This window comes from Ochotona princeps, chromosome 2 (genome assembly GCF_030435755.1).
Source record: "Ochotona princeps isolate mOchPri1 chromosome 2, mOchPri1.hap1, whole genome shotgun sequence".
NCBI lineage: Eukaryota > Metazoa > Chordata > Mammalia > Lagomorpha > Ochotonidae > Ochotona > Ochotona princeps.
This window is the reverse complement of record NC_080833.1, coordinates 70,756,139-71,044,496: the sequence shown is the minus strand read 5'-3', so window position 1 is coordinate 71,044,496 and position 288,358 is coordinate 70,756,139. Positions and strand designations below refer to the sequence as shown.

Sequence of the window (288,358 nt, the reverse complement as noted above, 5' to 3'; positions counted from 1 at the left end):
TATCTTTTTTTGTATAATTATTGTAGGTGATTAAGATCCACTGTTCATATGAGTGCTTACTTTCTCATGCTAATTAGGTGTTTTTGTCTAAATTCTTTGTAAAAATTGGATTTGTTTCTTTTATTTATTTGAAAGGCAAGAGATAGGAGAAAAAGGGAGGGAGGGAGAGAGAGAGAGAGAGATCATTTGCTGGTTTATCCTCAAATGTCTGCAACATTACAAGCACTCTGCTAGCAGATGTGAGCATCCCCCATGCAGCCTTAACTGCTACACCAAATGCTTCCCTCTCGCTCTGGAGCCTTTTGGTCACAAATGTCCAAGACAAATAACCAGACAAGGAGAAACCTGGGCATAGAATTAGAAGAATGTCTCCAGCACATTCCAAAGATAGGAGAATGGGCTGCCTGCATGTCTAACTCTTTTTTCTGGCACATAATTCTGCAACTGAATAGGTATTTATGCTTGTGGAATGAGCACTGGATACTTAGCATTTTTCTGTTGATCTGTTTCAGAGGGTAGAGATGATTCTTATAAAAACTCTTCTAATACTTAAGAGAAAATTTCTAGTCATTTAAAAAATTGAAATTTAGGGCCTGTGCCATGGCATAATAGGCTAAGTCTCTACCCATAGTGCTGGTATTTTATCTTGAGCACCAATTTGTGTCCTGACTGCTCCACTTGTACTCCAGCTCCCTGCTTATCGCCTTGGAAAGCAGCTGAGGATGGCCCAAGGCCTTGGTCGCCTGCATCTAACTAGAAAAAAGCTCCTACCTTCGAGCTTCAGATTGGTTCAGCTGCAGCTGTTGTGCACATTTGGGGAATGAAACAGTGAACAAAATGCTTCTCTCTCTGACTCTCTTCTTTGTAAACTCTGTGTTTCAAATAGAAATTTTGAACAAATGAATTTTTTGAAAATTTTGAATTTATAGAAGTATCATCTTTGATAGTTTTCCAACAGTTTCTAATTGAAATCTGTATATAAATACACATTTGGTGTATACACACATATACTAAATCAATATTCAACTTTTGGTATTAGCAAAATCTACAATTACAAACAATAAACTCTTGCCAGCTCAGCAGAGAAATTCAGTGGTTGCAGTTTGGGAAATTGAGATCAAAACTACAGAGCCATAGCCAAACAAGCCACTAAAATAAGGATTCTATGTTAAAAAAAAATAACTGCTAGAGATTTAAGTATTGGAAATGTGCCATAATTTTCTTATTTTACTTATAATATTTAATGACATAAAAGCTCATGGTCAGTTCTGTTCTTCATGGGAACTTTTCATCTTCTGAGAATAATTTTGAGCACATAAATGCTCAAACAAATCTTGTTTCTTTTCTGTCATAAATATAGAATGGTATAGGTGAGGGCTCCCTCTACCCCTTCAACTCATCCTGTAATTTAAAGATGTGAATGTGAAGATGAATTGATAGGGTAAATTAAAGCTGAAGCAATGTTTTTTGCACTAAAATTAGAATGACCTACATTTTCTGAAATAATCTGCAAAATGAAGGAACCTGATCCTTGGACAAATAATTCATGAGAATTTACAAAGGATTGTCAGTGCTATGGGAAGATAAAAATTACTTGCTCCCACCCTCAAGATATCACTACTAGGAATATTAAGGCACGTACACAACCAAGAATAATAAAGGAAGACAACAACCTAAATAACTAACGCCTTTGGATTAGCTATTAGTTCTTTGGATGTTTCAAGGCAAGAGACATCATTTCCCCTTGGGAGCATTAGGAAATGCTTCATAGAGGAAACACAATGTGGAGAGAGCTGTGCTATCTGGAAAAAGAGCATTCTAAGCAGAGAATATTCCTTGGTGGTTAAAATCACAGCAACTAGATGTCAAATCCTGGTTAGAGACAGATTGAAATGCATTTATTTCTGCCTTGGACTTTGTATATAAAGTGGGGAAATTAATTTAATATCTGGCATGTGTGAGTATGAATATGTAAATATAATTATTAAAAGGAAGTGTGGATAAAGGGGTAAAAGCTGTACAGCATATGGATGGAGAAAGTATTCGCTTGTATAAAGATTTCTCTTCAGTGTGTTTGGCCATCCACAAGTCATTTAAAATAGGAGGAGTATTTGGCATAAAAGAGTGCTTGAGATGGCTGCATCCCACATTAGAATACCTGGGTTTGAGCCCCGATTCTGCTACTGCTGATGCAATCTGAGAGATAGCAGTGATGGTTCAAATGGTTGTGTCCCTGCTACCCAAGTGGGAGACCTGAATGAGTTCCTGGCTGCTGTCTTCAGCCTGGCCCAGACCGTAGTGCTGGAGATTTTTAGGAAGGGAGCCAGTGAATCGGGTATCACTCTTTCTTATTCTCTGCCCCCATCTGTGTTTCTCTCTCTCTCTCTCTCTCTCTCGATCTCTCTCTCTCTCTCGATCTCTCTCTCTCTGTGTGTGTGTGTGTGTGTTTCTGTCTCTCAGTATCTCTCTGCCCTTCAAATGAGTAAAATAAATTTCACAAGTTTTTATATATATATATATATATATATATTTTTATTCATTGGTTACATTGTATTATGTGATACAGTTTCGTTGGAACTGGGAATCACCCCACCCCTCCCCCCGCCCTCCCCCCATGTGGAATATTCCACCTTGTTGCATATCCACTGATCAAGTACAGTTGAGATTCCCTCTTTGCAAGCATAAACTAAACATAGAGTCCAACATCTTATAGTCCAATCTAGTTCCTCAGCTTCCTGGGGAGACCGTGTCCGGTCCGAGGGCAGAACCATCAGATTATCAACCCGATCAATTAAAGGCTCCAACATACCCTCAGCAACAATTAACTTCATTGTATAACTAATAGTTATAGTATTGAGTAACCAGTATGTTAAAAACAATTGCAATTTCTTAACCATCTTCACTCCACTGCTGGTGGGGCTGCAGGTTGGTACAGCCTCTATGGAAATCAGTATGGAGAACAATCAAACAATTCAAAATCGACATACCGTATGATCCAGCAATAGCACTCCTAGGAATATACCCAATTTCACAAAATTTAAGAATGGCATAGTTGTTTAAAATCAGTATCATACTTGCAGCACAAAGTAATGCATATTTGTATGGCATACACAATTTGCCTAATCAAAACCAGAAGCAAGACTGATTGATAGAATTGACATCAAAATGTTCAAGCTGCTATGTTTGGTCAAGCTGGCAGGCCAGATAATGAACATTTTCTGATACCATGTGCTAGTCACCACCAAAGTACTTACCTTCAATCACATGACGAGAGAAAAATAAAACGTTGTTATGATTATCCTGTTTTTCAGATCAGAAATGGAAGGAGCAAAAAGATTGAGTAGTTTGCATAGTGCCATGTAGCTGGTTGGTGATGGAGTCTTAATCTTTAAAATGATGGTCTATTGCCTATAAGTGTCTGCACATGAACAATGACTAAATGGCATCCCTTCTGCTATCTTACAGCTGTTTGTTAGACCATGACAGCAAATATGGCTAAAGAGACCCTAAAAATTTAGACTCCAGGTATACAGAACAATGCCTTTTAATCTTTGGTGAGTCATGATCCAGCTCCCTTGAAATCTAACAAAATCAATGATTATTCTTCTTCCTAGAAACACCCACCCTCTGCTCCTCTGCCCCAAATGCATGAAACTTTAGTTACAAGTGCGTGAAGTTGACAATCCCATTTCAAGTCCATTCACAGGGCCTTCTGAGGTTAACAGACCCAGGCTTAGATTGCAGTGACAGTCCAGTCACTTTCAATATGGCCTTGGACATGTTGATAAAGAACATGTGCTTTATCTCGTTATAGAACTGAAATTTACATCTTACTTCTTGAGCTGTCTTCACCATTATTTGCAGACACAGGTAGTGATTCTGCAACTCTTTATGATTTAAGAAAAGACTTTTCCTTTTTGGATAGAGCCTGGTAAAGATTTAAAGTTTTATTCCTAAAATACTTTGTCCAGAGTTGTACCCTGAGAAATTGAATGTCCTTGGGTAGCTGTTTTCTCACAGGACCAGCCTGAGGAAGGACAGTCAAGGCTGTTGGTATCAGTGATCATGTCTTCAGTTAGGTCAGTGGACTTGAGGTTGGCAAACAGAAGCAGGCTTCCTGTCAACAGCATCCCTTTGTTGGTATCATTCCAGTTCCGGAGGACACACTAGGTGTGCATGTCACAGTAGGCATGGAAGACTCTTTTGATGCAAAAATTGTCACAGTTATTTATCAGTGATAAGTGTGGCTAATATTTGCTTGATGCTTGCCATTTCTTCAGCATCTTTTTAAATAAAAACATTTCTCTCTTGTAGTCTTCCCAAGTCAGTCCTGAGAGATGGATGCTATCATTACTCCCATCTCACATATGGAGAAACTCATGTGCATTCAGGGAAGATGGACAGCAGACCAGGGGACTCCGCCTGGGCTGCCTAACCCTACAACCTAAAGTTTCCTGCCCCTCTCAGCGGTCTGTCGTTTCACATTCACAGACAAGGATCTCTGCAGCTTATGTTACAGACAGTGGCATTCTTAATTCTCTGAATGTAGAACTAGGGGAGGACAGTCTGGGCTCCAGGCTGGGCCAGCATCTCTTCTCAGGTCCTCCCAAGAGCTATGTTTGAGTGTCCCGTGTTGGACAGGGTCTGTATGGATGCAGGCACAGATGGTGAGGATTTTGGCTCAAATTCAACGCTCAGTAAATGGGGTTACTCAAGCTCTGCTGAATGCCATGTTCTGCTTACCACCATGGTGGCCTTGCTAAAGAGTGCTGACTACCCCACTCCCTGCCACCACCCATGCATTGCTGTGCAACGTGAATATTTTGTGCTGCCTTCTCCCGGTTCTCCACACTCACTTCTGTCCTTCCTGGGCCATTGTTCGAGGCAGCTATGTCTGTGATCTCCAGGCCTCAGCCCCTTTCCCACACCTTCTCAGGAAGAGGAACTTCCTGACTGGGAGCGGAGCTGAAGTGGCTCTTCCTGTATTGCAATCTTTTGTGTGTTTTCGTGAGCTATTACATGTCATCATCATACAGGCAGTGGGGTGACAGTGGTACCATTCATTCATTCATGAGACATCTATTAAGTATCTATTTATGTTCCAGGCACTGTGTTGAGTGCTGGCGTTGCCATGGTGACCGAGACAGAACCTGGCCTTCCTTTCATAGTTTGTTTTTGAGGGAATCAGCCACATAAAGAGGTGATTGCAATGGAATTTGATAATGATTCTGATGAGATTGTCTCAAGCATTGTGAGAGTAGGGAAAAGGGATCCCTATCGATATTTTCTGGGGAAGTGAGGTTGTGAGATCTGAAAGAGGGTGAGAAATTACACTAGGAAAAAGGTTGGTGGCTGGGAAACCAGGAGGAGAGTGTTTGGAATAGAAGAAATAAGGAAGTCAAAGGCCTTCAGGCAGATAACGTCTGTGGAGCCTTGGCGGCTTAGCTCAGAATGGCTGAAGCAGAGTTTGATAAGAGGCAGGCAGAGGACGGGAAGGGTGGTTATTGTCTAAGCTTTCTTTGCAGCATGGAGGTGTCACCTACTTTCTCAGACTGAACTGCGGCAGCTAGGACACTGAGTGGCATAGGCTGGGACTGAGCAGTCTTATTTGTTGAGCCTGACAGTGTGCTGGGGATAATGGATGCTTTAAGAGACACTTGGTCCTGGATCCCCCTCTTTCCCTCTCCCTCTCTGTGGATTCTGATGTGCTGTTATCTTTCTCCTTCTCCCACCAGCAGGGTTCTCTGTCCTAAAATTAGGACCCTTCATTATAGCCCTCTGTTGCTGTGCCTCCCATCACCACACTGGTCCTGGCCACTATTGCTGGCACTGACGTTGCTACATCTTTGGCTAACTGAAACCCATCCAGGCCACACATATATGTAAGCAGCCCTATGCAGTAAAGGTGTTATTGCCACTTAGACTAATGGAGAAACTGAGGCTTGGAGACATCAAATGAGGAGACTGTAAGCAGCAAGACTCAATCTGGACTGGGTCTGACTCCACGGCCATTGCAGCTACACCGCAGGCTCTGCTTCCCATGAGTGTTACAGTTCTAATTAGGATTGCCTTCAGTCTGATCTTTTGATATCTTTCTTGACTGTTTTCTTCAAGATGAGTCTCCCAAGTTGGCCTCAGAGGTTGCACCTCCGAAGCAGAAAGAACCTAATTCAGACACCTCAAGTCCCCAGGAAGTGTTAAATGATAGAAAACATCTGCCCTACCCAGCTCCAGTCCCAACATTTGAAGTAACCTCCCATCTCCCACTTTAAGATCACAGCAACTGTTTCTGATTTGGGCTAGCATTTTAATTTTCAGAAGATTTGGTGACTTTTCACACACTTGAGTGTTTAGTGTCCATCCTGAGAGCTGTCTGCAGGTAAATTTCCTTATCCGTATCCCTACCCAGACTCTCACTGTTTGCTGTTTTATGTTTAATTTTGCTCGTCACCTTCTTTCACGAGTATTTTCATATTCAATTTACATGCTAAATCAAATCAGTGTTCTGTCGCTCTGCTGCCTCCTGCCTCTTCTCTCAAACAGCAATCAAGCCCAGGGACCCATCTAGTGGCTTCTACACCTGAAGGCATATTTGCTCGCTGAAATTCCAGTGTCAGACAAGGGTACTAATGAGTCAAGCACTAGCTTTTATGAAGTATCCCTGTGCTAACAGCACAGCTCTACCTGCAGTTAGATGGCCACAGCTCTGCACGCATGAAGGTAATCGGGACTCTGTCATCAATGGTTCTTCTTCCCGACAGCAGGTGGAAAAGGCAGTGTTCACAAGGTTTCTGTTAGTCTCAGAACTTTCTTGCCAGAATGTCATTCTCTGTCCAAAAGGTATATCATTACTTCCCACGGACCTACTCAAGAAAGTTTATATCACAAGCTCTCTGCAATGAGAAGGCAATCAATGTGAGGGTAAATCCTAGCTGTGTGAACTAGGGTATGCCACTTCATCACTTTGGAGCTCAATCTCTGTACAGTGGCATGATGAGCTCCACAGAGATGTTACAAGGATTAGATTAGCAAGGTTTACATAAAAATAGGGCAGGTTTGGGCCATGGGGTTGGGGTGAAAGCAGCTCCCTGCAGTGTGGTGGCTGTGGGGAGTGCTCCAGCCAGGCTGGACCCAAGGTTGGGACCTCAGGCCAAAGTCACTGCTGAAAGGCAGTTGACTAAGTCCTAGGCTTTGAGTGGTCAGCACACCAAGTGGCGCCTGCTGGCCACCCAGTGCTGAGCTCTGGGATTTTTAAGATATGTAATTGCTGCCTAGGGACACCCATGTAAAAGATAAGTATGAGTGTAGGTGAGGGATGAATTCTGGGTGATTCCCAGTAACAGGGTCCCAGAACTTTCTGGCAGGCATGGGGACTGAGACCTGCTGGTTTGGAGGGAAGTATCCATAAGATCTATTTGAGTCAGACTGATTCATCAGCCCATGGGAATCCTGAGATGGGCTGTTAGCATAGAGCATCACTGACTGCCACACACCAGTCTACACCAAAGCTATGAATGGGGGCCTGTCTGGCAGAGCTAGGGACCCTTACTTGACTGGGTGATAGAATAGTGGACTGGTCACACTTGGCAGGGTCAAGACACTAACCAGCACTTGAGAGAACCAGGTTCAGGGGTAGATTCTCTGGGGCAAGTGTGGGCCCAATCCTGTGGAAATAAAAGTCCCGCAGGTTAGCTCATGAGCTAGGGTGGTGATGGGCTGAGCTAGGTGTGACCATGGAACCTGCCATCATTCACAGGTAAAGGAACCGACAACAGTCTGGGAAGGTCAAGGCAGCAGCACCCGAAAGTGTGTCCTAAAATATGTTGTGGGGTGGGCTGGGCTGCAAATGGAAGGGGGTGGACCGGGCAGGGCCAAGTAAACCTCAACTCACAAGGAAGAACAGAAATCAGGCTGAAGCACAGGTCATGCCAAGCTAGGCTCTTACACCGACTGGTCTGCATGAGCCAGGCATACTAGGTCACAGCATCAAAGGCAAAGACTGAGACAGGTGAGGGGCTAAGCCTACTGGGTCAGAGCAATCACTGGCACGCATGTAATCTATGGCTGGGAATAGACTCAGTTGGGGAACTGTGATAGTACATCTTTGCTGGGTTGGGTTTCCCATGGGAGAGTGCAGGGGCCAGAGTGGGGACTGTGTTCTGGTCTGGATATGGCTGCAATCTCCCTTGGCACAAGTGTGAACTGGGGCTGGGCACACCTAACCAGGCTAGATGCCAGCACCATCTGGTGCTCTGGAGAACCTGGGTAGATGTAGGACTGACTAGGCTAGGTCTCTGCCCCTACTGAGCTATGTGTGAGCAGTGTCTGGGTATGGACAAGCTTTGGCTGGGTTGAAACATCCAACAGTAAGATGGATTGAAGGCCAGCAAGGATGGCTGGCCCATGGACCCACAAGTACGCGCAAGATCTGGCAATGGGAGAGGTTCTGATGGAGGAGTTTGGGAAACTCCTCTGTTGGGACACAGTCCCTGCAGATGAGCGCAAGAACCACAATAGGCAACAATCCAGATCAGACCAGACCAGAGAAAGATACCCACTGGCATACATTTGGCATAGGTCAGGGGCAGACAAGGCTGAACCAGTTTACATCACCCACTGTTGAAATCGAGCACCAGAATAGAGTATGAGTTGGGCTAGGCTCAGTTGCGACACAAACATATTACAGAATGCCAAGGGGAGGTGAGCCGTACCAGAAGTGGCTGCAGTGCCCAAACAGCATATGTGAGAACCAGGGACGGAGGTGGCAAAACCGCAGGGGGAATGTGAGCTCCTCTGCTGGACAGCCGTTCCCACTGGAGAGTATGAGTTGGGATGGAGGCAGACCATCCCAGGCAGGACTACAATACTTCTGTGGGCCTCATGTGAGCTAGATCAGGGAAAAGTCTGATTGTTCTGACTGGTGCAAGCAAAAATTAGAGTGGGTGAGGGTTTGCTGGGCTTTGCATCAGCTGGCAGAGGCTGGCAATGGGGACTAAATCTGTCAAGTTAAACTCTAGGACCACCTGGAGAGTGCATAATCCAGGAGTGGGAGTGGCCTAGTAGGGAAATACTGGGAATCTCCCTCTTGGGTTACCACTCCCACTGGAGAGCACTTAAACTAGGACAGCGGCAGGGGTGGCAAGACAGAAAGGCACCCTCCAGCATATGTGTGGGCTGGATAATAGGGTTGGTTGGGTTGAACTAGGCTTCAATGCCCATTGACATGTGTGAGAGCTAAAAGGGATGTGGGCAGACTGAACAAGTCTGTGGTACATAGTGGCATGCATGGGAACCATGGTAGAGGGAAGGCCTGGTGGGGTTTGTGGGGATTTGCCCCAAGTAGGCTGCAGCTCCCACTGGTTTGAGGGAGGGCCGAGTATGAAATGGGAAGGATTGGGCTGGACTGCAACACCCATTGGTTTGCATGGAAGACAGAGCTGGAAATAGAACTGACCCAGCAATTGCAACTGACCCGCCAGCATGTGCATAAGCTGATTGGGGTGACAGATTGTGCTGGACCCTGTACTGGCAATCACACACAAGAACCAGGTCTGGGATCACCTCAGACGAAGTGTTTTTGGAGATCCCTCCAACTTGAAGAGATTATGTCAGCCAGTGGATTCCGAAGAGATTTCATTGTGCTTGGAATAGCAAGAATGGCAGCAATTCAGAATTGTTGAACCATCAAAACTGCTTGAGCAGGACTCTTGGAGCATGCTCCACCTCGGGGATCTGGGATGGGTGGGAGGCAGGGTGGGACTTCTCCCTTTGTTTCTCCCCTGACTCCAGATACAGTGGGAAAAAGGATTATATTAGTGTGGAAACAATGGTCTACTCACTTTCCTGTAGCCCTCGACCCTTTGTACCCAAATCATGTAAGTAAGATTATAAAAATAACTAAAAAAATAAAAAATAGAGCAAAGTGGTTCAGCTTTGACTCAAGAGGTTTTATTATTAGTTATGATTATCACACAAATCTCAGCCTATCAGAGCATTTGGATCCATTTTCAGTTGCTTTTTGGGGTTTGCTTTGTTTTTACACAAGATCCCACATTTCCTCAAAGGTGGAATGGGGGATTCACTTATAAATACTCTGTTTCTCACCTTTTGCAATGATATAGTAAGCTAAAACTTTAACAGTTGACACGTTGCTTTCATTTAGTCTTCTTCTAAAAGATAATTGTGGTGTCATTGCAGAATGAGGAGGTGGAGTTTGTACGCACCGGCTATGGAAAGGATATGGTAAAAGTACTCCATATTCGACGAGATGGAAAATATCACAGTATCAAAGAGGTTGCAGCTTCAGTGCAGCTTACTCTAAGTTCAAAAAAAGATTATGTGTATGGAGACAATTCAGACATCATCCCTACAGACACTATGAAGAACACCATTCATGTCTTGGCCAAGTTCAAAGGGGTATGTGTTGGTCTCCTTGGACACTGTCTATCTTGGTAGAGTTTTCTGGATACTCGTATGGGTTTGGGATGTAAGCCTTCCATATTCTTTTGCCTTTTAGTGTATTTAACATTTAAATCATGTAAGCATTTTCTTTTTACTAAAACCCCAGATTTGCCAAAAAGCTTGCCCTCTCTACAATTTCCCCTCTTCATTTTTAAGATTTATTGATTATACTTGAAAGCATTAGAGAGGAGAGGTAGAGAATACTCTTGTTTCTGCTGGTTCACCCCCTAAATGGCTGCTATGGTTAAAATTGGGCTAGAAGCCAGGAGCTTCTTCTGGGTCTCCCATGTAGGTGCAAGGTCCTAAGAACTTAAGTCATTCTCCACTGATTTCCCAGGCCATAAGCAGGGACCTGGATCAGAAATGGTGTCGCAGAGACTCAAATAGGAGCCTACATGAGATATCAGCACCACAGGCAGAGAATTGGCTTGCTATACAATCACACGAGTTTTTTTTAAATTATTTATTATTTAACTTCATTAATTACATTGTATTATGTGACACAGTTACATAGATACTTGGGTTCTCCCCACCCCTCCCCAAACCCTCCCACCATGGTGGATTCCTCCACCTTGTTGCATAACCACAGTTCAAGTTCAGTTGAGATTCCCCCATTGCAAGCGTATACCAAACATAGAGTCCAGCATCTTATTGTCCAGTCAAGTTCAACGGCTTCTTAGGTATACCCTCTCTGGTCTGAAGACAGAGCCAGCAGAGTATCATCCCAGTCAATTGAAAGCTCCAACATACCATCAGCAAAAATTTACATCATTATGGAATTAATTGACATAGTAATGAGTAACCAATATGTTAAAAGTAAATGCGAGTTCCCAGCCACCTTCTGTGACCACCTCATTGACATTTCAATTTTAGTTTATACACAACATATAACATTCAAAACATAACATGTTATACATAACATCATATCATCTTAAATTAAGGCAAACATGTGGTATTTAACCTTTTGGGATTGGCTCATTTTCCTTAGCATTATGGTTTCCAGTTTGGCCCATTTGGCCACAAAGAACTGCATTTTGTTTTTTTTTAATAGCTGAGTAGTATTCCATGGAGTAGATGAACCATAGCTTTCTTATCCAATCCTCTGAATGAATAAAAGCACCAACAACACTTGTTGGCTAGGTTGCGAGGAAAAGGGATCCCTACTCCACTGCTGGTGGGGCTGCAGGCTGGTACAGCCTCTATGGAAATCAGTATGGAGAATATTCAAACAACTCAAATTCAACATACCGTATGATCCAGCAATAGCACTCCTAGGAATATATCCAGAACACTTGTTTTATGAGAAACCAACATGCACTCCTATGCTCATAGCAGCACAATCAGTAATTGCAAAAACATGGAAGCAACCAAAATGTCCATCAACAGAGTTTTTTTTTTTTTTAAGAAATATTTCTTCCACTTTTGTTTTTGCTTCTTGACCTTCGTTGCAATCTTTTCTTTTTATCTTTTAAAATATTTATTAGATGGTAGTTTTAATTTACAAAGCAAAAATTGCAAAACACTAACAAAGTTTCCATATACCCTTCACCCACCTCCTCTTTTATTAACAGCTCATATTCATCTATTTTTTCACAATAAATGGGATACCTCTATTTTTAAAAATCCAAACTACCTTTATTTCTCTCATCTCCAAGCCTCTAGTAATTAGCATTCTATGCTTGGATTGAGCCTTTACAGCTACAATCTTTTAGGCAGAGGACCTTATGTGACACATTAACATAGTATTCCATTTTTAGGCTTACAGACTACTGATGCCCCTGGTTTCAGAATCTAACACATTTTTCCTCAGGCGTTTTATTCTCTCCTGTAACTTATTTTTTCTTGTGGAGTTACATGCATTTACAGAAGAAAATGTGCTTACTCTTTCTGGTATTACTGCAGAAGAAAATTTTGATTACAAAACACATTAAAAAGCTATCAAAATCTGTGCAAATTTTAATATCTTCTAAGTTTGTCCACTTAACTACCATTTACTCTTCATGTGTGTTAATTAATTGTGTTTTTCAGTGGAGACTGAGATTGGATAGAGACTGATATTTTAGCAATTTCACATCCAGTTGTTCTGGGGTGTGAGTGAAGATATTTTGTTCACAACAGGCCTCTGGGTAATTTATAATTTTTTTTATCTTACCAAGAAGTATAAAAAGACAAGAAATGTACACTGGAACAGCCGCTTTTGTTACAAATAAAAGAACCAATACAATTCTGTAAAGCCTATCTCCACTCAGGCTTTGCTCTTCCTGATCAGAGCAGCTTGGCAAACACAGAGTGAAGGGAAAAAATTGTTCTTTGATAAGAGTCGTTGGAATATAGGCTTGTCTTAGGATGGAAAAGAGGACCAGGCAGCATAGTCCTTCCACGTATTGCTGTGTGAAGAGTTGAAGGCAAGTGATGGAATGAATCTACATGTTGAAAATAGTTTAAATTCATTCAGTACAGATAGAACAATAATGTATTTTCTTATAGAAGACAGGTCATTTTAGAGAGTGAAATAGGATGCTGTTCGTAATTATTCTCATGGAGCTGGTGCTGTGGCATGGAGGGTGAAACCATCACCTACAAAGCTAGCTTCTCATTTGAGCACTGGTTCATGTCCCTGCAACTCCACCTCCGATCCAGCTCTCTGCTAACGGCTTGGTGGGAAGCAATAGAATTTGGCTTAAGTCTTTGGGCCCCTGATACTCATGTGGGAAACCTAGAGATGAAACTGCTGGCTCCTGGCTTAGTCCTGGCCCAGACTTGGGCATTGCAGCCATCTGGATAATGAACCAGTAGATGGAAGATCTCTCTGTCTGCTCCTTGCTCTGTAATTTCTGTCTTCCAAAGGAATAAATAAGTCTTTTAAAAAGGAATTATTCTGGACAACAGGTGTAAAATTGAACCAGATTGGGGATGCCTGTACAGTTGATCTTAATTACTGGCAATGCCACTATCAAGTCATAAATTGTGCTAGGATCAAATATTGCCTGTGAGTTAATATGAAGAGTACATGTGAGAATCAGAATTGCCTAAGAGGAAGAGAGCTGGTGATGATCAATAGAAGGCCTGTAGGCAGGGCAAGGACTATGCGAGTTCCTTCATTACCATTTTTTTCTCAGGGTACATGGAGGTCCACTGTGAAATGTCCAGAAGGGATGATAGTGTTATGGAAAAGATTGTGACTTGTGTAGGTGAAATTGAGTTCATAATGAAGAAGAATTTGAACGTTATGTCATGTTTTACTCAGTCATGGAGAAAACAAGGAAGTCAGGGCTGGTGCAGTGGCATAACAGGCTAATCCTCCATAGGCAGCCCATTTCATATGTGCTCCAGCTTGTGTCCTGGCTGCTCCACTTCTGATCTAACTTTCTGTTAATGTGTCTGGGAAAGCAGCAGATGATGGCTCATGACCTTTTGCCAGTGTACTTAAGAGGGAGACCCAGAAGAAGCACCTGGCTCCCAATTTTGGATCAGTTCAGCTCCAGGCATTGCAGTTGTCTGGAGAGTGCAACAGTGGGTTGGAAATTCTCTCTCTCTTTCTCTCCTTTTCTCTCTGTAAAATCTACCTTTCAAATAAAAACAAATAAATCTTTAAAGAGAGAGAAAGAGAGAGAGAGAGATAGAAAAAGAGAGGGACAGAGAAAGGATCTGTCCTGGCAATGGTGATCTATTAACCACACTTGGGAGCTCTAGTGAAAAAGTGGAGTAAGGGCTAACGCTTCTCTTCAGATTCTTTCCAATTTTGTGCTTCTCTCCTAAAACGCAATTGATCAAGAAAGTGAGATCCTTGGATAAAGATTATTTTTAGATGCAGCAAGTGTTTCTGTCTGCTGGCAGTTTGTTTCTTTTACAGATCAAAAGCATAGAAGCCTTTGCTATGAATATCTGTGAGCATTTCCTTTCTTCCTTTAATCACGTCCTCCGAGCTCATGTTTACGTGGAGGAAGCTCCCTGGAAGCATTTTGAAAAGGTTATCTTCCTGATTTATTTTCCAAGTTTAATTAAAGACATTGGGTCTATGGCATTGCTGAAATGTTATTGAACACCAGTTTATCCTAATTTTCAGAATGGAGTTAAACATGTCCATGCATTTATTCATACTCCCACTGGAACACACTTCTGTGAGGTTGAACAGCTGAGGAGTGGTAAGAAAATATTTTCATACTTTGATTCTGCAAAATTGATTTCAGAAGTTTATTATTTGTAAACAACTCTTTATTAACATGAAGGAAATATTAGAGAATTCTTCAATTACATTGTAAATGGGTATGAATACTGTGACTTTGAATTACAGTAAAGCATTGGCCACATTTTGCCTTAACACATAATAATTCATTTTGCAACAAAATCTGAGGGTTGAGTAGGACTGATCATTTCAATTATCTGATTTTGACTTGAGGGAAAAAAGTCAGATTGGTGAAATTTCAAATTTCTGAACTTTCCAAGCAATACTTTTTGCATCATACATTACTACAACTAAGTAGCACAATAAAACCTCTGATACTATTACAATTGATTATCGAACTTAGCAGATAATAATTCCTAAAGCTTGAGTTCACTGATTTGTTGAAATTATCAGAATAAAATGCAATAATTGGCTAAAAATTCAATTATATCTCTGGGAATCATAGGACCAAAGGAAGTGGGAATGTCTCTCTCAACAAAAAAACATTTCAATTATAAACTGAGCACATGCACTCTGAACTTTTTCATTTTTCCATTATGTCTCTCCCCAGTTACCTCCCTTTTCTCTGTTTTGGGCCTTTGTTTTATCTTGTTTGCTTTTTTCTTTTTCTTCCAAGCTAAGAGTTTCAGGTGACATACAATAAACATGAGGAAGATTATAAGATTCATAAGATAAAAGGTCCCTTCCAACTGTAAGTTCTGTTGGATAATATTTTCATCAAAAAATTCTAGTGTGCTGATTTCATTGAACAGTTTCACCACCTGTAGTGAAGTTGAGACACAGCACCTTTTTAATAGTTAATTGTCAGTTTAAAATATGTTGCTTATATAACAGAGAATAACAGTTGTGTTAAGGGGAAGTTGAATTTTTATCTCCCAAATGTGTAGTCATGGGAGCTCTGCGGACTGGATGAACTGTATGCTATTAAAATGTAAACAACAAGCTTCCTTTCCCCTTCCATTTTTTCTTCCTTCCTCTTCCCCTCACTCCATTCCTTTCATCTTGTTTTAGCCATGTGACCTTAGAGAAAAGAAAGAAAAGAAAGTTTTCTGGTTCTTTGGTTGATATTTTACCACCCAAACTACACTAATTATACTCATTAAATTAGAAACACTAAACTAACTGTCAAATTGAAATATAATGCAGGCCACATGCATATTTCTAAAATTTTCCAAATGTCACATTGGAAAAGCAAATATAAGTGAAGAAAATCAAGTTTGAAAGTATATTTCTTATAACTCAATATATCAAAAATATTTCATTATGTTATACATACAAAATTATTGATGGAATATTTTATGTCTCTTTAAAAATTGAGTCCATGAAATGCTCTGTGCAGTTTGAATTTATAGTACCCAGGTCACTTTAGTCATATTTTAAGTGCTAAATGGCACCATGTTGCTTGTGGCTGCTATATTGATCCGCACAGCTCAACACTGGTGTTCAGTGTCTTTGGTGATTCTTAGCATTTTCTTCATTCCATTTTTAGTTATGTAGGATAATAAGAAAGACTAAAATTAGACTGCAGGAGAGAGAATTTAAAAGTGAGAGTACTTCTGAGAAATGCTTATGTAATACTCTTTCATACACTATCCATTTAAAAACTAGCATTTGAGGACTTATTTGGTATGTAAGGAGCTATAGATAAAAGATGAATTCAACATTCTCCAGCCCCCTGAGTTAATAGCAGATGAATAATAACAGACTTTTAAATAGATTTTTTATACTATGAGAAGATGAGTACCACACAGAGGGACTGGGCATGTTACAGAACCAGAAATTTAGCTCTTCTCACAGCTTGACAAGACAGGAGAAAAATATTTGAAACAATATTTGGAAAATGCTTCAAAACATGCTAAGCATAGAAAAGGAGAAAGGAATTACCGGTAGAAGAAACAGGCTTCATACAGCTAAAATACATGAAGCAATGAAACAGGGAACTAAAATAGTTTGAAAACCTGTGTCAGGCTGAGCTCTGTACTGGGTGAGTGGTTTACTCAGTTGTTGAGAGGGCAAAGCATATGAGAAACAGCCACAAGAATCCAGAGGGGCTGAGCCCCAGAATGTCAGAAGAAGAAATGAGGATGAAGATAGTTGAGACTGCATCCTAAAGAGCCTCATGTGCCACACCAGCAAGTTTATCATGAATTGCACATGGTTTTGTTCATTGGTTAGGCACAGAGGATTCAAGGTCAGAATGAACTGTATTTGAGTTTGAGCTCCACTACTTCATAACTATGTGATTGAAAGCAAATAAATTATACTACTTCAGGGGGTTTTCATTTATAAAAGAGAAATATCAGTTCCTCTTGTGTAATAGTTTAGAGAAATAAAGCAGATAAATTCTACAATTATTTTATTGAAACATGGAGCAGAGTAACTGGCACAAAGGAAGTACTCCTTTTTTTTTTTTACATTTTATTATTATTATGATCATCTTATGATACAATTTCATAGGTTCCTGGTATTTTCCTTATCCTCTCCCCAATTCACTCCCTCCCCTTTCTGGGACTCCCATAACTCTTACATTTGGCCTCTTAAAAGTGGCTTTCAATTCTTGAATACTTTTTTTGGCCTGATTCAGCTCTGCTTCCAGTTTTTGTTTGCTTCCCCCTGATGACAGGAAATATCTTCCCATTCTGAGATTCTTTTTTCTGCTAGCTTCATTCTATTTTGGAGACTCTCCATTGTACTTTTAATTTGCTCTACTATGTTCTTAATTTCTGATATATCAGCCTTGATTTGCTTTATTGCTTCCTTAAATTCTTTGAGCTCTTGCATGTGCTTCTCATTTCTGATCAGAAGCTTTAAAATGAGTCTTATGGATTCTGTGTGCCCCATTTTCTCGATGTCTTCCTCAGTTAACTCTGAGGTTGGCATAGGGCTTTGCTCCTTTGCAGGGGAGTTTTCAGTAATATTCATTGTGCTTTTGCTCTTCTTTCGCTCTTGGTCATTGTACTTCTGGTTAGCAGAGTCTTCTCCTTGGGGTAGGTTTCTAAGCTATGTCACCCACAGGTCTACATGTGATTTTACTTATTGCAGTTGGTACACAACTTTTTGCTTGCCGCCAATTGTGCCACAACCTCCAGTGAGTTCCAGGTGAGTCCTTATGTTAGATTTCCACCATGGTCTCCACAGCCCCAGCTCTTGGCTCACCACTCTCCTCCTCCTGTGATACCGTGCTGAGGCTACACTGTTGTTTCTGCAACCTTTATCCCACTTTCGGTTGGAGCAGGTGCCAGGATTAGAGAGACACCAGGCATCCAATATAGTTAAGTTGTTGGTGGCACTGATCTTGTTGGAACCTGTTGGACATTAGGTCTGGGTGCCACATGGACCTATTTTGACCCATATGATGCCACAGTCAGTATTATTTTCCTGCAGAACCAGTGCTATCCACGGAACTCAGTGAGTTCTCGCGAGCTCAGTGCATGCGCAGTTCACTGTTATTCCCTGCAGTCCTAAAGCTATTGCCACAGTGTACAAAATGACACCTGACGTACCACTACTAGAGTTCTTGATCTGCTGGCCGTCATGTCTCAGGGCTACCCAGACCTGTCTTGGGTGGAACCTGTAGAATGCCACGTTGATGTAGTTCACTGAGTCAGAAATGTGTTCACTCCCAGTTCAGTGTATGCTCAGTCCTTTCCCTTGTCTTTGTCTCTTTATGCAAAATGGCACCCAATTCAGCTCTAGGGGGCTGACCTGGTTGTGAAATCCACTCTGTTCTTGCACTGCCTGTCTGAGAACTGCTGCTCTGTCTCTGCTCCTGGTCAAATCAAATGGACCAGCTGGATGGACAATTCTTTGTCTGGGTTCACCACCCAAGCTCCCAGTGAAAGTCCCTCCCACCTTGTTGCTGGTGGAGTTCCGGCTGCTGGTGGAGTTCAGATTGCTGTTAGCTGAATGCCGCTGGAGTATCAGTCACTGCAACACCACACTGCTGTGTCCGCTGCTTTCCTGTGTGTGTCAGTTTCCAGGTACCCCTCTGCTGTTGTTCTGTTCTCTCCTATTTCCTGGAATGTGTCCTCTCTGCTTCATCCTGATTAAATGTTTTTCTGTCTGTTTAAACGTGTCCTTACCCTATTCCTCCATCTTGATTCCCCCTGAAAGTACTCCTAAATAAGAGCTGGAATTACTGTTTAGAAGGGCAGTGGAGGACTAGGTAAGGTCTTTAGCATTTAGGTGAGTGATTATGTGTGTGTATTCATCCTTTGGTTCAGTTATTTGGACCAAGGCTCATCGAACATTCTAGAGAAATAGGCCAATGATGAGATGTCTGGAAAACTGTTGCCCAGATGAACATGGAATGGTGTGTGATTTAAGGCAGTACAAGTTGAGGTGAAGAGATCAAGATGGTGACGGTGTTATGTGAGGCATTTGTGAAGTGCAACCAATAGATTTTAGGGTTGAATATATATGAGATTTGGACAGCTGGAGGTAAAGTGACCCTAAAGTGGGAGAGTCTGGAAATTACTAGAAAGAATACAGCCAAGGAGAAGGGTTTTAGGGGAAAGCTGGTGAGTTTGGAAAAACTACCTGGTGATCTATTTGGTGAACGTCAATAAAGTGATAGTAGGTGAAGATGTCATAAGAAATGAGATTCCCAAAAAACCAACAGAAAATATGAGCGTTCCAGGGACAACGCCTTAATTTTAGGGCTGAGCAGTTTAAAGAGAAAGAGACTGAAGAAGGATTGGAATAGTCGTGTCAGGGGTGCAGAAGAAATATATGTTTTAGGAAAGTAGGTCTGATTATTGTGAGAACAGGATGCGTATTGAGTAAGCCTGTGTGCTGTGTCTCAGTCCAAGAAGCTGCCTTTTCACAGGTGAGTCCAGTTTAGCATTTGTGTGCCCAGTCACCATGTGTATATGTGTGTTGAGGGGTGGTGGGGGAAACAGCATTGCACTACATGTTGTTATGCAGAAACCCAAGTTGATGGCATTCTTACAATTTTAACACTTAGTTTTTGGATTTATCCTGAGAGTAGATCCTCATACCAAGTATCCAGCACAGGAAAATAACTTGGAGCAGTTAAAAGGGTTGGGTGGGACAGAACCCCACAAGCCTTTAAAACTCCTTATGAAGGACTCTACTATTGTAACAATATGGGGAAAATCAGTCAGGGGGGTGGGAATTTGTGATGGAGAGAATCCCCAACTTTATGGAATTGTACCATAAAATTCAAAATTCAAAATAAAAGTTTTTAAAAAGTAAACAAACAAAAACAAAACACATGGGACTCTTGCTAAAAATCTAATCACACTGTTGTAGCTAATGCTACAGGGGCGGGGTGGGGATGGCTGCCAAGTGTTGTCTAGCAGGGTATTCAGGAGGAAGAGGACATAGCTTTAGACACAGAAGGGCTAAGAAGTATGGATGAACATAAGACATTCAGAGAATCTGTGCAGCTCACAAACAGGCCTGCTTGGTGGCTCCCACTGGAGTACTTTTAGCAGAGCCAGGGAGGTGGAAACAACATGTCCAAGTACAAGGTTCTATTGACTGTGAAAAGAAAGCAGGCTTCTCTTGATACTAGTTCTTTCCAGGAGTCCCTGAGATTTAAGATCAACCTGAACCCTTATCACCCACCTGCTGTAGAGTGGGAAAAATAGCCGCCATAATCAGGGAAGAGTGTTTTCTCTCTGTCGAAAGCTGAAAGTTTCAGGGGACTGAGATCATCATGGCAGTGTTCCCAGAAGCTCCAGCTTGACTCATTTCGAGTCCAGTCCCATTCTGTATCATGCAGGGTTGGCAGGGATCAGGGCGAGGGGAGGGAAAGCTGTTGCCCTAAGTATAAGCAGTTATATGTGTATGAGTGTGCGTGTTATCTTCCAGAGCTCTATAAAGATGGTACTTGTTTAGTCCCTCTTTGAAGAGCAGGGATGTAAGCCCTTTTGGTAAAAGAGTTTAATCTTAATTTGTGACAATTGCAGATATTGTAATACATGTCAATATTAGATTCAGTATGATAAGAAGTATCTATGAGTGCATGCAGTGTGAAGGATGTTTGTATAAACCTCTAACTGGGGGCTTTGGTAGGAGGCTGGCTACAATGGTGAGAATTTGCCTCTTCAAACATAGGTCTTGGGATATAAATTTGGCACGAAGGTTAAGTTCTTTTCAGGGTACCTACAAGTGCTGGGTTTGACTTATGGTTTCCTGGTGGTACACACTCTTGGAGGCAGCAGGTGCTGGTTCAAGTACTTGGATCCCTCCCAGCCGCTTGGAAGACCTGGACTAAATTCCTGGCTGCTGGCCTTGACTTGCCCAGTCCTGGCTGTTGTAGATATTTGGGAAGTGAGTTAGCAAATGGGGAAGTTTTGTGTCTCGCTCTGTTTTCCTATATGTATCTCTACCTTCCAAATAAATAAATCAATAAATAAAATAGAAATTTAATTACACAGTCACACAACTCCCAAAGTGATGCTTGCATTCTAGATTTGTGACTGAGTTTCTCCCTGTAGACTTGATTCATTCTTATTTATCAACTGAAAAGTATTTATAGAAACCCTAATGAATCCTAAGCACCATTTGAAGTATTTGAAATTCTTCTGAAACTATCACTATGCTATTTCTTTTAAAGCTACATTGTTGAGCTGTATATATTTCAAAATCTGCTGGTTCTGTGAGAGAATCTGGTAGAAAAAACTTGTTGACTCCCAGGGATGAAGAATGATGGTAGGCTTATGACTTTCCGATATGAGAAATAGCCTGTGCAGGTGTGATGCGGGCTGTCAGTGCAGGCGACACACGGAATCGTGATCTTCAGAACTCTTTTCCTTTGCTGAAATGCAAACTTAGCCAAGCCTCGATGTTGCTGAGATCGTTGAGTCACTAATTTAAACTGAATTGCTCCTAAATTTGTGCACTATTTAAATTATAACCCACAGTTCTTAAAGTATCAGATTTCTACTGTTTTGACACTAATTGTAATGATTCAGCCAACGTCAAGGTGAAAAAGAGACAGAGCTAAGTTAGAGACACTGTCTTCTGGTGGCGAAAAAAAGTCCCTTACATCCATTGAAGTGAAGACAGGTGTGGGTAAGAAGATGCTTTTAAGGAAAGGAGCTGTTGAAAGTGCAGTTCCTGTGGACATATTTAAGAGGTGACAAGGTGAGAAAATGTAAGTGAGACAGGAAAAGTAGAAAACCATGGTCAGAGGTGACCACTGCCCAGAAGGCTGTGGATGTCCTAAAGTGCACTTCGGTTCCCATACAAGAAAAGTTCTTGGCAAACATGGGGTCATTTACAATCACCTTGGCCATCACTTAGTTGCACAGATGCCAGTTCACTCCCTTCCCAGTGTGTGATGTCATCTCTCCCTATCCGGGGTGAGCTTTTCCTCTCCCAGCATGAGCTAAATGGAGTCTCAAGGGCAAACTATATTTAATTGATCTTCACTTTTTCTAGCACTTTACAAGTTTGAGAGCTTCTACTAGAATGATTTAATATAGTTTAAAATATCCTCCTTTTAGCTATTTGTGTCTTTTTGGAGGTGTTAAATGTGGAAGCAATTATCCTCTTCATGACAAGGTTTTCTTTTTTTTGTCTTGGCTCTGTAAAGCTTTGTGCTTTGTGACACCTGATGCGTAGGTAAGAAATCGGGCTTATTTTCTATTAATTCACAGTGAGGCTTTTTCCCCTTCAGAGAGCTTGAGGATAGGGTGGATGCTTCTCCGAGAGATAAACCACAATCTGTTAAGTGCGTGGGAGGACAGTGAAAGCTAGACAAGATTATAGTCTAAAATGTAAATTATGAAAAAATCTTCCTTACTTTTGCATTACTCTATAACCATGGCAGAAAAAACAAAGCTGATTAAGTGGTTTCATGTAAAATAACCTAGAAAAGGACAGTCTTTTTGGTTGAATTATTTCTTGTTAGTCTAAATTGGCATCTTTTTTTAGTGTGTGTGAGGCACTATATTTTAAGTTGATGAGCCCATGAATTTGAAAGCTTCAGGTTCTTACAAATGTTCAGAAAGCTGGGACACTGCCAATCCAGAAGATAAAATAAGCTCTGTGATTTCATCCAGGGTGTTTAACATGTGCCAAGGAAAAAATTGTTTTAACATTCAAGAGTCTCGTTTGTGTTGTTCGTAAAATGAGAGCACCAGAGTAGGTTTGCTTTCTGCCAAAGCTGTGGCAATAGTTAATTGTCGCTGGGAACACAAAACATTTTATTTAGTGTGAAAATGATGCCAAAACAAATGTTAAAAATGTGCCCGCTTTCTTCTTTTTCGAATTCTAGGGGTAGTCCTGACATTTTATGAGACCTACTAGACTGCCATTCTCCTTGGGTCACCTTTTCCTGAATTGGAAGAGGAGGGGATGGCTCAGCACAACCCAAGAGCTTTTGTAAATCTTGAGGGGAGTATTTACAGGTGGTTGAAGCTGGTAAGAAAAATCATCATAATAACTTTCAGGGAAGATTTGTTGAAGGCATCTATTCTCCTAAGTCCTTTTCATGCATTATCTTGGCCATATGCTTCTCTAATAAATAGACAAGATTATTGTTTCCACTTTTCAGATGAGAAAGTCAAAGAAGTGAGAGGTTAATAATCTCTTCAGGAGCATAGTGTTCTTCAAAATGGGAGTTGGGGAAACTATGCAAATGCTAGGATCTAAATTAAGAAATGTGAGTCCCTCAGCGGGTTCAAGCACCATGTAGCACTGCATGCAGGAATCCTTGAAAGATGCAGTCCAATGCAAGAGCCAAAATTAGAATGGTTTATATGGATGCTAATGTTCAAAGTCAGCTGAATGAAAGGACTAGGTTTGTCTTACTCCTCCTTCGCGTTATTCCCTCTGAAAAGTTCCCACTACTCAGGTATGTACCACTCCTGATGACAAACTCATGTTTCATTTCTATGGGATTTTGTTTTCTGGAAGGGGCTACTATTGCAAGTAGATAATATTAACTTGCACAGGCTGAAGGAGTTACTCTGCTAAGGAATTGCTATGTTTCAATAATAAATGTTTATGAAATATAATTTTTTCAAGATACATTAAAACCATTTTTAAAAGATTCATTTATTTTTGTTGCAAATTCAGATATATATAGAGAGGAGTAGAGACAGAGAGGAAGATCTTCTATTCGATGATTCACTCCACAAGTGACCGGAATGGTCAGAGCTGAGCTGATCTGAAGCCAGGAGCCAGGAGCCAGGAACTCTTCCGGGTCTCCCATGTGGGTGCAGAGTCCCAAGGCTTTGGATTGTCATCAACTGCTCTCCCAGGCCACAAGTTGGGAGCTGGATGGGAAGTAGGGTGGCCATGATTAGAACCAGTGCCCATATGGTATCGTGGTGCTTTCAAGGCAAGGACTTTAGCCACTAGGCTACGACGCAGGGCCCTGGACACCATTTTAAAAAGTGATGTGTCTGGCTCCATTTCAGACCAAGGGAGATTGTATTTTTCAGGTTGGGGTCCTGTTTGAGTCTCTCAAATCACACTATGAAATTGAGGTATCAACCTTGTCTCTTGGAAAGACTGCAGCACATAAAAGAGAAAGAGGTAAAGAAAGGATGGAAGGGTGCATAGATGGAGAATGATCAAAAAAGGAGGAAGAAAAGCATTGATTCCAACAATATGGTATTGAACTTCTACTTCAAGTATGTTAGTTTCTAACCATATGATTAAATGTAAATGACTAAATGTCAGATGTGTAAAAAATCTACATTATAAATTTTTGATTTTTAAGGAAGATTAAGACTTAAAAAGACAGCAATCAAAAGCATGCCTGCAGACTGGAGATTCTAAGGCATTGTCAGTCTTATTCTTTCCCTGGCCATACTGTGGGTGACAGCGGAGGGGGATCAGGGTGGGGAGTGGAAAAGATTGATGACAGTGAACTGTTTAGGAAAGAAAAACATCTTATTTCTTGATGTGAATCAACCTTACTATTAATCTATTCATTTATTCAACAAATATTTATTGACTGATTTTGATTCGTTACATTTAAGAAAATTCTAATATTGAGGCACTATGTGTTTATAATATATTTCTGGTAACCCCCACCAACTGAAGTCATTAAGGTAGTGCTGGTGTTTTTCTTCTGATCCTTCTTTAGATATAGCGTCTAGTGAGAACTTAAGAGTGTTAAGCATTATTTTTCTGTTTAACCACATTGTCCTGGAACATTTTGACCAGAACTCCTTATTTAATCAGAAGATCTCACACTAACCACTGGCCATTGCTATTTCTGTGTAGTATATGAAAATACCAAAATATAGTCTAAAACTGCTCCTCAACTAACCACACCATTTGAAACCACACAGGTGATGCAAATCATTGACTTCTTTTAAAGAGTTTTTTTAAGAGTTTCCTTGAATTTTAATTGAGGATAGTGAGTTACATTCTTAATCTCCAATTAAGACCACAGATATGGTGATCTCTGGCACCTCTAACCCTTGAGTTTTAGACTAAGCTCAAGAGGGACAGCTACTAGCCAGGGCTGACTTAGAGACTGAAAACAGGCAATATTAATAAATCTCCCATCATACTTTTGCTTCTGGGGTTTGTCAAGTGCTACCCAAAGGTCCCATAATGGTACCAACCTGCCCCTACATATAAGAATTGGAATGCCAATTCCTGAATCTTCTTGATCTTGTAGCTTTCATACTATAAAACTTCTAGACTATTCCAACATCCCAACAAACACTCCCACCTTGCAGCACTCACTGTGTCCGTTGTTCACAATGTGACATCCACACTGTGGATGTCTCCCAATGTATTACCCAATGCTGTGTTCTCCTTAGACTTCATCAAGCTTCTGTGGCTGTATAGTGATTCATATAGAAAGAGAAAGAGAGATACTTCACCTCCTTGAGTCTGTGCTCCACCAGTTACCTGGGCCCTATGCTGTAACTGCAAGGCTGGCTTGCATCGAAAGCACTTTAGATTAGGTCTGGCACTTGCCTGCCCCATTAGCTCAGGAGGAGTAGAAGAGATAGAAGGAGTATCTACCTCATCTCCTCCATTGTGTTTAACTCCTCTTCATCTTCCCACAGTGTCTATGACCCAGCTTTAACACTTCTCCTTCAGCCAACGCTCACAAGCCTTCATCATATCAGCTGAAGCCAACATATGCTCAGAGAGCCATGAGTCTCATCCTCCCAGTATTTCTTTAGGTGCAGCTAGGTCTGTGCTGCTACCTATTCTTGAAGTTGTCTAGTTCATTACCTTCATAAGTATAGGAGACTAGAGGTGTTTTTGGGGCCCAGTGCTGACTGGAGCTGTCCACCACTGTGGATGAGCAACATAAGGACTGCCCCCTATAGGGGGACCATGGCAAGTAGAGAGGACTTCTCTCAAGGACTTACCAAAAAAACATTTCAGCAAAGTTGCCAGTGGAATGAGGTAGAGTTCAAAAATTTTTAAGGTCATTTGGCTGAGACATTGCTGCACATAGAGAGGAGGAAGATGCTCATTTCCATGTCCTTGACATAGTATAGAAGTCAGTCTTCCTAGAGTAGGAGAGGCCAAAACAGGTGGAAGGACAAGGCCACAATTTGCCTGGCTCAGTCTTCAGAAGACACAGGAAGGCAGGAAAGACAGGCAGGAAAATGGTTCTTGGCATAGGTATATTGTACCATGTTCTTTTTTTGTAATTATCTTTATTGTTTTTTGGTGCTAGAGTCTCTCTTACCCCTCCTAAAGTTTCCTCCCTTCCCGTATGTTCTCCCTTCCAGTTTCACAATGGGTGTGTTTCTGTGAATTTTCACAAGTCCATCATGCTGTCTCCCAACCATGTGGGAGATTGTTAGTCATTTCATTGTAAGTTCATTCTTGTATCCCAGGGTCTTAATGAAGGTGCAATGAGGACTAGATCCTTGTTATTTATGGGCAGTACCAATAACAGTGATAAAAGGAACATTGACCATCTCAGGTAATTATAAACAACCAGCCTCTTATGGATGGTTGATTAATGAATTATATCACAAGATCACATTACAGAAGGTACAGGTCAGTAGGAAATGACATAAGGTAAGATTCACATGTAATATTCCTAGATTTGACATCATATTTTTTTATATTAGAGCAAACATATGATATTTGACCTTTTGGGATTGGCTCATTTCCCTTAGTATAATGGTCTCTAATTTGATCCATTTGGCCACGAAGTATTGTATTTATGACCGTGCTACTCAGGTCAGGTGTTTGCAGGAGGCATTTTGTCTATGATCTCATCCTCTCCTACATTTCTACTTTGAACAGGACCTGCAGTCATTCATTCTGGAATCAAAGACCTCAAGGTCTTGAAAACAACCCAGTCTGGCTTTGAAGGATTCATTAAAGACCAGTTTACTACCCTCCCGGAGGTGAAGGACCGGTGCTTTGCCACCCAAGTGTACTGCAAGTGGCGCTACCAACAAAGCAAAGATGTGGACTTTGAGGCCACCTGGTACGAGTGTGTAGAGGAGCTGACACTGGGACAGGAAGTGTCTTGTTTCTCCCCTGCAGCCAGGCTTCATGGAGTCTTAGATTTAAATGGGAGACAAAAGCTGTTTATCTGCTATTCAGAAATTTCTTCCACTTTTTGCCTTATTAAATCAGTGGTTCTCAAATGTTAGTATGCTCCCAAATCACCTGAAGCTTGTTCAAATGAAGATAGGAGCCCCGGCTGCCAGGGGCTCCTATCTATAAGTCCATGAATTTACATTTCGTACAAACTCCCAGATGAAACTTAATCTGGTGCACCATGGAGCACATTGTAAGGAGCCCTGTATCAAATGAAGAGAAAATCTGGCTTTGTGGTGAGGCAGATAGAGTTAGCCTAGTCACCAACCTGCCCCAGTTTGCCCATTTTCTTGTTATGAACACAGAACTTCCCATGTCATGGAAAATGCCATGAGCCTAGGAAAACTGAGACTATTGGTCACTCCAGGAGAAACTCAAAATGATAGGAATTTTATAGATGCACTTTGAAAATGACAAATGCTTGGAAAATCTCAAGATGCTATTACTATAATTATCTCTTTGACAAGGGACAATTAGGCCTTTGGACCCCCTGAGTTTGCTTTCTGCCTGGGAGCTGGGGTTTACCCATCATAGTTCTTTCCCTATCATAGCTTTCCCTGCTCCCTTTATTATGAGATAGATTTTCTCCCATTTTATGAACAGTGTTTTTTTGTATTGTTTTATGATTTATTTTATTTTTATTTGAAAGGCAGAGTTACAAAGCGAGAAGAAAGAGAGAGACAGAAAGATCTTCCATCCAATAGTTCACTACCCAAACAACCACAATAACCAGAAGCCAGGAGCTTCCTCTGGGTCTCTCACATGGGTGCAGGCCATCCTCTGCTGCCCTCCAAGACTGCCAATACAGAGCAGGACCTGAAGTCCAGCGGCTGGGATCCAAGCTAGTGGCCACATGGGATGCCAGTGCCTCAGGCAGAGGCCCAACCTATTATGTTTCAGCACCAGATCTCACCTGTATGTAGCAGGGGTCACCTGTTTCAGCTAGCCTCTGCTGCCCCTCAGGATTTCCACCTCCCTCCATTAGTTGGGAGTTGGGTGGGAAGCAGAGTAGCTGGGAATTAAAGTAGACGCTTAGTGTGAAATGCAGATATTCCAAGCAGTGACTTAACTGTTACACTGAACAGTACCTCTCATGTAGATATTAAGCCTGGTTTCCTTTTCTCTTAACTGGTGAATCTAATAGTATCTGCTTCATCTATATTGAAAATTCAGTAACAGCCACAGACTGGTTAGCACAGGTTAGGCACAAAGCAAATCCACTAATATAGCAATTCAAGTGACCAGTCAAGCAACCCAATTAGATGTATTTAGCACTCTGAAGTCTTCATTATGGGCTCCTGAAACATGGTGGGAGACTTAGTCTGAATACCCATGTAGCTCTGGTGCTGAACTATGAAGACAGCCTGTTGATATTCAATAGAGTTGTTGAAGGGTGTGTGTGTGTGTGTGTGTGTGTAAGGCAATGCAAAATGAGGGTGAGTGTTTTCTTGACATTACAAAGTATTATTATCCTCTGAAACCATTGATATGATTGTTTTCTGGGGGAGAAAAGTTTTCTACTTCTTGGCTCTGTAAAGCTTTGCAAAAATCTATCCTATGATAATTCTTACCACTGCGCTTCAGGGACATTGTTCGTGACACTGTCCTGGAGAAATTTGCTGGCTCCTATGACAAAGGCGAGTACTCGCCCTCTGTCCAGAAGACCCTGTATGACATCCAGGTGCTTGCTCTGAGCCGTGTCCCTGAGGTAGGTTGTGTTGGTACTTGCCATTTTGGGGATTGAGAACATTGTTGTGTCTCCTGTCAGCTCTGAGATAGAGTTGAGAGTTAAAATAAGAAAGTGGGAGACACATGAAACATGACATCTGCTGTTGTTCAAAAGCTTGTTATAGCAAGTTAAAAGAGAGCAAAAAATGGAAAAATCTGTCCAACCTGAAATGCAGGCCACTGCTGTAGTTTTTCAACTTTGTTGAAATTCCTTTAAGTCTCTCCAACCTGCCATGGACTAAAGCCTCATGCTTAGGCTACTTGATTGACTTAAGGGAGAGGTACATAGATGGAGGATCTATGCTTCAAGGGGAGCCAGAAAAAAAAATGAAGGATACCAGATGTAGGAGAGGGCATGCACCTTCTCACCCATCCATTCATTCAGTGGTTGAAAGATGGCTGTGTCTCTGGCAGTGCACTAGGGATACAAAGATCAATTAGACATGATCCCTGCCCTTCAAGAGTCCAGGGCTAAGTGAAAACAGCAATAAAAACAAGTAAGTTAGCTGGTAAATTTACTGTAGAGAAAAAGTATTATGGAATGCTCATTCCAGCCAGTCACATTTTCTGGAGGGAGAGGTGTTGGTGTTGAATCTTTAGGGACAAATAAAAGCTGAGTCCACACTTAAGAATGGGGATTACTGTAAGGAAAACTATGAAGGGAAGAGGTATTAAAACAGGGCCACAGAGTCACTAACTTTTAAGGATCTCCCATGTATGAAACTGGAGGGGTGAGAGTCTGCCTGTGATTAGCGAAGAGGCAGTGAGCCTGTACACTTTACCCTGAAAGTGCCTAGAAGCCACGAGGGGTTTAGATTGAATGAGGCATGATTAAATTTGCACTCTAGAAAAGATTTCTGACAGAAGTAGGACAGATTAAAATGCAAGATTTTCCTGGGAGTAATTGCAGAAATGCAATGAGGAGAGCATGGGACAAAGCCCTGGTGAAAATGAGGAGGAGGCGTGCCTCCCTTAGACCTGGGCAAGAGGGACTCCCATGGTGGCACTGCACTTAGAGGCCTTCTTTTGGCTGGTTCTCCCTCCGCAGGGTGAGGAGTTGGTGGGACCAAAACAACCAGCCTTTCAGGAGCTACTATTTTCTTAGAACTTCCTATTCAAAGAGCACTGAGCTTCCTTGCGGAACTGGAGCCAACTTCTCCCTAAGAACCATTCTCTGAAGGGCAGAGAACACAAGGACTGAGAGCTGGCCAAGGGGCAGGTGTTTGTAGGATGCATGGAAGGACTTGACTTATAAGCCAGCGTGCCTACCCATGTGAGTCCAAGACAGGTGCTGGGAATTGACTGTTCCCATGCTGCCTTGTCCTGGCCTGGGATTCCAAAGAGTAGAAACATTTTAAATGAACACCTGGCTTCCCAGGGTGTTAGAAAAGTATATTTGTCAAGTTAGGAGAAAGAACATATTTTACTTAAAAGTTTTTGTTAGCTTAATTTATAACTTCAAAGTCTATCAATCTGGTACTTGGATCTCCAATTAAAGTTTTATTCCAGGACTTGTAAATGTTAAAGACAGACCTGGAAAAGAATGAATAGAAAGAGGAAGAATTTAGGATGTTGATCAGCCAATACCTGCCAGTCAATTGGATGCCGAAAAGGTCCCAGATTTCTGACCCAAAGAATTTTTGTTTTTCAAAGAGATAGCCAACATCTCATAATAAGAGACACAGGAAAGAACCGTATTGGAGAATATAGGAACATCAGAGGGTGCCTTCAACACAGAACTGGGACCTGTGTAATGAGGTAGTAGATAGGTGGGATGAGATACAAAAAGTGACAGAAGGATTTATTATTGCTCAGTATAATACATTTTGTTGTGGATTCTAGATAGAGGATATGGAAATCAGCCTGCCAAACATTCACTACTTTAACATAGACATGTCCAAGATGGGACTGATCAACAAGGAAGAGGTAAGTAGTCTCCGTCCCGCTCCACTTGTGCCTTGATATAAGCTGGAGTTGATAATGTCAAGGTTAACAACTGTCAGTTTGGAGAATATTTATTTATGTATATAGCCACACATCCATGTGTTTATTAGTTAATATTTTAGAATAACTTTAAATTTAGAAAACAAAAATTATAGGGTCATGATAACAAACTTCCCACATACTCTTTGGCCCAATTTACTTATTAACATTGCATAATAATATCATCAAAATTAAGTTAAATTTAATTAGTTACTTATTTATATTTATTTGAAAGGCAAAGAGATCAAAACAGAAAGATGCACTGGTTCACTTTGCTGGTTCACTTCCTACGCGCCTGCAGCAGCCAGGTTGGGCCAGGTTTAAGATAGAAGTGAAGAAGTTAATTTAGATGTTCTGTGTGAATGGCAGAGACCAAATTACAAGATCCACCAACTGCTGCCTCCTAGGGTATACATCAGCAGCAACCTGGAACTGGGAGTGGATCCAGGATTCAAACTCAGCAATTCCAACATGGGTGTGAGCGCTCCAACGGGCATCTTAACAGCCGTGCCAAGCACCTGCTCCTGCTTTGGGGAATATTCATAGTTGCCACTGACTAGAAGCCTCTTAGACTCTGGGCCTTTCATATGCTTGAAGCTGGAGAGCCCTAGAAGTAGGTGATGATTATGGAGCAAATTTGGGAGTAACAGAAGAGGACACGGGAAGAACAGAGCGTGTCTGGCGAACAGCTCTGAGATGCATTATTCTGAAAAGTGCCAACAAGGCTGCTGCTTCATTATTCTTTCATCATGAGGCAATGAGGAGGAAAAGGGTGAATTCCATTTGTATTTTCTTCCTTCTTCTCTACCTTTTGATGAAACAGTCACTTGAAAAGTATGCAGCACAATACACACAGTGTGGATGAAGCATTTTTGTATTTCTAATTGCAATTGTAGAAGGCAAGATGAGGAAATTCAGTTTTTGAAAGGAAACCTTTATTTCAGAAATGGTGCTTACTCTGACTTGTTTTTAGTCATAGCAGAAGGCTAACTCCTCCAGTGTGTCAGGCCTGGCAGCCTGAATCCCTGATCCATTGCCTGTTGTGATCAGTTCCTAGGGAAAAGAACAACCCTTGCCTCTTAGGCTTTCAAAATTACAGTAGTTCTCCTTTTGATTCATCCTCCCACTGGTTCCTAGAATTTGCAACACAAATTCTTGGTACTTTGTTTGGTACACGAGGGAATGAGATGGGAAAGGAGCTTATTAGCATGGCTCTGGTGCTGTGCTGTCATATCCTTTAGTGGCAAAGGGCTGGTACTGAGGTCTCCAGTTCTCCCATTCTGGATCTGCTGATTCAATGGCCTTGCGACTCTTTTGTCTAGGCACCTTGTGACAGTTGTGCAAATAATGTTGGTAGACTCCACTGAGTGTTATACTATTTTTGGCTGCAGGTGGAGTGACAGAGTGGTTTTGGGGAGCAAGGGGAAAACTTAGATGCTTGGTGTAGGTTGACATAGACCCCTGAGTTGCAATCTCTGATCCATGTGCTATTCATTCACTAAAAGGAGGGAAGCACTGGTGTTAACTCCAGAGACAGGAAAGAATGGTGACTACCAGTAGACCATTGGCTAGAATATAGAGCCCTTTAAAAATGATCAGCCTCTCTCAGCAGAAGACAGACCTGAAGGTAATCTTGGCCATGTCCACCTGTTGCAAAACAAGAGGACACTAACCAGAAGAGGGGTCAGCTACCAAGATAGACAGTGATGTTCAACTAAGGCATGCAAGCAGAGGGAGGAGGCTCTTGTCAATGACCCGAGCCTCAAGCCTGCAGCGACCCCTCCTAGGGAGCTGGCTGGTCAAATATTCTAAGTGGTGGGACTTCTAGCCCCTGCTTAGGTCAGGACTGCACAGAAAGGCACAAGCTGTCCCTGTGTCTGTCTTTGCACTTTGGGGATGGCTGAGGTCAATATCTGGCCCTTGGGCAACCAACAGGTATGTATGAGGTAGAGGTACGAAGGATGAACTTGGAGCCTGTGACAACAAGTAACAAATGGCAAGGTGGAAAGACAGAACTCCCGAGTGCAGCTGTCTGGAGCCCTTTAGCACTGAGCTAACAGCTCAGCTGTCCTCAGCTGCTCTGGAGGGCATGGTGGCATTGCAGCCTTGGACAATTATTGATGGCCAAATTGAGTCATCAAGGAGAGGTCAACTTGTGTTCACTACATCCTACTTAAAAAGCAGGGATATGTCATGTGTTTTAGAAACATTTCCATCTTAATAACTAAAAACACTCTTATTTTCTGGAAAAGCAAGTCATTTATCAAGGCTTCAAGGCAGAAATAAGCTGTTCTCATGCTTAAAATGACCTTACTGTGGCACATACACATTGCCTGTGTCACAAGTTGTCATTCCATTGTTGTTTTAATGTTGATTTATATAAAGGAAAGGGCTGTTTTAATGTCGCTGAAATTACCAAGTGCTTTTTCCGCAGGTCTTGCTACCATTAGACAATCCATATGGCAAAATTACTGGCACCGTCAAGAGGAAGCTGCCTTCAAGGCTGTGACACTGGGCTAGCAGCAGCCATCTCCTCTCAGTCTCCTCCCAATCCTTTGTGATACCGGAGATTACAGCTATGCACAGTTTCAACCTGATATATTGACTGGAGGGTTCATTTTCCTCCTGTATGAAGATTTGGGAGATTCACTTGTTGATAAAAATACTATGCTTCCTAGATAGCTTGCTTTAAAAACTGCTGAGAGGAATTAGAACAAGAATAAATCATGATTTCCTTTTGGTTGTCTGTGTCTTCCTATCTTAGAGACGCTTTTGAATCAGTTTGTTAAAATTCTCATGAATTTATGAAAGTGTCACATCAATTAATTTGTGTACAAGTTCAAAAAGCAAATATTATTTTCATCTTGTTCCTCTGAGTTAAGCAGCAAAGAAAATAAAAATCATATTTAAATATCATTACCATGATTTCAGTTGATGGAATATTTGAAATGTAAATGTTTAGCATATATATTAGTAGTAGTCGATTTTTCTCTAAGCATACTTTTGTAAGGTGAATTTTTTTCTTTTTAAAAATTTTATATTTTGGAATAGTTTTACATTTGTAAGACAAAACCATGAACATTAATAAGAATCTTAACATCACCCCACCTTGTACATCACTTTTGCAGAGTTAGAGCACTTGGTGATTATTTAGTATACACTTGGATACCATAACGAAGTTGAAATTTTTCTTTGAATAAGGGATCACTTTGGCATAAACAGCCACATTTCATAAATATTGTTACTATACAAATGTAAAAATGCTCATAAAGAAGATTAGGGAATAAACCTAGTGAAAATCAGCAGTGATGATTTCTGGAAGATAGAACTACAAGTGATTTAAAAATCTCACCATGTTGTGGAACATTTATTGCTTCTATAATCAGAGAAGTATTACAAAAATTATTTAGGAGTGAATGCAGGTTTGAGTGGTGATTATCTTTCTATTAATTGACAATTATTTACTCTACATATGACATGATTTACAATTGTAGAAACTCTCAATGAAAGCCTACCCATGTGAATTTTCTATATTTTAAAATTTCCATTTTCTTAAACAAATAAAAGCTCCATTGTTAATAAATGTTTATACATGAGCTGTTACTATTATTTAATCTTTCCGTTTTACTCACATAGTACAAAACTACTACTGATGGTCGTGGAATTTAGTGGCTGACTGCATAAACTCTTAAGTCCCAGTTCCATGTTATCACTGGATGTGCATCAAGTTTCCCCATCTTTAGCACAGTTGACTTGATAGTGGCAATTATAGAAGTGCAAATGTTTGTAAAATACTCTGGTAGCATTTGTGTCTGACACACAGATATTTCCTGTAGAGGTGTTTGCTGATTGTAATACACATCCTACCTCTTTTCCTTTGGTACTAGACCAAAGTAGAAGGCATCACTGGCCTCTGTGGGCCAAGTGAGGGACAGGTGGTCTTGAGAGCAGCAGCAGACCCTAAAGATGCCTGAGGCCACTACAAGCCGGTGCAGTCTTAGAAATGGCATGACAAAGCAAGTTGTTTGATAGGGAAAGTTCTGTGTTGCATTCAAGACTCATGCTACAAACGTATCATGGCTAAATAACTGGTACATTTTATTCCCTTGTTCATGTCTGATAATTCTGTTCCAAATGAAAAGAGTGTAACCTGATCTTTCCTAAACACACACACATACTCACAGACACACATACACACATACATATACACACATAATATAAACCTTTCTACTGGATATCCTCTTGCTAGTTTCAAGAATGTTTATATGCATATAATTCATATTATATATAACTATATATAATATTCACATTATACATTACTATGCAAACATGCATTATAAAACATAATATGAACATGTTATCATTATTGCATAATATTATGTATTATTGTGTGTTTTAGACAAGAAGTCCATGCGGAATAGTACCTGTTGATATTGAGATCCAGCTTACACTTTGACACATTTGGCATCTCCTGCACTCTCCTATTATCTTCTCTAATGGGCTATAAATGTGCTACTGGATGCTATATCCTGGCATTTTTTTTTTGCCAGAAAATTCTATATTTTCCAGAAAATGTTGTATGCAGTCTGTGCAATCCTTAAGGAGCAGGTTTATGTTTTGTGAAGTGTGATTTCCTGAGCTTAGAATGTGGTATACTTGCTGAAAACTAGCTTTGTGTTTCACCTGTCCTTTTCAGTTTTGGCAAAGGGGCTGGCGGAGCTGAACTTGTAAACATCTGTGGGATAATTTGTAGCAAAACATGTTATCATTTTGTGTAGTTTGTGGTAAAATATGGTGGCATTTTGCTAAGCAAGGCTACAGAAATTCTGCTCCAGCTTTCTAGGAAGCAGAGCTGCTCTCCTAACACCCTCCCTCCTCTCCACCTCCATGCCTTCTGAAAAACTTCTGTGGAGGAAAGCTTCAGGTGAGTCCACAGCCCAGGTACTGTGAGGGGGCAGCTGGCAGGAGGTGGATGGAGCTGGCCGGCATCTGGGGTCTGTGGTTTGGGCTAAACCTTGCGCTGTGGTCTCAAATTTTCATCTTGTAACTTTTCCTAGAAGCAGATTCAGAGTAAGACAATTTCAGTTCATGCTATACCTTAATTTTAGAAACTGCTTTTCCTCCCTGGCACCACAGAAATGTTTTTGAAACAGCATTTTACTTGCTACTGAAGCAGAATAGCAGAATTCCACCCTGCCCTCTTTCCTACCACCCATGGCTTTTGACCAGAGAAATCCATACCAGAAAACAAAGGAAGAGTTTTTACTAATTTGTCTTCTCTACAGAGAGCATGCTTCTTTCCTTTCCTTCACTCTGAGCTAGTTGAGTTTGTCCTTTGTGGGTTGCCCTTGCAAAACCTTCATCACATTTGCTTCCTTACCTGCCCTGAGGAGTGAACCAAAGCTTGTTTGCAAAGATATGGATTTGTAACCTCCTAGTCAGACACATCGGGTTCTTCCTGTTCGTAAGTAATTCAAACTTAATATCTTGGTATTTTTCCTGATCTTTGTCTTGTTTGTCTTAACCCAGTAACTTCTCATTCTTTCATTTCCCCAAAGTCCCCTTCAGAAATTTCTTTGTGGGTACAACTTATTTATTTGAAAGTCTGAGTCCACATTCAGAGAAAGGAGTGTAGAGTAAGAAAGATCATGCATCCATTGGTTCACTACCCACACTGGTTGCAATGGCTGCAGCTGGGCCAGGTAATGGCAAAGAGTCAGTGGTTTCACCAGTCTCCCATGTGGGTGGCAGAGGGACAGGCATTTGGACCATCCTTTACTTGGTGCGTTAACAGAGCATTAGATCTGAAAGGAAGCAGTCAGGGCTTGAACTAGTGTTCATTTTCTTCCTCTGCCCCAAACTGCTTGCCACCCTCTCATGGCATTTTTCCCATAGGGCTTTCCCAGGAGACTCGTGCATGAAAATCTGAGGGTCTTGCTAGATTTCTCTTTATTTGTGACACCAAGAGTGACTCTATGATGGAGATTCTTTTTTTTTTTAAAGAAAGGCCTATTTATTTATTTGAAAGAGTGACAGAGGGAAAAATAGACATCCTGTCTACTAGTTTATTCCACATGTGGTTGTAGCAGCTGAGGCTGAGCCAGGCTGAAACCAGAAACTTAATCCAAGTCTCCCACATGGGTTGCCAGGGCCCAAACATTTGGGGCATCTTCTCCCTCTCTATTAGACAAAAGAGCGGGTAGCTGGATCAGAATATGATGAAGATTCTAACATCACACTCTGGTGCTGAATCATCCACTTGCTTGTGGGCATGGAGCCCCTGCAATGTTGTGATCATGCAATGTGTATTGTTTTCCCCAGAGGTGAAGGGGATGGTGGTATGCTGGAAGAAAGGAATCCATCCACAGGAGCAGTATCTCAGACCCTGAGAGGTTTACAAAAAAGCAGTTATCAAAAGGACCATGAATTTTGTGCTGATATTACTGTGAACCATTAGCATGAACAGCTAAGGATAATTAATAACCACTATAAGGCAAAGCAAGGTTACCAGAGGGACAGCTTGGCACTATACAAAGCTACTCTACATTCGGATGAAAGAGAAAGCTTAGGGTTCAGCCTAGGACTTAATTACAAAAGTAGCAGAGCTCCAAGGAAAATTGAATTCTCAACTCTGACAGATGTGCCACACCAAGCTCGGGCTCCTGATTGATGTGATTTAAATTGTAAATCCCCAGCCTTACCTGAAGTCTCTGTGTCTGCAGGACTGGCCTATTTCTGCATGTTTTTGTAAATAAAGATGAATCAGAACACAGCCACATCCATCTGCTTATGTGTTGGCTGTGGTTTCACTTTATAATGACAGAGTAGAGCCTTGGTTTACAAGCCTAATACATTTACCCTCTGATACTTTATAGAAAGTTTATTGCCTTCCTGGTCTGGGCTGTGCAGAGTATCTTCTCCAAAATCAAGGATGTTTCTACCACATCTCAGCATTCCCACCACTAAGAGCAATATGCAATACCTGGTAGTCGTTGATGTTTTAGGAGAACTGTACTCCACACTTGGGGAGAAAAAGCTGTGTGGGGCTCTGGCAAGACCCAGTTGGAAAATTACAATATACACTCCCAGTGTTCTGGAGTAAGGCCATGTTATGAGTTGCAAAGCCTTCGTCATCATTTGAAAATCAGCTCCTGTTATACTACTCAGTCTCATAATAAAGACCAACCTCTGTGGGCATCTGTAGGGTTTATGACAATAGCTGCTCATCATGAGCTGGGTTCTCAGCATAAACTTGCCAGCTGGTCCATTGCATGGTGGAAACAAATAATCTGGGATCAGGCACAAGCAGGCATGGAGGATTCAGGAATGTACATGTGCAGATTAACAAGTCCCTGTATTAGCCCCTACTGTGTCTGCAGCACCTCCCATGCTTACAATTGAAGAAGTTGAGCCTTCAGGGGAAATTCTCCTAATTAGTGTGTGTTCAGGAAATACACTAAAAGGTCATCTACTTGTGTGTGATATGTTTATAGGCAAGAATACATACAAACTCATGGGCAGTGACAAGTAGCATGGCTGGTCTGGCACCTGCAAAGAGAAAGTTTAAGAGATAGGTCAGAAGGAAGAAGCATGTAAGTAGACCAGTTGGAATTGACATGAAGTGGAAAAATCACTCTTCTGCCTATTACTGTCTATCAAAGGGCATCAACTACGGAAAAGGCAAGAAATAATCAAGCAGAATATTCTGACCAGTTGATGTTAGTCAACCTCTGTCATAAGCAGTCCCAGTGCTTGCACAATGAATTCATAGAGTAGCCATACAAAGGCCCAAAATCATGGGGTCAAGCTCTCCATTACTGACAATGGCTGCTAGTAGACATCTAACATTCCAGGAACAAAAACTATTTTGAAGTGAATGCTTGTCATTGGACCAGTTTATCCAGCTGTTTGGTAGCAAGTTGAATACTTCACTGAAAGGGCAGGATTTCTTCTGGACTAGAATGGGATACCTATTCTGGAACTGTGACAATCTGTAAGTGTCCATATGCTGCACTGATTCTCAAACGTGCTTACACCATCCTAAAGTTATCACCCTCAAAGAGTTGATTTTTAAGGCAAACTGAGGAGCCAGCCTGGAGATGCTACACTGTGATAATGGGGTGCTATCCTTTCATATACCCTAAACTGTTGACTCTTCTGTGATACTATGTTCCTTAAAAGATAATAAATAGGAATGGCATACCATCCTTTCTCTATGTACCATCACTTCCAGTGCCAACTTGGAAAAGGTGCATTTTCTCATTCTCTCAAATCTAAATTCTGATCATCTAAAAGGTCTATTCCTAAGACTACCTCCTCCAAGGGATAGTGTGTTATTTAAACTTAAAAGCTCCAGGATTGCCCTGTCAGCAAACTTGACAATTATCAAGCAAAGCCGTTTTTGGGGGTGGGGGCAGTGTGGTGTCTCAATAAGCTAATCATCTGCCTGCAGTGCTGGCATCCCAGGTAGGCACCAATTCTAGTCCTGGATGCTCCATTTCTTATCCACTGCCTGATTATGGGAAAGCAGTGGAGAATGGCCCAAAGCCCTGAAACCCTGTATTTGTGTGGGAAACCTGGAAAAAGCTCCTGGTGCCTGGCTTTGGATTGGTTCAGCTCAGGTTGTTGCAACCATCTTTGGTAAATCAGCAAGTGGTAGGTCTCTCTGTCTCTCTGTCTCTCCTTCTCTCTGTAAATATGTCTTTCAAACAAAAATAAATCTTTTTAAAAACCAGTTGCTCATAGCTCACCACAAAGAGACAACCACAACAATACCAAAATCTGAGAACATCTGTGAAGTAGAAGTGACAGTGTGGAACACAGCAATGCTATGAGATAAACTTCTAGTTGGACTTAGCTGCTTGAGTGAGAGAGGCTAAGACTTTTCAAGGGCTCTAAGTCAGGAAGCCTTAGGTCAGAACTGGAGCTTCTGACTCAGTCCAGCACACCTCTCCTCTTCCATCACAGACTCATGGACCCCCCACATTTCTTTTTTAACTGTGTGCACATTCAGCCAATATTAATTACTTCTCAAGATGTATACACTCCATATGGAAGGCTGATGAGCAACCTACAGAAATGCTGGTAGATGGGACAAGTCATCTTAGCATTAAAAGTACATTAGAGAAATATGCCCAGCTAGACAATTAAGCTGACTGGTGTCAACCTAATTGGCTCAAATTAATGACTATAGCTCTAATTTTTAAAAGCTGTTTGCTTTGACCCTCACTCATCTTCATTATAACCACAAAGATAGTACAAGTTTCCCTTTCATTAGACTCACAAAACCATTTTGAATCCTTTTGAATGCTCATTTTAGATTGGAGATAGGATATATTTAGAACTTAGCACCACTTCCAACTTTTCTGCCTAATTGGAGACCAAAACTAATTTATACGCATTTTCCCAGCATATTTCTCTTAATTCAGTTTATTAATTTTTTAGATGGCTAAGTATTCTGTTTTTGGTTTTAGATTTGGCTGTGGCTCATTTGAACTTATGAAGATGAAGCACCTAGAACGACTCAGTCTCCGAAGACTTAATTCTATTTTTTCTGATGTTCTTAGAATGGATTAAATAAGTAGCATTTGGGTTTGGTGTGCACTTGTTAATCTTGACTGTTCTTGTCTTGAATGAGATGAGATCATAGTAATAAAATATTTTTAGTATGCTTTTTAATGAAGTACCAAGGATTATATATTATATTCTCAATTTCCCATCATCGGTATGTGAGTGGCACTATGAAAGGACTGCCAGCTCTCCCACAGCACTCATTTTCCTGTCCTTATTTAATTGGACAGTTGGCTGCCTAAAACAGTTCCCAACTTGCTTATTGCCAAATAACCAAACTTTTGTTAGAAGGATGTCAGCAGGAATGCTGTATGCAATTCCTTATATTGGATATCGTTTCTACTTCCTGGCTAGAAGTGATGATGCAGCATGCAAAGAGAAAACTGGGACCTAAGCATCATGCATCAGCCATGTCTACCCTGAACTGCTTGCCTTTAAACCTCATGTTGTTTAACTCATTGTTTCTTAGGAATTCCAATTGAAATTAGTCCTAAATTATACACTTGAACTATACTTGTCCTTTGATGTACTTTAAGCCTAAATTTATTAAATTTCAAAGGCTAATAAGATTAGATTATAAAACATATCACTAATAATTTATATTGCTTAAACATTAAATTATCATATTTTGGCTGTGTTGGCTTATGAATCATATTCTTTTATTTCTCTGACTACTCTTATTTTTAATGTGATGATTTTGAAATTTTAAATTATATATGTAGTTCCCCCTGTATCTTACTGGCCAGTTCTGGGCTAGTGCTGCTTTGTCTTTATACACGCACTGAGAAGACAGGCAGTACCTGAGGCCCTGTGTACCTTTCCCAAGTTCCCATGGCAAGTACGTGGCAGGTCTGCATGCAAACTCATGTCTGCCTACTGCAACCCAAATGCTTCCTGCCACTGCATACAGTGCATCTTACCTGGTGTCGCTGGACTCAGGTGTGGAGAAGACAATGCTATGCCTAATACAAATTCTTAAGGCAGAAAGAGCTTTAGATTCTTTCTCAAAATATGTTTATAATAGGATGAGTTCCACAACATTATTTTCAAGTTATTTCCCAGCATATGAAAATAAAATGTAATCCATCTTTTTTTTAAAAGACTATGAAACAATTTATTAAGTGATTATGTTGGCTTTCATACCAAAGGAAGACATTTAACTTGGCACATTTTACCTGTAGGTACATATCACTGAGGACAGAAGTAGAGGTCCTTAGGGACACAGCTTGAGTTGCTTACTTTCCCTTGCCTTCCTGGAAGCTCAAGGCCTCTAACCCCACAATCAAAAGATGCCCCAACAGTGCCCTGGGTGATAGCATGATCCAATTTGCTGCATGTTTCCCTTTATGTACCTACCTGGGCCATGGTTTCCTCAGCAAGGCAATAAATGTGTTGAGTTTTGTTCATACCTTTGCCCCTAAGGTACATGTAGTTGGTTGTTCAATGCATTTGTTCTGTAGAACAGGGACATGTTTTCCACTAGGAGATGTTCCAGCACCACCATCTTTCCTGATTTTTCCCAAAAGGCCCTGGTAGACAGGAACATTCAGACCAAATTGGGGTAAGGAGACATCTTGACCTCCCAGTTTTATTCTTAGGACCCATTGCTAGGCTAGACATAACTCTTTCCTATCTCCAATAATTTCCAGACATAAGACTGCCATAGTCATTGAATGAACTTGGATATGATTGTTTTAGTCTCCTTCTGTTTATATAGTTCGGCCAGAAATGGTACCCAGACTACTTAATTGCCTCTGGAACTACAGCATGAAACTAACGAGCTATTCATTAATGTACCCGTTGTGCAGTCTCTCCTTCCTGTGGTTTCTGTTCCTGGTTTGGAAGCAGAATTAACAAGTTTTTCTCTAAGAGGCATATCTGTCCTGCAGCAGTCAGCTCTTTGAAAATTTAACTTCATCATCCAAATCATTACAGAAAACACTTAATGGCTCTGGGCCCAAACCCTGACCCCCACACATCCCATCTGCGGGACCGTCAAAGGCAAATGAATCACCAGCACGAAGTACTTTTTGTATTTGGCTTCCAAACAGGGGGTTTGAGCCACTGAGGGTCATTAGACTTTTGCAAATGAAATTCTCCCAAAGATGAATTTCACTAATACAGTTAAAGTGTGTGTTCCTGAGAGCATATGCTAATCACTGAAGGACAAAAACCTATATTTGCTGAGAACATGAATAGACTATCCCTAACTGGCTTCTTTTTCTTCCTATTTATCATCATGTCCACTAAGAATCAGGCATAGGCTTCAAACTGCTGTGCATACCAATGCAATGCACCACCTCATTTTCTTTTCAGCTGCATATCCCTGCTACCTCCATTTCCTGAACTAACTCTCTCTAAGGAAGCGCTAAGTTTTTTCCCACTTCTCTAGCTGAAGCACTGTGTCTGAAAATAAAATGCCTTCAGGGTCCAGACAGTTAACGTGTAAAGTTACTGTGACAGGTAATGGAAGAGACTAGCAAATCGGAGATTTCAGCCTTATTAGAAGGATGCAAAGGTAATTTCAAAAACACACTAACCTTACATTGGTCAAATGAAAACACACTGATTTAGGTTCCACTGAAAAAATGTTCAGCTGTGATTTAGCCTTTAAAGCATTTCATTCAATCTCCTTTGTCAGGTCTGAATCTGAATTTGAATGTGGGGGTGAAGAATGGAGGTGGAGTGTCAATCACTGCCTTAAATCCCTTGTGATTTGAATATCTCCCGTGCCTGTAGATTGAGAGTGGACAAATTCAGCATTCGCCAGTTCTCACATACACTTTCCCCATAAAATAGATGGCATCAGGCCACGTCCATTCCCTTTCATGCTCCTGATGTGCTTTCCTATGCAGCAAGTGCATTTGCTGCAAGCTGCAGATCCAGATCACACCAGGAAAAATTCAGTGTGATATGAAAAGGAATCCATGTGTCTGGTGCTTACAGCTGTCTGCAGACAAAGGCTGCTTACCTGCTGAATTTCAAGTACTCCCAGCCTCTCTCTACAGCTATTTTGATCACAGAATGCAAGTACCTTCAGTCACTGCCAAAGAGCTCAGGAATCCTGCCTGTCACACACCTTTACACTGGATGTAAGCAAGGCAGGCAACTGTAATTCACTAATTTTGCCAGAAAGCTGCCATCAGAAGCTGGGCAGCGATTTTATAGTACTCTGTTGCCTCTGTTTTTATTTGTCTTTGTATCCTTCCAACACACATATATAGAAAACTCTGGGTCTGATGTTGAAGTAGTTGAATCCAAGTTCAAATCTGGAGAAAAATGCAGATGAAGACATTTTAAATCATATTTTAACTGAGGTTTTAGTGATCAAATGATATTGGTAACAGTGACCTCAATATCTCTCCTCCCCCTTATCTATACACAGCAGAACCTCTGATTTTTGGTTGGGTTCATGATTTCCAAAAAAGAGAAATATTTCAAAGTCTTTTTTGCAGTTGATTGTGGTAATATGACTGAATTATAGTTAGCAGGGCATCTAGTCAATATGTGAGAGGAAATAATATACACAGTTTCTTAGCAGTGTCATTTTAGGAAGATGGTCTAGTCCTTCCTGCTTTTCTTCCTGCTGGCTGCAATCAAAGTGGTGATGCTAAGAGCTGAAGCCACCATTCTGCGCTATACAATATTTGATTCTGGGAATAGATGTTAAGATGCACAGCAAATGTATGAGGGAACAAGAAGATGCGAGGAGTCTGTCATCCCTGGCTCCAACTATCTGGACATTCACCAGAGACATAGGCATGGGGCAGGGAAGTTGTGGGGGAGGGTTATATGGCATCAAACAGCCCAACCTACCCCAAACCAGTGTCAAGAAAACCAGCCAGATGTAAAAAATAACAGGGCTTTACCTTTATGCTGAGACCACCTCATTGCTCCTGTTACCTTTGTGAAGTACAGGGGGTTCAAGCATCATCACTATTTTACTGTGGGAATCTTCTTCAGAAATTAAAAAAAAAAAGATATGAGAGGCACAGAAAGTGCCCATCAACTGGCTCACTCCCCAAATGCCTGCATTAGCCAGGGAGCCATTACCAGGAGCCAGGAACTCAATCCAGTTTCCCCAAAGGGCTGGCATGGACTGAATGACTCAGGTCAATACCTGCTACACCTAAGCTCTGCATCAGCAGGAAGCTGAGGTCAAAAAAAAAAAAAAAAAAAAAAAAGCTGAAACCAGGGATCAAAGCCAGGGATTCCGATGGGGCCATATTTGATTCTGGGAATAGAAGTGTTAAAGGTCTGCCCTCAAAAAGTCTGAGTTAAGCTTTTCATTTCACCTTCCTTCATTCTATCTTGATCCCTCACAACCTACTTCTCTATCCAGGTCTCCAGCAACCACATCTCTTGTCTTTTGTTTCTGTTATCATGCTTTTACTTGTTTTGGTGAGTTGCCTCAGAGTATGAGAACATAGGGACAGCAGATTCTCTTTTGTAGCCACCTTTCCCATTTATAACACAAAACAATGCTTTACTGAAGTTTAAGACATTCTGTAAGCTCCACAACTGAGTTAATTTGAAGTATTCACTGTACCATTTCCTGTATTTTTAAATCATATCAGATGTTTCTATTACTTAGAGAAATTATCTCTCTATATAGAAATGAATTACAATGCTCAAATATAAAAACTACTGAAGTGGGAGTTCAGTGTAGCAGTTAAGCTGCTTGAAACATCTGGTTACTCCACTTTTGATCCAGCTTCCAGCCAGTGTGTATCCTGGGATGTAGCACTCCAGGTGGGAGACCCAAATTGAGTTCCAGGCTCTTGCCTCTGGCATGGCCTGTCCCTGGATGTTGTGGACACTTCTGGAGTGAACCAGCAGAGAAAACACCTCACTGCCACTGTGTCTGTATCTCTTTCAAACAAAATGAAAACAAATAAAAAATAAGAACTCTTGGCAAGGAAGAAGAGGGAAAATCAGGGACTATTTCACCTTTCTGCAAAACTTTACATATGGGGTTACGAGCTTTTTCTTGGAGAGAAGGTCCAAATCTTCCCCAGAAGTAAAACAAAATCAGGACCCCTAATGTCCTACAGAAAAATCATTGATCTTTGGCTAAAATTGGTTGCTGGGTTGGGGTAAGAGGAGGAATGATGATTCAGCTTATAAAGAAGAGAAACCCATTATACAGAGTTACGAAAATTCTGAAGTTTTGTTTTCTTTTTAAGGCTGAATTTTCTCCCCATCATTTCAATAAAGCTCTAGTCTTCCATCCAACCAAACAAGCAACCAACTGAAAAGCTCAAAGATACACAGGAAATAACTGAAGCAATGCTTTATTGCAACCACAAAGCACCAATTCAACAAGGCATTGACACACAGAGATTGAACAGATGTCTCTTTGAACAGAGATGCAGCAAGCCCACTTTTTCAAGTTATTAAAAACAAGTACTCAAACCAGGAATCAAACAAAGCATAGAACAATTAAAAAAATATAACACCATCATGAAGGAATGTATATATAAAAATATTCTGTACTAATAACAAGGCTTTTTGAGCTGCAACTTGCTAAATTTCTTCAAGAAACAAATTATAAATACAAATCATAAAGTTTAGAAAACACTTTCTTCAGAAACAAAGGACCAAGTTAAACAAATCTAAGCAGAAACCATCATTAACCCCTATGAAAGCTAGCTAAATATGGGTGATTTTCCCCAGGACACAAGAGTTTCTCTTTTCAGAGTTATAACTCTGCTCCTGAAGGGGCACGTTCATTTCAAACATTGCAGCATATCCAATGAAACCTTAATAAGGTCAAGTAGAAGACCCTCTATAGAAAAGGATTTTGGCAACGCCATCCAGGTAGCACATGCTCTAAGGAGCAGAATCTAAGGGTGGCAATCATCACTGTCTTTTTCATCCCCTCCCCAAGTTTCTTGTTTTTAACTCTTTCTAGCTATAACTAAAAGATACTTGCTTCGTTCAATTTTTTTTAACAAGGCTTTCTTTGGGGAAAAAAAAAACTCCGAAGAAATGAAGAAAATCCTTACGGTTTCAAACCCTTTGTAAGCGAGGGGCATTTGATCACATCAAACGGTATCCTTCTTGACAAATTCCACAAGGAAAACTATCCCAGGGGCATCTTGCCCTTGCTCCTCCTGGCTCAATTAGAGTCAGCTGATGGATTGCCTAGTCTATCCAATAGGATAACATGTTATTTAGTTGAACTCCTTTACATATACACATGTATGTATTGTGTTTACAAAGTTTCATCACATGAAACGAAATTATGTCGTCATGTATTTTTTGAGGTCTAACGCCCCAATTTACAGTACTACGAAGAGTTGTTCTTTAAATGCTTGGTCTGCAGAGGCTTTACGTGATATTCGTACATTTTCAGAGCAGGTCCCAGTTTTAGCTGAAGCCCTGTCAACACATCATTCCTTGTCATCAGTAGCAGGGATTTTCCGTCAATTTCCTAGAAAGGAAAGCGAGGGTAAAGCCAATAGGTTAACTTCAAAAACACAAGGTCAATGAAGGAAAAAGGAAGTTTAACAGTAAAAGTCATGCTGGTTGCCTGCAAGCTAAAAACACACTTTTTTTTTTTAGTAGTGTCAACATAGTAAAAAATGAAAACAACTGTTTTCATCTCCTTTTTCTTATATTTTGAAATTGGCCATAACCTATAGCTAACCTTGTTTTCAAGATCACATGTTTAAAAACATCAATAGACAATTTTCAACTTGCACCCCTAAGGATATAAGGTGTTTTTGGAAGAAATAGTAACATGTGGGCCTGGTGCACGATAGCATAGTGGCTAAAGTCCTCACCTTGCATGCGCCAGGATCCCATATGGGCACCATTTCTAATCCCAGCAGCCCTGCTTCCCATCCAGCTCCCTCCTTTGGCCCTTTGGCTCAGTATTGGGAGGATGTGGAGTTTCTGACAGGATGCTGTAGGAAGCTGCTCTTGTAAACACCCCCACGAGCTATGAGTCATCATTATTTCCACATTCTCAACAGGACCCTGTCCTCTTTTCACTTGTCAGCCACCTTAACCAGAGCAGAGAGGGAACTGCTTCCCAGTGGTACACACTGTTTTTGAGTTTTGGAAACATTTCCTCCATCAGCTACCTTTTGTCCATCAGCCAAAATGACTCATGTTAATTTGTGGAAGCCAACTATTTGGCAGCACAGTTCATTAAAAAAGCAGTTTTCTGAGAGGGCAAAAGTAGCAAAGTATTTAAGGACTCAGGAAATGACTCACTAGTCCCTTTTTACTACCTATTTGAAGCAACAAGTAATTCATAAGACTGACTCTCAGTGGGACCTGCAAGTTTGGGGGCTGGTGGGGGAGCTTTTGGTCCCTGGAAATGGCCTGCAGTGGTCCTGAAGACACTACTAGGTCACAGTAATTGGCCCTACAGATTACTTCAAAGCTTGGGCCTCATTCTGTGCATGCAGTAAATACAAACTGGGATGCTCTACCACCTGCCAAGCCCTCTTCATCCTGTGGAATCTTTCCTTTGCTGCTGTTTGCATACACTTCACCAACTGCCTGGTTTTGACAGACATCATGAAGAGATGACAGTGCTTGATTTTCCTATAAGAAAACTTCCTAGGCTAAGTAAATTCTTAAGAAATGAATTAAAACTTTGTTGGTAAAACATCCTTCTGTATGTCAGCATTTCTGTCAAGAGCTAAGTATGCCTGAAAATTGATGAAGCTTCCATTTTACTTAGGACAAATAGAATATCACATTTCATACTTTAATTCAATTTTGTGTGTGTGTCTGTATGTGTGTGCATTAGAAACAGTGCAGTCCACCTCAGATCAGGGTTGGTAAATGAATGCTCCATCTGGAAACCCTCATTTAGAAAACATCTAAGTGGGCAGAGTTAATTCACACACACCACAACACTTTCCCTCCTTCGACCATGGTGGTGGCAGTGCCTCACTGTAATGAGGGTAGAACACAGCTTAATGGGAAGTGAGACTTACAGCTCCCAGGCAAGCTGCAGTCTGCTTATGTCTCCACAACTGACTGTGCTACTGTTGAAGGGACTGAACTGTGAGACTCAGCTTTTTTCACTAGCAATATGGAAACAAAAACAGCTGCATTTGGCAGGGGAGGGGTGGGGTGGGGATTGGTATTGGGCATAGTATTGGGCGGGGATTCGTATTTGGGCTCCTACATTCCATATCAAGAGTTCCCAGGACAGAATCCTGACTATGCTTCTGATCTAACTGCCTGTTAATGTACCAGGAAGATAGCAGATGGTGGCTCAAGTGCCTGGGTCACCACAATCCATGTAGGAGGAGATCCTAGATCCTGGGTTCATCCAGGTCCAGCCCAAGCTACTGAAGCCATCTGTGGAGTAAACCAGTAGAGGGTGGGTCTCTTCCAATTTGCTTTTTAAAGGAAATTATTGATGGCAAACACACAGTGCATAGTGCCTGTCATCCTGACACACGGGTTTTTAAACACTGCTAAATGGGAACTCATAGGCTTTGAAACAAATGGGGACTATTTTGATTCCAAATCTACCTTCTACTTAGATGCAGAGGGACATAGACATATTTTTGCTAAAGTGTGAAAAGTTCAAATATCGCATTTAATGTTTGTCTTATAAAAATAACATATAGAGGAAAGTTTTTTTATTGAAGAAAGCTAATCATTGTTATCTACATTCCATAAAGCATTGTGATGCATATGCTATCTCAATTTTGCCATTACATAAGGTGTACTACAATGAACTTGGGTCTAGAAACTTTAAGACAGAGGTTCCAGTGCAGACTCCTGCAGTAACTTTCCACAAGGACTCTCCGCAGAGCCCAGTGTGTTTGTAAGCAAAAAGGAAGAGGGTGGAGTGAGACCAGCTCCAGTTAAGCAAACAAAGCAAAATAAAAATCCTAAGACTTCACATACACATTTTGATTAAAACCAAACAACAGAACAATTCACATCTTGAGATTCTTATGTTAATGAATAATCACCTGTTAGCTTCTGAAACTCTTTACAATGATTCTTTCCATAAAATTAACTTTCAAATTGTTGTTGGACAATAAAAGTCAAATGTTTGCTAACTTAATGTGGTTCAGCAAGTACTCACGTCTTCCAGTGAGGTTTAGTGATGATAGGGTTAAGTTTCCAATGTGGGCAAGGTTCTGGATTTAAAAATAGATAAGTAATATCCTTAGTTGTTATAATCCAGTAAATAATCATGTGCTTTAGAGTAGAACACTATCTTACTGTTTATTAGGTGGGGTCTGTGGCATGTGACTTAATCTCTAAACCTCATTTTCTTATCTATAAGATAGTGGGAAAGTAGCTGAAAGGGTTTCTGAGATAAGGCATGTGAAGTAGAATTTCTGACATCAACTGAGCACTCAAAAATGCTAGTTGTTAATGTGTATAAAAATTTTAACCTATTTATTTTTCACATGCTCTCTGCCAGGATTAATCTATGCCTAGGTAACTGTTTAGATCTGATTATGCTAAGGTTCATGGGAAATGCATAGGAAGCAAATGATATGAGAAGAAGCAGTGAGATTGGGAAGAGGGAAAGGGTAGCCAACAAGGGAGAAGGAAAGCAGGACAGGGAATAGGCTGAGCAGAAGTCAGTGGGGTTTATGATGCGATTGACTCAGAAGGTCATGTGTGTTTGTGGCCATTAATGCTTCAAGAAGCGTAGAGACAGAAAGAAGGCTCTAGTTAAAAATCAGAAGACTGGCTAGAAGGCCAAATCTGTTGCTTACTTGTTTCTTATGTAAATACCTGACCCACAACCCTCCTCTTCTGAGAAATAAGAGTTTTAGACTGAGCTGACCTCTGTCCATTCCAGTCACACACACAGATTCTAATTCTGTCCTTTATAAGTATCCAAACTAGGTTCACATGGGTTCCTATGAAAGTTATGCTGCTCCAGAACACAGCAACACTTCCTTACCAGCAAGGTGGAGGAATCTGATGAGATTCTTGTTCTCTTTTCACTTCAGTCTTCCCCCTCACATTTTCTAGCACCTTTGTTGTAACAACTCTTTTACCATTCACTATCTGGCTGCAGGTGGTGACCAGTCTGAAGTTTCCCATTCCCATGCTTACAAAGGGTACAAATATTTCAGAGGTAGGTAGACTTGATGTGTGGGGCAGAGATACAAAAGTGGAAAATCCTGTATTTAGTATGGGGGTCACATTAAAGATGGAGTAGTGGACTCTCTCAGGCCTACCCGAATGGCCAGTAGGAAAATAATGTCCTGAGTGGCGGTGTTCATCTTCATAGACATTCTGGAAGACATAGTGTGGCCTCTCAAAGCACAGGTCCTCCTCCAAATGGCTTCTGTATCTGCCATCTCTATATTCCCTTCTGGTGTGGTTCCCTCTGGACCGGTCATAGCTGTTGCGCTTCACGGCATCAGACAAGACCTCATAGGCTTCTGCTATTTGTTTGAATTTCTCCTCAGCTGCCTCCTTGTTCTCTAGGTTTTTGTCTGGATGTACCTGCAGAGCCAGCTGATGATAAGCCTTCTTGATATCAGAGGTGGAAGCATTCTCAGGTACCCCGAGTAGTTGATAGTAGTTCACCATGTTTCTTCAAATAGCCTTCCTCTATTAAGACGCAGAACTTAAAGAATTTCCATATAATGTTACAAAGGAAGGTGGTGACTCATTCAAATTCACTACCAGATTGAATTTTATCACATGGTTCTTAGGATAGTCTCTTCTGGAGGAGAAATTCCTGTTAGTGTAGTGATCTTTCATATGTCCCACCCCACTCATTGCTGTAGGAAGCTCATTGGGTAGAGTAATTATGAGGTCAACATTCTCAGCCACTGATTGTCAGCTGATGCTGTGCTTCCTGCTGTCCTCCAATTCGTGGGAGATTTGGGGTAAATGGTATATGTACTGGGAGGACTCTATCTGATTTAACAATTAATACTGAGTGGCGGGGCTCGGCGGCGTGGCCTGGTGGCTAAGGTCCTCGCCTTGATCCCATATGGCCGCTGGTTCTAATCCTGGCAGCTCCACTTCTTCTCTATCTCTCCTCCTCTCAGTATGTCTGACTTTGTAATAAAAATAAAATAAATCTAAAAAAAAAAAAAACATTGAGTGGCTTATTAACAGAGAAAAGCCATAAAGTAACTTTAAAATGATATTTGAGGGCCCAGTGTGGTAGCCTAGCAGCTAAAGTCCTCATCTTGCACACACTGGGATCCCATATGTCACCAGTTCTAATCCTGGTGGCCTTGCAGAGTCCAGGCTTCTGGCTTCGGATGGGCTCAGCCCTGGCCATCGTGGCCGCTTGGGGAGTGAATCAACGGAAGGAAGATCTTCCTCTCTGTCTCTCCTCCTTTATAAATCTGCCTTTCAGATAAAAATACATAAATCTTTTTTAAAAAAATAAGTGAAATTATATTTGAAAATAAAATTAAACATATAAGTTTACTTTAGTACATTTTTTTCCTAATATGTGAAAAAGATTATTCAAAACTAAGCAGATTTCAAAAAAATCACAAAAATACACATACTTTTAAATTACCCATAAACCATCAGAAATACTTTTATTTATTTCCACTGTATTTGAAAGACACAAGGATAGAAAGAAAAAGAGGTATCATCCATCTACCAGTTTACTTTCCAAGTGAATACAACAGCTGGGGCTGGGTCAGGCTGAAGCCAGGAACCTGGAACTCAATCCAGATCTCCCACTTTAGCCATCATCTGCTGCCTCCCAGGCATGCATTAGCAGGAAGTTGAAATAGGAAGCTGAGCCAAGACTTGAACCAGGTACTAGGACATGGGATACAGATGCCCCAATTGGTGTCAAAATTGTCGTGCCAAATGCTTATCTCTTCATGAATACTTTGAAGTATTCATGTATTTGTGTGACTAACAAGTTTTACTAAATTTATTAATGCAATAGCCATGATTCAAAAGAGACTTGCAGTTAGACTGAAATGGCATTCTGGCTTACTGTGAGGGCTAATGCTTTCAATGGCTTCACGAGCATCTCTCTGCTACTGAATAAATGCTGCTGGAACAGGTGAGTGGTAAAGGGGTTGTACTGCAGAAAAGATCTTGTATCCATTTCTGATGAAGGAAACATAATGAAGCTCATTTTAGCAAATGAGGAAAGTAGGTCACTAAGACTAGGCAGATTTTAAAAAGGATAGATTGAGAGGAAAAAATTAGAAGTGATGATTTTTCATGTATTATCACATAAGTTTTCTTCAGTTGAACTTTTAATGTCAATTATCCCTTTTAAGTTCCATATATTATTTAAACTTTTTTGAGATAACAATAAAAATTATAGCAAAAGGCACAATGCTCCACTAAATAAAAAGGTCAAGGAATAAAAAGCAAGACCAAAGTTCAGCAGAAATATAGGCAAAGGTTATAAGTGATCAAATTCACCCATATACAGCTATTTTTTAAATAATCACAAAATTAAAGCTATCATAATACATCATTTTAATCAGTTTGACAAAGATATAAAACAAAAGTTGACAAAACACCATATTTGTAGCAAAACTGATAGACATTTCTTTCTCTTTAAATTTTTTAATTTGCTTCTATATATAAGGAAGAATATGAGATATTTATCTTTTTGTGTCTAACTTATTTCACTCAATACGACTTAATGTCAATCCTTTGAAATATATCTTGGGCTTAAGAACTAAACTAAGAATCAGTATCCAAACAGCAAATGCTTTTATTTATTTTTTTTAAAGATTTATTATTAATGCAGCTCCCAACCAGCACACCTCCCACTGGTTTAGGTGAGGGACGAGTGTGTGATGGGCAGAGCCGGGATGGACTGCAATATTCATTGGTTCCAATGGAGGTCGGGGCTCAGAATAGATCCAACCCAGGGGTTACAACCACCAGCTGATCGGAGTGATGGACTGTTGCGGGCACTGTGCTTACTAGTAGTACATGTAGGAGCCTGGACTGAGAACGCCTCAAAGTTTCTTTGGGGATTCCCCTGAACAAAATGGAGGAATCAAAACATTCATCAAGAAAAGATGGAAGATGGAGTAGATCAATCAACCACCTCAGCTTTATGCTTGCAACGGAAAACTGGACAAGGGGAAACTCTAAGATAGACTATGTCAATCAGTGGACTCTGCACCAGTCTCATCGTACCTGGACTGTTGCTGATGATATGTTGGAGCTTCTAATTGATAGAGGTGACGCTCTGATGGCTCTGCCTTCAAACCTGAGAGGGCCTCCCTGAGAGGCTGTTGAACTTGACTGGACAGTGGGATGCTGGACTCTGTATGGTGTGAGCTTGTAATTAGGGAATCCCAATGGAACCTGAGCTGTGGTTATGCATCAAGGTGAAGGAATTCACCATGGGGGAAGGGTTTAGGGTGAAGGGGGGAGAATCCCAGTACCTATGAAATTGTGTCATGTAATACAATGTAATTAATGAATAAAAAAAATTATTATTATTGGAAAGCTGGATATACAGAGAGGAGGAGAGACAGAGAGGAAGATCTTCCATCCGATGTTTCACTCCCCAAGTGAACCGCAATGGGCCGGTGCGCGCTGATCCAAAGCCAGGAACCTGGAACCTCTTCCGGGTCTCCCACGCAGGTGCAGGGTCCCAACGCTTTGGGCCGTCCTCGACTGCTTTCCCAGGCCACAAGCAGGGAGCTGGATGGGAAGTGGAGCTGCCGGGATTAGAACCAGCACCCATATGGGATCCCGGCGCGTTCAAGGCGAGGACTTTAGCCGCTAGGCCATGCCGCCGGGCCCAGCAAATGCTTTTAAAACACATTTCTCAGCCACAGAGCTGTTGGTTGCTCTTTGTTTAGGATCCCCCGCCCCCACCACCACCACTTCACATTTCAGTCTTGCCTGTAATTTGTTATGCTGAGATAACTTGTGGTCAGCGACATGTGAAGGGATGATGCATACCTTTTCCAGGCCTGGACCACAGAATCACTTATGTGGGTTCTTCCTTGCTTTTTCTCCATACATCAACTGGGTGTCAATGTATAGATGAGTTTACAACCTGCCAGTTGATAACGACAGAGCCTCCAGTAGACTGTGTCACAGTGAAACAGAACATTTCCATGCCTTTTCTTAGACCATCATGGAATGAAACTGAAGACACAACAAGTGAAAATACTCCCTGAAATAAACAAATACTTGGAAACTCAACAACATGCTGCCGAATAAACAGTGGATTATAGAAGAAATAAAAGAGAAAATTTAAAAATTCTTTGAAACATTTGAAGGAATCAACACAATATATCCTAGCCACTGGACCACCAGGGAGACTCCACTACATATACAAACTTGTGGAACATAGTGAATGCAGTGCTAAGCGGACGGTTCACTGATATCGGTGCCAGTAAAACTAGAAAGGCACCAGGTAAACCAGCTAACTACATATGAAAGAAGCTAGAAAAGTCACAGCAAAATAAAACCAAGATTGCCAGAAAGAATGAAAAGAAGGAAAATAAATAAAATAAATGAGTGAAAAAAGGGAAAGAAACAAGGGATGATAAATAAATAAAATAGAAAACAGTCAAGGAGATGGTACTTGGAAAAATTAACAAAATAGGTACAACACTAACCCAACCAAACAAAAAGAAAAAAAAAAGGAAAGAGAAGACACAAATCCATTAATCAGAGATGAAAAAGGATATCAATAGACACCTCAGACATAGAATCATCAGGAAGTGTTATAAGCAACTATTCATCAACAAATTGGAAAACTTGGAAAAATGCTTAGATTTCTGGACACATATGATCCATCAAAACCGAAACATTAGGTAATTGAAAACCTGATAGTAAGAGAACTGAGACTGAAGTAGTAATTAAATCCCTGTCAGCAAAGAAAGTGTAATACTAGATAGATTTACTGCTGGATTTTACCAAACAATTCAAGAAAAAATTACCTCAATTCTCTAAAATCTATTCAAAACAGTAGCAAGAAAGGCAATCCTCCCAAACTCTTTCTATGAAGCCAACATTATCTTGATACCAAACAGACAGAAACACAACAGAGAAAGAGAACTACAAACCAATATCCTTAATGAACACAGATATAACAATCCTCAACAAAATACTAGTAGGTGGAATTCAACGATACAGTAGATAGATAATTCACCCAGATCAAGTAGGTTTATCCCTGGCAATGTAGAGATGATTTAACATGCAAATCAATAACTGTAATACACCGCATCAACAAAATGAAGAATAAAAACCATACGATTATTTCCATCAATGCAAAGAAGGCATTTGATAAAACCTAGCTCCATCTCATGCCAAAAACTCTAAGCAGGATGACACAAAAACAATGTTCCATAACACAGTCAAAGTGATATACATAAAACACAACACCAGGATCAGGCTAGGAGCTTTCTCACCAAGATCCAGAACCAGATGAGGATGTCCACTTTTGCCACATAAAACTGGAAGTCCTAGCCAGAGGTACTGGGGAAAAACAGGAAAATCAAAAAACTCAACAGAGACTGGGCCCGGCGCCGTGGCCTAGAAGCTAAAATCCTCACCTTGAACGCGCCGGGATCCCATATGGGTGCTAGTTCTAATCCCGGCAGCTCCACTTCCCATCCAGCTCCCTGCTTGTGGCCTGGGAAAGCAGTTGAGGATGCCCAAAGCTTTGGGACCCTGCATTCATGTGGGAGACCCAGAAAGAGGTTCCAGGTTCCTGGCTTTGGATCAGCACAGAACCGGCCGTTGCGCTCACTTGGAAAGTGAATCATTGGGCAGAAGATCTTCCTCTCTGTCTTTCCTCCTCTCTGCGTATCTGCCTTTACAACAAAAATAAATAAATCTTAAAAAAAAAAAACTCAACAGAGACTTCTGCAATGCATAAGATAGTTGGGAAAATAGCAGAATACAAAATAATTTAATATAAATTGATGCCCTTAGTACATACAAACAATTATACGGCTGAGAAGGAATTTGTAAGTACAATCCCATTCAAAATAGTGGAATAGAATCCTAAGTAGCTTGAAATAAACCTAACCAAAGATGTGAAAGACCCATGTGATGAAAATTATAAAACATTAAAGAAATAGAATACATTAAATTAGAATACATGGAGAAATGCATCATGCTTATGGACTGGTTTAAGATTCCAATCAAAATTTCAAAAACATCCTTCTCAGAAATAGAAAAGATGATACAAAAATTCATTTGGAAATATAAGAGGCCACAAATTGCCAAAGCTATCTTGAAGAACAAAAATAAAGCCGGAAGAATCTCAATTCCAAATTTCAAGACATACTATAAGGCAAAACAATATATAACAGTATAGAAAAACATACTATAATCAAAATAGTATGGTACTGGTACAAACATGGAGATTAATGGAACAGAATGTAAACCCCAAAAGTGAACCAATGCATGTACAGCCAAATGATCTTCAACAAAAGAACTGAAAATTACTCAGGGACAAATTTGGTCTCTTCAACAAACATTGTAGGGATAATTGTATTTTTGCTTGCAGAGCAAGAAACAAGACCCCTGCTTTCACCTAATACAAAAATCAGCTCTGCATGGAGCAAGAACTTAAATCTGTACCCAGACATAATCAAATTCCTAGATGAAATCATAGGTAGGCAAAACTTCTTAGAAAAGACACCAAAAGCACAGGTAGTAAAAGCTAAAATAAACAAATGGAAGTATGTCAAACTAAGAAGCTTCTGTACGGCAGGAAAATCATCAATAAAGTGAAAAGGCAACCAACAAATGGGAGAAAAATCTTTGTATGCTACATAACAGAGAGAGGACTAATACCCAATATATACAAAGAGCTTCAAAACTCAACAGTAGCAAAACAGCCTTGTTAAGAAATGGGTGAAGAACATGAGCAGACATTTTCAAAAAGAACAAATTCAAAGGGCTAAGAAACATACGAAAAATGCCCAGGCTTTGTAAGTATTAGGTAAATACAAATAAAGTCACATTAAGGCTCCCCCTAACTCCAGTGAGAATGGCCTACATTGGAAATCTACTAACAACTGCAGCAGAGGATGTGGGGAAAAAGGTACCCTAATCCACTGTTGGTGGGAATGCAGACTAGTGTAAATGCTATAGAATTCAGTATTAAGAGTGCTCAGACAACTAAGAATTGATCTACCCTATGACCCAGCTTTCCAACTCCTGGGAATATGCCAAAATGAAATAAAATCCACTTACAAGAAAGCGACCTGCAACCCTATATTTACAACAGTACAAATCCCAATAGTGAAGACATGGAAGCAAATCAGATGTCAGTCAACAAATGAATGGATAAAGAAACTGTGGGGGCCCGGCACAGTAGCCTAGTGATTGAAGTCCTTGCCTTGCATGCAGTTCATATCCTGGCTGCCTCACTTCCCTTCCAACTCCCTGCTTTTGGTCTGGAAAAGCAGTAGAGAATGACCAAAAGCTTTGGGACCCTGCACCCACATCGGAGACCTGAAAGAAGCTCTGGCTCCTGACTTTCAATCAGCTCAGTTTTGGCTGTTGCGGCCACCTGGGAAGTGAACTGGTGAATGGAAGATGTTTCTGTCTCTTCTTCTCTCTGGAAATATGACTTTCCAATAAAAAAAAATAAATCTTTAAAAACATAAAAGAAATGTAACTGTGGTATATCTACTGTTATGCTTAGTGAAATAAGTCAGTCCCAAAAGCATGAAGAGCATATGCCCCCTCTGTTATATGGCAGCTGTTATGCAAACTGTAAGATAAAAACCATAGGTATTCAAGTATATACATATATTCTACAGATGAACTGTATAATGGAGACCAACATTTAGTACGCATCCACTCCTGAATAAAATAAGGAACTCCATTGGAACATGTAAATATACTTATATAGTATGATACTAGAAAACTAATCTTGTAACTGCTGTTAAGGAACTATACTACTGTGATAACATGGAGAAAAATGGCAGAGTGGAAAATGGAGAGGGATGGAGGGAAGAGGGCTGAAAGAATCCTATACCTACAAAATTACATTGTGGTAAGTAATAAATATACTTCAATAAAAAGGAGTCCAGAAATCCAAAGAAGCAGGAACACCAGCATCCAGTTCAGAAGAAAATGGATGTCCCTGCTGGCACAAACAGAAGGAATTCAATCTTTCTCCACTTTTTGTTCAATTAGGTTATTGTCAGATTACATGATGCTCACTCACACTGGTAAGGGCAATCAATTATTTTGTATGTGAGCCTTCTTTACAAACAGCCACATAGACAGTTGGTAAAATAATGTTCACCAACTCTCTAAGTATGCCTTACACTAGGAGGGTTGACATAAAGTCAGCCATCACACAAGGGTAATCATATATATATATGTATCCACAGATAATATAGTAATGTCTGCAGAGATACTCACCTATGTCACCATCCTAGAGGAAGATATCCATTTCTTGGTCAGTATTAATTCTTTCATACTTTTATTTAAAAAGGAAATATGGTTCTTTACTGACTAAATCAACTGATCATGTATAGGATGGCTGGTATTACATTTTTTATTGTGGTATGCATGTAACATGAAATATACCACTTTAATCACTTTAAAGTACATAGTAGCATTAATTACAGTTGTAATGTTGTAATTAATCACTTTACTATTTAAAAAGCTTCTCATCACCCAAAACAGAAACTTTGTAGTCACTCATTAATAAGCCTTTTGCTCCTAGCCCCCAGTAGTATCTACTCTACTCCACACCTATGAATTGGCCTATGTAGTTATTTAATGAAAGGAGATTATGTAATATTTTTCTGGCCTATTTCACCACCTAGAATGCTTTTAAGGTTTATCAATGTTGCATCACATATCAGAACTTCATTCCTTTTTGTGGCTAAAATTCATTTTATTGCATGTGCACACCAAATCTTATTAGCCGTTCATCTGTTCAGGGACAGCCCAGTTGTTTCCACCATTATCATTGACGCTGTAATTATGCAATGTCCACAGCACAAGTACAATTTATGTTTACATATGTCTTTCTAATTCACTTTGGTGGAGTTGTTAGTTCTATGGTAATTTTGCTTTTAACTTTTTGAAGAACATCTAAACTGTTTTCCACATTTGCTAAATCATGTTGTATTTCATCAGCAATGTACAAAGGATCTAGTCTCTTCATATTCTCACACTTTTATATCCATTTTTTCAAGTAATATGAAATATCTCTTTTTTAAAAAATATGAAAGGGTGAGAATATCTTTTAATTAATTAATTAAAACATTTATTTTGAAAGTCAGAGTTATGGGGAGGTGGCTGAGAGATCTTCCATCTGCTGGTTCACTCCTCATTGGCTATAATGGCCAGCACTGGGTCAAGATAAAGCAGGGAGTCAGAAGCTTCCCACAGGTGGCAGAGTCACAGGTATTTGGACATCATTTGCTGGTTTTCTATACCATTATCAGCGAACTGGAAAGGAAGTGTAGTAGCCAGGACAGGAAATGTCACCATTGTGGGGTGCCGACATCACAGGTGGTGGCTTTACTTGCTTTTCCACAGTGCTGACCCCTGCATACTCCATTGGTCCCATTCTTCTCTATAGCCCTAGGCAGTTTGCTTCATTTTACTAATCCAAAATTCCAGAAGTTTTAACTTGTCTAATTCTTTTGACAGGTACTTGTAAATAAGCCTGGCTGTCTTAGGAAAGAGCTGTTTAGGTTCACTCAGTGGTTCAGTGGATTAAGCCAAGCTTGTGACTCCTGCATCCCATGTAGGTACCTGTTTGAGTCCTGGATGCCCCATTTCTGATGCAGCTCTCTTAATGATCCTGGGAAATAAGCAGATCAGCCCAAGTACTTGGGGCCTGTACCCATGTGTGTCATCTGGATCCAGCTCTTGGCTCCTGGTTTTGGTTTGGCCTAGCCTTGCTATCCACGGCCATTTGGTAAGTAAATCAGTGGATGGAAAATATTTTCATTCTCTTTCTCTCTGTAATTGTGTCTTTCAAGTAAATAAATAAATAAATAAATCTTAAAACAATAAAAAGGAGCTCTCAAAATTACATGACCCTTTGGCTACTGCCATGCCATGGCCACACATGCACGTGCATGGATTCAGTGCATTCCTCAACTTGGAGAAAAAGGTCATGTGCTCCCCTGCAGTGCTACACATCAGAATGACAGACTTATGGCTGATTAGAAAAGACTATGACTGATAACTTGCATATCTCCATTTCAAGGCTTCAGTTGTCTTCTAGGTAGCTTTACTTAAGATATACAACAAGCCCTAGGTTTCATGTGCCTCAAAGTATGATTCTTATATTCCTTTAAACACTTATCTCCTGTAGTTGATGGCACTTTTCCACAACCACCCAATCTGCAAGTCAGTCATGCCTTCTCCCTCTCCTGCCTTGAGAACAGGGTTCAGTCCTGCCTCTAGGCGGAGAATAAGGCTGGACAATGCATCACTGTCCATCAGCACTAGCTGCCTGAATTAATTTTATCTTCTTCTCTGGGCTTCCTAATCTATCCTTTTTGTTCTGTGCTCACTGAGACTACCATAACAGCTTTCCTGCCTTTTGTCTTCATACCACTCTGCATCATGCCACTGGTTTCATCTTTCAAAATCACAAATATCATGACACTCCCCATTGAATACCTTTCGGTGGCCTCTCAATGTCTTGGGCCAAGTTTCTCCTCTGCGAGAAAAGCCACTCTGTTTCCTGGACCCTATTTGCCTTTCAGTCTCTTTATCTCTCAGCATACTCTGCTCTACCTCTCCTATCCATTTACTTGGCTTTCTCAACATAAATCCAATTGTTTCACATACCCAAAACTTCAAATATGGTTCTCTGCTCTGCCTAGAATCTTCTGTGTTTTCCTCAGTTGGTTCTCATATTTGTATTGGTTTTAGATGCTTTAATTGGTTTCAGATGCATTATTTTACTTTCATAGCTTATGCCTATTTTAATGAGTGATACAAAAGACTACACTATTTATGAAAACCATGACTAAAGTAGATAAGCCACAGAAGCATTACCTACCTGGCTGACTTCTCATGTCTTTTATTCATTCTAATTTCATGTGAATGAATAAAACAATCATATGAGTAATATATAAAGCTGCTATGTTTCAATAAATATTTCAAAGTTTCTTAACAGTTTTGTTTTGAATTTGCCTACCCATATTCCTATTAGCATTGTGCATTTGCTGGTTATTTTAACTCTTTTTAAAAAAATTTCATGGGCTAAAAGGACATAGTTACAGATCACAAGGTGCCACTTCCATGTACATTTTTGCTACAAAATATTTTCAGCATTCTAGTGGTCCTCAGTTGTTAAGAAATACTAGGTGTCAAAGCAACTTGAATATTTTGGTGCTGGTATTATTAAATGCTGGCAAAGTAACAAAAGTTATTTCCAACTTGTGGGTTTTAATTAGCCTAATCCAGAAATGAGTTTACCACAAAGCTAATGAAGCTTAAATTCTGCCCTCACAACTTTGTATTCAAGATCATGTAATTTTTTCCCAATGGGGCCTCTTGGAATTATACAAACTTGAGCCCTCTCCACCTCCTGTCCAATTGTGGATTTGCTTCTGGTCTAATTAGAATTATCCATTAGGATTCACTATGTTTTAATTCAGTGACTTCAACTCAGAAATGCTCTAATTGCCTCCCTTTAAATTTACTGCTGCATATTGAAGTAGTCAGTGTTACTTGGCAATCTACAGCATTAAAGAAACTTATTCATCTTTACTTGGTCAATAACTTCAGAAACTCATGAAAAGTTAACAATAAGACAACTGAAAAGAAACATGAATTTTTAGGTTTCAAATAAATGACTTAAATAACCAGCCAGGCATTTCAAATACATTCTTACTTAAGTGACTCAGGGAAAGAGACAATAGAGTAAATTAATTAATCAGCTTGAGCTGCATATTATATTGTCATGATCTTCTGTGGAAAAAAATGATCTCAGAGATATGCATTGTTATATGAATAAGACCGCTGAGGACAGTAGCTCTAACTTTGGGAGACTTCAGCATTATGAGTTACATGACATTGACTGAATGGCAGTTATCTTCCATCATCTTCATATGTATTCTGAGTATGTGAGATAAAACCATAGAAATGAAGTGGCAATACAGCACTAGAAGAGCTGTCTTTGTGACTTGCAGTTACCATGTAATTTGAGTGTATGAAGTTACACACTACATTTCCAGAACTTTAAAAAATTATTTTATTATTGTTTTATGATACAGTTCCATAGACTCTGTGTCCTCTCTCCTACCTCCCCCCCATCTTTGCCTTCCCCTCTATTATTACAATGGGTGGTCCTTCATAAACAATCATAAGTCCATCATGTTGGTATTAAAGTGTTTCCTGATACTGTAGGCATGAACAATGACAGAGAGTCCTGCACCCTACTGTTAGGATATTTTCAACTATTTCACTGGGAGTCCATCTTTGGTCTGGATGTAGAGAGATATACTACATTACATCTGCACCTCTGAATATGTCAGTCTCTGCTATACTTCTACTATACATCCCCTTAAATACAGAGCCAGTAAACAAAATCCACAACAGGGAGAAAGACAGAAAATTTTCAACATGAAGTTTAAAAACATGCTACAAAAACACCAATGTGTCGCTAGAGTGAGGAAAAAGAAAATCAAAAACCTTCTTGTAGAAATTGATGCTACTGCATGACCCATGTGGCGCTGAAGAAATTACAATAAAAACAAGAACATCATTACCCATGAGATGTAGCAAAAATAGTGTTGAAGGGCTCATTTACAACCTCAGGTGCAATCAAAAAGTCTCTTATGGATGATCAATTAATAAACCACAACAACTTATTTAAAAAGATACAAATGAATAGGAAATGCAAAAAGGTAACATTTACAGCAAAATAATTAGATTTTATACCAAATACCTGCAAGTTGAAATAAGAAAGAGCCATTCCCTAAGTAGATGAACAAACCAACCCCTCAGCCATATTAGCATTGAGTGTCACCAGGGGAAAACCACTTGAAATTAGAGAGGAAAGAGAAATGGTTCCTACTTTTTGCTCTTTAGGTGGGTCACGACATTGTTGGCATGGTCACTAGTAGGAATTGTAATTTTTTGTTTTCTAGGTGTATTTAGACATTTCACTGGGAGTCTACCTTCATTCTTTAGGACAGATGTCTTATTTTCCTTGATTCCTGGTAGTCTAGTCTCCATTACATCCTTTGTTTGTGGGGTTACAAGTGTGCGCTTGTTCTCCCCCTTTTTGTTATGTATTTTTGATGGAAGTTGTCTTACATTACAGTGAATATATGATATCTATCCTTCTGGGATTGGCTCATTTCACTTAGCATAATGGTCCCAAGTTGGGTCCATTTGGATGCAAATGATAGAATTTCATTATTTTTTTTTTTTTTTTTTTTTTTTAGGGCTTTTTTTTTTTTTTAATATTCATTTATTCATTAACTACATTGCATTACATGACACAATTTCATAGGTCCTGGGATTCCCCCCCCTTCACCCCAAACCCTTCCCCCATCATGAATTCCTTCACCTTGATGCATAACCACAGCTCAAGTTCCGTTGAGATTCCCTAATTAAAAGTTTACACTATACAGAGTCCAGCATCCCACTTGTCCAGTTCAAGTTCAACCGCCTCTTAGGGAGGCCCTCTCAGGTTTGTAGGCAGAGCCAGCAGAGCGTCACCTCGATCAATTAGAAGCACCAACATATCATCAGCAACAGTCCAGGTATGATGAGGCTGGTGCAGAGTCCACTGATTGACATAGTCCGTCTTAGGGTTTCCCCTTGTCCAGTTTTCCGCTGCAAGCATAAAGCTGAGGTGGTTGATTCATCTACTCCATTTTCCATCTTTTTTTGATTAATGCTTTGATTCCTCCATTTTGTTCAGGGGAATCCCCCTAAAAAAAACTTTGAGGCATTCCCAGTCCAGGCTCCTACATGTATTACTAGTAAGCACAGTGCCCGCCACAGTCCATCACTCCGATCAGCTGATGGTTTTAACCCCTGGGTTGGTTCTCTTCTGAGCCCCGACCTCTATTGGAACCAATGAGTATCGCATCTCTCCCCGGCTCTGCCCATCACACTCTTGTCCCTCACCTAAACCAGTGGGAGGAGTGCTGGTCGGGTGTTGCATTCCCTGCTAGCACAGGCCATTTCACCTTGGCATTTTGTGTTTTGTACTGTTTTTTTTTTGTTTTTTTTTTCGCATCCAAACACGGCCAGGCCCCCACACAGTTTCAGCACTTGGGCTTGCCAGTGGATGACATGAACTGACTCAGCCTGGTCTGCCCCAACCCGAGCCAAGTGTATTCCAGTGGGTCACATTCCAAAGCCTCTTCTGGATGAGGGATCAGCAGAGGGGTCACAGAAGGCATTATTGTGACACTGACTGGCATTCAAGAACCATACTCGGGGCTAGAATGTGTAAGGCATACGTGGACCAATGCCCTGACACTCTGACCCCATTGGACGGTTTAGAAGGGCCGGTGGAGTCTATGCAGGAGGCATGACAGTCTATAGGACGCTCTGGGCTGACCAGAGCAACCTCTGGCATAGTTAACACTGGCTGGCAACAGGCCTGGTTGGAGAGCGTGGTGGAGGCCTTGGCTGCGTGGAGCCTACCACTAAGGGGCACAGGAACTGGAGGGAGGCTGAGTTCTGGTCGGGTCACAGTTGTAATCCCTTGGCACAAATATCAATTCGGCTTTGACGCACCATGCTGGATTAGACCACAGCACAGTTTGGTGCTCTGGAGGACCAGGATAGACGTTGGACGGGCTCGGCTAGGCCTCAACCCCATCTGAGCCATATATGAGATATGCGTGGGTATGGACGAGCCGTGGCTGGGCTGAAACTCTCAACAGCAGGAACCAGAATGGATTGAAGAGCGGAGCTGGCCGAAGGACCTGCTGGAATGAGTGAAGCCTGACACCATGAAGGAGTCGGAGGGAGGAACCTGAACAGATCCTCTGACAGGACACTGACTCTACAAATAAACGCAAGAAGCATGGAGGTAAATAACCCAGAATTTCATTATTTTTAATAGCTGAGTAGTATTTCATGGAGTAGGTGTACCACAGTTTCTTTATCCAGTCCTCTTTCAATGGGCATCTAGTTATTTCCAAGTTCTTGCAATTATTGATTGTGCTGCAATGAATTCAGGGGCTTTTTTTTTAATGTTTTTAATTTTCCTCATTGAGATCTTCCACGTCTTTAGTTGGGTTTATTCTTAGGTATTTCATTATTGTCTCTATTATTTTGAATTATTTTTTTTCAGCCTTGGAGTTGTTTGCATTGGAGTTGTTTGATTTCTGTTCATTTCTTTTGTACCCTGTGTCTTTACCAAACTCTCTTATAAATTCTATCAGTGTCTTTATTGAGTCTTTTGGTGATCCTATGTATAGAATCATATCATCAGCAAACAGGGAATATCTCTATTTGAATTCCCTTAATTTCTTTTTTCTTTTTTTTTTTTAATTTCTTTTTCTTGTCTCATAGCATTTTCAAGTACTTCTGGTACTATGTTAGATAGCAGTAGTGTTAACAGACATCCTTGTGTAGCTCCAGATCTTACTGGGAAAGCTTCCAATCCTCCCCCATTAAGTATGATACTGTCCTTGGGTATTCATGAATTGTTTTATGTTGTGGAATGTTCTTTCTACGTCTACCTTGTTTAGAGTTTTTAGCATGAAGGAATGTTGGATTTTTTATCAAATGCTTTCTCTGCATTTATTGAGATTATCATGATTTCTATTTTTCAGTTTCTTGATGTGGTGTATCACATTCAGATATTTGCATATATTAAAATATCCCTGCATGTCAGGGATAAATCCCACCTGGTCTGGGTGAATGATCTGTCTAATGTATTTTTGCACTTTGTTGGCTAGTATTTTGTTGAAGATTTTAGTGTCAATATTCATCCAGGATATTGGTCTACAGCTGTCTTTCTCTGTATTGTCTCCGTCTGGTTTTGGTGTTAAAGTTGATGTTGGACTCATAGAAACAGTTTGGAAGGATGGCTTCCCCTTCTATTTTTGAATAGTTTATGAAGAATTATCATCAGTTCTACTTGGAATGCTTGGTAGAATTCAGCAGTGAAGCCGTCTGTGCCCAAGTTTTTCTTTGTTGGGAGGGCTTTATTAATGACTCCAACTCAGTCTCAGTAATAGGTTTATTTAGATTGTTTGTTCCCTCATGACTTAGTTTTGGTAGATGGTATGAGTGTAGGAATCTATCCGTTTCTTGGAAGTCTTTTGATTTGTTGGTGTATAGTTACTTAAAGTAACTTGTGATTATTCTCCGTATGGCTGAGATATTCCTTTTTCATCTTTGATACTATTAATTCTATGATCCAGCTTTTTTTGTTGGTGTTAGTTGGGCCAATGGCATATCTATTCTGTTTATTTTCTCAGAGAACCAACTCGTCCACTTTGTGTATTGTTCTTTTGATCTCTATTTTGTTTATTTCTTTTTTTGTTTTGATTATTCCTTTTCTTCTGTTGCTCTTGGGATTATTTTGCTCTTGTTTTTCTAGTTCCTTCAGGTTTAAACTTAGCTCACTTATCTGGTGTCTTTCTTCTTTCCTAACATATGCACCAATTGCAATAAATTTACCTCTTAAATTTATACTCTTGGCAATGTCCCACAGGCTTTGGTATTTTGTGTTTGTGTTTTCATTGGTTTCAAGAATTTTTAAATTTCTTGCTTCATTTTTTTCTCTGACTCATTGCTCATTGTTCAGTAGCATGTTGGTCAGCTTCAAAGAGTTTACAAATATCCTGGGGGTATTTTGATTTATTGATCTCTAGTTTCACTCTGTAGTGGTCTGAGAAGATGCATGATATGATTTCAACTTTTTAAAGTTGGTGAGTTTTGTTTTGTGACTTTTTATGTGGTCGATCCTAGAAGTTCCATGTACAGCTGAAAAACATGTATATTCAGTATCCAAGGGATGGAATATACCTATACATACCTATTAAATCCATTTGTTCTGTTGTCTGAGATTTGTTGCTTCTTTGCTGAGTTTCTGTCTCGTTGATCTGTTTATTGATGTTAATAGGGTGTAAAAGTCCCCAACTATTATTGTATTGGCATCTATAACTCCCCTTAGATCCATCAATAATTATTTTATATAGCTAGGTGCTGTTGTATTTGGTGTGTATACATTATTGTTACTTCTTCTTGGTGGATAGCTCCCTTTATCATTATGTAGTATCCATCTTTATCTCTTTTAATGTTTTTCATAGTGAAGTCTATACCATCTGATGGTAGAATCGCTACACCAGTTCTTTTTTTCTTTTCGATTAGCATGAAATGACCTTTTCCATGCTTTCACTCTCAGCTTTCTTGTACCTTTGTTGATTAGATGTGTCTCTTACAGGCAATAGATAGATGGTCTCTGGTGTTTTGTTGGAGTTTTCTGGGATGCCTGTTTGAGTTCCAAGAGGCTGGTGAGGCACAGGGACATCTGCTGTGTCCCTATCTGGGGGAGGAGTATTCTCTCTGACTTACCTTTTTCAGGTGGTAGACGGTGTGCCTGGAACAGTGTGTACTGGGCAAGCCAATAGCTGTGGCTAGAGAAAGCGGTGGGAAAGCGTACCAGTAACCACTGCTTTGTGTGAACAAGAATTTGCACTCTCCCACCACTCAGCATCTCGGTCCAGGCTCTGCCTCCAGGGATCCTACATCTCCCTCACAGGTGATCCCGGTATCTCTCTGGGGGCTCAGGATATAGGTCCTTAAGTTTGGGGCAGACTAAGTTCTAGCTCCGCATGTCCCTGTTTCAAATGATCCACCCCTCAGCTGTTCCCTCCCCAATGGTGTGCCCTCCTTCTCGGTGGAGGCCAGGGGGGAGTCGCCCAATCTTGTGTCTGAGAATCTGGGTTTCTCCTCAGGTTTGTCTACCTTCACTGGTGTTTTGCCAAATGGGTTTCTTTGTTTTCCACTGCCTCCTTGGAGAAGACAAATACTCCTGCTGGGAGTCTCCCTGTACTGGTTTGAAACTTGCCAGGTTTTTGTCTGTGGCTGGGGTGCATTTATATTCACCCTCCTGGGCTGCCAGCTGCAATTCTGAGCATTTTCAGCAGCCCTTCCGCACCTGCATGGTACCTGTCTCCCTTCGGTGGACTCCAGGAAATTTCGATCACCTCGCCCAGCGATTTTCTTCTTCCAGCTCTCCACTCCACTGGATCCTTTTCCCTAAGCTTCTGCACACTCAACCTTACCTGCCTTCCACAACCAGCCATCCTGAATTCTCTGAGTTAATGGTCCAGAGTTGTTTCATCTGTGTTGTCTTGAGCAAATCAGTTTCTGTCAGTTTTCTCACTCAAGCAATGAACAGAGGGTGAGGGTTACAGCCATACAGGCCCCATGTTCAGGAGCTCTCTGTCCTCTGAGTCTGTCTGCAGAAAGCCAGAGAGTAAGCAGGTGCTAGGGAGGCCAAAAAAAGTGCAAGAGTGAAGGAAGTATGCAACTAAAAGAGTCATTTCCAGAATTCTTTAACAGACAGCTAAAAGCATTTTCAATAGAGATGCCTTTACTGAGAATGCTGTTCCCTTAGAAAGGGAAAAAGTCAGCCCACCTAATGGTGGGCCTGTTTAACATCTATGCCAGTATCTTAGCTCAGACTGCTGTAAAAAGACACTGCAGACTTGGCAACAACAGTAATTTATTTCTCACAGTTGTGAATGCTTGAAATCCAAGATTAAGATGCCAGCATGGCCACTTAATGCAATCTCTCTTCTTGGCTTGAGAATGGATCATTACACGGCAAAAAATAAAATAAAATAAAATAAAATAAAAAATTTAAAAAAGCTGTCAGATGTTTCTTCATTTTCTTAGAAGAACACTAATGCCATGTTTAGGTATCCAACTTCACAACCTCAACTAAATATAATGACCCCCAAAAGTCCCACCGCCCAATATATCACATTGGGAGTTAAAGTTTCAAAATAAAAACTCATGGCATTACAGCATTAAGTCCACAATCCATATGTATCAGCCACAAAACAGTAAACTCCCACATTCTGGCAACCGTGCTGCCTCTTCTGTACTTGTACTTGTCTCTTTCAAAACTTATTTAGGTTATGTGTCCATCCTTGCCCTGTTTCCACCAAATGGCACAGAAAAACCCTCCTTGAGAAGATTTATGGATGTGTCCAATTCTCATTATTGACCAGCTGCTATGACCTAGATCATGTGTCTAGTCATGGATATGGCTTGATGGTAACCTGCAGACGTTCCCATCAGCACATACATGAGTAAGGGCTGACTACTTGAGGCTCATTACCACAAATATCCTGGAAGTCAGTGATGGCGGTTTAACATAATACTGGGAGAGAAAGATTAACGAAGCACAGAGCATAAGCTTCAGTCCTCGAAATTCACAGCAACTACTCACCACCCTGAGACTGGTCAACAACTCCTTTCTCACTTTCTCCTTCTTTTTATGGAAAGATGAAAAATGAAGAGAATTTCAGAGTATGAAGTGTATTTGAATTATTTCTAGGAACTATTTTCAGGAGAATCTTCCTGCAACCCAATCATTCTCCCATGAGAATTGAGTAGTTTGTTTCTGGATAATGCTTGTATAAGACTTCAATCTTCCAGGAATTCATTTCTCAGACCTCTAAATTGGCCAATCCAAAACAGTTGCAAGATGATACCAATTTTCCTGCCAAAGGATTTTCCAATGAATGTTCCTGTATGTAGGTGCCAGAATGAAGTCAATTTGTATGGCCTGCTCTTGTACCACACTCAGAGAGTTGGTCAGTTCCAATTAGGAGATCCTACCCAGAACTGCAACAGCATAGAGAACATCTGATGCCCCCATTATCAGGATGCCAGCTTCAACAGTGTCTGGGTAAAGACTGAGAAAGGTGTTTGGAAAGGTTGGAATCTTGCAAACAGCACTTTTTGCTAAGTTCTTTCTATTAACTTTTTGCAATGTTATTTAAATTTAATTTTGGAAGGGAATACTCAACTGCAATGTCAAAATTGACTGCCTGATATTAAAAAACAAACTAAAATATGCACCAGCTGACCAGCTTCCTTCCAGTTTCCAATTTGAGCTGTTATTTTCCATCATAATTTCATTATAAAACTTTCAGAAATCCCAAGATGACTGAACAGACCAAAAACATACTGATTCTAAGCAGAGAAGAGTAGAGGAAGTGCACTCACACAGCAGAGTTTGAGAAAAGTTTGCAGAGCATATTTTACAAACAGAAGAGAGATGCTGTGGAGCAGTGTGGACAGTACAAACATGAAGCACTGAGTGAAGACCCCAGCTTCTAGAAGTGATATGAAAACAGACTGTGACAGCCCATGCCATCGGTGATACTGCCTTTAAGTCTGGTCTGGAGTCCTAGCAGAGGGCAGGGTACCTCCCCCTACATCAACCCCATGAAGGAAAACAACATTTCTTTCTCCTCATCCCTCCACAAGGATATTTGTCAACCAGCAGGGAGAAAGCCGCATCTTAATGCTAATAGAGGCCATGGCAGCTTGGGCATGCGTGCAATCATGGAATTTGATCAGAGGAATAAATCCATACTCCCTACTGGAGTCTGGATACTAGAGTCCAGACTTGAGTCTGGCCTAGAGAATTGGCAGGGTGCTGGCCAACCATGTAGAACTCTGAGCTGTTCTTCTCCCCTACAACCTATCAAGGCTCTGGGGCTCAAACAGCCAAGACAGAGCACTCACTGGCAGTTGGCTGTGGGAGTTTCCCTGTTCTCTCTGTGAATGGGGTAGGCTTGTGGGACTGAGAGTGGATCCTCTGTGCTTTGTGAATGTGGAAGCATTGAGCTCTATGACTTTGGGAATTCTGTGACTGCACAACAACGCATGGGGTGAGACTGTATCTCTGGGCAACCACTGCATCTAGTTTCCGAGGCTACAGGTAGCTCAGTGAGTGTGTAGGTCATTGCAGAGGGTTCCGCGCAAATACTGAGCATTGCTCAGATCTTTTATGTGGTATATTAGCCTTTGTGGATGACAGTTGTACCCATTGTGTGATACTCCAGGCATTGATCACATAGGAAGAGAGTAAGTGACGCTATGGTTACATCAATGGGTATGATCACATCTTCCCCACTTCTAAAGATCCATGACACCCAACTTGGGTGTCACATGGATTCTTGCCTCACCCTTCAGCACTGATCAGAGCTCTTTGGCCCCACCAAGTACACCCTCTGAATACTTGCTGAAGGGAAATAAACTTTACCAAGGCACAGAACCATAGTTCAAACATAAAAGCCACAAGAAGAGAAGGCAACAAGGATTTCCACAAATGCCTAAAAAATAAGGAGAGGACAGATCTTGAGCAGGTCTGGGCTTGAAGCTCAGGATGTCGCTCTCATGGCTGCATGGCTGAGGCCAGGGGAACTCTGACCGGGCTTAAGGCGTGGAATTTTAGCTCCTTTCATTGCCGCTATGTGGTAGGCAGATCTAGAGCTGGTCTGGGCTGGAGGCCTGGGATTTTGCTCCATATACCACCACTATACTGGGCGGATCTCGAGCGGGTCTGGGTTTGAGGCTCGGAATTTTGATTTTGTTCACTGCTGCCATGCAGTGGGTGGATCTTGAGCAGGTTTGGGCTGGAGGTTTGGGACTGCTTCCACAGCTCTGTGGCTGTGGCCAGGGTAACTTGGGCAGGTAGTCAGGACAACTATGGCACCAGGCAAAGCCTTGGCCACCTGGTGGTGTGCTCAGGGGACTTGGGAGTAGGGGTTACAGGGAGTCTGGGGGGATGGCACAGGTGGGGGTGAGCCAGAACCTGAAGGTTCATATCTAGGTGAGGAATGACTTCTGAGGACTTCCCATGACAAGGCCACTGTATTTACAGGGCCAGATTGTGTAACCCATTAGCAAGTGTCGGAACAGAAAATGGGTACTGTGAAGCTGGGCCATGAAGCCAACACACACATGAGTGAAACTGGATCTGGGGGTAGAATCTGTGAGTTTGCCCATGTGAAAGAGCAATCGCCACTCGAGATCTGTGGCTGGGAATAGACCTGTTGAGAGTTAAGGAGATACCCAGGCAGGGTTGGAATTCCCATTGGTGAGCCTGAGAGCCAGAATGGGGGCATTGGGCTGGGATGGACATGGCTGCAGTCTCCCTTGGCATGGGTGTGGACTGGGTCTGGGGAGTGCCAGACTGGGCTAGGCTCCAGCACCTACTGGTACTCGTGAGAGTCAACGTGAGTATAGAACAGGCTAGGTTAGGTCTCAGTTTCTGCTGAACCTCATGAGAGCTGTGTCTGGGCATGGAGCAGGTGTGGCTGGACTGTACCACCCAACAGTAAGAACTGGAAAGGGAATGGGCTGATTAGGCAGGGACACTGTTCCTGCCAGGACAACAGGTGGACAAAATCAACCTGGGCCAAGGACCCATTGGTATACGCAAGATCTACCACTGAGAAGAGACCTGATAGAGAAACTTGGGAAACTCCTTTGTCAGTTTATAATCCGTGCAGATAAATGCAAGAACCAAGGCAAGGAGCGGCACAAACCAAGCCAGATTACGTTACCTACCAGCATGCATGTGGGTCAGGTCTGGAAGTAGGCTAGGCCAGGCCCACCAGTTCATAACATCCACTGGCAAATCCAAGAACCAAATGATGACAGCAAATATCTGTATGAATGGAGACTCTGGGGTCAACTGTGTCAACCAATGGACATTGGAAGGGATTCCTCATTCACAGATTGATGAGATAGACAGCATTTCAGAACTATTGCAATCACCTAAGCAGAACTCTTGGAAGCATGTACCACATTGGGAACCTGAATTGATATAGGGTGGCTGTTCCCCATCCTTGGATACCGGGATGGTTGGGAGGTTGGGTATGGCTTCTCCCCTTGTCTTCCTGCTCTCTCCAGAGGTGGCAAGAAGAAATAGAAACTTTGGGGCCCCATGGAATAACATAGTGGTTAAAGTCCTTGCCTTGCATGCACTGGAATCCCATATGGGTGCCGGTTCTAATCCTGGTGGACCTGCTTCCCATCCAGCTCCCTGCTTATGGGCTGGGAAGACATTCGAGGACGGCCCAAAGACTTGGGACCCTGTACCCATGTGGGAGACCTTGCTCCTGGCTTCAGATTGGCTCAGATCAAGCTGTTGCGGCCCCTTGGGGAGTAACCCATCAGAAGGTAGAACTTCCTCTCTTCTCTCCTCCTCTCTGTATATATGATTTTGCAATAAAAATAAATAAGTCTTTAAAAAAGAAGAAGAAATAGATAGTTTGGAAACAATGATATTCACTTCTCCCAACTCTGTATTCTTTCCACCCTGCTCAAATATGTAAACATCATCTAAATAATAATTAAAAAGAATAGAAAAATAAAAAAGTAAAAGTAAGTGAAGAAATAAAAGAAACAAACATAAGGAAGATTATATGATTCTGTAAAAGAAGCACAATAATTCAATATTAGAAAATGAAGACAAAGAGACTGGTGAAATGCATGAAAACAAATTAAAAAATGATCATAAGATTATTCAGAAACAGAGAAAGAAAAATCATGAGATGAAGAAAATAGCATATGGATGGAAGAAAAATGTTTCCATGAGATTAAGATATGAAAAGAAATCAAACAAATATGAAGAGTTACACATCACAAATTGAAAACACAATTCAAAGCCTCAACAACACACATGGTGAAGCAGAAGAAAGTATTATCTGAGACACATGAGAAATCATTGAAAACCTCTCAGAAAATACAAAGGAAGAAAAATTACAAAAAATGAAAATGGTACTCAGGATTTAGGGGATCCTATCTAAGTTCAAATGCATGTGTCTTAGGAGTTCCTGAAGGCAGAGAAAGAGATAAGTAACGGATCAGAAATAGCAGCAGAGAGAATCAAGATGGCAGAATAGGGTAAGGACACATTTAAACAGAGGAAGAAACATTAGCCTGTGAAGCAGAGCAGGCACATTCCAGGACACAGGAGAGGAAGAACCACAGCAGAGGGGTACCTGGAAACTGACAGACATGGGAAAGCAGCAGACACAATGGTTTGATATTACAGTGACTGATACCCCAGCAGCAGCACTCAGTGGTGATCTGAATTGCAGCAGCAAGCAGAACTCCACCAGCAACGAGGTAGGAACGGGAGTTCACTGGGAGCTCAGGAGGTAAACCCAGACAAAAAAACTGCCAATCCTGCTGGTCTGTTTGACTTGACCAGCAGCAGAGAAAGAGCAGCAGATCCCAGATGGGCAGTGCAGCAACAAGGTAGATTTCATAGCCATAGAGATCAATTGGGTACCATTTTGTTTAACGAGGCAAAGGCTATGGAACAGGACTGCAAATGCACTGAGCTGGGAGTGAACTCATTTCTGCCTCAGTGAACTGCAGCAACGTGGCATCCTACAGGTTCCTCCCATGATAGAGTCTGGGTAGCCCTAAGACCTGACAGCCAGCAGATCAATAACTCTAGCAGGGGCATATCAGGCGCCATTTCTTACCGAGTGGCAAAGAATTTAAGACTTTGGGGACAACAGTGAGCTATGCATGTGCTGAGCTGGGAGTGAATTCACAGAGTTAAGTGCATTGCACTAGTCCCCACAGAAAATAATACAAACTTTGGCATCATATGGGTCAAAATAGGTCCGTGTGGCACCCAGACCTAATGTCCAACAGGTTCCAGCAAGATCAGCGCCACCAACAACCTAGCTATACAGGTATCTCTCTAATCCTGGGTCCTGCTCCAACTGGAAGTGGGAGAAAGGCTGTACAGACAACGGTGCAGCCTCAGCATGGTATCACAGGAAGTGGAGAGTGGTGAGCCAGGAGCTAGAGCTACGGAGACCACGGTGGAAATCTAACATAAGAACCCAGACCTGGAACTCACTGAAAGAAGTGGCACAATTGGCTGCAAGCAAAGAGTTGTGTACCAACTGCAATAAGTAAAATCAAACTGTAGACCTGTGGTGGCAGAATGTAGAAACCTGCCCCAAGAAGACGACTTTGCTAAACAGAAGTACAATGACCAAGAACAAAAGAAGAGACATAGGCACAATGAATATTACTGAAGACTCCCCTATGCCAACCTCAGAGTTAGCTGAAGAAGACATTGAGAAAATGGGGGATACAGAATTCAAAACACTTGTTATAAAGCTTCTGATCAACAATGAGAAGCAAGTAAAGCAGTCATTGAAGGAATTTAAGGAATATTTCACACTGGAAATGAATCAAATGAAAGCTGATATATCAGAATTTAAGAATACAGTGGAGTAAATTAAAAGTACAGTGGAGAGTCTCCAAAACAGAATGAAGGAGGCAGAAGAAAGAATCTCAGAACTGGAAGATATTTCTTGTCACCAGGGGGAAACAAAGAAAAAGCTGGAAGCAGAGCTGAGTCAAGCTTAAAAAAAAAGTATTCCAGAATTGAAAGACACTATTAAGAGGCCTAATATAAGAGTTATGGGAGTTCCAGAAGGTGCAGAAAGAGAAACTGGGATTAGAGGTGTACTCAATGAAATATATAAAGGAAAACATCCCTAATCTAGAGAAAGAATTGCAAAATAACATCCAGGAGGGGCACAGAACTCCAAACAGGGTTGACCAAAAGAGATCTTTACCACAACACATGATCATCAAGCTCTCTTGAATCAAACATAAGGAGAAGACCCTTAAGTGTGCACATGAAAAAAATCAAGTGACATATAAAGGAATGCCAATTAAACTCACAGGAGACCTCTCACAGGAAACTCTACAGGTCAGAAGAGAATGGAGTGACATGTTTCCAGATTCTAACAGCAGAAAATTGTTGGTCCAGGATAAAGTACCCAGCAAAGTTTTCCTTTGTTTTGAAAATGCAATGAAAGAATTGCCTAGTAAAAAAAAAAAGTTAAAAGAACATGCCTCTTCCAAACCTGCCCTACAAATGATACTTCAAGATGTTCTCTTGACAGAGAAGAGGAATAGCACCAATCAAAACCAAAAGCTACTGTAAAGAACATCCTAAAATAACTGAACAACCCATTGCTAAAATGACAGGACCAAATTACCACCCATTGATATTAACCCTGAATGCAAATGGCTTAAACTCATCAATCAAACGTCATAGATAAGTAGACTGGATAAAATAAGAAATCCCATCTATTTGTTGCCTATAGACGACATATCTCACCAACAAATATCAGCAGAAACTATATCACATTGATTGGTTTTTGTTTTAGTTTCATCTCTTCAAAACATTTTCTTCTGATTAAATTCTTCAGTGATTCATAGATCACACAGTAGCATCATTTTCTTCAAGAAGGTTCTTGATTTTCTTTTTCATTTCTTCAGCAACACATGAGTCATTCAGTAGCATGTTATTTATCTTCATGTGTTGCTATTTTCTGTTTTCTTCCTGATGCTGATTTTGTTCCGTGACTTTTCATTTAAGGGGATGTATAGTAGCTGTGTAATGGAGACTGTCATATCTAGTAACACGTTATTTAACTTCAGGGCATTGTAAACTTCGATATTTCTTCCTATTGTTGATTTTGTACTGTGACTTTTCATTTAAGGGCATGTACAGTGGCTGTAAATTGGAGACTAACAAATCCAGATGTGAGGATACGATGTAGTATGCATCTCTACTTTCAGACAAATATGGACTTACAATGAAACTATTTACTTTATCTTGACAATAGGATGCTGGACTCTCTGTCATTGTCCATGCCTGCGATGATGGACATATGACTGTGTATGAAGAACTATACTTTAGTAATGATATAGATGAATTAATTGGGGGAGGAGAAATTGAGGAGGGGATAAGGGAAATACTAGCAGCCTCTTTAACTGATAAAAAATGAAATAAATGATAATAATACATTTTAAAAGATTTTTAAAAATAAAGTTTCAATTCTAAAATTTAAAAAAAAGAAAACATGCAGGCACCCAGTACCAGAGCACCTGATTTAAAAAAAAATATTAAAGAATATTAATATAAAAGGAGACATAAACTCTAATACAATAGTAATGGGGAATTTTATACCATACCTTCACCAATGAATAAAATCAACCAGACAAAACATCAACAAAGAAAGAACAAACCATCTATGCTATGGAGCAATCAAATCTAACCAATAACCACAGAACATTTCATCCTGCAGTTCCAGAATACAATTTTTTTCATCAGTCCAGAGAATCTTCTGTAGGGTACACCATATGCTAGGCCGTAAAGCAAACTTCAGCAAATTCCAAAAATCTAAAATCATACCATGTATCTTTTTTTATCACAATGGAATGAATCTGGAAATGAGTAACTTTAGAAATTTTAGGAAATATACAAACACATGGAAATGAAGTGATCCTATATAAACTCATAAGAGAGTTTAGCAAAGTTACAGGATATAAAATCAACACAAAACAATCAAAAGTTTTCATATACACAATCAATTCCATGGGTGAGAAAGAGTTGGTAGTTTCAGTCCTATTCACAACTTCAAAAAGTACAAATGTCTTGAAATAAGCTTGACCAAGGATGCAAAAGATCTCAATGATGACATCATAAAACATTAAAGAAATAAACCTAAGACAGAAAAACTGGAAGAAGTCCTCCATGTTCTATTTGTGAATTGGAAAAATTAATGTTAAAATATCCATACTATTGAAAGCAATCTACAGATTCAATGTGATTCCAATCAAAATACCAATTACATTCTTCTCAGATCTAGAAAGCACAATGCTAAAATTCATGTGGAGACACAAGAGACCCCCAAATAGCTAATTAATCTACAATAAAAACAAAGCCAGAGACGTCACAATACCAAGACTTCAAGACATAATCATTTAGCCAAGTACTAGCACAAAAAGAGACAGATAAACCAGTGGAACAGAATAGAAATCCACAGATTAATCCATATACTATAACCAACAAATCTTTGACAAACAATTGAAATCAATTCCTGGAGAAATGGAACCTCACTGTGATTTTTATTTGTATTTTCAAATGGCCAGTGAGCCCAAGCATTTTTTTGATGTATATTGGCCATTTGTATTACATCCTTTGAAAATTGTCTGTTCATGTTCTTTGTCCATTTTATTAATTGTCCTTCCCTACCCAGAGACAACCACTGCTCTGAATTTTTTTTTTATCACTGATTTGTTTTCTTCTGAATCTTTATCCTAATGCAACCATTCAGTCTGAACTCTGTTCTGTAAAGATTCTCCCTCTCAGGCTTAGGTTTTTGAGACCTATATATAATATAATACAATATAATATATAATAGATTGTATATATTATATATCATATATAATATAATGTAATAAGTTATATTATATTATATAAAATGATATATATAAGTATATAACACAACAGATATAACTTTTTGAATAATTCATTTTTGTTATTGAGTAGTATGCCACTGTTTGAGCATAATCTGTAATTTATTTTTCTATTCAAATATATTTAAACTTCTAATTTTCTACTATTATTAAAAAGTAACTAAGAATAATTTTACATAAGCCATTACAGACATGTTTTCATTTCTCTTGGACAAATACCCAATAGTAAAGTTGCTGGATTATGGGATAGCTGTATGAATGTTTAGTTTACACTCTTATCAACAAAGTAGGAGAGTTCTGGTTGCTACACATCTTCGTGAACATTTGGCATTATCAGACTTTCTAATTTTAGCTCTTCTGGTGGGTGTAAGTAATTTAAGCTTCTATTTTGGCAGATTTTCCAAGCTAGCAAAGAATACATGTACAAGGATCAAGTTGGAAGGAAGTACTGGTTGACAGAAATCTAGAGATTGATGTATATAATATTAGAAAAGTTCACTTACCCAAACTTAGCCTATGCAATCTATAGCTTCAGAGAATAAACAATGGCATAAGAGGAGGGATATGTGGCAAGCAGCTGCATTCATTTTTAGTTCATGATTCCCTCAACTATATCACAATATTAGGCAAATAAATTTAATGCTGGGAAAACGGTAGCTTTGATTGTATTTTGTTAAAAGCTAATATGGAGGGCCTGGCGGCGTGGCCTAGCGGCTAAAGTCCTCACCTTGTACACATCAGGATCCCATACGGGCGTCGGTTCTAGTCCCGGCAGCTCCTCTTCCCATCCAGCTCCCTGACTGTGGCCTGGGAAAGCAGTTGAGGACAGCCCAAAGCCTTTGGGACCCTGCACCCATGTGGGAGACCCGGGGGAATTTCCTGGCTCCTGGCTTCGGATCAGAACAGTACCAGCCATTGAGGTCACTTGGGGAGTGAATCATCGGACGGAAGATCTTCCCCTCTGTCTCTCCTCCTCTCTGTATATCTGACTTTGTAATGAAAATAAATAAATCTTTTTTAAAGAAAAGCTAATATGGAGTGGCTTATACATTTCCCAATTTGCCTCATCATTTTAAAAGCCCCTTGAGGACGAACTCTCACAGTTGGTCTGGTCTAGCACACAAACTGGAACCCTGATTTGCCCAAATAACTGAGAGGATCCCTCCTCCTCTCTTCTTCTAATTCCAACCCTGGATCTGTGGGAAATGAATTAACATTTTTTTGAACACCAATACTGTTGCAAGACTTTTCCTGGCTGTTTTAGAATACTGTTCTTTAGTCCTCACAATAATGGTCTTAAACAATTGCTATAATGTGACAGCCTCACATTATAGGTAAAAAGAGTGTAGTACAGCAACTTAGGTGTGGTCACAAAGAGACAGAAGAACCATAATTTGAGGAGAAATCCGGTGCTCACTGCACTTCATCTTTCTAATACCAAGACAGCAAACTGCAAGTGCTTATGCATTCAGCAGGTGCCAATGTAGGCAGCAATAAGCACTGTATGTGTCTCCACCAAATATGACCCTTCTTTTCTTTTTTCCTATGATTCTGGCTTTCTGGTGTACTTGTATTATAAGGCAGGGCTGAAGACTTCCACCCTGAGCATTATCAGTCATTCAGAAGACACTTACATTAATGAGATGTTGCCTTCTTCTTTGCTGTTTCACTGTGCCTCAAGCCTGGTGTTTCTATATTGCAGAAAGGAATCATTAGACTGTCTACCCCTCAGTTTCTTAGAGCCCCACTGACTCCTTATGCTCATTGGTCCTGCCCCTTTTCACTGCCTTCTCTCACTGTGGGGAAGAAAGTGACTGTTCATAACATCCTTCTTCAGACTCAGTTACCTGTTCTTGAAAAACACTAGCTTGCTCCTCAAATCCAGCTGTCCGGAAATAATTGACGACATCCATCACAGCCCAATCTGCAGGATCAGGTGGCCTCCCATTCTCCACAGAACTGCAAAACACAAGTCCAGAACAAGTTCATGTGTGCATCCGCTGGAGTTAGTCCAAACTCACGACTTAGCCTCCCAGCTCACAAGCTGTCTCCCTTCAGGTGCCCAGATCTAAGTACACTCCTTGCAGAATCAGACTGATTCTTCTATTTCTTGTGTTTAGATGATGATTACACACACTGAATTAATTACTACTTCCCTTCCATATATGTACTCTTTCACGTAACCTCCCATACTTTGTTTTCAAATCAAGACATTTAAAGTGGCCCAGTCATAAACTTAAAAACACCAGGTCCTTTCCAACATGATCCAAGCATCTTTTTCTTCTCTCCTACTACCTTCCTCATCCCCAAACCTACATACTCACGGGTAAAAACAATCTTCAAAAGGTCATGCTCTTTTACAAATCTAGGCCTTGTATATTCTAACTCTGCCATTGACCGTGCCCCCCCTCAACTGCCTCTAGCCCCCACAAAACCCCACTATTCCAACCAGTTCAAAAGCTACCTCCTCTATGAAACAGTTCCTAGTTAAGCTAGGAAAGTGTTTTTTATTCTAATCTCTTGAGTTCAAAGTCCCATTGTGAGCTCCTGTACATGGGATTATACTAATTATTGTATACTTTTTCCTACTGGAGTGCAAGGTATGGTATAGAGGCATATATTTGAGCCAGATCACTTCTCATTTTAAAGTTTCTAGTGTGAAGCACATCATTAGGAACTCAATATTGTCCAAATGAATAAACAAACACGACAATGAGGTATTTGAAAGAGTTCAGGAGAGCACTCCTCATTAGATTCAGAGAGGAGAGTAGAAGAGGCAGAAGAGAGAATGCCAATGATTTGCAGTTACTATGACTCTACCTTGTTTCCATGGTTCGTGAATATTTGTCTAGATTCCTTTCCATTTCACATGGTGAATCTCTGACCTTGAGCATTTATATGATCACACAATTCCTCTACTTAAAATCTTTTGAAAGCCTCCTGTTGCCCTCACAATAAACTATAAATAGTATATGTGACTTAGGAAGTCCTTTGGAACAAAACTCTTCAGCTCTGCAGTTAGGAATAGCTTGGGCATCTAAATAGATCCAGATCCTACTTTTATGGGCCTTACATTCCTGTGGCAGTGAACACTAATAAGGAAATATACAAATAGACATACAGCCACAGGTCCTGTTAAATGCTAGCAATGACAGTTATAATGTGTTTTGGCAGTTTAAGGGGAAGGAGGAACTTTTCTATGAAAATTTCATTTGAGGTAAAGCCTAAAAAACAGTCAGAAGTTAGCCACATGGGGTCAGGTAAAGAGTATTCCAGGTTATGCCAAGTTTTCAACACACATTCAGGGTTTTGATATGAGCAATTCAAAATTGTCAAAAGGTCTTACGTATAAAGGGGGACCTGATCAAATTCATATTTTTAAAGGATAGTATTAGAAAGGAGCTGAGGGGGAAAAAAAAGACCCAATTGAGAAGCCTACTTATAGTCACTCAAGTAGGAGACCATGATAACTTGGACTCAAAGTAGTGCTATGGAAAAGCAGAGAGCATGTTGATTTAAAGTAAGTTTAACAAAATCAGCATGACTAGTGCTGCTAGATACACAGGGGATGGGAGTGTAATGGAACTGAGTGGGTGGTGGAAACATCAGTGACATGCACTCTCAGGTTTAGCTGGATATGTTAAAACTGGGGCACCATTTATATCTGAGGGGAGACTTAGTGTGAGATTTCAGTCTGGAACTCATAGAGGAGGAGTGCACAACTAACACAGTAAAGTTTTTTTTTGGTCCAATGGACAGCCCATCAGAGCACCTAAACTATACAGCATATTACCCACCTCCTGAGGAACTGGTTAATGAGGGCACTTTTAGGCTTAGATAGGTTGAAAAATTCACTAGAGATTATATAGGAGATAAAATAAGAATTGGATTCCCAATAGAATGGACTCAAAATCTATTCTTTTCCTTTTATACTCACTGATTCAACAGCAATTTACCAAGATTCCAAGATCTTCTCAAAACTATGCTACACACTGGGTTATGAGGACCACCCTTAAGAAACTGGAAATCTGGGGGAGGGAAAGTAGACATAGAAATAACTAACACAACCTAAAGCAAGAACTGAGGGGTGCACAAAGTACCACTGGGCACACATACAATGGAATGCCTATTAAGTTTTGCCTGACTTGGACACATGAAGATTTCCAATGACAAGGTTTATGGGCCTTTGTTACTCAAAGCATACTCTGTTAAGCTAGGGCCTGATGGGGAGACGTCTTGCAGAGGCACACATCATCACTCCTAGGTTGATGCTAAAGCATGATGGGTGATTTCACTGGGCCCTTTCAGCGATCTCAGTAAGTTTTAAGAAGAAAGCTGAAGATTATGCAAAACAACACAAAGAGCCAGGATGGGGGAAGAAACCAAGGCCAAGTATTTGCTGACAATGGGAATTTTAGAGGATAGATTAAGGGATATCTTTCCTTGTTGGGAAATGATACATCTCCTCAAGGACTGGTAATTGTGGCCAAATGAACACTTAACATTATTCCTTTATAAATAGACCATTCTCTCTACTTCTTTTCCAAGAGGAATTTAAGTGACAGTTTGAAATACCTCTCAGATGGTGTTTGACTAAAGCTGCCAATTTTATACTGGTGAAATGAGATAAAAAAAAAAGTGCCATTGCTATTTAAAATTATTCACTACCATCATAGCAAAATGTTTTTATAACAGAATAAATATATAAATATATGTACATGGACGTATACTACTTATTTAAGCATAAAAGCTCCTATGCATACATATTGCAAAATACTAACAAGAAATGAAGAACAGAAGTGTTTTTTTCAATCTCTTAGTATAATAAAATCAATGTTTCCATTTAACCCAGTCACTTCACAACCCTTGTAAACATGATTAGATACATCATGTATTAATAAAAATTATATGACTGATAATGCACACTAAGATATGGTTATCATTTGATTGAACAATCTCCTCAGTTTTAAACAAGTCTAAAGAGATAACCAAGAGAAGAGAAAATAAATTTGTTATAAACAGCTTGAGATCTTATTATTAAGAACATCATAATTTCCAAAGTGCTGAGTCGTCATTTCCTTTATAGTATACGAAGTCATGTAGAAAATAGTTTTTTATATGCTTTGTCTAAACCTAGCACAGGTACATTTTGTGGTACTTAAGATCTTATAATCCTAAGAGATGGTTAAGTCCAATGGGTAGTTTGAATGAATACAATTTGGGTATGATTTCATAACTACATCACATTCATTGATTGATGATTTATTTTATGATAATATATGTATCATATTAAACCTTTTTGAAATATTTATTATGTCAGTTACTTTTATGCTCAGAAATGCATTCTTTTCACTGCCTTGATCTCTAACTAAGTTTTAAAATTAGATTAACTTACTCTTTGCCCACGTTTTTTTTTTTAAGATTTATTTATTTATATTGGAAACTAAGATATATAGGGAGAGAGAGTGGAAAATCATCTGTCCACTGATTCACTTCCCAAGTGACCACAATGGCTGGATCTGTGCCAATTCAAAGCCAGGAGTTTCTTAGGGTTCTCCCAGACAGGTGCAAAGTCCCAAGGCTTTGGGCCATCCTCAAGTACTTTCCCAGGACACAAGCAGGGAGCTGGATGGGAAGCAGGGCCATTGGGATTAGAAGTGGTACTCAGAGAATCAAGATGGCAGAATAGCGTAAGGACACATTTAAATGGATGGAAAAACATTTAATCAGGATGAAGCAGAGAGGACACATTCCAGGATGTTAGAGAGGACAGAACAACACCAGAGGGTACCTGGAGACTGACAGACACAGGAAAGCAGTGGACACAATGGTGTGGTGGTACAGTGACTGATATTCTAGTGGCATTTAGCTAACAGCAATCTGAACTCCACCAGCAGCCAGAACTCCACCAGCAACAAGGTGGGAAGGGACTTTCACTGGGAGCTCAGGAGGTGAACCCAGACAAAGAACTGTCCGTCCAGCTGGTCCATTTGATTTGACCAGGAACAGAGACAGAGCAGAAGATCCCAGATGTGCAGTGCAAGAACAGGGTGGATTTCACAGCCCAGCCAGCCCCTTAGAGCCAAATTGGGCGCCATTTTGCGTAAAGAGACAAAGACAAGGGAAAGGACTGAGCATACACTGAGCTGGGAGTGAACACATTTCTGACTCAGTGAACTACATCGACATGGCATTCTACAGGTTCCACCCAAGATAGGTCTGGGTAGTCCTGAGACCTGACAGCCAGCAGATCAATAACACCAGTAGGGGTATATCAGGCGCCATTTCTTACACTGTGGCAACAGCTTTAGGACTACAGGGACAACAGTGAACTATGCATGTGCTGAGCTCACGAGAACTCACTGAGTTCCGTGGGTTGCATTGGTCCTGCAGGAAAATGATACCAACTGTGACATCGTACGGGTCAAAATAGGTCCATGTGGTACCCAGACCTAATGTCCAACAGGTTCCAGCAAGATCAGCGCCACCAACAACCTAGCTATATAGGATACCTGGTGTCCCCCTAATACTGGCACCTGCTCCAACTGGAAGTGGGAGAAAGGCTGTACAGACAACGGTGCAGCCTCAGCACGGTATCACAGTAGGTGGAGAGTGGTGAGCCAAGAGCTAGAGCTACGGAGACCATGGTGGAAATCTAACATAAGAACCCAGACCTGGAACTCACTGAAAGAAGTGGCACAATTGGCTGCAAGCAAAGAGTTGTGTACCAACTGCAATAAGTAAAATCAAACTGTAGACCTGTGGTGGCAGAATGTAGAAACCTGCCCCAAGAAGAAGACTTTGCTAAACAGAAGTACAATGACCAAGACCAAAAGAAGAGACACAGGCACAATGAATATTACTGAAGACTCCCCTATGCCAACCTCAGAGTTAGCTGAAGAATACATTGAGAAAATGGGGGATACAGAATTCAAAACACTTGTTATAAAGCTTCTGATCAACAATGAGAAGCAAGTAAAGCAGTCATTCAAGGAATTTAAGGAATATTTTACACAAGCCAGTAGCAGCAATAAAGCAAGTAAAGCCTGATATGTCAGAAATTAAGAACACAATAGAGCAAATTAAAAGTATAGTGGAGAGTCTCCAAAATAGAATGAAGCAAGCAGAAGAAAGAATCTCAGAATTGGAAGATATTTCCTGTCATCAGGGGGAAGCAAACAAAAAGCTGGAAGCAGAGCTGGATCAGGCCAAAAAAAGTATTCCAGAATTGAAAGACACTATTAAGAGGCCTAATATAAGAGTTATGGGAGTCCCAGAAGCTGCAGAAAGAGAAACTGGTTTTACAGATAGATTTAATGAAATAATAAAGGAAAACATCCCTAATCTGGAGAAAGAATTGGGAAACAAGATCCAGAAGGGGCACAGAACTCCAAACAGGCTTTATCAAAAGAGATCTTCACTTAGACACATGATCATCAAGCTCTCTTCAATCGAACACAAAGAAAAGATCCTTAAATGTGCACGTAAAAAAAAAAATCAAGTGACATATAAAGGGATGCCAAATTAAACTCACAGGAGATCTTTCATAGGAAATTCTACAGGTCAGAAGAGAATTGAGTAACATATTCCAGATTCTAAAAGCAGAAAATTGTCGGCCTAGGATAACACTTCGAGCAAAGCTTTCTTTTGTCTCTGAAAATGAAATAAAATTCTTCCACACTAAAGAAAAGTTAAAAGAATTTGCCTCTTCCAAACCTGCCCTACAAATGATACTTCAAGATGTTCTCTTGACAGAGAAGAGGAATAGCACCAGACAGAACCAAAGGCAAATGTGAAAAACATCCCAGTAAAATGACAACAGAAGAATAACTAATGAACAACCCATTCCTAAAATGACAAAACCAAATTACCACCCATAATTTCAACCCTGAATGTAAATGGCTTGAACTCAACAATCAAGCATCATATATTAGTAAACTGGATTAAAAACCAAAACCCATCTATTTGTTGTCTGGAAGAGACACATTTCACCAACAAATATCAGCAGAAACTATATCACATTGATTGGTTTTTATTTTAGTTTCATCTCTTCAAAACATTTTCTTCTGATTAAATTCTTCAATGATTCATAGATCACACAGTAGCATCATTTTCTTCAAGAAAGTTCTTGATTTTCATTTCTTCAGCTACACGTTAGTCATTTAGTAGCATGTTATTTATCTTCATGTGTTGCTATTTTCTTTTTTCTTCCTGATGCTGATTTTGTTCCGTGACTTTTCATTTAAGGGGATGTATAGTAGCTGTGTAATGGAGACTGTCATATCTAGTAACATGTTATTTAACTTCATGGCATTGTAAATTTCAATTTTTCCTTCTATTAGATTTTGCATTATGGCTTTTCATTTAAGGGCATGTACAGTGGCTGTGAAATGGAGACTAACATATCCAGATGTGAGGATACAATGTAGTATGCATTTCTACTTTCAGACAAATATGGACTTACAATGAAACTATTTACTTTATCTTGACAATAGGATGCTGGACTCTCTGCCATTGTCCATGCCTGCGATGATGGACATATGACTGTGTATGAAGAACTATACTTTAGTAATGATATAGAAGAACTAGGGGGGGATTCGGGCTGGGATAACGGAAATACCAGGAGCCTATGGAACTATATCATAAAATGATAACAGTAATAATAAAAATAATAAAATGTAAAAAAAAACAAAGAAGGAAGGAAAAAAAAAAAGAAGTGGTGCTCATATTGGATCCTGGAGCCTGCAAAGGAGAGGACATTACCCATTAGGCTACCACGCCATGCCCAAGTTATTTGCTGTTTAAGCACTTTCATTGCTTGGATTACTGGAGCTAAATGAAGTCAACACTTATCTGAACATAAAAAAAAGAAAAATGTAAAAAAGTTCAGAGTCTTCCTTTCTGTTTTTAAGCATGCTTTTTAGCTACATCCTACTTGTTAGCATGAAGAGAGAAATGAGAGGATTGAATGTGTTCTGCTGAATCTCTTGACTTTTAGATAAGGTATAGGGAAAGAGAGTATTTATTTTATTAGCATTAAGTTAAATTGCTTTTAACCAGAGCCTGTTTTAAAACATGGACAAAGTGCACAGCTAAGGTCCTCACCTTCTAAGGTCCTTGACTTGAATGCGCCGGGATCCCATATGGGTGCTGGTTCTAATCCCAGCAGCCCTGCTTCCCATCCAGCTCCCTGCTTGTGGCCTGAGAAAGCAGTCAAGGATGGCCCAAAGCCTTGGGACTCTGCACCCGTGTGAAAGACCCCGAAGAGGCTCCTAGCTCCCGGCTTTGAATTGGCACAGCTCCAGCTGTTGTAGCCACTAAGGGGAGTGAATCATCGGATGGAAGATCTTCCTCTCTGTCTCTCCTCCTCTCTGTATATTTAACTTTCCAATAAATATAAAATAAATCTTTAAAAAAATGCAAAGAACTCATTAAGAATTCTATGTATTCCAAACTGTTTACCCTTGTACTCAGAGACTTGATTTAAACACCTTTGTAGTTATGCAAAGTCAGCAGGGCAACATCCTAGATATTACTATATCCAAGACTTTGCCTATATCCCTCAAACCTCAACATCCAGAGATTTGAGTCCTACTTGCTTCTTTAAAGTTAAATGTAACCACCCGAACACCTTTAATCAATGTTCTAACATAGCCATTAATTAATTGCCTTGAATTTGCTTATTATGAATCAGGAGTGTAGAAAGAATTGGAAGCTCTTTGGAAGCTACTGAGATAAATAATCTCCAGTAAGCTGCAAGATGAAGAGTCACATTGTTCCCTGCCTTATCCCAGAATGTGGTTCAGGAACAGGGCAAATAGATGGAGGACAGATTGAAAGTCCACTTGGCAAATAGAGTCAGGCTGGGACGGATATGAAGCTCTGGAGCTCTGAGTTAACAGTCCCAGAGGCAAGTACTCATGACCAATAAGGCAGCATCCAGTATAATTTTTTTCACCTGTAGTAGGTTTCTTTCCCCTGGGAATAGGCTGCTTGCTGTCCTAAGCAATTATACAGCATCCTATTTTTAGCACATCTCTGCCTAATATGTCTTCCTAATAACTCACCCTTTCTTTCCAAAAACAAAGAATCTGAAATAGTCTCTTTTCTTTGTCTATAACTTACAGTAATAAATCAAGTCATTCAAACTAGTATAAAAACATTTTTCAAAATGTTTCAATGAATTTGTTTCTATTTAGTATCACATACAAATTAAACCCTCAAAGACACTTTAACATTTAAAATCGGAATCATTAGTACCAAAGACAACAGCTAAGCGATGGCTCGGAGAATCTTTCTCTGCTCTGAGCCACAGCACAACACTATTCCTAAGCATTAGAGTGACTGTGGCTTTGTTGCTTAGACAAATTTGATCTTGCTTCTGCAGGGATACGAATAGCAAATAGAAACCATACAGAAAACAACAACCCTTCAAGGCTGTTTATCTAGGTAAGTATATAATGACTGGAACCCCTGTTCATTTCAGCTTGAAATGTGTTATCTAAATATGTATAATTTTACTTTTTCAAGTATATACTTAGTTAAGCAAGTTACTTAAAACTACAAAATGATATAAATTAAAACAATAGATAAACTCATTCTTAATTCACATTATCATTTAATTGAGGGAGTCATTAGTTATTTCTCATAAGAACACAGTAACAGACAGCTATAAAATGTGAATTTAGCTTTCCTAAGAAAAACTGCATGTTGATTAAGTTGCACTTATCAAGATCAAAAAAATTACTCAGCAAAAAATAGTGCACTTAAACAGCACTGTAGGTATCTATGGGACACCTACAAGTTTAACAGACATACACAGAACATTCAAACCAACAACAATCTTCTGAGTATACAATCTTCTGAATTAAACATGGAACACTCAAGGACACATCATTGTTAGGTCACAAAATAACACCTAACAAAATTAAAAAGATTAAAATTATAACAAGTATCTTTTGCAATCTTTATCAAGTAAACCTTAGAATTCAATAGCAGCAGAAAACTTGGAGAATTTAGAAATGTGAAAGTTAACAACACACTTTTTAACAACCAATGAGACAAAGAAGAAATACACCTGTAAATTAGTATCTTGAGACAAATGAAAATAAAATAAAACATACCAAAACTTAGGGAGTGCAACAACAGCAGTACTAAGAAGGGTGTTTATATTGAAAATTTATACTAAAGAAGAAGCAATATTTCTAGTAAAACTAATTTTACATATCAAGGAACTCTACAAGAGCACACTAAATTCAGTCAGGAGGAGAAATAAATGAAGTAGAAAATGGAAAAAATAGAAAAAAATAACAAAAGTAAGAGTGTTCTTTTGAAAAAATAAAGTGGCAAACTTTTAGCTAAACAAGGGATCCTATTTTCCAGCTTCCTGCCCATTACAGATCCAAGAATGCAGCACTGATAACTCAAGTAATTAGGTTCCTTCCACCCCCTGGAAGATCTAGATTGAGTACTGAGACCCCAGCTTCAGCCTGGCCCAATCCTGGCCACTGTGGGCAACCAGTTCATGACACCACATATACTCCATCTCTCTCTCTCTGCCATACCGCTCAAATAAAAACAAAAACAGGAAGTCTAAGACAATGTACCCCACTGGAGATTTTTATTGCATACTTATAAAACACTGTCAATTCTTCTCAAACTCTTACCAAAAACTGAATAGAAAGGAATACTTCTGAACTCATTTCCAAGGTCAGTATTACCTTACTACTAACCCCAGAAAAAAAAGATGCCACAAGACTATAGGCCAATACCCCTGATGAACACAGAAACAAAAATCCTCAACATAAACCTAACAAACTAGATTCATTCTCACTTTGAAAGTACCATACATGATGGATGACCAAATAGTAGTTATTCCTGGTATACAAGATCATTCTACCTATAAAAACCATTCCATCAACGTAATATGCCAGATTAATAGAATAAAGGACAAAAACACATAGTCCATCATTATAGACACATGAAAAGTGTTAGACAATATTCAATACTTTTTACAACAAAAATTGTTTAGAGTTAACTAGGAATAGAAGTCATTAGCTTCAACTCATTAAAGGCCATATATGAAGAAAAAAAAAAAACATACCCAATGGTGAAAACCCAAAAGCTTTTCCGTTAAGATCAAGAACACAGGAAGAATGTTTACTCCTGACACTTCTGGTCAACACAGTATTTTAAGTCCTATCTAGAGCAAGAATAAAAAGAAATAAAGGGCATCCAAATTAGAAAAAAAAAAGAATAATTACCTCCCTTTTCTAAGGATATGATCTTGTGTAAAGGAAACACTGTAAGATTACACCAAAAACCTTTTAGAACTAATAAATCCAGTCAAGTTACAGGACACATATTAATATACAAAAAAGCTTTAGTTATATATACTGTTCATAAACTACCTGAAAACAAGGGGAAAATTTTCATTTACAATAGTCTCAATAGAAGTAAAACAATTAGGAATAAGCCGAATTACATACTCTTACACCAAAAAACACTGATGAAAAGAATGAAAAGAAGACACAAATAGAAAGACATCCAAATTCATGACTGCAAAACTGAAGTGTAGTTAAAATGTCTAAATGACCCAAGGTAATCTATAGATTCAATGCAACTCCTATCAAAATTTTAATGGTATTTTTAAAAACAGAAACATTTTTTACTACAGACCCAGAAAAGACCCAAAATCGTCAAAACAATCTTAAAAAAATAAGAAAGCTAGAGGTTCAGATAGTCTCATTTCAAAATGTATTTTATATATCCTCATTTTAAAATATATTATACAGCTACAGTAATTTAAACAGTATGGTACCAGGATAAAGATAGACATACACAATGATGCAAGAGCCTTTATATCACCAAAATATATCATACATTGTCCAGTGATCTTTGACAGAGTGTCAAGAATATACCATAGGGAAAGGTTAGTCTATTCAACAAACAGTATTGGGAAAACTTGATACCTATCCACAAACAAATTAAATTAGACCCTTACCTAATACTACACACAACTTCAAATGGATTAAATACTTAACTTCCAGACCTGAAGCTATAAAATTTCTAGAGGAAAACTTCAAGACAGTAATTTCATTGATATGATACCAAACACACCAGCTCCTTCGAAAATGGGGAAAAATAGAAAGGCAGGACTATATAAAACTAAACATTTTCTGCATAGCAAAGAAAACAATTGACAGAGTTAAAAGACAAACTATGAAATGGGAGAACAAGTTCCAAATCATGTATCTGGTAAGTGGGTAAGTTCTGAAGTATATACTGATGCCTGTAACTCAACAGTGAAAAAGCAAAGCAAAACAAAACAAAACAAAACAAAAACCCAATAACCTAATTAGAATAGCTTAAGAATTTGAGCAGATATTTCTCCTCAGAAGCCATACCAATGGCCTTTGGGTATATGAAGACATGCTCAATGTCAGAATTTACAGGGAAAATTTAAATTGAAGCCACAATAAGTCATCTCATACCTGTCAGGATACAAAACAACAATCATAAATGTTAGCAAGGACCTAGGTACCCTGGAATCTTTGTATACTACAAGTGGATATGCAAAAATGTTATAGCCATTCATATGTTAATAGTATACAAGTTCCTAAAACATCAAAAATAGAATGAGCAAATGATCCAGATATTTCACTTCTGGGTCTTTTTATAAATATAATGTAAATCCGAATTTCAAAGACATCTTAGGGCACCCACATTCACTACAGCAATATTTACAATAGCCAGGATGTGGAAATAACAGAAATGTCTATTGATTTAAGGATGGATTTTTTAAAATACAGTACTTATGCACAATAATATTATTCAACCTAAAACAGGTTTTTATTTGCAACAACATGGATGAATCCTGTAGAATACTTTGTTAAATGAAGTAAGTCTGTTACAGAAATAAGCTTACATGATTCTACTTACCAGCAAAGTATCTAAAATAATATAACTCATAGAACCAATACTAGCAGCACAATCAGAGATAGTAAGAAGGAGCTATTGCTAATCTGCTGGAATAAAATATCACTGATGCAGATGAATAAATTCTGGAGATCTGCTGTACACATCATGCTTATAGATAGTGGCATTTTATCTGTAAACTGATAAATCTGTAGAGATATCTATCTCAAATGACCTTACATTGAAAAAAAAAAGAAAGAAAGAAAGAATCCAGGTGGTACTAACTTATCCATCATACATTATCCACAAAAGAGCTAACTTATCTCTTTATAACAGGATCTGCAAAACAGTTACAAATCAGGTCTTGATTACAAAGGTCGTTTTTTAAGTTCCAATTATTGGCTCAGTTTCCTTCTTCTTCTCTTCTTCTAAAACTGTTAAGAGGAATTTAATATTTTGGCATTTATATGTGGAGTATTATTTTGCTTGCCCTTGACTTTAACACACAACCTTATCTGACCATCATGATCACTTTCTATGCTAGACTGCTGTTCCTTGGGATGAAGGACATCCCAAGAACCATCTTATCACTGGATTCAGACTGAGTCAAGGTGACATGGTAGTGAGCACTGAGAAAGGTGGATGAAACAGACAGAAGTAGGTAAGATAGAAAGAAAGGATCCAGGAACTGCTGAGAGAGCTAGAGAAACTGCCTCCTTGATTTTAAAGAACATACTATCAAGAACTGCAAGTTATTAATGCAATGCCACAGCAGGACAGGGTTAGGAATAAATGAACAAAAGCTGAAACCTGAGCTCACAGCGGCTCTATCAGTTTTCCAACCCTCCCTCCCTAAAAAGTCATACCAGGTTTCCAGGTAAGTAATCAAATACCTTTTGAGATTATTAATTCAATTCTACATGTGACAACTTCCCTTACAGATGAAGATCTGACTGACACAGATTACAGCATATGTAAGTATAGTTGGGTATTTGAAATGAGGTACTAGTAAACATTGTTTTATTATTGTTACATGAAAAATTCTCTTTGATAATTCTAATGATGTTAGAGTTTTAAAATTTAAAAAATATCAATACTACAGCAGTAACAATGTATCTCTCTATCCTACTATATTATTTTGGCTATTTACCTCTTCTCGAATTTACCTAGGCAAAAATTGATAACTTCCTTAACTTAATACTTAGCTTAACTAGGTATTTAGCCAGTTTTGAAAATGAAGAGAAAACACAAGATCATTTTAAAAGCTAGCATTATTTTAGTTTAAAGCATTACAACATTACCAAAACTATGAGACAAATGAGAGGAATGTTAACTCCCAAATTAAGAAAAAAGTCTTTACTTCATAATAAAACAACATACTGAACAAAAAGCACAGAATGTAGTGAGATATATATGAGCAAGAAAAGCCATGGCATTAAAAAGAAAGAGATTGCTCTGAAAAACCTTGCTGGATTTCATTACTAAGAATGTTCTATTGAGGCAGTCTCTACTCCAAGACCGGAGGAGGCAGGTGGGGGAACCCCTGGGGTAGGGTGGGGTGTAGATAAACTGCTTCGCGTTGAAAAGCTGCTGACTTAGTGTAAGCAACTACCCCACGGGAGTATTAGCCTTTCTTACCATTCCAGGAGAAAGGGGGAGAAAGAAGATAAGTTGATGGGTTGGGGGGAAGGTGTAAGAACAAATGAATGACCAAAAATTTGAATATTTGTGACTTAGTCAGAAATGCATGCAAATGCAAGAGACTTTCTTTATACAACTTATTAAAAATTCTAAGACACATCAATAAGAATGTGTCATGTTCTACCAATAAGAGGGTGTCATGTTTTAGATTATAATTCATCAAAAATTTACACATCTGAAATCCATAAAAACAGAATACTAAGACCCATCTGTTCAATACAAGCTTACGCATATGTGTTCTTTAAATATATGTATATGTTTGTGTATGTATCTACATAGGAATATATCTGTACATTACTGTGTGATTATATAGGGATATCAAGAGTTATGTTTTCAAACTCTCTAAAACAGTGCATCATGAACTATTAAGTTAGCTCCTTTCTAGTTATTTTAAATCCACCAGGCAAAATAAAAGCTGCAATCTTGCCATAACTACAGCGTATGCATATGATTCAGGCGCTCACCTTTCCTTCCTACCTGGGGAAATTCTCATCCTCAATCTCATATCCATTTAACTTCAGTCCTAGTGTATGTGTTCAACAGCTTCTCTCAGCTATGTTCTGTATTTCAACATAGCAGCCAGCAGTAACATGTGGTTATTAAGTGTTTAAAACTTGACTGAGGAGCTGTTTGTGTGTGTGTAACTCAAAACCGTAAGTTAAAATGTACAAAATACAAATACTTTCGGTTAAACACAACTACGTCCCTTCAGTTGTTCCATTCCAGACGATATCATTATTGAAATAAGTTTCTCATTTCAGATGTATATATTCTCACCAGTAGCACATGTCAACACATCATTCATTTAGCTGGTATCAACAGATTGAATCAATTTAAACAATTTCTCCTTTTGCATCCATATTTGATCAATATTTGCATGCAACATGAGCTATGAGGATCCTTTTGTAATTACCAATTAATTTAACTAGTGATTAAGTTGCTATCATCAATATTATTCTAGTTTTCATATAAATAAAGTTCTTAGCCAAACATAAGCATAAATGTATTTTAAAATTTGAAAAGGAGGCAGAATTGAGAGCTCACAATAATGAGCTCCAGAACGAAAAAGGAGGATAAAAGGGATAGGAACAAGACATTTTGGAAATTTTAAGAGTAGCAACTTCAAACTGTTGGAGGAGAAACAAGGAAAAAAAATACTATAACATGTTTTAAAATGGCAAAGATTAAAAAATGGACACTCTGAGCAAATTAACTTGGCAAGTTTCTTTCCAAAAGGCAAAAAAAGAACTGATGAAATTAGTCACTTAAATCAAAATTAATTGTCCAACAAAATGTTTTAAAATGATTCAAAACTGAATCTGAACTTGTAACTCCATGCAGTTACATACTGTTTACAAGTCTCGCAAAAGAAAGAAAACAATTGTTCAATGAAAATACAACTATTTCAGCTTCCTAGTTTGTAGAAGGCACTAAACAAAAAGACTGTTCTCACAATCATACCACAAAAAAATCATCTGAAAAACTGTAATAATTAAGATAAACTGATTGAAAATCTGAAAAATCCCAAGTATTTTTTAGGTTTAGATGGAAGTGTAATATAAAAGACACTACCCAATTAACACTTGAGGTATGTTTTATCTTCAAAAACTTCCAAATTTAAAGAAATGTCAGTTTACAGACTGAGAAGCCAAACTCATGATTTAGATATTTTTAAATCTTTTACATTTGTCAAAGATAAATTTCAGCTAGATTTATAAAAAATACATATATATCGCATCTAGCCTCATGGACATTGTTCAGCCATGTTTAGGTTTTAAAAATCTAGGTTTATTGTAATTTCAAGGTAAGAGACCAACATTTGCCTTATTGCTTCCTGTCATTAATATCTACATTCAAATTTCTGAAGAGTCCTGTGAAGTGTCATGGGTACCAATGTTAAATTGCAATGTGTTTGCAAACATAATGGACCAGTAATGGTTAATGTATCTGTTAGATGAAATGTAAGATTCTAAATGTAATGATTTATTTCTGACTAATTTAATGACCAATTTTCTAAACATACTGAGCAAGTCATGAAAAAGCTTTTTAAAAATTTTTTTTAAAGATTTCTTCATTTTTTATTGGAAAGTTGGATTTACAGAGAGAAGGAGAGACAGACAGAAATATCTTCCATCCGCTGGTTCACTCCCCAAGCGGCAGCAATGGCCAGATCTGAGCCAATCTGAAGCCAGGAGCCAAGAGCCAGTAGCCTCCTCCAGCTCTCCACAAGAGTACAGAGTCCCAAGGCTTTGGCCCATCCCCAATTGTTCTCCCAGGCCACAGCCAGGGAGCTGGAAGGGAAGCAGAGCAGCCGGGATACAAACTGGCGCCCATATGTAGAACTAGCACCCATATGGCATCCCAGTACATGCAAGGCAAGAACTTTAGCCAATAGGCTATTGTGCTGGGCCCAGAAAAGCTTTATTGTACTATTAACACAACCTTAATATTTTACTGAAACAGAAATATTTGTCAAATATTCAAGAATTAAAAATTAAAATAGTAGAATAATTTATAACTAATTCCACAGTGCATATGAACTAAATTTGGAAGTTCCAAAGAAAGTTAAAGCTGCTTTGTGGCCTAATCAGATATAAAACTTTACATTAGGGCTGAGTGTCTTGACATACTAGGCTAAGCCTCTGCCTGTGAAGCATAAAGGTTCTGACTCCAGTCCTTGGCTGCTCCATCTCAGATCCAGCTCCAGACTAATGGCCTGGGAAAGCAGTGGTGTGGCCTATGTTTTTGTGCCCCCAGACTCATGTGGAAAACCTAGAAGAAGCTCCTGGCTCCCAGCTTCATCCAATCCCAGCTCTGGCCACTGGGACTAATGGGGATCTCTTCCTTCCTCATCTGTCTTTCAAGCAAAAAATAAAAATACATAAATCTTTAGAAAGAACTTTTATATGAAAACTATCTTTTCAGAATATAATAGTAATTATTTTACACTTTTCTCATAAGAACTCCCAAGAAAATGTGAATGATGATTTATTGGCACTCATAAGGTAATAGCTGATGCAGTACTACTTTGAATACAATTTTAAAAACATTGCATTGACCATTGATAAATTTATCTAACTTCGACATATTTAATTTTGAAACCAGTATGTTTTTGTTTCAAAGTCAGATCAAGATAAGTCAGTTATATCAATTTGCATGCAAATATTAGCAAAATTTTTTTAGTTCTTTTAAGTGTGTTTGGAATTATTTGAATATGTACATCTATGTTTTCAGCTTTTACTTTTTTTGAAATCTAACTGCAAATCAAATATTCCCAAAGAAAAATGTCTGTCCAAATCAGCACATACAGTAAGTGTAAACCATGCAACAGATTTAGAAAATATAGTACCAAAAATGTAAAATATCTCATTAAGAATCTTATATTACATATCAAATTAACATTTTTCATATATTAAGTTAAATAAAGCATCTTATTAAAATGTATGTCACTAGTTTAAATATGATGATCAGAAAAGTCAAAATTACATGTTTAGGTTTTATTTCTACTAGGCAGCATTAATACAAATACATATCTAGAAATGAAATTGCTGAACTATAAAATATTTAACACTAGAAAAAATGTCAAACCTTTCTAAAGTTGCTGTACCAATTTACAATCTCTCTGGCACCATGGCCTATAAATTTGTATCTTCTCTAGTGGTCGGTATTGTTGACTTTTTATGTTTTTGCCAAGTACATGGGTATGATAAGAATTTCTTTTCAAATGTTAATTGGCCATATATATTGCTACTCCTGTGAAATGTTTGCTCATGTTATGACTATTTTTTGGTAAGCTTTACTTATTTAATTTGAGAAAGCTGAAGAGAGAGGAAGGGAGGCAGGGAGAAAGAGAGACAAAGAGAGAGGAGAGAGATCTTCAATTCATTGGCAGGGACCAAGCACATGGGCCTATTTTGGCTGCTTTTCTTGGGCCTTTAGCAGGGAGCTGGATCAGAGCGGAACATCCAGGACACAAACCTGCACTCATATGGAGTGCTGGCATCACATGCAGTGGTATTATCCACTATGCCACAATGCAGGCCCCGTGACCATTTTTTAATGACATTCTTCTGCTTTGCTTTTATGATTGATTTATCGGTTACTACTGTTAAAGACCCTAACCATAAAATAAAGTATAAAATACAATTATTCTTGCTTTTCTGAATTAGTTCAAGTAGAATCTAAGTCTTGGTGATTATTATGCCAAAATCACAGTGACTCACATGATGCAAAAGTAGCAATCTGCACAAATATCCACATTAAACTCCTAAATGGAATAAACGTATAAATGTAGGATGTTGGTTCAAAGCTGTCAAGGTTATTTTCCAATCCCAGTCACTTGGGTCAACACATCTGACAAATCACAAGGCCTGAAAAATAAATTTCAAGTATCCTTCCCTTTGTCTAACAGAAACCGCATGAAGAATCAACTGTCCAGGCCTACACAAAGCTTGCCCCTGAACTGACTAGCACCAGATCTACTTCAGTTTATAGCACTGTAAGGATAGTTATAGGCTGTAGGAGGAAATAAAATAATCACTTTTTGGAGTCAGAAGAGCTAGGTTCAAACCTCAGGCTCGCCCCTTTCTCAGTTACATTTCTAAGCTACCATTTACTTACTGGAAAAAAGGGCTGCAATGCATTTACTATTTCTCATACAGAGATAATTAAATGAGACAATGTGTGTAACAATCATTACCAGAAAGCATGGCTCATTCTAGGTCCTCTTAATGCATTCTGCATTGGAAAATAAAGACTGTTGCTGCTATATATTACTCTAATGCATTCAAGTGCTTTGTTTTGATCCTAACATCTCTTCAATTCCAATTTATACTCAAAACCAGCAAGGTGAGAAAAATTAACTAATTTACTATTATTCTATTATATCTATTATCACTCATGCTATTATGTTTATTATAATTCCTTTGCTAATTATGAAATAAAAGCAAGGTGAAACCTAACTTCTGCACCTAAGACTTACTTAAAAGTCAATAACTTACCATTACCAGGTCATGCTTAGGTCCTCCCTAGTTGCCAAGCCTGAGCAGGAATACCCTTTCTTTCCTAGGGAACAGTAATATTCTCACCCCTTTTATAAACTGGGTGTTTTTAAAAGTCTCACACTCACAGAAAAATTGCAAGAATAGTATAAAAATCCTATACATGCATCATTCAAATTCTCCCAAATGTTAATATTTAACTACATTTGCTTCATTTTTCTCTTCTCTCCCTGTCTTCTCTTCTCTGATGTATAAATTAAGAGGCAAAAAACAGGAATACAGAGGAAGTTCTCATTTGAAATATTCAAAAATTCATTCTGCGTGACAGCTACAAATTGTAAACAAGTTTCTGATACTTAAGAGCCAATCTGTTGCTACACATTCCCTTTGTAGAGTTTAGTTTAGAGCAATGGTTTTCAACTAGAGAGGATTGTGTGCCCCAGGAAACATTTAGCAATATCTGAAGACATTTTGATTGTCTTAACTGGGAAGAGTATTCCACCTCGGTTGGGAGAGGCCAGGGATGCTGCCACACATCCTACATTCCCTTCACAAAATAGCCTTCAGAACCTGTGGTTTATGTGTTTAGGAAATCTGCATTAAAACTTTCGGTGTCCTGTTCAATGTGTTAGCCACTAGCCTGTTGTGGGCACGTAAATTAATTCAAACTCTTACTTCCAATCAATATGCAGAAAAATTAAGAAAAAAATCAAAAACTCCATGTAGCCCAAACACAGACGACAATGTCATGTGAAATATTGCTCACAGGAAGTGAAGGTTAATGATCACTGAGAGATGGAAAACTAGAAAGCAAACCCTTCACATTTGCTGTGTGGGGCTCTTAGGCTGTGTCAAGGGCAGTACTGCAGAGGAGAGAGATACACAGTAGAAGAACTCTGGTCAACACAGTCCTCATCAGCATCTGCATGTGAGGAAACTACTTGAGCCTGTAGAAGAATAAACCAAATGGATTAGTGGGAACAATCTTTGAAGATCATGTAGAAGTAGGTAGATAGACATTGTCTACCTGTTGGAGAGGAAAATCTTATAATTGAGGAGCACCGTTAGAGCATAAAGAAAGATCTTAACTCACTAAAGGAGGAAAAATCAAGACAGCTCTTAAAATAAATGCAGCTGTGCTACTACCTAACAAAATGTAAAAAGCAAAACTTTAAAGGAACGAACTCTTTCCAAGTAACTTGAGGTCTTTCAAGGATAATGCTCAAGCATAGTTATAAGAATGCAAAAAAAAAAAAAAAATAAGGTGAGAAAAAATCACAATGTCTGGTATTCACTCAAAAATTAGCAGACATGTGAAAAAAATAGGAAAATACAACAGAGACAGAAGAAAAAGCAGCCAGTTGAAACTAAATGATACAAATGGTAGAATTTACTCCCTGAGATACTGAAATGACAGTTATTATTGTATTTTTTTTAATAGAGCATGGGCTGGCATTGTGGCAGTCGGTTAAGTAGTTTCCTATGACAGCATCGCATTTTGGAGTGCCAGCTTAAGTTACGATTATTCTGTTTTGTTCAAATTCATTGCTACTGTGCCTGGGAAGACAGAGGAAGATGACTGAAGTACTTGGGTCCCTGTCACTCACGTGGGAAACTGGAATAAATTATTCTTTTTTAAAGATTTATTTATTTTTATTTGAAAGGTAGATTTTTATAGACAGAAAAGATAAAGAGAAAGGAGATAAACAGACAGGAGAGATAAAGAGAAAGATCCTCCGTCTGTTGGTTCAGTTTTCAAAATGAATGGCACAACAGCTTGAACTGAGCTGATCTGAAGCGAGGAGTCTTCTCTGGGTTTCCCATGCAAGTGCTGGGCAAAGAACTTAAGTCATTTTCTGCTGCTTTCTCAGGACATAAGCAAGGAGCTGGATCACAAGTGGAGCAGCCAGGACATGAACCTGTATCCATATGGGGGTAACAGCACTGCCAGCAGATTAGCTTACTATTCCACTGTGCTGGCTTCTGGTACAGATTTTTAACTCACTACTTTAGCCTAGCCCCGGTCTTTGTGGCAATTTGGGGAGTAAATCTTCAAAAAGAAAATCTCTCTGTCTCCCTTTCTCTTTGTCATTCTGGCTTTCAAAAAATATTTTAAAAATATACAGAGAAATTTCAGTGTATTAAATAGAAACATTGAAGCCAAATATGTAAAACATGCCAAGCTGAGGATCTGGAGATGAAAACTACATTGTATAAAATGAAAAACACATTGGATGGAATTAACAAGGGATGAGAAATTTTAGAAGAACATCAATGCAAAGCAATAATCACCTATCCGAATATAAAACAGAGATAAAAGAGAGAAATTTAACAGAGCATTAGTAAAATACTAGGCAAGCAATCAAATATACATATGACTGGAATCCCCAAAGGAGAAAGGGGACAAAATATTATCTGAAAAATAATGGCCCCCAAATTTCCAGATTTAATAAAAGCTAGGCAAAGACTTAAATCCCAGAAACAAAGTAAAAGCCATCACAGGAAACAAAGACAATCTCATCAAGTCTCATGATGAACTGCTTCAAAAAACAGTGATGAAGAAGGAAATATTTTAGGCTGATAGAAAACAAGAAGAAAAAACAAATAACAAGCAAAAGATGAAGATTAGGGCCCATTGGGGTGGCTTAGCGGTTAAAATCCTCGCCTTGAAAGCACTGGGATCCCATATAAGCACAGATTATAATCCCAGCAGCTCCACTTCCCATCCAGCTCCCTGCTTGTGGCCTGGGAAGGCAGTTGAGGATGGCCCAACCCTTGAGATGCTGTACCCACATGGGAGACCTAGAGGAAGTTCCTGGTTCCTGGCTTCAGATCAGAACAGTACCAGCCATTGCGGTCACTTGGGGAGTGAATCATCGGATGGAAGATCTTCCTCTCTGTGTCTCCTCCTCCCTGTATATCTGACTTTGCAATAAAAAACAAAATTTTTTTTTTAAAAAAAAGATGAAGATGAGGCACAAATCAAGCATGCTGGTTCTCACCACTACTTTCAACTTTTTACTGGAGATTCTCTTTGGTGCAGCCAAGGAAGGAAAAAATAGAAGGCATATAGATAAAGGAAAAAAGAACTAAAACTACCTTAATTTACAAGACATAACTATTTCTACTGTAAGAAAAATCTACAAAAAAGCTACTGTAAATCATAACTAAGTTTAACAAGATTGTAAGATATAGAACTATAGGTGAAATTAGGTTGTATTTCTAAACACTATGTGGAAATGAATAATTAGAAATTCAAGTTTAAAAAGCAGCGTTATCTATAAAAGCATCAAGAACATGAAATTTGTCAGGGATGTATATGTCAAATACATGCAATACCTATACACTAAAAACAATTCAAAATCACTGTGGGAAAGTAAAGATTTAAGTAAATGGAGCTATGCTATGCTCCGTTTTTGGAAGATATAATAGTGTTAACATTTGAAGTCTTCCCTGACTGATACATGTCAATGCCGACTGAAATGCCATCAGGTGTTTTAAGTATGTGTGTAAGTATGTATGTATGTATGTATTTTGGTGGAAATTGATGAGATGAGTCTAAAATTCATATGGAAAGCAAAGAACCAAAATAATCTTGAAAAAGGAAGAACATTGGGTGAAAAACTACAACCTGATTTCAGGTTGTAGTTTTCAATGCCACAGTTATCAAAATAGTGTGTGCTGGCATAAATATACAATCAGTGGACTATGATCAAGTCTAGAAAGAAATTAAAATACATGTGATTATTTTCAACAATGTTAATTTTTGAACTAATGGTACTGGAAAAATTGGATATTCAGAGCAAAGAGGATGAAACAAAACACTATTACTACCACAGCAACAGAAATAATTTAATCCTTACTTAACGAAAGTTAAATGAAAATCCACAGTGCTAAACAAGAAAACCACTGTGACCTTGGATTAGCTAAATGTTTTAGCTATGACACCAAAAGCAATAACCATAAAAGAAAAAGCTAATAAATGAGACTTCACCAAAATTTAAAAACATCTGCACTTTCAACACTACAGACAGAATGAAAATATTAGCTAATTATGGAAGGAACTTATCTATATGATGGAAGACTTGCATTCATAACATGATAAACATGGAAAAAGCTAATGCAGGAAAAATGATTTTAAAAAGTTGAATAATACTTTACCAACGAAGATGCAAGGATGGAAAGTAAGCATACAAAGAAGATGTTCAATACTATTGGTCACTAAGAAAATAAAGTTGAAAAGAATGCAATACAACATGTAATAGAAAAAGAATGCTTATGCCAAGTTTGGGAGAGCATGGAACTACAGGAGCACGCACACATTGCTGCTGGCAATGGAGAAGGTACAATCAGTTTCGAAAATCAAGTGGCAGTCTTAAAAAGTAACCATACATCTACCATTCCAAGCAACCAATTCTACCCGTGAGCATTTACGGGAAAAGAAGTGAAAGTATATGTATAGACAGGAACCTGTACATGACTATCAAAGCAGTTTTATTTGTAATAGCTGAAAATACAGAAACAATCCAAATGTCTACCATCATGCAGATAGATGGCTAAACAGTTTTTCAAAAGTCAAAAATTCATATAATGGAAATTATTCAGTAATAAAAAGCCATGAACTAATATCAAATATCAAATTAATTTTGCTAAGTGAAGGACACCAAATCCTTCCCCACGCACATATATACACATAAACACACAGTGGCTTGAAAAAGGCCATGGAAAGTGCACATTTATCTTTTAACTCCATTTTCCGTGATCTTTTCGAAGCTCCTTTGTGTAAGTTTGTGTGTAAGATGCACATGTAATCATATATATATACACTATTATGCATTTCTTTTTACAAAGACCTAGAAAAAGCAAACTACAATGACAGCACACCAATGGTTGCTTAGAGATATGGTGGCAGGAAAGGAGATGAAGAGACTCTAGAAGACTATAAGAAAACCTTGGGCATAATTGATGTGTTCACTATCTTTATTATGGACATGATTTGACAGACATACATAAATATAAAAATTAGCAGTTTATGCTTTAAACACATAAAACTCATATATTCATTACACTAAAAATCCTGTTCATTTTAAAACAGATTAAAAATAAGTAAAATCTACAATTTAGCTTATCTGTTACACTAGTCATTTTTCAAGTGCTTAATAGCCTCACCTGGTCAGCAGCTACCATTTTAGAAAGCCCATGCACAGAGCATGCCTATGGTTGTAGGAAGTACTACCACACAGCACAGCTGTAGCTCACTCAAGCCATTTCTTCTTACATCTACTTATGCCAAACAACAAGAATGAGACTAAGGACAACACCTTAAACCCTGCACTACAAAACACTGAAACTTTCAAACCTGAAACCATTTGAGGAAAACAAAAAAAAATTGCACTGACACATAAACTACCCAAGAATTAAAAAAAAGAGGATTTTATTAATTTTAACATAACTTTGCTGTGAAACAAACTATACCTTCTATTCATGAACATATAGCACATTGTCTCATTAAAATATCACATCTTCTACAGATTACATTTAATTAGTTTTTCATAGCTCAACTTTACAGCAATCTTAAATGACACAGGAAAAAAAATGAAACAGATAACACTCTCCTGGAACTTCCTTTATCCTTATTATCAAAGTAGTGATAGCTTAGAGATAACTTCTAAATTAGAATACATGCTTCCTTCATTGACTCATGGACTTTTTGAAAGTTGGCTTTTTGTTTGGTTTCAGAGTACTGTGCTACACAATGCAACAGATTTTCTATTTAGAAGAACCAAGCTTATACTTCCTCCACAACAAACAGAAGTATTATCAGAGATTGCAAATGTGAGAACAGATTAAAAAGGGAACAGCAACAGAGAAGCTGTTAAATTTAGTATGCTTAATGAAGCTTTTTCCTTCCTTCACATTACTCTTAGTTTTGAGAGTGACAAGTGATTTTATTTCCAAAAAAATTTCAAACTCCATCTTCTATCCCCACCCTGGTAACCTAAGTAAGGACTTGGAAGGCAGTCTCCGCTTGCTTTGTTTGTTTGTTTGTTTTGCTTCAATAGACAGAATGCAGGGTTGAAATCCCCAACCCCGTTTCCAAAGGCTGATAAAGCTCACCTTCCAGGCATTTTCTCATGTCTGAGTCATCATGTCTTGGAAATGGAAGACAGAAAAAGGCAACTGGGTGGGGTTGGGGGGATAAGTGAGGCTGGTGGCCAGTGTAGACAAACTGAGACAACCCCCAAACTGTATTTTAGTAGCTAAGCAAAAAGTATCAAAGTAGAAACCGAGTCCCTCTGTGGTCTGCAGCAGCAGAACTCAGAAGCCAGCTTCACTTACTTTTTCACACCGCCAGAGCCATTTTCCTTGTTTTCCATGTCAACAGATAGCATGGGAAGGCTGCAGGGTTCCTTTACTTCAGCAACTAATCAATAAGGGAGAAAAGCTTGTGTTTAATTCTTAGAAAGTGAGAGAAGAATAGATATTCTGAGTCGGAAACATAATGGTCCCTTTTACAGCTTCACACCAGTTCACGTATGTTTGTTTAAACCTCCAGTTCCCTCAGCGATTGGAGACACGCGATTAAACCTAAAGGACCGGAGGAGACGGATTGGGGTGCTTTCATCTGCACTGGCACTGCTTGCCCTGACAATAAGCATTTGCAAATGAAATTGAATCCTCCTTCAAAACAAGTGCTGTGTGAACTGGCACAGCTTCCACTGGGTGCCAAGCTCGTACTTAAGACATTGCAACTCAGAAACGAGTCAAAAGTAGAGAAAAACAATCCTGGCTCTCCTCCTCCTCCCACCACGGGCTGTGATTTTTCTTTTCCAATTGTATTTTTTCCCCACTTCTCCAGTTCCTACATTTTTCCATTGCCATGCAGAAGGGCACTTAAAGCTTTTGTCTGCAAGTATTCCCTACCTCACATATTCCACAAGCAAAGCCTCTAAAGCCCCTCTGTGAGATGGCCATGCTGTGCTAATGCAGGAAGGTCACAAATATGCCAGCCAGCCCCAAGAACAGAAAGGTGATACTGTGTGTGTGTGTGTGTGTGTGTGTGTGTGTGTGTACGTACGAGAGCCTAGGCAACTCGCTGGATTTACGTAAAATCATCAAGACATCTAAAGAGAGACAGTAGCAACCATCACTCTTTTTGTTTAGTAGGATGAGGAAAAAAATTAAAATCCTGTGAAAAACAAAAGTACTCTACAATCAATATGCAACTAGCAACATAAAAATACTATAAGCAAAACTGCGAAAAGAAAACAACAACAAAAAACTAGTGCTCAAACGTGTTTTCTGTTATTCAGCTGAAGCCATAAATTAAACACATTTGCTCTCCAATCACTTCATACTCCGGCACTCCTCCTGGGATTACTCTGACATGGCAAGTGTATCATTTAGTATATTCATAAGATTTTATCACTGTTAGAAAAGTAGATGATTAGCAAATAACACTGTAAGTGTGCGCTAATCTTTACTCCTGAAACATACACACAAACTTCCAGTTGCTAAGCCACTTAGAATATTGCTAGAGAAAGCAACATTTAATACACACATAGATATTAGCATTGGTTCATACACCGTTACAGAGTAGACATGAACAGAGTGATGCTTCTCTAGGCTACCAGAATGATTTCACACCAGTTGGAAACTGTTACACATTCACCATTTTCTAAGCATCTCACAAAACAAAACACTCACACTGACACTCTGCAACATCACTCTACATTGTCTTATTATTACTATTTTTTCTCTGTTTTTGGTGGAAGAGTAAAAAGAAAACCTACCTAGAAGCAACTAAAATATATCATTTTTTATAGGCTTATCAAGAACAGCCAAAGAAACCCCAATGTTTTCTTTCACAAAGTAGGCTGGCAAAGGAATTCAATAAGGAGGTACAATTTGACACAGTGAAATAAAACCAGGCTGGCTCTCAGCCAACATGACGTTAGGAATCACACACAAGCTGCACCAACTGCTTTCTGGTTCATGGCTGACTTTTTAAAGCTACAGTGTGCCTGTTCACTTTTACTAACTACCTTCAGTACAATTAGTCGAAGTGATTGAATTGCAACTCCCAAACTGCAGAATTCTCCACGCACCTGTCTTATACAAAGAGAAACAAGCTGTCTCAATAGCCTCTTATTTTCTCCCTCCCTTTATTGTTGCTGCATATGCCTTTACTTTCTTTTTTTCTGAGCATGAATATCATATATCAAACTATTTCTTTTTCATAGAGGAAAGAGAAGGCCACTATACTCAATGAACACTCAGAAGCTGTAATTCCTTGTCCATTTTTATTTCCTAATAGAGATTTGTGGACAAAGTTCCCAGGGCTGGCTTTGAAGCAATCTCTTTGTGAGAATAAGGAAAGCACTGCCCAGCAGTAAATCCTTTCTCTCTATTATGCAGGAAGCAGCATATTTCAGAGAGCATGCAAAATAGATGACCAGATCTCCCCAAACACCCACATTCCTTCATTTTTGGCATTCGGTCTACCCAGTAAAGCCAGTCAAAATTTAAACAGAAATAAACAAAATCTTATTCTACAAAATGAAAACAATTAGTTCTGGTAGTTTTAATCTTAACTGTTTATATCCAAATTGTACAAATAAAGCATAACTTCATACATCTGACCATCAGCACCTGGGACTGCATGAGTTTCATGTGAATAAGACAATAGGGTGCCAACTCCTAAACTCAGTCTTTCCCACCATCAGCCTAAATCAACAACTCAGGAAACTGGGAGGAGTACCGAGCCTGGGCAAGATCTTTTCAGCTCTTCTGGTCAGCCTTACAGTTCCTATGCTTGGTCTGGAACCACTGCTGGAGGACATTTCTGTCCCACAAACTGCAAATTGCTCTGTGCATACACTGAAAATATGGGGTGACTGTGCACACACGCAAGCACTTTAGGACACTTTTAGGTCAACATACCAACAATACTGGTTCCCAGAGAATGCTGGTTCCCAGAAGGATCCTACAAAACCTTCGCTTCTATAATGATCTAAGGACTATAGGCAGAAATGACCAGCACAGTGGCTGCTTCATTCTCTACTACTTAACTACTTTTTTTTTTTTTTACTACTTCTTTAAGGGCACTAGAGCGTACACTATAAACTAAAATTGGAAACTGAATTTCAAAACATTGTTTTTCCATTTTAACTTGTTCCAGGAATGATATCAGCAATCTTCAGCATTTTCAAAGATTGTGACTGGCAAAGATTTTCAATTGTTCTAACCAGCTTTGCTATTGCCTCCATGAAAATGCATTCTAAATACTTAAATATTTTGAGGGCCATTTTTTTTTTTTGAGGATGAGTGGTTCACCACAGCTGATGAAAACCATGGGCTACTGGGGCAATAGAGGGCTATATCACCAAGAGATTTTACAAAGCTTTTGGACCTTGTAGAATTTTCCTGAATTTTCTGAACTAACCCTCAGCCAAATATAAGCAGAAGGGGGCTGGCATAGGAAGGGGAGGAGGGTGCCCTGCTGGCATGGCTCAGAACAAATGCTGCTTGGCTCACTTCTCCTTCCCAGGATCAGGGGCAAGCACAAAGTAGTTGGACCCCACCCTTCCTCAGACACACGGGAGGGAGGACCCTGTGAAACTGTTCCAAGTATTTGTTCCTACAGGGGGCAAAGGATGATCTCTTTCCACCTGCCTGCTGTGATCAAAAGTTTGGTGAGCAAGTGTTTGGTGCTGTAAGAAAACCACTCCTGTGTTATAAAAAATCAGCATCAAAGGCCAACTACATTATATAATAACAGGAGGTTCCACTGGTTAGCTAAGTAGCTAAGTTCTGACTTTGATAATACATTTTCATTTGTGAATATATATTCACCAGTACCCTCACCCACTCCCCCTCTTCACTCCCTGCACAAATCATTCACAAAACATTCCTCTTTGAGAGAAGGAATGCTATGTGGGTGTCACATGTCTGCTATGGGGTGTGTCCCATGCGTGTGCTATATGCATGGTTGTAAGGCGTGTAGTGCGAGCGGTGTCTATGAGGCACAGTGGGCTACTTAAACAAAACCTCTGAGCGGGCTCAGCATGGGCGGCGCTACTTGAAGACAGCCAGCGTCAGGCTTCCAGAGCAGGACTTCTGGGCACACAGAGGAGTGGGCTCCCCAGGGACACGGCGGGGGAGGGAGGGCTGTGTGTGTGTGTGTGTGTGTGTGTGTGTGTGTGTGTGTGTGTGTGTGTGTGTGTGTGTGTGTTTAGATGACTGCCCTACGTTAGCGCAGACGTCCCTGGAACCGCAGTGCTGTCCCACAGGAACCGCCCGCCCAGCCCGGAGCTCCACGCGTCGCAAGGGGCAGCCGAAGTGGGCAACGGCGCCGGCGCCGGCCGAGAGGCACTTCACGAGTGTGGCAGCGGCAACACCAGCACAAAGTTTCTGGCTACGACTTTTCAGGACACACTGTTTCTGTTTGGGGCGCCCGGCAGAGCCTGTCCCCCGGAAAGGGAGAGTGGGGGCGCTGGCGGGCCGGCCGAGCCTCGCCGCCTCCGGGAGGGGCCCACCTGCGCCCCCAGCGCCCCTCAGGGTGACAGAATTCCACGCCACCGTCGACAGGACCACCGGACACACAGCAGAGACGAGGGCAGCGGGGGGTTTTCACAGGGCGCTCTTCCGCAGCCTTTCTTCCTGGGGAGGGAAGAGCGTGGGCACACCCTCGCCCTGGCCACACAGGCCAGCACTTACCTCCCGCGCGGAGCTCGGTGGCAGCAACGCGCCCACCAGGAGCTGGCGCGCGGCACGCCGGGAGTTGTAGTCCGCCCTGGGCCACGGGGTCCGAGAAGTTGGGTGTGAGGGTCCTGTGAGGGCAGACGGGTGCAAAAACTTCGATGCAGCTGAGGGGGGGGGGGGGTTTCTCAGCTTAACTTCATCTTCCTTCCAGTCTTAATTGCTCCTCACAACCCCGATGAAGTTTTCAGCTGGACTTGGGCGGTATTGATAAATCGAGGTTTCTTGAGTCAGGTTCATCTCTTTAGGGCTCTGTTCTTTGACCTTGAAGACCCACCTGGCATTCTTTGCTTGAAACACCTCTTCGGTTCCTCCAGAGCGATTCAGCTGAAGCCCTGGGCGTGCAAAAGGAGAGCGGATGTTTGCACATGACGCTTGCAGGGAGCTTTATAGCTCTCTTAGTTTTGCGAAGCATTGTTCACCTAATTGGTTCGCTGAATTAGAATTATCAAACAATACTCTGGATTTAGGCAGAGAAAAGTTCACGTTGGAGGGCGTTTTTGTGTCTATACCAGTGGAGCTCGAGCCACTCTGCACTTTTTATTTTCCTATTCAACTCTGCTCTGAGCAGCTGGGAAGGAAGAGTGAGGAGGAGGGCTGGGAACAGATGCAGTAAGAGGAGCTTGCTGTGCGGAACTTTCTTGAAATGGCTGATTAGCAAATCGTTATGAAACAAGAAGATAAGTAAAACCAAAAGAAGGACCTGTGGACTGGAGAACGGACAGGGAAGAGAAAACTAGCAGTGGAGGCTCACACACAAAAACTGTGAGCAGAAAATAACAAGAAGGTTCTATGAGCAAGAGAAAAGAAGCCAAAAGGAAACAGGATTTCAGAAGCCGGGGGAACCTGGAGTTCTGGTGGTTGTGAGTGAATGAGCAAGTAGCATTTGGGAGTGGTGATTTTGGACATTTTATGTAGAGATGGGATTAAGAGTATATTGCTTGGGACAGTAGCAGAATAGAGAAGAAGAGAACGCTGTAGCAGCCGCTAAGGGAAGGTGTGGAATTTTACAAGGATACTAGGCAGGAACTAGGGGGAAGGGAAGCCTGCAAGGGAAACCGGAGCCAGGGATAAAAGAAGAGCCCTTCTCCCCCACCCCACGGCTGGGAGCACACCAGCCGGTCACTCACTACCAAGAGGTAGCCAGTAACAACAGAAAGAGGTCACTACATTTTAAAATCACGGGCTATTGGGATAGAGATGAGTGGGTTGTTATGGAAATTTGCCAGCATGATCTTTGCTCCTCTCAGTTGGAAGGGAAACATTACCTGAAAAGAGGTGTTGGGGCCAGGGAGGTCAGGGAGGCATCTTCCATAGACCAGACAGTCCTGGATAGCAAAGATTGTCCCACATGCTGTGGACTTCTCTGTACTATTGTGTAAGTGAAAAACCTGCTTGTAATTACCTGGCCTAGAGTGAATTTTACTTATGAACATAGTATTTTTCAGTCTTGAGCTGCATTGGATTCTCCTAGGATGTAATAAATGGAATAATGATGTATATTTTGGCATTTTATTGCCACTACTATTCATGTTGTAGTTGTCCATTTCATAGTGATTCTATAGATGGACAAAAATACCTGACTACTTCTTTGTGTCTTTCAATTTAGAAATTCCTGAGCATTTAAATATGCAAACATTTGCTGTTTTATTGCAGTTACTTTCTTTACTTTTTCCTTCACACTGCAATTAATTAATTGGGTTTTTTTTTGGTTTTTAAGTAACATGTGTAAGTAGGTTAAAACTTTCACCTCAAAACATTGCAGAAGCTTCTATTCGTGTCATGAAAAGGGGCATTGGATTTGTCAGGGTAGAGAAGTACTTATTTGTTCAGTTAATGACAATCTTTTGAGTGCCTTCTCATTCTAGACACTTACAATACATGAATATATAAACGTTAAGATTGTTGCCTTTATAAACTTGTATCCTAACAGAGAGGCAGGCAGACAATAAATATGAATATAAATATAAGCTAAATAAATACTGTCATTAACATATTGAAATTATTAAAAATACTAGTTGTGGACCCGGCATGGTAGCTCAGTGGCTAATCCTCGCCTTATACACACAGGATCTATATGGGCACCAGTTCATGTCCCAGCTGATCCATTTCCCATCCAGCTCTTTGCTTGTGGTGGGAAAGCAGTGGAGGATAACCCAAAGCCTTGGGACCCTACACCAACGTGGAAGACCCAACAGAAGCTCCTGGCTCCCGACTTTGGATTGGCTCAGCTCCAGCTGTTGCATCATTTGGGGAGTGAACCAGCAGATGGAAGATCTTTCTTCTTCTCTCTATGAATCTGCATTTCCAAGAAAAATAAATTAATTTAAAATAAAAATATTAGTTGAGAGTGGGAGTTGGGAGTGAAGGAGGAAGAATGTGGGTTGAAATGTTAAGTACAGTGTCAGAGAAAACTTCATTGAGAAGATGACTTTCAAGGAAAGATCTGGAGCTGGTAAGAGAGTAGCTGTGGATTTCCAAATAGAAACAGCAAGGACAGCAGTATGATTGGTGTGGAGAGAGTAGGGGATGTATTAGCCTTAAGAAATGGAAGGATTGCCCCTTGGGGCCTCGGACACATGCTGTAGGGCTCGATGGCAATTCAAGCACTGAAGTTCTTCACTCTGAATGAAACAGGAATCTGTTGGGAAGTTGCAGCAAAGGTATGACATAATCAGAGATATTTCTTTTCTTAAAATGGTACTTTATTATTATTATCATAGGCTCTTGGGTTTCCCTCAACCCCTCCCCAGGTCTCCTCCCCTCTAACTGAGTTCCCATCATTGCAAGCATGGACAATGGCAGAGAGTCCAGCATTGTCAAAATATAGTAAACAGTTTCATTGGGAGTCCATCTTTGATCTGAAAGTAGAGATGCATACTGCATTGTATCCTCACGTCTGGATATGGTAGTCTCTATTACAGAGTTACTACACATCAATGAACAACCCATTGCTAGAATGACAGGACCAAATTACCACCCATTGATATTAACCCTGAATGCAAACGGCTTAAACTCATCAATGAAGCATCATAGATTAGTAGGCTGGATTAAAAAAACAAAACCCATCTATTTGTTGCTTACAGGAGACATATCACCAACAAAGATCAGCAGAAACTATATATCATAAATGTTGATTTTTTTCTTTTAGCTTCATTTCTTCAAAACACTTCATTTCATTAACTTCTTCACTGACTCATAGATCACACAGTAGCATCATTTTCTTCAAGAAGGTTCTTAATTTTCTTTTTCAGTTCTTCAGATCAGAGATATTTCTATAGGATCTGTTGGTCTACTCTATCAAGGATGAGTCAGTGGGAGCTGACTAGGCAAGAAGCTATTGCAGACAAGACTAAGTCGCTCAAATCAAAGTAGTAGCAACTCAAAGTGATGACTTAGGTGTGGGAGGTGCATCAGGAATTCCAAAGAGCTCAGGGGAGTGGTATGATTGATTGGAGAGGGGTGAGAGATAGAGACAGAGGCAGGATATTTGGAATATAGTGTGAGTGAGACTTTAGGAATGACCTGGCAGTCTGACTTCTTGTGGAGACTGACGTCAACTGAAAAATCCCACCCACCCCAAACCCATTCCTAAAGTAAATACCTAATAAATGATATGCAGCATTTTTTTCTTCATGAGCTTTAAACTTAAATAATAAAATTTATTGAGCATCTTGTACAAAGCAGATAGTATTACATCAATATTTTATCATGCTGTTTATATATTCCATATCCATATATTCTGTATGCCTCTATCCATATTCATGTTCTTGGTTTCTTAAGAAGTAATAGAAATTTGTTGAAGTGTAACATTTTCCTTAACTTCTCTTATTTCCAAGCATTTTGTATTATATATTTTAATGCTATATTATTTGATACATGACGATTTATACTAGCAAAAATTGTATTGTGAGTTTGTTTTCTGCTTTCTTAAGCCACTTATTTTTAATAATTTATTTTATCCCACTTAAAATGATTTTAATTAAATATCTAATCATATCTGTTTAATTTTGCATTATAATTTTGTGATTTTTCTCTTTTGTTTATAATAATGTGTTTTCTTTTGTATTCTTTCATTTTTGCATCAGTGCCAATGCAAAACAAGGCAGGTTCCCGGATAAAGTGATTAGAGTAAATGTTAACCAATATTAACTGTTAAAACAGTGAGAAAAGAGTCCAGGATGAACTGAACTGAATTTCTATTTGTAGAAAGGTAGAAATATGAGAGAAGAAATGTGGCGGCTCAGGTGATCAGGGAAGTGGAAAAGTTGTGAAGGGTTGATCAGTGTAAATATAATTTAGCCAATGGTGTTTGCAAATTGGGCATTATTGAGATTAGGATCCTATCTCCCACAGAGCTGGGAGATGGAGGTCTCATCCTTCCAGATGGTTACATTAAGTGGAAGGTCTCTCACATGCTTGATAAAAATATTCCTGAGTTATGGAGGATAAGCCTATATTTTGCAGAATTAGGGAAAGTGTCATCTGTGCCAGCCCCTTTGGCAAATACTTTAAGAGAGTGGTAAGGAGGCAGGTGACTACCTGGTGTTGGATAAAATGGACAGTAAATTTTTCAGTGACCCACTTAAGCCAGATACTAAATCCTTTTTTCCCCTTCAATATTGACTAAGCATGAATCCATTTTTTCTTTATTTTTTAAAGATTTATTTTACTTTTATTGGAAAGGCAGATTTACAGAGAGAAGGAGAGACAGAACAATCTTTCATCTGCTGGTTCACTCCGCAAGTGGCAACAATGGCCAGAGCTGAGCAATCTGAAGCCAGGAGCCAAGAGCTTCTGTTGGGTCTCTCATATGGGTGCAGGGTCCCAAGGCTTTGGGTCATCCTCTACTATTTTCCCAAGGAGCCGGATGGGAAGTGGAGCCACTGGGACACCAACTGGTGTGGATGCAAGGCAAGAATTTAGCTACCAGGCTATAGTGCAGGGACCCCATGGATCCATTTTCTTTTTATACCCAAGATTCTTAGAATATGTCCAAAATCTTTGTTTATGCAGTTGACATTTCCCCTTTTGCCTAGATAAATGCAGAATTTTTATGTCCTGAAAAGAAAGCTTGCATGAAATTTTCTTAACAATATAGTGAAGTTTTTCAACATGCGATTTCAAAATGTTTTATTTTACATAGAATTATCCCATTAAGTGAATGTTTGCATTTCCACTTGATCATTTACATCTCCAAAGGCAGTCGATATTCATTTACCAAGTTCTCCACTTGCTATAGTCTCTTTCATTTTCTTTCTGATTACATTCATTCCATGTTATTTTCCACTAGATTCTGTGTGAGTTTTTAAAATAGATTGCCCATAATGCCCAATTTTCTGCAGTTTTTCTACTTCTTGATGCATTTTTTAATATGATTGTCGGTAACCTGATTTCTTCTCATTTGTTTCACTTGCTTTTCCATACATTTTAAAATTTGAGTTCTTATGAGTCCCATGGTTTTTCCATAGCGTTTTTAAAAGATTTAAATTTTTTATTAGAATGTCAGCTATACAGAGAGGAGGAGAGAGAGAAGGGAGGCTCTTTCATCTGATGATTCACTCCCCAAGTGGCTGCAATGTCCAAAGCTGCACCAATCTGAAGCCAGGAGCCAGGAACCTCTTCCGGGTTTCCCATGTGGGTCCTTTGGGCCATCCTCGACTGCTTTACCAGGCCACAAGCAGGGAGCTGCATGGGAAGTGGGGATGCCGGAATATGAACCGGCACTCATAGGGCTTCCCAGTGTATGCAAGGCAAAAACTTTAGCCACTAGGCTACAGTGCAGGACCCTCCATAGCTTTCTTTTAGGGCGTTTCACTGTATGCCTGAATACTGCTCCTGTCATTCACTTGAAATGTAAACTGGAAAATGATTGTTGATAGCTTGTAATCTGCATGTTATCCATTGGGAATGACTTGTAATAACATTAAAAACATTTAAAAACTGTGTAACATCAGCATGAAGATAACTAGAGCAAAAGTAAAAAAGCCAGTTATGTAGTTGCATCACTCTGCAAAATTATTGAAATTAACTTATGACTAAAATTTTAAGCTTTTTTCCTAGCATCTAAAATAAAAAGAAGTATAGAATGAGCTATAATATATTGTTCTCATCGACTCTAAAAGGAAATCTATGAATTATTCAGGGCAACATTTTTGGAGCACTTAGTCTGAAAAAAACTTAAATGGGGCAGCATCTTAATGAATTTAATCAGCAAATGCAATAGTGATAGTCATTAAGTTGTTTCCTATACCACTGTAAATGAAAGCTAATAATATGGCACTGAAACAGTACAGAGAAAGCCAAATCCTATGTCTCTAGAACAATATGATCTATGTCTGTTGGAAGATAAAATCTCTCTGGAGAAAAAATTAGTGTTGTGGTTTGAATCGCACCCTCCTCCCCCCACATATGTTAAAGTATTAGGACATTGAAACCTAGCATTTGGAATAAGATCATTGCATCCTGGAGTAGGAGGTGGGGAAGCCTCATTCAATGTGACTGGGCAGACTCAGGGAAGAAAGCTCTAAGACAAAGCAAGCCTGAAGGAAGCTGGAAGTGGAGACTAAAACTTTGTCACTAGGGACCACAGGAAACTTCAGGATCAAAGGACAGATCTAGGTTGAGGACTTAGAATCAGAGGGGTTGGCTCTTGCAAATGGCTGCCCTGCAGGTTGTTGATTTTCTTAAACATTCTATTTTCTGATCATGATTCAGTTAAAAGATAAAAGACATTCAGCAGAAAATTAAAAAGCACATTTCCAGATAACTCAACAATCAAGGGGTATATCATAATAAAGATAATAACTTTTTCCTAGCTAAACAGTGATTTTAAAAAACCCTATCAATTTGTATAAAACAAGTGCAGTTGGCCCAGCACAATAGCCTAATGGCTAAATCCTCACCTTGCAATTGCCAAGATCCCATTTGGACTCCAATTTATGTCCCAGCTGCTCCGTTTCCCATCCAGCTCCCTACTTGTGGCCTGGGAAGGCAGTAGAGAATAACCAAAAGCCTTGAATCCCTGCACTCAGGACTGGCTCATGGACCCACTGGTATGCGCAAAATCTGGCACTGGGAGAGTTTCTGATGGAGGAGCCTGGACAACTCCTCTGGCAGAACACAGTCCCTGCAGGTAAGCGCAAGAAACATGATAGGAAACAGCCCAGAAGAGGCTATGGAAATTATTCCACCGGCATACACATGGCATGGATTGGGGGCAGACCAGGCTGAACCTGCTCACATCACCCACTGGTGAGTCCGAGCGCCAGAACAGAGTGTGGGTCGAGCTAGGTTCGGATGCGACACATATTAGTACACAATAAGGAATGCCAAGGTGAGATAAGCAGTACCAGATGTGGTTGCAGCGCCCAAACAGCACATGTGATAATCAGGGGGAGGAGGCAAAGCCAACAGGGGAATGTAGGCTCCCCTGCTGGACAACTTTTTCCATTGGAAAGCATGAGTCAGGATGGGGGCAGATCAGATTAGGCAGGGTTGTAACACCTGTGGGCCTCATGTGAGTTAGATAAGGGAAGGACTACAGTGGACTGACTGTTCCAACTGCTGCAAGCAAAAACTAGACTGGGTGAGGGTTGCTTGGGCTAGCCGCAGCACTAACTGGCAGAGGCTGGCACTGGGAGCTAATTCTGTCAAGTCAAATGCCAGAACTACCTGGAGAGTGCATAAACTGGGAGTGGGTGTGGCCTAGAAGGGAAATAGTGGGCACCTCCCTCGGGGCTATCACTCTCACTGGACAGCACGAACACCAGGACAGGGGCAGGGGTGGCTGTACAGAAGGGCACCTGCCAGTAGGTGTGTGGGCTGGATAGTAGGTTGGTTGGGTTGAGCTGGGCTTCAGTGACATGTGTGAGAGCTAAACGGGATATGGGACAGACTGAACAAGCCTGTGGTGCATACTTGCAAGCATGGGAACCAGCATAGGGGGCAGAACTGGTGGGGGTTATGGGGAGTCGTCCCAACTAGGCTGCAGCTCCAACTGGTTTGCATGAGGACCACGTATGAAGTGGGCAGGATCGAGCTGGACTACAACACCCGTTGGTTCACAAGGAAGACAGGACTGGAAACAGAACGAACCCAGCAATCCTAATGACCAGCATGTGCATAAGCTGATTGGTGTGACGGACGGTGTTGGACTGTGTACTAGCAAACTCGCAGAAGAATCAGGCCTGGGATCATCTCAGATGAAGTTTCTTTGGAGATCCCTCCAACTGAACTGCTGATCTTAGAATCCCAACCATGAAGAGACTGTCAGCCAGTGGACTCTGAATAGGGTTCATTGCGATTGGAACTGAGAAATTGGCAGCAATCCAGAACTGATGAACTATCAAAACTGTTTGAGCAGGACCCTCGGAGCACGCCTCCCATTGGGGTTATGGGAAGGTGGGAGGCTGGGTGGGGTTTTTCCCTTTGTTTCTCCCCTGACCCCAGATATAGCGAAAAATGATAATACTAGTGTGGAAACAATGGTATTACCCACTTTCACCCTGTAGCCCTTGGCCCTTTGTACCCTAATAAACTAAGATTAAAAAAAAAAAATGAATCCCTGCACTCGTGTAAAAGACCCAACAGAAGCTTCTGGCTTCAGATCAGCTCTGCTCTGGCCATTGTTACCACTTGCGGAGTGAACCAGCAGATGAAAGATCTTTCTGTCTCTCCTTCTCTCTATAAATCTGCCTTTTCAAGAAAAATAAGTAGATCTTTAAAAAATAAAACAACTGCAATTAAGGAGGACTTAATGGGGAATTTAAACAATACATGTTCTGTTACAAACTAAAAAATCCTGAATGATGATGAACCAAGCATTCATGAGAAATCATGAGAACTGTAGAATTGATTCAAAGAGAACAGAAGAGAGTATAAAACTTTAGGTTACCAGGTAATGTTATAAAAAGCAAAAATGAAGTAAATTCAACAATGCAAATAATTAAGTTTTGAAAGAGATGAATGGCATCAAAACATTTACCTGGCCTACTTGTTCTAAAAGAAAGGAACAGGATGGGAATGAAAGGGATTTGGGTTTACTGAAGAAAATATATAGCTTTTCCTCCATAGAATCAGATCAGAAGTTGGTGTGTTTCAGAAGTTGGAACATGTTTCTACTCAAATTCTTTGAAAGAGAAAGCACTAGGTTAGGATTATATTCCTTGAATGTTTATATTCACCTGTAATATCATCTTCTGGGTCTATTCTTTTCCTTGGAGTAAGATCTCAAACTTACTGAACCAATTTATTGAAGAACTTTGAAACTAGTTAGGGTTTCTATTTCTTCCTAAATCAGTTTTGATAAACTGCATTTTTCCTCTAGTAACTTGACCTTGTCTAGTTCAAATATAACACTAAATTGTACTTCACCAATTTTTTTAAACATGTCTTAAAATTTCCTAACATCTTTGGTTTCTGGTTTCTCTCTTGCTTGTTCTGTCTCTCCCTGTAATTCTGTCTTTCAAATAGATATATAATTTTTTTTAAATCAAATTTTCACATGAACTAAAGAAGAATAACCACATGCTTATTTTAAGAGTAGCAGGTAAATCATCCTACAATGTTTAATATTTGAAAGCAAACAAGCAAAAAAACAAAACTTAGCTATGTAGCAAAGAGGTTAACTTCCTTAAGTTGGTTAATTGTTTATTTACCAGAACCTCAGGGAAAGTTTACACGCTGATGTAGGATGAGAAGAATTCCATTAAAGATCCTTAAAAGAAGTAGAAGATGCTTGCTAATACTACCATTTCCAGCTAGTACATATTGGAAAATCTAGTTACACAATAAGAAAAATATTAGCAAATTTAAGAGAAATATTTCCTTTGTTTATAGATGAAGATGAAACTTCTATGTGACTATAAAATTACATGTGAATAAACAATTATGTGTGAATAATCCAACTCCACTGTAGTACTGGTCTATTGTAATGGGTACTGAGACACTACTGTATCTGGAGTTTATCCATATTCATACCTCATATTCATGCATAAAAATTCTCCATTTATAAATATGCATAAATGTTAATATCGGTTTCAATATTTAATGGATGCAAGATTGATATCAGTTGCATTTCTAATCACCAACTAAAGAGTTAAAAATTGGAAGTGGGTATTTGATGCAGCAGTTAATATTCTTCCCAGAATATCGACATTATATATCTAAGTTGTTGTGGTTTCAGACCCACCTCTGCTCCTGACTCCTACTTCCTGATAATACACACTTAAAGGCAAAGCAAGTGATTGTTGTTGAGTCCCCACCACCCAACTGGGAGATCCAGACTGAGATTCAGCCTGGTGTGTGTGTGTGTGTGTGTGTGTGTGTGTGTGGTGTGTGTGTGTGTGTCTATGTGTTCTGTAATGTGTGTGGGGGGCATATGCTATATTGCAGACTTCAAATACTGATATTTCAAATTTTAAGAAATGAGAAGAGGAAGAAGGAAAAGGAAGCAACCAAGTCTGACCAGAATGTAACTTAGTGTTACAGTTACAATTAACTGAGCTCTCTCGGGCATTACCATCTTACTGATGCTCAAGTGAGTATTAAAAGTAAAAAATTTGCAAAACTCAGTAACTGGGAGCAACCATGTCATGCCCATATGGCTTAACTGACTGCTAATTCCTGTCAAAAGAGTAAAAGAGTGGAAGTCAATTAAAAAGTCATCTTATTGGGAGTGACTCAGAGGCAGAACGGCCTTCTTTACACCAACTGTAATGGGTACTGAGTGACTGCTGTGCAGACATTGTTGTATCTACAGAGTCCATAAATTAGGAAGTGCCATCTTGAGTTGCTTGGTTTTGAACCCAGAGTGAGACCTGAACCTGTGCTCTTACTCTTCACCCCACACCACATCGCATTGTTCTCTTACTGTGTTGTAATTCAGATTTACACTGACATACTGTCCTAAAATCTGGATTCTGTGGAGAAGTTGATGTTCATTTGTTTTTCGAATGATCCATGCAATGCATATTACCAGTTGGTACTTCAGGCACTAATTTGACTTCTATCCAATTTATTCCTCTCACAAATCTAAACTCTCAGAATTCTTCATGCCTCTTCTAAGTTCAACATTTTAAATTAGTGCACAAGGGTCTTCATGCTCTGACCCATGACTGTTCATTTAGTGTCATATCTACCCGTTTCCCTAAACCCATGCTTTATTTCCACTGATAAACACCAGCTTCAAAAACCATATTTAATGACATTTCAGAACTCCATGCTACAAACCTTGTTGCAGTGTTTAGCCCAGAAATGCTCTCCCCAATTCATTTAGCCAACTCCCACTGATCCTTTAAAATTCTGGAACTTCATTTTATGCCTTCCCTTTACATCAGCTCAAGAGCCTTTCCTTCTTCCTTAACAGCCATGCTTATTTAAAATTCGGCTAGTTTCAGTACACTATGGCCTCCAGTGTATACCAATGTTTCCTCCTCTAGTACCCTTTAACAATAGTGATGTGTTAACGAATGAGAAACTCTAGGTAATCTGCCTACAATATTTCAAATTTGAACTGCAACTTCCAAAAGCACCTATCTTCAGCAACATTTTGAATAAAGCATGAGTGTGTGGTCATTGCCATATAACAGCAACATTGTGCCCTGTTGTCATCTTTGATTCTTTCCAGCATTGGCAGCATATATAACACTCTCCTGAAAAAAATGGATGTGCATGAACTGTTGTTACAGGTTGGAATAAATCCTAGTTCAGAAGGTAATTAAGTCTGAAGTCAAATCAAACAACCAGCTGTGGAGACAGGAAAGTTCCTAAACAGCTATGCACATGGAGAGGCGATGCGTGTGGCAACTGGACTTCCTGGGGGATGGGAGGACAGAGGGAGGTTACACTGGAGGCTGCAGATCAACAGGAAAAATAGGGAGCATCTTTCTCAGAAGCAATGTGCCTGTTGGTGTAATGTTCCTTTGCAGAAGAACTATGTTGCTGTGCAACATTTATCTCAGCTCCTCAGAAGGGAAGATACTGATTTGCTATCTCTGTGTACAGCTGTGACATGAGAGTTGGATGTGGGGACCTAGTCCAACTGCCAGCGTGTGCAGCCTCCTGCCCTTTGATTTGTATCCAGGGCCACTGTTTTATCAAAACAGAACCCCACACTGCCTGTGATTCAGTTCCTTTTTATCTCATGTTTTCTCCAGCACATTAGTTCTCAAAGAATCAACCCATCTTCAAATGCTTGCTACATCCCATCTCCCCCAAAATATGTGAAATTTCCAAGTTATTACCAAGAGGTTTGTATATACTTTTATGAAAGGCAGAAAAGCAGAATGAGCAAGTGGTTGTGGGTGGGAGAGACAGACAGGATGACAGGGACAATCTTCTATCCACTTTCCACTCCCCTGCAATAGCGATGCGTACCCTATTAGTGGTTTATATCTAAGACTTTGTATTTCACTGACTTCCTAACTCAGTGTAGTGTGTTTTTGGCTTAATATTGGAACTTCAATCAGTTGTCTAGCTTTAACTGTGATCGCTCCCTGTCAAGAATATCAGGGAGGGAAGGGCAAGCAAGTATCAGATAAATTCAGTGATTAACTTCCTTCCCTTTCTTTTGTACCCTTAGTAGTTTTGTTAGAACAATGATACAAGTAAGTCATCAGAAACAGTACAGAATTGAGAGAATTTCCCATCCCCTTCTCTTGTTTACAGTGTGGTAATATATCCTCAGCATATTCTTTAGGCTTTTTTTAAAAATAAAATAACTGAAATAAAATTTCATTGCACAAAAAATAAATAAAATAGAATGCCATTATTCAATCCACAATTGGTCTTTACATTTAATAATCATTGTGATGGCTTTTTGTGTTACTTTACTTGATTACTGTTATTTTCTAAAAATATAGGTAAATGTTTCACTTTGTTTGAAAGAGAGCAAGGAGAAAGAGAGAGACAGAAGTAGACAAAAGGAGATCTTCAGTCCACTGATTTATACCCCAAAATACCTGCAACAGCCAGGACGAGGCCAGGTTAAAGTCAGTAACCTGGAACCGAATTATTGTCTCCCACATGGATGGCAGAATGCCAAATGACCTGAGCTGTCAGCTGCTGCTTGAAAGGTGCACATTAGCAGGAAGGTGGACCAGAGCAGAGGAACCAGAATTGTAACCAGGCAATGTACATTTCACAAGTGACATCCTAACTGTTGTCTAAACAGATCCGTGTCCAGTGTAGACACTGGACATCCAGGAAGCAGAGGCCCCCCTGGTTTTGTTGTTGTTTATTAGCCTTCCACCTCCCCCGCCCTCTCCCGCCCCCCCCCCCCCGTTTTGACGCAAATCCCTGTGGGTGCAGAAGGTGGTACTTCTGAGGGAAGGCATGATCACATCCTTGGAGCGTGAAGGCCACTTTGGGAACAGCATTTTGGAGACTGTTTCCCTCACCTATGGCTGGTCTTCGGGAGCTCAGAGAATTACAGGTAGGATAAATAACAGAAAAACAGCACCTAAACATACTTTTCCAATTATGGAAAATCAAAGTTAAGGAAAAAATTCCAAAAAGAAATCAGAAGGGGAAAAACACAAAAATTACATCTGGCCTTTCTTTTCAAAACCATGTTAGCAGGAAAGAAATCAGAAGGACATATTTGAAATGTTGAGAGTGAAAAAAATTCACTGAGGATCCTGTTAATGAAACAGAATGAAAGAATTTCTCAGGCAAAATATGGGACATTGTTGCCAACAGACCTTCTTTACAAGAAACTCTAAGAGAGATTGTTTTTCATCATGTGTTTAATAGTATAAAGAAAGCAGATTTTATGCTTTTATAAATACAGTTCCAAGAAGACAGCCACACTTCCCACACTCCTGTGCTCTCTCCAACACCTGTTCTCTCTTCCTTTCCTTCATCAGTTTTTGCTAATACATAATTTTAATCCACTATATATTTACAGATTTAGTTCACCACAAATCATCATTTTCAACAAGCAAAACATAGGAAGACAACCAAGTCCTCAGGAGTATAAGCAAGAGCCAAACATGAGAATCATATGTCAAAATGACCATTTATTTACTATACGTTCTTTATCTTAACTGCTGCAATCAGAAAAAAAATATGACATTTATCTTTATGAGAGTGGCAAATCTCACTAACCATGATATTTCCAGTTGCATCCATTTTGTTGTGGAACACAGGTTTCATATTTTTATGGCTGAGTAGTGTTCCATAATGTGTATATATCACATTCTTTATCCAGTTACCAGTCAGTAGACATCCGTATTGATTCCATACAGTGAACTATGGTGAACTGAACTGCAGTGGGATGGCTGGGTCACATTGTAGATCTGTGTTCATATTGCTGAGCAATCTCCACACTGCCTTCTATAATGGTTGTACATTTTTGTTTTATTGTTGAGTTCCTTAAGCTGTTTATAGATCATGGGTATTAATCCTTTCTCAAGTGCATAGTTTGCAAATATTTTCTCCATTTCTCTATGAATTGACTGAAGTTTGTCAAAAACTTGGTTATAAATGCATGGATTGATTTCCGGGGTCTCTATTCTATTCCATTGTTCTACATGTTTATTTTTGTGCTAAAATAAAGCTCATTTAATTACAACTATTCTGTAGTATTTCTTGAAGTCAGCTATTATGATGCCTCTGGCTTTGTTTGTGTTTCCATATGAATTTTGACATAGTTTTTTTTTTCTAGATCTGAGAGAACATTGTTGTTTTGATTTGGATTTTACCTAACTTGTAAACTGCTTCTGGTAATATGGACATTTCAATGACATAAACTATTCCAATCCAGCAATTCGGAGATTTTTCCTTTATTTGGTGTCTTCTACTTTTTTTCTTTCATATTTTCCAATTTCTGATGTAGAGATCTTTTGAATACTTGGTTAATTTCACTGTAAGGTAATTTAATTTCTTCATAGCTATTATGAATGTGACTGATCTTAAAAGCTCTTTCTGACTCATGGCATTGTTCATGTATACAAAGGTCACTGATTTTTCTGCACTAATTTTTATATCTTACAACATTGTCAAACTCTGTTCTGAGTTCCAATAATCTAAAGAGGTTCTTTACAGAGATTTTTCTGCACTGATTTTATATCTTGCAACATTGCCAAACTCTCTTTTGAGCTCCAATAGTTTAAAGAGGTTCTTTACAGATAAAGAACATAAAGTGTTTTCTCTTCTTTTTTCTTTTTACAGAAAAAGAACACAAATCAGAAGCTTAGATCTTCATGAAGAAAATAAAATAATCTGAGGAGGAATTAATGAAAATAAAACTTATTCTTCATATTCTTAGCTCATCTGATAACAGTTTATATAATAATACAGGTGTTCACATTTATGCACTGTAAGTATAAATGGAATGAATATAGTAATGACACAAAAGACAGAAGAGATAAATTAGGATTTTTTATTTTCATAATATACTCACAGTACTCATGAAATGTCATAGTTTTACTTAAATGCAAACTAGGAGTAATTTTGAATATATGCTACAGACTGTAAACAATCATAGTAAGAGAGTTTTTTAGATTTAAGTGGTTCAATTGATATTCTAAGAAAGCAGAAAAATGGAATTGTATGAAATGCTCAATTCTAACTACAGAAGGAAAAAAAAAGTTGATGACAAAAATAGGAATGAAGAAAGGAGCAATGGGTATAAAACAAATACGGTTAAGTTAAATCCAAATCTATCAATAATCAGCTGAATGGAAATATTGTAAATGTAGCAGTATAATGACAAAAATGTCAGATTATCAGAGTAGATAAACTACTCAACTATACATGGTTCACATGACACTTTCAGTATGAATACACTTAAGGCTCTGTAAACGGAGAGAGAAGTAAAAAGTTAAACATTTAAACATATGCTATGCTAACATTAATTTTTTTTAATTATTTATTATTTAACTTCAGTAATTACATTGTATTATGTGACACAGTTACATAGATACTTGGGTTCTCCCCACCCCTCCCCAAACCCTCCCACCATGGTGGATTCCTCCACCTTGTTGCATAACCACAGCTCAAGTTCAGTTGAGATTTCCCCATTGCAAGCGTATACCAAACATAGAGTCCAGTATCTTATTGTCCAGTCAAGTTCAATGGCTTCTTAGGTATACCCTCTCTGGTCTGAAGACAGAGCCAGCAGAGTATCATCCCAGTCAATTGAAAGCTCCAACATACCATCAGCAAAAATTTACATCATTATGGAATTAATTGACATAGTAATGAGTAACCAATATGTTAAAAGTAAATGCGAGTTCCCAGCCACCTTCTGTGACCACCTCACCTATACTTCAATTTTAGTTTATACACAACATATAACATTCAAAACATAACATGTTATACATAACATCATATCATCTTAAATCAAGGCAAACATGTGGTATTTAACCTTTTGGGATTGGCTCATTTTCCTTAGCATTATGGTTTCCAGTTTGGCCCATTTGGCCACAAAGAACTGCATTTTGTTTTTTTTTAATAGCTGAGTAGTATTCCATGGAGTAGATGAACCATAGCTTTCTTATCCAATCCTCTGTTGATGGGCATTTTGGTTGTTTCCATGTTTTTGCAATTACTGATTGTGCTGCTATGAACATAGGAGTGCATGTTGGTTTCTCATAGAACAAGTGTTCTGGATATATTCCTAGGAGTGCTATTGCTGGATCATACGGTATGTTGAATTTGAGTTGTTTGAATATTCTCCATACTGATTTCCATAGAGGCTGTACCAGTCTGCAGCCCCACCAGCAGTGGAGTAGGGTTCCCTTTTCCCCCGCAACCTCGCCAACAAGTGTCGTTGATGCTTTTTTTCATGTGGGCCAGTCTTACTGGCGTTAGGTGGTACCTCATTGATGTTTTAATTTGGATTTCCCTTATTGCCAGGGAACTTGAGCATTTTTTCATATGCTTATTTGCCATTTGGGTTTGTTCCTTTGTGAAGTGTTTGCCCATTTCCCGTGCCCATTTCTTGAGTGGCTTGTTTGTTTTGACATTTTGGTTGTTTTGTAGCTCTTTGTATATTCTGGAGATCAGCCCTCTATCACCTATGTCGTGTGTGAAGATCTTCTCCCATTCTGTGGGTTGCCTTTTTACTTTGTTGATTGTTTCTCTAGCTGTACAGAAGCTTCTTAGTTTGATGAGGTCCCATTTGTTTATTTTGGTCTTGATTTCTACTGCATCTGGAGTCTTTTTTAGGAAGTGAGGGCCTACCCCTAAGTGTTCCAGTGTGTTTCCAACATTTTCTTCAACTAACATTAATTTTTGAAAAGCATGAGAGACAATATAAACTTTCGATAGAGTTGACTTTACAGCAGGAAGCTCATCAGGGACAAAGAAGAACATTTCAAAATGTATGAAGACAAAACACCCTTTAATGTGTATTTACCTAATACAGAGCTTCAAAATACATGTGGCAAAGCCTGATAGCCCTGCAATGTGAAATAGATGACCCTACTACCATAAACGGGCAGTACCAAGTGACAGGAAACCTGTCAGGATGTGGTTGAACTCAAACCACCACCAGTGGATTATATATAACAGACAATTAGAGATCACTAGCCAAAAACAGCAGAATATAAATATTTTTACGTTTAAGATAGAACATTCATTAAACCAGCCCTCAATTTGGGCCATAAATCACATTGAAAGAGATCATAAAGTATAGAAATCATACATGCGGAATTCTCACCACAATGGATTTGAACTAGAGATGAATTACAGGAAAGTTGCTAGATAAAAATCTCAAACGTGATTCTAAATAGCATAAAAGCAAAACAAAATCACATGAAAAAATGTCAAAAAATATTTTGAACTAGTGTGGATAAAATTACAACTGGTGAAAATCGGTGCGACACAATAAGAGTATCACACTGAATGCAGTTTTTTTTTTTAAAGAATGATTTATTTAAAGTTAGAGTTACAGATGGAGGGAATGGAGAAAGACACACACACACACACACACTTAAAGAGAGAGAGAATGGGAGAAAGAGAAATCATCCATCTGCTGATTCATGTTCCCAGATGGTCTCAATGGCTAGTTTTTGGTCAAGCTGAAAGCAGAAGTCAGGAGTTCCATCTCAATCCCCCACACGGGTTATTGAACCCAAATCTTGGGGTCATCTTCCACTCATTTTTTCTAGACCATCAACAGGGAACTGGATCAGAAATTGGGCAGCTGGGGCATGAAGCCATACTCATCAGGGATGCCAACATCACAAGAAGCAGCTTTCTCTGCTACACCCAACCCTGGCCTCTGAATGCACTTAAACAAACAAACAAAAAAACTACACAAAATGAACTAAGCTTATACTTAGAAATCCAGAGAAAGGAAAACAAAATAAATCCAAAATGAACAGAAGAAAAGAGAAAGTAAAAATTAGAACAGACACCAGCACCCCATTGGAGTGCCGGTTGGAGTCCTGGGTCCTCTGCTTCTCATGTAGTTTGCTGCTGATGTTCTTGGGAAGGCAGTGGGTGAAGAGCTATGTACTTTCTTCACTGCCACCCTTGTAGGGAGCTAGGTCGGAAATCCTTGCTCCTGACTTCTGCCTGGCCTAGCCCTGCCTGTTTGACCATTTTGGGTATGCACCAGTGATAGAAGATCCCTCCTTCTTTCCCTCTGTCTCTCCCTCTCCCTCTGGTTCTTTTTTTTTCAAATAATTTTTAACAAAATTTAAACAGGAATCAATGTACTTGAAAGCATGAATCAATATGGCAATGCTATTAAACTCCAAAACTGGCTTTTTTAAAGTACCGACAAAATTAGTAAGCCTCTAGTCAGATTAATTAAAAATAAATAAATAAAATCAGAGGGCATAAATTACTATCACAAAAAGGGGAAGAGGAGAAATCACTGATGACCTCAGAATCACAAAATGAATAATAAAGGAATTTTGTGAATGACTATTCCCACACACTTGATAACCTAGACAAAATAAACCAATTCTTTGAAACACATAATCTCTAAAAGGTCACATAGGAAGAATTAGGCAATACCGATACCTATATCCAAAATAGAAAGCACCAGGCTTTCTGTTAAACTCTGTCAAACATCTAAGCAAGAAATTATTAAAATTCCCTATGAATATTTTCCAAATGACAGAAGTAGGAAGAATGCTTCCTAAATTATTCTATGAGGCCACAATTACCCTAACAGCCAAACTAGACAATGTCACTACAAGATAAGTAAACCTATAGCTTAATCACACTCATGCATCTATATCTAAAAGTCCTTAACAAAATATTCGCAAGATGAACTAAAGAATCACACACCATGACACATTCAGATTTTCTCCACGCATGTAAGGCTAATTAAAAAATAATATAATTAATCACACCAATAAAGCTAGAGAATAAATCATGATTATATCAATAGATACAGAAATAAAAAGCATTTGACATAATCCACTTATGACTCCAGAATTCTCTATAAAGTCAGAATAGTGGGAAACTCCCTCAACTTGATAAACAATATCATCGAAAACAGACAATCAACAACTGACTGGTGAGAAAAATGAAGATTTCCCACAAAACCAGGAAAAACACAAGGTAGAAAATTTAAGATACCTTGCAGAATACTGAAGAACAAAGCTTAGAGTGAAGCTACTCTAATTTAAAACTTACTGTGGATCCTGGCACGGTAGCCTAGTGGCTAATGTCTTTGCCTTGCATGCTCCAGGATCCGATATGGGCGCCAGTTCGTGTCCCAGCTACTCCACTGCCCATCCAGCTTCCTGCTTGTGGCCTGGGAAAGCAGTCGAGGATGACCCAAAGCCTTGGGACCCTGGCTCTTAGCTTTGTATCATCTCAGCTCCAGCCGTTGCAGCCACTTGGGAAGTGAATCAGCTGTTGGAAGCTCTTTCTCTTTTTCTCTCTGTAAATCTGTTTTTCCAATAAAAGTAAAACTGTGATGCTATAATAATTAAAACAGTGTAATATTGGCAGAAGATTCAATAGTTCAAAGAAACAGAATAGAGATTCCAGAAGTGGTTCCGCATAATCAACTGATTTGTGGCAAAGGAACAAAGGTAATAGAGTGGAGCAAAGTTAGCCCTTTCAACATTCTGGAAAAGCTAGACATTCACATGGAAAATGTTAAACATAGAAACTTTGCTCCCCTCTCAAAAGTTAACTCAAAATGGGTTGCAGATTGGAATGAAAACAAAATACTATAAAACTTCTAGAAGATAAAATGTAGAAGCAAATATAGATGATCATGGGAATGGTGAAGACTTTTCAAATACAACAACAAAGTAATCCATGAAAGGGGAGAATTTCAATTTCAGTCAAATTAAAAACCTATGAAAAACGTTGACATAACAATAAGAAAATAGGCCATGGATAAGAATAAAGTATTTGAAAAAGACACACTGGACAATGAGCTGTTTTGCAAAATATAGAACAAAACTTTCAAACTCAACAAGAAAACAACCTTACTAAAATGTGGACCAAAGTCCTTAACAGACAAATTAAGAAACAGATGGTTAATAAGCACACAGAGACATGCTCCAAATAAAAAAATTACTAAATATCTATTAGAATGCTCTAGACTGAAATAATCAATGCCAAATGGTGGGAAATATTTGGAGCAAAAGGAACTTTGCTTATTCATTGCTGGCAGGAACGCAAAACAGGGCATCTATGTTGCAACAGAGTGTGATGGTCTGTTTCAAAACTAAGCATACTCTTATCATATGGTTCAACAAGGTTATTTCCTTGGTATTTACACAAAGGAATAAAAAACTTATGTCCATACAAAATCTGTACATGAGTATTTCTAATAACTTTAATGAAAATTAGAAGCAACCATCATGGTCTTAAGTAGGTAATTTGCATGTTGTGGCATATCTAGATGATTTAATGCTATTCCATGCTAAAAAAAAAAAAAAAAAGAGTTCTCAGGCCACAAAAAGACACCGAGGAAACTTACGTATATATTATTCAACGAAAGAAACCAGTCTGAAACACTGCATACTGTATTATTCCAACGACATACCACTCTGGAAAAGAAAACTACAGAAACAATGACAGCATTAGTGTTTCCCAGGAGTTAGGAGGATGCATGAATGGATGGAGTGCAGGGGATTTTTTTGTGCAGTGAAAATCTGTCGGACACCAGGGTACTGCAAAAAAATCATTGAAAATTGAATTAAAAGGTAGGCTTATTTTGATGCAAAATATTTTTGAAATCAACACATCAGCTTCTTGAAATAAGCATTGTCTATGACATTTCATGCTACAGTGATGAACCCAAATCTTACAAATTTATCCAAATCAATTGAATGTATGACATCAATAGTGAACTCTAGTGCACACTGTATACTCTGTATTTTCATTGTAGCAATGATAACACTCTGGCATGAGATGTTGTGCAAGGCAGAGGGAATTCATGTGTGAGGACAGAGAATGCATGAGAAATCTGAACCTTCTGCCTAATTTTGTTGTAAACCTGAAACAACTCTGAAAAATAAACTCAATTTGGAAACAGAACAACACACCTGATTTTATGATTAAGGTTGGGGAGGACAGACTTAATTCTTCTGGCATGGTTTTTTTGGTTTAATTTCACCTTTGTCAAGAACCGCAACTGGGTGGGTGTTGGCTGCTTGTCAGACAGGTGTGTCCAGACCGCTCCTTGGCTTTTCTCCAAGTCAGTTATTTTTATTCCTGGGATTGGTCAAAGGTGGAATGTTCCTAGTAAAAAGGAGTTCCGGGTTTTGTTGGTTCTGATGTCTTTATATTTTTTGAAGTTCCTTTTTAAGAAAAAAGAAACTGAAGTAAGTTGAAGGGGCCTTTACAAATAAAGATTCTAAGTTTATACTTCATCATCTTTGCATCATATCTACCTCTGTGTAGTTTTTCATTTTGGAGCAAATCAGAAGTCTGTTACTCAAAAGATCTATGCTTTTAACATATACTGGACAAATTGAATTTGCAGGAATGGAAAGAAGGAAGAATGAGATTGTTTTGCTGCAGAACACAGGAATTGTCAGCAGGAACATGTCAGTACTCTGCACCAAGAGCCTTGACTATTAGCAGGGCTTCCAGCTTCATAAGCCTGACCCTTGGGGAGTCCCAGACCCTTTCAGTGCCTATCAAACAGTATTTGTTCTAGGGCACTTACAAATTGTGAGGCCTCCTTTCAAGATGCTATTAGTTCTTCTGTGACTCAGGGGCATTCTGTACAAGGGCCTGAAGGATCAGGCCTAACTCCAAGTCTCTGTGGAAGGAAAGAATTCTGACCCCAGTAATTACAAGATCCCTGGGCATAGCTGGCCTCATCATCCTGACACTGCCCAACACTTTGGAGAGTTTCACTTCCCTCACTCTACCCAGCGCCTATGCATTCACTTCCCTATTTCCCCATTCTCCTTTTAAAATTATCTGGACATCTTTGTGCAAATCCAAGTCATTCTCAGACCTTGCCCTTATTGTCACTAGTTACCAAGTCAATCTTTTCATTAATGTCTAGCTTTCTCATCTTTGACATGGCCTTGTAGAATTGGAAGCTAAGTTTGCTTCTCTATACTCAAGGCATAGCCGTTCATCGTAGGCAAGTTTACCCAGGATGCCCCGTGTGCCCTAAAATTGTATTAAGCACATTATGGTTCAGCTGCAGCCACCTTTCCCATTCCCGTCCTGACCTCATCAACTACTGCTGTCTACTATGCTTGCTCCTCTTCAGTTGTGCTGGCCTCCTTGTTCTTCCCTGCTGAAGATCCCTGTATCTGAGGTTCCTCTGATGAGTGGTGGCATGAATTGTCAGAGGACACTTGGATTCAGGAAAGTTAGTTGTTACAACTACATGAATAAAATGAGCCACTGTGCTCTTTTCACTGGCTTAATTCATGGCTATTTTCTTCCTCTCATGATCCGTCCGATATGTCAGGAAATCCCGTTGGTTTCACTTTGAAAACACAGGTGTTCTCTGAGCTTAACCCCTTCTCTCATCTCCACCTCTGTTATGGGGTGGGGCCACCACTGCTTCTCTGCATTGCTACCTCAACCTTCCAACTGGTCCCCCTCCTTCACCTGCTGTTCCTATAGTATAGCAAGCAATGTGGGCCTTTTAAAATGTAGGCTAGATCACGTCAACCCTTGGTTCAATAACCTCTAATACCTTCAAATTTCCTCTAAGATAAAACTGAAGATATTACAAAGGCCTATAAGTCTCTACAATTAAGTTGTCCAAGGCAGTAAGCAGTGGTTGCATGTGGTTAGCAAGCACTTGAAATGTGGCCAATCAGAATGGTGTAAAAAACACACATGGATTTTGAAGGCTTAGTTTGTAAGTAGGAGTATTATATGTCTTGTTAAAATTTTTTTAAAGAAAATATTTATTTATTTATTTGAAAGGCAGTGTCAGAGAGGATAAAAAGGAGGAGAGGAAGGCAGGGAGAGAAATCTTTTACCTGCTGGTTTACTCCCCCAAATGGCTACAAAATCTAGGGCCGGGCCAAACCAAAGCCAGCAACTTGGAGCTCTATCCACGTCTCCCACATGCGTGCAGGGATCCAAATACTCAGTCTGTCTTCTACTGATTTTTTAGGAACATTTATTAGGAAACAGGATCATAAGTGGAGCAGCCAGGACTTGAGCAGGGACATGGGATGCTGGCATTGTGGGCAGTAGCTTAACTCACTGTGCCACTATGCCAGTCCCAATAATTTTCATATTGCTAATATATTGACTAAATAAAATATGTCACTAAAATCCATCCCACTTATTTCTTTCTATTTATTTCAGTGTGCCCACTAAACAGCTTTGAAAAGCAAAGAGATGGAGACCTGGAGCAGTAGCCTAGTGGTTAAAGTCCTTGCTTTGAATGTGCTGGGGCTTCCCATCCAGCTGCCTGCTTGTGGCCTGGGAAAGTAGTTGAGGATGTCCCAAAGCCTTGGGACTCTGCACCTGGTTAGGAGACCCCAAAGAGGTCCTGGGCTCCTGGCTTCAGATCAGCTCAGCTCTGGCCGTTGTGGATGCTTGGGGAGTGAATCAATGGAAGGAAGATCTTCCTCTCTGTCTCTCCTCCTCCCTGTATGTCTGACTTTGCAATAAAAAAGAAAGGAAAGCAAAGAGATAGAGACAGATATCCACTGGTTCATTTCCTAAATATTTACTACAGCTGAAGCGGGGCCAGGCTAAATTTGGTGCTGGAAACTCAATCAGGATCTCCTGTGTAGGTGGCAGGAACTCAGGTCCTTGAGATATCATCACTGTTTCTTAGAGTTTTCAAGAATCTTGGATTGGAAGCCAGAGCTGGGACTCAAACCCAGGCCCTCTGATATGAGATAAGGGCATCTTAACTAATGCCTGCCCCCTGAAAGAATTTAAATTTGACTTGTGGCTTTCCCTATGTGTCTGTTGGACATAGCTGGTCCATAGTATCTGGTCCTTCATTAAAACCTCTCCGTGTCTTGATTCCCACTCACTCCCATTCTTGCATGTTCCAATGAAGTCACTTTGGGCAACTTGTTATCCTCCAGCATTTGAGTATACCAGGTATGTGTCTGCCTCAGGGCCTGTGCACTGGCTGTTTCACTACTGGATGGCTTTCTTTCCACTGATGTAAATGTTGCTTCTCCTATACTGGACTTTATTCAAACTTCACCTTCTCAATGAAGACTTCTTTGACCCTTACTGAACCTCCTTGACTATATCAACTCCATCCCATATTCACTGAGCCCCTTGCTTCTTTTACTCTTTCTGGCAGAATTTGCCACCATGTAACATACTATAGCATTTTCATTTATTTTCTTTATCATCCAGCTTCCTCCCTAGAATCCACAAAGAGAGTTTTGTTTAGAGATTTACTCTCAACACCCAGAACTGTATCTGGTTGTAGTAGATGCTTAATACGTATTTGTTAAATAAATGAATCTTAATCAACCATGAAACTATGCACGTGAAGAACCTGATAAAACTCTTCCCCATTTTCATTTTACTCCTCTATATCTTTTTTCAAGGAGGGAAAAGATCTTCTACAGAAATAGTTGCTCAGCTGCACCCAGAGAAGGACTTCTAACACTCCTTCTTGCTCTAGACATAAGGCTTAGCAATTCTTTTTTTTTCCCTTCTTTTTTTTCATAGAAATCTTCAGTCTGTCTGGATGTAAGGAAATTAATGGCATTTCACTTGGGGGAAAAAAAGGCTTGAAAGAAGCTACTATAATTGATTATGCAATGAAATATTTAAACTGTCATCTACAGGATTTAAACTAGTTCATTTCTTAGATTCACATATTTTTCCCAAGCACTAACATATGCTGGGCAATTTTTTAAAAGACCTGGGGATAAAGAAATAAATGTGACATGGTCAACGAGCTAAGCATGTGGTGTGTATTTATGGAGGAGAGGATAAATGAATACAGAATGCATTAATTTCCTATTGCTGCAATAATTTACATTACTACATGTTTAGTGGGTTTCAACAACACACATTTGTTCCCTCACCGTTTTGAAAGTGAGAAGTCCAAAATAGATCTTGTTCCACTGATGTGAAGGTGTCAGGAGACAGTGTCCTTCCCAGAGACCCTAGGAGAGGGCTTGTTTCCTTGTCTTTTTAGCTTCTACTGGCTGCTTGTATTCTAGACATTTTTTGAACATTTGTTTCATTTTATTTGAAAGGCAGAATTACAAAGAGAAGGATAGACACAAGAAAAGGTCTTTCATTTGCTGGTTGACTCCCCAAATGGCCACAATGGCTGGTGCTGAGCCGATCTGAAGGTAGGAGCCAGGAGCTTCCTCCAGGTCTCCTCTTGGGTAGGGACCCAAGACTTTGGGTCATCCCCCACTCTTTTCCCAGGCTGTAAGCAGGGAACTGTATGGGAATTAGGGCAGCTGTGACACAAATGGTGCCCATATGGGATTCTGGTGCCATAGGAGGTTTAACCCATAGATACTGGGCTGGTCCCTTGGGGTCTAGGTGTGTATCTCTTTCCTCCATCTTCAAAGTCCAATGCTCTAATATCTGCCTCCATTATCACTCACCTTTTTCCTGTCACTCAGATTCTTCTTTTAGATTTTCATGGTGATATTGGAGCCAGTAAGGTAATTCAGGATAATCTTCTCATCATAGGTCATGTAATAGGGTCACATAAATAGATCTGAGGATTAGATTGGGCAACCTCTCAGGTGACCTTTGTTCAGCCTGTCACATAAGACAATGTGATGTGCTATAATGGAGGCAAGTAGCAAATGCTATGTAAATATAAACAATAAGTCAGGAGGCATCAGAGAAGTGGTGCAGCTTTCTAGACAAAGTGACTTTCTAGCTAATGCTTGCCTGGTGATGTTGGATAGTTGGTAGGAACGAGGTATAAAAGAAACTCTCGTAAACATTATCATATGGCAGGGCGGCTGGCTTCTCTAAGCTAGAAACCCCAGCCATTTATAACGTAATTTCAGCACTGTCTTCCTATTGGTCAAGTAGACTCACTTTAGTATACTGTGGGAGGGGACCACGCAAAATGGTGAATTCCACGAGGCTGGGATCATTGAAGCCATTCTTGGAGTGTGGCCACGACACTTGGGATTACAAGCAGTTTCTCATTGTCAGCATGGAGCATAATCATGAAATGAAAAGGTTGGCATGGGAAGGTAGGGCTGGAGCATAAAGTTTGTAAATTTGGGCAAGGAGACAGAAGATAATTCTTTTATGGATAGGGAGGCACTGCTGGGGCTTAGTCTTGGGCGCAACATTTCCAGATTGCTTGTTTTCGTGATTGCCTGTGAGTGTGTGTGGGGTGGAGCAGAGGACAAAGAGATTATGGAGAAAGAACATGGACTAAGGCTGCTACAGCAGGTCAGGGAAGAGAGGAAGAGGCTTGAAAGTAGAAAAATAGTGGCCAAAGGGGTGCTGAAGACAATGGATATGGGTCACATTTAGGGTTAAATGTTAGGACGCAGAGGTGGGGGAGGCCTTGGGGTGTCTGTCAGCCTGCTGTATGAGTGAGGGAAAAATGAATAAGAAAGAAGAGCAGGCCTGCTACCTGAGGGTGAATAAGAATTAAGGTGCCAAATTTGAATAATTGGTGCCCAAAAGACATTGAAGTCTGAGGTGGGCTAGGCTAAATATGGTGAGAGTTTTTCAGCATTTGTAAAGAGGATCTATGTAGTTTGGACAAAAGAATGTTCTTCTCAACTCTGTGTTGCATATTTCAGCCACAGTTGAATGATGTTTTCTAGCTACCATACTCATCATAATCTCTGATGTAGGTTAATAATCTGTGCTTCTCACCTTGTATGCACTGATTTTATTTTTCTTCACGCTAATCCAGGGAAGTAGGTAAAATTATTATTGCCTTTTTATACATGAAGAAACTGATGAAGGTATTACTGCTTACATATGGGGAAGCGCACCCAGCTAGGGTTAACAATTTCACTAACAGCAAGTATGTAATGGACACAGTTCTCAGATCCAGATCTTACTCGGGAACATGTGCCTTAGTGGAACTTTGCCCCCATGGCTTGTCTATAGAATACACTTTCTTGCAAGGTTGGCATGGGTTTGGTGGTTTATAATCATGAGAGATAAAAAACAACAAAACAAGAACAAGGTCATGAATCCACACAGCCGTTGACATGGAAAAAGGGCTCCATGCCCTCTTCCTCTTGGATATGGAAAACTGTCCTTGTGTTATTAGTGTTTACCATCTTCTTTCTAGAACTCTCTCTTCTTTCTATTTCTGTAAAAAATGAAACAAATCACTTTTTCTTGTCAGAAGAAAGTACCAGCATCCTGCATCAACCAGATGACTTTTCTGACTTTGGATTGCTGCAAGGGGAGTTTCATCACAGTAGCACTCTTCATCAGAAAGGGCCATGCATAGATGAAGGATGTGAGACAGTTATGTTGGTTTTCTTAAGGAAATTTCCTACAATGGTGACCAGATTGGTTTGGAAAGAGTTACCAGTCACTTTATATAAAATACAAATTTAAAACAAAGAAAGGTGCCTATATCCAATGTGTAACTGTGGAATTTAAACAGAGCTTAAGTGAAGAACATTCAAACACAACTCTGTATGTGGTTTATACACAGATCAGTGTCCTAGAGATGACCCAAGCCTGGGACCTTAGACTTTCTACCCAGAGGTGGAATCCTGGGTGGACCCCCTTGATATGAGAACCTCCTCAAAGCTTCCTTACAGTTGTTAGGAGTTTCTTGGGAAAGTAATAGATGAAGTTAAATATAGACTTTCACCTTGAAATCACATAAAGGCAATAAGCACAGGGCATCATGGGTTGTGCTGAGTTGTTTTGAAAAATTCCAACTTCAAAATGTATGTGAGTTTCAAAGCATGAAACTAATAGAAACTAGAGAAGTAGAGAATGGATAGAAAATAAAAGGTTTTCAGTCGTTAGGAGCACCCAATAGATTTGGACACCACAGAACAACTTGTTCCAAACCTGACCCCGTTACTCAGTGAGCTACATCTCCTTGATTTCATTGCTCCTACCTGCAACCCTTCCTCCTCATCTCTATTCTGCTCTTCTTGGAACCTTTGAAAATCCTCAACTCAGAACAGAGGTTCCATCAGTACTCATTTCCTTGCCTGAGTTGATACAGGAACACATATCAAGGCTGTCGTACCCCATTTTCTGTTGCTGTAACTGAATGCCACAGACTGTATAACTCATAAAGAATGAGAGTTTATTCAGCTCACAGTTCAGGAGACTGGAAAAGCAAAGGTTGAGGAAGTGAAACTTGGTGATAGGAATGCTCTGTAGGGTCCCCAAGTAGCACAAGCAGGAGGTACACAGTGATGCTAAAAGCCACTCTTTTGGAAAACCATCAGTACATTAATCTTTGAGTGGATCAGTCTTTCCACAAGGTCCTCATGACCCAATCACTTCCCAGAGATTTTTTATCCAGATTTAAAGACTTTGGGAAATTAACTTTTTCACACATGATTTTAGGGGACCAAGCATTCAAACCGTAAGAATACCTTTCCATTTGGACTCAAGAAATTCCCTCCTAATTTTCTTCACTTGCTTGTTGTTAGGTAAACTAAAAAAAAAAAATCAACATTTTTGAGGATTCTTAAGTGTGGGTTAAGTTGTTTAATTTGAGGGCACAGCTTTTCCTGATGTGACAGACTATGGACCTTAACAAGATTTCTAGATTTAATCTTGGGTTCCCAAAGATTCATGCCTAACTAAAATTAATTTAATTAACACCAATTCATAGGTTGCTTTCTTAACTATTTTTAACATGTAATGGCTTCTTTTATTTTTCATCCCATGAAATAGATCATAAAATAAAGAAAAAAAATTATGATGAAATTTCTCTAAGTTTACAATTAATGAGATGCTTAGGAGCAAATCAATATGCTTGGTTTATTGTGGTGGTCAAACACATAACTTCACACACCTGGGCTACAGATATCAAAAAACTGGAATGTCAGTTTACCTGGAAGCCAGTTCCCAACTCCAAAGACCCACAATAAGTCAAACATTGAATACCTGAATTTAAATGACCTGCTAGCACACCTAGGTGTGTTTGAAAGCATGAGAATGTAAGAGGTACTTCTAAAAGTTCATGGAAATTGAAATAAAACATTCTTATTGTGATACATGAATTTTGAAACCATGCATATGAGCACCCTTCAAAAAGGTCATGAAAGTTCAGTATTATGAAATAGTTATGCAGGGACTTCAGGTTTTGGGCTCCAAAATAAGCTTACCCTTCAATTCCATTTTCCATGAACTTTTCAAAGTATTCTTGTACAATATGGTCCAGATGATCAACACCTACTTGGTCTTGGTGGGTTATTCACATTGCCAAAAATGACATTTGAATTCCCAAGATTTATCATTTCCATCACGTTTTCTTCCACAAGTCCTTTAAAGGTTCACAGGATTCCATTGCTGGTGAGCTTCTTGGGTGAAAAATCATCCACTGCTTCGATGTGGATACATGTATTCTTTGTTCAGGGACATGTGTTCTATTGTCAGGGACATGGAAAGATATATATATAATAGGAAATGTATTATTAAGTGCATTTCAGTGATAATTAGCAAACTCACTGTTATAAAATCATGGCTATTCACCTTCAAAAACTTTAAAAAAGATTTATTTATTTATTTTAAGGGCAGAGCTGGAGAGAGGGGGAAGGAGAGAGATTTTTTTTTCTATGTACAGACTTACTCTCCAAATGGCTACAAAGGCCAGAGTGAACCATTCAAGAGCTAGGAAACAGAAGTTTCTTTCAAGTCTGCCATGTGGGTGGCAGGAATTCAAACACTTTAATAATCTCTTGCTGCTTTCCCAGGCATATAAGCAGGGAGTGAGATCAGAAGTGGAACAGCCGGGGCTTGAACAGATACCCATTATGGAATGCTGGTGTTGCATAGGCAGCTTTACTTGCCAAGCCATGAAACTGGCCCCAGAACTCTTTCATCTTCTCAAACTGAAACTCTGTACTCTCAAAAAATAATTGCTTATCCCCATCCACCTCCCTCATCCAACCTGTCAACTACTCATGCCTTTTCATCTCTGAATTTTTTTAATCTGAGAGCCTACTATAAGGGGATCCTACAATAGCTGCCTTGTTATAACTCATTTATTTTACTTAGCATATTGTCTTCAGCGTTCACCTATGTTGTGGCATGTGTCAGGATTTCCTTCCCTTGTAAGACTGGGTAACACTCCATTTCTTGAACATGCCATATTGTGTTCATCCATTCATCCATGAACATTTGAGTGGTTTACCCCAAATGAATATTACTAATACTACTACTATGAACATGGGCATAGAAGCATCTGTCTGAATTTCTGCTTTCAATTTATTTGGGCATGTATCCTAAAGTAGAGTTGATGACATATATGGAAGTTCTTTCTTGTTAATTTTTGAGACTGTACCATGCTATTTCACAATAATTGCATCACTTTCAACATTCCCACCAGCAATGCAGAGGAGTTCCAGTTTCTTCTTATGTATAGTTGTGGCCATCATGATGAATGTGAGAAGTGGCTCATGGCTTTTATTTATACTGCCAAAATGATGGGAGATATTGAATGATTTTCATATGCCTATTGGTCATTTTGTAGATCTTCAGAGATATGTCTAATGAAGGCTTTGCCCATTTTAAACTGATAGTTTCATTTCTTATCGTCGAGTTCTGTTGGAAATCTGGTTTTTAAAATGGTATTTCCCAAATGCTAACTATTAGTTACAATTAAAACATAGAGAAAAATGCACTGCAGTAAATGAATTGCGGAGGTAAAAAGAAATCACACCAACCGAGTGGCTCTGTCCCCACCTCTTTCTGTCAGGCACCAAGGGTCATTGTTCCAGAAAGTAATAGAAGACTCAAATAATGGATATCTGCACTGTGAGATTTTTCTCTTCAACATATATAGTTCTTTCCAAAGTCTCATCTCCTCCTGCTCTATCACCATTGTAGACTTCATAAGGCTAACCTGTGCTGACCTCAGCAAGGGAAGTGGATTACATTTTTGACTTTATTTAAGGGAGTACCTTATATGACTGCAGGAGGTCCTGGAAAAAAAACCCTCATCAGCTGAATGAGGGACAGTGAGCCTTTACCCTCAAGTACACTTTTCACCAAGAACGCTCCTTTGTAAGATATCTGTTGACTCACTGTATTTTCAAGGGGAGGAAACAGCTCAGTGGTATGGAAGTATATTAACCAGATAACTCAAGGAGATGGCAACTGACCCCTGCACTGATGTCTATACTTTTGCCCAGAAATGCACTTCAAGTGGGCTCAATGGAATCATTCTGTTTGGAATGTCCAAAGATTGATTTCTGCCCCTGCTGTTTCTATATTGTTGTGTGAACTCACTGCTCTGAGCTCAGTTTCTTACCCTAGGAAACAGACTCAATAATACTTCTCTGGAGGGAAGCTTGGTAGGAGTAAATTCATTTTTTTTTTTTTTGGTGAAAATGCTGTTAAAGTGCAATGAACCATGCAACACTGCCTAACACTCAGTTTTCCGTGCCCTTCTTGTCCTGGAGACATTCAAGTGTGTGGGTGTTTCTTGTAGCAGTAGCAAAGGCAGTGCTGTGGAGAGTTCATACCAGGGCAGTGTCAGTGTTGGAGAGTTCACACCAGCGCAGTCTCAATGTTGGCTCCCCACGCTGCTGTCCACACTTCCTTGTGGCTGAATATGTCTGCCTCCCCAGAAGTAAGCACCATTCTCAAGGTCAGGCTCTACAATTCAGGCACAGGCAATCAAAAGAAGAAAAACATTATCACAGAACTTGAGGATGTATTTGAGGATCACAGTAATCTTTTGACTCCAATTAAGTAAACGGTATTCATTCTGGAGCGTTGTACTAGAACATTTCAGTGATGGAAAGCAGGGGCTTACAACAGACCATATATGACCTCTACACCCTGAAGTCCTCTGCTTGCAAGCTATATCATCTTGGGAAGGTTCATGAACATCTTTGAATTTCAATATTCTCTTCTTTAAAGTTAGACTAGCAACACCCACCTTATCAATGTGACAACAGGGCTCTGTGAGATGCCAGATTTAATGTGTCTGATATTCAATAGGAGCTTAACAATAGTTCTTTGAAAGGTACCAGGTATAGATTGGTACAAGCATAAACCCCTGAAGCATTAATCAGGTACCAAAGGCTTAGGCTGTGTATTCCTCATCTCTAAGGTGCCAGGGATCCAAGAGATATCAAACTCTGTCCCCTTCTCAGGTGACCTGGTGAGTTTCCTGTACATAGGCAGTGGGTGACTTGCTGAAGTGTAGGAGGGCTGTGTCATCTAAGCCACGTGTCATATATGCCCACTCCTCATTCTCTTCCTCACTTCTTTCACAAGTCCTGGGAGTCCTACACAGATGTAACTCCCAAATCCAAAAATGGATTGCCCTGATAGCCTAATTGCTCCCAAATGGGTCAGAAGATTGGGCTCCTCACTGTGCTCTTTCTACACAAATGGCCCTATCTGTCATTATTCTAGGCCAAGACTGTGGAGAAAATTGTACAGCTGTGAAGTTTAGGGCCCGAACAAATCCATGGTTTTCAAAACAAGTTAACCCTTAGCAATCCTCTAGGCATCGGTCAGCTCCTTTTTCTATTTCCGTGAGCTGCTCTGTTAAGTCTTTTCTCTGTGGCCCAAGTCTTAAAACTAATACCTCCGTTCTCACCCATTCTCTGTGTGCACAGGTCTCCCTTCTCTGGTGAAACTCAGTCTTTTGGGACTCATTTTTAGACCTGTGTCTTTATAGTTATCTATTTTGGCACCAATCCACCCCCCTAGCCCAAGATAATGAGAATACTTCATTCCACACAAGTACACCCCCTTGTACAGTGGGTTCATGTTCCACTGTCCCTTCTTCTGACCCCTGATGACCTTTTTGGAATTATTCCCTCCCTATTTCAGCTCAGGCTTTTTAATTGGCATTGATTCTGTGCTCACTTCTGCTCCATGAGATCCGTATTAAGCAATAAAATCACACAACATGCCCCCAGTCACAGTTAAAATGAAAACATAGTGACTACCTCAGCCAATAGGAGCCAATCCAGAGTTCTTGCCAGGGCCATTGAAAGGCAGAACACCCATTTTCCTGAGACTTTAGGCCTTAGGGACTATATCAGGATGGAGAGAATGTGCCCACATTTTCTATCACAAGAATGCAGAAACAAAACCAGTAGAGACGAAAGCAAAGGTGACAAAAGGAGGGAGGCAGCAATGAGGGAGGGAAAGGCAGTTATGGGGTGCAGAAAGGAATCGGGGTCATTTTGTTGAGGTTCTGGCGGCAGCCCTGCATGCATTGTTTTCAGATGCATGAATTAACCCATTCTTTTTTTCTCTTAAGATAATTGGGTTCTGTTATTTGTAACTAGAGGGAATTGAGAATATACTGCCTCTGGGATGTAAACGCAACCATGAGAGGACTGTGCTTCTGTGGTTCATTCTCGGTCCTGAGCATAGAGCCTAATGCACCGAACTTTTCAGAGAACATTTATTAACTCACCCCGTGACTGGTGTTGCATCCATCTCTCTCTTTTAATCTCTTTTAAAGATTTATTTGTTTTTATTGGAAAGGCAGATCATATTTATGGAGAGAAAAGACAAAGAGCTTCCACCTGCTGGTTTATTCCCCAAATGATATAACAGTCAGAGATAAGCCAGTCCAAAGCCAGGAGCCAGGAGCTTCTTTCAGGTCTCTCATGAGGGTATAGGGTCCTAAGGCTTTGGGCCATCCTAGACTGCTTTCCCGGGCCACAAGCAGGGAGCAAAATTGGAAGTGGGGCAGCTAGGACATGAACCGGTGACCGCACACAATTCTGGCATTTATAAGGTGAGAGAATTTAGCTATTGAACCATTGCCCTGAGCCATATCCAACTCTTTTTTTTTTAAGATTTATTTATTTTATTGGAAAAGCAGAGAGGAGGAGAGACAGAGAGGAAGATATTCCATCCGATAATTCACTCCCCAAGTGGCCGCAACACCGGTGCTGCATCAATCCGAAGCCAGGAGCCAGGAACCTATTTCCAGGTCTCTCACGCCGGTTCAGAGTCCCAAGGCTTTGGGCCATCCTCAACTGCTTTCCCAGGCCACAAGCAGGGAGCTGGATGACAAATGGAGCTGCTGGGATTAGAACCAGCACCCATATGGGATCCTGGTGCATTCAAGGTGAGGAACTTAACCACTACACTATCGTGCCAGGCCCCCATATCCAACTCTTAACCTCACATTCATCTCTTATTTCTCCCATTTTATTTCTGTTTCAAATTTCTTCTTTCCTATGGTAATATAGTTCCTCAATACTCTAATTCCAAATGTAAAGCCAAGCAAATAACAACACAACAAAAAACAACCCCTCAAACACATACACACACACAACACACACGCAAAAATCTTCCTTCATTGTGGCATTTCTTTCTAGTACCATGACCTACTTTCCTGCCTCATCTGAGACTTCCAAAGCATGCCCTTCACCTTCTGTATCCTGGGTTCTTCTCTGACTCTTCCAGTGTTGTCCTGGTTGTTCCTGCCCTCGCTGGCATGAAGGCACACAGCACTCCTCAGTCACCCACTCTTCTCACTGTCCCAGGGGAGGACATCCCACCCTTTTTCTCTCACAAGCCAGGGTGTCCCTCAGGCTTTCCCAGCCTCCATGCTCTGGAACCAAGCTCATGAGCCTTCCATTAACAGGGTATTTGTAATCTTTTTTTTTCATTAAATTTATTCATTAATTACATTGTGTTGTAATTACATAGAATCTGGAATTCTCCCCCCACCCTCCCCCCATGGTGGGTTCCTCCACCTTGTTGCATAACCATAGTTCAAGTTCAGTTGAAATTCCCTCTTTGCAAGTATATGCCAAGTATAGAGTCCAACATCTTATAGTCCAGTCAAGTCCAACTACTTATTGGTTAGACCCTCTCTGGTCTGAGGGCAGAGACAGCAGAGTATCATCCCAGTCAAAGAAAAGCACTAACATACCATCTGCAACAATTAACATTGTTATGGATAATTAACATGGTATTGAGCAGTCAACATGTTAAAAATAAATGCGATTTCTTAACCACTTTCTGTGACCCCCCATTCACAGTTCAATTTTAGTTTATATTTTTTTTCCTCTTTGTGTTGGAGTTGTGACCGTATGCACTATTTCCTTGGCTCAGGGATGTGACCCAGGTTGCAAAGTAGAACAGGTTTCCATCCTTCAGAGTGTCAAGGGCCAACAGGATGTCACATTTTTGACTTGGAATTATGCGATCTAGAGACGGGCTGCTGTGGCTTAACCTTCTCCCAAGGCTGGTGCTCTTAGCTCAGCAAATATCAGGGGCCCACCTCTGAGGTTCGCTCTCTGGGTAGTGAACTGGGAATATTCTCTGCAACACCCAGGATTAGGACGGGAATTGATTTTAGTTTATCTGGACAAGTGTATTATCACCAAAGGCAGTTTCAGGAACAGAGCTGTAAAAGGAGGTTCTTTATCAAACTCATTCAAGTATGAACCCTTCTTAGGGGTGAATTTTGTATGGTTCTGATGAGATAACACACCATGGAAGATCTCAGACACCTAAACAGAAAATTAGGACTAAATGAATCTAAATAGTTAGCCTGAATTTTTTTAATTAAGAGAACTTATCTCTGTTCCTTCTGTTAGCTTTCAGAACAAAAAGTCCCCCAGTGGCTACATCCATTTCATTTATCCTTTCAGCACATATTTAGCAAATATTCACAGTTTGCTAAGGGTTTATTATCTACATAGGGACAAAAATCATGCAGATATGAAGTGCCGTGTTACTAGACAAACACCAGGCCATCTCATTCACTGATGGTCAAACTTGGCTATATGTCAACATGCACTGCAGTAGCCAGGGGTGGGTTCTGGAAATTGGTTTTCCAGACAGTGTCCTTGGGTGATTCTGATGCAGCTCTGGGTTTGAAGCTCACCCTTTGCTTTTGTAACTGTACTTGACAGCTCAGTGCCATTTGAGGTCATCTCCTTCTTGAGAATGTGTGGTCTTCTGATGCCCTGTTTGCAATCCTCTCTGGCTCATTCCTGTCTCCAGTTTTCTCCCTGTCTCTTCCCCAGCATACTCCTTTTCAACCAGCCATGAATTGGGTTTCTACGGCTTCCAAAACATGTGGCAAAATCTTGTGGCTTAAAACAAGTCAGTGTCTGCAATAAGGTGGAGGAATCCACCATGAGGGGAAGGTATGGGGAGGGGTTGGGAGAATCCCAGAGCCTATGAAACTGTGTCATAAAATGAAATGTAATAAAAGAAAAAAAAGTCAGTGTGGGGGTCCAGCGCGGTGGTCTAACGGCTAAAGTCCTCGCCTTGAATGCACCGGGATCCCATAAAGGCGCCGGTTCTAATCCCAGCAGCTCCACTTCCCATCCAGCTCCCTGCTTGTGGCCTGGGAAAGCAGTCGAGGACGGCCCAAAGCCTTGGGACCCTGCACCCGTGTGGGAGACCTGGAAGTTCCTGGCTCCTGGCTCCGGATGAGTGCAGCACTGGCTCTTGCGGTCACTTGGGGAGTAAATCATTGGACAGAAGATCTTCCTCTCTGTCTCTCCTCCTCTGTATATCTGACTTTGTGATAAAAATAAATAAAACTTAAAAAAAAAAAACAAGTCAGTGTGAGTTCGGCACAATAGCCTAGCATCTAAATCCTCGCCTTGCATGCCTGGGATATCATATGGGTGCCAGTTCATGTGCCAGCTGCTCCACTTCCCTCCCAGCTCCCTGTTTGTGGCCTGGAAAAGCAGCGGAAGGTGGCTCAAGGCCCTAGGACCCTGCAGCTGCGTGGGAGACTCAGAAGAAGCTCCTGGCTTCTGGCTTTGGATCCAGCTTAACTCCAGCCAATGTGGCTACTTGGGAAGTGAGCCAGCAGATAGAAGATCTTTCTCTCTGGCTCTCCTTTTCTCTGTAGATCTGACTTTCTAATAAAAACAAATCTTTTTAACAGGAAAAGCCCAATGTAGAGGTTTGTAGGTGTGAAGTACACACGGGGCACCCAGAGCTGTGGCAGGACTGTGTCCCTTCCTGGAGGCTTCAACGGAGGCATCCCTTGCCTCTTCCAGCTTCCATAGGCTCATCACATTCCTTGGCCCAGAGCCATCTTCTTTCCTCCAAGCCAGGAACTGCTGACCTGTCTTTCTCATATTCCATCAGTCACACTGACCATGCTTCTCTGTGACTTTCCTTTTCCACACACTGTTCATTTCTCATCCTTCATAGTTGGCAGCATCCAGCCAAGTCCTTCTCTTACTGCTTCCACAGCTTCTTCTGTCTCCCTCTTCTATTTCTAAAGATTTTGCAATTGTGTTGACCTCACTTGGATCATCTAGGATATTCTGCCTTTTTTTCTTCTTTAAGGATTTGTTTATTTTTATTTGAAAGGCAGATTTTACAGAGAGGAAAGGAAAAACAGAGAGAGAAAGTCTTATATTCTCTGATTCACTCCCCAAATGTCCATAACAGCTAGAGCTGGGTTGATTCTTTCAGCCAAGAGCCAGGCATTTCTTCCCAGTATCCCATGTGGGTGTAGAGTCCCAAGGACTTGAATCATTCTCTCCAACCTTCCCAGGCCATAAGCATGGGCTCTGGAAGGAGCATTGATGGGATGTGGAGCAGTCATGGACATGAACCAGTGCCCATAGGAGATGCTGTGCCACAGGACTGAGGTTTAGCTTAGTGTGCCACTGTGGCAGCCCCACTCTGTCTATTTAAGGTTGGTTGATGACCGACCTTAATTCTGTCTGCTACTTTCATTTCCTTTTGGCATGTATCATTAGCTAGCCTCAGGTTCTGAATTTGGACATAGACATCCTTGGGACAGATGTGCAGTTCCTTTTATTATGGGTCTTCAGCCCTCTCCTAGACAAATTAGGTTTTTAGGGATCCAGCAGATACTGCAAATGAGAGAAATTGAACAGGAAGACAAAAGGGTTGAAATTAGATATCCTCTTTAAAGGAGCAGTGGGTGATTGGTCCGAGTCAGTTGTGGCAATATGAGGATGAGTGTTCAGTGTTACCAGATCTGCTGATTTTTCAGAAAAGTCAAAACTTTAGAAAAACAGAAATATTTTTGTATCCCATGAATTTTGCTATTTTAAACACTGTATTGATTGATTGATGAGCTATATTGGTAGAGCCACAGAGAAAGAAAGAGATAGATTGAGCATCCATATACTAGTCCATTTTGTAACATCTGGCAATAATTAAGGCTGTGCTGAGGATTAAGTCAGGGTCATATACGGTTGTTAAGACTCTGACTATTAGCACCTTTAAGCCTTTTCCCCCGGGGCCCTCATGTGCAAGTAGTTGGAGTCATGATTTGGAGCTAGGAAGCAAACCTAGACACCCTGATACAGTAAACAAAACTTTTAACCCTATCTTATCTGCTAGACTAAATTCCCACTCCTCCAAATTTGAAATGTTGAAAAGTTCATCCCTTTGGTTCCAGTCTTTCTCCCATCTCCTGCTGGTGCTGTTTGCTCTATGAACAAATTGTCACTTCTCATAACTCTGGAGGTTGAAATTCAGAGGGCAAAATGAATGCCCGTGTGGTTGTGCTCTGGAGAAGATCCTCTTTGGGCAGCAGACCTGCTCTTGTGACAATCCCCACATGGAAGAAGCAGAGCCAGCCAGTTCTCTAGCTTCTTCTGAGTAGGCAACGGATACCTTTCATGAGAGTGCTGCCGTTGGACCTTGACTCCCAAAGATGCCACCTCCGAACACTACCACATCAGGGATTTAGATTTCAATCTATGCACATTGAGAAAACAGAAACCTTCAGTCTGTAATACAAAATAATCACAAGGCAAGTCAGATCTCACTGTGTCTTTCTCCTACTTATCGCCCTTCAATGGTTTCAAGCAATCTACAAGAGAAGTCCAAAATCCTAGTGTGACTTTCCACGATACAACACTGCATACTCTCTGTCATCATTTCCTAACACCTTCTCATTGCTCTCTAGTCTTCTAGTATTAGTGAACACTAATCACAGTTCCCTTTATACAAAGTAGTGTTTAACAGTTACTTTTCCGGGGCTAATGCAATGGCTCAGTTGGCTAATCCTCCGTCACTATCTGCTAGCCGGTTTGTGTCCCAGTTGCTCCATTTCCAGCCAGCTCCCTGCTTATGGCCTGGAAAAGCAGTGGAGAATGTTCTTTTCCCCCACCAAGACGTTGGGCCCTGCCCTTGTGTGGAAGACAAGGCAGCTCCTGGCTCCTAGCTTTGAATTGACTTAGCTCTGGCAGTCATTTGGGGAGTGAACCAGAGCATGGAAGATGCTTTCTGTCTCTCCGTCTCTCTGTAGATCTGTCTTTCCAACAAAAAATGTAATAAATCTTAAATAGAACAGTTGCTGTCCCACCTGCCTTTCCATTATTAACATTCATGGAGACCTACTCATCCTTAAACCAAAGTCTGGGTTTCACTTACACTGTGAGATGCTCCTTGAGTTCTTTCCCTCTGCCCTTCCATAGCCCTTCCCCCTAGCTGAGAGTGCACTTTGCTCGTGCATTCTTTATTGCCTCTGTCTCATGTCACATGGATCATTTGTTCACAGACAACTGTATTCCTCTTAATCTTTGAATCACAAGTACTTATCAGACACATCTCATGCTATTTCTGAATGAACTTACAAATGAAGGAGGGAGCAATGCTAAGCAGATGGCATCTGTCCTATTTATGATCAAAATTATCCCAAGGAGGTGCAATTCTTTGATGAGTTTCTCATTCTTCCCCTCAAACTAGTTTCCATCATCCGCCAGCTGCAGAAGTGCTTTGAATGACTTAAAATGAAGAATTCAAAAGTGGCTGCCAAGAAATGCCACTTCATTTCCTCTTTAGAATACACTTATTTTCCTCATGACCTGGACAAAACAATAACTCTTGGCTAATTTTTCTTTAAAAAGGAGGGCTTTTCTCCCCTCCAAGGGCAAATAAGGGTTAATATGAGTGGGGTCTAGCTGTGTGCACTCCTGTTCCGCAGCTATTGCTGTCCAACTGTGACACCCTCTTTGTAATGTGCACAAGGGGAGGCCACTCTGGGTCAGTTGAGAACACCTCAGGCAGTCCCAGAACCCCACCAGCCTAACAGGCTCCTGCAATAAAGTCATAGATCCAAGCAAGGACCAGGATTCACACAGCATTCCTCTCTCAGACTGAGAGTGGATTAGTCTTTGCTCTAAAAATAGAAGGCATGTACACAAAGGGGTGCTTGTCCTGCTGGGCCAGCAGAGCCTGTGGGCTGACTTGAAGAGAGTGGCTGAGGATCAGACCGTCATACTCAGCTCAACCATACAGCAGGTGCCAGGTGAAAGAAAACCTCACTCCAGGCCCACAGATAGCACATGTTACGTTTCATGCTGTTCCAGGTTTTCTCTTTCCCATGTCCCTGAGAATGCCACCTGTCTCTCCTCACTGAGAAAGGACACCACATGCTATGTGTCTACCCTGAACCAGGACGGTCGTGTGATGCTTTAGGTGTTTTTTCTTTTCTTGTTTTAATCTTGTTTGTATTTCTTAAATTTCCATTTTACATGTGAGGAAATGGGTGATCAGTGATGCCATGTTGCTTTTTCAATTCTACACAACCAGTAAATGATAGGGACATTATTCCAGATGGATGTTATTTTAAAGTCATATTTTCTCTATTTTTGGTGCTGCTAATACAGAAAAATAGCTGTACACAGCTAGCTTTTGTGCTTGACTTAGATATCTGTTTATGACCTTGACTGGGCCCATGTGTCCAGAGTATTCTTAGCACAAGTATTTGAGCAATCAATCAATATATGTTACGCCTGGGGGCTGCCAGCTGATCCAAAGAGATCTAAGAACCAGCCCCTGCCTGCCTGCCAGCTCTACGTTTTATCTGATCAGACAAAACCAGTGAGGAATAACATAAGAGCAGTGGCATAATATAGGAGGTGCCTCCAATAAGCAGACAACTCAGCGATTCTGCACATTTCTCCGATGACAATTGGCAGGATTGATGTGTAGAACACTACTGTAGGTCTTTATTTTTAAGATACGTTAGTCACTCTTCTTTTTCCAACTCTGAGAAGTGTGTTGGAATACAAGTAATTGGGAGAGTGTTGTTACAGATATTACTGCAATATGCTCTAATGTTAAATAAAAACAAATCAGTGATGACTGAATTATTAACAGCTAAACAAGAGCTGCTGGGTTATAACAGATGATAGCACATCGGTATGCTCAGAGCTCTTGTGCTTGAGAATCACTGCGAGGTCAGCATGCTGGGAGGGAGGGAAATCAACAGGACAGCAAAACAGAGGGTCTGATGAGGAACAGTGATGCTTTAGACACTTGTCTAGTACAGTACCTGGTATGTGAAGGAGCTCAACAAAAAAACTGAATTGAAAAGTTCAGGGTACACCTTGGTCGTGTCTTGAACTGCTGTAGATGCTGGTATTTTCCATGCACAGACTAGCCCAAGCAGAGTCTTTTTTCCCAGTGGAATAAGCAGACCCAGGTAAATCAGTTGTCACCTTCCTCCTGCAGATGAGCTATTGCAGATGAGAGCCAAATGGAGGAGGTACTTTCTGAGAGATGGACTGTTTTCTAATGGAGCTTCCTGACATGTCAGACTGGATTATACTTGAAAATGAACAGCTGTGAAAATGAGCTATTTCCTTCCTTAACATAATGGCAAAAATCCTGGGGGAGCTACATTTTCTGTACCTTGTGAAATAGATATAGAGATTCTGCTTATAAGCACTACCAAACATAATTAAAATTGAGTTTCCTGGAATAAAAATGCTGTACTATTTGAGTATTTAACAAACAATTAATCTCTATTACTCATAAAAAATAGCTGTATCAAAACTTAATTTAGTGTTCTGGTGTTGAGGTGCAGTGGGCTAAGGTGATCCCTGTGACAGTGCCATCCCATATGGGCACGAGTTGAAGTTTTGGCTGTTCTACATCCCATCTGATTCCCTGCTAATGCTCCTGGGAGAGCAACGGAAAATGGCCACAATACTTGGGTGGATGTCACCCATTTGCAGACCCAGACAGACTTCCTGACTGTGGGTTTTGGCTTGACCCAGGATTGGCTATTTAGGGAGTGGGCCAGTGAACAAAAAAAAAAATCTCTTTCTTTCCCTCCTTCCTTGTAATTTTTCCTTTCTAATAAATTAAACACATCTTTAAAAAAGAAACAAGAAAATCTAAACCCAATTTAGAAAAAAAAGAATAATTGTTCATGGAAATAACATAAATGGAAATTTGAAAATATCTACAACAACAACAGCAAAAAAATCAAAGGCCAAAAATTAGGAAGTGCAATCAAGGAACTTCAAGTGAACACATGACAAACCAATGTAAATGACTGAGCTTTAGCACGTAAGGGTAGTCTTATGGTTAAAGCACCCAAGTCCCATGTCAGCATACGTAGGTTGGAACCCCAGGTAGGGCTCCTGACTCCAACTTCCTACAAATGTCAATCTTAAGAGACAGTAGTGATAGGTCAAGGAATTGGGTTCCTATACGCATGAAAAAGACCTTACTTGGATTTCCCTATTCCAGCTTCAGCTTAAGCTTAGTCGCAGCTATTGCTGGTATCTGGGATAATGAACAAGCAGATGGCAGCTGTCTATCCTCTCAACTAAAAGTTCAAGAACAAAAAATTCTAGGTGAAACTTGATAGACTGTCTAGAAACTATTCTATCCTACAAGTATATTAAAGTTTTTATACTTTTCTGTCTCTCTACTGAATTTTGAGTTGTTTAATCAGTTTCCTTTTGCAATTTTTAAATTCTGTTTTCATTTGTGAGTAGGTTACTATGCCATAATCTCATTTTACTTCCCCGTGGTTACATATTTTATTTCAAGAATTTCCAGTTGATTCTTGCAATTTTTGCATCCTCTCAGAATTTAACGTTTGAGAGTATAACATTTTATTGTTGTTTTATTGCCCCAAGTATTATGGAGTTGATTTCTTCTTCTGTTGAATTTGCAAGCTCTTTCATGACGGTTGGTTCACTCATGTGATTATAATTTAAGTATCAGTTATAGATTTTTCCACCAGGGGAAACTGTGGTATGGAGATACTACCATGATATGGCTACGCATTTGTCCTTGACAAAGGAACTAGCTAGTTCCAACCAGTTTAATAAAGGAAATATTGATGATTCAGCGGGAGCTTCCTGTGCCCCCAAGGAGTTTCCTTTGGGTTCGTTTTCTCGTTTCGCTTTCCCACCCCATGGGTAGCTATTATTCTGACTTGGTGTTTGTCATTTCTGTTTACTTCTTCCTAAGGGAATTAAAAGTGCTGAATCTTCATGAAATCTTCTTCGAGGTAGAGGTTATTACCACCTCCATGTATTGATGAGGAAACTAAAATTTTGAAGGTTTAGGGGCATGTTTCACAGGCAGAAAATTGATTGCCTGTACAACTTAAATTGAGTTGGCATCCTAGTCTGTGCTAATAGTGTTATGATTTCTTCATCTGTTTGTATTCTTGGAGATCCTATTTGTTTAAATGATGCTTACCTAGCATTAATTTTCTGCATAGAAGTCAATCATCTGTGTTTGACTGTATTTAAAGATTGCTTCCATTTTTGCTATTACAAATAGTTTTGCAAAATGGATTTGTTATATGAAAGAACCTCAAGATGTTCATGGAAGATTGAATTAAAAGATAAATTTATTTCAGTGGAAGACATTTAAAATGTGTGCATATGAGGTACCTTCAAAAAGTTTATGGAAAATACACATTATTAAAACGCATTAATTTCAAAAAATTACATCAAGGTAAACATAACTTTTAATTTCATTTTTTATGAACTTTTTGTAATGGTACATGTCTTGACAGGCAAATAAATTCCTACAGGGCAATGTCCCTCTGAGTGAAACAAATGACTGTAGGACATGTGCTTTGGCAATTTGACTGGATTTTGTCAGACTTACCTTCCAAAATGCTTAGCCAATTTGTGTTTGCAATGTCAGTGCACGAGTTTCAATAGCTCTACATCTTTGCTGCTGTTAGTTTGGCGTTCTGGGTTGTTCAACTGATGTGTAGGCAAGTTTGTTCCTTTTGTGTTTTTATCTACTACATTCTTGGACATACATGTTCTGTTTGTCTACTACTTAACAAGTTATCCCAAAATTTTGCTTCTTAAAATAGCCAGTTTATTAAATTCAGAGGATTCATGGATCATGAATTTAAAAGGTAAGTAGAAATGGCTGGTCTTCATCCCCATGTCAGCCAGTGGGAAGCACTGGCCAGCCAGAAGTGACTCACTGGGTGCAGGTTGGTGTTATCTGGAGGAATCATTATCTAGAGCTCAGTTCTGGCTGTTGGTCCAGATCTCAGATGATGATACTGATGTAGACATCAGATATGGCCAAAGTTTGGTCTGGCCTTGCTTCTAACATAGTAGTTCTAGATACCAAATTTCAGAATACTTGACATGGTGGAAAAAAGCCTCCAGATTAGAGTATATCAATAAAATAGGTCACAGCTATGCTGTTATTTAATGATGTACCCTAAAAAGTGACATGGCATCCCATTTCCAGTATTCCGTTGGCTGAAAGGGATCACCATGATAAGCACAGTATCAATGGTCAAGAACATGATATCATATCTCAATGTAGATAGGTTTAAAATGTGTGAAGTATTACATAAGGGATATTTAGCTATTTTTTTCTAAAACAGCACACAGTTAACATGGTGTAGCTTGATCTTAAAAACTTTTTACATTACTTACACATTATTAAATTTCATGCTTCATTGTGAAAAATGTATACAAATCATTCAATAAAAGAAGTCATAATGAAAACTGGAAAATACTTAGCATCATAATAATTTAAAATTATAAACAGTGAAATAGATTCTATTAAGATAATTAACAATGTAACAACAGAATAAGTCTCTAGGATTGATGATTTATGTAAAGCAGAAAAAATAAAAGTGAGAGGAGGAGAAAACCAACCATTTTGGGCAATCATTCTTCCTTTTATCTATCATGCAATTTCTTTTTTTATTGCTATTTTTTCTTACGATTTACTTATTTTACTTGAAAGTGAGTTAAAGAGAGAGAAATCTTTCATTTGCTGGTTGTCTCCCCAAATGGCTTCAATGGTCAGAGCTGAGCTGATCCAAAGCTGGGATCCAGGAGCTTCTTCTGAATTTCCCACAAGGGCACCAGGGTCACAAAGCCTCGGGTCATCCTCCACTGCTTTCCCAGGCCATTAGCAGGGAGCTGGATCAGAAGTGGAGCAGCCAGGACTCGAACCAAAATCCATGTTGAATGACGGCTGTGCAGGTGGATTAGCCTGACATGTCTGTGCATAGGCCCCATGTTAACTTCTTAACAAGGGGTATAGCATCAGCAAAGCTTTATATGTATCAGTTAGGTAAATTCATGCAGCTTTTTTTCCCAAGAACAACAGAAAAAAATTTCTGTTTAAAATTGTTGGACTTTTTCATAAATGGAAGAGATTTTACTCTGTTCTCTCTTCAGCTGTTTGGTGAGCAGCACAAGTTTCTTTGAAGAAACGCTCCTCTCCCCACACCCAAAACATTGGTGAGGCCGTCAATCCTGTGTCTCCCCTTGCACAGCCACTGAGGTAGGCCCTGCCCCAGCTCTGCTTGGCCATTAGAGGCCTTGATAATGCCAGGAGAGACCTCCTTCTGCATCTGTGACCCATTAGCTCTTGAACATGAAAGCTTAGAGTGGTCTTGGTTTCTGTCCGGTGGAAACAGTCCATGAAGCTGAGGTCACCTCTGTGCAGAGCAGAATTTTCATGATGTGGTTTGATCTTTTTGATCACATTTCAACCAAAGTCCACCCTCAGACTTCCTGCTGTGAGGAAATGACTAAAGGTACGTTGCATTGTGTGGTTTACCATTTGCAAAAGCATGCTTTTTTGTTTTTAAAGATTTATTTATTTTTGTTGTAAAGGCAGATATACAGAGAGGAGGAGAGACAGAGAGGAAGATCTTCCATCCAATAATTCACTCCCCCAAGTGGCCGCAACACCCGTTGCTGCGCCAATCCGAAGCCAGGAGCCAGGAACTTCCTCCAGGTCTCCCACATGGGTGCAGGGTCCCAAAGCTTTGGGCTGCCCTCGATTGCTTTCCCAGGCCACAAGCAGGGAGCTGGATGACAAGAGGAGCTGCTGGGATTAGAACCGGTGCCCATATGGGATTCTGGTGCATTCAAGGCAAGGACTTTAGCAGCTAGGACACCATGCCGGGCCCGCAAAAGCATACTTTAAAGTCTCTTTTCCTATGACTGAAATTATGAAGAATTCAAATAATTCAGCAAAGTATCAGAGGAAAATCATGAAAAACCCCAAATCACTTACCACCAGTAATGCTTATACATATATATATGTAATAGCATATATATGTGTGTGTGTGTGTGTGTGTGTGTGTGTGTGTGTGTATAGACAGAGAAAAACAGAGAAGGATACGGAGGTAAATAATTAGATAACACTAGATTTAGATAGATTATATCATACTTAGTGTTAGAAAGTAATCAGCTTAATTTTACTTATAAAGTCCATTTTTCCAGAAGAAACTGAAATGCAAACATTACTAACTGCTTTTGAACTCAACACAATAAAGAAGTTGAAGTGAAAATGAAAGTCACTGATGCATGTTCCTTCTGCACTACAGAAGTTTTAAAAATTTTAAAATAACATTGAGAGGTTAGAGTCATTATTTTGTTTAACCACATATACTAGTTTTAGAGTCTATTCATGGACTTAATGTCATAAAAGGCATGGAAATTAGAAATCCTGTAGTGTCTTTATTTCCTTCTCTCCTTACCTTCCAAGGTTGTCAGTTGTCAGACATGCCAATCTATGTTTGCTAGGGTTTATTGCACTTACACTTGGTTCTATACTTGAGATGACCTCAGTTGCCTATAACGAGTACTGCAGCCAGGCAGAGCCTCTGTATACCTTGACCTTTATATCACTGCTTCTCCGCTACTAAGCTCTTTACTTTGATTTATATCCATTTGGATGTGAAGGGTCCATACATTTTCTAGCCTTTGTTTTTGTTGATCAAAGATATTTGCCTTGCTCATTTCATGTAGATTTAACTAGGCTGAGTATTAAGTACCTTCAGCACACATTTCCTTTTATGCTGATCTTTGGTAGCCATTGGTTAATTCTTTTGGCAGTAAACAATATTGCAAGAACAGTTAAGGACAGTCTGAATTTCTCTTCATCATCTTGTGAAGGAACTTAATTTTTAGGCATAAAATTATAATTGTTAAAATTAGAAACCAAGTTATGACTTAAGGATGAAATCTCTATGTTTCTAGTTTTCTGAAAAATAAATGCTGTTTCAACTGGTGATTTTGTTTCATTCCAAAACAAAGTTTCTGCATGAAATATTTGAACACTTTTCCCATTTTGTTCATTACTTCCTCAGTTCATGTACCAATAGTAATGGATCCGTTTATTCTCAATATCTGTTCCCATCTCTGAATTTTCTTTAAATTTTTTTCTTCTCTACTCACTATGATCACCTCATTATAATAAAGTTCTTCCCTGTATGTTACTAAGTCTGTGGTTTCAGATTCCAGGTATCTGAGTATTTTTATTCTGTAGAGATATTTAGCTCATCTTGAGTACAGCTTGTGCCCATAAAGATGCTCTATCATTGCTTTATGCTTAGGAAAGGACGACAGAAGGAGGATAGGAGAATCTATGTCTTTGTAGTCCCAGCCAGGCTAGATTTCTGTTCTATTTTAGAGACAGTTCTTGGTCTCTATAATTTCTTATTTCCAATTTTTATTTTTGCATTTTCTATATTTTATTCCTTTTTGTTTCCTTCAGTCACTCTAGAGGCTTTTTTCCCCACTTTCTGGAATCATCTTTCTTCTCCCTGAAATACAATTTTCAGTGTTCCATAATAAGGATCTCGGGATACAAAATTCACTTTTACTTGAAATGGTTTTTATTGCACTGTTAATGCTTTTCCTAATGGCTAAAATCAGTTAGTACAGTGTAAATAAAATAGATAATAATAGGAATATCAGTTAATGTCTAGTCAGAAACATAGAAAACATTCTAAGTGTTTCAACAGAGGAAATATATTAATTTATCAACTGGAGAAGTGGGTTAAACAGGCAATGAATCAATACAGAGTCAGACAAATGCACTTTATATAAATGCAGATGGAAATCTGTCACATCATTTGTGGGAAGTTTATAAAACCATGTAAAAATTAAGACAACAAAAGTCTGGAGAAGTAATCCAAAGATGACAAGCAGTAAGTAGGCAGTTCTATCACCCCTAAGTCTCAAGAATAAAGAGAAGGAGGAAAATTCAGAGCTCAGGAGCTGGAACCACTCAGAGAACATGGAACCACGATGTTGGTCAGAGTTAGGATGCCAAAGAGCCCAGAGAAGGGACAGAAAGCCAGGAGAGCTGCAGAGGAAAACCTTCAGTGTCTTTAAGTATAATTTGTCTTTTTAATATTATTATTATCATCATTTTATGATACAGTTCAATAGGCCTTGGGATTTTCCTTCCCCTCTACCCAAGCTCTCCCCTCCTCCGAGTTCCCCTATATAATTGCTATAGTATAGTTCTTCACAAACAGTCATACGTCCATCATTGCAGGCATGGACAATGGCAGAGTCCAGCATCCTATTGTCAAGATACAGTAAACAGTTTCACTGGAAGAACATCTTTGATCTGGAAGTAGAGATGCATGTGCAGTGTGTATTCACATCTGGATATGATGGTCTCCATTACACAGTTACTATAAATCCCCTTAAATGAAAAGTCACAACAGAAAATCAACAACAGGAAGAAAAGTAGAAATTTACAATGCCATGAAGTTAAATAACATGCTACTGGATATGACAGTCTCCACTGCAGTTACTGAACATCCTCCTAAATAAAAAGCCATAATACAATATCAACAACAAGAAGAAAAAAAAGAAATTAAAAATGCCATGAAGTTAAATAACATGCTACTGAATGACTAATGTGTCGCGGAAGAAATGAAAATCAAGATTCTTCTTGCAGAAAAATGATGCTACTGCATGATCTATGAATTATTGAAGAATTTAACAAGAAAGAGTTTTGAACAGATGAAACTAACAAAAAAATCAATATCCCTGAGATACAGTTTCTACTGATATTTGTTGGTGAGATACGTTTCCTATAGGCAAAAAAAAAAAAAAAGATGGGTTTTGTTTTTTTTTAATTCAGTCTACTTATCTATGATGTTTCATTGAAGAGTTTAAGACATTTACTTAAAGAATTAATACAAATAGGTAGTAATTTGGTCCTGTCATTAAGCAATGGGTTGTTCATTGATTTAGTCTTCTGTTGTTATTTTATTTGGATGTTCCTCACAGTAGCCTTTGGTTTTAGTGGGTGCTATTTCTCTATCAAGAGAACATCTTTAAGTATTATTTGTAGGGCAAATTTGGAAGAGGCATATTCTTTCAACTTTTCTTTACTAGGAAGACTTTTATTTCATTTTCAAAAACAAAGAAAAGCTTTGCTGGTTACTTTATCCTGGACCAACAATTTTCTGCTTTTAGAATCTGGAAACATGTCACTCTATTCTCTTCTGGCCTGTAGAGTTTCCTATGAGGGTCAGCTGTGAATCTGACTGACATTCCTCTATATGTCAATGCATTTTTTTTCATGTTCACATTTAAGGATCTATCCCTTATGTTCAATAGAAGAGAGCATGATTATCATGTGTGTGGTGAAGATTGCTTTTGGTCAAGCCTGTTGGCAGTTCTGTGCTCCTCCTGGATGTTATTTTCCAATTCTTTCTCCATATTAGAGATGGTTTCCTTTCATTAAATACGTTTTTAAACCAGTTTATCTTTCTGCAGCTTCTGGGAATCCCATAGCTGTTATATTCAGCCTTTTAATGGTGTCTTTCAATTCTTGAATACTTTTTTTTAGCTTGACTCAACTCTACTTCCAGTTTTTCTTTGTTTCCCGCTGGTGACAAGAAATATCTTCCAATTCTGAGATTCTTTCTTCTGCCTCCTTCATTCTGTTTTGGAGACTCTCCACTGTACTTTTAATTTGCTCCACTGTATTTTTCAATTCTGATATATTAGCTTTCATTTGATTCATTTCCAGTGTGACATATTCCTTAAATTCCTTGAATGACTGCTGTACTTGCTTCTCATTGTTGATAAGAAGTTTTATAAAAAGTGTTTTGAATTCTGTATCCCCCATTTTCTCAATGTCTTCTTCAGTTAACTCTGAGGTTGGCATAGGGTTTTGCTCCTTTGCAGGGGAGTCTTCAGTAATATTCATTGTGCCTGTGTCTCTTCTTTTGCTCTTGGTCATTGTACTTCTGGTTAGCAGAGTCTTCTTCTTGGGGCAGGTTTCTACATTGTGCCACCACAGGTCTACAGTTTGATTTTACTTATTGCAGTTGGTACATGCTCTTTGTTTGCAGTCAATTGTGCCACTTCTTTCAGTGAGTTCCAGGTCTGGGTTCTTATGTTACATTTCCACCATGGTTTCCATAGCCCCAGCTCCTGGCGCACCTTAGTCTCCATCTCCTGTGATCCCGTGCTGAGATTGAACTGTTGTCTACACAACTTTTCTCCCACTTCTGGTTGGAGCAGGTCCCAGGATTGGGGAGACACCTGTATAGCCAGGTTGTTGGTGTTTATCTTGCTGGAACTTGTTGGCTGTTAGGTCTAAGGGCCACACGGACCTATTTTGACCGGTAGGATGCTAATGTCAGTATTATTTTCCCTGTGTGACCAGTGCAATACACTGAGTTCAGTGAGTTCACTCCCAGCTCAGTGCATGTGCAGCTCACTGTTGTCCCTGCAGTCTTAAAGCTTTTATCCCATTGTATAAAATGTCACCTGATGTGCCACTACTAGAATTCTTGATCTGCTGGCTGTCAGGTCTTGAGACCGGATCTATGTGGGGTAGAACCTGTAGGATGCCATGTTGTTGCAGTTTGTTGAGTTAACTCCCAGATCAGTGCATGTGCAGCTCTGTCCCATAACCTTTTTTTCCCTACATAAAATTGCGTCCAATTTGGCTCTAGGGAGTGTACTGGGATGATGTGAAATCCACCCTGTTCCTGCACCACGCATCTAGGATCTGCTCTGCTGCTCTCTCTGCTCCTGGTCAAATGAAACAGACCAGGATGGGCAGTTCTTTGTTTGGGTTCACCTCCTGAGCTCCCAGTGAAAGTCCTTTTCCAACTAATTGCTGGTAGAGTTGTAGCAGCTATTGGTGTAGTTCAGATTGCCATTTGCTGAATGCCTCTGGAGTATCAGTCACTGCAACACCACACCATTTTGTCCAATGCTTTCCTGTGTCTGTCAGTCTCCAGGTGCTCCTCTGCTGTCATTGTGTCCTCTCCTGTGTTCTGAAATGTGCCCTCTCTGCTTCACACTGCCTAATTTTCTACATCTGTTTAAATGTGTCCTTACCCTATTCTGCCATCTTGATCCTTGAAACATTGTTTTTAATCACTCCCATCAGCTGGCTCTATCTGCATGCCATTTGACTGTATTGTCTAGAAATTGGAATCCCCACAGGTCTTCATCTCCATCACTTTCTACAAACAAACAAGCTTGTACCTATCTTTTTTCAAGGATTTGCTTTTTATTTGAAAGGCAAATATACAGAGAGGAGAGACAGGGAGATAGAGATTTTCCTTCTGTTGGTTCACTTCCAAAATGACCATAAAAGCCAGAGAAGAGCCAATCTGAGGCCAGGATTCATAAGCCAAGAACTAAGCATTTCCTTTGGGTCTCCCATGCAGATGCAGGGTCCCAAGACTTTGGGCCATTCTTCAGTGCTTTCCCAGGCCAGAAGCAGGGAACTCTATGAGAAATGGAGCGGCTGGGACATGAAACGGTACCCATGTGGAGTATCAGTTCTTGCAGGTGGAGGATTAATCTGTTGACTCACAGCATGAGCCCCAGCTATGGAATTCTGAGTTAGGAAATAATTATTATCACTTTGAAGGTGTCATTTTACTTCTTGGTATCTCATGTGAATAAAACTGTTCTTTTGAAAATTAGCTATTTCCCTTTGGGTGGAGATTTTGTCTCAGAATTTTTTTTTTCCTTTTCATGATATGGTTTCATAGCCTCAAGGATTTCCCCTTTTACCACTCCTCTCTGCTTTCCCTCATACTATTTCAATAGTATGAAATCTTGGGTGGATATGTCTAAATATGTGCCTGAGGTGTAATACCCCTTATACTTTTTAAAAGATGTACTTATTTTTAATTTGAACAATAAGAGACAGAGACAGAGATCCACGATCTGTTGGTTCATTCCCCAAATGGGCCCAAGATCCAGGGCTGGGTCAGGACTAAGTCAGGAGCCAGGAATTTCATCTGGGTCTGTATCATCTCCTATGGAGCCTTGACTGTGGCGTTACCAGAACACCTCCGCTGGATGGAGTTTATTTTTGTGCATTCCATATGTTCCGTGTAGCTGGGAGAGCTGAAAGTCACGTCTCCAGGGATTATGAATTTCTTAGGCAATGATATTTATGGAGAAAGCTTTGAAAGGTACATACACCTGCTATACTAGGAAGTTCTTACCTCCCCTTGATGAAACCAGGCAGTTCCTTGTATTACATTCCTAGCATATTTTTAAAAAGACTTATTTTCTTTTTATTGGAAAGGCACATATATAGAGAGGAGGAAAGACAGAGAGGAAGATCTTTCATCTGTTGATTTGCTCCCCAAGTGGCCGCAACATCTGGAGCTGTGGCAATCTGAAGCCAGGAGCCCAGAGCCTTTTCTGGGTTTTCCATGTGGGTGCAGAGTCTGAAGGCTTTGGGCTGTCCTTAATTGGTTTCCCAGGCCACAAGCAGGAAGCTGAATGGGACGCAGAGCCACCGGGAATTAGAACCAGCGCCCATATGGGATCCCAGGGCATGCAAGTTGAGAACTTTAGTGCCAGGCTACTGTGTTGGGCCCATTCCCAGCATATTTTATGGCTATTTGGACATCTGCACGTATATAAGGGATGTCAAAGCCAACCTGAGAGCTGTCTTGCACTGGTAAACAGTGATATTATAGAAATTTCAACGTACCTAGGTAACATAAAGAATTAATGCTGCTTATCAGTTAATCTTAAAACTGGGATATTAGCCTGGATTTCCTAGGTGCATCTAATATTCACAAGGGTCTCTGAATGTGAAATGGAGGCAGAAGAGGTCCTAGCGACACAGTGTGAAAATTTGGTTCAATGCTGTTCACTTTGAAGATGGAGAAATGGTGTGACAAATCAAGGAAAATGAGAAATAGCAAGAAAGGAAAGATTCTCCTAGACCATGTTGGCATCCTGATTTTAACTTAAGGAGGTTCAATCTGGATTTAGGCCAGAGATAACTCTATGTTACTTACAAGCCACTAAGTTTGTAGAAATTTTTAGAGCAGCAATGAGTAAATGAATACATAATATGGGAATCATGTGCTGCATTACTAGCACTCAAGAGGTAATGAAACAACCCTTTACTCCCAGTCCCATTTCCCTTTGGGTTACCTCACTGGTATTATCACCACTAAAAGATGGGAAAAGACTGTAAACATAAACAACCTGGTCTGCTCAGTTTTGTGTTGTTTTAGTACTGATTTCGGAGGACAGTTTGAACCAAGAGTTAAGTCTGATCTGGAGTTAGTGGTCTGCATTATCCTTGTCTTCTGCTACTACTGTTTATTATTTTCTTCTTGTGTTCCAGGAAATTTCACGGACTCTAAGGTCTGTGACCACATGGACATACTTTCAGGTTATTTTCTCTGTGATGTCAGTTCAGTTCTGGCCACACCTAAAGCATAAAGCACATGAGGGAGATCAATGTAAGCCTCTCACCAAAGGAACACATAGCTCCATGGCTCCACTGGTCTGCTAGGCTTACACAGCAAATAAACTACCATGGACTGAGTTCCTTAAACAAGTTCAATCTAAGGTCGAGATGTTGGCAGAGCTGGCTTCTTCTGAAGCCTCCTGTTGTAGCTTGAAGAGAACCATCTTCTCCTTGGGTCTTCCAGAGGTCTTCCCTCTGCTGTATGTCTGAATCTTTTTGCTTTTTTTAAGAAGAACAATAGCTTTAGTGGATTAGGGTGCATCCATAAGACCTCATTTTATCTTAGTTGCTCAAACACAATCTGAGTTCCTATATTATTCCTTAGGACTTCAGTAGATGAGTTTTTTCCCTGATGAAATTCACTGCTGAATTCCATGACAGTATACACAGAGGCTTGTAAATATATATATATATATATATATATATATACAAAATCTATCTTGTATATAATAATATACAAAATATTATATATATCATATATATCATATATAATATATATACAATATATATAATATATACAAAATCTTCAGAAAAGCTACAATGAAAATAATAATTCTACTTTATATCTCATATTTGTACCTAAGAGAAAATTTATACTTAATGGGGTTTCAAATGCTGATAGTTCTGGAATGAAGGCATATTCAGATTTGTATAATTATTTTTGCAAGGAAATGTGAACACTGGAATTTATATTGAGCTTTAACAATAAATCAAGCACTAGCATAAAAATAGTAAGCATGTTATAAAATGCATCAGTATTTACAAATATTTACGCAACAAAAAAGTGGTAAAGTTGTTAACAATTGTTTTTTTTTTAAAGCAATGTTTCCTAGAATAAAGGAAAGCTATAGACGTACACACTAATTAACCTGACTAAAACAGGAATAGTTCATCTGAAGCGCCAAAAGAAGAAAGGATAAGTTCATTGTTACAGTTTAAGAATGAGGATGCAATACCATCCTTTCAAGTACGAATGTTACCAATGTTAGGAGAAATGTGAGAAATAACAGGGTTGTAGAAATACTTGCAGTTGCTTAATCAATATTCACTGTGAATAGATCGTTAGATATTTCTTTCTCTGTGTTTCTATTTCCACAATTAAACTATCTACCCAAAGATAGTGAAATTCAGAATCTCTAAGTATCCATAGAACTAGAAAATAAATCAGGAAATAAAGATATCAAATGTGATTCAAGACTCAATAAATTATTTTATCTTTGAAGATACTTTAATTTTGCAGTTATTGATTAATTAAAAAACACAGTTGGTTTTAGCATTTCCTAGCTATAATAATGCATAGGAAACTCCATTCTAAATAAAGAAGTAATTAATGAAATAACAACACACCTTAACATTTTACATTGATAGCTTACAGTGTACAAGGTGCTTCCACATACATTATTTCATTTGAGTCTTACAACAAGCAGAAAAAACAATTAGGGGCAAATAAAAATGATTTTTTTTCAGGCTTACAATGAGTATTTTCAGGCCAATGGGCAGTCAATACAAGAACATACCATGAACAAGACAGCAATACCCATAAGCCACATATCATTTTTGGTAGGCTGACAGTTTGATATCAACTGGGTATTCAGCATCAGTGAATGAGGAAGGAATCAGGACAGACACAAGATTCTCGTGATAGTCAAAGAATCCTCAGAACACTGTCAGAGATAAGAAAGATGGCCCTATAATACATTGCTTTACAGAGACTGCTTCTAAACACAGCACCCCTTCAAAACAGCAGATAAAAAGAGAATCTTGTCATAACGACTGTAAGTTCGAAGGGACTTTATAAACTGCCTAATCTAATGCTTCCATAGTGCAGATAAGAGAACTGAGGCCAGGGCCATTCGAATAATTTTCTGGCCTGAAACTCACATGTCTTGATTTTCAGTCTAGGGTCCCTTCCTATAGATGTCAACTTTGTTTTCTGAGAAAAAGCACAATGTCTTCTGTTTCAAATAATAAAATTTGAGGCTAAACACTGATTTATGCCATTTTTTGTCTTCAAGTTTTTATCTTGTTCTTGGCTACACTGTGGCTGGATTTGCGAATTTCACGTACTTTAAAAATATTCTAATTAAGCATACTTCATTGGTCAAAAATAGAGTCCCTTGACATACTTGAGAGCTTGCTCTTGTCCTTTTAAATAGAGAGTAAAGTTGAATGGCTGAATAGCCTGGAAGTCATCTACCTGGGCAGATTCTACAGTTGGGCACTAGGAATTTCATAGAAAAAATAATTTCAGAATTTATAGAAATATTTTTGGTTACTGAAAATGAAATTGTAATAATCAAATTGTCATCCCTGTGATTTATTAAAATAATTTTACAATAATATACAACAAAGCTATCATAGAATTTGTAGCATACATATAGAATACAATGATCATCAGCATGTTCTTGAATCTAAACGAAATACAAAAACATTAAGATATTTTATACAAATGCTATTTTAAATTTATTGACATGATGATATATTTTGTTACATAAAACTTGCTACAGCAGAGTATTTCATGTTTCTTGCACATTATAAATATAGGTGAACCAACTGAAATCAGTATCAGCCTTTACATGAACATTATCATGCAGAAATACTTGGCAACCAAAAGACATAGATTCGTGAAGAGAGTATCTCAGACAGAATTTCTTAATGTCTTCAAAAGCTTTACAAGGGCATGGTACAGATGAAAAGTAGTGTCAGTGATGCACCTGCACCAGTGACGAAGCAAACAATGGTTATTTACATCAAGATCAATGTGAGTAACAATTTCTTTTATATGGTTGTAAACTGATCATAAAGATGAAAGCAGTTTATTTTAAACTGTTTTGGTGTGTTGTTTAAAGATAGGTCACTGAGACATACAGATCAAATCAAATAGGGAAAATGAAATGAAAGAAAAATTAGTTAAAAATGAATTAAGCCAAGGAATCTGAAAAAACACTGAACTAAATGTGCAAAAATGCTTGAAATTTCTGCATCACAGCAATGTTGTTAAGTCAGTTGGCAAAAAAGTATAAAAAATAACTCAAATACCAAAATTATATCTGTATGATCATTCATTCTGGTTACTGAGAGAAAAGAAGCTAGAAATGATGATTTATCTAAAAAATATTATCCCTCAAAAGTAAAACACAACTGTGGCAGTTTTATAAACTTTGTCTCCTTTCCTCAGTGATGAGGTATGGGATGAAAGCACAAGTTGCAACCTTGCCCCTACCGTGGGCCTATGCACACAGCACACCAGAATGATAAGCTAGTGACAGCTTCTTTTGTTCTTAAGTATTAAAAGACAAAGTAGAACAAAACCTCATTTAATCAAAAATACCTCCACACTATTTGCAAGAATCGAGTCATTTCTTTGACTTAGTAAGACCAATGTTCTTGCTTCTTTTCCTGTAAAAACTTTACGGTAAAGACCATTTGAAAAACTTTGAGTTTTGTTATTTCCATTTATCATATTCTGTTAAAATACTGGCTAAAACCCTCAAGAAAGAGGTAAGGTTGATACGCCTTCCAGCTCTTCTGTAATTCCTACAGAAATGCTGCTTCCAAGTGACAGAATCTGGGCTGGGAGCCCTAACATTGGAATTTGCTGTTGGAGAAGCCGCATTTGTCACACTGCACGGGGTTGGTCACTTCTTTAATTAAGGGGTGGGAGCAGGGAAGATAACATAAAAGGAAGCAAAGGGAAAAGGGACCCTCTGATCTATACAAATCCAAATTTCTGGGTACAGCTACTCTATATTAGTCTAGCTAAATTTATTGCCAGAATAGTGAATTTCAAGAAAATTAAAATGATTTCAATTTGTGCAAATGTCTTTGGGGGTAAGACATTATGTTCAAAAATTGTCACAAGTTTGGCAAAACCAAGTCTGAGCTACTCAAACTAAAAACAATGATCAGAAAGTTCATCTTCATGCCACTGACCAACAAAAACATTTGGCAGGAGCTACTAAAAGCAACAGTTGTCCTTCCCTTCAAAGATCACATAGTCATAACACTGCACACCTGAAACACCAGCAAGATAAAATGGAGCACTGCTTGGAGGAAAACTAATGAAAAAGAATAGTGGTTGTAGGAGGAGAGGAGAAAGACAAACCAATAGAAGCAGAAAGTGGTCTAGTACTGCGTCATGGCACACAGAATGCTGACTTAGCGGTGCCTTTTTACATAGGTGGATGCAGAGTGCACACACGGATGATGGCAATAAAGACCTCACTCAGTCGCTGGAATGAAGGAACTAGGTAACTGCTTCGACAAGGAGGGTCTCAGCTCCACCTTGTCTCTCACCAGAGTGCAAAGAGTGTGAGCTCTAATTTCAACTTGTTGGCCCTCTCTAAAATTCACAGAATTCTTTTGCACATTTTTCTGTTATAGAGACACGGATATCTTCTTCTTCATAATCGTCAAAGTTGCTGGTATCTCCAGAGCCTCTGAACTTTGGTATGAATGGAGCTTCAACCTACACAGTGGGATAGAGAGGAAAACAAGAAAACTAAGTTCCTGAGTGTTTCCATACACTATGGAAAACAAACCTCTACTCTTACTAACTGGATGGTGTCTTTGAATAGCATTAAATTCCTAAAATACAATGGGATATGACGCAACAGCAAACAGATTTGATACTGAACTCATCATTTTCATTTATGTGATGGTGAAGGACAAAGCAGTAAGAAATGTCTAGGATAGTATTGACACCAAGGTGTAGACTGCAAAGGTTACAGACAGCTAGTTTTTCCTTTATCAGTTTATGTTCAAAGACTTTATTTTTCTATCTCCCCTTTTATATTTCTTTCTTCTGAAGCTAACAGACATATCTTAGCCTTACTTTAAATCACATTACATTTTACATTTCTAAGTTTACTTTAATTATTTATCTATAAATGTGCAACTTCCTCAACAGTTGGAAAGGAAAGAATCTCTTTTGGAAATATGAAACTGTTAAAACCTAAATATTTTTCTTTTTAGATTATGAAAGCAAATTGTCTCTTAGAAAGGTGTGGTGTATTGAATATATCCAGGGAAAATATTTTAAAAGCTGCAAAAATAATGTCATAATTTACACAGTACTCACAGAATTTACAATTACACATATTTTTTCTCATTTCTTTCTCAATACCACATTATGAGGAAGGCAGAGTAGGCATTTTAATTCTTGTTTGATTGTAAAATCATAAAATAGTGTTACACAGTTGGCTAAAATCACATGACTGGGGGGGGCGGCTAATGCAAGTCTCAAACTTATGACTTTCCACTTGTGGCACAGAGTGCTATCTGTACCACTGGTCCCCAGATATTTCTGATTTGCATCTCTTTCTGTAACCATTTCTATAAAATGGTTCCTAGTTATAAATTAGCAATATTTGAAGTTATTTATTTACATACTATTTACACAAATGACTACATTAACATAAGATAAACACAAAACAAGGACATTTTAAGGTGAAAAATGAATTGGAATGAAAACTCAGATATTTTTATGTGCTTTCAGGACTGTTTTGTTCTAGAAGAATAAACTAAGCATATAGTTGCCTCATATCTAGCCATTGCAACCCTTTGGGATTGATCTTATGGGGTGACCATCTCTGAAGAATGATTATACACAGTTTGAGTCATCCATGTCCTTTTTCCCCTCGCTCCTTTTTAAGAATAACATTTTTTTCTGTTGGAGTCACTTGGCTGTTTCATGTTCATGAACACTGGGTCACAGAATCATTATGAAAATGATTCAAATTTATTTTTGCAGTGCTAAGCATAGTTGTATCTAAGATAATAACAAAACAAATAGTGAAATTAAAGTAATAAATTATTTTTATTTGTAAATTATCCAGGGTTCCTTGCATCTGTTTTGTTAATCAAGATTTGGCTGTTCTTAAAGTATCCAACTTCATCTACAATAAAACATATCAACCAGAAATCAAAGGGAACCTTGATAATCTGTGTAACCTTTCTCCTTAAACTATTCATCCATTTAAGGATGACTGAACAGATGCTTACAGAAGTTAAATTATTTGTTCAAGCTCATATTACTAATGCTTAGTTGACCTGGAACTGAGCCTTGGAGTTCATTTTCATTTTTTTAGTGCCTTTTGAGGAACAGTCTTCTTTTTCCCAATGCTCTCTCCATGAAAGTTAAGCAGACGATCTGAAAATTTTAATGAAAGACTATATTGTGCAGTGGCTTGGGGCTTCATTTTAGTGACCATATTAAGAAGACTGTACATTGGAAACATGGTCCCGGGAATAGGACCCTGAAGAACATAGGATGGAATACAGGCCTCACTCCATAGTTCCAAGGAAGGTTATGTATAAGTTCAGTAACCTTCTGAGTTGATTTTCTGATTAGTAAAATGAGTTAAATCATACCACTTATTTCAAAAATTTACCTTAAGGATTAAAATGAGATGTTTTTAAGGTACTACATTGTTGCTAACAAATCTGGGAAAATAAATTTTTAATGACAGGTGAAGTCTACTTTAAGTTACTGTGACCCTTGTTCTTGACTACATAGCACATCCATTTACGGTAACAATGTTAATAGCTTTATTTCATGAATGGTTGGAGAGTGATTCACTTCTGTAACAAACAGGCTTTACTGTACTCACATTATTCAGGTTTTGTTATATCTACTGGTTGTTGCACTTCAAAACTCTTATTGCTTTGGTTTTACAATCTTTCACAACAGTATTATTTATAAATATACAAAAACACTCAACTAGAACATTAACATTTTCTCCCCCTAATGTATTAAGTTGAAAATATCTCTACTGCATATAAGTTAAACATCAACTTTTAAAAAGTCTCACCTTCCTCTGGTAAATAGCAATCCAATCTGTTGTAGCAAACCACTTGTGAGTTTTTATATCACTCACACCATTCTTTAGATTTCCAAATCGCTTTGTCAAATCCACTTGCAGTAGGTTCCTTAGAAGATCCTTGAGATCTGAACTGAAGTGGGATGGGAATCGCACCTGTACAAACACAACAAATGGTAAGACACATATCCCCAAATTTGTGATGTTTCTATTCTGGTTTCATGTTTTTTAAGACACAGGACATTATATAAACAAAATGCCTACTGATGATGATCTTTAAATGTATTTAAGTAAAGTTGCTGTCCCCATATTAGTCTTAAAGAAAATAGTTATTTATACGAATGAACTAAACCTTTTAGCTATAAACTCCCTTTAAGAATATTGGGCAGTCTGTGGGTAAATATGCACATATACATAACTTTTCCAACAATACCATTATGTTCACTTATGTTCAAAAGAGAGCCCTTGTCTCAAAGATACACAAACTGAAACTTGTTCTACCCAAATGAGACAAACACATGTGAAAGAAATCAGTGTGTACATTTTGAAAAGAGATATACCACAAAGCAAGTTGGAAAATGTTTTTATAAGTCCAGACACATTGTCTTTCAAAGCACAGGGCACTATTTTTCACTTTTTATTATTTTTAAATTTGGAATGCAAATAAAGTGATGGTCTTGAATTAGTTATTATGGGGTAGTGTGTATGTATGTGTCTAATCTTTGTGATACAATTTCCAAACTGGGAGCGGTGGTAGGCTGGGATGGCAGCTATGAAAATTTTATGGGAATCATTTAAGATTATACACATAGTCTCCTGACCTCTATATCACATCCCTTTCTTGCCAAGAGATACTGATAGGTAACCTATGTGCTCACAGAGGCTCATGTTAATGAATCGGTCAAATTCTCAGAGTATATTGGAGGAGAAATAATGAATTATTGTGACAGTATACTTTCTATGATTATTCCGAAATGTTATTTCCTTGTTGACTGAATTTCTAAAGAGTCATATTGACTCATCAAACTAGAATTAGCAACAAGATTTTGACAAAATTATATCTTGCATGTAAAGCCTTTATATTTAGCATATCAAGCCTGGAGAAACCAATGACTTCTATGATGGGAAGAGTGGCTCATTTTTTCTTCAGACTACATCAAGAGGAGTACTATTATTATCAATCACATCTACTGAAAGTGATATCAGAATTTTGGACATTGGTGCTAGAGAGAATTTAATTGAGTCTAAGGTTTCATATTAAAAAAAATTGAACTCTAGTGAGGCAACCAATTAAGTCAGTGAAATCACTGGGAAAATAACTTAATTCTTCTCACTTTCATAAATATGATCTTTTTGCCGGCCCAGAATAGGACAAAATGTTAAGGTAGTTATATTATGTCAGATAAAGAAACAGGGAAGTCTAAACTTATTGAACCATTAACTATGAGTCAGAAGATTCTTGGAAATTTGGAATATGGAAGAGGTGTCTATACAGTATGAAATAGGTACACAGGCAACATAAACATTTTCGAGTATTTTTTCGGTGGTGTTTTCTTCTTAATATTATTTCTTTGTTATAATTCTCAGTCCACCAAATGTTAGAGGCCACAAAACTCCTGAGATTTCTCATGGTACACATCCTCACTGAGAACACTCTCCTAACATGTGGTTTCAATCAGAATTTCTTACTGTCATTAGGAAAAACACAGGTGTTTGGCATCCACAGAAAACCAAATGAACCAGTATCTCCAGAGTGGGACACCAAAATGGAGTCTACTTCCTGAAAGTTTCATGAAGGTACACACCACACCTAAACTGCGATATCTCCCATGTAGAACTCTGGCATATTCTGTGTTCTTAATAACTTCTTTTTTTAAAAAAGCATGAATTCCAATCATACAGATATTGACTGAACATATCCATGTGCTAAGCATAATAAACAAAACAAGACAAAGATTCCTACTCTTGTGGGATTTACATTATAGCAAAGAAGACAGATGACAAAACATAACTTAGCAACTGGAGAGATTATTTGAAAAATCATCTTATTTTTTCTCAGAAAATACAGCACTGTAATATCTTCAAGTATTAATCTGAGGAAAACTGGGAATCACCAAAGGTTTTGAAGGGACTAAAAGGATCTGACTGAAGACTACTGAGTGAGGTGGCAGTGATGGTAAGAACCACTGAATCTGTATTCATTCTAAAGACAGCGCCACAAACATTTCTTTATGGGAGGAGAAATCCCAGTTGTTTTGGTCTGATCAAGGAGTTACCATCAACTGGGATAGTGAAGGTTGTAAATGGGACAGATTTTTTTGGGGGGGACAAAGGCAATTGCCTGTTTTTCAAGCTAACTTTGAGATATTTATGAGACACTGGAGTGGAGATCTTGAGTATGAAACTGTATACAAGAGTGTGTAATTCAGTAACCAGATAGGAACTAGAAAAATGAATTTGGGAATAGTCAGTTGACATTCAAGGTCATGAGGTTGGAAGAGTCAGTCATGGAGGAAGTACAAAGAAGAATAAATAGAAGGGAAGATCAGCCATGGAGGAATAAAACCAAGATTGTGAAGAGTCACTGAAGCAAGGGAAGAAATAATAAATGAAGAAACTGAACTCAACCCTATTTCCTGCTTTGTCATAAACTACTCCTTGCCTTTGGACAATTCTGTGATTTAATTCCATATACAATGAAGGAGTTAGATAAAATATTCTTGCCACCTAGAAACTTCCACCAATTTCTTGTTTAAGATTCATTTTATTTGAAAAGCAGAATAGCAGACAGGAAGGGAAGGATATAAGGAGAAAGAGAAAGAAACAGAGAGAATGAATCTTCCATCCACTGTTCATGTCTCAAATGTTCTGGGGCTTAGGCTAAATCCAGGAGCCTGAAATCCCATTTGGGTTTCCCACATAGGAGTAACGGCCCAAGTAGTCGGGCCCATCTTCTCCTGCCCTCCCAGTCACAGCAGCAAAAATGGAGTGAGAAGCGGTCAGTATGTGTGGGGATGTCTGGATTCCAAGTGGCATCACTGTAATACTGAATGCTATTATCACAAACGGCAACTTAAACCATGGTACCACAGTACTGTCATCTCCAAGTATTTCTTTTTTTAAAATTTATTTATTTTTTATTAATTATATTGCATTATGTGGCACATTTTTATATGCACTGGGATTTCTTCAGTTGAAAAAATTCTTGGCTGTTAATCCAAATTCCAGTTACATAAATATGCTGTGCTATAGGGCAAACCCTTTCACCTCCCCCAGTTTCCTAGTCTATAAAATTATGATAGTATTTTTAATCTGGCAGATGTGAAAAAAATTATGTTACATTTAGGATACTGCTTTGGACTATGCCCAATATCTTGTATACTCTAATTCAATACATTTTTCATTTTTAACATTCCTATTTTAATACCTTTTTAATGATCTGAAGCTGAATTCCTGAATCAAAGAATGAACTCGGGACAGAGTAAGTCTGTATCTACCATTGTGTTCCAGAATTCCTATAGTCTGTTTTACAAGTCCTTAGAGGGTCCAGCGTGCTGGTCAAGTAGCTAAATCCTAGCCTTGCCAACTGCCAGGATCCCATTTGGGTGCTGGTTTGTGTTCTGGCTGCTCCTCTTCCCATCCAGCTCCTTGACTGCTTTCCTAGGCAACAAGCAAAGAGCTGGATGGAAAGTGGTGCTGTCGGGATACAAGCCTCCACCCATATAGGAACCTGGTGCATATAAGGGAAGGACTTCAGTTACTAGGCTACTGTGCTGGGCCATAATATCTTTTTATTTTGTTTTTTAAAAGATTTATTTATTTGAAAGGCAGGGTTACAGAGAGAGAAAGGGATTTTTCATTTGCTTGTTGGCTCTTCAGTTGGTTATAACAGCTAGGACTTGGGCCAGGTTGAACACAGGAGCTAGGAACTTATTTGGAGTCTTCCATGTGAGTAGTAGGGGCCCAAATAATCTTATGCTGTTTTTCTCAGGTCTATCAGGAACCTGGTTTGGAACCTGGGCAGCTAGGACTTGAACTGGTGCTTTTATGTGATACTGGTGATGCAGATAGCAGCATAATCCTCTATGCCACATCTCTGGCCTCTACTTTCATCTTTTTTTAATCCTCAGTCTCACAGAGTCAGAGGGAAAATGCGTGACTTATCATTTTGTTTCATAAGAACAGCATTGTGAATATAGCTGATATGTGAAACCACTTCATCAAAATACATTATGTAATGTGTTAAACAAACAATGCAACTCACTCTAAATTGAGCCAGCTCAACAGAATATTTGTTCTGCTTTCAGCACCAATTATAAGATCTTGTTCTTTTCAGATTTGTGGAATGACTACTTTCTAAAAATTTAAGAGGAAGCTATACCAAAAAAGCAAGTCATTCATATTCTTATGATCATCATAGTGGATAAATTTACTAGCTGGCTGACTTTTTTTTTCTTTTAGAAACAAAATGAGACCAAATCAATTGGTCTAAACTTACCTTAATCAAATAAATTACAGGGTTAAAGTCTGACTAAAAGAAGGGAAAAATCTTACTGCTATTCTGTAATTATCGGCCAGGATAAGGATAACTAACAACATTGCCTCTTAGGCACTTGGATACAATTTATAAATCAAAAATGACTCAAAGTGTTTGCCACAGAAAATAAGCAAAAATCCATTAACTTCTGGCCATAAGCATGTTGGAATACGTTTTAGACACTGTTCCTTGGGAGTGGGTGTTTACCCTAGCAGTCAGATGCCTGTGGCTGACACTGGAGTCCCTGTGCTTGGTTTCTCGTTCCAGCTTCTTACCAAAGCTGGGGAGGCAGCAGTGCTAGTTCAGGTAACTGGGTGCCTGCCCCTCAAGTGGGAGACCTGCAAGTCTCAACTTTGCTATAATCCAGACGAGGCCATTACAGGTATTCTGGGAGTAAACTTGCAGACGGGATCATTCTTTGTCAAATGTCTCTTTCTCTCTGCCTCCAAATAACTAAAAATCTTTAAAATAGGTTCTTAAAAAAAGCTGTAATCCCATTAAAAATTTTATCTAGCAAAGACAGGCATTTACATTACATAGTTTTTCAAAAGGCATGATAGTTTTCACATACTAGACTTTCTACAGCTATTTGTCAATCTCAATACTGCCTCATAGGGCCTAGAGAAAATTTACTTGGCCTGGATTTTATATATACATAGGAAGAAACAGGCGGGACCTTAAAAGGTTTTACAAGTATTGGTGTTGTCTCTGTGGGCTCAGCAATCTGCTCTCTTCCTTTCATGGGAACAGTGGTAGATAAACAACCTGGATGGGTGCAGGTGGCTGTTACTCATCATTTTCCCTGTCCCTTCCTTTCAAATCTAAGGAGCCAGTGTTATAAACATTTGGTCAAACAGCCAACAGATTAAGAGATGTCTTAAAAGCAAGTGTTAATAAGAATTTTAAATGACCATGGCAAAGTGTTTAAAACAATGGCCCTGGATTTTAATCCAAACAGTATAACTGCTTTTGTGTTTTCTGAAATTACTTATGAGAACTTCTAAATCTTTTTACCTATATATAGCTATGGCCAAATAGAAAATGATGTCTCAATTTTCCCAAAAGTGTTAACCATGGTGTCTTATAGGAAGTATAGTTTTTTTAAATCTCAATATGTATTTAGTATCTAGAAAACAAAAAGTATGCAGAAAAAAATTAACACAACAGGTGTGGGATTGCCAGTCATCCAAAGGACTGTCAGTCTGGCCCTTGATCAGTTCCTTACACTGACATGAAACTTGCCCTCAGTGATCACAATGGATTACTGTACTTTGATTATACAAACAATATTGCTTATGCTGAACATCTGCTTTCACTTGGCAGCCTGTTCTGGGCAGAAGGTGCACACGTGACCAGTTTTCAATGAAGACTTTGGGGACTGGTCTCTAATGAGCTTTACTGGTCCATAATATTTCACATGTGTTGTCACAGTGTGTTGCTCAAAACTTACATGCATCCGTGTGGGTCTTCTGGAACAGAACTTTGGAAATGTTTCCCTATTTTCTTTGTCTTAATTGCCTTTCCCCTTTGCTTTGTATCCTTAAACTGTAATACTTCTTAACCATGACTACCAGTATTTGCTAAGTTTGTGAGTCCTCCCTGTGAATCAAAAACCCTGGAGATGGCCTTGGGGGCCCACGACAAAGAAAGAGAATTGGTAGCAATTTAGCTACCAACCAGGAAAATCCAGAATTTTTCCTTCAGGGAAAATTAACAGACTCTATTTGGTCATTCAGTACAGGCTTACATTACATTCACCCCGCTCTGTGTGTTTTTTTTTAAGATGGCATCTCCTTTGCAATGTTAGTGCTTGTTAAAAATGGCATAATAGCATAATATTCGCCTATATGTAATGAAGCTACAAATTTTTCAAATTAGGTCAAGAACTCTAAAATTAAGGTTTCTACACCACTTACTACTTAAAAAAATTAAAGTTAACCACAACATCTACTTGTATATTTCTATGGGTAACACAGAGTTGCCATGATAACTATGATAGTTATCACAGAAAATACGCACTGAGGCATGAAATTTAGAGACTATATAGAGAAACTCAGCATATGAGACATTAGGAATTAATTCATTCATTAATTAATAAATTAATGTTAATGTAGGAATTACAAGTCTTTTATGTCAACTATGCCTTTCTAAACCTTAGTACCACATGAATAATTTGACATTTAAATACCACCTCCTCTTTTTTGAAAGGCAAAATATATGTAGGAGAGAATCTAACAAGCTGATTGATCATCTTTCTGTGTATTTAAAAATACCAGCCTGAACTAAAATGCTGTTAACGAGGAAATACTTAAAAACATCATGCTCAACTATATTTGGTAAAGCATTCAGTATTTTGTAAATTGCTCACTTAATAACTTTTAATTTTGATAAGTCACTGGTACCTAAAATCTTTCATTTTTAACTGAAGGTACCAGGTTATCTCTCCTCCTGTTGAATATAAAGTTAATTCAATCATTTGCTCCGTTTACTCATCTAGAACAGAATTCACATAAGCGGAGTATTGCCATTAACTGAGAGGCATTTCTAAAGAATAATTTCTAGAGAGGAATCTGTACTATGTGAAATATAAATCATATGCATTATTTTTCAATAAAACTATCTATTTAAAAAAAAAACCTATCTATTTCAACACAAAAATCCATACTAGAATGTATCTCTACCCACACTGTGAAAGCAGCATTATCTCTCTGCTTAGTAGCTAAAGCCAAATCCAAAACTAATTAGTTTTTAATATTTCTTAACTGCTCAAATTATTAAAAATCTAACTTTGATCTTATGTTTGTAGATTCTACTTTTGCATTCAAATATTTTCAATGACTTCAATTTGATTTTCAATTTCTTTCAATTGATTTTCAACGATTTTAATTATATATCATTTTAGAAAGCAATTTCCATTCACAACTGCTTTTTCTGAATTTGAAAGTATGAGTTAATGCAGTAATATTTACATTGTACTGAATCATTTTTAGACAAGAAATATTTTTTGTGATTATGACAAAATTTTATGTTATTATTTTTCTAAAGAGACTAGAATTTAAACTATTATCATTTTAGTACATAGGAAGATTATTAGGCACAGAAAGTTAAAATTTTATATGACATGAAAATATATCAAAAAGATATGAAAAAAAATTTTAGCCAATATAAAGTGAATAGGAAGCTGAGGCTGTTTCATACAGACAACATTAATTTTAAACGAGGAGTTTTTTTCTAGAAAAATGTAAATTAGTTCTGATAACATCCTTGTCCTAAAATCTGGTTTCTTCCATGACAAAGTATAAAGCAATATAGTAAAGACTGAGGAACTTAATAACTATTTCTAATTAAATGTTAGAAGTTATTTCTCTAATTTCTGCTTATTAGTCTCGGAATTACTCTTCTCTAACTTTTGATTTAGCATATTTCAGTCTACCCATTAATCTCTCATTTGACTTTTTGCTCTTATTCTCTTAAAATATAATCACTTCTCAAAATTTCCAATAATAAATCTCAGATTTGTCTTTTTTTCTTACTGTTTTGCTCATATCAAATTTCTTTTACTATGATCTTTTACATTCTGCTGGAGGAAAGCAATTAGAAATGTAAGAAATCTGAAACCTGGACTTTCAAATATATAAGAAATAGTAATGACCCTTAATTATTTAAAATACATACTACATTCCACCCAACTGTATTGCTTCATCAGTATAAATCCTTATATATTTCACTTTCTTTATTTGTAAACAGCATTTATTTTTGCCTTTGACATACTTTAAGTATGAATTCTTTAGTTAGCCCCCTAGTTTGTAAATAATGACATAATAAAATACAGTGAAACACAAGAGAAAATCTTGTGACCCTGTTGACTGCCTACATACAGGAAAATAGGAAAATAGAAAAACACCTCTTTCTCTTTAGTCTATTACTAATGAATACATTGGCTCCTTCTGGTACTGTTTGAAAGTCTACTTTCTCTGTTACCTGGTAGGAAGCTCCTATCATGTACTGACCCTGACTGAGATACAGTGCTTTTAATGCAAGCTCAGGGCAGAGCTAAGGGAAGAGGCTATGACTGAGTGCAAATGAAATATCTTAAGGAGCAAAATTAGAGATTATATATGCAACAGAAGGAAAGTTTTATGGAATAACCTGAAAATATAAAATATGACATGAATATTTCTAAATGCAAGAAATACTAATTTTTATTTCCAGATCTGATAAAAATGCACGGCAATCAGAATTACAGTCAACATGAACAATTCTGGTAAAAACAATTTTATGAATTTCACTCTAAAAGCTTTACAGAGTTTACATTTAATTCTAATTTTATTGAATTTGGCATAATTCAAGCAAGAATTTCGTCCTAAAAATCAAGGATATATAAAAGCAGTCCCTGAAACTTTTATCCAATGAGATATCCACATGAAATAGCAATATTCACTTAACTACTATGAATTAGCTCAATGAGCCTGTACTTTGACAAAATAGTAAAAATTGCCTATTTTGTCAACTTGTTTGTAAAACTGTGTTTTTTTTTTCCTTAAAAGCTTCAGTGGTTTGATACTTCTTGTATCAGATTAAAGAAGTGCTAGCTATAGGACATCACACACTAAGTTTTCATGACATTTTGCAATTTAACATATATTATGATGATACGAGACAGTTTCAATCTACAAAGCTTAATAACAAATATGCAGAGATAATGAATAACAGAGGAATAATAAAATGTATTACTTACTTTTCCAGAAACAATCTTTTCATAAATCTGAATTGGCTGGTCTGCAAAGAATGGCGGATAGCCAGCTGCCATTTCATAGATTAGCACTCCTAATGCCCACCAATCCACTGCCTTATTGTAGCCCTAGATAAACCAACACAGTGTTAATTATTTTTCAAGTTACTCAAAAGAAAAGGAAGTCATAGGTAACTTCAAAATTATCTGGGAGCATGTTAAACAAACTTGTAAAGTATTTGCAAAGTAGCTATTCAGAATGTAATTTTTTAAATAAACAAAATGTTAGTAGGTAAGATTTAAATTCAATAGAGATTTTCCAGAGAAATTGGACATTAGGAAGGATTATCAAATCTTCTTCCTAAAGTAATTAATAGTATTATAGATGATGAAAATATCCTCTATTTCATTGTTATAATTCATTTATTGCTCAATCATAGGGTGGGAATTGGATCTAAATACCTTGTAAAGCTCATAATCTTATTAATTAGATTACCTGTAACACATCGAATGGTTAAAAGTTTTGAAATAATATGGCAGATATTGAAATTCAGTAAGTTTGGAGCAGATTTTAAAAATATTCTGGGAGTCAGGAGGGTGAATGTATTGAGGTAGTTCCATTCACTTCACAGAATTTTGTGAAAACTAAATGGTTCATATGCAATACAATTGAAGTTATTATTTAAGTACTCATTACTTTATTATTGACTTTTTTTGCTTCTCATCTTTTAAAAAATGCAAGAAAAAAACCTTAGTACTTAGGGTATTGGAGTATGATATCAAATGAAAGAGAATAATGTTACAAACAGTGTAAATTTGCAAATGCATAACTCAAAGATTCTTATCTGGTTTTTACAAAATATTAAGCTTATTAAAATTAACATCTCAAATATTTATAAGAAAATTATTATAATATCTACATGTAACATAACATATTAACGTGTGTACATAGTTTTCTAAATAAACTAAGATCAATGTCAATTGCTACAAAAGATTATTGGGAAAGATCCTAATAAGCATCTGATCTTGAAAAGCAGCAATCGGAGTACTTCCCAGACATTCTGTTTCCTTGAATGTATCCTCTATTTATCCACTCCTTGCATTTCAACATTTTGTGAAAATTTTGCCTCTATACCCTATTTAGTTTTCAGTTAATTAGTTAAAATAATATACCATTTTATGGAGATTTTCTTTTCCTTATTTTTCTGAGTGTGTATATTTTTTTTTTTCAAGGGAGGCACTTGGTATGAAAAGAGTAGTGCTTGTTTTTTTTTTTTTTTTGCTAATAAAAATGGGTATCACCTTTGCTTTCATTTCTGTTTTAAACTCTGTGGTAATCTTCACAGTAAATATGCAAGAAACAATGAAACCCTGGGTATAAAGAATTGAAACAAATCAAGAAGAAAAAAAATGCTTCATTTAATATACAAATGAGCAAAAGACATGAACCAATAATTTACATGTATGCACAAAGAAATAGCAAATGGATACTAAGCATCTGAAACACAAATAATCAGACATGAGAAATAAAACAAATGGGCATATCATTTACTGAACAACATATTAGTAAATATTTTAAAAATGAGAATAACCAGTGATAGAAAGAATGTGATAAAATAGGCATTCTCATACAGTACTGGTAGGAGTGTAAATAGTACAATTTTGGGGGGGAAACAATTATCAATATGTATCAAGAGCCTTAAAAATGTTCATACCCTTTGACCCAGTAATTCCACTTCTGGGAATCTATCCTAAGGAAATAATGTGAAATACAGAAAAAGCTTTATGCACAAAGATGTTTATCACAGTTATTTATAATAGCAAAAAAATTTAAAAAATGAAAAAACTCAAAAAAAAACTAAAACAGCAACAATAAAATAAAAACAAAACTTGATTATTCAGCAATAAAAGAATGACTACAAACTTTATGATGCATTTGCAAACAAGCCAATAGAATGTTTGCATGCTTGCTCTCATGCAACTGAAAAAAGTCACACACAAAACTATGCATTCTCTATGACCCCAACTATGATAACATGCACAGGAAACTATATAATAATGTTAAAAAAAAAAAGAGAGATTGACTGGCAGGATTTCAGGTTTTTGGGTTGTTTCTTTACATTTTTTTCTGTATTTTCCAAATTTTGTACAATACATATCTATTACTTTTATAATATATAGACATTTAAACATTGTGGTGCTTATTATATTTCAGTCACATTTTTTGTTAAATGTGTTTAAATAAGAAGCAATGTGTTAAGAGCAATTATATTGGATTATAAAGCACTAGCCAGTAGTAAGGGATTTAAATTATAAATGATAGTAAGAGGAAAGCTATACAAAATCCTTCATTATATTCTAATATACATAAAAATTAACCGAACTTCAGTTATTTAGTGCATGACATACTCAGGCTTGTGCCCAACTGTTTTCCCTTTCCTGTCCCTATTTATGCCTCAGTTTTCGCTATGTTTCTTCTTTTTACTTTTCTCTATTGAAGAATGGTAGAGGAAAGAGAACAAGAAGTTAAAGCATTTTTTTAAAGATAAGTTTACAATTTCTCTCACACTTCATTGTTGAGAAAACTAGGATTGCATTCAGTAAGACTAAAACAATGCAATTGCTTTAATATTCTTTTTGAACTAAAACTGTATATGGGAACAGAAGGATTGGCAGTGAGCATATATCTTGCTAAATATGTTTCTTTTTTCCCCAAAATCAATTCTTTTTTTTTGAAAGGCAGAGAGAGAGAGGGAGAACGAACAATGGAGGAGAGGAAGAGAGACAGAAATGGGGTTGGGAGAGAAAGATCCCATCCAGTGGTATATCCTCCAAATGCGTGTAGTGGTCACCTCTGGGGCCTAAGCCAGAAACTAGGAACTCAGTTCAGGTCTCCCATGGTGATAACAGAAGCTCAGCCACTTAAGCCTTTCCCAAGGTTCACATTAGCGGGAAGCTAGAGTCAGGGGAGCAGCTCAGTATTGGACCCACACACTTAGAGATTCATCTCGGGAAGAGATTAATAAGTTTCTCCACTCAGTCATTAAAGAGGATGATTATGAAGACGGTATTCTTTGCTTCAAAACATGAATCTATAGGCCAGATTTATTCACACAGTTTCTCAACCCAAAGTTAAAATTTAAAGATGTCAGGGAGTTAGTGGTTAAGTCTAATTGTTTCTTAGTTACCATGCATGGATAGTTTAAAAATTTGTAATATAGAATAAATAAAAATGTAAAATTTGATCAAGAAAACTAATTTTTACAAAAGTATACAGGGATGCATGCTTATATTTCTACTTTTTAACATACTGACATTATAAACATACCTTGCTCAGGATTATTTCTGGAGCCAAATACTCTGGGGTGCCACACAATGTCCAAGTTCTGCCTTTAACTCTTTTGGCAAACCCAAAGTCTGTGACCTTTAAGAGGAAAAAACCAAAACTTATTAAGAATTTACTGTATCTAAATTGAAATTTTAAAATTCAGGGTTAAAATTAAAGTAATGAAATATACAAAAAAAGAGAGTCAGTTTATGTGACAGAGACTAATTTATATGAATCAATATTTAATGAATCAAGGTTAAACCAATCCAAATTGGAAAATCTTGCCCCTCCTCAAAACAAAGAAATAACTGAGAACCACAATAAAAGCTCTTTTCAATCATTTTCTTAAGGGCTCAGATTCAAGAAACAAAAAGTGAAAACAGGATGCAAAAAATAGTTTTCATAAAAATTAAACAATGATAAAAGTGCTCATTATGTTAAAAATGTCCTCTGCCATTAACCGTACCATCGAAAGTACAAAAGCATCAATGGGAGATCTATTGATAACAATGCAAAACGGTATGCTCCCAATCTCTGATGGTAGAAACGCAACAAAGTGTTGTTCCCAGTGCAGCAAAGGTAGTCAGGGTTCCTGTGGCACTGGTATTACAGAGGTAAAGAAAGGACTATGGAATCAAACCTGCCCCGGTTAAAACTCTGATACTCCCAGTTATAGGCTGTGCAACCTTGCTATGCCTTAGTTTTGTTAGCCTTAAAATGAGGATAACAACAGCACTGTCACCTCATACGTTTATCAGGATTACAGGATCAAATAAAATTTGATTACCCTTTTCCAAAATGTTTGAGAATTCAGGTTTTTCCTGTTTGGAATATTTGGAGGATAAGAAATATTTAAAACATGACATTCAATTATGTTTTATATATATCTTATACAAGTAGCCCAAAGGTAACTTTATATATTTAGTACTTCTGTGTTTGCAGTGTCCCTTTCATGTGAGGTCACCTGTGGAAATTTCTACTTATGATATCATGTCAGTGGTCAAAAAGGTTTGGATTGGGAGTATTTTGTATTTCAGACTTTCAGATCATGGATTCTCAACTTACATACATAAAACATTTGACCAATGCCTGACTTTAATGAATGCTCACACATTTCAGTTCACACATACAGATTATGAAACAGGTTCCATTCAAGATAGTGTTTTTCTACTTCTCTGTTTAAGTGGCAGAAGGATGAACTCAACTTAAAGATATTAGGAAGAAATAATTGATTCTCTCAGAAAGAAAAATCTAATATTGATAGCTTAAGTTAAACATCCAATAGTCTTATCCATTATTTTTGCAAATGTGTCATGTATAACACTTTCAAGTCATACCTGGATATAACCTTGATGGTCAATTAAGAGATTTTCTGGTTTTAGATCTCTGTAGATGAGGTCTAGTGAATGGAGGTACTCGAATGTTAGCACTATCTGAGCTGCATAGAACCGTGCATGGGGTTCACTGAGAAGAAAGAAAACATTAATTCCATGTAAAATGATTAACAAGTATGTCAGTAGACTAATCCTAAACATTAACATAAGAAATGTCATTTCAGGAGTTAAAAGTATTTTTCTTCTAAAAAATATTTTTAGTATCTAAACTGTCTTCAATTGATGCTTTATTTAGGGGATAGCACATGTTGAAAAAACCAAAACCCTAAAATAGCCATCTAGTGTTATCTATTGCTGCCTGTATTAGAATATCTCAATGTCTTTATAATTATGCTGATCTAGGGAATGGCTAAAAAGCAAATGTGCCCAGTAGACTTTCTACCAGTCATTGCTACAGTTAATAGGCTCTGCTATGGTTTGAACAGGATTTGGCTTTCCCAGCTCACACAGACTTTTTAAATTCCAAACCTTATGTTAGTAGTTAATGGATTAACATTGGTTGTTGACAGAATAAAAGGTAGAGACATGACACAATTAAGGTGTCTAGAATGTCATCCAAATGAGAAGTCTTCAAGGTATCAGGGGTGCGTCTTGTGAAAGCAGTTCTCCCAAGAGAGTTATTTATGCCAAGTTCAGCTTAGCTCTGTTTCCTAACTCATCATGACATTCTCCATCTGCACACATTCCAACATCCATTGCCCTAATCAGACACTGGGCTAATGTGGCCGCCTGATCTTGGGCTGTGAATTTCCAAAACTGTAAACTGAAATAATTTCCGGAGCAGTTCCGTTCCAGCATTTGTTAAAACAATTAAAACTTGACTAATATAGGTTCTATATTACTCAGAAGTTTAAAGTGCTCAAAGAATTTTTCTATATGGAATATCTTTAACTGAATTTACGTGTGGATTGATTTTACTTTGCTCATTTTTCTAGTATTTACTGTTATAACAACCATGTCTGCTATAGAAAAGTTCATAATATACTGGTGAAGAATAAACATTCAAAGTCCAACCCAGAAGTTACAGATACAATTTTGGCATGTAGATTTCCAAATCTTCTACTATGCATGTCTATTTAGACAAGATGTGGGTATAATCTGTAGATTTGTGTAAAAAGTCCAGTTCTTGCATGTATATATTATAACAATATACCAATAAAATTCCAATATCACATTACATTACTGTAAAAGGATATACCAATTTTATAATTTGGGTTACTAATTCATTTTCCAGTATTTATACTCAATTCCACTAATCTGTCAGATAAATAACAATAATTTTCAGATTTTTATCTTCTATGAACAATTATAATTATGGATTAAATTTCCTTCAAGATATGGCCATGAGTTTGTTCTAGTAGTACCAGAAATACATTTTTTGCATTATATGAGAATACATTGCTCCTGTTATTTATCATCTCAATTCCCAGAGTGCAACCCATATTCATATTTATTGAATGAATATGTAAAGTAAAATACTTTGAGATGCAATATTTTTTAATACTCTTCCAATTTCAGCCCATCTCAATGCTTTAAACAATCTGCTTTGCATATCAAATGTCAAAGAATGAGGAGGAACACTAAAAAGAGATAGAGAAAATCATCCCAGTCAAAGAAACATTCAACTTGGAAACATTTGCTGTGGGGAAACCTCCTATTTTTCCCACATATGTGTAAATACAAGCACCTTATAATTACTTCTTTACACATACTAATATCTTTAGGACTACAGACATTACACAGATCTATCATCAGATTGTTGAAAATGAAAGCAAAATATTTCAAACACAACTTATCATTAGACAGTTCTATTTAATATTTAAGGAAATGTAGGAGGACAATAGTAAGGCTTCATTCTACAGTATCTTTAAATCTGTTTAAGTAAGAGATAATCCTAATGATTCCTGTTTCTGTGCAAAAGAATAGCTCATATTCTTGCTGCCTCACTGTTTCAGTGTGACCATTTCAATTAATTTGCTTTTCTTGTAGTAACCCATTATTATAAAATAAAGGGTGGACATTAGTAATTACAGAAAATGGGCAGAAAACTTTGACCACTAATTAAGGTGTGGTGTTTTTTGTATAACATTGAATAATTCTAATACAATAAGAGGATTCTGGGTCTGCTTGGAGTACTGGTGATAGGAGAGAAAATGCGTGAGCAGATGAAACAAAGCTACTATGCATTGTCATGGTGACTTGACACATATTAGCTGCCCTGTTCATATTAGGTCAGTAAATGAATTTGACTTTAGTTCATCTAACATGAAAAAGTATAATATTTTCCCTAGTACTTAATACTATCTTGTGACAATTCAAGTGTTCTATCATCTTTCTGTAAAGTGACACTTTATATCACACTGAATGAAGCTGAACTTGGTCTTGAGTTTAGCTGAATTATAATAGGAAGAATTAATGAATAGTATTAGCTTATAAGCTGTAAAATACTGGTAAAAATCATTGAATCATAAGCTAGTCTAATTAATGTGAGATAATACTACTAATAAATTAATCATAAAGTAAAATATTAAATTTTTATACACTTAAAAATATAATAACTTTAGGAATTATATTTGTGAAATCTTTCATCATCACAATACCCTGATTACTGCTAAGATCAATTATATATCTCTTCTTCATTCTTTCAAACCTGCCTCAGAAGTTGCATCACTTAAATTTTTCAAGAACAATACCAAAGAACATTAATATTTTAAAATTCAATTAATTGGACCTGGCGTTGTGGCCTAGCGGCTGAAGTCCTCGCCTTGAACATGCTGGGATCCCATATGGGCGCTGGTTCTAATCCTGACAGCCCTGCTTCCCATCCAACTCCCTGCTTGTGGCCTGGGAAAGCAGTTGAAGATGGCCCAAGGCTTTGGGACCCTGCACCCGCGTGGGAGACCCGGAAGAGGTCCCGGCTTCAGATCAGCGCAGCACCAGCCGTTGCGCTCACTTGGGGAGTGAATCATTGGATGGAAGATCTTCCGCTCTGTCTCTCCTCCTCTCTCTATATCTAACCTTGTAATAAAAATAAATAAATCTTTTTTAAAAATTAACTTATAAATTTCTTAAAACTTATCAAATAATGAATCATTACAATGCTTACTAATGGCAGAATGTTTAACTTGGTTTCATAGTGCTTTTATTTGAAACTCTTTAAAAAAGATTTATTTTTATGTGAAAGGCAGTTACAGAGGGATAAGAAGAGACAAAGATAGATATTCCATTTGCTGGTTCACTCTCCAAATGAGCCAAATAGCTGAGGCTGAGTCAATCCAAAGCTAGGAGCCAGGAGATTCTTCCGGATATTTCACATCAGTGTAAAGGCCCAAGAACTTGGGACACTCTCCACTGCATTCCTTGGCCATTTGTAGGGAGCTTGATGGGAAGTGAATTAGCTGGAACTCAAGTGTGCACAATGCCAGCACTGCAGGCAAAGGCTTAGCTTGCTATGCCATTGCACTGGCCTTTATTTGAATATTAAAACTCATGTAGCTCAGTAGCTAAAGTCCTCACCTTGCATGCACCAGGACCCTATATATGTGCCAGTTCTTATACTGGCAGCTCCACTTCCCATCCAGCTCCCTGCTTGTGGCCTGGGAAAGCAGTTGAGGATGGCCCAAAGCCTTGGGACCCTGCACCTGCATGGAGACCCAGAAGAAACTCTGGGCTCCACACTTTGGATTGGCTCAGCTCTGGCCACTGTTGCCACTTGGGATGTGAATCAGCAAACGGAAGAATCTTCCTGTTTCTCCTCCTCTCTGTATATCTGACTTAACAATAAAAATTTTTGAAATCTTAAAAAAATGCACATATGATGTTTCCTTTTAGTAATGTTTCCATATAGCTAAAATATGAGCTAATTAAATGAAAGCAGGCTTTGACACTGGTATTAACTTATTTAAAAAAAACTTTGTTATTTAAAATGAACACAGACATATGAAGATTTGAAGAGGGAGAAGGCATTATTACCTGAACCTTCCAATTCTTCTTAGATGTGAAAACATTTCACCTCCAGGAACATATTCCATAACCATGTATAAATTAGAATTATCCTATGAACAAATAAGAAGATATAAGTCAAATTATAAAGATGAAAAATTAAAAGATGTTTTTAAGTACACCATGTTCAATCAGGAAAAACAACCTAATGTCTACTTGATAGAGCAAATAATACAAGAACATAAAAAATAAATGGAAAATGCTTCAGCTTTTCTACATTAGCAGAAATAAAATGTGGAACTAAAACACTGAAGCAATGACTTAAAATGATAGCATATGCAAATGATAACTGGGTTAAAACATTTTTAAAAAGTAAATAAGAATATTTACATTTTGTGACTGAGAGACTTTTGGTTTTAATACCTCAAAACATGGGTCTTCATTGATTTAAAGAATAATGTGGGAGAGGGGGGTAAAGTATTTTATATGACTCAACAGTGCAGACAGATACGAAGCATCATTCTAAAATGCTGAAAAGATGCCAACTTTCAAAATATCTTGTCCAACTTTGTGAGACACTTGACAAAAGCTGTTATGCCTTGTATAAGTGAAATGACTAGAAGAAAAATTATGAAATAAAAATTTGGGGAGATCCTGTCAGGAAGGGCTTAAGAGAAGAAAAAGTTTTGTTAATGACATTCAGTTGCATGAGTGTAAGAAGTGCTTAATCAGCATCATTGTGCTTATCTATCATTTTAAATATTTGATTTTATAATACCATCTCATGAAAAATTACGCATGTAACCTTAAAAAATTCCCAAGAAACAATTAAAATCTTTCCAAATGTTACTAAATTTTATAAGTATAAAAAGTTAACTACATAAAATCTTTAGTTTATATAAAAATATTTGCTTATTTGCATTCTCTATTGCTATCATATTGTTTAGATCTTACTAAACTTCATACTTTAAAAAACATCACCAGTTGGTAAGTATCTTATTTAGAGGTTATGAAATCTTACCTTAAATGAATATTCCAGTCGAACAAGAAAAGGAAAATTCACAGCCTGTAATATTCGTTTCTCATTCAATGTATGCTCTATTTGCTTCAGTTTAACAACCTGCAATTGAGAGAGAAATATATTTTAAGCAAAACCATATTTCCCATAATTTTAAAAGAAATGTTTTTCATATAATAATGAACTCTTATAAGCAAGATTGCTCCACTTGTACCAACCATGTATATTAGATTCAAATTAAAAAAAAAGTGCAAACTAATAAGGGATTGAAAACTCTAGTGTTGGAACTGAGTTACTGGGTCTACTGGTTAATGTTCATCTTCAAGTTCCTGCATTCCTTACAGGATCCTATTCATGTTCTAGCATTTCCACTTCCAATCCAGTTCCCTGCTTGTGCCCCAGAAAAGCAGTGGAGGATGGCCCAAAACCTGTGTGGAAGACCTGAAGAATCTCCTGGGTCCTGGCTTCAGATCAGCACAGCTCTGGCCATGTGAGAATGAACAAGCAGACAGAAGATCTTTCTCTCTGAAAATCTGCCTTTTCAATTAAAAAAACAATTTTTAAAGAAGATTCCAGTTTTTAAATTACTTTAAAATTAATATGTGAAAATATTTCGCTTTTAAAGACTTACAGTCCATAAAGAGGCTGGATTCAATTAATTTAGTGAAATACTGATTTTTAAATATCTCAAAAATTGAGGATTAACAAAAGTCAATAAATAAAAAAATACATTCTAAATATTGAGTTTACAAAGTCACAAAAGAAGATGAAATATTCAGGCAAATAAGCTCTGCATCCTTCTAACAGATCATCCAGGATTAATCAAGACTCCTCTGCATTGTTTATTCAACAGAAAAGGAAGTCAATTCACTTCGACTTAGTAAAGACCATAATTCCATTTTGAAGGTAAGAAAATGCAACCTTTGAGATGTATAAATAATTTTTTATAGTATAAATAATCAGTTTCTTTCTTTCTTTCCTGATGTCTATTTTTATAAAGATTTATTTTATGTATTTGAAAGGCAGAGTGACGTATAAAGAGGAAGGGAGGGAAAGAGGGAGAGAAAAACAAAGGGACTGAACAGGTGGAGGAAGAGAACATCTTCTTGCACATTTTATTTTAGTTTTTGTTTGTTTTTAAGATGAACATTTTCATTTTCCATTATAGTCAAACAATCAAAAACAAGGGCCATAAACAATCAAAAATTTTTAAAAAGTCAACTTTACCAATCTACAACAAACTTCAAGATGGTAACAGATCCTCAAAACTCCTAATAATTTGCCTGATAAAGATTAAAAGTAAAGTTTGACAGAACACCATATTTAAGACAAAATGATACACAGTCATTTCCTTCTGTTTTGTTTTTTGACTTTTAAAATTGTAATTACCATATATAAGAAAGAAAACACAGAATTTGTTTTACTGTCTCATGTATTTCACTCAACAAGATACTCCCTAGTCACAACTCTTTATGAAAATTAAATAATTTTATTCTTTTTAAATCTCACAGGACTCTACTATGTATGTGTGTATGTGTGTGTGTGTGTGTGTGTGTGTGTGTGTGTATATATATTTCTTCATCCATTCATCTGATGATGGACATCTGAGATGCCTCCATCTTATGGCTATCATGAACACTGCTGTTAAAAATATGATGGTACTAGTATTTTTTTAGTATAAATACATTCATGTCTTTTGGGTATATGGCCAGTAGTGAGATTGCTGGACAACATTAAAAGTCTACTTCTATATTTTAAATAGCTCTCTATACTGTTTTCCACAGAGGCTGCACTAATTATTAACATATCCTCGATAACATTTGCCAGTCTCTACACATCTAATCAACAAAGATACAAGAAAGTTGAGAGTGTATGGATGGAAAAGAACACTTCATGCCAACGGAAAACAAAAAAGAGTTGGTGTAATCATTCTACTCTCAGATAATGTAGACTTCACCATGAAGAATATTAGAAGAGATAAAGAGGGACAATACATAATGATAAATGGAGTAATACACCAAGCAGAAATAACAATAATAAATTTATATGCACCAAATACAAGAGAACCTAGCTATATGAGACAATTATTGATTAACCTAAGGGGAGACACAGATGCCAATACAATAATAGCTGAGGACTTTAACATCCCATTAACATCAATAAACTGATCAATGAGACAGAAATTCAGCAAAGAAGCAATGGATAGATTCCAGGACTCATACCATCTACCAAAACTAAGTCACAGGCATCACAAAATATAAATAAGTCTATAACTGAAACAGAGATAGAGTCAGTAGGTAAAGCCCTCCCAACAAAGAAAAGCCTAGGCCCAGATGGCTTCACTGCTGAATTCTACAAAACATTTTAAGTGGAACTGACTCCAATTCTTTATAAACTATTCAAAACAATAGGAGGGGAGGCAATCCTTCCAAACTCTTTCTATGAATTTAACATCACCTGAAAAGCAACGCCAGAGAGACAAAACAAATAAAGAAAGCTATAGATCGATATCCTTGATGAACATCGACACTAACATCTTCAACGAAATACTAGCCAACAGAATAAAAAAATACATTTGACAGATTATTCACCCAGATCAGGTGGGATTTATTTCTGGCATGCAGGGATGTTTTAACATTTGCAAATCCATAAACGTAATACACCACATAAAGAAACTGAAGAACAAAAATCACACGATAGTCTCAATAGATGCAAAGAAAACATTTGATAAAATCCAATATTCCATCATGCTAAAAACCCTAAGCAAGGTAAGCATAGAAGGAACACACCACAACATAATCAAAGCAATTTATGAAAAACCCACTGTCAATATAATCAAAGAAGAAATTATTTGTGAGAAAGAAAGGTATATATTCACTTCTATACATAAAATTAGGAGTCTACAAATAATACCAAGCCAAGAATACTAGACTGGGGTTACAAGATTTGTGTTCTTCTCCAGGCCATCTATTCAATCAGCATTCTAACCTTGGGGTTGGTATTTTAACTCTTTATATACTTCAGGGGTTTTCAACTTACAACATTAGGTAGTTGGTTGATGCTTTGCCCATTTTAGGTAACATTACAAAGGGAATTATTACTTATTAGGTTTCTCTTTGTGTATTATCACATAGCAAGGTTTGAATTAAACATAAACACATACTGGCTTGTGAAATAAGTAATGAAAAGGACAACGAGAGGCTTTCCACCTTACATTCTTAAGGCAACTATATATGTACTGGACTTTACATGATTAGAATGGAAATAAGACAAGTTCTATTTTAAGTTAGCAAATTACAATCTAACTTACTTCAAATTATGCACATCTACTAATTATATCTTCTGTATAATAACTGGCATTGCAGGAGAAAGGAATGCTTCCCTGCATGCTGCACAAATTCTATTTGAAAGTAGGAGGTAAAAATATACGAATAGAGATATAGGAAACATTGCCAAATAAGAGTAATCATGTCATATATGCTCAGAGGAATAAATGTTTACTTGAAACTGAGTATTTAATTTTTCTAAGTTCCAGATTATTCATTTATATACTTTAACAGCTTCTACTCTTAAAGTAGGTGTATGGCATAATTATGCATCTCAAATGATGTACATAATACTTGGCAAATTGTAAAAATTCAAAAAAATTATTAAAATCTATTTAAATAGGAAAAGATTCAAACGGATCTTATAGATTACAAAGCTTAAGGAAGAACAGAAAATAAATTTCAGTCAGAATTAAAATCCAGAAAAAAAAATCTAGGAAAAACACAGAAAATCCGAGTTGTAGTTTCATTTAGCTATAATGAAGAACAGTGCTTCACAGACTTGGTAGTGAAATTAAAAACCAATAAAAATAAGTTAAAATAGGCAAAAGGCAAAAAAAATTGGTAATGATGTATTCAGAAATGGGAGAGTAAAATTGACAATCAAGGTTTGGGGTTGTGGTATGGCCAGTTAAGGCACCATTTGGGATACTGGCATTCCATATTGGAATGCCTAGGACTGAGTCCAGGGTCCTCTGCTTCCAATCTAGCCTTTTGCTATTGCACCTTGGAAGGCAGTGGATGAGGCCTAAGGACCTGGAACCCTACCATGTGGGAGACTAGATAAAGTTCTGTGCCTCTAGCAGTTGTCTAAGTCCAGCCCCAGCTAATGTGGGCATTTGTGGACAAACCAGCAGATGAAAGATGAAGCTCTCTGTCTCTTTCTATCTTCCATCAGTCGGTATTTCAAATCATTTTTTTAAAGGAATAGCTAGAATGGTATTCAAATTTTATGTTCAAATTTCATGTAGAATTATATAATTGTATTTCCTTTAAAATTATCTATCTATTTATCTAACTACCTATCTTTCTATTTGGAAAGCAGAGAGACACGAAGTTCCAATTTCTTAGTTCATTCCTTAGTTCCAATGCAATGGTTGGTGCTGGCAATGAGTGACAGAGCCATAAGCTGGAATTCAATCATGGTCTCTCAAACGGGTGCCATCACCCATGCCTTTCAAGGGTCTGTGTTAGGAGGAAGCTGTATTTGGAAACATGGGTGAGCAATGAATCCAGATTCTCCAGTGTTGATCCAAGTGTTTTAACTGGCATCCCAACAGCCACATAAATGCCTCTCCCTGAATTTACCTTGTAACATTTCTGTCTTAAATGGATTTAAAAGTACTTATCTGATTTGTTATTATTATCAGGTCTTCCTCCCTTGCTTACTTTCTCTCTCTCTCTCTCTCTCTTTCCTTCTTTACTATTTTTTCAGCCAAACACTTGAGAAATTATTATGTCCTACATGTTCCTGTATGCCATTTTATGTTAGAGAAATAAACTACAGAAGACATGTAGGCAATAACATCAGAGAAGATATTACAATGGAATTTGGAAGAAAAGTGTGGAAGGTCTGAAAGTTGGCTGTAGAATTCTGATTTTATTTAATAAACATCATGAAGGTTTTTGATGGGAGAGTAAATGATACGACATGATAAGAAAACTTTGTTGGTAATGAGAAAGATGAATTAGCAGAGATTAAAGTCCAGAGTTGTAGAAATAAAAATGTTATGGTAAAACCAGGCAATGTTAACTCCCAACTAGATGGTAGTAAAAACGATATTAGAAATAACAAAAACTCATGCATTTTATCTTTAAAATTTATATTCTAAAATATGTTTATTTATATATCTCTCATACACATGCTCAATTCACAAATATCTGGAACACTGTTCTCATGCCAAACTGAATCCAAGAGTTAGGAACTCCTTCCAGGTCTTCCACAGAGGTATCCAATCATTGGGTACTCATTAGCTGCCTTCCAGGACATGCATTAGCAGGAAGCTCAAATTGGGAGCAGATCCCAGACTTGCACTCAGCCATTCTAATAGCAGATGTGAGAAGCATTCTAAATGGCATCTTAAATATTGTATGAAATGACCCCCCATTCTCACACATTTTAAAGAAAATTTTAAAAGCAGAAATATGGAGTAAAGACACTGAAACAAGACAAATGAGATCAAATTCTTGGTTTATCAAGTTAGCCTTAAAACTTAGAAAAAAATTGCTTATGTGAAAAAGTTACTGATGTAAAAGACTAATTCCACAAAAAATAGTTGTGAAGATTAACTGGCAAAATATATATGAAGGGTCATGGAAAATGTTTACTATGTAAAGTTTGAGTATGGATTTCAAAATTTGGAGGGGAGACAAACTTAACTTTTTAATTCCACTTTCCATTAATTTTTAAACAAAGCTTTCTCATTTAAAGTGCCAAGCAACAACTGACACACAGTATACAGTGCAGAAACACAATTTTCTTAATTTCTGTACTGGCTTTCATTTCCTCATAGCATATACTTGATGACAGGAGAAGCCCAGCAGGTAAACTCAAAATTTGTGATTAACAGAATTACTAGTTATTATGGACTATTATTTAATTCTTTTTTTCCCCTTCGTTTTAGTCCAGACTTGGAGAGATGAGGGGGAAGCAGTAAGTAAAGGAAAAGGGAGAGGGGGAGGAGAAAAAAGGAGAGGCAGAGAGAGAAGAGCAAGTTGCAATTTAATGATTTTTCTGGTTCATTTTCAAATGCCTGCAACAGCCAGGACTGGACCAGGTCAAAGCCAAGAGCTAGCAAGTCAACCCAGGTCTCCTATTTGGGTGACAGGAACTCAAGTACTTAAGCCAACACATGTTGTCTCCCATGGTACGTACTGACAGGAAGCTGGAATTGGGAGCAGGAGCCATTTATAGGACCCAGGAATTTTGCATGCAGCAAGGGCATCTTAATTACTAGGCCAAGTGTTCACTACATTATTGCTTATTTTAGCAAATTAAAATAAGCAGACTTCAAAAAATTCAAGTTTTTTTCTATCTAATCATGTATACTACAGTAATAAAAATGTTATAAAATGGCAGCCATTCTTCTGAGAAACAGTAAATCTCCATGATTTATTCCTGATATAATCAACTCAGTAATTGTCTTAACAACTCATAACCTTACAAAAATGTGAAGACTTCTTCAATAACCACTTTAAATCCATAAAATGGTATATAGCTTGCTGCCTTTTGAATACTTTTTGATAAAGATATTCCATTAATTTTTTTAAGAAAGCAAAAATATTATGAGTTACACATACAATAACATTTTAGTGGCAGGTTTAATATGAAGTGTTTTGCTGTTGTTCTGCTACTAACACAAATTGTCTTTCCTCTCTGAGATACGATAAGCTATCTAGAAATGAGAGCAAAGCAATTTCTAACAGCCCTTGCTAAGACTGTACAAATCAGAAGTGAGGAGCTCCAGAAATATCCACGGCTATTAGATATGAGTGCACAGAATAAGCAAAGAAGAGGAGCTACTGCAGAGCTTCAGGATTACCAAACTTAAAATAATAGAGGAAACAGAAGAACAAAACAGCAAAAAAGGGTTTAAAAAAAGAAGAGGAACCCAGGAGGGTAGAAGCATAATCAGCATAGTATGAGATTTCATAAGTCCAAGGATAAAACAGATTCAATGGTGTGCTGAGAACAGCCATTTGCTTAAAAAATATTAAGTAAGATGAGCATAAAGTAAAGCACATTCTACTGGACTCAGCGATAAGGTCATCAACTGTTGAACTTTGGTAGAGCCATTTCAGAGGAGTAGCAAAAGATACGGGATAAAAAAGGAGGAAACCAAATTGTTGAGGACTATATAATGAACAGGAAGTAAGTGCATAGAGTAATTTAAATATTTCTTCTCAAGAATCATGATTAGAAAAGTTATGAGAAAGAGAAAAATGCATACATAAATACGTGTATTGGTATACTCAATTTTAAAGAAACTTACTTTTAAGCCACAACCCTTTTTCATGTTACAGATTAGCTCTAGTTAAAATGGAGGTTGAATAAAACCTCAGACAAGTCTAACACTACACTGTCCATGATGTTAAGAATTAGACACATGTAGTTATTAAACAGGCAAAATGTAGCTTATCCAAATAAAGATATATTCTAGGTATGAACTACCATTCAGATTTTCAAGCCTCAGTGTAAAAATATAAAATCATTTTCACATATCTTATATTAATTATATATTGAAAAGAAAATAGTTGGAATGTACCAAGCTATTAAACATGTCATGAGAAAAGTTTTCAACTATTTTTACAACTTAAAGTGTGTCTGCTAGAAACATTCAAGTTGTGCATGAGGCTCACTTATGCTTGTATCATATAGCATGAGTCCAACCACCATTTGTAAAACTGATATCTAGTGTTTGTTCCACATTTTTCTGCCTATGTCCCAATAGGCTAAACAATTACTCCTGGGAATATAATATCTTTAAAATAATATATCAAGGTTTGTTGTTTTTATTTTTCTTCCCTTAATTGTGATTATTAGTGAACAACATATTTAATATTTAAAGCATGAATTCTTCACATATTCTGACATATCAGGTTCAATAAATGCTTAAAATATTACTAATACTCAAAATTATTTTTTACTATTTGTAGATTTAAAACTTTTCTATGCTTTAATTGGCATTTAAATTTACCAAAACAATCATATTAAGAGGTTTCTACTACATTCATAAAATAAGATTGTTAAACTTCTGATACCTTAATTAAAACTTGAGTAATTAAATCCCATATTTTTCCAAAAGGCAGAAAATAGTGGACGAACTTGTTTTTCACATGTTTAATTCAACACTTTGTTAGTAAGCATAAAGATTCATACTATGGGTAATTGTTGAAATAATAACATGCTACTAAAAGCATAATATATCATATAGTCACAAAAATGACAATAAAAATTGAATGTAACATGAAAATTATTTAATGGCTTCAATAAAGATCATTATGCTATATCTGTTCAGTAGCCTAGCTGGTAAAACTGAAATTTATCATGCAAAAAGAAACTGAGCAATACACTAACCTTCTGCTTATCTAAGATCTTCATGGCATAATACTGCTCAGTGGCTTTATGCTTCACCAGCATGACTCTTCCAAATGAACCTGTTCCAAGAGTTTTTTTCCTTTCAAAATCCTCAAGTCCAGCATTGCTCTGTATATATACAAAAAAAAAGAGCCAAAAACTTTGATTATGATCATTACAATTGCTTTAGGAATATGTAATTAGAATGTATCATTTAATTTATAAATGTCCATTTAAAAAATAAAAATACTAGTGATAATTCTGAGTCATTGGTTCCATCCTCCCCTTACTGCTTTGAATAAGTAAGGATCTAATAAATGCTAAACTGCAAAATACAACATAACAGTAATTGGAAGGAATAAGAGCCTCAGCTGAAATATTAAAGTTCATAATCCAACATAAATACCCAATATTGATCTCTAACAAATTACACATTTTAATAACTGCAAACAGACCATAATAATACTGATAAAGAATCATGATAGTTATATAGTCTGTCTATACTTGTAAATGACTGTGATGAATAGATGAGCTGAGGGATCAGAGTTCTTTCACTGGAAAAAGCCCATTTTACTTCATTTCTATTTGTATACATGCTTACAAAACTAGAAAATAGCAGCATGAGAAATCCTAGTGGCTTTCTCTCCCTGTTGTTATAATAACCCAGTATTACCTAAAACAGTAACAAGGAAAGAAGAGTTCCTCATTCTACAAGGAACCAAAGCCAGAGTCCAAGAACAATAATCAGCCTCTTTTTCTTCTTGAATAGATGTTTTGTTACAAGTGAACATCTTTGTTTGGCTTTGACTGAGCAAAGAAGAAAAGAATTGGAGGCATCAATCTATTGAATTTGCTGCTGCCACAACAAAATGAAAATTACTAGGAACAAATTATGTGCTAAGTAGCAACAAGTAGTAATTGTTGACCCACTTATTCAATAGGTTGTCATTACAAACATCTCCAAGAAAACCTCAGATGAAATATTTCTAGGGGCCAGTCAGCATAATACTTAGTTTGAGAACAAAATGCATAAAGATTCTTTTAAAAATTAGAAATATGAATAGATATTAGAGTTCATAATTGTTGACTAAATCTCTTGGCAAATCAAACATGTCTTTTAAAATAAAAACATTTTTATTTCAAATTTAATGAGATTCTTTATCACTGTAGAAAAAGCCTGTTTAATCCAGTTCAAATTTATTGTATGGGTTAGTATTTAACTCTTGGTTTTAGCAACTAGGTGGATTGAATTATTTAAAAGTCTAACCAAATACTGGAAATAAACTTTATTGATAAAGAGAGTATGTCTTTATATTAGTCTGTATTTTTTCTTTATATAATAAATATACCAACTTCCTCACATCCCTTTCCATTTCATGTTATGAAATACAAAACATTTTGAAATCATGTCTAACATTTGTGTATGCTATTAAAGTTGTAATTACATATTAATATAATAGAATGTTGCAAGAGTTTATAGCAAGTTGAAATTAGTATCTAAATTTGTAATCAGCTACTAACACAGAAATTAGTTCCTTTTCTCATTTAAGCATACATAAAATTATGGACTAATAAATCAAAATATGATACTATGGCAAAATTCCCATCTTAAACTTCTAGTTACTAATGTCAATGGAAAACTAAAATTTCTAAAGTAGTAAATTACTTGGGCAAGAATCATAATTTTGCTTAGAATATGATTTTAAAATAATGAATATAAGGATATTTTAAATATTTCTTACCGGAGGAGGATTCTCCCATTTTTTCAAGAAGTCTTCTTTGGCTTTGGCTAGAAACTCTTTCACTGAAAATATACATAGAAACAAATTGTGTCTTGTAAGAACACTACATATAAATAATTCTTAAGAAAAAACAGACCATGGCACCTATTGTAACAAACTGTGTATTCACTACCATGACACGTAAGAGAGGTATTCAGTATCTTTGAACTAGAAGCTAATACTTTCTCAAATTTCTATGATGAAGATCACTTTGATAGCTTCAAATCTAATAACAAAATACTGTTCCTGAAAACAAGACTGAAAGTAATATAAAAGTTAGAAATTAATCCAGGACAAAATAGTGATTGTAGATAAATAAGTCAGCAGTCCTGGTAACTGAGCCTTTAAAGAAAAAAAAAAAAAAACCTGGAGGATATGAACGTGTTCATTTGTGGAGTTCAAAAATAACTCATTTTGATAGACATTTGTTTTCAGGTATAAGAATTCAAGTTATTAAATTTTTGTTCTTTGTACTAAATAAGGGTAGAGAAAACAAAATAAGCACTAAGAAACACACAGAGGATACTCACACCATCTTAAAAACAAAACAGAACAAAACATCATAGAAAATTTAAACAAAATCTCATTCTAAATTTGGGACAAAAAGTGTCTGAGGTTCATTTCAAATTTACACTAAAGTAATTAAAACAAATATATGGGCACACACACATATATAGATAAATTCTATACAGATCATTATTTTATACAGCTGTGATATGAAGTTTTAGACAAAGCATTTGAAAATACTCTTTTTTCATTGTCTTTCCACTGATTTACTAATGATGGCTTCTGTTTATAAAACAACTTTAGCTGCCTAAAAACAAGTAATAGAAAGAAAATTTCAAAGAGAAAAAATTGGCATTAATAAAATCCACTCATGTTCCTAGGTATGAGAATAGAACCTGACTGTGCAAGCAGTTTTTATTTTAGCTTGCTCTTGTTCAAAAGGTAGCATTTCAGTTAGACATTTAAATACATATGTTATTATTCCCTCTTTTATTCCCAGTGAAGTTACCTTTAGCAAAACACTGTTATTCATCAAAAAGGCTGCTGACATTCTAAACTTTTTGACAGTTTGAATGATGATGATTTCATCAAAAGCAATCATTAGTTTTTAAGTAATGTATTTCTGGAGACATTATTTTACTGCTTTCTATAATTTTCATTAGTATTTTGTTGTAAAATATTATCAAATACATATATTTGAGACAAAACTTTTTCAAAATTACAACCTTTCCCATTGTAAAAAAGCTCATATATCAAAACAATTAAGCAGTGGCACCTAATTATCCTAATATGATCCAATTTCTCCTCATGAGGTGCACTTGAGGGAAAAGTGTTTAAATTTTCTTGGAGATTAGATGGTTCAAGTCATCTTACTTCTAACAGTTAATGTATTAATTACAACTAAGAAATAGTGGTTTTATAAGATTTTTTCCCCGCATGAAAAGGGCATGCCTCCACATGGCTTTAACATAGAAATGATGGCTCTAAAATAAGACATGGTTTATTACAAAGGCAACCTGACTTTTAAGACACAATTTTTGATTTCCTGAATATATCTCTTATTTCTAAAGAAATTTTGGAAAACATCTTTAGATCGTGTGCCTCAAGTTCCAGTATAAAATCTAGATCTCTGCATGGCCATGAAATCTGGAAACAAAAAAAGAATGAGAAAAAAAATAAAAAACCAAAAACACCTCTAATGTCCTGTTTCAGCTTTTCATAACACTTAAATATAGAATAAAGAAAAAAACTAACTGATCAAAAGATGGAATAGCAGTATTTGCCAAAGATGGCAAACTGGGAAGATTGGGGGAGGAAAATTATTTTATCTGCTTAGAGATGACATAAAATAAAAAGATCCAGGTCTACTTTTAATTTCATTCACTGATAGAACATTCTGTAAAAACTTCGTAAGATTCTCTTTACTCATTAGTATTCTGAGTTTACTGTCTATTTTAAAAAGGGTAACAGAAATCCCAGAGCCTATGGAATCGTATCAAGAAATTTAAAATAAATTTTTAAAAAGAAAAATAAAAGTTATATTTCATAAACTAAGGAGAAATAAAGTCCTTCAAGACAAAAAGTAAACAAGAGATATTATGAAGATCTTATGTAAAATTATGAGAAATGAGTATTAGTCAAATATTCACTTGTGAATTTTTTCAACAAAAGAGATTTCCTTTTGAACATTATCATTAATTTATATTGTCATTACTTTCATGATACAAACTCTGTTCCTGAAACATTTTTCTCATTTAAAGATAAAAACATGCATTAAATCTTCAGTTCACATGTTCAGTATTTAGATGTAAAGATGAACATAAGTAACTTTTTCTAAAAATACATGAGGCAAAATATGCATAGGAATGTAAATAACAAATATTTAAATATTAACAATTAACTTTTTCTCAATATGTTAGATTATGTGTGGTCCTAAAACAACAAGCAATCCCAAAATACATGTATTTAATCTGGCTTTTATTACTTTTAGATATCAGTGGATTTAATTTATAACAACATGTTTTTCTGCTTATTTTTTTCTTTTTTTTTTATTGTTAATTATTTTGCATTATGTGACAGTTTCTGCTTATTTTTAAAAACTTCACCTAGCAAACCAGGCTTTTTTGTTGTTGATTTTTTTTTTTTTTGGTAAGTTGATAAAAATAAGAGGTGTGGCAGCCAGATTCATATATTGCACCATATTCAAATCAGAGTTCCCTGTAAAGTGTATATATACTCTAAGTTTCTCAATTATTTTAGTTTTCCAGGTCTATTATATAAGCCATGTTCGTATTTAAATCATCATGGTTTCTTAGCATAGTCACAGGTTTTGGAGCTTGTTCCATGGTTAAACTACTGGTCCTAATATTTAGCTACTGATCATGGGTACCTATTGATAAAGCACCCAACAGTAATTAGTATCTCTATCTACGGAAAAAAAAACCTCAAGAATTGTATGCAAATATATCTGTGTTGGTTAATAATACCGCAAACTAGCTAGCAGATAAAAAGAAGGCACAACAAATTTAACTCAAATTATCCCAGGAGTATTCATTTTTCAATTATGTCCATTTCCTAAATAAATTTATTTTCTCCCTAGTTTGTATTCTTTGGAGTCTATCAGATTGTATTCTAAGGAAAATAAACATCAAAACTGAATCAATATATTCACTTGGAATTATATGAAGGAATATTCAGTTGTGTCATGAGATGAAGAGAAAATAAACAAAGGCAATATGTACGTTTTTCTAAAGGTACATAAGAACAATTCTTAATCCATCCCTGAAATATTTTTGTATTTATTTGTGTGTTTTACAACTTAAAATCTAAATTATAAAGTTCACTTTAAACACCAGGAAAATTCAATAAAAATTCATATGAAGGAAAACTAGTAACATTTTGCAAATTACTTATTAGGCATCTTTGGGTGCTATGGTAGATAAATTTGATGACTGCTTATCATTAAAAGAGCTCGCTGTGCATTACTGCATCCTACTATCCAACTCTTTTAAAAGATCATCACTCATACAGATTACATATAGATTACAACTACTCTATATGTTTGGTTCTTTAGACGTTCATGATGTAATAAATTTCAGCACCTTTTTTATACCTCTTGGACACTAAAAACACAAATTTATTTATCTTTTATTCAATTTCAGAAATTTAGAAAGGAAAACACAGAACAAAATGGATAGAATAAAATTTTCTACAGTAAATATTAAAATATTAGTCATTTCATTAAAAATTAATAGTGGCATGCATTTTTCAAAAAACCACACATTAATCTGGGTGATGTAACTTAAGTTCTAGGCATTACATTCTGTGTCTTCTGTTCCTCACTGCAACCTTCACTGCACAATGGTAAGATTTTTATTTCTAAAATCACAGGAAACTATAATATCTGTATGAATCAGCTCTATAGCTCAAGCTCAACAAAAATTCAACATAGAAGTTTCTTCATCAACTAAATTATTTCATTTATTCAATACACTTAATAAATAAAACTTTAACAGCAGATCAAAAGCTTGCAAACAACCAAATAAAAAAGTTTCAAAGATAACATTTATTTTATTAAAAAATAGTCGCCTACCAGATATTTCTGAAGAGGAGCAAGCTTGTGTCCAAAAAATAAATTAAACAACAATTAAATCACACTTATAAAAATAGCATGTCAGCATGAAGTCACCAAACACATTTTCCCAGAATATATGCAGAAATAAAAATCAATATATAGAAACTCATTTGACTACACATATTTGAGTAGGACATTTTAAAATTAAATGGTAAAGAAATAAACAATAACTACTGTCAAATGCCAAAATTAATTCCAAGTTTCTTTAAAATCACAACAAAACTTTTTTTCCATAGCAATAGGACTAATAATATTAACATGCAAATGTGGAAATATATATCCTAGACCTGTTCTATTACCAACTCTAGATTTCTGTAATTCAACTCTAACGAATTTTAACACTGTTTCACTCGCCTCTGAAAGATGTAGTTTCTTTCAGCTATTGTACCTTTCAGTTCTTGTATCCATGGTTCTAGTTTAAAATTTTCAACAATTATTTAGCACCTTTATCAGTGTCAGATGATACAGTGAATCTCTGAATACTACAAACCAGAAGAATCTCTTTGCTGTTAGGGAGATGAAAGAAAGCTAATGGGAGAAATTTTAATGGAGTGTGATAAGCACTACAACCAAGTCAATTGATTGTAAGGAGCTGTAGATTTTGCAAGAGGAAATTCTTGGATAGTAAGGTGGGGAATAATAGAGAACACAGCTTTTGTACTGAGTGTTGAAGAACAACTCCCTCTGGAACATAAAGTTAGGGAATAAATTTTAAGATGAGATGATCTTGTATAGATGGCATAGAGGAAGAGCATAATTTACCCAGGAAACGGCAAATGACTTGGAATAGATAAAGCATAGGCTATGAGTGTACACACTGGTGGGAGGTGAAGTGTAGGGGCAAGCAGGTGCCAGCCAGGGAGGGGCATGTTTGCAGTGGTGATGCTTTTCAGTGTGTGTGAAGTAAGGGGAGAGTCAGATAAGGTAACAAGAAAATGATGAGGGTTAGAGGCCTGAACATCGTAAGCTGATGGTTAATATAAGGAATATGAGGAAACTTCTTATTACAACAGTGGGTATTAGGTACTATAAACAAATACTAAATATGTTTTTAATGGGATCTTGCAATAACTATCAAAATTTATCACTCAATAGATTCAGGTATCTCCTATTGTATTTATAATCAAAGTATTTTCATCTCCCTATTTTACATTACTAAAAGTACTATTCTATTTCAAAGTTATCTAGTGTGTGTTTGTCAAAAGCATAAACAAGATAGAAATAGGAGTGAAATTATCCATGAAAACAATGAAGTTTTATTAACAAATAGCTGAAGAGCCAAAAACCTGGAAAGTGTGAAACTAGTAGTATGTTTGTCTGGCATCTACCAGCCCTGCTTTAAAGACACAACTCTTGAGACCTCTATTGCTATTTCTAAGAATGTTCTCCCTCTCCCCACATATACATAGGTTATTAGAAGTCATTTTAATACATAGAATTCACAGAAAAGCTAAATATAAACTGTTCTATTTGACACAAGATACCTCAAAAACCCAACTTACAACAATTGAATAGAGTTATTCTATAAAGAGAAGTTTCCTACCAGATGCATCTGATGATTTGCGTGCTTGATTAAAAAAAAATAAATTAAACAGAGATTAAATAACATATAAAATAACATATCCATAAGACGTTAACCACCTATAGTTTACCACACATAGAAAAAGAATTAAATATTTGCATATATACATTCAAATATTTCACATAATTATAACAGTTACTGCTATTATAACACTTCTAAACAAACTCTATCCTATAATATTAATTGTAATATTCTATCCATATAATCTGAAGTATAATTAGGTTCATTTTGTTCCCTCATACTACTCAAACAAGTTCATTCAAAACAAGTGAGTTACAGTCTTAAAAAGCTGGTTCTAAAAAAATACACAGATACTTGAATAAAAATTAGTTATGCTATTGAATTGTGCAGTTTACTGCATGGAACCATGACTAGTTTTGATTCTAAGGTATTAGTCTTTAAAGTCATACATGAAAGCATGGAAATCTAATAAAGCAACAAGTTTCATTTTCTATTATTGTATGTATTTTACTGGCATTTTCCCTCTTCAGCTTTATTATTAGCTAGCTCTTTATCAAATCCTGATTACAAGTGACTAAACTAACTCATTAAATTGTGAAAAAATAAACACTTACACATTTTATATAGAAAAATAAACGAAAAATCAAATTCTAGAAGGAAATGCATTTATCGCATCTAATTGGATAGCTGGGTGCAGTATGAATCCTATTGAAGAGTAGATAGATGGCAGGAACCTAATGATCTGAGTCATCCATCACTTGCTGCCTCACAGAGTGCACATTGATGGGAAAGTAGGAAGGTAGAGTTAGAAGCAGCACCAGCCATTATAATAGGTATTGTGAGAAGAATTGTAGATGCCTTCACCAGTGACTTAACCATCAGGCCAATGTGTGTGGCTCCTTTGTCATTAATTTTAAATGAGAGTGCTAATGTGACAATACTGCTATCTGACATGTTTAGAAGGGAATGTAAACCTGTTATGTCTGAATATCATTTGTAGTAGGTATTCGTGTGTGTTTGTGTATCTATTTTGCTTTTGAACTATGAACTTGTATCTTGGAAAATTATATAGGTTTGAATTGTAGATGTATAGGGTTTTCCATTAACTTTTACCCAATGTCCAATATATTTTACCAGTGTGGAATTGTTCCATCCATGTTTTGTTGGTTGTTCCTAGTCCACACAGTTACTATATTAAAATCTTAAACCTACTTCAGGTTAAGCAGTTGGTTGTGACTTCTCTAGAGAGGCATCTCTCCCTTTGTCTCTTTCTCTGTGTTACACACACACATACACACACACGTACATTCCTTCCTCACCCGCAAGAACCAAAACCAATGAAAACAACTGTCTTTTAATGGAAGTTTACAGATATGGTTTTCATTTACCACTTTTTTTGGAGGGGGGTCTGAGAATTGGTTTTAATTTTTGTAAATTCAGGAAGTCATTTAAAAGAATGCACAGTATTTCAAGATGCTGTTATGATGTCATTCAAATTGTCTTAGAGCATTTTCAGTTTCTAATTTTATATTTTGTTCTTCCTAAGACAAGTTGTGTGTTAGCATATAACATGTAAACATGTCTTTATACTTACGGAATTATTTATCCTTAGAGCAAAAAATTTTCATGAAGACAAATTTAGGAATGGTGTTTTTAAAAAATCTTGTCAAAATGCAAGAAACTCTTTAGATACAAACAATAAATTTTCATTTAAGTTAATAATCCTTGTTGATTGCTTTTGTTCTATTAATCATATTTGCTTGGTGGGAATATTTTGGTTTGATTTCTACTTTTATCCAACATAGTGAAAATTGTTTATTTTTCACTTATATTGCTTATTTCCCCTAGATTCTGGAAGGATCTATCAGGCTAGTTCTTCACATACTTACTTTAGTTTCCTGCAGTAATTTTCAGTTCCTTATTGCTCAAAATGCAGCTTTATATTCTGCAAAAGCCACATTTATTATCTTATAACCTTTCCTTATCACACCACTCTACCTTTTTTCCCATTCCTGCCTGATTTCGCTCTCTTTCCTTTCAAATCTTGTATTTCATCTTCCTAACTTTCATGTGTTGTTTTCATGTTCATCTTAAACTTTTAAGACTACAGATGCTATTTAAGATTTGTTATGTTTACAACCTTCTGTACATGTTCTAAGCATAAGTTCTTCACATCATTAATTTCTGCAGTGACTATTGTGTCTTCTACTGTCTCTAATGCAGGGTTATATTCCACAAATATTAGGTTAAGGCTAATATTTTAATGCTGTGATTTTTAAACACTCCATGGGGCATTGTCCTTTTAATAGGCTCTGTGTTGTTGCTTTTCTTGTTTATTTATTCATAATCAAAAAGCTTTCCAAAACTTTACAAATGTCCCCCAAACAAGATACGTGGATTTTACTTCTGACCAACTCAGTCCTGATTAAGGTACTGTTACAAGCAATTTTTCATATCTCTTAGTTCACATATATTTATGTTTTCATTTAAAGAATACAGTTAACTTCAAAAATAATGTAGAAAAGACTAGGGGGCTCCTTGTTGGTGCTGATGCTCATGGGGTCAAAAAGAGTCTTGTCATAACTGGAGAGAGGCCACTGTTTCCATTCTGAATGGCCTAATAACTTCTTGGTTATTTGTTGCTTTCGAGTAAAAGAAATGAGTTATTTTGAGTCTTGCATCCATTTTCCCTACAATGCTAGGCAAACAACTCAAAGTAAAATCATTGGTTGGACTTTGCAGTCTGATCATCAATTGGACACAGTGTATTTCTGGGCAAACAGCCTGCTTTATTCTAGGGCTGATGCAAAAATTTTCCAGTTTCCGATTCTTACATTTTCAGTCAAGATATAGTAAGGGGAGTTACTTAAGTGATTGTGCTCAAGTCTGAAATTTTCCTATAATCCATAGCAGGTTAACATCTGCTTCTATTGATCTCAGACCTCAACTACTGCAGGCCACAGTTCTCACCAAAGATTGTGATACAGTGATTCTGGACATACCAGAAAGCAGACGAGCTAACAGAATATATACAGTATTAACCTGTCAGATGAATAAGCTCCATTTTATACAAGTAGCAGAAAAATATATATTACATAAACCAAGGTAACAGGTGCAAGGAAAAATGTAGTCAGATGATCTTAGAAAAGTTGAGAAAGGTGTTGCTAGTATCCCAACCAATTTCCAAATCCTGCTTTTAATCTAAGCAGATAGTATCTGTATTATTCTGTTTAAGTCTATTTGAATAGTTTGCTATTTCTTCTAAACGAAAGAACCTTAAGACAGTTCATTTGATTTTTAAAAAGTATTTTTCTTAGCTTTTGAGAAGACTGGTTTGCTTAACAAGGAAACATCTCTCCCCAAAGAGCTTTCAGTAAGAAAAAAATTAGGATATGAGGGCTTTTCTTACCTTTACAAACAATTTTCAAATAATAGAAACAGGAAAGTTCAGACTCCTACAACTGACTTTCTTAATCCTTTTAATGTAACTTCATATTACAGATGAAGCAATGATAAGTCCTTCAAAATCTTAGAGAAAATTAAATTAAAAGATAAACTCACTGTAGTGAAATCCATGTACATGTTCCTTCAAAAAGTACATGAAAAACATATTATGAAATAAGTATACATGGATTTCATATTCTTATTGCACCAAAAATAATCTTCTGCTAACACTGTCTACAAACATTTTGAAGTACTTTTCATATTTTCTGACTCAAACCAATCAAAATTTTCAATGGTAAAATAAGAAAAAAAGGTTTAATATGGAAAACTAAAATTTAATTAACCGACTCCCTTAGTATTTGTGTTTTCCTTGCTGTATTGATATATTTGATAACTGATGGGAATACCTAGATTAAAAAAAATTGTGAATGACATAAACAGCACAAAATTTAGATAAAAAGCTAACATACAAATATTTGCTTTCAAATAAAACAATAAATTTTAGGTTTATAAGTTCGTTTGGGAATGCAGAGAAATCAATTCTACAGTCAAAACTGGAGGCACTGTAAAGCATAGTTGGTTCTTAGCATATTTACAATAAAGAATATCTGCAAGCAAATAATATAGATATGCAAAAATATAAGTGGTATAGAAAAGCTACATCAAATTTATAATAAAACTGCATGAAACTGGGAAGACAGGTCATTAATCTTATATTATCTTAGGAGTCTAACATCATTTTAGAAATAACAGAAAGTATTTTAGAAGTAATAGAAAGTCTTCACGTTGGGTTAAGAAACAGACATATTTGCATTTTAATGATACATGGTGGGAAATGATCTGGAAAAAAAAATAAAATGAACTACGAGAACTATGAAGCAGTTATTGTAAGGAGACTGAAAAGAGGTAGGCTCTCTGACCTAAAAGCAATCCTAGAGTCAGTGAGATTGGAAACAATTGAATGATTTCTGAGGTATTTTTGATACAGAATCAACAGAACTTAAAGTCTGAGTGTATGTCTGGAGGGTAAAAAATAAATTAGAAATGACTCCAAGATTTCTGTCTTTAAGTCTTTACAGAAATTAAGAAGAGATTTGGGGATGGGAGGAGAAAATTCACTTTTGAACTGAACTTTCAGACAATGGCTTAAGATATAAGCATAGATGAGATCATTCAGAGAACACAGCAGTAAAAGACCAATGTTAGATTCCCAGAAAAAAAAAACCTAACATTAAATTGTCATAGAGGAGATGAATAGATTTATAGCTGGGAAAAATTTACATACAGATAAATACCACATATATAGTAAAATAGACTTAAATTTAAAAGCCTACCATTTGTGTATTTTTACAAATAAACCCTATATCAGTTATAATTTTCCACATTTAGAAATGGCCAGGCATTTAATAACTATAGCAAAAATAAAACTGGTTAAAATTGACTACTCTTGAAAAGGTGAGAACTTCTACTTGTTTTTACTATAATTCTTCTGGTAGAAAAAGGCTTTAAAGGAAGACCTATATGAACAACTATATACTATCCATAATCCATAGCTTTACTGAATAAAAAACTAAAGCAGTAGAGAAGCAGAAGCAATTTGCTTCAGCTAAAAGCAATGTATTCTATTGAAAAAAGCTCTAGAACATCACAGTGGTTTTCTAAACATTCTAACTTATGTTCCAGACTTTCAAAGAAAAATATACATTGGCCTGATTCAAAGAAACACAAATATGATAACCAGGTAGAATCAGTTTCCATATCCATAGAAATCCTAAGGATTGTTGACATGTTGTTTTGGTAATTTTAGTCCAGATTTAGAACCCTAGACCAGAGAGTTCTACTTCAACAGCAGGAAAATAACAATCCAGAAAATTCATAATATTTTCCATGTAAAAATCCTTTACTGTGCAAGATCACTCTATAAACAACTACCTAATAATGTTAAGGAGGTTTTTGTTGTACTGCAGCAAGATTTATATATATACATGATAATGAGGCAATCTCCAGTTATGCAAGTAAAGATGAACTGATTTGGTGTTTTGTCACTATACAGCAAAAATCCAACTCACTAGGTTCTAAATTTTAAAACAAATCTTTTAAGTATAAATTATAAGATTGCTATATTTTCAGAGAAATCATATAATACTTCTCCTAACAAAGATATCTGAATAAAAGGTTAACTTCTAAACAGAATCCTTTTTGTTAAGCAAAAAATATGTAAATGAATTAAGCTCTAACCAAATATTTCTCACTCTGACAACAGGATATCTATTTTTAGCTGCAGATTTGGCTTGAAGTGAACAGCTTTTTTCTATGACAAGCTGCAGTAAATGCTGTAGTATATTCTCAAACAACACTTTGTTAAATGTTTGGGGAACATGTATCATATTGCAATAACAAAAGAAACTATCACAAATTAACTAATTCTAATAAATTGTTGCCCAAAAGCTGTTTTTTTTTTAATCGTAACAAAGCAATCAAAACCAAAACTACCTGTTTTTTTTTTTTTATCACCAAATGCCTATGTTTCAATGAATTTTAGTGGAAGGAATCAACAAATCACCAAATTTTTGTAGCAACCCTTTCTCAAATTAAGAATTAAAAATATAATTAAAAGGAAGATAAGCAAAAGTCAGTATTTCAAAGCTAATCAAAGGAAGTTAAACTGTTTCTAGGATCAATAAATCCCTCTTTTGAGGGTGGGTATTCTACTCATTAATTTATACAACAAAAATGCAAATGGATTTAATAGATCAAGCCATAAATGAAATTAGAAACTGGTTATTGATATTTGCTATTAACAGTTAACATTGTTACAATTCTTACTGGTTTTTAAAAGCAATTTACAATAATACCTCACTGCACAAGCATCAACACAAAATAAAACTCACTGTAGCTCTGGTTTCATAACAGTCTCTCTAAGAAGCATTTTTCTCTTTTAGCTAAATATTTTTTAAAAATATATAGCTGAAAAATCTCCAAGAGCTTACTTACCACTCATGATGAAAAGCAACCTTTCCAAAACATATTGCTCAAAACAACAATCCAATAGCAAAGGGAGTTATGCTAATCTCTAGAGGTAGAGGAACCGATGGTGTAAACACATACACTGGAACATGCAGCACACAGAAAATGAAGAGAGCTTTCCTTTGTTTTACAAAGAAAAGCCTCTAGAAGCAAAGCATAACTGCCCAGCGTGTGATATCACTGCTAAACGCCACATTAACGCCAAAGATGCATACAACCAGATTTAATTTCTTTCAAGCCAGTTGTCTTAGCTTCCTTCATATACCACCAGAACAACTCAAAATGGCAGGGAGAAAATGTTCAAGCTAGGATGTATAAGATGTTCTCAATTATATCAGCATGAGTTGTTACCACGGCAACATTAGACCAGCATTATCAGTTCACTTGTAACCAAGCAATAGCTTTACTAAAATGTTAATCAACCAAGATAAATAAAATATCTTCCCTTTTTAGAGACATATGATTTTTACAACTACCCCGTGCCTTACATTTAAGCATTGATCTAACCTTTTTAAATCTTTCAAAGCTATAAAAAAAATGACATTTTCTTCAAATACTCACACAATCCCATGTTGAATCAGGCAAGGAACAAACAGCAGAATGATTGCACCTAAACGTCTTTCAAGTACACCAGCTCTTACAGCTAGCTGTGGACCTCACTGATATTAAAATGCTCTGTGCTGTTGCTACTGACTATTGGCGATGAATCTTATTGCCCAGATCGCTGATAGCTTTCATTTTTCATGAGCCAGAAAGCTATTCTGCAGCACAAATGTTAACCATTTAAACATTCTATATTATGAAAGAGACAAAGTAAAAGTATATGTATACGAATTTATAAAGGAGAATTATGAAATAAATTATTTATAAACTGCCTTTAAATGCAGCATTACAAACAGTATCAGATGCCATCCATGTGGTATTCCAAAGGAAGCAATACACACAAAAATCCTGGCAATTAGAAATGTGAAATTCCTCATATCAAACTGGATTTAGACGATCTATTGTACAGCAAGGTGGACAAACCAAAGAGCATGGTAAAAAGACTGTTTTAATCCCCAAAGACACAAATTTGTGCCAACATGGTAGAGAGCTACAGAATGGTGCCTTGCAGGTATGAATTTCAAGTTAATTTGCCATTTTAAAAGCTGCCAGGTGAGGCAGGACTTCTGGTGGCAGGGGTGTGAGTAGGTCAGGAAATCTCCCAGCAAACAACTAGAGAGCTGGACAAAATTGTGAAAAATAATTATCACTGCTTTGATAATCAAGCAATCACAAACAACAAATTGTGAAGCTTTTGCACATGAAAAACTGATGAGCTTTGCAGAACAGTGGGAGGCTGAGTCTGAGTCTGTGATGTTCTTGTCTGCAGCTGCTCCTATTCTTTCCCTATCAGTCAGGATAACACTTCTAAGGAATGACTGGTCATGATAGCAGCTTCTTCACTGATGAGGGTGTGGCGACTTGATTTGGAATGGAAGACAAGACTTCATATTAATTACACTGTAAAAAAAAAAAAACCTGTATAAAATTAGTAAGGAGGGGCCAGCACCCTCGCATCACATAAGGGTGTTGGTTGGAGTACTGGCTGCTCCACTTCTGATCCAGCTTCTTCCAAACATGTTTGGGGAAGCAGTGGAGGATGGCTAAATTACTTGGGCCCCTGCAACCACATTGGAGATCAAAAAAAGCTCCTGGCTTCTGGCTTTGGACTGTGCCAGTGTCAAGTGTTGCTTCCTTTTGGGAAGTGGACCAGTGGACAGATCACTGTCTCTCTCCCTCTCTGTAACTCTGTCAAATACATAAATATATCTTTTAAAAGTAGAAAAAAAGAAAGAAGAGAAATTAACAGGGAACATTCTCACCTTACAGTTAAATCTGCAGTTCCTTAAGGGTCATCCTGGTAATATGTCTACATGGAAAATACAAATGAGAGAAGTAGAGAAGGGCTAGATAGTTTACAAGACCCCTGGTTGACAAGGGGAGATACAACAAGATTTTGCGGAATGTTAAAACTTGTACAGACTGTAATGTGTCTCTCCCACCATCTACTCTATCCGAATCCACACATAATCCTGCAAACACACACTAGCTCCAAGTGTTCAAGCACAACCTCTGATCAAAAATTGAGTAACACCAAAGCTAGGGGAAAATAGAATAATTTCTGGGGATGTTAGGCTAAAAAGCAAAAAGCAAAATAAAGAATGACAAAACATGAACAGAGAATCAAGCACATATCATGTGGACTTGGATTCCACAGATTCAGATTAGGAACATAATTAAAAGCTAGTAAGATGAGCCCCAGAGAAGAAAACATAACCAGAATCCAGAGCCACTACAAACATTATTTTTAAAAGCTCATTTTAGACAAAAGCTTATGAGGTCCATAATGAGGGGAGAAAGCAGTATTGCCTGAAAGGAATAGATGCAGAAACTAGCAGATGCAGACTTCAAGCAGCTTAGTTACATATGTTAAAAGAAGAACACTATACTATCTTTAAAGAATTAAAGAAAAATATGATGGTAATGATTCAGCAGATTTGGAATTTCAGAGGAAAGAGATACTACTTTAAAAATGAAAACCAGAGACTTTAAATGTCAATAACCAAAATTTAAAAGCACATTAGTGTCCTGAGAGCAGATTTGAGAAGGCAAAAGATCAAATAGTGAACATAAGATCTATGGTGAACCAAATATAAGATTAAATCAAGAGCAAGAGAAAACAATACAGTCAAGAGACATGAGATAAATATGGGTTGCATGAGGTTGTTGTCAGTGTAATATGGAATACTATTTTATAGTAAACTTTTTTAATAAATAGGAGGATGACAGCACAAAAGATAAAAATATAGTATAGTCAATATATAACCCAGTAATGCAACGTACTTGTGCTATTTCTTTATACAACTAGCAGTATGTTTTTTCATAGTAGCATCACCACAAACACATGAATAATTGTACTATAGTGTTATGATTATTAGGCTAAACGAACTTTTGTTTCATTATTTTATCGGCCCGCCATCATATATGTGGTTCATCATTGATTAAAACATCATTATGTACAGCTTGACTGTGTAAGAGATTTCAACATCTTCTCTCAATAACTCACAGAAAAATTACACAAGAAATCAGTAAAGGTACACAAAAATTGAATAAAAAAACAAAAATGAAATGTGCAAAATATTGCATCTAACATCAGCATAATACATATTCTCTTCAAATACATGCAGACTGTCTATATAAATCCTATGCCAAGCAACATAACACTTCTCAATAATTTAAAGGATTATTAAATCTTTCAAAATATGTTATTTCATCAACCAGAATTAAATTAGGAATCAACAACAGAAATAAACTTTGGAAAATACCAAACATTTGGATAGTAAATCACACAGATTCTAAGAGTAATTAGAAAATGTTTGAAACCGAATAGAGAAAAGCCCACAAACCATCAACATTTACAGGATATAGACAAAAAAGACCATAAGGGAATTCAAAGCTTCACTCACTATATTTAAAAGAAAAGACACAAACCAATAATTTAAGCTTTCACCTTAAGAAACTGTAAAAGCAAAAGCAACAAAAGAAAACACCCCAAGTCAGGGCTGGTATATGGCACAATGGGTTAGGCTGTCAACTGCAATGCTGGCATAGTATATCTGAGTATTGGTTCAAGTACCACATGCTCTGCTTCCAGGCAAGCTCCCTCCTAATGTATGAGAGAGAGAGAGCACTGCAAGGTGACCCCTGCCACACATGTAGGAAACTCAGATGGAACTGCTACTCCCACCAACAGCCTGGCCTATCCCCTGACCCTTGGGACAGTGATCCAGCAGATGGAAGATCTGTCTCTCTGTCTCTTTCCTTCTCTGCAATTCATTGTAATAAATAAAATTTTCAAAAAAGAAGTAAAAAACCCCAAAAAAAGGGAAAGATCAGAGAACGATTCAATGAATAGAAAACATAGAACAGAATATAAATTAATATAACCAAAAGTCTTATTGGTAAAACTTGAGATAGACTGAGCAATATTAGAACAAAACAATAACAAAGAATACAATAATCACCAAAATCAGGAATGAGAATACATTATTAATGGTAATAAAGTTAAAAGATTTACAAGGGATTACTTGGAACAACTTTATGAAATTATATAAAATGACTTGGAGATGAAATACAAATTAAAAGGACACAGATTCGCCTAAACAATGTTGATACTACTGATTTTAAACTTTAATTTTAAGCTAAAATAATCGAGACAATGTATCACTGACATAAAGATAGACTGAAGAAAAAAAATTCAAAAACTCAGAAATAAACCCATACATTTGTGGTCAACTGATTTTGTACTAACATACTAAACAGAGAAAAAAGTATTTCCAATAACTGAAGCAGAAAAAATTGGATATCCATACCTAAAAACAAAAGTGTTTTTTTTGGTGTTTTTTTTATTATTGATTACATTGCATTATGTGACACAGTTTTATAGGCACTGGGATTCCCCACCCCACCCGTCCCACAACCCCCCTATGGTGGATTCCTCTACCTTGTTGCATTACCACAGTTCAAATTCAGTTGAGATTCTTTCATTGCAAGCATATACCAAGCATAAAGTCCAGCATCTTATTGTCCAGATAAGTTCAACGGTTTCTTGGGGAGACCATCTCTGGTCTGAAGGTAGAGCTGGCACAGTATCATCCCGATCAACTAAAAGCCCTGACATTACATCAGTAACAATTTATAATGTTATAGAATTAGTTGACATGGCATTGAGTAACCAATATGTTAAAAGAGAAAAAAAAAGGAATGCAAGTTCTGAACTACATCTTGTGACTTATACATTGACATTTCAATTATTAGTTTATACACAACCGGGTGCTATACACCTTAAAATGGGTATAGATTACTATTCAGCTGTCTCATGTCTATTTAATTTTAGTATTTAGCAGTTCATAGCATTGAAGCATGATTTTGCTGAACCTGTCTGTTTTTCGGGTAGTCTAACTCTATAACTTTAACAAGACATATGTCAACAGTTTAGGTGAACAGTTTTAGGAGGGGTGTGCAGAGAAATCTTCAATACCCCAGTGAGGAGTGACTAATTTTTGTGTCCCACTCAGTGAGTTATAAGTACATCCCCGCTGACCGCTTCCTGTTTCTAAGCTTTCCTTGTTGTTCTCTATCTATTCTAGTTTGTTTATTTGTTTGAAAAACAAAAGTTTGATCCATATATTATGCCACATACAAAACTTAACTCAATGATGGATTTCTATGAGGCTGACATTGTGACTTAGCACATTAAGCTACTGCCATTGATGCTGGCATTTCAAATGGACTCCTGTTCCAGTCCTGGCTGTTCCATTCTCAGTCTAGCTCCAAGCTGATGTTCCTGGGAAAATAGGACAAGATTGCCTGAATACAGGCCCATGTCAGCCACTGAGAAGGCATGGATGAAGCTAGCTCTTGGCTTCAGCTTGGCCCAGCCTTGGCCTTTGTCGCCACTTGAGGAGTGAACCAGTAGATGGAAGATACTTCCTTCTGCCTAAACTCTGCTTTTCAAATAAATAAATCTTTTGAAAATGATTTTACAGAAAAAGTACAAATTGAAATTTTACATTACTTTTGGCTAGGAAAATATTGCTACAAATCTGGCACCAAACATAAAATACATAAAGAAAAAAAAGACATTTTAGTCTACACTAAAATTACAAAGTTTTGTACTTCAAAGACATCCTTAAAATGACAAGACAAACCGCAGCTAAGAGGTAATATAAAATTTCATGTCTGGGAATGAACTTGGGCTCAGAATATATAAAGAATTCTTGAGGATTGATTAAAAAAAAAGACAAACATTTCTTCTTTTTAAAAAGATTTACCTATGAATTTGAAAGGCAGAGTTACAGAGAAAGGAGAAATCTTCCATCTGATGGCTCACTCTCCAAATGGTCACAATGGCTGGTGCTGGATGGATTCAAACCCAGCAGCCAGGAGTTAAATCTGGGTCTCCAGCAGGAAGGCATGGACCAAAGTACTGGAGCAATCCCCACAGTTTTCCCAGGAACATTAGCAGGGCTCAAACCAGTGCCCATTGTGATGCTGGCTCCATAAGCAGTGGCTTTACCTGCCATGCAACACTGCTGGTCTCAACAAATACTTCAACTGGAAAGTAGGGAATTTGTTTGAAAACATACTTCTTCAAAGCAGATGCATATATGCATTACAGTATCATCAGCTGTTAAGGAAAAACAGGCTGAAAATGCAATTGCAAAAGAGCAATTCACACCTACAGAATGTCTACCATCAAAACCAGCATGGAGGAACTGGAAACCTTATATCAATGGTGACAATGCAAAATGGTGCAGTCATTTTAGAGAACAATTTGGTAACTTCTTAAAAAGGCAAACATGAAACTATCATACGATCTAACAATTCTATTGCTAGCAAAAGGAAATGAAAATATATGTATGCACAGATTCACTTTCAAGTAATTACAGTAACATTATCAAAATATTCAAAAACTGGACATAGTTCTCATGTTCATCAGCTGCACAGTTGCAGAAAGGATAAAGATGTTATATTCACATAAAATAATATAATCAAACAATAGAAAAGGAATTGATGATGGATGTGTTCTAGTACATGAATGGAGCTGAAAAATATTGTTCCCAGTGAAAGAACTCAGAAACAATATAACACAGATTATATAATTTCATTTACATAAAATTTTCAGGAAAGGAAATCCACAGAGCAGTGCTTATCTGAGTTGAGGTTAAAGAGGAGATTGACTGATTATGGCTATAAAAATTTTTTGGTGTGATGGAAATATTGTAAAACTGAATTGTGGTAATGTTTGTACAACTCCATAAATGTATTAACAGAATTGTATATTAGGAATAAGTTTTATGGCATGTATATTATTCTTCAATTTTTTAAAAAGCTACCAAGTGCTTTACAACCTATGTAAAGAAAGCTAACTAGGTAAAGAATCAGATCTTTGCCATGGGACTACTCCCTTCAGTGGACAGCTTCATTATGTAATTGTCAGGCTAGCAGGCAGCCATTACCTTGGAGAAAAAATCTAACAAAACCTTGTGGGACTTGGTAAAGACGTTTCTTTCCAAAGCTCAGAAGTAAACAGAACTAATTAACTGGAAAAAGACAAAATAGATTTGAATAAAAAAAGAATTCTGAATATACATCAAATATACATCAAATATAGAGCCCTTTTAACTAGAGTACTTTTAACTAGAGCCTCTTTCATAAATTTTAGCAATAGATACACACACCATAAGTTGGAAGACACACTTCAGCTTTATCAAAAGAGAATCTGAAAGAGAGAGAGAGAGAGAGAGAGAGAGAGAGAGAATCTGAAGGGTCCGGCTAGTAGCCTAGCAGCTAAAGTCATAATGCATGCGCTGGGATTCCACATGGGCACCGGTTCTAATCCTGGCTGGCCCTGTTTCCCACGCAGATCTCTGCCCGTGGCCTGGAAAAGCAGTCCGGGACAGCCCGAAGCCTTTGGACCCTGCACTTGTACATGAGACCTGGAAGAGGCTCCTGGGTCCTGACTTCGGACCAGCTCATCTCTGGCTGTTGCAGTCGCTTTGGGAGTGAATTATTGGACGGAAGATCTTTCTGTCTCTCCTCCTCTCTGTATATCTGACTTTCCAATAAAAATTAATAAATCTTAAAAAAGAGAGAGAGAGAGAATCTGAGTGGTGATTTAGGCTTAACATTAGACATGAAATCTTGACACCTGCAAAGGCCAAGCAAGTAAAACAATAGAAGTAGTAAGTGCAACAGTAAATAATAAATCTTCATAAAAAAATGACAGTATTGCCAATTTTTTTCCATGTCACTATAACCAGCTTTTCTAATGGTTTGAGAATGCCAAAGTATGGATATTTATATCATTCTCTTCATTTAAAATCATAGTATTGTATATGTGTGTGTTATATAAGATATCAAATTTATGGTATATATATATATTTTTACTGTTTATCTGAAAGGCAAGAAAACAGAGGAAATTGGACACACACACACAGACCTCTCATCTTCTATTAACTCCTCAAATGCCTGCAAAAGCCAGGATTAGGCCGTGCCAAAGCCAATGGTCTGGAACTCACAGAATTTCTCATGTAGGTGGCAGGGTTCCAGTAACATGAACCATCATCTGTTGTCATTCAGGGTGCACACCAGCAGAAAGCTGAACTGGGCCAGACCCTGGACTTTAACTAGACACTTCATTTTGGCCTATCAAGTGTCATCTTAACTGCACCAAATATTCACCCCAAATTCGATTACTTATATAAGAGTGGGAAGATTAAATCAAACAAACCTGTGAGCTGCTATAAGGTCATGGACTAGTAGTTTTCTAACACAGAATTAGCTATTGAAGAAAAGAAGGCTGCTTTTGACAAAGTATGCAAAAGCGCTGAAAACACCTACCCATACTCCCAATCTGCCAAGGAAGCCAGGATGACAAGTGTATGAGTACAAATTATAGAAACAAAATTCTATGATGTAATCCTTGAATGAGCATAATATTGGTAGGACCTCAGTGTCCTCTGATTAAGAATCACTAAGATCTATACAAGGATCAGTGGCATCCCATAAAGAGCAAGGATATATCATATTCATTAGGATCTGTTTAAACCACGAAATACTTAGCAGTGGCAAAATTAAAGCAGCTGCAGATGCAAATCAGTTAATTAAAAACTAACCAAAAAAATTCATCTCTTTATTCATCTAACCACTGGATAGATTAGTCTCTAATAGGCACTCTTGGGAGGCAGCAGGTGTTGGCTTAAACGATTGAGTCTCTGCCACCTCTGTGGAAACCCAGATTGAATTCCTAGCATCTGGTTTTGGTCTGTAACAGAGCATGCTGCTGCAAGTATTTGGAAAATAAACCAGCCGATAGGATATTTATCTCTGTTTCTGTCTATTTCTAACTTTAAAATAAATAAATAACAATTAAAATAGAACATGATACGCTGTTTATGTCCAAAGCAGGTCAGATTTATTAAGTAGTCATAACTAAATAACTAGACTCCAGAGCTGAAAGTCACTATTGTTCTAGGAGTTGCAAGTAAAACTCAAGCCTTCAATCGCTTATCATTCTTGTTTTAATTTATTACTTCATTCCTGATTATAACTGATTTTCAAAAATTTGGTCTCAGATAATTTGCTAATAGTAATTGGACAACTTTAAAAACTGGAAAAAATTTTTTATTCAAGACACTTATGCTTATTTGTGGTGACTAGCAGTTCCATAAAAACACTGGGATTCTTTTTCTATTCATGTGAACCATGTCAATTAAATTTCTAGGAATTTATACATTTCTTCTATGATATTCAATGCTTGTGCTCCACAATAACAGTCTCTTTGACATTTCGCACAGAAGTGAAATCTAATTGAAATTCCCACAGAATCAATGGAATCTTTAGCAAAAGGCACAGAGTTTGAAGCAATGTACTCTCTGACTTCAGAACATATTAAAGCAAAAGTAGCCAAAACTGCATGGTATTGAATGAAAACACAAATAGACTAATAAAGTAAAACAGAGAGCCCAGAAGTAAATCTCCACATTTCCACTCGGTTTTCTTCAGAGAAAGTGGCAAGCACACACAATCAGAAAACAAAGGCTTCTTCAATAAACCATTTTGAAAAAGCTCAATATCCACAACACATACAATAAGAGCTGAGGTTATAAAACCACTGCTGCCTTTTATGGCAGCATCCCAGACCAGAATGTCAAATAGAGCACTGGTTGTTCAGCTTCCTATCCAGCTTCTGCTAATGTGCAGTGAAGCAGCACAAGAGGACCCACATGTCTGAGTCCCTGACACCTTCACAGGAATCCAGCTTCTTGCTGATGCAGACCTTGGGAGACAGCAGTGGTGGCTTAAATGACTCAATTCCTGGCACCCAGATCCTAGACCTCAACTGATTCCCAAGCACCTGTCTTCAGCCCCAGTTGGGGGCCATTCAGTCACTCAAAGACTGAGCTAGCAGATGGGAGCTCTCTTTCTCACTATCTCTCTCTGTTTTTCTGCCTCTCAAAAAAATACAAGCATTGAAAAAAAAGTAACAATTTGGTGACCTGCAAAAAGGAATTTCTTAAAAATTAAAAACATCCATTTCAGCAACTCTGCTTCTACATATACATTCAAAGAAAATGAGATTAGTATGTTGATAACTGTATTCTCAAGCTCATTACAGCCGTACTCATAAGAGCCAACACATAGAATCAACCGAAGTGTCCCGACAGATGAATTGGTAAATGTTTACCTACACCCCCCCACACACACATAAATACTTAAACTTTTGTGGAAATGTAATTAATTTGGTGCAAAAAATTTGAAATTCATCCACAGTTTCTTCATAATAGGCATTTTCCATGAACTCCATAGATCATACAGAGACACAAACATCAGAACAGTTGCTCTGCCTTAAGATGACAGAAAATTTTTCCATTTGGGAAAAATACTGAGTCATTATAGCAAGTGAAAAAACCTATCTCTTAGAAACAGAAAGAAGCACTATACACTAATGGACTCAAATGGTGTCAGTTCTGAGCCAGCGTGATGGTTCAACTGGCTAATCCCTCACCTACAAGTGCCAGAAATCCCATGGGCACTGGTACATGTTCTGGCTGCTCCACTTCCCATCCAGATCCCTTCTTATGGCCTGAGAACAGCGGAGGATAACCCAAAGCCTCACGGTACCCACATGAAAGACCCAGAGAGGGCTCCTGGCTCCTGGCTTCAGATTGGCTCAGCTCTGACCATTGGGGCCATTTGGGAAGTGAACCAGCGGCTGGAAGATCCTTCTCTCTGTCTGTCCTTCTCTCTGAAAATATGCCTTTCCAATAAAAATAAGTAAATCTTTTTTTTAAGTGTTAATTCATGGAGAGAGAAAACAGAATCATACTATTGTAGTTTGAGTTAAGTAGATGTCAAATTAGGGACATTAGTTACATAATTACTTTCCAGACAGTCAATTGCTATAGTTTGTTAGAAATTATGATAATTAAATAGTATCATTATATAACTTCTTATGTAATTTATAAAAAGTGGGAAAAATTAGAAAACCACCAACAATAACAAAGAAAATAAAGCATACTTGATGAACCTAATTTTTTTAAATTTTATTTTTATTGGAATGTCAGATAGAAGGAGAGACAGAGAGAAAGATTCTGCATCTGCTAGTTTACTCCCTAAGTGACCACAACAGCAGAAGCTGAGTTGATCCAAAGCCAAAAGCCAGAAGCTTCCTCCAGGTTCCCCATGTAGTCCCAAGGCCCCAGGCCATTCTCTATTGCTTTCCCAGGCCACAAGCATAGAGTTGGGAGGGAAGTGGAGCAGCTGGGACATGAACCAGCCCTTAAATGGGATCCTGGGGGTTACAAGGCAAGGACTTCAGCCACTAAGCTATGGTACTGAGCCTGGATCTAAAGCTTTAATTAGGGAAATTAAATATTATAAAATGACAGGTCTCTTTCCTGAATACTGAAACATTTAACTCAAAACGATAAATGTATATAACTTGAATGCAATTAATTCAACACAAAAGGCTTAAAATGGTCAAACAGATATTTAATTGTACTCCATAAAAAACAAAAACAAACATGCACAAAAATCTCACTAAAGTTTAACAAAGCATTGTTATAAAATATAATGCCAAATAGTTAAAAATCAACTTGGCAGTTGGTGAAATCATTTGGCTATATAATCCTATGTCTGGACACCCAAAATATTGTAGAAAAAGTCTTTGTAAGAAAAAAATGTGATGGAAACACAAAGTACCAAAGATCCAAATTTGGAGGCTGGCGAATATCAGTGTACCTTTACAAAAATAGAGTATATAATCAGAAGAGTTAAAATGGTCATCTTTGACAAGTTTGGGTGTGATTTTTACATTTTGTTGTTCTCTGTGATTTTCAAATATTCTCCAGTGGAGACATATTATTTGGAAATAGGCTAGGGAATTATTAAGACAAAAGTCCTTCTCAATATATATACATTTAAAAGATTTATTTATTTGAAAGATAGAGCAACAGAGAGAGTGAGAAAAACAGAGGCAGAGCAGTAAAGAATGTGCAGACTTCCTGCACATTTGACAGAATTTGAATACTATGCGTGAGAACCATTTTACGCAACAAAAAAACACTAAAATGTGACATTAGACTGGGAAAGTGATGCTTGTGGCATGAGATTGAGAAAAAAGGCGGGGGGGGGGGGAACTGCATGACCTTGTTTAACTTTAGCTGAGATTGTGCCATAAATGATTCAAACATTTTATTGCTCCATGTGTGAGCTTGGTTGGCCAGGAAAATGCTGAAAGTATCGATTTGAGGATTATGAACAAAACCCAGTGAGTATGTGAATTTACAAATATGGAATCTATTAATAATGAGAATCCACTGTATTTCCACCCTGACCAAGAACTACTTCTTCCTCTAAAGGACCATGCAAAGTAGAGATGGCACATTAAAGATAAATAGCATTAAGATCCTCCACAAAATCCTAGCCAATAGAATTAAAAAAAAAATCAGACAGATCATTCATCCAGATCAAGTAGGATTCATCCCTGGAATGCAGGGATGGTTCAACATTCGTAAATCCATAAATGTAATACACTACAGCCAAAAACTGAAAAGCAAAAATCATATAATAGTATCAACAGAAGCAGAAAAAGCTTTCGACAAAATCCAATACCACTTCATGTTAAAAACCCTAACCAAGGTAGGCATAGAAGGAACAATCCACAATATAATCAAAGCCATATATGAAAAACCCAACGCCAACATCATACTGAATGGAGAAAAACTGGAACCCTTTCCATTGAGATCTGGAACAAGACAAGGATGTCTGCTATCACCACTGCTATTCAATATAGTTCTAGGGGTACTCGCAGAGGCCATAAGAAAACAAAAAGAAATCAAAGGAATTAAAATGGGAAATGAAGAAATCAAGCTTTCACTATTCGCAGATGACATGATCCTTTACATAGAAGAACCAAGAGACTCAATACAGAGACTGCTAGAACTTATACGAGAGTTTGGTGGAGTGGCAGGGTACAAAATAAATGAATAAAAATCAACAGCCACAGTGTATGCAAACAATCCCAAAATGGAAAAGATCTAACCAGCAGGGTACCATTCAAAATAACAGAGAAGAAAATGAAGTATTTAGGAATAAGCCTAACCAAAAATGCAAAGACCTATTTGAAGAAAACTATAAAAAACTTAAAAAAGAAATTGAGGAAGATGGAGAAACACACCATGCTCCTGGATAGGTAAAATCAGCATCATTAAAATGTCCATACTACCAAAAGCAACATATACATTCAACACAATCCCAATCAAATTACCCGAAACATTCTTCATGGAACTGGAAAAATGATACAAAGGTTCATCTGGAAACACAAAAAACCACGAATAGCTAGAACCATCCTGAAGAATAGGAAGTTAACAGGGGGAATCACAGTCCCAGACCTCTGGACATACTATAGGGCAGTGGTTATCAAAACATCCTGGTACTGGCACAAAGATAGAAAGGAGGATCAATGGAGCAGAATAGAAGCAACAGCAGGGAACCCATGCAGATACAGCCAAATAATCTTTGACAAAAAAACAGACAACAATCTAGGCAAACGAGAAGGTCTCTTTAATAAATGCCGTTAGGACAACTGGTTAAAGGCCTGCAGAAACAAAAATAAAGGCCCACATCTTTCACTATACACTAAGAACAAATCTAAATGGATAAAATACCTAAACTTACATCCAGAAATCTTTCAAACTTTTGGAAGAAAATGCTGGAAAACACTGCAAGATTTAGGTGCAGGCCCTGACTTCCTAAAAAAAAAACCCACCAAAAGCAATAGCAATCAAGACCAAAATAAACAAATGGGACTACATCAAACTAAGAAGCTTCTGTACAGCAAAGGACACAATCAACAAAGTAAAAAAGCAACCCACAGAATGGGAGATCTTTGCACACTACAGAGGTGATAGCGGGTTGATCCCCACCCTCTCTTGCAATGACCATCAGCAATGACCATCAGGGTGGCTCCAGAGCCCCCCCACCAAAAATTATTAGATTAGATAGACAGAGACCAATAAGGAATGCTTAGAACCAGACAGGAAACGGTCAGCGGGGACTCACATATACTTTACTAGGTAGGACTCCTCACTAAGGTATTAAAGATTTCTCTGCATACCCCTCCTAAAACAGTCCTGCACCTCAATTGTTGACATGAGGCTTGTTAGAGTTATAAGCCAGTTTGAACTATCCTAAAATTTGCCAAGTTCAGTAAAAATTATGTTTCAATACTATAAACTGCTAAATATAAAAATGAAAATAGACACAAGACAGCTGAATAGTGCCCTAAAGACATTTTAGGGTGTATAGCAGTCAGTTGTGTCAATGAAGTAGTCACAGGATGTGGTTAAGAACTTGCATTTTCTAACATATTGGTCACTCAATACCATGTCAATTAACTCCATAATGTTGTAAATTGTTGTTGATGTTATGTAATGGCTTTTCATTGGATGGGATGATATTCTGCCAGCTCTGCTTTCAGACCAGGGATGGTCTCCCCCAAAACTGTTGAATTTATCTGGACAATAAGATGCTGAACTCTATGCATGGTATATGCTTGCAATGAAGGATTCAGGACTGGATTTGAACTGTAATGCTGCAACAATGTGGAAGGGGTTGGGAGAATCCCAGGGTCTATGAAACTGTGTCATAAAATAAAATGAAATTTAAAAAAGATGTATTTATTTGAAAGAGCAACAGAGAGAGTGAGAGAAACAGAGGCAGCTGGACCAGGAAACAGCAGTACCATAGTGGCAGGGGCCCATCTTCTAGTGCTTTTCAAGGCAGATTAGCAGGGAGCTGAAGAGGAAATGAAACAGCAGAAACTGGGCCCAGTGTTCCTGTATGGAATGCTGGTGCTGCAAGCAATAGCTTAGCCTGTTGTGCTGCAACTCAGGGGCCCAGCTTCTCAAACTTTAATATGCATTAGTTGATGAATCTGTTAAAATAGAGATTTCGATTCAGTAGATCTAAATAGAACCTGAAATTCTTCCTTTCTCCAAACTTCTTGGGGATGCTAAGGATTCTGAATCCACTTTGAACAAGGAACCACCTAGAGTATAAATGAAATTAACCTTCTTCACTATCTCTATCCTATGGCTATGTTTCTAAAGCACAAGTAAAAACTTCCCATTATGTTAGTACACCTGCTATAGTATACAGCAATGCAAATAACAAATAGACAAATTTTCTAATTTAAAACCATTTTGAATATCAATTATTTTAGTTATATTATTAAATCTACTCGTCATTAAGGTTCTTACAGGAAATCAAGTTAAAGACAGAAATACTGAAAGGTACAGCAGCCCCAGAATGGGGTGTTTATTAGTTACATCAGCACTTTACTGTTTTTGATTAATGGTCATAGGCTTTTCAGACAAATTGCAAAAATCCCCATTGCACAAGTTATAAGTAGTCCATTAACGAAAATCTAAATTGCTATTTGATTTTAATCTAACAAGCCACTTAACATTCAGTGCTAACACTTTGGGCAAAATCAAAATAAACTAACTAGTTTTATGCCTTCAAGAAATTCAAAATTAAATAGTGGAGAATGATAATATAAGGACTAACAATAACATAATTTTAATACTGTAACAGAAACCACAATATGAGTAAGCATAATTTAATATGAGAACATAAGAAAGGAGAGGATGAATTTAATAAGAATAAAAACAAAGGAATAGGATGATTTAGTGATTCAGGGTACAGAGAAAATCTCTGAAAGGAGTCTTAAAGTTAGACAAAAGCTCATTACTGGCTGAGCAGGAAAAAAAAGTCAAAAGAGATAACAAGAACAAGCACTGGTATAAAAGAAATCCTTTATCTGATCATTCATGGCTGTGTTTACCACACTGTTAAAAGTCTTAGATGTTTGTATTTGAGCTCATTGCAAAAGGAAAACCTACAGCAGCTATATTCATTTCCCTGTAAAAGAATAAGCACACTAACTTAACATGTATTGTGCAGTTAAAATATTCTAGGCATTTTCAGTAAAGCTTTCATTATATAATTTATCACTTCTAAAAACATCATCGGTCCCCCGCTATCTATTAAAATGTATTCCAAAGTTCCTAATATCTTATAGAAAACATAAATATCACAATCACAAACTACATTTCAATAGTGTCTTATTAACTCTTCAATGTAAATTATAAATGTCCGTTTTCTCACACACAAGACTCCAAAATGGTTACAGAAAAACAGAATTAAAAAATAAGTGGTTTCTACATGAAAAATTTTGAAATCATTAAAATTTTTTTTCAGAATATGTATTTTCCATCACCCTTTTGAAGAGCCACTGTATGCAGACTTCAAACTTTTTTAAAAAGATTTAATTTTTTTAATTGCAAAGTCAGGTATACAGGGAGGAGGAGAGACAAAGAGGAAGATTTTTCATCCAATGATTCACTCCCCAAGTGACTGCAATGGCCGGTGCTGTGCCTATCCGAAGCAGGGAGCCAGGAATGTCCTCCAGGTCTTCCATGTGGATGCAGTGTCCCAAGGTTTGGGGTGGTCCTCCACAGCTTTCCCAGGCCACAGGCAGGCAGCTGGATGGGAGGTGGAGCTGCCGGGATTAGAACCAGCGCCCATAGGGATTCCAGCATGTTCAAGGCGAGGACTTTAGCCATGAGACCACGGCGCCAGGTCCAGATTTCAAACTTTTTTGCACCTGAGTAAATTCATATTTTAATCTCATTCTCCATGAAATTTTTGAACTTTCCTTGTATTTGTTCTTGTTATTTTTTTAAATCAAGCAATCTTTTTTCTTTGTGTTTCAAAAATCCTATTCCTATTAATTTTCCAGTATTCTTGAAAACCCCTATCTTGTCTTTAATATTATTTTTTTTAAAACCAGCCTTCCATGATAACTTGTTTATATATTTTAGGCAATCATTTCATTATACCTTGAATATTAATATGCTTATTCTTTCTAAAATTGTTTTTCAGTTCCAGACTATATCTTTTTTTCCTCCAGGATCTTGTTTGCAGATTAATACAGTAAATACTTAAAAAGACGTGCCAAATAAGCAGAAATTAATAGCTATCAAAAAGCTTATGGGGACAGATCATAGTTCTGCTTGGGACACCTGCATCCTATATCAAAATCTCTGAGTTCAAGTCCCACATCTATGTTTAATACAGCTTCCTGATAATGCACACCCTGAAAGGCACAGGTAACAGTTCAAACACCTGGGTCCCTGTCACCCACATTGAGTTTTAGGTTCCTAGCTTTGGTCTGCCCCAGCCCTGGCTGTTGTGGGCACTGGGTGAGTGAACCAGCACTAACGGACCTCTTTATCTGTTTCTTTCTTTGCCTTTCAAGTTAAAAACAAACAAATAAACAAACATTTTTAAAAGCTGGTGTATTTCTTTGGCACAGTAAAGCTGTGACCTGAAGAGCTGCATCCATGTCACAGCACCAGTTTGAGTTCTGTCTACTCTTAAGATCCAGCTTCCCACCAATGCTCCTAGAGAGGCAACAGATTATGGTTCAAACACTTGGGTCTCTGTCATTCACATGTGAGACCAAGATGAAGTTCCAGTCTCTTAGCTGCCTAACCTAGCCACTGCAGACATTTGGGAAATGAAAGCCCAGACAAAAGATCTCACTCCCTCCCTCACATATATTCCCTCTGCCTCTCAAATAAACAAAATAATCATAAAGTAAGCTATTCAATAACTGTAAATGGGAAAAGTAAATGAAAAGTTAGTGTGGTAAAGTCTGCCACTTTACAGATAAAACATGTGGATTCACTGCAGTAACAAGTTCTAAGTTAACTGAAAGATTCCATAACTGTGGAAGGGTAAAATGAAAACAACAACAACAAAAAAAGTCTGCTAAAATCACTTTATCTGTCTAATTTTACTTGAGGAAATTCATTTTAAAAGTTGATCAACTGTCAATACAGTATTTAAATCTAAGATTCAAGAATATAGATTTCTGTCTACTAGAGAAACTATCTGTCAAGTCAAGGGAAAGGTGGACACAAAGTGTTTGATAATATCGACACGTTCACTCTTCAAAATGTTGCTCCTGAAATTCATTACTTAAAGAGTCAAATATTTAAATCATGTACAGCTTTGATCAAGTTTAATACTCTATAATTTATCAGGCAGCCATTTACGATCAAAGAAGATCTAAAAGCTAACTATAACAAATTTGCTAGAGAAAAAAAAAATTCAATGTCAATATTCCCTTTCACTCCAAGGCAGAATAAATAAAACAAAACACAGAAATAAAACAAACAAACTTAAAGCCAGAAATGTCCTATGTTTTCCCTTTGCATCTGATATATATGCATGGAATTAGCTGTTACATACTTAAGTTACTAAACAGGAATTCCTGTTACTTAACTTACTAGTAAAACAAGGAACACCTGGGAACCACTATGGCCTTTGCTGCATTTCTTCCGACATGTAATGACACTGGAGAATAAAGACTCTTGGATTAAAGCCTGTTACATTTCCTATCTGCCTAACCTAATTTTTTGAAAACTGCATGTTGTTTCTATATTTAGCTGATCTCTTTAAATAGCACGTTCACAGCAAGCACATTCAGAATGTTTATATTCCTTTTCTTGTCAAACAAGTCATGCCAGATTTAAGAAGCTTTGAAGAATATGGTTTGTTATGAATGCTTCATACAGTCAACACTCCTCCCCTAACTCACTTAACAAATGAATGAAAACTTATATTTCAGCAACAAAAATAAACCATGGCATTTGAAAGAGTAAGATTCCTCTGCTTCACTGTGTCAGTTTTTCTACATTAGCACTTTCCATGATAGAAACCAAGAGTTCCTACTTGTCTGGACTATGGGATGTTGGACTCCATGCTTGGCAAATACTTGCAGGGAGGGAATTTCAATTGAACTTGAACTATGGTTATGCAGCGGGGTGGAGGAACCCACCATGGGGGGAGGGTGGGGGGGAGAATCCCAGATTCTATGTAATTACAACACAATGTAATTAATGAATAAATTTAATAAAAAAGAAACCAAGAGTTCCAAGCTTATTACACTCATCCTTACAAACTAAACTGCTGGGTTGATGACATTCTGGGGTCATAAAAAAAAGAAAAAGAGGAAAATTAATTAACAGACACTTTAAAAATTATGTATTTTTTATTGGAAAGGCAGATTTACAGAGAGAAGGAGAGACACAGAGAAAGATCTTCCATCAGCTGTTTCGGTCCCCAAATACCCACAGCTAAGCCGATTTAAAGCGAGAGGCCTCTTCTAGGTCTCCCAAGTGTGAGCAAAGGAACCCAACGCTTTTGGACCATCCTCTGCTACTTCACCAGGCCACAGCAGAAAGCTGGATGGGAAGCGGAGCAGCCAGGACATGAACTGGTGCCTATATCAGATTCGAACATATGAAAGGGGAGGATGAGCAAACTGAGCTATTGCACCAGGTTCCCTGAAAAGTCACTTTTTAAGTGTTTCCTGTATCATTCTTTTATTTACCAGGTTACACACTCACACTCTTATTTGAATATAATAATAAGTTTGTTTTATTTTTATTTCAAAATAAGAAAAATGTCAACATTTCATCAATGTTTTTATAAAAAATCATGATTTATGATACCATTTTTCATTGGATTGTTAAAATGCATTTCAGAACATATCATGGTTCACATATATTTAAAAATGGTGAGAAGCCAGCTCAAACATAAATTTTAATTGTTTTTTTTATTTTTTTTTTTTGCTCAAGAGATAGAATGAAAGACAAAGAGAAAGACAGTTCTTATTTGCTCATTTATTTCCCAAATGCTTGCATGGGCAAAATGGAGCCAGTTGTTGGGAAATCCACCCTTTCGACATTAGTTCACTTGCCATACACTTAATAACTACCATCAGACAAGTATGAATAACAGGTTTTGGTGAAACTAATTTTTCTGTCCTCATTCCTTATTTAACTTTGAATTAGAAGATTTCTGAAATGCATAAATATGATTTCTGAGATGGCTCAGGAAACTACAACGCAACAGAATAGGAAGGCAAGTGGAATGAACAACAAGCTTTTAGCATACATGGCAAATTTTTAATAATTTATTACTAAAATTCTAATCTTTAACAACCCATTAATTTGAAAATAAATATTTATGTCAACTTGCTATCAAAACTAACTTATACTAATTTGAATATTTTGAGTGAAAAAAAATTTACAACAAATATGGCCCTCTTCACCTTCACCCCAACAAGCTTGAAAAAAAGTTAAATTGTTTTGTAATTAAAAAAATTCAAAAAAGTTTCTGTAGAATGATAATTGTAACTGTTTAAATAAATCTGCATATTTTGTAGAATATTTTTCCTTTAGTTTTCTTTTAAATAAGTTTTCTTCCTTATGCATGAACAGAAGTCACAAGCCCTAGTGCTATTTGATGACCAAACAAACACCAAAGAGACGATAGTGCCAAGGGCAATTCTCCTGTTTCATTAATCAAACTGACAAAAATAGTTTGGGGAGGGTTCAAGATGAGATGTGGAATGGAAAAAGTGCTAATGTGTATATGTACAGCCTATCTTTTAAAGTGCATGTCATAAAAAATAATTCTGTATCACCATTTTAACAAAGAAGTAAGCCTAAGCATTTTAATATGTCTAGAAAGAATATAAGGCATACATAAATGTTTTCCCTCTCATCCATATTTACAAGTAACATAAAATACTACGAGAATTTGAGTTCCATGGTTATAAATGCAAAGTTTTACTTAGAATCATATTCTATTTTTATTTTAAAAAATCTTGCTTGTAAAAACAGAATTTCGTACATGCATTTAAAAATAAAAGATAGCAAACACAATAGAAATGTAACTGCAATTCATGCTATTTCCCCTTTCAAAGTTTAAATCAGGAATAAAAACAATTTGAAAAAATAAACAAGTCAATTTCTCATAAGCTTAGGCTTTCCATTTTAAAATAAAAGTTTTTAAAAATCTGTAGCATACACTAGAAAAGACATGAGGATTTTGTAGATTTTTCTCACTGATAGTCAACCTAAGTGATCATTTATAAAATGAACAATAAACTTCATGATTCAGCTCAACTTACAATCAAGTTTTTCTAAAATGCGTTCACCTTCATCTTGCAAAATGTCTTTATGCAAATTACCAGACAAAACACAGCTCTTTATGTTGAAATCCAAAACTTCAATTATTATTGTAACTGCTAGTTATAATGTATCATTTTAAAAAGCAAAACAAAACTTACTTGATTTGTCCCATAAGGCAGTATGTTCAGAGAGGTGAAGGCTGTCATTTTCCAGAGCTGCTTTCTGATCATGTGCAGTGCCTTTAGAGTGTCTATGAAATAATCGGCTAGCAAAACCTTCCAATTTCTGAAGAGCAGTACTTGTACCTGTATACTGGTTGCATGGTAGTTCTCTATAAGCTGCCATTCAAGTGCATTTACACTTTCCTTAAATTAACTGAAAATACTTCCAGAAGGAGTTCTACAACTTCTTACACAGAAGCTAAGAGCTATGCATGTGTAAAACTTCCTGTTTGCAGGGTATTCAAACCACCACTGCCTTTGCTGTTTCCTGTTAATATAAAACAGCACATTAGTGAGCTTTTCTTAGCAAAACCTTTCCATCTCAACTACAGATGGGGATTTAAAAACTTGTAACATTTGCTAGAAGCTTTATGTTTTAGTGTTTTAATATTAATATTCTGACTTGGAGAATTAAATATAGAGTCTGAATTTTCTTAAAAGGAAGTTTATTTAAATATGTGGTATTGAAAACCAAATTGAAAATTGAAGACCAAACTTTCCAAATGTAACATGTTAAAATGGTTTTCTGAAAAATTCAAATTAAGTTAATATGCAGTTTTGATGTCTTTATAAGTATCTAACTTTTGATCCAAAAAACTGGTATGGAATAATTATAGCAAATTGTTGCAAAACAAATTTATAACACATGTGTTATAATTAAGAAAAAATCTGAACTAGCATTTTAAGAAGAACTTAATGTTGCTCATTTGCTGACACAAGCTTAATTTAATTTGTGAGTGTTGCTTATCAACTTTATTATCTACTAAAGTATTTCTAACTGCTAGTAGTATATTTTAGAGCCATGTAAAATTTGAAAAGAGGTGTAAGATAAATAATTTAAAGTTACATGAGCTAATTATAAATTATAACCATATATCAGCAACAGTAGCAAATTTTAATTGACAGGAAAAAAATCCCTGCTTGTTGAACAAGACAAGTTAGTTTTAAAATTTTAACTTGAAAGATTATTGCTTACCTGATTTTCTGACTTACTGGCCTCACACAGAAACACAGCCTTTCAAAAAAGACAAATAAAACTTGACATCTTTAATTCACAGGAAGAAAAGTAACCTGTGACATTTATATAAATTTGGAGTAGTTACCTTTGGAAATTAATTAAAGGGACAGAAATTTGTGTGCTTTTCTCTTTGGAAGCACCAAGTAATACAAAGAAGGAAAATAAAAAAATGAAAAAAAACAAAGAAAAAATATTTTTTTAAAAAAATCTTATTCTAGATTTCTTGCTAACTATTAAGTGCAACAGGAATATTAATGTTACCAAACTAGAATTTACAGACAGACAAGTCCACAAATGAAACACTGACTAGTGAATTTTGCCTTTTACCATCTCATTAGCTTACACTTTAAGAAAATTAGTGTAAATTTAAACAAACAGGCAACATATAAGATTGAATCTCTTAAATATGAGCTTTGCATGTAAATATTGCCTTACAATATCAAATTTATCAGCAACTGGCCATACTACACACAAAACATACATTAACTGTCCATAATCTTCAGAAAACAACTACGGGGCAGGACTGACTATCAGAAAAAGTGGATAAAATTCTTTAATTCTTTTGACTTCTCTTCTTAATGAAAATTCTCTTCATTTTCAAGGCTCACTATAAATTTTATCTCCTCCTAAAAAACAAGATAGTTTCTCTGCGTGTACTGATCTCACAATTTTATGCTAAAATTTGCTATTTATGAAATGAGATACTTGAATTCATAAATTCAATGCATGTATGATATATTCAGTAAATTTTAAAATTGATTTTTAACAATTAGCCTGACCATATTCACTTTAAATGTCTACTCAGACTATTTATGATCAAAGTTGTTTGAGCTAAGTATAGAATTTCCTGATTCCTAGTTAAAGCATTAGGACTGATTCATTTAAAACATGAAACTTTTAAAAAAATTGCTGTACCCACCCCCCCAAAAAAAACCTGTGCTAGCTGAGCACCTTTGAAATCTACATTTTTCCAATAAAATTGTTTTTGTGTTATAAAGTCCTTATAGAAAGTGTAATATTTAGCCCTTATAGAAATATTTCCAGAAATGGTAATGTAACCAGGAAGCTGTTGCTATGGAAGTGCTGAATTTGATTTTTATTTAAAAAGAACTCTACTGGCATCTACTGCTAGAAAGAACTAACTACAGTTCTAACTGGAACTGAATTCCTGTACCATTCTAATCAATCTTAAGCATGTTGCTTAGCATTTCTTGATGGATTTTCTAAATTTTTAAAAAATGTATGTATTTTTACTTCAGAGACAGAGAGACTGAAAGACAGCTGTTACTTACTGAATTCAGGCTCCCTAAAACCTGGCACCAACCAGGACAACTCTGAGCCAAGCTGGAGTAAAGACCAAGAGTCAGGACTTGAGCTCTGATCTGCTCTTTGTAGTGGCATAATCCAGTTATTCGGGCCATTAATACTAGCTGCCAGGTTCAATGCAGGGAGCTAGAGCAGGAGCTTCAGCCAGGTACTAAACCTAGGTATTGATGTGGGACACAGACATCTTAACTGGAGTCTTAACCAGTAGATGAAATGCTCACTCCAATTTTTTTTTTAAAGATTTTTTATTATTATTGGAAAGCCGGATATACAGAGAGGAGGAGAGACAGAGAGGAAGATCTTCCATCTGATGTTTCACTCCCCAAGTGAGCCGCAACGGGCCGGTACTGCGCCAATCCGATGCCGGGAGCCAGGAACCTCTTCCGGATCTCCCACACGGGTGCAGGGTCCCAAAGCTTTGGGCTGTCCTCGACTGCTTTCCCAGGCCACAAGCAGGGAGCTGGATGGGAAGTGGAGCTGCCGGGATTAGAACCAGCGCCCATATGGGATCCCGGGGCTTTCAAGGCGAGGACTTTAGCCGCTAGGCCACGCCGCCGGGCCCCGCTCACTCCAATTTTTACACTTTTAACTTGTACTGTAATATCTAATCATGTACTCACTATTTGTTTTAAGAGCACATTTGGTAACTAAATAATGTAAGCTTGCAAAACTATGGAAGTAGCTAATTTCATTATTCATTCTTCAAGAATTCTGGAAATAATAGCAACTTTTAGAGTTGAACCTGCCTTGAGAAAAAATGATCACAAAATATTTGTTTATTTAATACATTTAGTAATAAAAACATATTTGCCAAGCACTTTACAACATATAAAATAATTCACATTGTGAAGTTAAGGCTCATGAGATCCTTACATGTGAAATAAAACAGCACAGGTATTAATCTTATTTTAACATGCAAAAATAAACTTATCAAATGACTTGTCCAAAGTCACTTCCATTTTCTAACTCCAATAAAATGTCTCCTTGTTCTATACAACAGTGAAGCACTCACCTTTTCAAATAAAGCATCATTTAAGCAAAAGTAGGGAAGTAGGTGTAAAATATAATGGCAGGTAGAACTGGTTTTTGTATAGTCTAGAATCTGAGAATCTGCTGAGAAGTTGTCACCTAATAGCTATTTCATTTCATAATTCACATTTATGTTTACAATTATGTTGGGGTCATATAGAATTACATTTTCTAAGTCTGAAAGTTAAAAAAAGAGAAACATGGCAGCAAATTTAACATGTAAATGATATATCTGCTCCATGCAGAGGACAAATGACCTGACTATGACCCCAATATTTAAATAATGTTTTAAGATAATAATTTCGTCTTTTCCAGAAGGTTGCATAAATGGATCTACAATGTACATAAGCTTTTACAAAAGATGTTACTGACTTTCAGATTTTGTAGATACAATGTTTTATATGATTTTCAATTCTTTTAAGTTTGGTAAAGTTTGTCTTAGGACATAGGATGCAGTTTTCATTATGAATGTTCCACATGCACATTTAAATAAGAGTTTTCCAATGTTATGATGTATAAACATAACTGTCAGGCAAATTTTTGGTAGTGTCATAAAGGTATCCTAGATTTTCTAATTAACCATACTATAGAGTACTCAAAGATGCCTACAGAAGTTTCTGATTATGAAGATTAGATTATCTTGTTTCCATATGTATTGACATTTCTTTCCTGAACTTTGAAGCTCTGTTATTAGGTGTATATGCATACATTTATGACGGTTCCACATTCTTATTACACTGTAACTTTTGTCATTATAAATGTCTTTATTAATCTTTGCTAGGTTGTGTTGTAAAGTTTATTTTGTGTAGTCCTAATATAGCAAGCCACCACAGCCTACAATTGACAGTGCTTGCAGGGCATTGTCTCCTACCACAACTTCCCTTTGCTTTTAGATAATATATATCAGTATTCAAGAACACAGCAAAATGCTGGGTCAAATTTAGATCATTTACCTGTAATGTAATTATTAAATAATTATTGACATACAATGAACTTCACAATTTCCTTGGTACAGTGTAGGGTTTAATAAGTTTTGAAACAAAAAAGATGTGAGACCATAAATGCAATTAAAATAACAAGTATATTCATCATCTCTGTCACTTTTTCATGCTTTCTTTTAATTTTCACCCCTGCCATTCTCAATCCCCAGGAAACTGATGATTTCTGGTAATGTGCACTTTTTACATCTTAATGCAAATGAAGCTCCTTTTGCTAAAATCAACTTCTAAGCTTCATTGAACTATTTGAGACATAGAGAAAGCACAGCACTGAGGCTGTGCAAAGCTGAAGCCAGGAGTAGGAACTCAATTCAGCTCTCTCCCATGAACTGTCTGTACTCAAGTATTTAAGCCATCCATTACTTACTGCCTTCCAGGGGGCACATCATCAGAAAGCTGGGATCAGAAGCACAACTGGGTTCTGAATCTAGATATCGCAATATGGGATGCAGGCCTGCACACCAGGGTCTTGATCGCTAGATTAAATTCCTACCCCAAATGAACTTCTTATTTGCAAATTTTACAGCACCAGAAAAATTGCTGAGGAAGTAATTTGCCATACATACCACAGCCAGATTTTACCACTTGTATCGTTTTATAAACTAATATTGATACATTATTTACAACTAGATAGTTAATTCAAATTTCCTTAGCTTTACTAACACTCTTTAACCCTAAAGAATTACTATACCATTCCCTTGCTTATCTGTAAGCTCCCTATCAATAGTGAGAAATTTGACTCTAAAAATACATCATTAATTTACTTTTTAAATTCTGGTGTACATAATGAGATTGTTTCATATATTTGTAGAACATAGGTTGTTTAGTCACAATCTGCATCCTGCACCAACATTGGAAATGATTTTTAAAAATTTATTTATTTTTAAGAGTTACAAAAAGAGGAGTAGGAGGGGGAAGAGAGAGAGAGAGAGAGATCTCATCCACTAATGCACTTCCCACTCAGCTACAAATAGCCAGCGCTGGGCCAGGATGAAGCTAGGAGCCAGGAACTTCGTCCAGGTCTCCCACATGGGTTTAAGGGCCCAAATATCCTGGCTATATCCCACTGCTTTTCCTGGGGAGCTGGACTGGAAGTGAAGCAGCTGGACACAAACGGGTGCCCATATGTTAATACCAGCATCACAGCATTACCCACTATGCCAACTTCTTAGCCGGTTTCCTAAATGGTTTACAACAACAACAAAAACCCTTTTTGCTGAAATTAATGTTTACTCTTTGTGATGTATGTACTATGAATTTGGACAGACATAATGCATGCACACACAATTACAGTGCCACAAAGAACAAGTTTGCTGCTGTAATAAATTCTCGGGCAGTCTGATCCTTGATACCGGTGCTTTACCACAGCCAAAGTTTTTCTTTTTTTCCAGAATGCCATGTCATTATAAACATACACACTGTACCAAATGGTATACCGTCACTGAACTACACATTTAACATGCAAGTATTTCTTTTTGTGACCTTACAGGCTTATTTCAAAATTTAATAACGTTTCATTATATACATGTAACAATATTTTAACCACGCATCTACTAAAAGACATCATATTTTTATCTAGTTTGGGGCAATTGTGATTAAATTGTTCTAAATATTCATGAGCAAATTTCTGTATAAACCTAGATTGTTTATTTGCTTGTGTAAATCAGTTGGGTAAATACTTTAGGAGTATGACTGCCGAGTTGTATGGTCAGAGTATGTATAGCTTTACAAGAAACTGGCGAACGATCTATCTAGTTGTAAAGAACATTGCCATTACTACCAGCAATAAAAAATGATTTACTAGGCTCTACAACTGTCAGTCACTTATTTGTATGTATTCGGGAGCCGGGCCCGAATTTCTTTTTCTTATCTATTAATCCTGACTAAAAATTTCAGAATTATACTAAATAGCAATGGTAAGAGTGTGAATACTTGTCTGGTTCTAGATTTTGGTGAATATGACTCCAGTTTTTCCCTATTAAATATCATGCTGGCTAATCCACAAGAAAAATGATATCCAAAACTACATCATAGAGCTGCTTGTCATAAGTGCATGGAAATTCATCTAGGACAGACTATATAGTAGCCTAAAAAGCAAGTCTCAACAAATTTTTAAAAATTGAAAATATATTGTGCTTTCATTTTGAATCACAATGAGATGAAGATAGAAATGAATAACTTAACAAACTCTAGAAAAATACAAACACATGGAAACTGAACATACCGCTTCTGAATGATGACATACGAAATCTAAAGGGAAAACAAAACAAAACAAAACAAAAAAGACTTAGAAACCAATGAAGATATGGGCCCAGCGGCGTGGCCTAGCAGCTAAAGTCCTCGCCCTGAAAGCGCCAGGATCCCATATGGGCGCCGGTTCTAGTCCTGGCAGCTCCACTTCCCATCCAGCTCCCTGCTTGTGGCCTGGGAAAGCAGTCAAGGATGGCCCAAAGCTTTGGGACCCTGCACCCACGTGGGAGACCTGGAGGAGGTTCCTGGTTCCCGGCTTCGGATTGGCGCAGCACCGGCCGTTGCGGCTCACTTGGGGAGTGAATCATCGGATGGAAGTTCTTCCTCTCTGTCTCTCCTCCTCTCTGTATATCTGACTTTCTAATAAAAATAAGTAAATCTTTAAAAAAAGAGAAACCAATGAAGATAACAACACAAAATATCACAACATAATTGATACAGCAGAAGTAAACTTTTCAGTTCAGAGGAAACTTTTTAGCAATTAGTGTGTACTTTAAGAAACTGGAAAGGCATCAAATAAGTGACCTGATAATGACATCTCAAAGATAAAGGAAAATAAGTACTAAAGCTGGTAAGCAGAAAGAAACACTAAAAATTAGAGATGAAATAAACAAAATTGAGGTAGAAAAAAGGATAAAGGAGTCATAAAATGAAGGATCAGTTTTTTTAAAAAAGAAATGTGTATGACATTGAGCAAACTAACAACAACAACAACAAAAAGGCATGGGAAAGGGAGATCTAAAACAATAAAGTCAGAAATGAAACAGGAGCTATTACAGTAGATATCACAGAAATAAAAATAATCATCTGGAACTACTACCAACAGCTATATGCCAACAAATTGGAAAATCTAAAAGAAATTGACTGGTTTCTGATTTCTAGATATATGCAACCTATCAAAACTGAGTCATGGGCCTGGCATGATGGCTTAATTGCTAAATTCTCACCTTATAAGTGCTGGGATCCTATATAAGTGCTGGTTCTTATACCAGCTGCTCCATTTCCCATCCAGCTACCTGTTTGTACCTGTAAAAACAGTAGAGGATGGCCAAAAGCCTTGGGACTCTGCACCTGCATGAGAGACCGGAAGTAGCTCCTGGGTCTTGGCTTTAGATTACAGTTTCAGCAATTTCGGTCACTTGGGGAGTTAACACAAGCAGATGGACGATCTTTCGTCTCTCCTCTCTCTGTAAATCTGATCTGCCTTTCCAATAAAAATAAATCTTATAAAAAAACAGCTAAGTCATAAAGATACAGAAAACATAAATAGAACATTAACTAAGAGATTGAATCATGTGATAATGACCCTCCTAACAAAGAAAAGCACTGCATTAGATGGCTTCATTGTTGAATTCTAGTAAACACTGAAAAAACTAATTCCAATTCTCTCAAACTACCCAAAACAATTGAAAGGGAGGGAATACTCCCAAATTCCTACTATGAGGCCAACATCACCTAAACTGTAAAAAAGAAAAAATGCAACAAAGAAAAAGACAAATATCCCTGATGAACATAGAGGCAAAATCATTCAGCAAAACACTAGTTAACTGAATCCAAGAAAATATTAGAAAGATTGTTTACCCAGATCAAATGGGATTTATCCTTGGTATGCAGAATGCTTTGACGTATACAAATCAATAATAATGTGATACATTACACTAACGAACTGAAAATAAAAGCCATGTTATTTTATCAATAGATTCAGGGAAAGTATTTGATAAAATACAGCATTCCTTCAAAATAAAAACAGTAAGCAAATCACAATGAAGGTAACATAAGAAAAATTCACAGCCAGTATATTGAATAGGGAAAACCTGGAAGCATTTATTTTACCTCTTTAGACAGGAAGGCTAGACACAGCCACAGTTAGAAAAATGTACTCCAAAAACTGGGTTATGGCTTTGGTGAAGTCTTTCCCTTTTACAGAGCAGGCTTGTGTTAGAGAATGCTCTGGGAAGATGTAACACTACCCTTCCTACTCCTGCATGAGGTACAAGCGGTTCTTTACCAGAGTCTTCACATGGAAAATCTGATGGAATTACTTGAGATGAAGCACATTACGTATTGGAGCCTCCCTAACTGCTGCTCCAGGGAGTTCAACACTCTCAGGCCAGTTCCCAGTGTATATAAATAGGCCAAAATTATCACTGAAATGCTTCTACCAACTTGAGACTCCAGTGCTTCTGCTCCAGGCGGTCAGATCATTGCTGCAGCTCTCAAGATTTGCCTGTCTCTCCAGACACCAGTCTCGTGATTGCCCTGCAATCTCAGCTCCCTTATAGGTCCAAGAGAAATCACTGACTTTCACTTAGTGAATCTTGAGTCTCTTCCTTCTACTTTTCCTCCCTGTTTCTCAATCCCTGCCTTCTTTTGGACTGTATGAATATCCAGATGCTTGTGTAATTACTCTTCTTTTTTTTTCCTTTTCCTTCAAATGCTATTCTAGAGATTAAATTTTGTTCTTTTTGGATATTTGTCCACAAATTTCAATATATACACTTCACTCTTCACAGTCTACTTCGAATTGCAATTTTGTAAATTTATAAACCTTACAATCATTTGGTTCTCTATAACTTTGTTCTTCCTACTCTATAGGCATCTAAACACATTTGAAAATTCATCTAATAATTTTCCAACTTTTTATTTCCATCATAATTTATAGTGACAAATCATGAACTATAGCAATGTGAAAGTTTGTAAACTCACTAAGTATTAAGGAATAAGACAATGCAAGATACAAAGATAGCATCTTATTATTCCACATTAATACAAAAATGAGTAAAAATATACATTTGCTCAAAACATGTTCTATACCAAAGATAAGTACTCTCTATATGTCAATTAAATATTGGACTTCTTGGGCCTGGTGCAGTAGCCTAGTGGCTAAAGTCCTTGTCTTGCATGCACTAGGATCCTATATGGGCTCCAGTTCTAATCCCAGCAGCTCCACTTCCCATCCAGCTCCCTGCTTGTGGTCTGGAAAAGCAGTCAAGGATGGCCAAAACTTTGGGACCCTGCACCCGTGTGGGAGATCCTGAAGAAGCTCCTGGCTCCTGGCTTCAGATTGGCACAGCTCCAACTGTTGCAGCCACTTGGGGAGTAAATCAGCAGATGGAAGATATTCCTCTCTGTCTCTCCTCTTCTCCCTGTATATCTGACTTTCCAATAAAAATAAAAAATAAGTCTAAAAATATGTTAGACTTCTTTATTCAGATATTTGAGTTCACAGTACACTGTCCAATATGTAAGTCACTAGCAACACATACCTTCTGTATTTATAACTAAGTAAAATAGAAAATTTAGTTCCCTGGTCACACTAGCCATATTTCAAGTGCTCAAGAGCTACATTTATTCTTTTAAATAGGTCAGATGTCAAGATATTCAAATGCCAAAGAATATTCTATTCGCAAGAACCAGACAACAGAAACATCCAAAATTCTACAGAAATTAAGCTTCTGACACAGATAAAGGCTGGAAGTGTGTTATCCCTTATTTTTTATGTTTATATTAAAACAAATTCAAATAATTTTTATTTTCTTAAATAGCAAAAATTTATTTTAATTTTAAAAAATTTATTTATGTATTGTTTTTCATGATAGTTTTATAAGCATAGGGGTTCATCTCTCCCCCTCTCTTTCTCCCTTCCAATTTTCCCTTCCTACTGTTTGCCCCCATGTTATCATAATAGCATAGTCAGTTAACGGTTACAAGCCTAATTTTTTGTTATTTAAATGCATCATGATATGGTAAGTATAGGAAAAGGTATAAGGCACAGTATCACAATATAAAAGAATATTTATAAGTATCAGTTGGAATCCTACTATTAAGCAGGAGCAAAGATGCATATGATAAATAATTATTACTTCCCAGCATGCTAATTTCCTTTGTAGAGTTCATATAAATGCATAAATATATATATGTGTGTGTATGTATAAATGTATGTGTGTGTGTATATATATATACACACACACATATACTTCACCTTGTGTTTTAGTCATCATATAACAAAGAAAACATATTTATGCTTTTGGGACTAACATACTTCACAAGCATAATTAACTGAAGCAGGAACCATTTTGCTGCAAACATTAAGCTTTCATTTTTTATGACTGAGTAGTATTCCACAGAGTAACTGTACCACAATTTTTTAATCCATTCCTCTGTGCGAATTGCTGTTATAACCATGGGGTTGCTGGTAGCTCTCTCAAATGCCAATTTGATTTCGTTTGGATATATTCTCAGAGTAGAATGGCTAGGTCATATGATAAATCTATTTTCAGTTGTCTAAGGACTCTCCATACTGACTTCAACAGTGGTTGCACTAAATGTGTAAACACATCTTGTATTTTCCACTTATAATTTTTTAGGAGTTACTGTATATTATTATTTATCTTATGATTTTATCAAGCTATTTACTTGACTCAGTCTTTATTGAGGATATGAAATGCTTTAGAACTGCTAGAAGAAAATATAATAACAGAAATTTGCCAAATGCATACTTAAGATCCAAACATGTAGGAAAAAATTTTTGAAGGCTGTATTTTTTTGGGTGGGTTACTTAAACAATGACTGAAATGAAACAGACATATGTATTGATAATATTAAAAAGATAGCTATTGGTCTAAAGTAGATGACTTGCAGAGACTAGCCCACACTGGACCAAGAATACTGGTATTGAAAATAGTTTTTCATGATTTAACTGGCTCCTTTGCACACTGAGTATTTTAAAGAATCTAAGATCTGTTATGATAACAGTTGAGTTTATGGCATTCTACTCTTGAGCTCTCTGTATAAACTTTGGCTTCCTCTCCTTCAGAACAAGATCATTAATAACATTCCTGACTATATCATAGTTCTGAATGTGACTCAAGGTGACACAAACAATTCTGCTTTGTAAATAAATACTACAGAAATACAAATTTCACTAGTAAATTTACAGCTATTATTTAAACAACATTAAAGTTAATGAAAGTACACTTCAGTGTTATTTTTAAGCAGAAATATGGAAATATCCTAAAACAACCAAAGCATTTAACAAAAATCTAAAAAATCAATTATAAAAGGGGACCACAAACCACAAGGGAAGAAGACAAAGTTTGAGTAGTCCGTCCCCGTCTCCCTCTTGCATCTATCTGAAAGAAAGGACTCTGGGGTTTGTACTCTGACCCGATCTGTGGTAGAGTCTTCTGCAGACATTCCGAGATCCTGTGCAGACCTATGGTCTACTTGCAAATGCACATAGATAACATTTCAAGGGCAATACCCTGTTGGTTCTGACTGGATGTTCATATCAATTTTTAAAAGAGCTGAGTGATAGTGCTAACCTGTATCTGTAAGTTTTGAATTTATATTGTTTCATCCCATGTACAAAACTTTTTTTCCTACAAAAAAATCAATTATAATATTTGAATGTGTCTATATGAAACTGTGGCAATCACATAACAACTAATGTATTCAATTGTATAAAAATGCTATAAATCTAAATGACCACTTCCAGTGACATCAAGGCAATTTTACTCATAAAGGAAATGTGTCAGTCCTGTTTCATATTGTCTACTACATTTTGTTTTCACTAAAACGCACTTATTAAAATATGCTTTATGGCAGCTAAGGTGAATTTTGTGGGAAATTTTTCATGAAAAACATTAGATTTTCATAGTAACAATCTTGTGAAAAGTTTTTTTCATAATATACAACTTCACAAATTAGACTTATTTCAAAATTCCCATTAAACATGTTATCTTTAATATAATATTATGATATAAAGTTGTAAATATTACATTTCCATAAAAAATAAAGGCCTGGCATTGTGGCACTAGTTAGGCTGCCATTTGTGATACTGGCAGTATGCATCAGACAGCCTGTTCAAATCCTGGCTGCCCTGCTTCCTATTCAGCTTTATGCTACTGTGCATGGGAAGGCAATGGATGATTACCCAAATTCCTGGGTACCTGCCACCCATGTGAGAGATGAGAATAGAATTCCTGGCTCCTGGCTTCCAACTGGTCCTTATCTGGTTACTTGGCAGCCTTTTAAAAAGGGTATGAACCCAACTGACAGAATATTCTCACTGGCGTGATAATGTAGTGGTTAAAGTCCTCGCCTTGGATGCGCCAGGATCCCATATGGTCGCCGGTTCTAATCTGAGCAGACCCGCTTCCCATCCAGCTCCCTGTTTGTCCAATAAAATAAATAAATCTTTTAAAAATAAAAGAAAAAAAGAAAAAGAAAGATGCTTTCTCCAGTTGGAAACAAAGGAGTGGCATGGCAATAGATTAGAGTCCAAGGAAAAGAAGATTGAAGGAGCTTGGCTGGGACCCCATGCAAAAGCTCCAGGGAAGCAGTTTTCTAGAAACTAAGGGTGAACCTCAAATGATAGCTAGGTAAAGACAGTCTTGCACCAACAAGAAACTGAATTATGCCAAAAATAATAACATGCTTAGAAGTACATTGTTCTCCAGACATTTGAGAACCTTCCAGAATTCTGACCTACAGAATTGTGAGATACCACTAAGCTGATGGTAATTTCTTACTGCAATAATAAAAATTAATACAAGACTTAAATGTAATAATGTGAAAGGGTGAAGAAAGTCAGCTTCTATTTCCATAGTACTAAAACAGATTAATTCTGTAAATGTGAAACTATTCATCATGGTTGGTATAGGCATTCTTTCTCCTAAATCTAAAACCCTTCACGTTGATAAGAACATTCCTTTTTATCTACCGAATCACTTACCAGGGAGCCATACAAATTTCTATGCAGAAGCTTTCTAAATAACTGAAATAGAAACAAAATGATGAATCTCCACACACCCCCAAACTCCTTGACAACTACAGAAATGAAGCAGGGTACCAGTCACTCCTTTTACTAACCAGCGCTGAAAAGCACAAGTTTCAGAATTTGATTATAGTTAATCTGACTTCATAGAATAGAGAAGTGAGGGGACCAGCAGGTCACAAGCTTACACAGTAACATTACAAATGCACACACATAAAAATACATTTCATCTTCATCCATAATCACCATGACAGAAGTTCAGACTTCCCTTCTAAATATTAGGCACATAATTAGAAAACTTCATCCCACAGGCTACATATGAAAAAGTATTCCAAATATGAAGAACTGAATAATGGTAATAATGCAAAATGTAAAAAAGTGAAGGCACTATCAAAACAACTCAAGTAACACCCTCAGGAAAACCCTTCCCCACATCAGGGTCTATGAGGCATCATCAAATGACTGTGCACCATCCCTAGGTGGTGATGTAGTTTGACAGCAAGGAGTGGCCTCCACCCCTTACCCCTCTGTGACACAAGAGAAAGAAAAATGCAAACATTTGTCTTACCCACCTTCCTCTATACCTCGATCCAGCCCACTCTAATCAGAGACCCACGTGAGCGTGCATCCCCTTCACTATTAAAACAGTATTAAAGGGCCCGGCGGCGTGGCCTAGCGGCTAAAGTCCTCGCCTTGAAAGCCCCGGGATCCCACATGGGCGCCGGTTCTAATCCCGGCAGCTCCACTTCCCATCCAACTCCCTGCTTGTGGCCTGGGAAAGCAGTTGAGGACGGCCCAATGCATTGGGACCCTGTACCCGCGTGGGGGACCCGGAAGAGGTTCCTGGTTCCCGGCTTCGGGTTGGCGCGCACCGGCCCGTTGCGGCTCACTTGGGGAGTGAATCATCGGATGGAAGATCTTCCACTCTGTCTCTCCTCCTCTGTGTATATCTGGCTGTAATAAAATGAATAAATCTTTAAAAAAAAAAAAACAGTATTAAAAATAAAATAAAAGGGAAGAAACAAGACGGTGGAATAGCGTAAGAACACATTTAAACAGATGGAGAATCATTAGCCTGGGTAGAGTAGAGAGGCTGTGATCCTGGGATGTAAGAGAGGACAGGCCGATGACAGAGGAACACCCGGAGACCCGTGGACACGGGGAAGTAGCAGAGACAGTGGAACAGTGCTTCAGTGACTGGCTACCCCAGCAGCAGCTGATTATGAGAGCTCCACCAACAGCCAGGTGGGAAGGAGAGTTTACTGGAGCTCAGGAGGTAAACCCAGGTATAGAACTGCCCATTCTGCTGATCTGTTTGTTTTGACCAGGAGCAGAAGCAGAGTGGCAGAGTCCAACCAAGTGGTGAAGGAAACGGTAGATTTCATGACTCACTCCTACCAGTGCCACATCGGGCACCGTTGTGTGTACTGTGGAAAAGGCTGTGGGGCTGGAGGGACAACAGTGAGCTGCACAGGCACTAAGCCAGAACCAAACTCTCTCCCGGCATTGCACTGGTCTTGCAGGGAAAATAGTACCAACTTTGACATCCTACAGGTCCCACCCAAAATAGATCCCGGTGGCCCTCAGACCTAACAACCAGCAGGTTCTAGCAAAATCAGCAACACCAACAACCCAGATATTGAAGACAGCTGGTGTCTCTCCAATCCTAGGCACTGCTCAAACTGGGAGTGGGACAAGGTTGTACAGGTAATGGTACAGTCACAGCATAAGACCACAGGAGGTCGGGCCTAGCGGCTAAGGTCCTCGCCCTGAACGCGCTGGGATCCCATATGGGTGCTGGTTCTAATCCCGGCAGCTCCCCTTCCCATCCAGCTCCCTGCCTGTGGCCTGGGAAAGCAGTTGAGGACGGCCCAAAGCCTTGGGTTCCTGAACCCGCGTGGGAGACCTGGAGGAGGTTCCAGGTTCCTGGCTTCGGATCGGCACAGCACCAGCCATTGCGCTCACTTGGGGAGTAAATCATTGGATGGAAGATCTTCCTCTCTGTCTCTCCTCCTCTCTGTATATCCGCCTTTCCAATAAAAACAATAAATCTTAAAAAAAAAAAAAAAAAAGATCACAGGAGGTGGAGAGTAGTGAGCCAGGAACTAGGGCTATGGAATTGTAGAAGTCTAGCACAAGATTCCAGGACCGAAACTTGGTAGAGGGAGTGGCACAAGTGACTGCAAGCAATCAGGTATCAAATGTAATCAGTAAAACAGACCTGTACATGAGTAAAGAGAGGAATCTGATTACCTGAAGTGCAATGACCCAGGGCAAAAGAAGACAGAGGCACATGAATATAACTGATGCCTCCATTAAAGAGGAACAAAAGCCTTTGTCAACCTCAGAGTTAACTGTGGAGGAAACTGGGATAAAGAATATTAATGATTTTTTATAAAGGAGTTCAAGGAATCTAAGGAATATGTCACACAGGAAATAACAACACTGAAGCAAAATTAAGTCTAATTATTAAACATGCAGGACACAATGGAGCAAACAAAAATTCAATGGAAAGCCTCAATAACAGAATGAGTGAGGCAGAAGAAAGAATCTCAGAATTGGAAGGCATTTCCTTCAACAATGTGAATAAAATAAAAAAGCTGGAGGAGGAACTGAGTCAAGCTAAGAAAAGTATTCAGGAATTAAGGGACACTATTAAAAGGCCAAATATTAGAGTTATGAGTGTTCTGGAAGGCACAGAAAGAGAAACTGTGTTTAAAAATGTATCTAATAAAATAATAAAAGAAATCTTTAATTTGGAGAAACAATTGGGAAACAAAATACAAGAGGGGCACAAAACTCCCAATAAAGCTGACCAAAAGTAATCTTCACCTTGATACATGATAACCAAGCTCTCTTCTGTTGAACATAAGGAAAAGATCCTTAAATGTGCACATGGAAAAAAAAAATCAATTGACCTATAGGCAAACTCCAATCAGACTCACACTGACCTCTAGAGGAAACTATACAGGCCAGAAGAGAATGATGTGACATAATTCAGCTTCTAAAAAGAAAAAACTGTCAGGAAAAAATAACATGCCCAGAAAAAGCTTTCCTTTGTCATTGAAAATGAAATAAATTTTTCTTCAGTAAAGAAAAGCTCAACGAAATTACCTTTTCCAGACTTGCCCTACAAATGATACTTTAAAATGTTCTATTGACAAAGAAAAAGAATAGCACCTACCAAAACCAAAGGCAAATGTGGAGAAGGTCCTAATAAAACTCAAAAGAAGACTGAATAAAACAATTACTACCTATTGATATTAACCCTGATTATAAATGGCTTAAACTCAGCCATCAAGCTGATTAATGCACTGGGTGAAAAAACAAAACCCATCTATCTGTTGCCTATAGGAGATGAATCTCACCAACAAAGATATATGGAAATAAAAAAAGAGAGAGAGAGAGAGAGAGAGAGTGAGAAAGGAAAAGAAAAAAAGGAAAGAAAAGAAAAAGGTGAAAATAAATCTATCAGGACTGATCACAAAAATTGCATTCATGGAAGAAGACATTCTGGCAAATTCCTACTTGTCATCTGAAGTCTAGTTCAATATTGTTTCCTCTGTCCTAACTTGTTGAATATATTAATAACCACACTATTCAGTAATTACATGTATAACTTACAATTCCTTTGTGAGGTTTTCACATTCTTTCATACCTCCAGAATCTAATGTAATAGTTATCACATAGTAAGCATTCAATAAATGTTTCTAAATTGACCAGTTGTTTATAGACACCATGGCTCTTTCATGAGACAGCTTTTGATATTTCATGCTGAAGCTAAGCCACAGACAGAAGTAAGGGGCATGTATTAGGCCCCAATACAGTATATATTTTACACTAGTTTAGGAAGCAATATACATATTGGAAGCTATACATTTCCAATATATTCATTTGCCCTATTTTTTATTGGTTATAAATTTTACAGCAAAGAATACTTTTGAATATATACTTACAATATATTAGACTGTAATACAATCTAAATATTCAACTGGTTATATATAACCATAATATAACTTATTATGTGTCAGCAACTAATCTAAGTGTTTTACATAAATATTCTAAGTGTTTTACATAGAGTATATAACAAATTTACTCCTTTCATCAACCTTCCTTTAGATTATTATTCCATTTTCCAAAGACATAAAGAAACTGTTTTACAAAAGTATCAAAACTGTAACATTCTATAAAGTTTTGATTTCAATCCTTTTCTCCTTATCTTCCCTCAAAGTATACCATACTCATTTAAAATAAGTTAGATTTGAAAAATTTTGAGCCATTCTGAAATTTTCTTTAGTAACCTGAAAATTCTTTGAAAACATGGAAAGACTATGAAACAGTTCAAAGTATTGGACATAAAGTACCGAGACTTTAATATGCATGTGACTTCTGCTTTTATATTAGTGCTGCAGTATGTGTTTACTAAATCCAACATTAGTTTCTGTACTTGACAGTGTTTTACTAATTTCCTTTGTCCCGCCCCCAAAGTTTTCTTTTTATGATTGTGACAAATAGCAAACAGATTTGATACAGTTAAAATCATGTAATACCTGAAGAAACTTCAGTATTGTAAAAAAGTCAAAAGTTTTAACTACATACTCCAGGACAAACAACTGCCCCACATTATCGTCTTGTGCTGTCCTAGTTTAATTAACCCTCATAGTTTAAACTAAAAGAATAAATGTGAGCCTGTGGTGCTAGAACTGTGTTACAGCTCAAACTGTGTTAGGCCTGAAAATAAATTACCTGATGCCAACCAGCACAAAAATAGGTAACAGCGCGTAACTCATTACACTGCAAGATTTGAAGTCAGCCAGAAGGTGGCAGAATGGGACCTTCCCAACAGAAAACTCTTTCATTGTATTACCTTAAGTTTTGGAAATAACTGAACACAATTTAAATTTTCACATAAAAAATTCAGCATGCTACAAACACACAAGAACATCATTCCATGTGTACAACTCAAAGTTTTCATAGACTATCACATCTAAAAAATAATCCACATTCCCCACCTTCACAAATATATTTTAACAATTCTACAAAAACTGTCTTCCAAATTCCCTAATATCGTTCAACTACTACATTTAAATTTACTAATAATCTAATGGACGATTCTTAGTAAATGTTTTATTATGCAATATAATTAATTTGATAAGATTTACCAGTTACTATTTGGTGACAAGATGAAATGTTCTATAAAAATTCATATAAGTATTTTAAAACAGAGTTCTGATTTTTAAAGCTTATTTCATTGAAAAGGCAGAAGGACAAAGAGACAATGAGAAAGAGATGATGAAAGATTCTTCTACAGGCTGGTTCATTCCCCCAGTGTCCACAATAGCCAGGCTAGGTCAAACCAAAGCCAGAAGCTAGGATCTCCATCCAGATCTCCAAGAGTGGTGACATGATTTCCATTCACTTCCACCGGAACCCATACATATAGTAAGAAACTGGATTGGATTCAAAAGGGCATTCAAATATGAGATACAAGAATCTCAACCAATGGCTTAACCGAATGCACCACAATGCTCTGAACAAAAGTAATTGTATTCATATCAAATCTGATGATGTTCACATACAATATGTTAATATATAGTACATTAACTATATTTTTCTTTTTTTTAAACCGAAGTGTTTTACAATAGATCTGTTCATCTCCGCATTCTCAGTCCTACCAAATGGCTTAGAACATATAGTTTCAAAGACAAACTAAGAGATTCTAAAACCGGATCTTCCATCATTAGTTAATTAACACTAAGGAGTCCTGGAGAGTCTGACGGACTTATGACTGCTTATGAAACACTTTATTATTGTAACAATATGGGGAAATCAGTCAGGGGGTGGGAATTAGGTAGGAGGCAGGGAAATTGTAGATCCTATGGAACTGTACCATAAAATTAAAAATTAAAAATTCAATAAATAAAAAAGAATAATTGTCGAATTGGGCTGTCAGGTACTAGACAGGATTTAAGGGAGGTAGAGTGAACGTAACCATCTTTGCCCAGTGACAAGAGTGCAAAGAGTTGTGTCGAAAGAGAGAACGCTCCAATTTTAACCAAAGGGGAAAAATACATCTATGAACCATGGACTTTAGAAAAGAGTGTGGGCAGTCACAGTTTCAGGTGCATTTCCTCAGAAAGGACACTGAAATCCAAGGTCTGCAGCAGTTTTACTGTGAAGTTAAAATTTTCAAGACTCTTCAACTGGAGTGGAATCTTCTAGCACCCTTGTTGGAGATCTGAAAGAAACCCCAGGCTTCTGGTTCAGCTCTGGCAGTTGCCACTATTAGTGGAGTGAAACAGCAGATGAACGATCTCTATCTCTTTTTTCCCCACCTCCTCCCACTCCAACCCCCCCATTCCAGTGTACCTCTGTCTTTCAAATCATTAAATAAATCTTTATTTGAAAAGGAAAAAAAAAAGATTTTGAAGCCCTACGTCTAACCCAAGGGCTTGACACTGTCCTTCTTAAAAAACAGTCTTAGCATTCTATGTGTAAATATATTTTGAACTTACCATAGCTTCAATTTATAACAGGTTTTATCAGGATGCAATTCAAATGTATGCTGAGAAGCATTTGTTTAGGAAATACTACCTACATCTCAGTGATTCAAAATGAAGAGGCAAACTATTACATTAAAAAGTACCTCTTCTGGATAATTTGCTAGCGGAGGGAACATGGAATGAATGAATGAGCAATAAAGTTATAAATATCAATAAAATTCTCAAGAACAATTCCTATAGCAGCTACTAATACATACTGTCTTCTGTTTGAACATGTATGTGTATACAAATCCATTTTCTACTTTCATTTCACTGATAACTTGATATAAGGCTTGATTATGATAGTTAAGATGGTTTGGCACCCAGGACTACAGAACATCATCCAGAGGCTTATGGAATTTGGGTCTTTCCTTTGGGAAAAAAAAAGTTGAACGTGTTTTTATTTATGAAAGACAGTCATTTAGTTAGAGGTAGCATATTGTGATTGTCCTTGTTTTTAATTTTTTTGTTGTTGTTATTTTGTAGGTAAAGAAATGAACTATGGTAGATGTTGCAAAGTGGCTTTCCATTCTCCTTCCATAACAGTAGAAGAGGCTGGAAAGCTATAGAATGCATTTCCTGGAGCCCAGCGCAGTCGCCTAGTGGCTAAAGTCCTCACCTTGCATATGCCAGAATCCCATATGGGAACTATGGGATCCTAATCCCAGTGACACCACTTCCCATCCAGCTCCCTGCCTGTGACCTGGGAAAGCAGTCAAAGACAGCCCAAGGCTTTGAGACCCTGTACCCTTTGAGACCCTGCCTGTGGACTGGAAAAGCAGTTGAAGACAGCCCAAGGCTTTGAGACCCTGTACCCGTGTGGGAGACCCAGAAGAGGCTCCTGGCACCTGGCTTAAGATCAGTGCAGTTCTGGCCATTGCAGCCACTTGGGGAGAGATTCAATGGATGGAAGATCTTCCCCTCTGTCTCTCCTCCTCTCTGTATACCTGACTTTCCAATAAAAATAAAATAAATAAAAAAAAGAAAAGAATGCATTTCCTGGACTTCTTGTCCCTGAAGTTCGGGATACATCAAACTCTACCAGATGTACTTCTACGGCATTTGAATGTATATATCTAATGGCAAACATGATCATGAAAATGAGGTTTCCAAGAAGCAGTATTTAAGCACCTTTCAGCTTCTAAACAGTAACAAATCATATCAATACTAAAAAAAGGAGAAAGAGACTGAGATACAGCAGAAGAGAAGGAAAAAGATCATCATCTGAGGGCCTGGATTTTGCACTATCTGAAGGCCATTTCACTACATTAACTTCCTGCCAAAAATCGCTTTCCTTCATTTCAGTCAGTTAAGAATAATTCCAGGTTATCCTACTTTTAAAATATATCAAATACTTTCTGTGTATAAATTCACTTTTAACAGCTGCTAGGTAATAAAGTGACTTCCCACTTTCTTCAGCAGAAGAAGTGAATATCCCAAGTGGTTTGAAATTACAGCAGAAATAATTGTTGCTGAATAAGAAAGAGAAGAGAATGGCAAAGGAGTCTCATGTGGCTATAAAATACTCAAAGAAATTATAACCTGGACAGATCACATATATTACAGTTCCTGCCAACAAAATGCCCAATTCTTTAGTTCTCTTTAATACCAGGCAGAGCCTGTTCTGAAGGCCAGTATTCTCTGCGTGGCTGCTGTTCCACTCTTGCTATTGTCTCGTGGTCCGCTTTGGGCACATGATGTTATGACTGCCATTTTTAAGACTTCTTTTTTTACCTTGCATTTTGCAGCTTTATGTTAGGCAACCAAAGCAAAAGATGACTATTAAATTTATTTCTTTGCTCTTGGCTTTTTTTTTCTTAGTCTTATGCCCACAAACCAGAAATAAGATCGATATTTTGGAATTCTTGCTTAGAATCCACTTTTTCTGTTTACAAGTTTAAAAAAGCATACAATTTCAAATTTGGTATCTATTTGGAAATTAAACACTACAAAAAGATTATGGTTTTCCTGATAACCACCCTCATCCTTTCTATTCCCCAAACCAACAATCATTCTAAATTTGCTCATGGCCTTCAAGCCTTTTTTATAAATACATACTTAAAAAATAAACCTAGGGGGCCAGGCTGTGCTGATGTAGTGGCACAGCAAGCTAATCCTCTGTCCTGCGGTGCTGGCATCCCATATGGTTGTCAATTGGTGTCCCAGCTGTTCCACTTCTCCAGCTGCCTGCTTATGCCCTGGGAAGTCAGCCTGAGACAGCAGCCTGATATCCTTGGGACCCTGCACCCCTGTGGGAGACCTGGAAGAAGTTCCTGGCTCCCAGCTTCAGATCAGCTCAGCTCTAGTTATTGTGACCATTTGGGGAGTGAGCCAGAAGATGAAAGACCTTTTCTATCTCTTTCTCTCTTTGTAAAATACGCCTTTCAAATATAAATAAGTTGATATTTTTAAAAAACAAAACTAGTTACCATTGTGCTTCTAAAACATACACATTTTCACAATATACCCTGAGAGTACATGCTTTGTATATCTTCTCAGAAATTATTTTTTTCACGTAAGAAATCTTTAAGACAGTATTGTGGCATAGCATCTTAGGCTGCTGCTAGCAATGCCAGAATCCCGTACTGGAACTCAGATTCAAGCCAAGTCAGCTCCACATCTCATCCAGCTTCCTGTTAGTGCACACAGAAAAGAAGATGGCTCTAGTAAATGGGCCTCTGACACCTAGCTGGGAGAGTTCTGCTTCCTGTCTTTGACATGAACCAGACCGAGTCACTGAAGCTATTTGGGGAGTAACACAGCAGATATAAGAACTTTTTTCTCTTTCTCATCCTCCCTCCTTCTCCTTCTCTTTTAAATAAATATGTCTCAAGGGGAAAAAAAAGCTATGAGACATAGCAGTTAGGCATTGGGCACAGCTGTTTGGGCCACCACCTGCATTACCTGCAAACCATAAAGGCAGTGGTTTGAGACCTAGCTGTTGCACTTACAATCCAGCTCCAGGCTGACGTGTCTGGGAAATACAGCAGCAGCAGGATGGGCCAAGTGCTTGAGACCTCACATGTGAGAAACCCAAATGGGGCTCCTGGCTTGAGGTTTCACCTTGGCTCAGCGTGGATGTGACAGCCATTCTGGGAGTACAGCAGAAGATGCAGTACTTTCTTTCTCTCTCTCTCTCTCTCTCTCTCTCTCTCTCTCTCTCTCCCTTCCTCCCTCTCTCTCTTTCTGTAACTCCTCAAATAAATAAATAAAAATGTTAAAAAAATATTTTAGGGCCTAGCACAGTGGCCTAGCAGCTAAAGTCCATGTCTTGCATGCACCAGGATCCCATATGGGTGCCGGTTCTAATCCCAGCAGCCCCACTTCCCATCCAGCTCCCTGCTTGTGGCCTAGGAAAGCAATTGAGGATGGCCCAAAGCCTTGGGACCCTACACCTGCACGGGAGACTCAGAAGAAGCTCCTGGTTCCTGGCTTCGGATCAGCGCAGCTCCAGCCATTGTAGCCACTTGGGCAGTGAATCAGCAGATGGAAGATCTTTCTGTCTCTCCTCCTCTCTGTATATCTAACTTTCCAATAAAAATAAATTAATCTTTGAAAAAAAAAGATAGGATGGTACCTGGCACAATGGGTCAATGGATATATCCTAACCTTGCTGGAATACCATATGGGTGCCATTCATGTCCCAGCTGCTCCACTTCCTATCCAGCTCCTTGCTTATGGCCTGCAAAAGCAGCAGCAAATGACCAAAGCGTTGGAACCTTAAGCCAGCATGGGAGACAGCAAAGAAGCTCCTAGCTACTTGCTTCGAATTGGCTAAACTCTAGCCACTGTGGCCACCTGAAGTGGATGAAAGATCTTCCTTTCTGTCTCTCCTTCTTTCCATAAATCTGATCTGCCTTTCTAATAAAAATAAATAAATCTTTTTTAAAAATCCAAAAGATGTATAGAATGAATGCTGGCGGTTTCCACAGGCCAGGTCATTGCACACACAGTGACAGTGACCCAGAAAGCAGGGAGTCAGCAAATCTAATGAGGGTTCTGAAGGGTCTCCCAGACCAGACCACTGCACCCAGCAGTGAGGACCAGCTGCTGCACCTGTGGGTACACACGAGAGCCAGACCTGATGGCAAGCCAGTTAAGGATATTTGGAGGATCTTCTTGAGTCATATCATTACAGCCATAGACACACATGAGGATTAGGGCTGAGTGTATGCTAGGCCAGCTGGCAACATCCACTAGTATTCGAGAGTCGGGCTGGGGGCAAGCCTAGTGGAGTTCTAAAAGGGCCTCCACGACTAGACCACAGCATCTGACAAAAGCTGAGCTTAGGGCAGGCTAGGCCACTGCACCTGTCAATGCACAGGAGAGCTGGTAGGAGTACATGGACGGTCTAGTCAAGCACACTGCTACATCCACTAATATGTGTGATGCCTACGGTGGAATGTAAACTGGGCTCGGTTGCTACACCTGACAGTGCAAGGGAAAATAAGGTCTGAGGACTAGCCCAGTAGGGTTCTTAGGGTTGAATCTGAATGGACTGTTTCACACAATCCCCATCCTCAGGGAACATCACATAGACTGGTCTGGCCTTGCTGACTCCCATGCAAGGATACCCAACATACCCAGATCCACATGAAAGACAAAACAGAAAACTCCTTTAATTAAACAGAAAACCTCAAATTCTTCATCAAATGGTAGAAAGCAAGGAAGGTGAAGAATAGTAAATTCTCCAGCAAATACTTAAGGACATGAACTCACTGAAATAGGCATAGACAGCCAACACACCTTAGAATAATTTCTCATCTCTGGTACGACGCCAACAGTATTGCAGAACAATCATGACTACATCAGTAATACCATCAGGACATTCTTCTTCTCATCAGGTCCAGGAAAAACATTTGCAGACCCTTTCTATCATGGCAACAGGAGCAGCACATCTTCTTCCCTGCACTCTCTACCCACAGTAACAGAAGGTAAAACAGGGGCTTCTTCTTCATTCACCTTGCCCATGCCCCAGGCCCTCTCCATCTTTTTGGTGGCCACATGGTCTGTAACCTTTGTAACACATGTTAATAAGTAAATCATCTAAAAAAAAAAAAGCCCTTAGCTATAGGCAACTGCCTGGGTTGTCTTGCACCTAGGCAAATGTTACACTGCTGGGAGAAAAGCAACCAATTGCTGACGCATTCTGGGTCTGGTTAATACCAAATTTGTGTTAACTATACCAGCCTGGCAGCATAGTTGCTTATTATTCATTTCTCTCTCTTTCTTCTTCTTCTTCTTCTTTTTTCTTTTTCTTTTTAATGTAAGTGGGGAAGGCAGGGAACTCAGGGTTAGGACACACCAGCCCAGCCTCCAGGTGGGGTGCTGCAGATTACCCAAAGAAACAGTCTGGGGATGTACTAGAGTGGGAATGGCTGTGGGCATGTTTGACAGGGAAGAAATTATTTCTGGGGTCTTCCACAGACTAGGCCATTGTATTTACAGGTAGCCAAGGAACTGAGATGGAGGTTTAAGGGGCGGGGGGGGGGGGGAGGACAGAGGGCATGTCTGGCCCAGACCAAGGCACAGGCTCACGTGAGAAACATGGGTTAGACTAAATAACATCACCCACTGCTCACTGGTGCTCACAAAAGCTAGGTCTGGGGAGGCATGCCTGGCTGGGCTTAGGCCACAGTAATCACCTGTGAGTATCCCAGCAGGAGGTGGGCCACCTCAGGCTGAGCCACAGCACCCACCAGAACTCAAAAGAACCAGACCCGGGCACAGATTCTGTAGAGAAATTGTGGGCTTGCTTCTATGGGACTGCAGCATCCACTGGTGTATATGGAAAGTTGGGGGTAGTGATGAGCTGAACCAGACTGGATCATGGAACTCACCTGATAGGAATCCACTTTATACTCGCAGGGGATGGGGCTGGGAGAAGGTCAGGTGGGGCCAGGCTGCAGCACCTGAAGAAGCATGTAACGGCCAGGACTAAAGACAGAGCATGCCAGGCAGGGCTGCTGTCCCCAGTTGGCAGGTTTGACATCCAGGGCTGAAAGCAGACCTGGTAGGGGAACTTGGTGAACTCCCCTATTAGACCATAGCTCCTGCTGGGGTGCATAAGAGCAGGAGCTGAGGGCCAGCCAAGCCAGGCTGGGGCAGCCCTAGGCACCTGCTGGCATGCACGACAGCCAGGATGAGGCATGCAACACCTGCCAGCAAGAGCTGAGACTGTGGGTGGGTCATACCCGGCTGTGTGTCAAAGCACCCTCGAGCACACACAAGACCTGAGGCTAGGAACAGGCCTCATAGGAAAACTATGGGGACTTCCTTTCTGGGCTGAGGCTCCCACTGATGATTGCGAGAGCCAGGGCCATGGGAAGACCAAGCCAGGTAAGGCCATAGCACCCAACAGCATGTGTGTGGGCTGTGTCTAGGGATGGGCCAAACTAGACTGGGCTCTAGCATTGACTGGTTCTCAAGAGAGCCAGAATGAGTGTAGGACAGGACAGGATAGGCCACAGCACCTGCCAGATCACACAAGAGCCAGGTCCAGGGGTAGGCCATGCTTAGTCTGGCTGTAGTACCCACTGAAGAGAGCCAGAATGGTGTGGAACAGACAGGCAAGGCTACAGTACCTACCAGAGAGTGACAGGACTAGAGGCAGGCAATGTCAGACTGGGTACTAGCACCTACCAGCAAAAGTGAGATTACTGCTGCAGGTAGGCTTGGTAGGGTAACTTAGGGAACTTCCATGTTAAGCCTAGCTCTTGTTGGTGAGTGTGAGAGCTAGAGTTGGGAGAGACCAGGCTGGGCTGCAACACCCATTGGTATATATGTGAGCTACATCTGGGGGCAAGGTGGGTAGAATCAGTCCACAGCACATACTGGCATGAGAGCCAGGACAGGATTCAGGACAGGATGGGTTGGACCACAACACCCATCAGTTCACATGAGGGCTGGGGGTAAGCCAGGCTGGGCTATGCTGTTGGACCTACCAGTGAGAGCTGACTCGGGGTAGGCTAGGCTAAGCCAGGTTGTAGCACCAACTGGCAAATGCAGAGACTAGGGCATAGCCCATCTCTGACTAGGCTGCAGCACATACTGGCTGGGAGCACAGCAAGACCCAGAGCTGGGAGCATGCTAGGGAACTTTGGGAACTTCCTTGCTGGGCTGCTGCTTCCATTAGTGAGAGTTGAGAGCTGGGACTGTGTATGGGGCAGTCTAAGGGTGGGCCAGGCTGGGATAGTCTACTGCCATTGTACCCATTATGCACAAGAGCCAGAATGGATACAAGCCAGCCAAGATAGGCCTCAGCCAAGCTAGAGCAGGAACTGGGCACAAGTCATGTCAGCCTGGAGCAGTAGCCCCTGGCAAGTGAAAGATCCAGGGCTGGGAATATGCCTGGCAGGGGAACTGTAAGCACTCCCTTGCTTGGCTATAACTACCACAATTGAGCATGAGAACTAGAGCTGAGGACAGGCCCACTGGACAAGGAAGTGGCAGTTGTTCTCATACATGAGGGCTGGGTCTGGGAGTGGGCTGGGTCTGGGAGTGGGCTGGGTCTGGGAGTGGGCTGGGTTGAACTAAGCCACAACACTGAAGAGCCAGAAGGGGATGTGGCTTGGGCTGGGATAGGCTGCAGCAGAGGCTGACACATGCAAACACCAGGACTGGAGGCAGGTCCGACTGGGGTTACTGTGGGTCACCCCAACTAGGATGTGGCACCTGCTGGTATACATGAGAACCAAATATATTGAGGCCTGGCTGGGCTAGGATGCAGCACCCATCAGCTAGTGTGAGATATGGGCTGGGCTAGAACTGAACAGGCAGCTAGATCCACCAGTATGTGCACTGGGTGGTGCAAGTGACGGACCACACCTGACCCTGCATTGACTGGCACACACAGGTGGTCATCCTAGGTGAAGTTTCCTGGGGAACTACCCAATTGGGCCACTGGACTCAGACCTTGGCCACAGGAAAAAATCACAGGATATGTGGTCAGGAGAACATGTATTTGAACTGGGTCTCCTCAGTTTCTGATGCCTGTGCAGTGAACAACATGCACAGATGCACATAGGAGACACAACAGCCAGCTCATTTAGGCCAGCAAGGGTTGTGAACTGCCTTGAGAGGATGGGAAGCAGAACAGGTTGCACAAATGTCCTGGCCAAGCTTTGCAGCATTTTCCTGGGTCTGTGGATGTAGTAAGGCAAACTTTGTCAACCAGCAGACCTTGGAAAGATTTCCTCTACCCTGGAGCAACAAAATTGACAATACCTCAAGGCTATCAAAACCACTCAAGTAACAACCTCAGAACACTCTTCCCCACACTGGGGTCTCTAGGGCCTCATCAAATGACCATCCTTATTCCCACGTGCTGATGTGGCTTGGCAGCAAACAGCAGCCCTTTGTGCCTCCTCCCATGTGGACATAGGAGAAAAACAACAACAACAAAAAGACTGAAACAAGTGTCCTATCCACCTTTTTCCAAACCCGAACCTCACCACCCTAATCCCAGGTCCACATAGACATGCATCCCTCTTAACTATATAAAAAAAGTTAAAACTAAATTTTCAAAAACTAAAAGAGAAAAATGAAAACAACTCTAGCATCTTAAGCTATTTCTTTTTTCTTTTTTTAGATATTTATTTTATTACAAAGTCAGATATACAGAGAGGAGGAGAGACAGAGAGGAAGATCTTCCGTCCGATGATTCACTCCCCAAGTGAGCCGCAACGGCCGGTGCGTGCCAATCCGATGCCGGGAACCTGGAACCTCTTCCGGGTCTCCCACGCGGGTGCAGGGTCCCAATGCACTGGGCCGTCCTCAACTGCTTTCCCAGGCCACAGGTAGGGAGCTGGATGGGAAGTGGAGCTGACGGGATTAGAACCGGCGCCCATATGGGATCCCGGAGCATTCAAGGCGAGGACTTTAGCCGCTAGGCCACGCCGCTGGGCCCAAGCTATTTCTTTCTTAAAGGGTGTTTAGGCTATATCCGATTTCCACTATAACAAACTATTATGTAATGGACATTAGATTCCTCTGCTTCTGTGCCTTTTTTCTCTGTGTGTTTTTGCTTTATTTCCACTAACTTCGTACGCATTTTTGCTTCTTAAAAGTTTCTCCCCATAATGTATTTTTTTTTAATTTATTTGAAAGACAGGTTACAGAAAAAGAGAAAAGCAGAAACACAGAGAGAACAAGAGAGATCTTTCATCTGTTGGTTACCTTTCCAAATAGCCTCAATGGCCAGAGCAGGGCCAGTCCAAAGCCAGCAGCCAGGAGCCAGGAGCTAGGAGCTTCTTCCAGGTTTCCCACATGGGTGTAGTGACCCAACACTGTGGGCCATCTCCTGCTGCTTTCCCAGGTTCCGCTAGCAGGGAAGTGGATTGGAAGTGAAGCAAAAAGGAAATGTACTGGTGCTCATATGGAATACTGGCTCTGTAGGCAGCTTAGTGCCCTATGCTACATGTCCCCTTCCCATGTCATAATACACTTCTGCATTCTGTTGTATAGATATAGCATATCCTGAGTGCCTATTTGCTGGCTGAGTTGTTTCTACTTTATGACTACTACAGCTATGAATATTAATGGAAAATTTTTGTGTGGACATATTATTAATGTTATTTGTTTATTTGAAGGGAAGGAACAAAAAGTAAGAATAAAGAGAGAAAATACTAGGATCCATGTGCTAATCTACTCCACAAATGCCTGCAGTGGTTGGAGCTAAGTCAGGTTGAACAGATTAGAAATCCAGTTCAGATGGCCCCCATAGGTGGCAGGACTCAACTACTTGAGGTATGACATGTTGCCTCACTATGGTGCACAGAAGCAGGAAGCCAGAATCAGACTGGAGTCAAGATTTGAACCTAGACACTCTAATACGAAATGCAAGCACCCCAAACAGCATTTTAACTCCTAGGCCAAATGCCTGTCCTAGATGCAAGTTTTTATTTTTCTTAAATATTTCTAAAATTGAAATTTCTGGATGTTAATGCTATGCTTAATATTTCAGTCAACTGCCTGTGTCAAAGAAGCTGTACCATTTCATATTTTTATCAATAATATATGAGTTTCCAATTTCTTTATATGTGTCATTTTTTCTAACTTCTTTTTGTACATGTAAATGCGGAAGATCCCTGAGAGGTTTCATAGGTTATATTTTATATCCATTTCCAGTTGTAATGATATAACCAAACTGAGTAATTAACCCAATTTATAACCAAGATGCTTTATCATACATAATACGGAATGATTTTTTCATCTTTGCTAATCTAGTGAATTAAAAAAGGTCACCTCAGGCCCTGTGTAATAGCCTAGTGGCTAAATCTTCACTTTGCATGTACCAGGATTCCATATGGACACTGGTTCATGTCCCAGCTGCTCCACTTCCCATCTACCTGCTTGTGGACTGGGAAAGCAGTTACAGAGGTCACAAGGCCTTGGGACCCTGCACCTGCATGGGAGACCTGGAAGAGGTTCCTGGCTTCGGATTGGCTTAGCTAAAGCCATTGTGACCACTTAGGTAGTGAACCAGCAAAAGATCTTTCTCCCTGTATATCTGCCTTTCCAATAAAAATAAATAAATGTTTAAAAAGAAAGTTACCTCATTTTAAATTATATTGCACTGTTACTTGTGAATTATGTCAACTGATCACCTGAACTTCATTTTCAGTAATTAAGCTTTTCATGTATTTTTTTCTCTACCATTCTTTCTTCTCTTTTTATTGACTTATAAAATGTTCTTACTCTGGCTAATAAGTCTTTCAGTATTATGCATTGAAAATATTTTCTGAGAATCTCTATTCTTAGTGAACTTTGAATACTGTTGTTTGGAGTTGCTCCATACAAAAACATTTCCCTGCACTGTCAGAATCTTAGGTGCCTTAATTCTTGTGCCTCAGAGTTTCATTACAAATCCTAGTGTAGCTTTCATTGGTTTCCTGGGAGCTCCATCAGACATGCAAATAAAGATTTAGCAGCCTTTTCTGGAAAGACAAATGAATTGGTGTACCCTTTAGGATCTTTACTAGTTAGAGTTGTGGCTGCAAAGAAGTGAAACTAAAAATATGCTACTTAGTGTAAGCAGAAAATGAATTTATTAGTTAAGTAAACATAGAACAGGCAAAATCTTCCATCCACTGCTTCCCTCCCCAAGTGGCTCCAATGGCTGTAGCCCAGTCAATCCAAAGTCAGGAGCCAGGAATTTCTTCCAAGTCTCCCTCACAAGTGCAGGGTCCCAAGGCTTTGGGCCATTCTCTACTGCTTTCAGAGGCCAAAAGCAGGGTATTGGATGGGAACTATAGCAGCTGGCACACAAACCAGTGCTCATATGTGATTCTGATGCATGTAAGGCAAGTATTCAGTCACTGAGCCACCACTCCTGGCCCAACATAATTTAATATTAATATAAGCACCAACCCTAATAAAATATCTAAATTAATTTAACATGCTCATTTCCACCCTTTAATACTTGAGACATTTATTCCAAGGATCATGCCCTTGAACCATTTCAATGTATCATGTTCTATTTTACCTCACTCCTTTTAATGTCTCAATACCAATAATCTATTTTTTGAGAGGCAGTTAGAAACAGATCTCCCATTCATTGATTCATTCTACAAATGTCTACAATTGTTGGATCTGAGCAAAGCCCAAGCATGAACCTATAATCTTGGGCCCAGAGGCGTGGCCTAGCGGCTAAAGTCCTCACCTTGAAACAACTGGGATCCCATATGGACGCCGGTTCTAATCCTGGCTGCTCCACTTCCCATCCAGCTCCCTGCTTGTGGCCCGGAAAAGCAGTCGAGGATGGCATTAAAGTGCAAGTTTATTTTGGTGCAAAAATATTTTAAAATTTGAGCTAACATTCTGGCATAGCAATTAAAGCTACCACTTTGGACAACCACATTCCATGTTGAAGCATGAGTTAGTGTCCTGGCTACACTTTTTCCAATCCATCTTCCTGCTGATGCAACCAGGACTGCAACAAATGAGGCAAGTACTTGGTTCTAAGTATGGAGTTCTAGGCTCCTAACTTTGGTCCAGCCCAGGCCTAGCTATTAAATAGCAGACATTTGAGGAGTAAATCGTCAGACAAGATTGTCTCAATCTCTCTCTCACTCTCTCCTCTCCCCTTTTCATCCTTGTTCCCTCCCTCCCTGAAAACCTGCCTTTCAAATATTTGTTTAAAAAAACATTTTAAAAGAAAATTTAAAATCCACACAGAGCTTTATCATGAATTTATCCATGAGGTTTTTGAAGATCCATTGCATACAAACAAAAGTCGTTAAAGCAAAGTATAACAAGACTAACGTTTGTCAATACCAAGGATGATGAATATGTGGAGCAGTGGGAACCTTCCTTCCCTGATGCTATGAGTGTAAATTGGTATAACCTCATTGAAAAACTGGTATTATCTATAACAATGGATATACATACTTTATAGCTGAGCAATTTCACTCATAGGTACATACTTAGCATAAATTATTATAAATGTATATGACAAAAAATGTCATAAAAGTTTTACTTATAATAGTTTACAAAAGTTTTACTTACAATTGCCTCAACCTGAAAATATCCCAAATGTCCAAAATGTGTAGAATGTAAAAACAAATAATGGTATATTTACACAACGGAGCACCACATATCAAAGAATACACCTACATGCAGATTCCACAGAGTTAATGTTGAAATAAAAAGTCTACACATGAGTAAAACTGAATCTACTTATATAAAGCTCAGAAACAAAAAAACTTATCTATATTGACAAAAATCAGAATAGTTGTTGATTTTGAGGAAAGGATGTCTACTGTCTTTGGAGGAGCACAATGGAGGATTCTAGAATGCTTTTAATTTACATGTTGATCTAGCTGTAATTATGCAAGCACATTCACTTGTAAAGCCTCTTCAATTTATAACCTTAAAGTCATACTCTTTAAAAATGAAAAATTGTTAAGGTAAAACCTATGTTCACTAATACTTTCATAGCCAAAATTTTTCCCAATTGGCAGGCCAAGTGAAAAGCTATGGCTCAGACACTCAACATTTTGTCTGGAGACAAATTAGAATTCAGTAATCTCAAAGCAAACAAAACTTTAATACCCCAGAAATAAAATGTTCACTCTTCTATATTTTTGTGCATTTTCCTGAAGCATTCATAGAAGTACAAACTGCTGAAGGAATGAAGTCATAAAATACACATGAGACGCTAGAAAACTAAGCAAACACACGAGTAATCTCACAGTAGCAGAACAACTAAGGTTGAGAATAGACAGGGTGAAAGGCCCCCACACCCCTCCCCGACATTTACTGTAGGTGTTAGCCAAAACACAAGAGGCTCCATTCACAGGGGTAAGGATAAATAGGAAATATACTGAATTTAGGTTAAGTTCTATGTATCTTGACTGCAAATAGATCTACTACAGGGAGAAACTCTAATACAAGGAATCTTCAAAATGATCATGGAAAACACATATTACAGTAAAACTATATATGAATTTCAAATTTCTTGAACGCAAATAAACTTTTAATTTCATTTCCCCATGAGTTCTTTACATAATATCAAGAAAAAAAGTACTTTCATCTTTTTCTCATTGGTCTCATGTTTGTATCCCAAACTGAATGGGGAAATGTATGGAGTTATTCCAATATCCTTCCCTGGACCCGGTGCCATTCCTTCCTCACAGCTCATGAAGTTCGCGCCAACCTAGCTATCCACCAATCGGATGTAACCTGGCATTCCACCTGAATCCCACACCCCAATCTTCCAGCCCCCTCCCCAACTCCGCCCACTTGCCAATCATCCCTAGCATTCACCTGCAGGCGCCAATCCCCTGGAGGCCTGGCCTCAATCCCTCCCAATCCCCACCCCCTACACCTGGCAGACAAAAGGCCCCCCCAGGTGCGGCTCGCTCTTATCCTGCTCTTATCCCGCTCTTACCCCCTCTTACCCCGCTCTTACCCCTCTCTTATCCCGCTCTTATCCCGCTCTTACCCCTCTCTTACCCCGCTCTTACCCCTCTCTTATCCCGCTCTTATCCCGCTCTTATCCCGCTCTTATCCCACTCTTATCCCTCCTTCTCTGGTCTCTGTCTCTCCCTCTCTCTCTGGTCTCTCCCTCTCTCCTCTCCTCTTTTCTCCTCCTGATTTTCACCACCTCTACCCGTTCCTGCCCCGTTGGAATAAACCTCCTAAGAAACCTCGTTGTGTCTGGTGATTTCAGCTCACGGTAAAGAACCAGGTTGTGAGAATTAGCTGCGCGTAATAATATCTTAATAATAATATCCTAATATCCTATGAACTAGAACTCTACATCTTTTTAAATAACATTTGGTGCCGTGACTGGTCGGTTTCCCCCGGCACTTGGCCACATGGCCTTCGGGCCTTGGGCCATCACCGTGACCCGAGCCGTGAGAACTGCGATCTGTGTTAACTGTCTCCATCTGCGCCACCGAGACTCGTCAGCAGCCGTCAGAATCCATCTCCATCTGCCTGCTGTTCCAGAATTCTCTACCTCCATGTGGCCGTTCCTGAGTTCATGTGACGTGATGGTGCTAGCATCTGCCTCCATCCAGCAACAACGTAGCCCAGACTCATGCTCCCCGGTACTCCATCTCCACGTGGAGCACAGGAGGTATTCCCCATCTTTCCGAATGCTAAGTTGTTGCATGCATACACTGTCGTAGGTAGGGTTCCCTCTCAGCCCTTGGAGTTTTGGGTGCATTTGGCACATTTGTGCTCCTCTAACTAGGTCTGATTTTCCACTTTTAGCTTTTGGGAGACCAGTTCTGTAAACCCCGGACGGGTGCCATGTCTCTTAGCCGCTGGGCTGGAAGTCCCCTGACCACTGGGCTGCGGGGGGCCCCCTGTACCTCCGAGTCGGGCTGCTAAGCTGTTAACGACTTCGGATACAGGTGGTGTTTTGGGACCTGGCTTGTCCCTTACATAGGGGGTGACGACCTTCTATGAGAGCCATTTTTTCCTGACCACCGGGTCCGACTGCTAGGTCGTTTTCATGGACCACTGGGTCCACTGTGATAATCAGTCCTGAGTCTTAATCATGGGAGCTATTTTTTCATTGCCAGTTCCTCCCAACACTCCCTTGGGCTGTACTCTAGCAAATTTAGAAACCCTTCAATCGGCTCGTTACCTAAAACGTAAAACTCTAATATGCCTCTGTAATGTGGATTGGCCTCAGTATTCCCTAGCACACTCCTCCAAGTGGCCGGTTAATGGCACTTTGGATCCGGACATCCTCCGGAATCTAGATGACTAGTGTGTGCATTCGGAAAAATGAGCGGGAGGTCTCAGTCACTCTCCGGTTTCTGTCTGTCTTTTCCATAGTTTTCTAGACATGAAGTAGGAAACCCCAGTGCCCTCTTCCAGCGCTCTGGAGCCACGTGCTTTCCCCATCTCTTTTGGCATCCAAGAAACCTCCATCTTATCCTCCATCTGCAGTCCATCTCCATCCCTCTGTCCACCATCTTGCTTTTCTCTCCCATCCCCCTCTGTCTGAAGGTCTCCGTTTGCTCTCTTCACTGGGTAGCAAAGATTTCCTGTTTAAAACTTTTTTCTGTTTTTTTTTTCTATTTTATTATATTGTTGTTGACAATCTTTACATAGTTAATTACAGTTAAAGGAAAAAGAAGAAAAAAAGGGAAAAAAAGGTTCAGGGGGATAGGGAAGTGGGTAATGCTATTATGTCCATATTGTTTCCATCTTGTATCTGAGGTAAAGGGGGATATTGAGGGAGAAGCCCCACCCGGTTTCCCGCCCACCCCAAGTCCCAGATGTGGGGCATGTTCTGAGATATGTGCTCAAGTGGTGTTAATAGTTCTCCAGTTATGAATCGCTGCCAGTTTCGCTCGATGAGGTCGTCCACTGATTGATATGGTCCATCATAAAGTCTCCGTTTGCCCCATATTTCGCTGCCAACATATAGCTGAGATGCATGATTGTCCTGTTCTGTCTTCTGTCTTTTCTTGGTTAGAGTTCTGAGTCCAGCAGTTCGATTGGGGAGATCTCCAAAGATACTTTGAGGTATTCCCAGATTAGTTTCTTGTATGTTCTAGCAAGCACAGAGCCCAGCACAGTCCATCACCCCGATCAGCTGGTGGTTGCAGTTGCTGTGTTGGTTCTGTTTTCGGTCCCGAGTTGCACTGGAACCAATGGGTGTTGCAGTCCAGTCTGGTTCGGCCCTTACATCAACGAGTGGGTGCTGCAGCCTAGTCGGGGCGACCCACAATAACCCCCACCAGGCCCGCCCCCTACCCTGGTTTGCCAGTATGTGTAGCAGAAGACCAGTCTGTCCCCCATCCCATTTGGCTCTGGTACTTGTCAATGGGTATTAAAGCTTAGTTCTATCTAACCAACTCAACCATCCAGCCCTCACAGGTGAGCCATGTGTGAGCTGTATGTGGGTATGGACGAGCCATGGCTGGGCTGAAACATCCAACAAGAACCAGAATGGGGTGAAAGCCAGCCAGGAAAAGCCACTGTTCCTGCTAGGACAGGAGGTGAACCGAGTAGGGTTGGCTCAAGAACCCCCTGACATGTGCAAAATCTGGCTTTGGGAGGGGTTCTGATGGAAGAGCCTGGGCAACTCCTCTGGCAGGACACAGTCCCTGCAGGTAAGCGCAAGAAGCATGATAGGAAACAGCCCAGAACAGGCCATGGAAAGTCTCCTACTGGCATACATTTGGCATGGGTCAGGAGCAGACCAGGCTGAATCAGTTCATGTCATCCACTGGCAAATCCGATCACCAGAACAGAGTGTAGGATGGGCCAGGTTTGGTTGCGACAAAACCAGTACACATTATAGAGTGCCAGGGCGTGGTTGCCTGTACTGGATATGAATGCAGCACCCATCCAGCACACGTGAGATCCAGGAAGGAAGGGGCAGAGCTGGCGGGGGGATTAAGGGGCTGGTCCCCTCACCAGTCAGCTACTCCCACTGGAGAGCATGGGCTGGGATAGAGACAGACCCAACTAAGCAAAGCTACAACACCTGTGCGCTGCATGTGGAAAGATCAGGGCCGCAGCATCAGCTGGCAGAAGCTGGCACTGGGGACTAATTCTGTCGAGTCAAATCACAGGACCACCTAAAGAGTGCATAAACCGGGACAGAGAGACCTGGGAGGGAAAAGTGGGTTCCCCCTTCTTGGGTCACTATTCCCGTGGGAGGGCATGAAAACTAGGACGGGGGCTGGGATGGCTAGATAGAGAGGTACTCAACAAAACTTTTTTCTGTTTTAACCCTTGGCCTGACTTGCTCTCCCAGCTTCTTTTGACTTGACCACACCCAGCCACCCTAAGGGCCTAAATTTCTCTAACTTTCCCTCCCACCCATTATCTGTGAGAGGTGGAGTAAGAAATAAGTGATTTAGCCTTTCTTTAAAAAAAAAAAAAAAAAAGAGGAAAAAAAAAATGCAACTTGTTCCGTAACTTAATGTAATGTAACAGCTATATAAAATACACTGGTATAAATTATGTATACTGGTGCTTATGTGCATTGGTCAAAATGTTTTCTTATTGTGAAGTTGTTCCAAGTTGTGGGATTATTTGGGTTCAATAATCAATTGATCAACCAGACATTTTAAGCTTACTTGACACACTTCACAGTCATTTAACAGTCATTTAAAAACTCAAACATTTCACACTTCCTGATTTTTGATATTCCCAGCGAGGCCTCATGGGAATGTCAAAAAGAACTTATCTCTCATTTTGTAGAGATGACCACTAATTAGGCTGTTTGGATTTTATCAAAAGGTGCTGTTAAGATGTGAAGTGGTATAAATTTTATATTATAGTAATGAAATGTTAACAAACTATTATATTTTATATATCATTTATACATGATATTTTGCTATAATTGTCAAAATATCACTAAAATCTAATGAATTTATTGCATTATTAATCACAATTGTTATCCAAATGAACAAGACCTAGAGGCCTATACAGTACAAGTGTGTAGTAAATAGATGTTTACATTTGTCGATATTATAATTCTAACAATGAATGCTTCATCTTCTAGTTCCAACAGATACTATTGCATCCACTGCAGATAGAGCTAAAGTTGAACAGTTTTCAACTGAAAGCATCTTTAATTTGGGTTGCTGAGAGCAAGATGTAATTCTAAATAACTGGTAACTTTAAAACATCTAAGATTTTTCAAAAGCTGTTACAAAACCTGTTTTGTTTTAGAATGTATGTATGTTAGCTGGTATGCATGTACATGTTTACATGGCAAACTAGGTAGTCTGTTTTTATTGACTTATAGATCAAAATGTTCATAGCTGAGAATTGCTAAGCTAAATCTTTTAATTTTGATTTAAATAATTCCTTGAGATTAGGGCCACAGAGTAATCCTCCAGATTCCTAAAATGCTTGAGGAATGACTTTGAGTATATTCCATTAGATTCTATGTAGAGAAGAATAGGTGATGTATAGATAGCAGACTCTTAACTGCCCTGGACATTAGGAAAGAACTTTAGAAACTTACAAATGGGACCTGAAAGTACCCTGATATCCTCTTAAAAGGGTCACTATGGTCTTTTACCTCAGAGACCAGGAGGGGATCCCATGGCAGAGCAGGATGAGAGAGGTGTGTGCTCCTGGTTCCAGTGAGACCCCCGGAGGCCTCCCAAGTGCTCTTCATTGCAGAAGCAACAGACATTTCACCAAGGATCAACAGAAAGGACATCCAGGGCCATGTCCCAACTGCCAAGGAAGTCATTGGAGATATGACTGCCCATGAAGGCCAAGTACTTCAGGTCAGTCATTTCCCATTGGATCTCACACATGGGACTGAAGCAGCCCGGGAACCTGCAAAGGCTCAAGGCCATCCACGGACTTCGGTGACAGCTCAGAACAGCACCCAAGAGCCCCGGGTGGTTCTCACACTGGAAGGGAAACTAAGTTTCTGTCTGGACACTGCCTTCTCTGTCCTAGCTAGCTTTGGCTTCTTCCCTCTCTTACAGTGACCATCAGGGTCTCTCAGGAGCCCCAGATTAGCTTAGGTGACAGACTAATCTAGAAGCTCAGAAAAGAAGCATTCCTAGGGAAAACTTAGTTAACCTGTAACTGTTGAGCCTGCCTCAATGACCAGGCTCCTGATAGACATGTTTGCCATCTCCCTCTTCAGTTTTTGCTAGACTTCTCTTAGGTAGGATACCCTCAGTGCCCTAAGGCAGATTTCATGTCTTGCTCATGATTTGCTAAGTTATTTGGGATTTCTCAGCTCATCTACTTAAGATTCTTGTTAGCCTATAAATTAGTAGATTGCTTGCCTCTGCCTTAAAGTGTATAAAGTTCTGTAAAATCTTGTTGGAATATTATAAACTGCTGAGTTATTGTAAATGAAAAGTAGTTTAAATCTTGTGCCATCTATAATGTGACTAGTAGTCTTGTAACAGAATGTTTTAAGTACTGTGCTTTATGTTCCAGGCTATGTCTTCCTGAAACTCTTAGGGCTTGCAACGATTGGTAAAGTATAATTGTTAAATCTAGCACTTGCCTGCTTCCTAGCTAGATTCAAAGTTACTATAGTATTTTCAAACATCAAATGCAATAATTGTTAAGTTACTCAAGGAGTCAGCTTGCATTTACCTGTCTTATGATGGGTTTCTATTCTGATGCCATACACTAATCCTTTCATTGTTTCAGATAACAATTCCATACAACCCAAAAGGTTTAATGTGTTCCATTGCACTCACTGGGTATGTTTCAAAATTTGGGATTTGAAGTAGTTAAGTTAAACTGATATAAATCTAGTCCATCATTTTAAACTGCTTACTCTGACAAAATTTGAAACCTGACAATTCTTTTATATCTAAGCTTGAAAAGCCCAAGTATTCCAACTGGGTTTTTAACTGAACTCATGACCTGCTAGGTTGGGAAAGATTATAATTATGATTTGTTTTGTTATCTAGACTTCAAGAAAGAGAAACCTTCAAGTGCCAGGCAGTACTTCAGACATCTGATGACTTCTACTTCTACCAGGAACCTGTAGAACCCCCTACTCCTGCAGTTACTCAACAACGCCCCCTTTCAGCTCGAAGACGCTAGAGCGGTCGTCATCCCTTTATCCCTGATCACTCCTCTGTTTGGAAATGTGAGGAGTTAGATAGGATGATAGGTAGCCAGGGTCTCTGGTTCCTGGTGAAGCTACCCTGTCTATGCTGACCATTCAGGAGTAATGAAGAATCGAGTACAAGAAGGCCTGGCTAAGAGAAAATCAACTCAAGCCAGCTTTTCAAAAGAACCCTTAATAACCCTTCCCTCCATTCCCAGCCACTGAAATGTAAAATTTTTTTAATCAAACCATTAACCAGTTTCTTTTGCAGGATTAGAAGCATCCATCCATCTCCAATTCTTCCCACCAGGCTGCAACCACTGCCAAGAGAAAACAGCTCCTAGAAGCCATAGAGAACAATGCCCCTCTTCCTTTATATATAACAAAAGGGAGGAATGTAAGGAGTTATCCCAATATCCTTCCCTGGACCCGGTGCCATTCCTTCTTCCTCACAGCTCATGAAGTTCGCGCCAACCTAGCTATCCACCAATCGGATGTAACCTGGCATTCCACCTGAATCCCACACCCCAATCTTCCAGCCCCCTCCCCAACTCCGCCCACTCACCAATCATCCCTAGGCATTCACCTGCAGGCGCCAATCCCCTGGAGGCCTGGCCTCAATCCCTCCCAATCCCCACCCCCTACACCTGGCAGACAAAAAGGCCCCCCCAGGTGCGGCTCGCTCTCTATGCTCTCTTATCCCACTCTTAGCCCTCTCTTACCCTGCTCTTATCCTTCCTTCTCTGGTCTCTGTCTCTCTGGTCTCTCCCTCTCTCTCCTCTCCTCTTTTCTCCTCCTGATTTTCACCACCTCTACCCGTTCCTGCCCCGTTGGAATAAACCTCCTGAGAAACCTCATTGCGTCTGGTGATTTCAGCTCACAGTAAAGAACCAGGTTGTGAGAATTAGCTGCACGTAATAATATCGTAATAATATAGTAATATCGTATGAACTAGAACTCCCAATCTTTTTAAATAACTAACAGGAAAGAAGAGAAAGTAAGGTCAAACAATAAAACTGCAAGTTAAAGTAAATGGGTTATATATTTTAAATGAAAAAGAAGACAAGCTGGATACATAAAATAAGAATACAAGATAACATAATGACTCCAAGGAAAGCAGGAGGAAATTGGTTCTAAATTAACAGTAGGAGTATTGGCATTTATGAACAATGTGGTGGCTTTTAAAACTTGTCTAAAATCATTTTAATTCCTTCCTTGAAGGGTAGAATTTATTTCACCTTTCTTTGAATATAAAATCATCTAACGAACAAAATGCAGCAGAAGTGACATGGTTTACCTCTGGAAGCTAGCTCATAATGTAATATTGTTTCCACCTAGCTCTTTCCCTGTATATTGGAACTCAGTCACTACATTAACAAGGGCACACATGACATGCAGAGGTCACCCATTTGGGGATCCAAGAAAAGCCTACATAAGGTTCAAGCAACCTACAGCTAACATCAAGAAGAAGGAAAACGTCAACAGATGATTTCTGTCCCCAACCTTTGAGTGTAGTTGGCTAAAGCAAAAAAGATCACAGACAAACTGTCTTTGCTGAGATCTTCCCAAATTGTACTTTCATGAGCAAAATACATGTTGTCATAGCTTTAAGCTACTAAACATGAAAGTATTATATAATAATTCTTCTATAAAAGAATTCAAGAATACAGCTGAAAACAATAGGAGAGAATGCTTGCTATAAAGAAGCTAAAGCAGCTCCTCTCTATTGTCATTTTTCTGTTGAAATATGACAAAGATCATCATTTCCTGTGAGAGAGATAATGGGGAAGTCACAGTTCAAAGAGAGAAAAATGAAATTAAAATTGTGAAAAGTGTGAGACAGATTTGATCACAGTAATACACTAGAAATATTACTTGACTATTTCAAGTCTTTGAGACTTTCTCCAGGAGTACTTAGTTCTCAGTTGAAAGCACCAAGATACAGACAGCTGAGTGTATTAGTGTTGGACTTTGTCTGAAGGATATTATAAAAAAACATAAAAATGCATAGGATGTGGAGACCCCATGAAATCTCAAGTAGTTAGGGGCAAAATGAAGAGGAGCACTGATGGCTGAAGAAACGAGCAGTTCTAATAAAAAGCACTCACAGTAGGAACATTTTTAAAGTAAACAAAGGGAGAGAATATTGTGATCTAGAGAAATGGCATACCTACAGTGTGTGGTCCATGAGCAGTTAATGAGTAAGACAGGATGCTTAGTGAGACTAGATATCTGAAATGAAGTAAAGAGAAGATTACATTTTCAAAAAAAATGGCCAAAGAACTAAGACGTAATATTGGTGATTGGGTCACCCTCAATGAATGCAGGGATGCAAGCATAAATGTAGGTAGCAAAGTTTTGATGAATAAAAAATAACACCAGGTAAATGAAAGCAACAAGGATGAGACACACAGTGGTACAGTAAAATGACATGCTTCCAATGACTGTTTGTTGAGAGGCAGACCCAGAGAAAAAAGGAAAAAGTTCCCTTTCACTCGTTCATTCCCCAAATACTTGCAAGAACCAAAGCGGAGTAAAACATAAGCTGCAAATCAGGAACTCAATTAAGCCCCCCACATAGGTAGCATGAACCCAACTACTTGAATTATCTCTGCTGCCCTCTAGGCATCCAACCAGCACAAAGTTGAAATCAGTTGCTGAACTTCGAGATGTGGATATCCTAAGCAATAACTTAACCACAGGGCAAAATGTTTGCTTCTTAAATGATGGCTTTTTCAAAACGTTGAGAGCACAACAGTTTTTCCTAAAGCTACTAAACATGAAAGTATTGAGACCAAGATATCTCTATAGTTAAAAACTGATACAAATTTGATATATAAATGCTAAATAAACTATTTTTCCAAAAGAGATACTCTCTTACTAAACAAATCAGGTATTACCCCCAATAGTGAATATATTAAAGACAAAGTTCCTGTCAACTAGAGAAAGTAAAATTATGCTTGACTTTTTTATCCATTTAATTATCTATGCTTTTAGCTTCCACCATGACACAAAATAAGAACCCAGGCTTAAATTACAGACAAGATAAAGACATCCTCTCCATCATCTCCTTTCCAGGATTACACTGATACTGGGGGAAGTAGCTAAGAAAGCAATATAGTGTTTTACAATTATAGGTGTACATATTCCAAAATGAACCCAAACAAGTTTCTACTCAATTACTTTTAGTCTGCTTCCCAAGATAATCTCAGAAATTCTAATTTTATTCCTGTGTAAACTTCTATGCTGAATTTTCAACTAGTATCAGTTTCGGGAACCAGTGTAATCCTTGTAATCATTGTGTATCTTATAAATATCTGTAAGTATCTGTTTCTCAACTTAAGGACAGAAAAAATATATATATATATAAATATAAATATTATATATGTATATAATATATGATATACTATACAACATAATATATAATGTATATAATATGTGCATTAATGTGTGCATAACATATACAATGATTATGTATTCAATAATGTGTATAACATATAATATATATTATATATGATATATTGTATGGTATATATATATTATATAGAGAGAAAGACTCGCACAATGTTTGGTATCAAACAGAAACTTAGTAAGTATACATTAAGTATAATCGAAGGATTGGATGAACAAATGGCAATTAGATGAATGCTTTGTCCCCATATCATTCTATGAGTTGACCTCTAGTTTATTTAGTGATATTAAGACTATAATCAAAAATACAACTCATACTTTCCCATTTTAATCTTCCCATAGCTCCCATTCAACTGGAAAGTAGAGCTGGGACTGGAGTAGCTCACATTATCAGCACAACCAGTCCCAATAACAGAAGCCAAGTATTGTCTGTAACAAACATGTTCTCTCAAATTTGTGGCTTACATACAAAAGCCTGCAATGATATATGATAATCTATTTAAAAGGAATGCTGTATCAAAATTGAATATTATCTATAGTAATTGAAACCCTACATTAATCAGACCTCAAGGCAGTCTCTAAGTTTTTCAGGACCAAAACCAAATACATACACTTGCTATACATTTGAGATTTAAATTCAACAGTTGTCTCACAAGAGTACTAAAGTTTAAGAACCCCAAAAGTTAATATATGAACCGCAGGCATATAACAGAATACATTCAGTTATGGCCATAAAGCCTGGAGTTTTATACCTCATTGAAGCAAGCAAGATAGAAGACATGCACCTTACTAAGGCAGAACCAACTTCTACTATGTTAATGCATCAATTCAATTAGTGCATTTCCAGCTTTACAAGAATGTAAAGGTTAAGTCACTGCCTGCAATGCTGACATCCCATATGATAATGCCAGTTTGAGTCCTGGCTGCTCCACTTCCAAGCCAGTTCTCTCCTTTCTCTCCCTCTGCCTCTGTCCTTCTCCCTCTTTCCATCCTTTGGTTCCTTCCACAGTAAGCTGCAACTGCCAGGGCTGACCCAGGCTGAAGCCAGTAGCCAGGCGCTTCATCAGAGTTTCCCACATAGGTGGAGCAGCCCAAGCATTTTGGACATTTTCTGTTGCTTTTCCTAGGCCATTAGCAGGAAGTGGAGCAGCCAGAACCAAATGGAATGCCAAGGTCATAGGTAATAGCTTTGCCCACTATAGGTAATAGCTTTGGCCCCCAGAATTCTTTGTTAAGTAAAATCAGCAACATACTTGTTTCACTTTAGTAGATTGGAAAAGGTACTTGGGAATAGTCTTACTGAGTTTTCTTTTTTTTTTTAAGTCAAAAGTTGTATGCAATTTTTTGTTAATATATATTGTTTCATCCAGTTCTCTATGATTCTATAACTCTTTTTTAAATTATCTAACTTTTTAAAGATTATCTAACATTCTCCTGTTTAATGTCTTTCATTTAAGATATTGACAGATTATTGCTTTTCATTGCTGGCCAAAGAGATAAAAGGCAACTTGGAAAAGTAAGCAATGACTGAGTGGTAGAAGCAGCCCTTGAAAGATCCTAGATAAGCCAGCATAGTAATTAAGGTCCTCTTAGATAATTTAGAATTAATTATCATTAATTCTGGTATCTAATAATTAAAGAATTAACAATTTTGAAGCTGTTGATGTATTTAGGGGATATTAAGTATTAGCACTCATATGTAACCAAATTTCCTCAAATAAATAAATCTTAAGTTTTCATTTAGAAATTTTATTTAATAGAAAGTGTGGAATTTATAGAAAACAGTATATGTAAGTCCAAACCGTATTACAGCAGTCTTTCCTTAAAAATACTCCTTAAAATGTATTTTGCCTAGTTATTTTCTTTGTTGTTTAATTCATTCATTCAGCATGCATAATTGAGCTCCCAACTTATGATAAACTGTGGAAGGCTACAGAAATAGATTGAATTAGGGCATAGAACAGCACCGGTGTGCCTGTATTCCAATGGATTAGAGAAAACAGATACGTCAACACTAAGTGGAAATAACTGTTACAAACTGTTACACATGGTTTCATAAAAGTTCTGTAGGGAACTGAAGGAAAAATAGTCATTTCCACTGAGATGGGGAAAGATTCAAAGGCACTTCAAAAAGATGTGAGTCCTGAAGCGAAAAGTGAAAATGGAAAATCTTCACTAAGTAGATTATAGGAGGAAGGGTATCTGAATAAACAGATCAGAGAGTAAGCAAAGATTCATAGGAGTGAAACTGTATGGTGTATTCAAAATAAATTTTCACTGTGCCTAACTGACATATGAGATTAGTGTTAGGAAGAGGAGAGATTATATAATGAAGGATAAGACTGAATACTTAAAAGATACAATGAACAGAAATCGAGTTTTATTCTGTGGACAGGAGCAGTTATACATTTAGAGATAAGGAATAGATAATGATGATATCTGAGGGGTTTTTTAAGATTTATTTTTTTTTATTGGAATCTTCAGAGAGAAGGGGAGAGAGAAATATCCTCTGTCCACTGGTTCAATCCCCTAGTGGCTGCAACAGCTGCAGCTGAGCCCATCAGAAGCCAGGAGCCAGGAACCCCTGTGGGTCTTCCACGGGGTCTCAAGGCTTTGGGCCATCATTAACTGCTTTCCCAGGCCACAAGCAGGGAGCTGGATGGAAAGTGAAGCAGGCGGGAAATGTTTTGGTACCTATATGTAATTCCTGCTTGTACAAGGTGAGGATTTAGCCACCAGGCTACTGTGCCGAACTGAAATTTGAGATTTAAAGAGATTATTTTGATGACCATGTGATGATACACCACTGTGTAGCAAATGGAGCAGAGGCAAGAAGACTTTGAGAATTCTGAGAGTCTAAACCAAGGTAGTAGAAACAGGGAGGACACAGAATCTGGATTGGAAGAAATTTGGAAAAGAAAGATGAATCGGTTCTTTCACTGTTTGCAAATAAGAAGTAAAGCAAAGGAAGAATTGAAGATGACAATGAACTTCAGTGTTTTTGCTTGATAGGTTGTGGTATTCATAATGCAATCAGGACATAAATACAGAGCAGGAGCAGATTTAGAAAGTAAGGTCAGGGGGATACTGAAGTCAGGATCTCTATGACACTTCTGAGAAATGATTTCTGACTGTTGGTCGTGAATATGGACTATCTTATTCTGTCAGCTGTGAGGACTAAGGGGCTGTGGGATATGAGTTTCAATGATCAAAGGACTTTTCCCACATTTCATCTTTGTCTGTTTGTAACTCATCTCAAGGCCAGCTGTTTAGATACTCGAGGAAATATATCATTTGGAACAGTTTCTATAAATTAAGAACTCTAAATACAAAAGTTCATCATTTTTGTTTTGAAAAGAATAAAAGCTAAAGTACAGACGAAGATAATGTAACTTTTAAAGCAATAATCTAAAGTCAGATGAAATATTAGTTTCATAATTTATGAATCATATAAGCTATTGAACTTCATAGTACTTCTTGTAATAGTGGAAAGAGCATGTAAAATACAGCTACAACATAGATTATGTTCAAAGTAAATATCAATTTGCTTCCCTTAGAGTCTTCTAAAATCTCCAAGCTGTGGTATAAACTTGAGAGGAGTGAATTAAACAGTAATGCTGTGATAACTTCCAGCTTTGTAACCATTGATTCTATTATAATTCTCAGAAGAAAGAAATATAGTACTTTCATGTAAATGATATATCATAGAAAGGTTTCACACTTACAGAAGTAGTAAATGAAATTCTACATAAAGGAATAAAAATAAAGCAATATGTTTAGGGAAAATTTGAAAGCTGCACTTACAGAGTAACAGCCTCTGAGCTATGATCCAAGAAGCAAATTATCAATCACTGTACCGTATTTTGAAAATACTCTCATATTGTACTGTAGGAAAGGGGATCATGTTAAATGTTGACCCTCTGAGGGGAGTATTAAAAATAAAACAGTATTCTTCTCCTTTGTAAAACCCTTATTACACTACATGTAATTGTGATGTTTTATATATAGCAGAACCAGAGACAGTTTAGATCAGAGGTGATTTATATAAGAACATAAGAATAATAAGATAAAAAGTAAAAATAAGAAAAAGGAAGGCCAATTTTATGAGGCTCAACTTAAAACAAATTAGAGCTCTTCCAGCTAGAAAAATTAGATCTATAAAATCAAAGTATATAAAATCAAGCATATACACAAAGAAAACCTTAGGTGGTTCAATTAAACCTGAAATAGTGGAAATCATAGTCTTTCTATGAGACTTTTAAAAGCCAATTTTACAACATGGATGTAACTGGAAGCTATCATTCTGTGAAATAAAGCTGGCATAGAAAGATAACATGGGATCTTACTCATATATGGAATCTAAAAGAATTGACTGCATACAAGTTGAGTGTCCAATGGAGGTTGCTAGACAAAGGAGCATGGAGGAATGCGGAGAGGTTGATTAATGAGTATTAAATTAGAGTTGGGAGAAAAATTCTTGGGTACTTTTCTCAGGTGACTATAAATAATGTGCTGTGTATTTTTCCAAAAAAAAAAAAAAAAAACAGCGCAGAAGAAAGGAGTTTTAATATTTTCCCCAGAAAAAGATAACTCTTTGATGAAAAAGGTGTTTATTCTGATTTTAACAGACAATGCATACATGTATCAAAATATCTCATGATATTCCATAAATATGTAAAATTTTTTTCAGTTCATTTAAAAAAAACAGCAAGCACAGAAAGTAAAAGTAAGTAGAGTAAAAACTTTGTCATAAATTGGATTTAAACAATAAATGTGGGCCTGGTGCAATGGCCTAGCAGTTAAAGTCCTCGCCTTGAACGCGCCAGGATCCCATATGGGCGTGGGTTCTAATCCCGGAAGCTCCACTTCCCATTCAGCTCCCTGATTCTGGCCTGGGAAAGCAGTTGAGGAATATCCAAAACCTTGGGACCCTGCACCCATGTGGGAGACCCAGAAGAGGATCTGGGTTCTAAGCTTCGGATTGGCTCAACACTAGCCGTTGAGGTCACTTGGGGAGTGAATTATTGGATGGAAGCTCTTCCTCTCTGTTTCTCCTCCTCTCTGTATATCTGACTTTGCAATAAAAAGAATAAGTAAATCTTAAAAAAAAAAAAAGAATAAACATACCCAGGAAAGCTTACTTTTGTCTTCAAAAAGGAAATAAAATTCTTCCACAGTAAAGTAAAGCTGAAAGAATACGCCTCTTCCAAACCTGCCCTACAAAGAATACTTAAAGACAGAGAAGATACCTTGACAGAGAAAAGGAATAGCACCCACCAATACCAAAGGTAAATGTGAAGAACATCCCAGTAAATAACAACAGAAGAGTAAATCAATGAACAATCCATTACTAAAATAGGACCAAATTACCACCTATTCATATTACCTCTGAATATAAATAGTTTAAACCCATCAATGAAATGTCATAGATCATTAGACTGAATTAAAAAACAAAACCCATTTTTTTATGCCTACAGGAGATATATCTCACCAACAAAGATTAGCGGAAACTATATCTCATGGATTTGATATTCCTGTTTTTAGTTTCATGTTTTCAGAGTAGTTTTTTTCTCATTAAATTCTTTACTGACTCATAGGTCATACAGTGATCATTTTCTTCAAGACTTTTTTATTTTCTTTTTTATTCCTTCAGTGACACATTAGTTATTCAGTAGCATGTTATTTAGCTTCTTGGCATTGCAAATTTCTAATTTTTTTTCTTCCTATTGTTGATTTTGTTTTGTAGCTTTTCATTTAAGGGGATATACAGTAACTGTGTAATGGAGACTATCCTATGCAGATCTGAGGATACAATGCAGTATGTAACTCTACTTCCAGACTAAAGATGGATTCCCAATGAAACTGTTTACTATATCTTGACAATAGGATGCTGGATTCTCTGCCATTGTCTATGCCCACAATGATGGAATTATGAGTGTTTATGAAGAACTATACCATAGTAATAATAGAGGGGAACTCACTGGGAGGGGGAGGGGAATAACTGAGAAGTAAGGGAAATCCCAGACCATATGGAACTGTATCATAAAATAATAATAATAATGACACACACACCAAAAAAATATATATATATGTACATATATATATATGAATATATATTGGAGCCTGTGCCATGGCACAGCAAGCTAAACCTTCATCTGCCACAACAGCATCTCTTGAGTGCTTCCTCTAGTCCCAGCAGCTCCAGTTTGGATCCGGCTCCCTGCTAATAGTCTGAGAAGGCAGTGGAGGAAGGCCAATGTCCTCTGGCCCCTGCACCCACCTGGGAGATCCAGAAGAATCTTCTGTCTCCAGGCTTCAGAACAGCCCAATTTCAACCATTGTGACCAGTTGGGGAATGAATCAGTGAATGGAAAATCTCTCTTTTCTTTCTCTGTGTCTCTGTCTCTTCCCCCTCTGCAACTCTACCTTCCAAATAAACAATGAATAAAATTTTTAAAAGAGTAAGTATATTTAACTGACGTTTAAAATTGAAAACATTTATTGTTATAAATTCAGGTAGTGTTTCTAAAATTGTAAAAGCTAGGGGCTGATGTTTTGGCATAGTGTGTAAAGCCACTGCCTGTGATAACCTGTGCCAGGTATGCACATGGATTTATGTCCTGCCTGCTCCTCTTCTCATCTGGTTCCCTGCTAATGGCCTGGGAAAAGCAGTGTAACCTGGCCCAACTCCTTTGGACTCCGAATCCATGTGGGAGACTGATGAAACTTCTGAGTCTTGGCTTCTGCCTTATCCAATGCTTGCTATTGTGGTCATCTAGGGAATGAACCAGTAGATGATGGAAATACTCTTTTTTTCACCCCGTCTCTTTTCCTTTCTCTCTCTCTCTCTCTCTCCCCTTCTCATATTCCCCTTTATCTCCTGCTAGGATTTTAGATTCTGGAGTTAAGTTGCCTAAATGTCAATGTTGTTTGTTGACCTAGTAGCTATGTGACCTTAAGCAAGTAATCCATGCTCTCTGAATCTCTGTTTCCTCTTCAGTCAATAGAGAAAAATTACTTCCAAAGGTTTGAAAAGATTAAATGAAATTACGCATGCAAGCCACTTGAGGAATCTAGAATTTATCTGGCCCTCAAATACATTAGGAAACTTGAATTTTGTTGAACCTAATCTACCTGTAGTTTTCTTCAACTGATTTCTATTCATCTTCAAGATGTTAACACAGAGAGATTCTCTGCAAAACATTCAAAAGATCATTGAGTGAACACTAGGCGAGGGGACAGCAGAGGACTTTACTACTTGCAGTCATGAGAGCATCAACCTCTACAACTCTCAGCATCTTTACTAAGAGTATAATGTTCTATTAGCAACCTGCAGGTATAATATTTTTTAAAAGAGAATAAACAAACAAAAATCTTTCCCTGGTTAAAAGAAGTGGCATTTGGTTTTTGGTAACTGTGGGTAGAGTAAAAAGTAGGAAGTGGCATAAGCAAAACAGTCTAGAATAATGAATTTACAACTTCACAGGGAATTTTAGTTCCACTTGTATTGCTGAACATTTATGCTTCTGTTCATTAGCTACTATTTAGCTAAGTACACTTCAACAACCTACTTTGAAGAAAAATTTTTATTTTCATTTATTATTTGTATTCCTTTGACAGACAGACAGCACTTCCTTCACTGATTCACTCCCCAGTTGCTCACAACTGCAAGGTGGGGTCTAAACAAAGACACAATGAATAACTTAATCCAGGTCTCCCACATGGCTGTCAAAGATCTAACAACTTTAGCTAGTATCTGCTTCTTTTCAGTCTACATTAGCATGAAGCTGGAATAGGCTATGGTGTTAGGACCAAAACTTCGACTCTTTAATATGCAATGCAGGCCTCCTAATCAGCTTCGTAACAATTATGCAAAATGCCTGCTCCAAAATAATTTAAAAAAAAAAGAAAAGAACAGGTAGGAAAGAAGACCACTTCTTGGTCTTCGGTCTAAAATCAGGTATAGAAATATAATGGTAAGAATTGTTCTTTCACTAATTTTAAACCACATCGATACAATTTCCCAGTTCATTATAGAATACTGTATTCAAATCAATGTACTTAGAGCAAGTATTCAAATTAATCTCACACCCAGAATCTAGAGATTGAAATATCTCATTTATTTAACACCCATTTATTCAAGACCTGTTCCACTTACTCAAAGTTAACAAAACTCTCTCAATTATCTTCATGTTCAACTTCATTCTTCTGGAGCATTTTTAGAACTAAGTCCCAAATTTATCTGCCTCTGAGAGGTTGGTACTAAGCTTAAACTTCAAATCTTAATTAGCTTGGTATTTTCAAGTCAAACATTTTCCTATCGGCAATTTCTAGAATTCTAACTTCACTTTCTGCAATATTAGCATTTACTTTTTGCCTTTCAGTTATTGCTTACATTTACGTTTTCTCAGAAGAGAATACCAAACTTTTGAGTTTTTACTTACAGGGTGTCCAACTAAAACTCAATCACTTGGTAAATGCATTAGTTGATTATCTAGTGATACAGAATGGTGTTAGAGCATAAGATGTATTCCTTATTCTGTTAGGGTTAACAGCATGATCCAAACTCCTGAATCTTCACATTTCAAGCTCTTTGGCTTTAGAATGGAATGACTTCACAGGCTAATTTCTAAGAAAGTTAAAAACGTAAAACTTTATGTGCTGCGTCAACTGGATTTTAAATAACATTTACATTTTTAAAGATAAATAATTAATAATAGCTCTTTTTAAAAAGAGCAGCTACACATAATGATAAAGGCTGTTCTTTCCTTAACATTTAAAACATATCAATACTATTTCTTTGTTCTCTACCACAGAATAACAACATACACCTGAAAACACTGTTCCAAGTGACACTGAATAGATGGATCAACTATGATATTTCAAATGATTTTCCCTTTGAGCTTCATCCACTATTTTCTCTAGTCTCTCTACAACACTTTTTAAAACTGTTACAATGACCTTCAGTTTCCACAAGTAAACATAAAAAATTGAGTAACATACTTAGGAACTTGGCTGTCACTAGCACTTAAAACTCTGAGGAAGAAAGTTATTAATAGGAATCATTTTAATGTGTTTAGCAAACCATTCAAAGTTTTCTGCAAACATTTCCAGAGTTTTTCACTATCATGTGTTTCAAATTAACACTGCCTGACAAGAACCAGTTTGGTAACTTAGTAACAGAACTATAGCGATGACAGGAGATGCCACTATCATCAATATAAACATTGTACAGGACACCACTTGTTATTAGAGATCACTGATATGATTCAATATCCACATACATTTTTGTACACAGTTTTATCTTAAAGTCAACAGAGCTTTAACCTATTAGAAAATGTCAACTTCTCAGGTACAAATAATTCTTCACATTTTCTGAATTTTTATATTTTTGTAAAGTTGGTTACTACATTTGCACAATTTAAAAAAGATAACATAAATTCTGCTTCAAAATTGGCTTTTTAAAAATCTCTGAATCACATTGAGAATATGCTCATACATAGTTTATATGAGAATTCATCACTTTCCCTGAGCTCCTGAAAATTAACACCAAAATTTTATTGATGAAATAAATGCCACATAATCAATTAATCTCATTATTCACATTAAACAAAATGAATGACTGAATCCTTGTCCATCGATTCTGCTTCATTAACACAGGAGGAAAAAGCTATTTGCTTCACGTTAATGACAAAATTAGCCTAATTCTTATGTTACAAGCACAGAGACATTAAAAGGTACTACGTTCATGTTCATGAACTTCAATCAATTATCAGGTTCACTCAGGTGCTGAGACACCACTTACTCCTGGTCATATAACAAATATCAAATAGTGTCATTTGGTCGCTCTGAATTGTAAAATCGAACATGAACGTTATGGGGCTCTTTTGCAACCATACACAACCATACAGGTAAACAGCAACTCGGCTTGCTTGGATTTTCGCTATTTGGTGTTAAGTATTGCATGTTCTCATGCACTTTCAGCTCTCAGACGCAATAGCCGGTGTTCCAGAAGCATTTCAACTTCGATGACCTTTAAGTTTGACAAGCTGTGTAGTAGGTTCTGGGAGGTCCAGAAATAAGGCACACTAGCTTACATTCTTTCCTCTAACGGGTAAAGTTGCGGTTGGATCTTGCTATGCCTTCCCTTCTAATCAGACCGCTAAGAACTTGGGATTCACCCCCTTGCCGAAAGCCAGTCTCACAGTCCCTCACCTGACGAGAGGCTGGCTGGAAACCCAAGTGATGGAGCGGAGCGAAAAGCGCGAGCTCTGCCTCGGGGCTACCTGTGGCGCCCGGCGAGGGGCTCGGTGGGCTGGACCGGACGACTTCTCCCAGTCCACCTTTGGGGAAAGTGTCCCAGGATGTGTGCGGTCCCGCTCGCTAGGGCGAGGAAGGGAATCTCGGGACCGCGCTCCCTTCGCTCCTCGCCATCCGGAGCCGGAGGAGGAGGCAGGGCAGCTGGTCCCCGGGGCCCCAGGACCGGCTCCCAAGCGGCCGCTGCTAGGCCTGGGCCATGCCCGCGGCCTTGGGGGGCTCCGATCCGGAGGGGCCACTTGGGATCCCGCCCCGGCCCACCCAGTGAGGTCCCCAGTCCCGGCCCCTCCACTCACCGCTCTCCACCTCGCTGCCTTTCTTGGCGGTGGCCGCGTTCCCCATGACTGGGGCGATGGCAAGAAAGGGTCAAGCAGCGAGGAAGGGGGCTGGGGCCGACTTGGCCGCTCCACAATCTGAGCCAACTCGGGCTTCGGCACCCGTCGGAGCAAAGGCTGCTCCCCGGCAGTCCGGGCGGGAGAACCCGGCCGGGTGTGAGGAGAGGCTTCGGCGAACTCCTCAGCAGCGGTGGCGGCGGCGGCGGCGGCGGCAGCAGTGGCTGCAGCGGCGGCCGCGGGCAGACACTCCCCCTTCCCCCAGCCCGCCCTCCCTGCGCGCCCCCGACAGCCGCGCGCCCGGGCTCGGCCCTAGCCCGGGTCCGTCTCCGAAGGCGGGAGCGCGCGCCGGAAGTGACGTGAGGCCAGGACCCGGGGGGCCCGCGGAGGGTCCCTGTCCGGCCGAGTCGGGGATAGCCAAGTGAGGTGGCGTGCTCCGCGCGTACAGCCGGCCGGCTCTGGGGTGTCGGCCCCCGAGGCAGCGGGAGGCGGTGAGAGAACCGTTAGTTTTGAGGAACGCGGAGTCCTCCCCTGCGCAGC

General features: G+C 38.3%; 3 protein-coding genes and 1 long non-coding RNA gene across 17 annotated transcripts; 2 read left to right on the top strand and 2 right to left on the bottom strand.

The window, feature by feature from the left end:
• Positions 1-6,714: 6,714 nt before the first annotated feature.
• Positions 6,715-33,736, top strand: LOC101526796 (uricase). The gene is made up of 8 exons (XM_058681290.1): positions 6,715-6,720; positions 10,177-10,416; positions 14,315-14,431; positions 14,528-14,606; positions 26,867-27,053; positions 28,754-28,877; positions 30,740-30,823; positions 33,315-33,736. Exons 1-8 carry the CDS (start codon positions 6,715-6,717, stop codon positions 33,387-33,389), a joined length of 912 nt encoding a protein of 303 aa, XP_058537273.1. The 3' UTR covers positions 33,390-33,736.
• Positions 33,737-46,692: 12,956 nt separating this feature from the next.
• Positions 46,693-111,007, bottom strand: SAMD13 (sterile alpha motif domain containing 13). Of its 13 annotated transcripts, none has more exons than XR_009244534.1 (5): positions 109,993-111,002; positions 80,503-80,614; positions 58,384-58,487; positions 54,332-54,520; positions 46,693-46,886 (listed from the first exon to the last, which is right to left on the bottom strand). XR_009244534.1 is itself a non-coding variant. In XM_058658633.1 (4 exons), the coding sequence occupies exons 2-4, from the start codon at positions 105,663-105,665 to the stop codon at positions 46,743-46,745; spliced, it is 309 nt and encodes a 102-aa protein (XP_058514616.1). In that variant the 5' UTR covers positions 105,666-105,697; positions 109,993-110,958; the 3' UTR covers positions 46,693-46,742. The 13 variants fall into 13 exon arrangements, 4 of the variants coding, with proteins under 4 accessions (XP_058514616.1, XP_058514624.1, XP_004582151.2 ...); XR_009244528.1 differs by having other exon boundaries at positions 54,332-54,548; positions 58,384-58,490; positions 109,993-110,999; XR_009244530.1 differs by having other exon boundaries at positions 58,384-58,490; positions 109,993-110,998.
• LOC131478525 (uncharacterized) lies at positions 48,404-105,944 on the top strand. The gene is made up of 3 exons (XR_009244537.1): positions 48,404-48,542; positions 52,332-52,451; positions 105,830-105,944. It is a non-coding gene; the product is annotated as an uncharacterized LOC131478525 (long non-coding RNA).
• Positions 111,008-165,504: 54,497 nt separating the features above from the next.
• Positions 165,505-288,049, bottom strand: PRKACB (protein kinase cAMP-activated catalytic subunit beta). 2 transcript variants are annotated; one of them, XM_004582096.3, is made up of 10 exons: positions 287,783-288,049; positions 200,216-200,277; positions 198,474-198,602; positions 190,074-190,172; positions 189,083-189,165; positions 185,054-185,180; positions 183,717-183,812; positions 180,395-180,517; positions 171,111-171,275; positions 165,505-168,766 (listed from the first exon to the last, which is right to left on the bottom strand). In XM_004582096.3, exons 1-10 carry the CDS (start codon positions 287,826-287,828, stop codon positions 168,641-168,643), a joined length of 1,056 nt encoding a protein of 351 aa, XP_004582153.1. In that variant the 5' UTR covers positions 287,829-288,049; the 3' UTR covers positions 165,505-168,640. The 2 variants fall into 2 exon arrangements, with proteins under 2 accessions (XP_004582153.1, XP_004582152.1); XM_004582095.2 differs by lacking the exon at positions 287,783-288,049 and adding an exon at positions 233,732-234,060.
• Positions 288,050-288,358: the final 309 nt, after the last annotated feature.

Coding starts and splice junctions, on each gene's coding strand:
- LOC101526796 (XM_058681290.1), top strand. Junction 14,607..26,866: donor GGTTGAACAGCTGAGGAGTG/GTAAGAAAATAT, acceptor TACTTTGAACAG/GACCTGCAGTCATTCATTCT. Junction 27,054..28,753: donor GTGGACTTTGAGGCCACCTG/GTACGAGTGTGT, acceptor ACTGCGCTTCAG/GGACATTGTTCGTGACACTG.
- SAMD13 (XM_012926080.2), bottom strand. CDS start 50,995: ATGGTGAACTACTATCAACTACTCGGGGTACCTGAGAATGCTTCCACC. Junction 46,887..50,357: donor CAGATTCCTCCACCTTGCTG/GTAAGGAAGTGT, acceptor TTTCCTTTCTAG/GAAATTGACGGAAAATCCCT.
- PRKACB (XM_004582095.2), bottom strand. CDS start 233,918: ATGGCAGCTTATAGAGAACTACCATGCAACCAGTATACAGGTACAAGT. Junction 180,518..183,716: donor CAGAAATAATCCTGAGCAAG/GTATGTTTATAA, acceptor TGGTTTATCTAG/GGCTACAATAAGGCAGTGGA. Junction 171,276..180,394: donor AAAAGATTGTTTCTGGAAAA/GTAAGTAATACA, acceptor GTGTTTGTACAG/GTGCGATTCCCATCCCACTT.